Here is a 267,236-nt window from a genome sequence, read left to right as displayed (position 1 = left end):
ATCAGAGTGGCAATCAGAAGCCACAGTGAACAGAGGAGATAGACTGAGCAGGTATTAGACATATGCACGAGCAGATGGACAGGTTTGTATAAAATAGGATGAAATGCCACACTGGAATTAGTCTGTACCAATTTATGTTATAGTGGTTTTTATATAGTAGGTTTGGGTACAGCATTGTGTGTTAAAAAATGAAAGAAAAGTAGTTAGTAGTAGTGTTTATCTGATATTTTGAGGTTGGTGTCATCAATATTCCATGGGTTTGTGAAGCTAACTGTAGGCACTGCTCTGTCTGAAGCGCTGTTACTCAAATTAGACTTTAATCTGATCTTTATTTTGGCACAATCTGACCATAAGGAACTGTGTTAGCTGTAACTACAACAAGATTGTATTGAATTGATTTCTGCTGTTAAATAATTTTCTCACACATAAAATTTCAGTCACAAACTATCTAGCATTAGTCAACAGTTTTTCAGTTACTCACTCTCACCATCTTTGTTGAAAATCAAACAGCTACACAGGACGGTACAAACTCGTATTCATCACAGGCTCTTGAAAATCAGTTGTTTAAACACATTAGTTTTTAGATCAGAGTGAGGTACATGTAGAACACTCCCAGCTGATGATGTCACTGCAAAGTATCAATTGGTGGGTTTCAGATTCAAGATTGTGATGATGTCATACTCCTAGATGAGGTGCAGGGGCCACTTTTCCTTATAGATTACATTGTACTTTTAACAATATTAATTCTGTTAGAGAGGTGAGTATATGAAACAACCTGAGTGATGGCTTAAAAACTCTAACACTATAGAAGCCTTTAAAGGGACAGTCCAGAATTTTGGACATAGAGCCTCATTTCCTAGTGAGCCAGAGTGTTGGAGACATGTGGAGACACTTTTTAAAATATTCCATCCAGTCCTTGTATTTGCAGAGGTCGCTGGTGCTAGGCTAGTGCATGTCAATGGCCATAGTTAGCCTGCCACTAAAAACAGGCTTACCCACTCCATAAAACACCCAAAGCAAAACTATTATCACGCCGATGGAAATGTCTGTGTTGATAGAATAATGTCTGAAATAAAACTAACTTTGCATCGCATGAATTGTCGCATGTTGAGGGACTATTTTCTCATATATCAGTTCACAGCTGCCAAGGTTTCTATCAGGAAATACAATGCGCTGCTGCTCAGACATAAATTTTTCAAATGCAAGGTTGGTTTTACTTCTAAAATTATTCTATCAACACAGACATTCACATTGACAGTCTGGTGTAATAACAGTTTTGTTTCGGGTGTTTTGTGGAGTGGGTAAGACTGTTTTTAGTGGCAGACTAACTATGGCCATTGACATGCACTAGCTTAGCACCAGTGACCTCTGCAAATACAAGGACTGGATGGAATATTTTAAAAAGTGTCACCACACTGCTCCAGCACTCTGGCTCACTAGGAAATGAGGGCCTACGTCCAAAATTCCGGACTGTCCCTTTAAAAGAAAAAAAAAAACTGCATTATGTTTTGAAAGCTATAGACCTCTGGAATGAATGAATTATGCATTCAGTTTTGTTTGTTTTAAAAAGTATGCTTTGTTGTTTGTTGTATATAAAGTAAGTTGCAAGTTAAATGCAAACTTGCTTTCTTTCTTGGAATACTGTTATTGTGGGTTAGGCATAAGTACTTTTTACTTCAGCCTGAACCCTTTTGGTCATGATCCATTGGGGTGTAGTATATGTTTAGTTTTGTTTTGTAGTGCTGCAAAATGGCTATTACTACTACTAACAAATGTACATCCCTTTGAATTGTCAATTTAAATAAAAAAACATAAGCAATAGATGCGAGAGAAAAAAAACTATGGAAGATAATTATTTGTTTTAATAAAAAAATAATAATAATCTTTACTCATCACTGCTGAAAGAAACTCAAAGAGGAGTGATGATTTGATATTGTTTCATATAAAAAACTGTAGTATTCTGATTGTGACCAGTATAGGGAAAAGACAGGCACACTGTGTTAAACTGTTGCTCCCTGCAGACACTTCTGAGTGAAACTGCAGAACGTGTCCTGCAGTTTCACTCAGAGGCTTTTAAAGAGTTTATAAGAAAAGACTGAGCAGTTTATGTTTCCTAGAAGAGAAATCAATGAAGGCAATACCAGTTTCCTATAACCCAAAAGGTCTATTCAGTAATGTGCTATAGGCTGATTTCATGGAAGATTCAAGACATTTCCAAAGACGTCCGTGTCCTTGGCAACTGCAGATTCTCACTGCACCAACCACCAAATCTCATACAACATATTGACAGGCGTGGTACATGATATGTCTTGCCCAGTGACACAACCAAAATATGCAAAATTTTGGCCAAAAAGTTGCATAGTGTGGCTTTAATAATAATAAAACAATTTTGTATCTTCACTTCACAGGAGATTTAAAAATATTGATTATTTTTATTTCAAGCCTATTCAGAAACAAATAAATGTCTACATAACTCCAAACTGAATTTCAGCATGTCTACTATCTTTTGAGTTACTGTGAAAAGTGCAATATAAAACCAGTGTATTTTTATTATTATTAGAACATAAACATAAACAAGCATAATTGATCTGAAATATGGAGTAATTGTGATTGGCTGTGGTTCCCTCATTAGAAGTGAATGAACAAAAGCTGTTTACAAACTCTGTGCATAGGGCCTATTATCCCCCTCTTTATTTCCCCTGCACTTAAACACTCTGCTCGTCTTCATTAGCCGCCTCTACACCAGTGGCCCTCCAGAGGCGCGCACTGTATCCTGACAACAAATCTCTATTTAATTAAAGCAAATTGACTTTTTGTCCTGTAATGTGGTTAGGGATGCTTACACGGTCCCTGTTCAAATAAGTTGTAATGTCAAAAGAGTCAGCTCATTTAATAAAGCTTTTTTTCGGGCTGATACTGCCATGTGTTCTATTTGTTGTGATTAATTTTTATGGATGTGGCGTCTTGATAAAGCGACTAGCCATTTAAGAAACCTGCTCCGGGTCTGTACGCTGGTTGTGCTGAGAAGAGGAGGAGGTGGAGAAGCTGAGGGGGCTGGAGTTTCTGCTGTTGCCGTGGAGATTACAGTTGCGGCACTTTGCTAGACGTTGGCAGACTGAAGGAGTGGGGAGACAGTGGTATTTATTTGAATGGCCTCAGAGATGATTGGCTGTGATAGAGAATTATTATTGGCTGATTGTGACAGGAAGTAGGAAAGAGATCTTCAAGCGAAACATGCAATGACAACTTCCAGTGTAGTTACTGACATTGGGCTCACCAACCGATGATAAAACCCACTGAAGTAAATGTCATCAGCGAGAAAATAAAGACTGCATACGTATGTGCTGTTTGGAATCATCTTGAATTTGGCACCCTCATCTTTTCTAATCATAAGTACCCAGTGCACTCGAAGTTCTGCATCAGTGGGGAAATGATGAAAACTGAGGTATGGTATGAGGTAATTATTAATTCGCTGAACAGTGACATGTACAGTATTTTTCTGACTATAAGTCACACATTTTTTCATGGTTTGGGTGTTCCTGTGACTTAAACTTCGGTGCGACTTATATATTAAAATTTCCACACTGAAAATGCTTCACTACTGCGAGAGGGCGCTCTAGGCTTGTGTGCCAGTATCTGCTTTCCTATTACTCCTGTATCACTGCTGCAAGTAGTGAAATGTGCAGCTGAAAACGGTAATCGAGCAGCAGAAAGAAAATTTGGAGTGAGCGAGAAACTTGTGACAAAGGGGAGGGTGCGCCAATGCAACTTTCCTGGAAGTGATTGGATGGATCGCAAAGCCTGGACTTCAGTGACAACTGAAACCATTCTGTGGGGATTCAGAAAGGCCAGAATAATTCTAACTGAAACTGATGCTGAGTCTGATGACAGCTACGCAGAAGAGGAAGTGGTGCTCCATTTATCTCCGGAGGTGGCAGAGTTGCTCAGAAGTGACACCGAGGATGAAGAATTCAATGGATTTAGTGATTTGGAGTGAGATGGAGAGTTTGGTAAACTTGTTCTGTTCTGTTGTTTATGCTATAGTTATTTGAAGAACTGTTCATATGTGACGTTAACAGCCTGTTGTTCTCTATTCTATTGTTATTACTATAACTTGCCTTTCAAGATAAAATGTCGGTTCCTGATCTCTGACTTTATAAAATAAATTTCCCACAAGAATGTGACTTATAGTCCTGTGCAACTTATGTTTTTTTCTTCTTCATTATGCATTTTTTGGCGGGTGCGATTTGTACTCCAGAGTAACTTATAGTCTGAAAAATACGGTAAACAAAGAAAACTGCCATTTTCTTATTTTTCCTAGATTTTATCAGACTTACTACTGTGAACAGAGCCCACCAGAAGTTGTCATCGCATGTTTCCAAATGTCTTCCTGGTTTGTGACGTAAGTGTAAATAGAGAGCATTGAAAAAACATTACCCTGTAACTACTGTTGTGAGCCTCATCATTTTAGTCTTGAAATGTTCATATTTTAAGATTAAGATATCAACATTAATAACAGACCAATCCAGTGCCTATTTTCCCAGAGGTCGCTCCAGGTTAGCGTCAGCAACAGGTTTGATTGACAGTGCCATTGCCAAGTGTCTGCTTCCAAAACAGTGCACACAGGAGTGGACATGTACCTTCAACAGCCTTGATCCAGATTGCCTCTTTGGTGCTGAGAATTGGACAGAGATACATATAGATGGCAGGTGAACACTGAAATTTTGTGAACAGTCAAGCCTCATATGCAGAATAGTGCAGAATTACTCAAGCATACATCAATCAAAATGAAACTCTGAATAAACTGAAGATAAGGTAACATCATTATAACTTGGCCCAAACTCTAAGATGATTTTACATAAAGTATGTCCTCTTTAAGATAAATAAGGGTCAAAGTCAGCTTTAGATGTCCCTGAATACAGATGACAGACTGGCGACAGTAGCACAAAGAGCTCCCTGTCTGTGGTCACTCTGAGATGCTGAGGTCAGATTGGCCACACATTCAAGCCTGAAGTTTTGACCACTGTAAATAATGTGATATGTGTTTGAAAAGGACTTTTATTAGAAGACGGAGGGAGCTCTGTGAGAGGAAAAGTACGTATAATGCCATCAACAGCCAGCACTGAAAGAGTCATCTTCACATATGCTATTTTATGCTATTTTCTTTCTGATCTAAGTTATAATCTTATTTCCTCATCACAAAGACAATACCTGGAGTTGTGTTTTGTTTCATCCATGCATGTTTAACACACAAAACCTGCATATTTAGGCGGATTTCTTCTCTCAGACATGAAAACATTCCACCTTGTGATGTCATGCAATAATACAGATTAGGGATGGGCATGATTAATCGACTAAGTGATCGTTAATTGATCATGTACATTTTTAATCGACAAACCGAATGTAGGTTGCTGTGCGTAGCGAAGCGTAAGGAGACAAGGCTGCATCTGACAGCACAAACACCGGAGTTGCAGCCTCACAGTCCCACGTCTCGGCTGTGGCACACCTCCTTGGAGATCACTATCCCTCAGTGAGTGTGTTTACATGCATGTCCATATCCTGGTTATGATCGGGTTTTTTGAGTATCCTGGTTTCGTCATGGTGCATGTGTACACAGTATCCCAGTTACTGCATCATAATCTTCATAATCATAGTCTTTTCATCACAACAGTAGCCAAAATAAATAAAGTGACTAACACAAATAAAGTGAGTGAAATGACTGTTAAATAAAGAGCTGTGCTAAGAACTAAGAGCAGCGTCAATAGTTTATGCAAATTAGCCATGTGGTTTTAAGTTTTGTTTGTGTAAAATGTAAACAAATGTGTGCAAAGCTGAATCAAACGCTTTATAATATCAGACGGGCTGATGTAGCTCTATAGAGGCTATGGTTTATATGATGTAAAAGTTGAGTTTATTTATGCAGATTAGTACCGTATTTTCCGGGCGATTAGGCGCGCTCTTAAGCCTCTAACCGCATCAAAAAATGACCGCGCGCCCCGCAATCCAGAGCGCCTCATACGCGAATCCACTCGGGTGTCCCAGCACGACTTCAGTAAACTATAAAGCCACTCCACCAGCAGCGCACGCAAACACGCACAGAGCAGACAGCGACCGCGCAGCGAAACACACCTGCAGACACACTCATCACTCCACGCCGACGAGGAACGGAACGAAGGAACGAACCGAAAAAGCAAGTCCTATGTGCCAATATGAGTCACAACTGACCAACTGAGTCATCAAGACTGATCCAGCGGTCCCAGCGGTCCCAGACAGCACCCTCCCTACACGCCACAATTGAACAAAGCCCAGAGTCACCGTGAACATGCCAAACAAAGTCCGACTGACCCATCCAACTGTTGTGTTTCGCTTAAAGTCCAGTGTGGTTTATTTGTGAAAAAAGTTCAAAAATAGACCATTTAATGACAGTGCGCCTTATAATCGAGAGCGCCTAATCATCCGTAAAATATGGTAATAGTAATAATAATGATGATAATTTAATATAAAAGCGTCAATTGAAAATCGATCGTCAATTCTCCCGACAATCGATTAAGAAAATGCAATCAAATGTTTGTCCCTAATACAGATAGTGTTCCACTGCGTTTTTAAACTCCAAACACCCTTACTAGAATCGTTTTGATTGTTTCAGCCCTGGAATTGCCAGTCTCCACTGAACAAAAGGTAAAAGGTAGCTGTTAACTGAGACAGACTCATAATAAAGGTTTTGTCTATATAATTGCCATTAAATATGTATCTTTTATGATATTGGAAGTAGACATTGCTTAAAAGCTCATATAGCGCATTATAAGTGAACGGGGCCCCTCTCATATTCTTTGATACAGTGGTTTCATAGAGGAACAAGCGGGCTCTTAGCGACTGACTCCAGCTCAGCCTAAAGCTTTTATATCAAACAGAAATGAGCCCTGACATGTGTTTTATGCTTCTATATATCTACACAGTATTATAGCTCAAAAAGAAGATGGACTCTAATGCCTTTTTCTTCCACATAGTGGTTTCTGTGCTCCCACTATCTCTGGAGGAGGTACGCCTTTGTCTGATTGTGTGTACACTGCAAAAAGCAATATCTAGGTAAGTTAAAATGATTTAAATGAAGCCCATTTAACTGTATTTGAGGAGATTCAACTTGACAAGTAAAATGATGTACCAATGCAATAAGTGTTTTTCTTAATTCAAGCAACATGGGATTTTTTCTTATTTTAAGTGCAAAGAGTTGTCGTCGTTCATATATTAAGCATAGCTAGATGTATCTTCATATTTTAACTACAAAAAATCTTGTTCCAGTGGAGATAACTGAATTTAAATTTACTCAAATCATGATAAAACATTCTTAATTTAAGTCATCTTAACTTTTTATTTTAGTTTTTGCAGAGTAGTTTATCAGACAGTGGTTTTCATAAGAATCAAGAAACATTTTTAAAAAATTTAAAAGCAAAATACTAGATCTTTCGAATGGCAAAAAGATTAAATGAAATAAAAATAAATTAAGTGACTGTACGGCCTTGCAGGAGGGCGAGCGGGCAGTCTTCAAATGAGCAAAGTTAATTCTGTTTACATTAGAGGCTATAAGAATTACAGCATTATATGGGGCGAGTTTAGATAAATTATGTTGTAAGGGTATTTAAAGTGACTATTTTAAATATAAATGAATCAAAATTGTTCATTAATTTGAGTGTGAATAGGCTATTTGTGCTTATATTTTCACTGGCCCCTTATTCATATCAGATACTGGCGACTATTTGCATACTTGGCTTAGTGCATGATGGCAAATTGATTTTCCTTTAAAACTTGCAAAATGAGTGAAAAGGAAAGAAGATTGAAAAGATAAGAGCTTGTTTGAAATTGTAAATCACCACGCCTGGCAACCGGACAAATTTTTCTTCTTTCTGAAATCCATGGACACGAAGTATTATTTTACCATTAAAGGGCCTGTTCCATAGACTGTAAAAAGAAATGGATTAAGCGAGTGTAACGTTACCCAAAGCATTCAGCGCCACTAAATGAAGCTCGCGATGCAAACGGTTATAGGAGCAAGTTTGGAGTCAGGCTCAAAATTATGAATAGGATTTTTTTTGATGGACAAAATACGAAAAAAAAAAAAAAAAAAAACAACACCAGGATCATGTAGAGCGGGTTAATACAAACTTTTTAAGATCAAAATGACAAGGCTCACAGCAGCAGTTACATAGAGAGGGGTCACAGTATTCTAATAATAAGTCAGTGAGAGCCAGAGTCAGAAGGAGCCAAAAGAGCCGCATGAAAACTTCCTACACAGCAGCTAGCATATTATGTCCATTTATATTTAGTCCATGGCCTATTCAGTATTCTCTGATCCCTGTTATAATGTTGTTTCCTCATCACAAACGTACACAGCAAAAAACTAAATCCAGCCCAGTTAAGATGACTTGAATTAGAAAGTTTTATCACAATTTGAGTAAATTTCACTTAACAAGTAAAATTATCTGCCAGTGGAACAAGACTTTTTGTACTTAAAATATGAAAACACATCTTGCTGCACTTGAAATAAGAAAAACAACAATTTTTTGCACTTAAAATAAGAAACAAAATCGAATATTGCTTGAGTTAAGAAAAAAACACTTACTCCACTGGTAGAGAGTTTTACAAGTTGAATTTACTCAAATAAAGAAAAATGTTCTTAATTTAAGTCATATTCATTTAACTAGATATTGTTTTTACCCCAGTGTAGTTGTGTTCATTCATACACAGTCACAGTCTCAAACAGAAAACACTCTGTTCCACTTTGTGATGTCATGTGGTAAGTGCTCCACTGTGTTTTTAAACTCCATACACCTTCACTAGAATCATTTGGGTAATTTCAGCCCTGGAATCGCAAATCTCTACTGAACTAAAGCTAAAAGGTAGCTGTTAACTTGAAAACTACTGCTTCATGACATCACAAGGTGGAACGATGCATTTTGAGCTTTAGAGATGTAGACAGACTAATACTTAAGGGTTACTAAAACATGTATGAATGAAATAAAACACAACTTCAGGTTCATTTTTGAGGAGGTAACATTATAACATGGCTTAAAACGCACAAGAGTCAATTTTGCTTAATATCGGACCTGTAAAGTGTGTGAAGCAGCTTGATTGACTTCGCAGGAGTATTCAAATTTATAAACGAAACAAAACGCAGCTAAGAGTGAACAACAATAAAAGCTCAAAACTTGTATGTGTGAATAATACAAGTCCTTCAAAAAGAATTATGAAAGAGGCTTTGTTTGTCCCCTTCATTTTTGTATTTGAATTCAAAGCAGAAAAAAAACAAAGAACAAACCAAATGCGTATCCCACTTTATAACAACAACAATGATTGGAAAATAATATTAGTGTTTAGACTCACTTCCTGTAAATATGCAATCCAGTTCTGAGTATCCTGCTGGATTCCTGTCACTGCCTCCGCTCTCTTCCTCTTGCAGACAGTAAAACTCATTATGGACGTGGATTATAGATCGATGAAGAGGAAGACGAAGAGGAGATGTCCAGTGGAGAGGGACTGACACTGGCGGGCCCAGCTATTTAGGAGCATAATGGAGAAAAACAGAATCAGTGTGAATAGATCCTCAGAGAGAGAAGAGTAGTGCTGGCAATGTGAAATGGGATTCTCTGTGTCTGTATTCGACCAAATATTCAACACAAGATTTTGCAATAGTGTTTTTTTTTATGTCTTAGTGCATTGTGTAACTTTTCTGTCACATTAATTATAATTATTACACAATTTGCAGCCATAAGAAAGCATGAAAAAAGGACTACATTCATACCATACTCCCTACAACTGTACAATAATTCACCTTTGTGTAACAGATAATACTCCCTACAACTGTACAACTCACCCTTATGTAACAGATAATACTCCCTACAACTGTACAATAATTCACCTTTGTGTAACAGATAATACTCCCTTAAACTGTAAAATACTCACCCTTATGTAACAGATAATACTCCCTACAACTGTACAATAATTTACCTTTGTGTAACAGATAATACTCCCTACAACTGTACAACAAGTCACCCTTATGTAACAGATAATACTCCCTATAACTGTACAAGTACTCACCTTTACGTAACAGATAATACTCCTACAACTGTACAATAACCTGTAAACAGATAATACTCCCTACAACTGTACAATCACCTTTATGTAACAGATAATACTCCCTACAACTGTACAATAATTCACCTTTGTGTAACAGATAATACTCCCTACAACTGTACAACAATTCACCCTTTGTGTAACAGATAATACTCCCTACAACTGTACAATAATTCACCTTTGTGTAACAGATAATACTCCCTACAACTGTACAATAATTCACCTTTACGTAACAGATAATACTCCCTACAACTGTACATAACTCACCTTTATGTAACAGATAATACTCCCTACAACTGTACAATAATTCACCTTTGTGTAACAGATAATACTCCCTACAACTGTACAACAACTCACCTTTGTGTAACAGATAATACTCCCTACAACTGTACAATAACTCACCTTTATGTAACAGATAATACTCCCTACAACTGTACAATAATTCACCTTTGTGTAACAGATAATACTCCCTACAACTGTACAACAACTCACCTTTGTGTAACAGATAATACTCCCTACAACTGTACATAACTCACCTTTGTGTAACAGATAATACTCCCTACAACTGTACAAGTCACCCTTATGTAACAGATAATACTCCCTACAACTGTACAATAATTCACCTTTGTGTAACAGATAATACTCCCTACAACTGTACAACTCACCCTCATGTAACAGAGAATACTCCCTACAACTGTATAACAACTTGCCCTTATGTAACAGATAATACTCCCTACAACTGTACAACAACTCGTGTTTATGTAACTGATAATACTCCCTACAACTGTACAACTCACACTTATGTAACAGTAAACCCTGTGTCCTGTCAATCATCATATCATTGCTGCACTGTATTCATATGACCTCTTGTATAAAGCTGAGATTTGATTTCTTATTTTTATATTTTATTTTGACTTGTACATTTACATTTATTTACATTTATATAATTTTGTAATGTAGCTAGTCCATTACATTGGCCTGGTGCTAGCTAACATGTGAGAATAATAACAAAAACATATGTAAGTGTAAATGTTTAAAAGTTTATTGATTACTTTAGATTAAAGACTGAAAATGAAATAAGTCAAAGAAATAAATGCATTTCATGGAGTAATTGTGAGTGAAATTAATGTTACTTAACCTTTTTTGTTGTCTGTCTCAGGTGTCACGGCTAAAAGAGTCTCCAGATAGCCATGGCATTTTAAGAAGGTTCCGGGGCGGGCAGCCATTTTGTTAGGAGGAGGATGCACAAAGATTTTAGCCCTTTTCTATTTAGTGTTTTTACATTATTAAAACACAAATATTTTTCAGGTTTTTTTTTTGTTTGTTTGTTTTTTTGTTTTTTGTTTTTTGTTTGTTTTTTTTTTTGTTTGTTTGTTTTTTTTGTTTTTTTTTTGTGATAGCGGAATAAATGCACTTTGGGCTCAGGTCAGTTTAGTTTAGTTTATTTGTCTGTTTATCAGGGACACAAATACATTGAACTACACAAAGATGTCAGATGTTTGTTTAGATGTTTTATAGCAAAATTGGTCATTTCCACCTTCAGTTCCTGGACAGGTTGAACATTCAGTGTCAGTCACCACATCCATACTGTATTTACATATTTACCGTTCATGTTGCTGCATTGATACAGGGCACATTTATGTGGACAGGTTTATTTGGGTAAAAGCCGTTGTTTGCTCAGGCGTGCAAACATTTCATAATTTGTACATGATATAATTTCACATGGGAGGCTGTTCCAGAGGTTTATGGCTCTGTGGGCGAATGATGACTGACCCAATGAGCTTCTGCATCTGAACTGAGCACCAAAAACATTCTCAGTGGGGGAGCAGCTGAATTATGAATGATTTTAAATAAGGTTAACATCTGATTAAATTTAAGCAAGTTTTCAAAATGTTACAATTTATATTTGGCAAGTATTGAGCAGTGGTGGTGCAGGTGAAGCTTTTTATCGTGGATTTTTAGCGCTCGTTTATACACTGTTTCTATAGATTTTAGAGATGTTTTACACGCCTGAGGCCAGCTCATAATACAACATGGAAGGAGCGAGACAATCATGGCATTAAAACATGTATAATCTACATATTTTAATACTCATACTTCTTCACTGCTTCATATTATCAAGACTCAGTTGTTAAAGAATTTCTAATATGTTTAAAATTCATCAAGTTGAACTTCAGTGTTTTTCCAAGTTGTTGTTTTTTTTAATGTGACTTTTAAAATTAAGTTTTGAGTCGAGTAATAGAAAGAAAGAAGACAGAAAGAAAGAAAGAGGGAGAGAGAGAAAGAGAGGAAGAGAGAGAGGGTAGTGAGAGAGAATAAAAGAGAGAGAGAGGGAGACAATGAAAGAGAGGGCGAAAGAGAGAGAGAGTGAAAGAAAGAGAAATAATGAAAAGAGAGAGAGAGGGGAGAAGGAGAGGGGGGGGGTAGAGAGAGAAAGAGATAGTAGGAGCAAGAAAAAGAGAGAAAGACTGAGAGAGGGAGAGAGAGAGAGAGAGAGAATGAAAGTGCAGCAGAAAGAATGAAAGAGAGAGAGGGAGGGAGAAAGAGAAATAATGAAAAGAGAGAGAGAGAGAGAAATGAAAGTGCAGCAGAAAGAATGAAAGAGAGGGAGAAGGAGAGAGACAGAGAGAGAGAAAATAAGAAAGACAGAGAGAGGGAGAGAGAATGAAAGAGAGGGAGAAAGAGAAATACGAAAGAGAGAAAGAAGGAGAGAGACAGAGAGAGAGAAATAATTAAAGAGAGAGAGGAGAGAGACAGAGAGAGAGAGAGAGCGGGAGAGGGAGAGAGAGAGAGAATGAAAGAGAGGGAGAAAGATAAATAATGAAAGAGAGAAAGAAGGAGAGAGACAGAGAGAGAGAAATAATTAAAGAGAGAGAGGGGGGAAGAAAGAGAGAGAGGGGTAGAAAAAGAAAGAGAGAGTTGGAGCAAGAAAAAGAAAGAAAGAGAGAATGAAAGTGCAGCAGAAAGAGAATGAAAGAGAGAGAGAGGGAGAAAGAGAAATAATGAAAGAGAGAGAGTAGAGAGACAGAGAGAGAGAGAGAAAATAAGAGAGAGAGCGGGAGAGGGAGAGAGCGAGAGAATGAAAGAGAGGGAGAAAGAGAAATAATGAAAGAGAGAAAGAAAGAGAGAGACAGAGAGAGAGAGAGAGAGAGAAATAATGAAAGAGAGAGGGGGGAGAAGGAGGGGGGTAGAGACAGAAAGAGAGAGTAGGAGCAAGAAAAAGAGAGAAAGACTGAGAGAGGTAGAGAGAGACAGAGAGAGAGAATGAAAGAGAGAGAGAGAGGGAGAAAGAGAAATAATGCAAGAGAGAAAGAACGAGAGAGACAGAGAGAGGGGGGCAGAGAGAGAAAGAGAAAGCAGGCACAAGAGAAAGACTGAGAGAGGTAGAGAAAGTGAGAGAATGAAAGAGGGCAAGAGAGAGAGAAAGATGAGAAAGAGAGGGAGAGGGGGCAGAGAGAGAAAGAGGAAAGACTGAGAGAGAGAGAGAAGAAAAGAGACAGAGAGAGATGGGGGAACTGAAAGAGAGAGTAGGAGCAAGAGAAAGAATGCATGTTCAAGTCAAAAACCTGTAACTGAAAAACTGCAGGAAGTTTAAAGTCATATTGTGGAACATTTTAGGCCTGGAGACAAACCGCCTCTAAACAAGAGCATGTTTAATACATTTTTTAAAATATATCACTAATTCTTATGTCTTTTTCTCACCCTTCTAAACTTTTGGCAAATCCTCTACCTCAAGTTTAAATTCTTGCATTTGGAAACTTGCAAAAGGAAAAAAAAAGTCCACAAAACAACACTGCCATTATATTTTATTTCTTAGTTGTGTATGTGGTTTTTTTCCACTTTATTTTGACTTGAACAGCGAATAAACCTTCAAAGCTTGACTTGTCCTTTGTCTTGGCCGTTGCGCTGCTGTTTTCTCAGTGTAATTATTATAGGTGAGAATACAGAGAAAATGAGGCTGTGTCTAATCCCGGCCTGGGTAATGGCGATAATAACAGCTTTTGTGGTTTATGTGTCAGAGTACGGCCCGGCAGGAGGGACAGCGGACGCCTTCAAATGAGTCTGACAAAGCTATTTCTCTTTACATTAGAGGCTATAGGAATTACAGCGTCGTACATACACGGGGAGTTATGATAAATGGTGTTGAAAGGGCATTTAAAGTGACAAATGAGAAACTAACAGAGCAGGTACTATAAATGGAGCACAGGTCAGGGTGAATAGTCTCATAATTATGTTAGTCGGCGCTTTTCAGTGGCTCCTAATGGGAACGGTGGGAGCCGGATCTCAATTTTTAAAAAGAATCAAGTCTTTTTCTTTCTCATTTCCATGCATTTTTACACCTATATTACACAAAAGTGACTCTTGTGAGCTTGAAGACATGTTAGAATGTTGTTACGTCATCAGAAACAGACCTGGAGTTGTGTTTTGTTTCATTCACACGTGTCATGAAGTGGTAGTTTTCATCTTAGCAGAGGGAGAGAGAGAGAGAGAGACTGAAAGACAGAGAGGGAGAGAGGCAGAGAGAGAGACAGAGAGAGAAAGAAGGAGAAAGAATGAAAGAGAGAGAGAGAAAGAAAAAGAGGGGGGCAGAGAGAGAAAGAGAGTAGGAGCAAAAGAAAGAGGGAAAGACTGAGAGGTAGAGAGAGAGAGACAGAGAGAGAAAGAAAGAGTTAGAAAGAATGAGAGAGACAGAGAGAAAGAAAGAAAGAGAGAGGGCAGACAGAGAGATAGACAGAGAGAGAGAAAGAAAGAAAAGAAAGAAAGAGAGGGGGCAGGGAGAGAGAGTAGAAGCAGAAGAAAAAGAAAGACTGAGAGAGGTAGAGAGAGAGGTAGAGCGAGAGAATAAAAGAGAGAGAGAATAAAAGAAAGAGAGAGACAGAGAGAAAGAAAGACTGAATGAGAGCAAGAGAAAGAACGAAAAAAAAAATCTAAGCAGAGGGAGAGAGAGAGAGAAGAAAGAAAAACTGAGAGAGGTACAGAGAGCGAGAGACTGAAAGACAGAGAGAGAAAGAATGAGAAAGAATGAAAGACACAGAGAGAGACATAGAAAAAGAAAGAGAGGGAGAGGGGGCAGAGAGAGAAAGAGAGTAGGAGCAAGAGAAAGACAGGAAGACTGAGAGGTAGAGAGAGAGAGAGAGACTGAAAGACAGAGAGAGAGACAGGCAGACAGAGAGAGACAGAGAAAGAAACAAAGAAAGAATGAATGAAAGAGAGAGAGAGAAAGAAAGAGAGAGAGGGGGCAGAGAGAGAAAGAGAGTAGGAGCAAGAGAAAGAGAAAGACTGAGAGAGAGAGAATGAAAGAGAGACAGAAAGAAAGAAAGAAAAACTGAGAGAGGTACAGAGAGCGAGAGACTGAAAGACAGAGAGAGACATAGAAAAAGAAAGAGAGGGAGAGGGGGCAGAGAGAGAAAGAGTAGGAGCAAGAGAAAGACAGGAAGACTGAGAGAGGGTAGAGAGAGAGAATAAAAGAGAGAGAGAAAGAAAGAGAGTGACAGAAGGGAGAGAGAGAATGAAAGAGAGGGATGGGAGAGAGAGAGAACCACACAGAGAGAAACTGAGGGAGGGAAGGGGGAGAGACAGAGAATGGAAAAGAGAGCGAGAATAAAAGAGAACATGAATGAAAGAGAGAAAGAAAGAAAGAAAGAAAGACAGAGAGAGAGAATAAAAGAGAACATGAATGAAAGAGAGAGAGAAAGAAAGACTGAGAGAAAGAAATGGATGTAGTTTTCGTTTTAGCAGCTACTCTTTACCTTTAATTCAGAGGAAATGAAAGAGAGGGAAAGGGAGGGGCCAAGAGAGAGACAGACAGAGAGAGAGAGAGAGAGAGTGTGTGAGAGAAGGGGAAGAGACAGAGAGAGAGAGTGAACAAATGAGCAAATGAAAGAAAGAGTAAGAGAGGGTGAGAGACTTAAAGAGAGAGAGAAGGTGGAGAAACAGAATAAATGCAAGTTCTTTATCATGTCGTGTTTTCATACATAAATAAGCATTAAAAAGACATTTAAAAAAAAAAAAAAATAAAAAACAGCTATTGGCTTGTTAAACTGCAAGAAGCAGGATTACATTTCTTGCTTCATTTTATTCACATATTATTAGACTACCAAAGAATTTCAAGGGGATTTTCTAGTGTCTCTTATGGTGTAATAGTATTTGAGAAAACGAGATCTTGGCATTGAAAAACTGGCATTGAAATTCTCATTTTTCCTCCAAGAAAAGAGAGAGAGACAAACAGAGAGAGAGCTATAGGGAGAGAGAGAAAGAGAGGCAAAGAGAGAGACAGAAAAAGAGAAGAGAGAGACAGAAAGAGAGAGAAAAAGAGGCAGAGAGCAAGACAGAGTGAGACAAAGAGAGAGAGAGAGAGAGAGGGAGCCAGAGAGAAAGAGAAGAGAGAGACCACAAGAGAGAGAGACCAAGAGAGAGAGAGAAAAACAGGGAGAGAGACTGTAAGAGAGAAAGAGAGACAGAGACTGAAAGACAGACAGAGACAGAGGGAGAGAGACAGAGAGAGACTGAAAGACAGAGAGAAGTGATAGAGAGAAAAAGAGAAACAGAGAGACAGAGACAGATTGAAAGAGAGAGAGAAAATGAGAGAGAGAAAGAGGGAGACTGAAAAGAGAGAGAGAGACAGAGAGAAAGAGAGGGAGAGAGAGACTGAAAGAGAGACTGAGACTGAAAGACAGAGAGATTGACAGACAGAGAGACTGAGAGAGAGATAGAGAGAAACAGAGAAGAGAGACAATGAGACAGAGAGAGACTGAAAGAGAGAGAGAGAGACTGAAAGACTGACAGACAGAGAGAGAGAGAAAAAGAGAAACAGAGAGAGAATGAGAGAGAGACAGACTGAAAGAGAGAAAGATAAAAAGAGACTGAAAGAGACAGAGAGACAGATAGAGAGAGAGAGAAAGAAAAGAAAGAAAGAAAGACAGAGGGAAAGAGAGCGAGAGAGAGAGAGAAGAGAGAGAAAGAAAGAAAGAAAGAAAGAAAGAGAGAGGGAGCCAGAGACAGAGAAAGAGGGAGGACAGCAGACAGGCTCTCACATGAGTTCACAGAGCAGTGATGGAGCAGAGCTGTTTTTCGGTGCTGTCTCTAAACCCTATCTGTCCATCTCTTCATATTGGAGAGCTGTACAGACTCTGATTTGGACACAGATTTGAGCCCCACGCTGAAAAAGAAGGCCTCTAAATGCCAGTCTTTCACGGCCACCGCGAAAACTGTTTTGACTAAACATCAATCGCAGCCTCCAGATGGGGTCTCCTCTGTCAGAGCCCAGTTAAATGAGTGTTGGAGTGGAGTCTAGTGCCGCTAAAGTGTTTATCAGACAAATCAGTGCCCAAGGATAGCGCTGTGTCCACTCTCATGATTCAAAACGGTCCAAATGACGAGTGAGATGCGCCAAATGGAGATTTCACACAGCAGTCGAAAGGGTCTGGGTAATGTTACTTTTAAAAACATGCACAATATTCTTTCATTTTGTTTTTCACCGTTTCAAGAAAAAAATATGTGCAACCTATGTGGTCATCTGCACGATTTTAATTCAGATGACCTGATTTTCGACACTCAGTTATGGTAAATCAGGGTATATCAGTTCTTATCAAGTTATTTTAGGTGCATTATGTAACTTTTCTGGTGGAGAGTAACGTTAGATCTGTGGAGAGGTGAGCCTGATCATGGGACTTTTTTATTAAAAATGTTTTAAAGCAATAAACACATCTGTAAATGATGTAAAGACCTATTGTTCTTCTGTCTGCTATGTAATACAAATCTATGACATCCATGGATCATTATGTTATGATTTACACATTTTAAATCGCAATATTCCTCTAAAACGGTTGAATTAAATAAGTAAAGGTCCTCTAAATTCTGCGTTAGAAAACTGGTGGCCAATGGAGCTGATGTTGCTGTCAACATCGTCACAACAAAGAGTCGGCTCCTCCAATGGATAGCTGCAGATCGTACCAGCAAATCCTATGTGTATCATCGATAAGAAAATAAAATTGGAGAACAAAGTAAAGAGAGACCAGTGCTTGTGTGGTAGTGGAGGTGAAAACAGGGCTTGATCAGCGATATGGTGTATAGAAAATAACGCTTAAAGATTACTCATACCTGAACAAATCACTCCAAATACAACTCTGACAAGGTAAATGAGGAGGCACAACAGCTTTGCATAATAGGTCTGCTTTAAGATACTGTACAATATTAGTTTGATGTCATATTTTGGAACATACCAGGCAAAGCAATAACATCTCCATGGAGACAATACTTCCTCAGCAAAATTACACAGTGCACCATTAAGTAGTTTAAAGGCCGCCACACACTACAGTACAGGATTTTTTGGTCTTAAGCGATTTTTAAAAGTGCAACAAAAAGCGTGCACCACAGACACGAGGAGAATCTTATGAGACTTAAAATTTCCAATCACAAAGAGTGCGGCAGGATATGGCTGAGGACCACAGGATTTAAAGTTGTGAGTGCGATCGTGTCAGCTGTTTCCTGTGTACAGTAAAACCACGCTTTGAGACTCTTAAGTGTTCAAAGATCAGAGTACTGCACTTTTAGTTTAGTAGGAAGTAGAGTCACTATCACTAATCTGTAGTTTTATCTCAATCTGAGCACTGTGTGGATGTAAACAGACACACATGAGGAACTACTCCTGCCTTTTTACTTTCAAAGAACGCCTCAAGCTGGATTAATGGTGCCGTTTTGTGGACTGGATGTCATTATTTGCGGAGGCTAATTTCTAAGGATAATGTGGATGAGATGTTGCACTTTAAATTTACCCCATTAAGAGAGGTAAGTAATAAAGTCATCTCATTATTTTCGTTATATCTCGAGTTTGTATTTTGCACCTCTGTGTCCATCACTCCTCTGCCCGATGTTCTGTTTTATTGGCTGTTACCATAGCGTTGTTGATGTTTGATGGTTATGATCTGAGCGCAGAGACTACAAAATCGTAGCCTGATTCATCAGCCAGTTTTACTTCGTTTCACTTCGTACAAACTGTCTGACCTCACGGCCTTAGATTTCGTTCACTCGACAGTAGGCGGGTACTTTTTATCATTTAACCAGTCGCTGCTATTTGTTCATAATGTATGTAATGCGCTGCTAACGGGGCTAACTGGTATATTAAGCTTTTCCCAAATCCTGTAGGAAGAAGGACAATAACGTCTTTCCCCTTGATGAAATTCACTAAAACATTCTCTTTGTTCCAGCTTTAAATCCTCGCTCTAGGGAATCGTTGACAACACTGAATATATTTATCTTCGCTGATTGGCTGGTGCCTGAACTTGCACTTACGGGGTTTTTTGCAAACCATCTATTGTATTTTGATTCCTGACCTAGTTGCTGGAGAGAAATGAAACTGAGCAGAGGCACTAGATGGCACCAGCCTGGTTAACAAAATCACAAACAAGGACACAAAGTCAGGACACGCCTTCCTGAACTCAAAGCAAATTGCAGCCAAAATCGGGCAAATTCTCCTGTAGTGTGTGGCAGCCTTAACTTAAAATACCAGAATTTGCTGAAAGGACTGGAAAAGAAACTGACTATATTTGAAATAATTGATAAATATTTCTCTAAAACATGTCTTATGAATAGTGAATAGTGAATCTGAAACCGGAACTAGAGGATTCTGCATACAACATTTACCAAAATATTCAGGTGTCCTTGGTTTATAAACACAATGACATTATAATACCAGAGTGTGGCCATAATCATTTAAAAAGTCATCATTTATTTTTCTTATCTTGCTAAACAAATCGCTTTGAGCTGTGGGTCGTAGAGAAGATGTATTATCTAAAACAACCTTGTGAACAGAAAAGTGGAACCAAAAAGCCAAAAAGTTTTTATTTGGCAAAGCAATACATCACAATATTATCTGCACCATGACCTCGTTGTCAGTGAATATATGAAAATAATAACTAGTATATAAGACATGGAGAGGTATAGTAATGTAGGTTGTGTTTCTTATTAAAACAATGAGAGGTGGTGAGTTGATGAATGACTGTCCATTAGGCTTCACTCAGAAACTTTGGACATTGTGCGGCTGCATGATGAAATTCACTGTAATACAATCCATTCAGGACAATAGCTGCTCCGTACGTAATCTATGGAACAGTTTACGATAATCTTTTATACTTATTAAGGTGAAGCAACAACCATGGTGCAACATTTGTAATTTTGTCAACTGAAAGTCATGTAGGTTTACCTGATTTGTACCATTTTGAAACAGTAAATGAGTTAACCACTTTTCTTAATGCATTTCTATTCCAATCCCAATTATTCTAGTCTCACAAGGGACACCTGCATATGCACAAAAAATCTATAGGTGTTAGAGGGATGAAAAATTAGCACTATTGAGCTCAAAAGTGACCGACTGCTCTGATAAGATAAGATAAGATAAGATAATCCTTTATTGTCTCCCATGCGAGAAATTTGTCTTGGGACAGGGGGGGTCACATGCTTTATCAAAAAACAGGACAACACAACACAAAGCACCACATAAACACCACCATAGAACAAAATAAATATGAGACCAAGTATGACCCCGAATGATGCACCAACAGGACCTTTAAAATATTCTTTACAGGCAAGCCCTTGCATTCTTGTATTCTGTTAAAAATTGCACACTCCCTGAGCCTATGTGCAGTTTTCATTGCACATTCCCTAATCCTTTTATAATTATTTTTTAACTGCACTATCTGAGTTTAGCAGATTAACAGCTAGTGGGACAAAAGAATGTTTGAATCTATTCAGTTTACAGTTTGGGACCCTGTACCTTCTGCCTGATGGCATCAACTCAAACTGACTGTGGAGAACATGGGTTGGGTCATTGATCACCTTCCTGCCGAGCTTCCTGACAGTCTCCTCAAAAATTATCTGCAGTGAGCTCGGGGCCACACCTATTATTTTACCCGCTCTTTTAGTCAAGGTAAAAATCTGTGATTTAAGTTTGACTGACAGGTTACCAAACCATGTTGACATGCCATTTTGGTTCTGGTAAGTTTTCAATTCATTGTTCCCAAAGACTTTTCAAAAAATCCATATATTAGGGCATTGTGGATGCTAACCAGCTACATGCCAACTAATATCCATAATGCAGTTGCTTTAAGTCCAAAAAGCACATTTAAATGCAAGATTTGCTAAAATGTTTAATAACTTTGCGGTTTCCGAAAAAGTTTTAAAATAAAATTATGGGTCTTCTTGTTGCTGATTAGCCTTGAGCAAGCTTTCAGACTTTTAATTTTTTGGGAAAATGTATAGAACTTTTTGTAAAAAAAATGGAACGAGAACTTCACTTCTGGAACCAGGGGGTGGGCGGTCACTGTTGAGGTCTGTTGCCATGGCAATTAACACATTTAACACATGAAATATTTTTTATCGTGTTTGAATGCTGAGAAGTGCTCAAAATAGTGCCTATAAAAAGAAAGGTGAAACTGATGACTAAAAATGCACTTCAGTAAGTCAACTGGTTTTGACCCACAGAGCTGCTTTTACAATATTGTGAAGAGTAAAATGTATTTTACTCCAATCATGAACAGAAGCAGGTATGGGGCCTTTAAAAACCCTTCCAGACTTAAGGGCTATTTTAGTGCATTTCCTTGCCTGAATTTTGTTCTTAATTTTGCTATTAAAACTCCCCCTTTTACCCCCTAATGAAGTGTTTTACATCCTTGTTTTCAGTACAAACTGTTATTCACAATCTGCATGCTGTAGTTGTGTCATACGGCTGTAATAAAAGCTATAGGACCAGAAATACAAATGGAAACAACAGCAACAGAAAAATAAAAATCACACTCTTTCATACAAAACACACAGCAAACATATAAATTTTGGACAAAAAAAATGCTTAATTTAGAGCCATAGCTACAAAAGTGCAAAATATCAAGTCTGTAAGTAAACTAAAAATATCTTTATTGCCCTCAAAACAAAACAAAAAAAAGTGCAATCGCCTCATTACTTTAATGATGTCAGTCATGGAAACAGCTCTCATAAAGTCCAGGGCACAGAGCCACATCACTTCCTGCATTTCCATAGTCTTTATTACATTTGTGTTTGTACATTTTGACTGAAATAAACCTTTCAAATAAAAATAATAAGGGATGCACAGTTACGCAGATTAATTTGCCATTTATTTGAGAAATAATTAGAGAGGCTTTTTCAATTGTTACGAACACAAACGCTCAGAGCAGTCGACCATCTTGACTCACTACACTCTTTGGCAAAGTTTGGGCCAGTCAAAATGGATGGAGCACATGTATTTGGTGGAAAACTAACCCTGCATTCAATTATCCTTCATTATCGATTTTGCGAGGAACTTGCCTAGCGACACGCTTGACACGCCCTTTTTCCTGGGACAGCGTGACTCGGAACTTGGTGTCAGAAAAAGTAGACCGAGCAAGGAGTCCTAGTCAGAAGCCAAGATGACTCCACCCACTGTGACATGTAAATACGAACTGTTTCCATTGTGTTTGGACACTTTGGTGGTTTAAATGACAATTTTAGTCACTCGTATTTCTGCAATACCTTACAGCATCCGTATCACTGCTTACGGGTTTGGTAGTCTGACACGCGAAACATAATAACATGCTTCAAGCTCTCGGACGTGATGTTAAATCCGAGGTCCAAGTGGGAATCGGAAGACAATCGAACGCAGGGACAGTTCCTATTGGACACTCCTTTTCCCAATGTCATCATGCAGCGTGTGTGTGACATAGGGTAATGCTAGAAATATGCTCAGCTTCAAAAGCTGACAGCTGCAACTGTCAGCTTTTGAAGGAAATGGTAAGTTTCTATCTTTTACAGTTGGAAAGTTATGCACGGTTATGTAAAACATGTCCAGTCGGTCTGGAAGGGTTAAGCACAAAGTCATTATGAAAATCAAGAAATGTATGAACCCTTTTCTTTCCCCTCTCCTCCACAGCAGCAGAACCTACTGCCTCTTCAGCCTCTCCAAATCCTCGTCTTCACAACATAAGCATTAAAAGGAAGATTTTTCTTATAACTTATACTCTCTTGCCTCCCTTATATTGCTTTATTTACCTGCCAGAGTCAATCCTTCAAAAAATAATTAGCTGCACCTCACTCAAGCCAAATAAACACACCTCTAAACTCTTTTGTATATCTTTCTGCTCTCAAAGTTGGTGCATCTCCAAAAAAGTTCCATAATTTTGTATAGGGTCTAATTGCACCAAAGCAAAGAAGGTAATTTAATCTTCATTTCCGATATATTTTCTTCCAACATAGACATGAATAGTTTAATGGCAGCCCTGTGTGTCAGTCTGTGTGTGTGTCTCTTGGATCTTTTCAGTTCTCCTCCATTAGTGAAGAGTAAACAACATTTTGATGAACCCTGAACTAAAACTGCCCTGGGCGGCTTTCCAAATGACTGCATCGTCAGTCTGAGAAAGAGGATACAAGAAGCATTTAAATTTAAGAATTATATAAGCAGCATCCTTTTCAGCTTCAGTTACTTTTTCACATAATAATAATGGAATCAAACGGTGTTTACCTGCCCCAGTCATGGCCTCACAAACTTATAGAGGTAACCAAAGTACTCACACTTGGCTTGTTTTAGTTTGCGATCCTGTTCCAGTCCTGATTTAGTCCTGATCTAGTCCAGGTTTAGTTTCAGATTTGGTCCTGGTTTAGACCCAATATTAAAGGTCCTATATTACTCTGGCGTCAAAATAGTCCCATAATACACACGCACGATAAAATATACATTCGGACATATTGAATTATTTCACACATGTAGATATTAACTGCGAGCGAGCAAATGATCTCTACTGGGGACCCTCGAAAAGACAACAAGCTCTCTCGAAGTTGATTTCTGCTCGTGTGAGATTCATTTCTGCTCTCTCGAAGTCGTTTTCTGTTCACTCGGGCGCGAGGTTGATTTCTGAATGTGTGTAGAGTTCCTTCGTTTTTCAAAATAAAACCAAAAATAAGAAAACGAAAAACTGTTTTCTTCATTATTTGTCTCCAAAACCAAAATGAAAAAAATGGATAATGATTCTTTTTTTTTTGTGTTTAAACACGGATAATGTCCATTTCCTGTTTCTGTGACTTAAACTGCGAGAACCAGAACTAAAACAGGACTAAAACAGGACTAAACCGGTTTCAGTCCCGGTCTGGTCCCGGTCTGAGTCCCAGTCTCAGTCCCGGTCTGGTCCCGGTCTCAGTCCTGGTCTGGTCTGGTCCGTCTCAGTCCCGGTCTCAGTCCCGGTCTCAGTCCCGGTCTCAGTCCCGGTCTCAGTCCCAGTCTCAGTCCCGGTCTGGTCTCAGTCCGGTCTGGTCAGTCCCAGATCTCAGTCCGGTCTCAGTCCCGGTCTCAGTCCCGGTCTCAGTCCCGGTCTCAGTCCGGTCTGGTCCCGGTCTCAGTCCCAGGTCTCAGTCCTGATCTCAGTCCAGGTCTCAGTCCCGGTCTTAGTCCCGATCTCAGTCCCGATCTCAGTCCTGGTCTGGTCCCGGTCTCAGTCCCGGTCTCAGTCCTGATCTCAGTCCAGGTCTCAGTCCCGGTCTTAGTCCTGGTCTCAGTCCTGGTCTGGTCCCCGGTGTGAAATAATACAATACACTTGAAAGCATATTTTATTGTGTGTGTGTGTTATGGGACTATTTTGACTTCTGTCTTATGTTACACAAAATGAACTTTTGTGAGCTTTAAGCCATGTTATAATGCTGTTACCTCATCAAAAACATACCTGGAGTGTTTTGTTTCATTCACATGTTTGAGTAATCCTGTATTATTAGTCTCTCTACACATCTCCTAAACTCAAAATGCTCTATTCCACCTTGTGATGTCATGAAGGGGTAGTTTTCTAGTGTAGGTGTATAGAGTTTAAAAACACAGTGGAGCACTTCCTGTATGAGAAAATGACAACAAAACACAACCCCATGTATGTGTTTGATGAGGAAACAACATTCAACACGGGCCCTTTAATGTGATGAATGTGCAAGTGTGAAGGCAGTTTTAGTCCGGGGATCAAAACACACAAAAACGAGCAACTAAAATCGAATATGTATTTAATCTGTATTTGAGCTGCTTTCATGCAAGACACAACCCATCACGATCAGCAATAATTTGACTTTCAAGTTTGTTTTTTGGTCCAGAGACACAGAGAACTTTTATTTACTTAGCAAAACCTAGCAGAATTTTAAAATAGTGAGTTTGTGATTTAGTAAAGCGTAAATATTTCGTTAGTATGGTAATAGGATGGTAATAACATGGTGATTTAAAGCTTAACTATGTGTGATTCTGTGTAATAACGTGGTAATTACTTAGACAAAACTGTTTTTCTACTTTATACAAGGTAATATTATGAATCCTGCCCTGAAACGTGGCTGGTATTTTTGGTTATAACAATAGAAACAAAACTGTAAGTGCTTTAAACCAGTCCCCATGATATTTCTATTATTATTACATGTCATCCAGGTAGGTTCAAGTGCAAAAGAAAATTCAATTCTGTAAACCGGACACAATGTTTTGAAGGAAATACGTTTTGTAACTCATCCAAGAGGCTTCTTCTGACAGGTTCTGACAGGAAACTGGTGAGAAACTGACTTATATGTGCCTGGAGGGAGGAGATAACTGCACCGAAAGTAACACACATATTTGTTTACAGCTTCTTTTAGTAGTTAAATGTCCTATATTACACAAAATTGACTCTTATGAGCTTTAAGTCATGCTATAATGTTAACGTTCTTACCTCCTCAAAAACAAAAAGTGTAATATAGGCCATTTAACAACAATAAGTAAGAGCTTTTGAATGTTGAAACAGTACACAACACAATACTGCTAATTTCAGATACTTGTTTCTCTGTCTGTAGCCTGCATTTCCTGACAGCTGCTTGAGTCCTGGCACTAAATGGGGTTTTCATTTATTTTTCTTAAATCGTTCTCAAACCTGCATCTCTCAGACTGGCCAAAGCTAGAGGGAATAAAGAGTGCTTTGTGAACAACTCGCATCTCCCCAAACTTCAAATTAAGAAAGAATTGATTAGGAAGGAGCTATCTGCAGACTTAGATTCACTTTCTCTGAGTTCTGCTTTGTTTTAATTAATCTCGAAGGCTTGAAGTGGAGAAGTGGAGAATTAAAGGGCTTTTAGCTGCAGTTATCTCACAGACAGACCTCCGCTTTCAAACAGGTGCAGTCATCAGTTTGATTTAGGTTTGAGTTGGACTTCGGACTAACAAATACATATTTAGAACTTTGTAGACTAGGACTGACTCAAATGTCTGTGACTACCCCAATATTACAACTTCTCAGTTTTGTCTAAATTCTATTAGCCTAGTGCATTCGCTCAATTTCATTTCTCTCCAGCGACTAGGTCAGGTTTTGGAATACACTTGACGGTTTACTAGAACCCTGCAAGTGCGAGTTTGGGCACCGGCCAATCAGCGAAGAGTCATACATTCAGCTTTGGCAACGATTCCCGAGATCGAGGATTTAAAGCCGGAATCAAGAGAATGTTTGGTGAATTTTATCAAGGGGAAAGATGTTATTGTCCTTCTTCCTATAGAATTTGGGAAAAGCTTAATATACTAGTTAGCCTCATTAGTGGTGCATTACATACGTCATGACCAAATAGCAGTAATGATTGGTTAAATAAAAAAAAGTACCCGCCTACCATGGAGCGAATGAATTCTAAACCTGTGAGGTCAGACGGTTTCTACGAATTGAAACTGGCTGATGAATCAGACTAGGTGCTACTTAGTGTTGTCGCTCAAATTTCATTTCTCTCCAGTGACTAGGTCAGATTTCGGAATACACTAGATGGATTACAAGAACACCGGAAGTGTGACTCCGGGCACCAACCAATCAGCGAAGAGCCATACATTCTGTGTTGGCAACGATTCTCGAGATCGAGGATTTAAAGCCAGAACAAAGAGAATGTTCAATGAATTTTATCAAGGGGAAAGATGTTATTGCCCTTCTTCCTATGGGATTTGGGAAAAGCTTAATATTCTAGTTAGCCTCATTAGCAGCTCATTACATATGTCACAAGTAAATAGCAGCAATTGGTTAAATAAAAAAAGTACCCGCCTACAGTCGAGCAAACTAATTCTAATGCTGCGAAGTCAGATGGTTTCTACGAAGTGAAACCGGCTGATGAATCAGGCTAAAATACTATGTAGGTGTCCACTTAAATATGAATTATGATGTAATTTTTACATTATGGTACATGTAGTAATATTTGTGGTAAAGGGAGTGCCCACTTTGTTTCCATGGGGATGTTACTTTGCATGGAGCGTTTTTAGGCCATAACAGGCATCAAATGTTTGTTCCCACGACTTCAGAGATGGATAGGTTTAATGCCACACCTTGGCATTAAACATTTTGGGCAAAGTCTTAACATCTCAAACAGCTGGTGGACCCTCACCACGTACTGCAGTAGGTTAAACACTCTTTTATCAATGACATTAGGCCTTTTAGTCTAGTTTATGTCCATGTTTTATTGTGCGTATTTTGATACATTTACATAATACATAATTATATTGATGCGTTTACATAAAATAGTAATCTTACGTTTGTCAAAACCATCACAGCCTCTCTGACTTTAACTCCAAAAATCCCATCACTGCTTCCTTCTCTGATCATTCCTGGCCCTCCACTCTCATCATGAACTAAAAGTCTCAACATCCTCAGTTCTGCCCCTGTCTACTCGTGCCCGCTCCTATCTGCTCCTGTCCGCTCCTGTCCACTCCTGTCTTCTGCTCTCCTCTCTCCGTCATAAATCACCGGCCTCTTGTCTCTTGTCTTCTACAGATTTTCTTTTATTATGGCTCAAACTGTCACACATTTTTCTTGACTCGCTGCACTCGCCACATCTGTTCCCCGAAGATTTGAAAATAACAGTATAGAACAAAATTCCAGATGCTATATATTTATAACATGGCTGAATGTTCAAAATTGTTCAAGTTCATACAAACACAATGATGTTTTTAAACTCCATTCACCTTCACTAGAATCATTTGGATAATTCCAGCCCTAAATGCCAATTCATAACTTGAAAAGTACACAACATCAAAAGGTGGAAGAGAATATTTTGAGCTTTGGAGATATAGACAGACTAATTATAAAGGATTAATCAAACATGTGTGAATGAAACAAAACTCCAGGTATGTTTGTGAGGTGGTAACAACATTATAAATATAAATGACTTAAAGCTAAAAATTTTTAAAACATATATTTACTAGAGGTGTAACGATATCCAAGTCTCACGATACGATATCGTCATGATATGAACGTCACGGTTGTGGAAAAGCACACGATATGGGAGGGGAGGCTCACAATTAGGAATGTAACAATATCCAAATCTCTCGGTACAATGTTTTCATGATGTACATCTCACGATAGGGCTGGGTGTCATTCAGAAGTTGCAAATACGATACATATCGCGATACACAGGCAACGATACAATACATATCTCGATACAGTGAGCTTATGATTCAATACGATATATTTCAAATCAGTTCGAAACGGTCCAATTAAAAATAATGTCTAAATCATGGCTGTGATACTAAAAGTCTTTGTTTATGGAGTAAGAAAGCTGTCAAAAATATTCGTGCGCATAAAATAGAAATCCGTGCATATTTGGCTGTAGTTGCGCATAAAATAAATATTTGTAAACTCTCAAATGAGTCCAGTCGTACATAAAATATATTGTGTGTATTTTATCCATCAGAATACGAATTGAAAAATTACGACGTCATGAATTACAATCACGAAATGAAAATTTACGATTACGCTTTCATCAGTACGAATACAATTCACAGACGGAACTTTACTGTCAAAAATACGTCATCACTTCACAGACATTATTCATCGAGCAGAAGAAACATCGATCAAGATCAAGACTGCGCATGCTCAAGTTTGTAGCAGAGGGTAAAAACAGAGTAATAGCACAAGAAGCTACAACAGCGACCAACAAGTGGGTTAATTAAAATCTATTGTAAAAATGTCTTGAATTCAGGAACCGAACGCTGCTGTATAATATTGTGTAGAAACACCTCCTTTGAACGGGAAATTGCACCTATATGTTAGATAACATAGTGGAGCCAGTTGGCTAACATCCGACGTAACGTTATCCCAGGGCTAATTAGCAAATATCAGGTTCTCTGTAGGTTTAGATTAAAACATTCACGGCTACAGCCACAGCGAGCATCAGTCAGTCTTCACTTCAGCTGCATTTCTCGCATGAAATGCCACCAAAAGTTCCTCGGGACGCTGAAATGTCCCAGTTTACACCAAACACTACCAAACTGTCCTGGTTACAGACGTCACAGCCAATAAAATGTTACACATTACAGTTTAATGCAGCTTCCAGCAACAATTAATGTTCGTGTTTACAGGCAACACCTTGGTATGTTTACAGTATTTACGGTAAGTATAACGTCACCGTGACGTGGGTGGATTTGCTAATTATAACCCATTATAACTCATGTATAACCCATTGTCTCTTTTTACCCTCTAGTACAAACTTGAGCTGCACAGTCTTGATCTTGATCGATGTTTCTTCTGCTCGATGAATAATGTCTGTGAAGTGATGACGTATTTTTGACAGTAAAGTTCCGTCTGTGAATTTGTATTCGTACTGATGAAAGTGTAATCGTAAATTTTCATTTCGTGATTGTAATTCATGACGTCGTAATTTTTCAATTCGTATTCTGATGGATAAAATACACACAATATATTTTATGTACGACTGGACTCATTTGAGAGTTTACAAATATTTATTTTATGCGCAACTACAGCCAAATATGCACGGATTTCCCAAATACGCACGGATTTCTATTTTATGCGCACGAATATTTTTGATAGTTTTCTTACTCCATATTTGTTGAACCACTTCTTGTGTGAAGTGAATATGAAACGCAAACATTTTAATCATCAAAACAGTGAAAATGTCAAATGTGTTGCGTAAATAAGTTGCCTTCCCCTGAACAAGCAACAAAACTGTGGCGCTGTAACAAAATAATTTATTAAAATATACCAAAAATAACTCTTGGCGATATATCAATACAGCAGCCCATGATATCAATACTGTATCATCACATTAAATGATACGATATATAGATATTTCAATATTTTTGCAAACCCCTATCTCATGGTATGATATTTATTGAGCTATTTTGTGGAGGCTAAACAGCTAAAACTGTTAATATGCTACTTTTTTCTTCTTAAAATGCCTTGACAAGACTTGAGCCAAAGAACTAAGACTTAAAAGTGCTTAGAACTGTTATTTCTTCTTGTAGTCTACACTGAAATAGAGCAAAGGATCATGGTCTATGTAGTTCCCACTGTCTTTTTTTAGCTATTGCTGCACCATAACTCTTAAATTAAGCAAAGAGACGAATTCGATATATTGTGATGGTCCACGATATTATTGTGAGAACTTTGACGATACGATATCTCGATATTTCAGTTATTGTTACATCTCTAATATTTACATAAAAATATATAGAAAATTAACAGGGAGGGATGCCAATATTCAAATTATACTCCAAGCCTTTTCAACATGCCAACCAAAATATTATAGCTGATTTCATTTGAGAATTTATTAAAATGTTTGGGAGTCTTTTAATTATACAGTCAATGCAAATGCTCAGTTATTAGTCACCATAGAAACGCAGGATAAAGCTAAACGAGAATGAAAAGATTGTACTATTAACACACACTTTAAATAAGACATAGATATAGACAGATACAGACAGATATAGACTGGAGGTGCTACGTTTACCTTCTCACTCTGCCCCTGACATTAAGCAGCCCTGCTTGTTAGAAGAGCTAATATATGCACACTGGAGCCTGACAGGTGCAGAGGTCAGATCTTCCTCTCAGGTGAGATGATGAAGACGAGGAAGGTGTCACATGACGAGCCCGAGGCAGAGTGCGTGTGCCGTTACCAAGGAAACGCTTCAATTAAACGTCTTTTCTCCGGCGACGAGGATTTAGCACCTGCAAATTATCAAGAGGGCTTTAATAACAAGCTCCTGATAGTGGCTTTTACTATGAGCACAGCGACGTATGCAGAGAAACAGGAAATAAAGTCCATAGCTTTCTTTCACACTCAATTTCAGTCATTGTGTGTGATTTAAAACTCTTCAAGACCTAAGAGCAATTTTAGTACATTTGTTCTTGCCTGGATGGTTTTCTTAATTTTGCTGTTAAAACTCCCCCTTTGATGTCTTAATGAAGTGTTATACATCCTTTTTTCAGTACAACCTGTTATTTCACAATCTGCATGCTGTAGTTGTGTCATGTGATAAAAGTTATAGGACCAGAAATGCAAATGAAAAAAACTGAAAATAAAAACATAAAACATGGACATAAAAAATGCTTAATTTAGGGCCTTAGCTACAGAAGTACAAAATATCAAGTTTGTAAGAAAAAAAAAAATGCCTTCTTGCCCTCAAAACTAAAAAAAAGTGCAATCGCCTCATTACTTGTGGTGCCAGTCATGGAAACAGCTAGTGTCAGGTCCAGGGCACAGGGCCACATCACTTCCATGTAGGAAGTGATGTGGCCCTGTGCCCTGGACCTGACACTAGCTGTTTCCATGGTGAATATTACTTTTGAATTTGTACATTTTGACTGAAATAAACCTTTCAAATAAAAATAGCAAGGGATGAGCAATTACGCAGACTAAGATGTGCAATTTGCCATTTATTTGAGAAATAACTGCACTTACAGCAGCTTTTACAATTGTTACCAACACAGATGCTCAGAGAAGTCGATTATTTTGACTCACTACACTCTTTGGCAAAGTTTGGACCAATCAAAATGGATGGACCACATGTGTTTTGTGGAAAACAAAGTTCTTATTGGACACTTGTTTTCCCTACGTCATCATGCAGCATGTGCAAGACGTAGAATAATGAAGAAAATATCCCGGAAAGCCACAACTCTCTAGCCTGGCTGGTGCCACCTAGTCCCTCCGCTCAATTTCATTTCTCTCCAGCGACTAGGTCAGGAATCAGAATACACTAGAGGGTTCACAAAAACCCCGGAAGTGCGAGTTCAGGCACCAGCCAATCAGCGAAGAGCCATACATTCTGTGTTGGCAATGATTCCCAAGATCGAGGATTTAAAGAAGGAACAAAGAGAATGTTTGGTGAATTTTATCAAGGGGAAAGATGTTGTCCTTCTTCCTACGGGATTTGGGAAAAGCTTAATATACCAGTTAGCCCCGTTAGCGGCGCATTACATATGTCATGACGAAATAGCAGCAATTGCTTAAACAAAAAAAGTACCCACCTACAGTCGAGCGAGCGAATTCTAACTCTGTGAGATCTGACAGTTTCTACAAAGTGAAACCAGCTGATGAATCAGGCTACCAACTCTCAGCTTTAAAATGTAAAATAAAAGTATGTTTCTATGTTTTATGATTGGAAAGTTATGCATGGTTATAAAAAAATGTATTCCAAATTCCAGGTATTGTATACGATACCGGTCTGGAAGGGTAAATACAGAAAAAACATAATTACAGACACTCTTTTTTACTTTTCTACACAAAAGGTCTGGGCAACATGGTGACAGAATTGCTACATTATGATTCACAAATTTTCTCTCAATGCAACTTTATGCTCAAACTAACAGACTCTCTCTCCCACCCACGCCTCCTATTGGGCATAATCTGCCATGCTTTGACTGAGTGACAGGTGAATTGAACTTAGCTGGGATCCAGAATACAAAACACTTCTTCAGTACTTTGCAAAGGGTGAGTTTGGTCACTAGTGAATCTCCCTGTTTTCAAATAGGTGTGATTGACAGGTGGATTAGCCAATCAGATGACTCATTTGGTCTGTTTATACTGAGAAAAATAAAAGGTTAAACAATATCACATGGGGCTGAAAAACTTTGTGGATTTCTGCAGAATCAATGCGCATACCACTAAACATCTGAGGAGAGAGAAATCAGTTTTTATTTGTAATTGATATGTGATCAGTGAGCTCCTTCATTTCACATTCGTCATTGAAAAAAACAAATGTGACTGGACGATCACCAGACCAGACAGAAAATACCAGGCAACACAAACATTGTGACTGTACATAAATCATGAATAAATAACTTAGACACTGGGAGCGCTCATCCAGATCACAGGTTATGTCTGAAAAAGCAGGTTTTCATCGAGGTCCTTGAGTGCAAACAATGGATACAGAAAAAGCAAAAGTCGTGCACCTGACGCTCCCACTGAGCCTTGATGAAGACTCAGATGGGAGTTTAAACATGCTGGTGTAAAGCAGCATTATAAAAGCCCCTCAGACCTTTAGATTTTTAGTATAACAAGATCATAGTTGTTTCACTGGACTAGTTCTGACATAGATCACTGCCATTCTAAAATCGTTCCGGCAAAGTACATTTTTGTCCTTTCAATTTCTTCAGTATTGATCTGGGTATTGACTTTTCATCTTGGATTAAACCTTGGGTGTTATTTTATTGAACAAAATGTATCAAGGTTTGCTATCATATTTAAGGTCACTGTCCCCGTAGGGAAATTTATCCTCTGCATTTGACCCATCCTTCAGTGCAGCTATAGGAGAACCTGTCAGGAGCAGTGGGTGTCACAGTGCTGCACCCAGGGACCCATCTTCTGATCTGTGGCCCTTCCAGCTCCAGTTCTCTCTGTATCTGCTGCTGTGAGCCTTGTCATTTTGGTCTTAAATATTTGACCTGCTCTACATGATCCTATTGTTCTTATTTCACTATTTTGTCTGTAAATAAATTCTTATTCCTTATTTGGGACTCGGCTCCAAATTCACTCCTATGACTGCTTGTCTTGTGAGCTTCATTTGACTGGAGCCACACTGTCTTAGTTCACTTCTTTATACAGTCTAGGGCGCTTTCACACCGATAGTTTGATTATTTGGTCTCCACCAGGCAATAAAATTATTATTATAGACTCCGCTCAATTTGGTAGCCTGCTCTCACGTGATGCATTTCGAATAGTTCGTTTGACGCAACTGTCTAAGGTTTGGACCGAGTTCACGTTCTCACCAAAGTTCGACATTTGGCGCAGAATCAAGCAGACTGAGACCACGTTTTTTGAGGTCTTGGTCTGCTTGATTTAGTGCAGATCCGAGTGCGATTGATGCTTTCACACCAACGAAAACAAACCGAACTAAGAGCTTTTGATTTGAATGGAATGTTTGGCGTGCACCACCCGCTGTCGGTGTGAATGTACCCTTAAACTAGACTTGGTCAGGACTACCTTAGCTGGAGGATTTTACCTATTGTGCATGTTTAGGGTTGATGGGGGAGGAAACCAACATAAACTATGAAAATTGTGCACCAAAAAGCTCTTTGCAATGAAGCATGGGACCTTCTTGCTGTGAGGTGGGTGTCTAGGTATTGGGGTTTCAGTTTCAGTTCTAATTTTGGTTTCGCAGGCCTTAGTTTTATTTGCATTTGACTTTTTTCAACCAAAGCAACCTGTCAGGAGATGTGACCACAACAACACATCCCCTAAGCCACTATGGTAACTAGTGGTGGTAAGATACTTCTTTAGGCACAGCTATCCTGAGGAAAAAGTGGCTGCCAATCTGTGCCATCATTCTCCCCGAGCAGCACCAATCACTCTCTGCATACATCACCTTCACACAGACAAGGTCGAGGAAATAGTAGTAGTAGTTGTAGTAGTAAATTTCGTCATTTTCAGCACTACAAGGACATAGATTACAACCCCATTTGGATCGTGATTGAAAAGGGGTTTAGGATGAAGTAAAAAGTACTTATAATCCTAAAACAATGATAGAATTCCAAGAAAGAAAAGCAGCAGCGTATGAACAGCAAGTTCTGGTTTTCAGTTTCACAACGTAGGACTTAAAGGTGCATTGTGTAACTTTTCTGGTAGAGGGTCCTTCAAATGTTTTTTTATCCGTGGAGATGTTATTGCTTTGTATGGAATGTTTCAAAATATGGTATTAAACCTTTCTTTCTTCATGAGACAGAACCAGGCTAAGTTACAGATCAGATCTGTGGACATCAGATAAGTAAGGTAAGTTTTGTATAAGTTATGAGCACGCTGAAGCACACTGGTATATGTGGACATACAGCAAGGTCGTCGAAAAATGTTGAGATGCTGAAAATTTCTCCACGTATGTCAGCATATGGTTATACATCCTGCATATCTGGGCCATAAGCTGTAGGTAAGTTATGCGATCATTGACATATGTTAATTGTAATTGTACGTTACTCGTAAGTCCAAATACATTGAGAAAATTTCTAGCGTACCCAGAACTTACGAGTAACATGCTTTGAACCTTTGCGTAACTTATATCGAACTTATCTCCAACGTATATTGACATGTACAGACGTATTTGACATGTTCTGACGACCACAGAACTTACTGCATGTGTTTCTAACTTATAGCTACTGTATAATGGAGTATTGGCAGCATGTAGGGAAATTGGTATATAAAAATGGGGAAACCGTCAGTACTCCTCCAGACTTCATGGTGAGCAGACCCCGTGGTGCCACCTGCAACACATGTCATTCGAGAGATGGAGGATCCGGCAAGGACGGAGACGAGAACACATACTAGCTGTCCTCCAATCTCAGCATGATCTCACTGATTTGTCACTGTACCAGCTGCGCGCCAATAGAGAAGGAGAAGAAGACATCAACGGTGGAGAAGGATCGTGAGCATCGGCGATACGCTGCAGTGCGCTATGCATAAGTTAGACTGTCGTTGGGCATAAGTTGTGGACGCTGGCAACACGTTAAGCATTAGTTGGTTATACGCAAGTTATCAAAACGTTCTATATAAGTTACTAATACATTATGTATACGTCCAACTCGTTCCGAATAAGCTTTGTATAGCCAATACGCCCAAAATAATAATAATAATAATAAACATTGATAGTTCAGTGCATGCCAGTGTTTTAGGGAATTCTTGTACGTTAGCATGTGCTGGCTGAATTGTCAAGGTGTGACAGGGCCATAATGCAGAGCTGTTTAATGTCATACTGTGGAACATTTCAAGCAGAGCAATGGCATATCTATAGAACAAGCAAATGACAGACCCTCCACCAGAAATGTTACACAATGAATCTTTAATACAAGAAAAAGGAAGAAAAACTGCATGCACAGATCATTCCAAAGCTCAAAAAATCAAATGCTTTCTACCGCTTTTTAAAGGATGTCTTGCCCAAGGACACTACAGAAGCACACACTGGTTAAACTGCCAATTTTCTGTTTACTGACACCCACTTAACTTCTATTTTATCCAACTTATATTTTGGGGACTTCGCATTTCAATGGCGTGGAGACTTAAGCATGTATTTTTGAGAGCAGTTAGTGCACATGGAGACTGTTGTGGTTTACTTTATATGAACTTGTATAGACCTTGGGATTAGTGAAAAGTTTTTAAAGCTCCAGATTTATGTAGAAAATACCGGCACCATCTGTTAGCTCTGGAGATTATTGCTTAAAAATCTGTTCATTCAATTTAGTATTTTCTCCACGTACCCTCTGCTCTTTTTTAATTATTACTGTTTTTACACATTCATGAATTGGCTACTTAATTAAAACCTGAGACACACAGCCAAATGACACTACACTATTCAATGTAATTAAGATTTTAGTTCTGACAATTTCATTCATTTCGTGCTGTAAAAGCTGTAGCCAATTACCGAAAAATACACTTCATGGAGCACTTAATATTGTTTGCTCCAGTTATTTTTCTCTATTCAAAAATTTATTGTTTTGTACATTCAATAATGTGTCGTGTTATGGGGAATATAGACCTATAGATAACGGTACGTTAAAGGTCCTCAATTGCACAATATGGATTCTTGTGAGCTTTAAAGGGACATAGGACCTCATTTCCTTGTAAACCAGAGTGTTGGAGACGTGTGGAGACACTTTTTAAAATATTCCATCCAGTCCTTGTATTTGCAGCGGTCACTGGTGCTAGGCTAGTGCATGTCAATGGCCATAGTTAACCTGACACCAAAAAAAGTCTTACCCACTCCACAAAACACCCAAAGCAAAACAATTATTACGTCAGACTGTTGATGTGAATGTCTGTGTTGATAATTTTAGAAGTAAAACCACCCTTGCATTTGAAGGATTTATGTCTGGGCAGCAGCAGAGTTGTACTTCCTGACAGACACCTTGGCAGCGGCGGACTAATATCACCTAGCACCTACTGTATCTTATTGACAAAGTAAAATTAAATAGTCCCTCAACATGCGACGATTCATGCGATGCAATGTTACTTTTATTTCAAACATTATTCTGTCAACACAGACATCGAGAGTCTGGAAGAATAATAGATTTGCTTCAGGTGTTTTGTGGAGTGGGTAAAACTGTTTTTAGTGTCAGACTAACTATGGCCATTGACATGCACTAGACTAGCACCAGTGACCTCTGCAAATACAAGGACTGGATGAAATATTTTAAAAAGTGTCTCCACACGTCTCCAACACTCTGGCTCACTAGGAAATGAGGTCCTATGTCCAAAATTCCACTGTCCCTTATGTCATGTTAAAATGTTGTTACTGCAACAAAAACATACTTGGAGTTGGTTTTGTTTCATGCACACATGTTTGAGTAACCTTTTATTGCTAGTCTATTTATAACTCCAGCCCAAAGTGCTCCGTTCAAACTTGTGATGTCATGAAGTGGTATTTTTTTCAAGCTAACAGCTCCTTTTACCTTTAGTTCAGAAGAAATGGGCAATTCCAGGGCTGGAAATATCCAAATGATTCTGGTGAAGGTGTATGGAGTTTTAAAAAACAGTGGAGCACTTCTTATATCACAACATGACATCACAAGGTGGAACAGAGTTTTTGCTGTTTGCATATTTATCATATTTGAGGTCTGTCTGTGATTAGGACACAACATTATAACACAAAGTAGATCAGACAATACACAAACAACAACCTTACATATAGTTACTGCGTTTATAGGTGCATTACAATAACAAGGCTGGTAAAACTATTAATGAAAAAAGAAGAAGAAATGTGGTTATTACTGCTCTACTTCTCCAAACAAAAAGCTCTGCCAACGACGTTGATAAATGGCCTCAACAGGTGAGCAGTGCCCTCTTGTGGTGACTCGTGGATAATGCACGTTACACAGTGGACCGCTGAAACCAGTCCGTCCCACCGCCACGGAAAAATATAAATTAGAGACTATTAATGAACGTTTAAACACAGAAACTTTAAGAATGAGACTTTATTCATTTTGTACAAAAACGAGCAAAAACAGGTGCTTCATGTAAAATTCACAGGGACAAGAGCCAGTCTGTGCCGTACGTTACCACGACGTCAAAATGTGCACTGAAATCAACCCAAAGACAACCCAACACTTCAACAGTCCTATAGTTACACTCCTCTGACCAGGTATTCCCTTTTATAATTGCAATTTTGTGACTTTTTTTTATAGTTTTTAATATCAACATGCATAATGACACTAGCCTATTTTAAAGGTGCACTATGTAACTTTTTGGTTGGGGGTCCGCCACCTGCTTGTTTCCATGGATATGTCATTGCCCTGTCCAGAATGTTCCGCAGAATGACATTAAACAGCTCTACCTTGCATTTATTCAGTTACAGATGGTTTTATAGCTCAAAAATACGTAGAAAAACAAATTCTGACTGTGAGTGGGGTCGCCTCTTCACAGATCTGACCTGTAACTTCTAGTTTTGTCTCCATGAACGTAGAAAGGATTAATGCCATACTGCGAAACATTCCAGACAAAGCAAGAACATCTCAATAAACTTTTAATGGATGCTCCACCAGAAAAGTTTCACAATGCACCTTTCTTGTGTTTGACCCAAAATCTGGAATTAAAATTTTTGAAAAACATATTTTCAACCTATTTCTATTCCACTTTCTGATCTCAAATTTCCTTCTGGATTTTTAATATATATATTTTTTAACACAATTGTAACTTTCTGTCGCATCCAGCAGAGGACAGGGTTAACCCAGGACACTGCATTCCCTCTTCAAAGTCGTTTTCCTTAAACTCCTCCTTTAGTTTTTTCAAATCCCTTTTTTCCCCCTCATCTTTTTTGACCCTTTACGCTTCCCTTACTGATTAGTTCCAGACCTGCCACTGTGCTCTTTTGCCGACTCAACATTCCTTCTTCAAAATATGAAAAAAACCCACACATCACTCACCCCTCCTCTAGGTTGAACTCTCTCAAGGAAAAAAAAAAAAGACAAGATTTTTTTTCCCCAGTCTTAAGCCTTCCAGCATTCCTTCTTCAAGTAAAGCAATGCAAATCCAAGGCAAGGAAAACAAAATAATTAAAACAGCAATTTTCCGTAAGTAATTATGAAATTCCCCAAAAGACAAGAAGGAAAAAAAAACACAAGTGAAATCTTTGGTTGTAAATTGTAATACTGTTTAAAGAATGAGTCAGTCACTTGAGATGTTTTCATTACAGACCAAAGCAAAGTCAAACAGCTGGCGTGGATCCTTTAAAAGCAGTGAAAGTGTCCACATTTTGTTATAGTTTTTGCAGCGGTTGCGAAGAAACAAAAAGAAACATTTATACAATATTTACAAAAATTAAGGAAGTAAAATGTGGCGCCATGAAATTGTCAAAATCTGGTATGCAAATTACAGAACAAGATGGTTTGCAATTACCGGTTCCAAGCAAAAAGCAATAAAAAGTTCTTGCTGATTTTGAAATATAAAGGTGCACTATGTAACTTTTTGGTTGGCGGTTGTATCAGTCACCCGCTTGTTTCAATGGATATGTCGTTGCTGTGCCTGGAATGTTCCACAGTATGACTTTAAAAACAGCTCTACCTTACGTTTATTCAATTACAGGTGGTTTTATGGCTCAAAAATACCTAAAAAAAAAAACAAGCATTCTGACTGTGAGTGGGGTTTCCTCTCCACAGATCTGACCTGTAACTTGGTCTGTAATAACATCTCCATGGAGAAAAGCATCTGATGGACACTCCACCAGAAAAGTTACACAGTGCGCCTTTACAAAAGTTGAAATGTGTGTCTTTTCACAATTTCATTACGTAATTAAATCAGCTCAGTTGTAAACGAATACATTTTAAATGCTTCAAAGTGAGTAAAGGTGCACTGTGTAACTTTTCTGGTGGAGGGTCCGCTACCTGCTTGTCACCATGGAGATGCTATAGCTTTGCCTGGAATGTTCCATGGTATCACTTTTAACTCTATCTTTTTAGCATTTATTCATTACGGGTGTTTCTATTGCTCAAAAATCCCATAATTCCTTTTGCGAATAGGGGCGACTCTCCACAGATCTGACCTGTAATGTAGCGAAGTGCTGTAACCTCCTCGCATCCCTCGTGATAGATACACTGTGGAACATTCTAGACAAAGTAACAGCATTTCCATGGAGACAAGCAGCTGGCAGATCTTCCACTAGAAACCAAAAATGTTACGCAGTGCACCTTTAACTGCAAATTCATTTCACAATAAGCCAAGCCGACAGCAAAGAAGCGAATTAAACGCAATGCACGACTAATACTGTTAATATTGTAAAGTGCTAAAATGTGCGCATGTTAAAACTAAGCTGTCGTTGATCAGATCGCTATAGCAACCGTCTATAAACAAAAGGCACAAGGTCATAATGTATTGTCAGTTTGGATTCTCTTCAAGTATATTCACGCTTGGAAACTCTGACAGATGTTTTGCTAAGATGAATAAAACGATGGATATTTGAGACAAGTTTGAAATCTGGATACAAGATAAAAGAACTTGTATTTAAATTTTATTCTGATTTATTGAAGAAAATTGTATCTTTTAACATTACAGATTTATGTACGTGAGTTACAATGTGGAAGCAATGGAAAGTTTAAAATTTGGTTACAAGATAATATATATGTATTTCAATTTTATTCTAGTTTGAAATTTGGCTACAAGATAATATATTTGTATTTAAATTTTAGTCAAATTTATCAAAATAGTATCTTTTAATACTGCAGATTTATACAAGTGAGTTACAATGTGAACACAATGGATATTTGAGACAAGTTTGAAATCTGTCTGCAAGAGAATATAACTTGTATTTAACTTTTAATTTACTGAAGAAAATTGTTTCTTTTAACACTGCAGATTCTCAAATGTGAGTTACAATGGATATTTGAGACAAGTTTGAAATTTGGATAAAAAATAATGTAACTTGTATTTAGATTTTAGTCTGATTTATTGAAGAAAATTGTATCTTTAACTGGAGATTTTACGCATGAGAGTTATAATGTAAGTCTTCTACAGAGGCTGATCCAAGTTCACATTTGGAAAACGTCCACCTGCAGTTACAAAACATCTGGTGTAGACGTGTCCCATCTCTGAACAATACTACTCAAACTCTGTAGTGTCTCTCAGTAACAGTAAAAGCTGAAAAGGTATTTGAAATCTTTTATTCCTACTACCATTCACCTTTGAAATTCTAGATGTACTGTGTTTTTCTTGGGTGCTTTTTAGTCCTCGGAGCTCCTCTTTGTTCATTATTGCTCCATGTGTTCGATGTTTGTTTGTCTTTATGTGTTTGTTTTGCTGCTCAGACTAATTGGCCCTGGTGGGATTAATAAAGTTATCTGAATCTGAATGAAGGCTGCTCTGGAATAATACTGACAACAGAATAAGGAAATGTTAAGAGAATCCAGTTTGGTCCCTGGTAAAATGAAAGTTTATGTACCATAAATGTGTATGGATAAAAATACAAGAAATGAAAAAAACAAAACAAATGCATTTAGTTCAATTCAAATTGAAATCCACAAAATGAAATACTGTGAATATTTTTTTTAATTTCATGTAAATATTAAGGCTTATAGATACAGTAAGAAAATGAATGAAATGATAGACCAGACTGTGTCCCAATATTGAAGTGAATACTTAAATGTTGTCTGGGATCCAGAATACACACACACACAGAATCTTCTGAGTCTGGTCACCTCTGACTCTCTCCGTTTTGAAATGGGAGTGATTGACAGGTGGATTAGCCAATCAGGGAAGGTGAGATAAATGAGATTGTATTTGTAAATCATATGTGACCAATGAGCTCCTTCGTTTCACATGCATCAGTGAACAATCACGTTTGAGACGGTTGGAGATTTGGTGGAAGGAGTTGGGTGTTTGCCTGGAAATCCAGAATTATATCCGTCTGTATTTTATACAGATCAGTTTCAGTCTGGATTTCCAGGCAAAGTTAAATGTATTCCATAACAAAACACATATTTTGGAAGGAGGCCAATGCCTAATCTTCACAGCCATTAAAGTTGAAATAAAAAGTGTTTTATGTAATCAATCTGTAAACATTTGTGTTTATTCTTTTGAATTGAACTAAAAGAAAAAAAAAAACTTACTTTTTTCACAAATCCTTTACACCTGCTCTTTGTCTGCATGGAAGACAGTTAAGAGGCGTTTTATAACATTGTGTTCCAGCTATAACAAAAGGAAAATCACAGTTTAAAATGTATGGCATTCAAGAGAGGATTTTTGGAGAAAATGGAAAAATAGTCCAAAACTTTTTTGTAAAACTTTAGAAAATACTTTTTTAAAAACTAGTCAATAGTCATCTGCTGCGCTCTGCACAGACTGTGTGCACTTTAAAAATCATCTTTTTGGTTTGAAAAAACAACTTTATATATAAAAAATGCCACATTGCGTAAAAAGTAAATCCAAATCTTCAGTCTCTCCGGGTTCAGTCCCAGTTTGGGGCAGGTCAGGGGCAGGACCGGGGCAGGACCGGGGCAGGACAGGGGCAGGACAGGGGCAGGACAGGGGCAGGACAGGGGCAGGTATAAATGGGGCTGGCAGGGCTTGACATTAACTCTTTAAGCACACGATCTACCATTGGCCCACGGAGTTGGCTTGTATCCAGGGCCCAAAATCTCCCACTGTACTTCTGCTACTGTTGCTAGTCTCTTTTTCAAAAAGGTTTCCACAAACTGCCTCTGTTTTGGTTATGGTCAAAGTAGAAAAAAGGCCATATAAAAGTACATAAAAGTTGTATTATTACCTCCGCCAAGAAGGTTATGTTTTTGCCGGCGTTTGTCTGTTTGTTTGTCTGTTTGTTTGTCTGTTGTTTGTTGTTTGTTTGTTTGTTTGTTTGTTTGTTTGTTTGTTTGTCTGTTAGCAACATAACTCAAAAAGTTATGGACCGATTTTGATGAAATTTTCAGGATTTCTTGGAAATGTGAAAAGGAAGAACTGATTTCATTTTGGGGGTGATCCGGAAGAAATCCTGGATTCTGGATCACTTTGAAATTTTAGTTAACATTGTGGTAAATGGGGCCAAAAATTTTGTTTCTCAATATCTCGGTTAATTATTGACCAAACCCCATGAAATTTGACTCAGGGATGGACAATGGGATCCTCTTTCATATTCCAAAGGCTGATCCGGATCTGATCCAGAAGACTGATTTTATCGCAATTTATATAAAAAATGGGGGTAGTCCTTGGCGGAGGTCTGCGCTCTCTGAGTGCTTTTCTAGTTTTCTATGCATCATTCAATTTTATTCTATTGACAATTTTATTAGAATTTGGCTAGATAACAAGTAGAGGTGAGTCACTTTTTCTCTATTTGATGCAGAAATATTTGTCCCACACTTTTTCAGCTGGATTTAAGCAAACACAGTGAAGTTTAAATGTGTAGAAGAAGCAGTTACTTTAATTTCCTCTCAGTATCAAATTTAAAATCTTACATGAATCACGATCGAACTGAAATGGAGACCTGGCTCTGAGAAAACCGAGATACCTTTTTATTCACCATATTGTCTAGCATTATTGTCAAGCCCTACAGGGTGCAGTAGAAGGAGGGAGGGGGTATTTCTGTTGCTACTCTTCTTGCTGCTCGTTCAGCTCCATGTCTGACACCAGGATGTTTTTCTCCATCTGTTCTGTGGAGCTGGAGTTGGTGCGGCTGTAGCGCGCCCCCTCGTAGGACCCCCGCGCGCCCACTGTCCTGCGCCGGTACAGGTAAATCACGCTGACGATGAGGATCACCAGGACCAGGCCCGTAACCATGACGACCATCAGGGTGGGCAGGTGCTCAGAGTCCACTAAGGAGGAGACAATACGCAGTAGAAAGGAGGGTTAAGTTTGGAAATAAACGCCTTGAAAAGTTTATTAAAGGGAAAGGTGAATATGAAATGTTTAAACTTACATGTAACAGCTGATGTTTCTATAACTGGAAATAAAGACAAGAAGAAAAGATATATTGGTTTTAAGTGTAACTGTGGGGAAGCACTTTAAAGGTCCTATATTACATGAAATTGACTCTTGCCAGCTTTAAGTCTTGTTATAATATTGTTACCTACTCAAAAACATACCTTGAGTTGTGTTTTGTTTGAGTAACCCTTTATTATTGGTCTACATCTCCAAAACTCAAAATGATCTGTTCCACCTTGAGATGTCATGAAGTGGTAGTTTTCAAGTTAACAGCTACATTTTACCTTTAGTTCAGTGGAGATTGGCAACTTTAAGGTAATTTAGCCTATTTTAGAAGTATCCCATAAAAGATGCCATCTGGAAAATAAACAGTTTGATTGGTGACACAACTCCCTTGACTCTGTTTCCATGCTGGAAAACAAGAAAACAATATTCCATTGTCTATTTTCTTGCGCTTCCGATTGTGTGAATGTGTGTCCGAACTTGTTCGGTTGTGTACGGTACACAACTGAACAAGTTCGTCCCATGGCGGAAACACCAACAGCGCGTTATCTAACACTTTCACTGAACCAGTTTACACCAAAGTGTGGCTCCTAGTAGACGGTTCCTTCTCATGTGGGAAGTCGTGTGACGTCACATTCCCATTCCCTATTACAGGGATGAAATCATCAAAATCTAGTGAAGGTGTATGGAGTTAAAAAAAAAAAAAAAAGTAGAGCACTTTCTGTATTACCACATAACATCCAAAGGTGGAACTCAGGCTAAATATGCAGAGTTTGTGTGTTAAACATGTGATGAGGAAACAATATTATAACATAGATCAGAAAATAGCGTAACTTTAAAAACACATTATTTGCTTTGAATCAAACTAAAATAATTAACAACAAAAAACTTATATAATACATACAGTTTTTTCTGAGAATTTCATAATATAATGAGTAAAGTTCTGCTCACTCCTCGGCCGTTTGCAGATGACCCCATGTGTTCGGTTCCGGCAGGAGCCTGGTTTCCACAGTCCAGTGTTGCTCTGGATCCAGAAGCACGAGTTTGGAGACAAAACAGAGAAAGCCTGAGCCTCCCAGTTTGAGAAAGTTATCTCTGCTTCATCTTCACTCCACACCAGACCACGACCTGCAGGAGAAATATGCTGTATTAGCCCACAGATACTAACCGTCTATCTGGTCTATGCAATTACAATTTTCTGTCAGTAAAATTCTGAGGTTTGGAGAAAAAAAAAGTTCATGAGGACTAATTTAGAGCTCAGTACTTGTGTTCTAGAAACCTGCAACTTAAAAATGTTAAATAACTAAGTTTAATTATCTTAGTCAAAGTAATACAACTATACAACTACTACTACTACTACTACTACTACTACTACTACTACTACTACTACTACACCTCCTACTACTACTACACCTCCTACTACTACTACACCTCCTACTACTACTACACCTCCTATTACACCTACTACTACTACACCTACTACTACACCTATTACTACTCCTACTACACCTACACCTACTACTACACCTACAACTACACCTACTACTACTACTACTACTACACCTACTCCTACTACTCCACCTACTACACCTACTACTACTACACCTATTACTACTCCTACTGCTCCTACTCCTACTACTACTACGATAAAACAACATCAGTGACTTCTATGAAAATTCAATTACTATTATACCAACAAAGTGTAAAATGTAGCAGCATTTTTGATTCATTGTGATAGTTATGAGTAGTATTAATATTTGCAGAGCCAAACGTTGGTGTAGAAAGAGGCACAAAAAAAGAAAAAAAAGAAAGAAAGAGGGAGGGAGCATGTGGGTGAATTCCTGACCTTTGACGCTGATCCCGAGCCAGGCCCCGTGTGCCTGCTCCGCGTAGCTCTGGATGTGCTCCCAAATAAACTCGTTCTCAGTCTCATCCAAGATGGAGAGAAGCTCCGCCCCCACTACAGAGGAGAAAGAGAAGAGACGGGCACAGTGGAGAGAGAGAGAGAGAGAGAGAGAGAAATGGGCAAAGAGGAGAGAGAGACGGGCACAGAGGCAAAACACGTTAACACTTAAGTTCTATGAGTACATTATTTAAAAGTATACTTCCTTATTTACTTAAAAATAATAATAATAAAAAAGCTAATAACATGACAAAGAAAAACAAGAGCTCATGAAGTAGTTTCTTTTAGTAATAGTTTTACACATTGAACTCATGATGAATAAAACCTAAAATACTCCTAATACAAGTAAGATTTAATAAATTTAATAAAGAAATAAAACTAAACCAGAGAAGGTAATTGAGTATTTAATGTTAATGGTGGTTAAATTAAAAGTGCTTGTGACTCTCCTCAACTGCTGGATGCATTTTGTTATTATGTTAAAAATGTGTTGTAAATATCTGTATATATGTATACAGTGATATTACCGTTCTTGCAGTCGGAGCGTGCGTTATGCTGTAGTCTCAGGTGTTGCAGGTTAAAGGCATAACAGTTGTTTCTAAAGGGGACCCAGGCCCATTCTCCCACAGAGTGAGGACACTCCCCCGGGTACACCCACTGGTGCCCCACAGGGTCCTCTGAAAGGACAAAAATACACATCACACTCTAATCTATAACTTTCAAATTTCAAGGACACAACTAGACATTTATCATAAGTACAATGCAGACTCATATGCATAAAGAAACTATGTTGCCATGTTCGTACCTCCAATTTGGCATAAAGCAGCACCAAGTTTGGCATCACACTGCGTCATCACCCACTCGCCGGTGGTAGTCATGTGACCACAGCCAGCGCTCTGACTGGGCTCTCCCTCCTTCCAGTTTGAATACAACCCCTCCTCTTCACCAAGCCATGTAAAAGTTCTGCCCTAAAAATGACAAAACAATGTATGATTTTACGCTGCTGTTTTGTTATTGTGTGTTGTGTATTGTTGAAAATAAACTGTATAACATTACAAAAACTTCTACTCTAGAACTATAAAAGGTTTGAAACGGGCCAATATAAACAAATGAGATGATCCAAGTGAATATTTGGTTAATTTGCAAATGTTACCGAGCTGTTGTTGACAGTATAACAGATGGGTTTACAAATGGATGGACAGCTCCAAGAAGTGATATTTCCTTCCATCAAAACTGTTTAATGCTCTACTGTGAAGCATTTCAGGAAAGCAATATCTCCATGGAGACGAGCAAAAACAACTCCACAGAGACAAACAGAACCAGAGATGTTACAAATGTGCACCTTTAACACGGTCAGAAGATTGTCACACTAATACTCTTACTCCATGTGGAAACGATGGCCCAATAGTTTGAGTGTTTATCTCTTATCCTAACAGAGGCAGCATTGTGTCATTGGGCAAGACACATATCAAAGAGTTATTTCACTTTTTTCCTTTGCTACATAATTCCATATATCTTAATTCAAATATCTGGCATCTTCTGTATGCATACAAAATGTAGAAAGTAATAAAAATAAGGAAAGAAAACACTGAATGAGATGGTTTGTCCAAACTTTTGACTGGAAATGTAGAATATGCCTTTTTGTCTATTTTCCTTTTGTGTTATTGTCATATATTTATGTTCTTGTGATATTGGTTACTGATACTTTCTAGCTGATGCCATCAACATTCCCTGAAGGTGCTATGTTTGAGACTTTGTTACACTTTAATCTGAGCTTTAGTTTAACACAGTTTGATTAGAAAGAACTGACTTGGTAAAAATTACAACAGGAGCTGATTTGTGCTGTTAAGCAGGTCCCTCTCAGTTAGTCACTCTCAAAAATCAAACACCTAAACAGGACCATGAACACTCGTCTTGATCACAGGCTCCTAAAAATGTGTTGTTTTAATCCATTTTGTATTATTTTGTATTGATCTTAAAACTGTTTTGTCAGTGTTTACTAATGTGTGTATTGTGGCACCATGGGAACACAAAAATCCACTCACTCCATAGTTGTAGAGTCCCATCCAGGCAGGTCGGCGCAGGTTGTTGATGAGGAGGGTGAGGTAGGCCTGCTCGTACGGGGTCTTTATCGTGGCGAGAGTCCCGTTCAGAGACTCACACAGATGCAGAGCTCCGGTCCAGTCCAGCTTCTTCTCCACCACGCGATAGGACAGACCCCCGAGGTCCACGGGCTTCAGCAGAGAAGGGATGAGGGGAGGGGCTGGGGGCAGGCCGGGGTCTACGAGGGGGCAGAGGGTTTGTAAGTATAGGCTACACAAATATATAAACTTTATTTGTTCCAGAATGGGGAAATTCCAATATTACGACGCAAAGTCCAAGTACAACAGGAAAATGGAAATATGCGATCAAAAATCAAGATAAACAACTATTAAAATTGACTTGAATGTAATAGTTCTTTATCTTGGTTTTTAGTTTGTATTAAAGAGTATAAGATCTGTAGTTTAACAAAGGTATTCAACAGTTTCTGATTCCTGATTGTGAATTCTGAGTAGAGTGACTTAAAGGTGCATTATGCAACTTTTTGTTTGGGAGTCCGTCACCTGCTTGTTTCTATGGATGTCATTGCTCTGAAATGTTCCACAGTATGACATTAAACAGCTCTACCTTACAGTTATTACATTGCAGGTGGTTTTACTGCTCAAAAATACCTAGAAAAACAGGCATTCTGACTGTGAGTGGGGTCGCCTCTCCACAGATCTGACATGTAACTTGGTCTGGCTTGGTCTCAATGAAGAGAAAACGTGTAATACCATACTGTGAAACATTCCAGACAAAGCAAAAACATCTCCAAGTATTTGATGGATGATCCACCAGAAAAGTTACACAATGCACCTTTAAGAATAAAACACATACATTTCAACATTCTGGCAAAATTACATGCACAGGTTTAGGCTTGTTTATAGCAATTTATTAAAAGCTTCCTATTATAAGCAAAAGTAAACTTGTCATTCATCCCTAAAATATGTTATGAGATAAGAAATGCTGCTTTTCTGTAAAGGACATGAACATGCCTGATAATATTGTACCACACCTTGTTTCCTCTGACAGATGTATCCATTGCTCTCCATCTCACAGGCCCGAGACGCCCACATCCCAGTGTTCCTTTGAGGGTTACCATGACGCATCACCACACAGTTACCCTGGAAATGAGATAAATAAATAAAACATAATTAGACCATTCTCTCCAAAGCGGTTTGTAACTTCTTTGTTTTCTTCTCTCAAATAGAAAACACTCTGTTCCACCGTGTGATGTCATGTGGTAATACAGTACAAGGAGGTGCTCCACTGTGTTTTTAAACTCCATACACCTTCACTAGAATCATTTGGATGAGTTCAGATTTGGAATTGACAATCTCTACTGAATTAGAAGTAAAAGGGAGCTGTTAACTTGAAAACCATAATTTCAAACTCTTAGTTCATAACATTTACAAAAAAGACCTCCAAATTTGACCTCCAAATCTGAAATTATTCCAAGTAAATTCTCCTTGACTGGAAAACAATGCTCTAAATGCTAATGAGTTCAAATTTTCAAACAGACTAATTCCCGTACCGGAGTCCTGTTGTGGTGTGGTCCGCTGTTGTCCAGGGGCTCTCCGGGTGCCCAGTTGGTGAAGCTGAGTAGACCCGGCTGTGCCCACTGGAAATGCCCTTTAGAGTCTGAGGTCAGGCCCAGCCACAGGTCAATGCTGGTGTTAAACAGGAGAGTGGTGACGAAGGCTGAGGGGAGAAAACAATAAAATGAAAATAGAGCTTTTGTAATGTCATATTCACTGTGGTGGAGTACAGTCAGTATAAAAGATACAAGCGGTTTATCATCTAAATTATATAAATTAATAATTTCATATGCACAAAGAAGAAAATACGCTTCTACAAATAGAGATGGACCGATCAAGCTGTTTCAGTTCAAATACTAGAGCTTTAAGTATAAGTAATGCAATGAGACAAACTGATCCAAATGTGTTATAGAGCTGTTATTTATCTCTACAAAACTACAAAAACAACTTTATATACATTTTCTGATTTTCTGTACCAACTATATTCTGTATTGGCTGACTCAATATTTGTAAGTCAATACTCAATCCAGCAAATTTGGGTTGGTGCCTCCCTAGTCGCAAGTTTGGCAAGCAAATTTTCTCATTTTCCAGTGGAGTCTATATGTGCATGTAAATGAATTAAAGTTGAACAGTTACTCTAAAGATTCTCATTATTTAAAACATTACCTTGTTCTAAATGGTTCGACACCACCGCCAGAACACCACCGTTTGCTTCACATTTCAGTTTGGCTCCTGACCATGTGATCTTGTTCACCTGGTCAAACACTCGGAAGCACTATAAAACAGGAAATACGAGTTTGTAACCTCGGCCGCATCCAATATCTGTTCAAATGACACCTTGATTTAACTCGATTCAACTCGATTCCTCAGCTGTCAATCAAGATTACTGAGATGAATGTGCCAATTGGAAATAAACCGCCCTGAAAAGAAACTGGACGCCACCCTAACTTTGATTCATAGCAATGTTATAAAATGGTAGTTCTAACCTTATGGCGATAGGCGGTCCACCCGTCGACACATCCAGACTGAGGGAGGGGTGAGGTGGGGGTGGGGGGAATCGTCCCGGTGACGTTGACTCTTTTGCAGATATAAGGCAGGTCTGAGTGGCACTTCTGATCTGACCAGTCACCTGTAATGCCAACATTTTATATTCAAATAATTTCATTTGATTTTCATTGACTTAAAAATAAAGACAGAACTACTCCATTTATTCACTGTGATAAGTTTGACAGAACACAGTGATCTCTTTTGTGATTTATCAGTACTGTGGCAAAACTAACTTCGCTCAACTACATGGAAGAAAAATGAGTACAGCTATTTTAACTTTAACATGAAAAAATTGAGTTAAAAACAGTTAAGTTAGTTTATACCTTTGCTGGCAGAGAGGTGCACACATTTGCGGTCTCGGCTGAGGGGGTGTGGCCTGCCCAGAGCCCAGGACATGTAGTTGAGCACAGAGAAGTCAGACCATCGAAATCTGCCGTCATTTTCATAAGTGTGAAGACCAAGCCACCAGTTGTCCCCTTCTACCTTCTCCATCTGAAAGTAACAGAACCATGTTAAAGGATCCGTACCAGGCTTTAGTTTGGATTTCAGCGATCCGTTTTCATGACATGGGGCGGTAGTAGCTCAGTTGGTAAAGCATTTGTCAACTGACCCGAAGGCTGGCAGTTTGAATCCCGCTCTCGACATTAAAAAAAAAACAAACTTCAATGGTTGATCGGACAGATCCACTAACTCACAGGTTGGTGGTGTGATTCTAGCTCCCACAGTGCTTTCGTTGTGTCCTTGGGTAAGAAACTTAACCCTCCATGCCCCTAGTTTCTGCATACACTGGTGTATGAATGTGCATGTGAATGGGTGAGTGGTTCCTTGTTGTAAAGAGAATAAACTTTAAAAATGTGACAATTTACAATAATAATTTTAATATTTAGGTCATTATAAACCAAAATATTTATCTAGAACAACATAAAGATGGAAGATTTCTGTTAGTGTCCATGAAGATTTTATTATTTTGCCTTGAATATTCCAGTGTATGGCATTAAACAAATTATCTCTCCATATAGGCAAGAAGGAGACACCACTAGGCCAATTTTACAGGTCATATCTGTGAAGTGACCTTGCTCACAAAGGAGTATATTAACATCGATATCGGGACAGAAAAAGTTGGATCACTGAATCCCTATTTAATAACACATGCAGCTAATTTTTTTTAATACAATGGTTTTGATTTGCCTACATTATCAAGCAAAAACTGACCAGTGTAAGCCATGGACAGAGTGTGAATAGTAAAGGGGCAAGTGAACCAACCTTTGTCTCTACATGTCAGTGTGTTAGCCCTTAAACCAAGCCCATAGGCGCCGTGTCAAACCTGATTGTTGTCTAGCTGTGACTCTAGTGCTAGGACCATTACCCGACAGCATTTTAGCATAGAAAGGTTGTGTGTGTTCGTGCCGAGCCTGGTGCAGACCGCAGCATCACTAATGACCTTTAGCTGCAGGTTGAAGCTTGTTTGGTATGTCTGAGTTTGCCCTGATCACTACCAAGGCCCTGACAACACACTGGCAATCAAATTTGACAAATGAAGACTCCTTATCTCATGGTTAGACCTGGTTTTAGCTCTGGTTTAAGGACACAACAGTAGTATGCATTGAGAGTAGCAGGACTTGAACTGTCAACCTAATAGCTATATTCAATTACAAGTGTTTTTATTGCAAAAATAAACCCATCCATTTTTACACTGACAACTGCTTCATGCCTCCGTGGGAATATATGAGTTTCTATTAGTCACTAGACTCAAGAACTTCCTGTATTACAACAATATCTGCATTTTAACTAACTGTATTAATGGTCCTATATTACACCAAATGGACTCTTGTGAGCTTTAAGCCATGTTAGAATGTTGTTACCTTTTATTATTAGTCTTTCTACATCTCCAAAAGCTCCATCTTGTGATGTAATGAAGGTTTCAGTTTTTGTTTAGTAGAAATTGGCAATTCCAGGGCTCAGATTATCCAAATGATTCGAGCAAAGGTGTAGAGAGTTTAAAACATGTGCAGGATTTACAGGATTAAACATGTGTGAATGAAACAAAACACAACTCCAGGTACGTTTTTGATGAGGAAACATAAATGGCACGATATAAACCCTTTAAATATTATAGAACTATATAATTTTGTGATGTAATTTGAAACTCAATAAAACAGGAGCTAAATAGTATATAAATGCTGCATAACCTTGCGTAATGTACTGGCCAGGAAAGCCTCTTCGTCGGCTGAGTGGACAGAGGCCAGTGATGAGTCAAACCAAGTGCAAATCCTCTGAGCCTGGTCCCATGTGGTGCGATGGTCGAAAAACTTATACTCGGCCTCCTGGAAGCCAATCCACTCTGGTGAACTGGCCCCTGGAAAATCGGAGGAGAGAGGAGGTAGATCGAAAACAGATAGAGTTACATCATAAAACCCCGAAAGATATTTATATAAACAAAGAGTTCAAAAATGAAACAACAGACCTTCTGGTGACTCTGGTTCTTTCTCTACACTTCCTAAAGCACAAAGGAGAGATGTGAGGATAAGGCAGAGATAAAGGAGTGTTTCATATCAAGATGAGCGTATTACTGGTAGGATACTAGCTTCTATTCATGGGTTTCTGAATGATGAAAAATTAAGACAGTTGAATAGTTGTGAGTAAGAGATAATATGGCTGAGTTCACACATGCGCACAAAAAATAGACTAGACAGGACTAGACCAAACACTAGTCTAAATAGGGAATGAAACACAACCTGGACAAGACAGGAACTAAAAAAACATCCAATTATCCTTGCTTTGTCCCAGTTTAATTTAAATTTAGAAATTTAGAAATGTGTTGTTTTGTCCTGTTTTTTGTTTTGTTTTTTTTGTCCTACCAAAAAAACAAAACCAAAACTGAGTTGGTACTAGACCAAATCAAAACCATGTTCAAGACGGAAAGGAATAGTCTTGAACATGATTTTGATTTGGTCTAGTACCAACTCAGTTTTGGTATCATTCTTGGTTTTTGTTTTTTTTGGTAGACTCCAAGACTACACATAACCAGTTCAGACACCTAACATTAAGATTAAATCCACCACAACACTTGTTGTTTAGTCCAGCTGTGACAGTCAGTTTACATTTGGTGTTTTACTGATTTAGAAATATTGTAGTTTTAACACAAATATAAGTCTTTCAATGTGATAAACAGGTGTCCTAAAATAGTGAGTACCTCTGGGGATCTTGCATATCCAGTCCAGCTCAGAGTCGCAGTGCATGGCAAGCCACGTCATTGTGCCCAGACTGGCCGCAGCGCATGGGCGAATGTTGTAGTACCGCCCAAAGTTCTGGTATGTCACCTGGAGACAGTCATATACAAGTTAGTGTATTATGTTATTTTACATATGGCATTATTTCTTCTATAAATTCACTCACAGCCAGCCCGTCACTCCACTTCCAGCTGCCGTTGTCCATTGGGTTTCTCCGGTTCAGTCCGATCCAAAACCACCTGTGCTCCTCATCCTCAGAGTCTCTGTAATAAATATCATGCTTGTTATGGTGGATTTGAGTAGATTTTATGATGATAAAGGTGGGATATAATATGTGGAGAATTCTTTTATTAGGTCCCAAGTGAGATTTACGGACTACAGTAGCTCAGATAGTAGAGTTGCAGTCTTATAACTGAAAGAATGGAGGTTTGGTTCCAGCTTTAATCAACGCTTACTGTTGTTGGGTCCACCGGCAAGACACTTCACCCCTCTTGCAAAATGTGGTTACAGTATGAACATGGTTTGTGAATGATTAGAAATGAGTCAATGTTAAGGATTGTTGAGAGTCCAGTAAGAAAATGCTATATCGATTGAGGGTAGAGCTGGGAAAAATCCTCACCCAAACGCTTCATTGAGGACCTGCATGACAAACTGCTCCTCCTCTGCACTGCTGATGCTCAGGAGGTTTGCTCCATGTGTGCGACAGAAGAGATGAGCCTGGAGCCAGCTCAGCCTCTGCTCCATCTGAGACGAGTGGAACACCTGGAGACAAGGCAAGCATCAGAACCACTTACATTTATTCATACCCATTGAGAAATACTTGTACTTTGTTGTCTATGTTCTCGACCTTTTTCCCTCAGCCACTTGAATACCTTGGTGACCCTAACATCTTTCTACCTGAGAAGTTACTGCCTTGTAAGGAAAAATACGAATATTTTCTGATTAATAGATGTGTGGATACTAATTAGAAAATACTTGTACAGATAAAATGAGATAAAACACAATCTAGTTTGGCCCTCTTTTTGAAGATCCCTGGGGACACCCTGCGAATTCCCAGGTTGGTTGCAGAATTGCGCTATATTCATTTAATTTATTTGTTTGGTTTATTTGAATAGAGACAGGAACACTGAAGAGTCTGATGGATGAATATATATAATGTGGAGGTTTTAAAATCACTTTTTAAAAATAATTCTTTTTCAACAACTAAGGCCTGGCTCCTGCAACAGCAGCAATGCCAACATGTGTACATTTTGTGTGTGAAAGAGAAAAAGAAAGGGAGGGCAGGAGAGAAAAGGGAATGAGAAAGAATGAAATTTTGTTATTTGATTCTCTTGACACATTCATTGTATTTATTGCTTTTTCAACCAATAATCCCATTGCTTTTAAAAGCCCTTATGGGACTGGTGTTGTGAATTAGTCTCGGCTATAAACTCTGATACCTGGATCATATTACTGAATTATTAATCTATGTTTGTATATATGTCTGTGTTCAAAGAAACAAGAAATAAATACATCATTTATTTATTCACACCTTAGGACAGCTCAATGAATTTAACTAGAAACAGATAGACTATAGTCCTTTCTGGGGTGTTAGTTATGCAGTTATTCTTTTTCATGTATTTATTCACACCTTAGGGTAGATAGTCCTTTCTGTAAACAGCTAGGGTGTGTTATTTGTGTAGTTATCTTCTCCCTTCAGACACATCCTTCAGCCAGCCGCTTCTCAAAGCTGTCCCAGAATTTAAGAAGTACTTGGATGAAACATATTCACTCTAAAAACTTTTGGCCAGTTGACAAAATTCAGTCTAGTCTCAGAAAATGTTTAATTTATGCAGACTTAAAACCCCCCAAACTGCCTCATCCGACTATTTTGTTTTGGTTTCATTTCTAACATTAACGGAATAGGTTAAACATCAAACAGCCGGTCTATGCCAGCAGCTACATTTGGGACAGGCCTTTGATGTGGTTCAGTCTCATTCACATGACATCGGATTCCAGACAGTTTTATGGGCTGGGATATTTAAACAGTAATTTCTATGTCTTTTAAAGTTTGTGTTAAATATAGCATGCACCAATGGTTGTAATATGACAATCTACCGCGTCTTAGAAAAGCCCAAAATCTTCCTTTCCTTTCCTCATCAAAAATATACCCAGAGATGTGTTTTGTTTCATTCACGCATGTTTGAGTCATTCTTTATTATCAATCTGTCTACATTGCCAAAGCTGAAAATGCTCTATTCCCCCTTGTGATGTCATGTAGTGGTAGTTTTCAAGTTAACTGATACTTTTTACCTTTAGTTCAATAGAGATGGGCAATTTCAGGTCTGAAATCATTCAAATTAGTCTAGTGAAGGTATATGGACACATTGGAGCACTTTCTGTATTAACTAAGTGAAAAGAAACTGGACGCCAGAGTGTTTTCTGTCTGACTGAAGAACTGAAACAAAACACAACTCTAGGTATGTTTGTGATGAGGAAGTAACAGAAAATATGGACCCTTTAAAATCACAATATGACACCAGATGGTTATATTGCATAAGAAATTACTCTCCATAAAATAGTATCTTTACAAATTTAAAGGTTATAACAAAATATGCATGCTATCATATTATTCTTCTTAAAGGTGCACAATGCCACATTTCTGGTAGAGACGCCCCACACCTTCCGTGGAGATCCTTTGCAAGGAATGTTCCGCAGTATGCCATGAAATGTACATAATTTGCATTTATCTAATGACATGTTATTTAAAACCACACTGTGTAAGATTTAAGATTTAAGGTGTTTTATTGCAAGAAAGAAAACTTTAAAAACTTGTATTTTTTGCATGCTTGCCTCTCCACAAAATTTCCACACAATGGCATAAAACTCATCCATCTCCACAGAGAATGTTAAAAAATGAAAACCCAACATTTTTTATCTCTTTTTTATCTCATGGAGTCATGTGTGCCACCCCACCAACAAAAAACAATTATATCATTCTCAGATTTTGAATATATACCTTACATCATTTCTGTCACCCCTCCATTGGTGCTTTAGTGTCTCACCTTGTAGCAGTAGCGCAGGTTGTTGTTGCTCTTCCAGCCTCGGGGGCAGGCTCCGCTCAGACTGGGGTGGGGCTGGGGGACGGGGGGCAGAGGGGCGGGGGGCTCCGGGCTCAGAGACGTGTCCTGGGTTTGACGACAGATGAACTTGGCTTTGGTCGCGCTGCACTCTCTCACCTCCCACAGACCCGTCGCATAACCCGTCGCCATGGAGACGCAGCCACTGCCATCCACCGACACTGAAATAGATAAATACAGGTGGTACATTGAGTGTAAGAAGATACTGTTTATATTGCTTATTGTTTAAGGTAGATCCCCAGTCGCAATACTTCCTGGGGTCCATTAAAATACAGAAATATACATTCTCTGAAACAAAATCTGTTTCTATTTCATACACTTACAACAGTCAGCTCCAAGGGTGTCGGATTGGGGAGGGTAAAAGGTACTATTTACTCAGGGCCCAGAGCAGGGAGGGGCCTTTCACAAAATGTATAATATGCAATTTTCATATAAAGAACATGTAATATTGGCCCACCAAGAGGATTTGTACTACACCCATGGTCAGTTAAATATGTAATTAAGAAAGAGTTGTACATTGTGAATATGTCTTATATTATTTCATTTATTTAGCAGTTTAACTTGGAAGGATCACCTACAATACTGGGGTTACACATTTTTGTTGATTTATTTTATTATTAATTATAACTTGCCTGTAAATACCTTGGTGGCCCTTCTCTTACCTACGTGAGATGTGACTGTCTAAGTAATAAGGAAAAATATTAATATTTTCTGGCTCAGAAAGATATCATAGGACAATATGTACTTTACATTAAACACTATCCCTTCATTAAAATTCACACAATCTAGTTTGGCCCTCTATTCAAGTACCCCCGTGGACCCGTTTATTTATTTTGTTTAATTGGACAGATACAAAAACACTGACTAACTTTACCACTGCAGTTCAATGGATGCATATCTATCTTATTTATTATATCGTTATCTTATCTTTATTATAACTTGTTGGGGAAGAAATCACATGTTTTTTATCTGTTAGAAAAACATTAAGAACCTTGAAGAAATGTTGAATGAAGCCAAAAAAAAACAAAAAAAAACAAGTCACACTGCCCATCCACCATTAAATTCCCCATAAACTCTTCAATACGATCAAACACTGGTGTAAGGAGGCTCATCGATACAATTTTAGGGGTACAGGGCAAGAAGTCTCACATGGGACCCCCTCTAATATTAATCAATAGAAACCCCACCCCCCCACCACCTGCTACTGCTCTGGGTTTAAGTAACTGATAATCATAACATAATCATTTTCTATAATAGTATGTTAATAGTAAAAAAAAATAGAACTGAAAATTTTGAAATGTCCACATTGCGTTTTCATCAGTTTAATGTGTATTTTTTCACAGCCATTGTCAGCTCAACATTGTGGTATATTTGGAATCTAGACAAAGAGATGCCTGAGGGTCCGGACGACTGAACCTTTTGTAAATCCACTAAAACATTTCATCATTGTTCCTCACACAAACATCTAAGGATCTGATGAAACACAAACACACCAGAGGAGTCTGAACAAGCCTAAAGGTCTCAAACCTTCACTGCTTTGATCAGTGCGGTTCATGCACAGAGATAGGAGAATTAGGGTGAAGCGATACAGTTTTCCCACGATTCGATATGTACCTCGATATCGATTCAATACGTTTTTAGACGCGAAAAAGAAAAATCTCATGTCATTTTTTTCTGCTACTGCGTATAATATAATATAATACTATGATGTTAATGAAACGATACATACATTAGATACAGTACATTACAGTGCAACTACTGTAAAGTTGTAGTTTATATGTGAAGTGTTTTAGTTCATTTGGTTCAATCATTCACAGCATTTTTATTCAGTGAAAATAAGAACAGAGCTTTCTCCGGCTATTTTATATTTTATAATACAACCAGTCTACTCTTAATACAGACTGTAGGGGAGTTACAATATCTGACTTTCTCTTTTTTGATGATGATTTCATGATTTCTTTTCTTTTCCTCCTGAGTCTGTCTCTCCTCTCACTGCTTTCACAGAGGCTCCCTGTGTCTCTGCTGCTCTGCCTCGTCTCCAGTAGCAGCAGTGACAGACAGTAGCTCCTCCCACACTGCCCTGCTCTTTTTACACACACTGCACTCTGCCATTTTCTTTCTGGACACTAAAACTATGTTATATTACAAAGAAATGTATTATGAAATAGAGTCTAAGAAAAAGATTGCGTATATCACGAGTCGCGGCACGGGTGTGTCACAAGCGCATTTGATTAAAGCCGATGTAAAGTATTTAAAAGTTCATATATTAAAAGGGTTAATTTACATAAAATAAAAAGTGACTGAAAGATAAAAGCCACCTCTTAGAATATTTCAGCTGTAAGTCCCTATGGAGCCGTTTTCTTGCTGCATCTGAGAGGGACGCCGCGATGACCGTTTCTCTTTCAGACCAAAATAAATAGGAACAGAGCACATGTGGAGGGACACATGCATATCGACTGAACATTTGTATCAAATTGTGTCACCAGTATCGAACGATTTGACCATTAAAGTACTCGTACATTTAAGTAATGAATCAAAACAAATCATAGTGTAAGTCTGTTAAATGTCACTATAGTATGTTCAGTGCTGGTCTCCATGGAGATGTTAATGTTTTTTTCTGAAATGTTTCACCATATGGTATTATATGTATCTATTTATATGCCACCAGGCCAAGTTAGAAGTCGTGGAGAGGCGACTCCACGCACGGTAAATAAGAATGTAAGTTATAAACGTATTTATTAAGGTCCTTTATTGGACTAAACTGACTCTTGTGAGCTTTAAGCCATGTTATAGAGCCGTTACTTCCTCAAAAAACATACCTGGAATTGTTTTGTTTCATTCACACATGTCTGAATAATCCTGCATCATTAGTCTGTCTCCAGAGTTCAAGATGCTCTGATCCACCTTGTGATGTCATGAATTGGTACTTTTCAAGTTAACAGATCCTTTTATCTTTTATTTAGCAGAGATTGGAAATTCCAAGGCTGAAATTATCCATATGATTCTAGTGAAGATTTATGGAGTTTAAAAACACAGTGGAGCACATCCTGTATTACCAAATGACATCACAAGGTGCTGTTTTCTGTGTGAGAGAAGAACTCAGCCTATATATGTAGAATTTGTGTGTCAAACATGTGTGAATGAAACCAAACAAAACTCCAGGTTTGTTTGTGATGAGGAAACAACATTATAACATAAATCAGAAGACAGAGTAATATGGACCCATTAAGAGTTATTAGTCCATGTACAAGCAGTTACTAAACAGGAAAATTCACAGCTAATGAAAACTGCTTTGGCGTCAAATAAAGACTCCATGATGCAATACTACACTATGCTATAATTGTACTTGTAAAAAAAGCACCTGGGATCAATCAGGGAAGTATTTTGTTGAAGTTAAAAAGCTGAGACTGGATTCAGGGGCTTTCGGATCAGAGGAAGCTGTAAAAACTTGACCATTTGGAGATTTAAATTAACAAATTAGAGGAAAATGTGATTCAAGTTTTGAGGTGTACATACCAAGCCCTGAACATTTTAAAGGTCCTAGATTACGCAAAATTTACCCTTGTGAGCTTTTAGCCATGTTACAATGTTGTTACCTCCTCAAAAACAGACCTGGAGTTGTGTTTTGTTTCATTCACACATGTTTGAGTAATGCTCCGTTCTACCTTGTGATGTCATGCAGTGGTAGTAGTTTTCAAGTTAACAGCTACTTTTTACATTTAGTTCAGTAGAGATGAAGACTGAAATGACCCAAATTATTCTAGTGAAGGTGTATGGAGTTTAAAAACACAGTGGAGCACTTCTTATATCGCCACCTGAAGAAATCAAACTAAATATTCAGAATTTGTGTGTTAAACCTGAGTGACTGAAACAAAACAAAACTCTATGAGGAAACAACATTATAACATAGATCAGAAAATAGCGTAATATGTCTTTTTGTTTGTTTGTTTGTTTGTTGATTTGTTTTTTTAAGTATAGGGGGCGCTCTGGAACAGTTATCCATTTCCTTTTTTAACTCTAACTTTCTTTTGGTTAAATCACCAGTTTCATGAGGCCCCTTGAGGTGACTGCTGTTGTGATTTTGGGTTATGCAAAAATAAACTGAATTGACTTGAATTTCAGATTAATCAAAGTACGTGTTTTATCCAAGGGGAATTTCATTATATTCACATCTATAATCATTGTTTTTCTCTGTATAAACCTTTGAGACATGTTTACTGGTTTACTGGCTCCTTCTGTAATCTGATCTGTGCTTCTGGAAATGCATACGGCTTTTTTGAGAACAAGACACTAACCAACATGGTGCTCGTGTTTGCGCAACGTTGTGAATTTTAGAGGTTTTGTTTCATTCCAAGAGGTTTGAGACCCCCAGAGAGATTTAAATGTGTAACAAAAATATATTATGTTCCCTGTGTCAATGACCCCTCTATTATGTCACCACCTTTTTACATTTTAAATATCTTATGCTAAATGTTTTACATTAACTTATGGTAAATGAATGTAAAATTGATGATCTTAGAATGTATATTATTTGCTTTGGAGCAATATAAAATAACTGCATGGAAAATTGTGACATAATATATAGGGCTGGGTGATATGGATCAAAAAATATATCTCGATATATTTTGCTATATCTCGATATACGATATATATCTCGATATATGTTCAAGAAAAAATAACCCCCTAAAACTGAAAACTGCAAAAACAAATCTGCCAAATTCCACAAGGTCTTTTTTTTTATTAAAGTGTAAGAGGTCAACAGTTCATATAGGAACATTTAAGATTACAAAAACCCTAATTACATAAATAATAATTTAACTGTTAAATAAAAGAAATAAAACATATTTCCTTTGTTTCATTCATAAATTAAACAACTCAAGACAAGCTCATCTTTGCATTAACTCTGTTATCCAAACCAGAACCAGAACCATGAGCTCATTTAGTAGAAGAAGCTCAGGATGTTCCTTATTTTAACAGACACATGTTCCTCACCAGCATCAGGAGCTCTGAGGTTTAATCCCACAATCCACTGCAGATCAAACCAAACGATTCAAACACTGTTGTACAAGTGACACTGCAACAGATTATTCATTAAAATCTTCTGCATAAATAAACTTTACATTGCTAAACTTTACAAGATATAGGCCTATAGCATAACGACTCAAGAGCCACATCAGCCCGTTTGAGATTATAGTGTTAATTATTATTATTATTATTTTTTTTGTTTTTTTGTTGCAGCTTTGCGTAGACTTGTTAACGTTTTACAGAAACGAAACTTAAAAAGCGCATGGCTAATTTGCATAAACAGCGCACTCCACGTGCCGCTCTTGCGGTTCAACTTCTTTTGGACTAAAGGACATGACTCGGTGGAATATGAGGATGTGCTGCTGATGGTTTTGTCTGTAAATGGTGGAAAAGGTTCGTGGTGCTTGAAGCTTTTCACTGGCACCAACTTTCGGCGTTCACGGTGGTAGTGAGGAGTGAAGGAGACACGAGCGAACAAAATCAGGAAGGCGGAGGCGCGCGGGCGACGAGAGAGAAGGTAAACAAGCGAAACGGCGAAATCAAAATTGAATATAAGCATTATATCGATATATACGATATGTCAGAATTCATATCGAGTTTTTAAAAAATCTCGATATATTAAAAATATCGAGATATCGCCCACCCCTAATAATATATATTAAACCGGGTAAACAGTTAGGTTATTGTTGTTTGTTGAACCACCCTTTGCTCACCAAAACAACTGTACAAATGTGTTCATATAGTGAAATTGTCCAGGCATAACAATGGCAGGTTTGAAGTTCCTAAATTGTGCAAAATGAACTCTTGTGAGCTTTAACTCTTGTAAAAAACATACCTGTTGTGTTTTGTTTCATTCACATGTTTGAGTAACGCTTTATTATGAATCTGTCTATGTCTCCAAAGCTCATAAAACAGTAGTTTAACAGCTACATTTTACCTTTATCTCAGTAGAAATTGGCAATTCCAGGGCTGAAATCATTCAAATGAGTGTTTTCTGTTTGAGAGAAGAACTCAGCCTAAATACGCAGAGTTTGTGTGAATGAAACAAAACACAACTCCAGGTCTGTTTGTGATGAGGAAACAACATTAATCACTAAAATAGCGCAATAGCGTAATATGGGCCGTTTAAGGTGTTACCTGGCTGGTCTCTGTTCCAGTTGGTGTAAGTCACTTCGTCTCCTGTGAGCCAGTGGTACGAGCCTGCTTTGCCCTGATCTTGGAGCCCGATCCAGAATGAGTCCCCAGAGCGACCGAACACCAGGCTGTTGGCATAGGCCTGCTCAAATCTGCAAAATATTAGTCATTTTAGTGCAATAAAAATAAATAAATAAACAACATAAAAAAGAGCAGTAGTGTTTTGTACCTGTTGGTTATAGTGACAAGTGCAGATTTATGCTCCTCACAGACTTTTCTGGCTTCATCAAACGTCTTGAGGTCTTCGACGACCCAGTAACATGACGGACTGTGCCACTTCCAGCCCTGAACAAATCCAAACAAAAGCAGAATATTCAGTCATTTGTCAGAAAACAGTAAAAACCCACTAGCTACAAACCCTTTAAGTCACAATAGTAAAGAGTGTAGCCCTGGTTTTAGCCCAGTTTAGTTCTGACATAGGACATGGTTTGGTCCTGCCAAGTCCACATTTAATCTTGGTCTTGTCCATGGAAGCAAGATCTGGAAGATGAACCCCAGATGGTGTTGTGTTGTTTTCTATAGCCTGTGCTCACTGGTGCGAAATGGCAAAAGCGTTTTTTAATTCTGCAGTAATTCCTGAATACTGGTCTAGTCTCTGATGATTGAAAAATATTAAAAAGTCCATACTGTAAAAATACAAAACAAAATCCACTAGTCGATCTTGCACGGGAACAGATGGGAAGTGTCTTATCCCGTTTTAATTACATGTTCCAGTCAAGGCTTACTCCCTGTTTACCCCCCAAATTAATCATATCAAGTGTCCTTGTCATCATAAAGATATTTCACACTAAACAGTACAGATTAATCTATCTTTCAAAACACCACTTAAAATAAATACTATGTTTTAAAACCAAGCAATCAGCAAGATTTGTAACTGTTGAGGGGTTGCTCCGTTTTGAGTTAATGACATTTTAATATACACAAATGAATTTTTATTAATGATTCAAATATTTTAGTACGTCAAAGAAAAACGAATACAAGGAATTGGGACATGCCGACTGCTAAAAGGTGCTTTTTTTTAAATAAATATATATATGTAAACATCATAATTCTTACACTCTCCCGACTCTCTTTTCAATAGGCCTCAGTTTTGTTGCCAACTCATCTGCTGACAGTGCAGACGTGTACACTGCTCCTCCAGCCCGCAGCAGGTCAATGGGGTGAGACAGATACTGCAGTTATGTGTGAGTGAAAGAGAGAGAACGAGGGACAGAGAAAGAGGGAGAGGGGGGACGACAGAGGGGGAGAGAGAGGGAGAGGGAGGGAATGATAGAGAGCAAGGGAGGGAGAGAGAGGGAGGGGGAGAAAGCAAGAAGGTGTAGCGAGAGGGAGAGGAAGAGAGAGAGAAGGCAGGAGAGAGGGAGGGAGTGATAGAGAGCAAGGGAGGGAGAGCGAGGGAGGGGAAAAAAGGGAAGAGAAAAGAAGGTATAGACAGAGGGAGAGAAAGAGAGAGAGAAGGCAAGAAAGAAGGAGGGAGAGGAGTAATAGAGAGCGTGTGAGAGAAAGAGGGCATTAGTGGAGGAAGAGACACAGAAAGAGAGAGAGACAGAAAGATAGAGGAAGTTAGAGGAGGGAGAGGGAGTAATAGAGCAAGGGAGAGAGAGAGCAAGACAGAGGGAGTTAGAGGAGGAGAGAAGGAGAGGGAGAGAGGGAGAGGGAGTAATAGAGAGGGGAGGGAGTGATAGAGAGCAAGGGAGGGAGAGGGGGAGGGGAAGAAAGTGATGAGAAGAGAAGGTGTAGAGAGAGGAAGAGAAAGAGAAGGCAAAAGAGAAGGAGGGAGAGGAGTAATAGAGAGCGTGTGGGAGAGAGAGGGCGTTAAAGGAGGAAGAGACAGAGAAAGAGAGAGAGACAGAAAGAGGAGGGAGTGATAGAGCAAGGGAGAGAAAGAGCGACAGAGAGGGAGTTAGAGGAGGAGAGAAGGAGAGGGAGTAATAGAGAGGGGGAGAGAGCGAGAAAGACAGAGAGAGGAGAGAGTCTGAGAGAAAGAGAGACTGAGAGGGAGAAAGAGAGCGTAAAAGAGAGACAGAGAGAGAGAAAGGGGCGGAGACTGGGAGACTGACAGAGATGGAAAGAGTGGGATAGAGTGTAAGAGAGACTGAGAGAGACAGAGAGAAAGAGAGGGGGACTGAGAGGGAAAGAGAGAGGGAGAGAAAGTGAGAGAAGATCTGCTGTGTGAACTCAAACCACATCTGGCCCAGAGACACAAACCTCTAAGTGTTAAGCTGAGTCCAAATACAGATTTTGCACATATTTTGGGCTTCTGCGGCTCACATTTAGGGCACATGATGCAATCAGAGTCAGAAAAGTGTATGTCCTCAAAGCATGTTTTTGAATAGGAGTTATTTTGCAACTGCAGTTAGGCTAAAGATGTAAAAATGGGCTTTGCTGGTTAAATAAACCCACACAACACTGAACCATTAATGCCAAGGATCAAAACAGATAGTGAAGAGTGAATATAGTGTGAACTGTAAAGACTGCAAACCATTAATGAACAAATTATTTTATCTAGATTTTAAGGATTTATAGCAGAAAGGAGAAGGCATGACTTAGCTAAAGATTTGAGAGTGAATCATGAGTTTAATCTGCCTTTTTAGTTTTTAGATATAAATACACAGTTTCGTTGTACTTTTCTATTTAAAATATTTGGTTTTTGTATGAACTCCCATGCAGGTGTAGTCTTGTGAGTGCAGGTGTAGTCTTGTGAGTGCAGTTTTGATACATAGGCCACGTCTCAATTCTCTTTCCTTGCTTCTCCCCGATCCTCCATTTTTTCAGCTGTCAGTCAAATGCGTCATATTAAGTGATGCCCCAAAGAAAACCACGAAAGGAAGGAGTAAACCTGAGGGAGGCTTCGGGAGGCATCAGATAAAATAATCAAACTTTATTCATGTCAGTGAAGAGTTATACCCTCTCTCCTTGCTGTGTGCAGAATCGAGAAGCGAAATCAAGGAGAAGGAAGCGAGAAAAGAGAAATGAGATGCAGCCATAGATAAGTTTAGCAAGCATTTGCCACAAGCTCTTTTTAATCCACTAATCGATCAGCAAGACATGTCTTTACTCGACTAAAAACGTGTTCTGTTCAGTTGAGTACAACTTTATTCGTTATAAGTCACCAGCAAACCACCAAAGCAAATTTATTTTCATATTTATGTTGAAATAATATCAGCATACATCTGAATTAGGGATGAATCAATCCAACTTTTTCAGCTCCAATACAGATACTTTAGCTTTTAGTCTCTGCTGGTATCCCATATTAACAAATAACAGTACAGGGACTGAGAATGACCTTTTTTCCTCACCAAAACACAGTTAACTTATTACAAAATTCCAGCATATAACTTTTGAACAGCTTTGTATGAATCAGCCTGAAAATAGACTTCTTACATCAAATTTAAAGGCCCTACCAGCTTTACGGATCAGTGGTGAAAGGTAACAAAGTAAAAGAACAATACTTATCTGGGGTATCTTAAGTGAATTTTACAGTGGATACATTTTACTTTTACTTCACTACATTTGAGAGCATGTATCTGTACTTTCTATTACACTACATTTTAGGTCTGAAGTGAAAAGTAAAAAGTAAATTTCTTACGGTTTGAGACCCGCTGAAATGGCTGAGACAATTTTTAGCACATTTTATTAAATTAACATTGAGTTAATGTCCAAAGTTTGAGCAAACCAGATACACAAATGCACAACAACAGCTAGATTTATTTATTTTTAATCAATTGAATAACTACTAAAAAACTGAACTAAATCAGCTAAATGCTTTATCAAAATCACTACATTTGATGCTGCACTGGATTATAAGATGCACTGTCAATAAATGGTCTATTTTCTAACTTTTTTCACAAATAAACCACACCAGACTTTAAACGAAACACAGCAGTTGGATGGGTCAGTGGGACTTTGTTTGGCGTGTTCACGGTGACTCTGGGCTTTGTTCAGTTGTGGCGTGTAGGGAGGGTGCTGTCTGGACCGCTGGATTGTCGGCGTGTTCACAGTGACGCAGTTGTTCAGTTGTGTCTAGAAGTGGCACATTGCACTCGCTTTTTTCGGTTTGTTCCTCCATTCTGTTCCTCGTCGACGTAGAGTGATGAGTGTGGCTGCGGGTGTTTTTCGCCGCACGGTCGCTGTCTGCTCCGTGTGTGTTTGGGCTGCGGGTGGTGCGGGTTGTAGTTTACTGAAGTCGTGCTGGGACACCCGAGTGGATTCGTGTATAGGGTGCTCTAGATTGTGGGGCGCACAGTCATTTTTTGATGATTTTAACAGCCCGGAAAAAACAGTACATTTTTAAACAGATATTTCAGTACTTTTACTTAAGTAGATTTATTCATGTGATACTTTTACTATGAGTAATCTTGAGAAATCTTTTGCCCATGTATCTCTACTTTTACAAACTTGAGTACTTCTCCCACAACTGTAACTGATATCAGGGGATCGATACCTGGTCCAGCAAAATTTCCTGGATTGGTGTCGATATCTGATTCCAATATCGGTATCGGTGCATAGTTCGAATAAACAAAATCTCTATGAAAATACAATAATACAATATAAAACACAAGTAGCTAAACACATTCATACACACATTTTAAAACTAAGAATAGAAACTATATTTAACTTAACTTTCACAACTACTTTTCTGAATTCTGTCACTACCCACTGTTCTCAGCATCTGCCCCTCTCTGCTCTCACAGACTGGGGCAGTTAATCACTCTATGGAGGTAATTACCCCAGACCAGTATGGGGCAAATGTCTCAGAGGTCAACGGCAGTAACATCACTAAAGCAGCCAGCATGTTTTGTCTATTAGCCTGTATGCAGACAGCTCATACGGGGGGACACGCTGTACCATCACAGGGCCGTGTCAAATGGACCATAATGCTTTGCTGCGTGAACAGAGGGGCGAAAACAAATGGGCCGATCCAAAAGACGATCATTGTCGAGCGTAACAGCTGAGGAGCAGCACGGAGAGACATCAGATACTTTTCAGAATAAATCTCAGATATAAATACTGCACAGCTGAAGGAGCAGACGGACAGAAGGTCTATGGAGTTATGGGGCATGACACTAAATGTGTTATCCACGGGTTTCAGAGTGATGCAGTTCTAGCACCGTTGTCATAGTAATTAACAACTCAAAGCAAAACATTATATTTTTTGGCTGGGAAAAAAGTGTTCAAATGTCACCTATGAACAGGAAGCTGGGATCCATGAATACGCAATACTTTTGAAGACATTAAAAAGAATGAAAAATGTGTGATTCCAAAGCCCAAAGGAAGCAGAGAGGAGGAAATAGGAAATGTATAATCTGTAAACGTACTATGAATTCAGAAAAAACATATTGGTCAAGTTGTAAAAAACAGTAAAATTTACAATACTGTGCCACAACTATTACTACAACTTTTACTGTTGCTACTTTTGTTTTTAAAATTCTAAATAATTCAAGATCCTATATAATGCAAAATGTACTCTTATGAGCTGTAACTCATGCTAAAATGTTGTTAACCATGTTAAACATACCTGGAGTTGTGTTTGAGTAACCCTTTATTATTATTAGTCTGTCTACATCTCCAAAGCTCAAAATTGTTGTTCCACCATGTGATGTCATGAAGCAATAGCTGTCCTGTTAGCAGCTACCTTTTACCATTTATTAAGTAGAAATTGGGAACTCTGGGGCTGAAATTATCCAAGTGATTCTAGTGAAGATGCATGGAGTTTAAAAACAGTGAAGCTCTTCCTGTATTACCTCATGACATCACAAGGTGTTTTCTGTTTGAGAGAACAGCCAAAATATGCAGCATTTGTGCATTAAACATGTGAATAAAACAAACTCCAGGTCTGTTTGTGATCAAGAAACAACATAGATCAAAAAATAGCGTAATATGGCCCTTTAATCTTCAAAAACATTATCTCAAAGGAAATCATAACTTGTGCATTATAGAAAGCAATTATTTTGATTTAAAACTGCTTATTTCGTTGAATGTGTGAGAGAATGATTTTGTTCCATTAGGACCAAGTGGTGTAAAAGGGTTGTGTGTGTAATTTACAACTGGAGACCAGTATAAAAACTACTAAACCCCAGCTTTAATCTGGAGGAAATTATGAGCTGCAAAATCAAACACAGATGTGGATGAGTTTCCCAGATGTGACCGTCTGTGTGGTACTGAGCAGGGCACGGCATATTTTACATTTAACAAAACTGTCTCTTTTAAAATCTACTCAGATGTAGTTGTAGTGGTGAAGAAGAATATTGAGACTTTGCTGGGTGTGTTCTACATGTATGTGTATGGTGGAAGAGTAACAAAAATCTACAAAAAATATATATAATAAGAGATTAAGATTAGCGATTAACAATCCACAACTAAATATTATATCTTCTGAATGGCCAAAAGTCAAATGTCACATAAAACAGAACAATGAAATGCATGATTAGAACGCAACAATTTGATTACTTTTTTCCATTCATAAGATATAACATTTAACAAAACTGTCTCCTTTAGAGTCTGCTCAAATTTACTTGTAGGGTTGCAGAAGAATCTTGACACTTTGCAGAGACACCATGCTGGGGGTGTTCTACATATGGATGATGGAATGTTCAGCAGTTACCCAATGCACACATGAGCAAAACTGTCAAAAAAGTTTTAAGATGGTATGAAGACTCAAGAAAAAATACAAAATGGATTTAAACAACACATTTTCAAGAGCCTGTGATCAAAATAAGCGTTCATGGTCCTGTTTCGGAGTTTGAGTTTCAGCAAAAAAGTGAGAGTGACTAACTGAAAAACTGCTGGCTCATGCTAATAGCTTGTGACTGTAATGTTATTTGAGAGGGAAATATTTAACAGCACAAATCTGTTTATCTGTGGCATTTCCAACTAATTCAGTTCTTTTTGCTCAGATTGTGTTACTGTGTCACAACCCCAAGGGAATGTTGATGACATCGGCAGCAAAGTATCAACATAATTTTTCGGAAAATTTAGAGATTAGTTATGCATTACAAAAAAGATTCAGGTTTAATTAAAGGGGTTAGGATAAGGAGTTATCTGCAGAGAATATTATTATATTTGGTTGATCCAAATAGAACATAATAGCACTAAAACATAATATAAATACAATTCTTGAAGGTGCATTGCGTAACTTTTCTGGTGGAGGGTCCGTCAAATGCTTTTCTTCATTGAGATGTTATTGCTTTGTCTGAAAGTTACAGGACAGATCTGTGGAGAGGCAACTCAATCACAATTAGAATGCGTGTTTTTCTAGGTTTAAAACCACGTGTAAGTGAATAAATGTAAGGTAGAGCTGTTTAAAGCCATACTGTGAAACATTCAACAATATACCCATAGAAACCAGCACATGACAGACCCCCATACAAAAAGTTCCTCAGTGTACCATTTATAATTAGTAAAAAGTTATCTGACCAAGCAAAATCAACCTTTAATTAACTTTCAGTCCTTCGAAACAAAGACATCTCTATATTTGAGGTGGTGTGATTTATTCCACAGTTGCGTTCTGGGGGCGGGCGGTTGGAGCAGATGAAGGAGAGCTTGGGGAGCAGGGGTGGACGTTGAAGAAATAGTTGAAATATTTAAAGCTACACTACTCACTGTCTGAAAGAGGAGGGGGCATAGCTTTGTGTTTGTACGGAAAAGATGGATAGCCTGTGAAACACTAACTCACAGCACGCACAAAGGGACAATGAAGATGACTTGAGTTTAAGAAAGGGAAACAAAGAGGAAATATGCTAGCAATGTCCAAGATCCCACATCTGGTCATCTGAAAAGCTCCCTGAGTAGTCTATGGGAGCAGCTTTATATACAGTATAACGCTCCCAAAGGCTCAGTGAATTGAATTGTCAAGTTAATATGCAAGGTCCAGCCTATAATAACAAATGTGAAGGGCATACAGATACAGACAGATACAATTTGGACCTTTTATAAAAGAGTATTCTAGTCCTTGAATACTTGAAACTTGAAAACTTAAATTTCCCTCGGGATCAGTAAAGTATCTCTCTCTGAATTTAGTATTACACTCTCCTCAAACTGCCCTTACAGAGATCTGCTGACCCTACCTGATCAGTCCTCTTCTTAAACTGCACTTTTAACTGTGACACAAAGGCGCAGTGTAGTGTGAAAATGTGAAAAACTTGAATTTTCCTTGAGACCGGGAAGAATCTCTCTCTCGCTACAATAGAATGAAGCTTAATCTAGTGATTTCTGCTTTTTATTATCATCCAAAAATTAATCTAAATGGACAAAGAAAATGTACAGTCAAATGCCCTGATACCACTTACAGAAATCTGAGTCATTTAACAGACATCACAGATGATTCAAGCTTTCGAAACTCAGTAAGACACACTAAAAAGTTTGATACTGGGTTTATAATGGAAAGTACTACTTATGGAAATTAATGCCAATTCACTGAAGCCTGAGGGTGAAGAAAAAAGGATCTGACAGCCATAGTTTGGATATGCCCATTGTAAACAAACTGAAATTACAAAATAATTAACACGTCTCCAGCGAAGCATATAGAAAAGTCATTTGTCAGGTGGGATGTGTCAAATCAAACGCAAAAGGCTCCAGATTATCAGTAAGAGTTTGAGTAAGCGTCACAGTACGTTTTTACCTGTTGGCAGTCCTGGTGCTGAGGTTTCCCGTCACTCTTGGTCCCTGGTTTCTTGCAGATGGAGGGCAGAGTCAGGTTACAGGGGCTGTCGTCCCAGCGGCCCTCCTATAAAACAGTACAGAGGAAATAAGGGATAAGGAAAACTCATTCAAACTAACCACATATATCAGTCAATGCCTATTCAAGTGAAGTTTTATAGAAGAAAACTTAATAGGGCAGATACTGGAAATGAACTGAATATGATTACCAGTAATCTACAGATAAACTAGCACTAAACCTAAACTAAACCAAAGCAGAAACAAGTACTGAACAAAAGGTCTAAACTAGTTCTACACCAGGTCTACACAAAGCTCTTAAAGGTCCTATATTACACAAAAGTGATCCTTGTGAGCTTTTAGGCATGTTATAATGTTGTTACATCCATTAATTCAGTAGAGATTGGCAAGTCCACAAAAGAAAGCATCTGAATGATCCTAGTGAAGGTGTATGCAGTTTAAAAACACAGTGGAGCACTTCCTGTATTACCATATTACATCAGAAGGTGAGACAGAGTGTTTTCTATTTGAGGTGCATTGGCACTGTTGATGCCTGGGCCCTTCCTGTGCTCCTCCACTACGACTGCTCCTTTTGGGCGGCTGAATCGCTGTGCTCTTTCATTTTAACAACGAAATTTCAGGAGACACATTTCCGCTCATGCAGAGAAGAGTTCAGAAGACAGCTCCTGTACCTTCCTGGACAGTCTATCATTTTCTTTAGTTAGATCTCTACCAATATCAATACAAGTGATTTGAGTGTCTGTTATAGGTGCTTCGAGTATCAGGGTCAAGGTCAATCATTACTTCTGCAAAGACACTTTGGCAACAAACCATCAACCTTTAAGTAGTTTAAGTATTGTACATGTGATGTACAATACAGTTCCATGGTAAACTACTTTTCTCCCCATCTACTGTAGCCTTAGCTCAAGAGGATGCTCCGTTGGCTTTCACAGTCACTCCTGCCTGGTTCTGAAGCTTCTGTTCTCACACTCCACATGTTTTGTGTCTGTTTCTTGGTTGGAGCAAGTTTGAAAGTCTGTAGAAGCACTGACTGCCCCTCTCACTCTGTCCTGCTGTTTGTTTTCTGCCACTGCTGCACTAGCAGCAGGGAAGGGGGCAAACCGGCATTACAAGCAGCAATGCATTATGAAAAGAGTAGTTCAAATTGTCTTGCGCATTTTAATCAGCAGGCTACTTTTAATAGAAATTAGAAATCGGCCTGTGGGCCGCAAGCTGGAAACCCTTGGTCTAACCCAAACCAGACCAGAAACAAGTGGTGAACTTGGTCTAAACCAGGACATAATCTCAATAAAACCAGGAACTGTTTTTCAATAATTTTATATTTCTGGTGTATCTGGACAGCCTAACAAGTCTAAAGTCTTTATAGTTTAAAATTGATAGTAGGATTTACTGTTTAATGACAAAATGTAAACATCTGTAAGTGAGATGCTTATGGGTGTAGAGATGAAAGGTGAACAGTCATAGGTGACTCACAGGGCCCCAGATGGAGACACAGTCCTCCAGAGTGTTGCGGAAGTTGTTGGGTTCGTACGGGTGCCAGTGGGTGAAGATGACGGGTGTGTGGTCAGTCCACTGGAAGTCCATCTGCATGTTAGTGTCATGGAGGCCGATCCACAGCTGCTCCACATCTGACAGAGAGAGGGGGGAGAGGGAAGGAGAGGAAAGAGGAGAGAGAGAGGGAGAAAAGAAGGGAAGAGAGGGGTGAGAGAGAAGGGAGGGATGGAGCATTCTGTTATTTATTTGCAGTTAAAATTTTAACTGTATTACAATAACATAATAATAATTCATTAGTCTTATATGGTGATTTTCCAGATGCTTAAAGTTGCTTTATAATGCGGTGCATTATTCATTCACTCCGTACCCCGTGATGGTAAGCTATTATTATAGCCACAGTTGCCAAATGAGGCTGCCTATCTGCGCCATCTGCCCCTCTGACCACCATCAATCACACATTTTCATGCTAGGCAATGTGGGTGAAGTGTCTTGCCTAAACACAGAATGATTTTCCCATCCAAGTACTGACCAGGTCCAGTAGTACTTAGCTTCTGAGATCTGATAAGAACAGGCTTAGACAAGGAGGTTTGGCCATGACGACGTATTGTACATTTAGAATATATATTTTTAGGATAATCCTGCTTTTTGGTTATTGTGTCAGTGGAATAAATTCGTTTGTGTTGAAATGCATGCTTAAGTACTTCCTTTTTAATTTATTTTCCAATTGTTTTTTTTACATTTTTAAAATTTTGTTTCTATGGTGATGATTGTATGCGGAGCTAAATGGGATTAAATATTGTTTAAACGGTCCGATATTACACAAAAAGCTTTATGTCATGTTGAATGAATGTTGTTACCTCATGACAAACAAACCCAGACTTGTGTTCTGGTTTCATTCACACGTTTGGGTAATCCTTTATCATTATGATAAAGGGTGTGATAAAACAATGTGATGTCATGTGGTGATAGTTTCTACCTTTTACTTTTAGTTTAGTGTTAATTCCAGGGCTGAAATAATTCAAACTGTATGTCTTTGTAAACTTGTATGGAGTTTAAAACACAGTGGAGCACTTCCTGTATTATCACATGACATCACAAGGTGGAACAGTGTTTTCTGAATGAGAAGAAGTCATCTTAAATATCCAGGGTTTGTGTGTTTAACACAGGTGAATGAAACAAAACAACTCCAGGTTTGTGATGACGAAACAAACATCAGACAATAGCATAATATAATAGGCCCTTTAAATCCTAAAGGATAATTAAAGCACAAGCATTTAAAAACAAATTGTATATGACGTTGCAATAGTGAATTCTTTTGTTAACTAAGAAAAAGTTCTACACAGTGTATAATTATGCGTTCCTTGTAATTAGAATGAACCACAATAGAATTTGCAGCACTCCTTCATGTTTAAACCTCGGCTTTGATGGTTTAGCTGCTTAAGTTTGCTATAAAACTAAGAGCCTGAATACTTGGCCTGACTAACAACTTTCTCTAATCTTAATGTGAGGGTTTATAATTGGAGCCACAAAGGCACAATAGACTCTTAATGACAGTGTGGGTACAGGCGTCCTGGCAGCGCTGATAAAGACCAAAAAATCAAAGGCAGTCAAGCTAACACACGCTAAAGCTAACGCACGCTAAAGCTAACGTGGTTCAGTGTTCAAATAAACTGCTCAATAATTACAGGCTCGCGGTGCGTTTAAACAACAGCAAGCTCCAACAAGACGCCCAGTATTATAAGGCAACATGAGAGAGAAAAGAAGTGGGAACATGATACGGTCTACTGAACAACACGCATTGTGCTTTTGTCTGTTCTGTAGTTATCATCTATGACACCCGTGGATCATTTTGTTATGATTTGCATCTAAAACGACTCCACTGACTTCCACGTTAGAAAAATGCGATGCCAAAAGGGAGCAGTATCCAAGGAGATGGATTCATCTAATGCCATACTGTGGAACTTTCTAGACAAAGCAATAACATTTCATTGGGGTCAGGCCTATGTTCCCTCAGCCCTATGTTCCCTTATTTCTAAGATTTGTCTCAAAATTAAACTCAAGTCCCTTAAAAAAGTCATGTCATTTTTACCGCATTTAAAGGGAAGATTCAGGATCATTTCAACTTAGGATCCTTTGCTCCACAATAGAGGTCTGCGCGGGACAGAATTTTCAGTCCCGCTCCCGTCCGCTCCCGCACTGTGCAGTCCTGCTCCCTCCAGCTCGCAAATTTTTTTAAATTTTCAGTCCTGCTCCCGCCTGCATCTGCGATATTTTGTCCCGCGCCCGCCCGCAAGTCCCGCAGGATGGGAACCTTTGTTTTCTTAAGCTCTATCCAACACAGAGAAGCAAAAGAAATTGAGCTGCGTATGGGAGGAGGCGCGGAGGGTGGTCCAGCGGGGGGGACTGTCCGCGCGGCGTACGGACGGGGGGGACTGTCCGCGCGGCGTACGGGACGGGGGGGACTGTCCGCGAGACGTACGGGACGGGGGGGACTGTCCGCGCGGCGTACGGGACGTGGGGACTGTCCGCACGGTGCACAAGAGGGGGGACGGTCTGCTGCTTAAAATGTTTTTATTAATGCCAAATAAAATATCCAGCACAAATTATGCATGATGTGCTTACATTCATCATTTATATATTTTACTTTACACTCATATTTTGTTTGCGGGACTGCAGTTTATCATCCCTCCCGCCCTCTCCGGCGTTGTGCAGTGTTGTTTCCGGGCGCTTTCAAAATGTGTCCCGCGCTGCACTGTTTTGCGTCGGGTCCTGCGGGTCAGGGCTCTATACCACGACCTCTATATTACATCTGTAGTCAACTGCTGCTGGATAATAGGTTGACTACCAAATTATGAAAAATGCTGATAAATTCTGAAGCAAACTAATGATAATGGAAATGTGGGAACATAGGGCTTAATTCGGGAAGAAAAAAAAAAGCAAAAAAAAAAACTTAGAAATGAGGGAAGATAGACATGCTCCCATTTCATTTTTGGAGACAAGCATTTGGCAGACCATCCACTAGAAACATTATATAGAGAAATATCTAGAGTGCTTTAGATATGTTTTTTTTTGTTTTTTTTTTAATAATCAGATTTTTCCATTCACTGAACAGATACGATCAGTTCAAATTAACTGTAGTTAAGAAATAAAATATAATAGATATAATGCAATAATGTGTGCACCTTTCTTGACGTTCCTGAGGATGAACTCGAGCTCGGGCAGGGTGTGGATGCTGGCCAGGTTGGCCTCCATCTTCTGACAGTTCTTCTGCGCTGCGTCCCAGTCCGTCTTCTCTGAGTTCAGTTTGTAGCATCCGGCCTGGAAGGACTGCCAGCCCACGTCACAGTCATATCTCTCATCATCCGCCCACGAGTCTGACAAAAGAGATATACAGTAGTAGAAAATAAGAAGATATAGTTAAATTGTTTTTTGTTTTTTTTTCATTCAGGTTTAGTTTTCAATTTATTTTATTCTGTTGAACCTTAATAACCAGAGAAGAACATTTTGAGATCAGAAGCTCTGTTCTACAAGGGGGTCCTGATCCTGGCCAAGAGTTGGTCAATGATAATTGCTAGATAGTAAGCTCCAAAGGTTTGTTGTGTCTGCTGTCAGGAACAGAGTTATATTTTAGGTTAGAAATATTATTATGATTATGTGTAAGGGTTAGGATAATGGTTTTGGTGAGTTGACATGTTCCAAGACTTAACCTACTAAAGTGGGCAAACCAGTGAAGAAAATAATATGTATCTTTAACACTTTATTCTGTATTATAGTGTTCCATATGTCCCTATATTTTGTCTGGTCAACAGCATAACACAATTTAAAAAAAAGTTGGGATGGGGCAATATGTATTTGGTACTGGGTTAGAGGTGCTAGTTGCAGATCATTGTTTTATGTCATAAAAGGCCTATTGAGTTCTGGTCTAAACTCGCTGATACTGGGTTTAGCTCTTGTATTACACACATTTTTATGCTAAAGTTGCATTGTGTAACTTTTCTGGCAGAGGGGCGTCAAATGCCTTTCTCCATAGAGATGTTATTGCTTTGTCTGGAGTGTTTCACAGTGTGCCAAACCAGGTCAAGTTACCGGTCAGATCTGTGGAGAGGCAACGTCAGAATGCCTGTTTTTGTGGGCATTTTTGAGTCGCAAAACCACTTGTAACTGAATAAAAGGTAGAGCTGCTTACAGTCATACTGTGGAACATTCCAGGCATGACAATGACATATCCATAGAAACAAGCAGGTGACTGACACCTATCAGAAAGTTACATAGTGCACCTTTAAGATTCCCCCACTTGTTTAATATTTTTATTTTAATGCATGGATTTGTATCATCTCCAGCACTGACCTGTGGTGAAGGGGTCCAGAGTGGCATTGGGTCTCTTCTTACAGACGTACGGCAGAGCGACGGAGCAGTCCCTGTTCTGCCATCGCCCTGACGACTCGGTGCGGATCGCCACACAGTTCTCCTCGTCTTCATGACTCGGCTGGTCTGAAACAATCACCGAAATAAATGATTCGATTATTGTTATTAGGGATGTACCGATACCAATATTAGTATCAAATATCTGTGCCATTACTGAAAAATATGCTGGTTTGGATATCGGCTTCCAAATATCGGTTCAGCTGATATTCTGGTTGGGCAGATAAATCATATAATACAACTATTTACTGGTTGTAGTCAGCCCAGAAAGTCTCATAATATTTGAATTTGTATTTACATTAAGTAGTTCAGTTACTTGAGAGACAAATGACAGCTGTATAACACATTCGGTTCAGTTTTATCTTATTTTATTTTTGTTTAAAGGAAATAAACAGTTTTCAGTCTCAGCACTGGATAGTATTGACAGATACTTAAAGCTATAATATTGGAACAAAAGGCTGGATCGGTCCATCCCTAATTGTTATTATATTATAGTACACACAAAAAAAGTGATTTGTTGGATAAGGCAATGTTATTAATGTTAAAAAAAAAAAAACTCTAGTATGAAATATTTGGCAAAAATGCTAAATTCATCCCATGCCTTTTGCAACTTTAACTCATTTTGGGTTTATAAACTGTGACGCTCTGACACTGATATACACTGATAGTAAAATAACAGTGAAGTGATTTAATTACAGAAAGCAGGCAAGAGGAACTTACAGTTGTTAATGTCTTGCCTGGCCTGCCAAAACCACACGCTTTGACAAGACTCTACTGCATTCAAACTAAATATAGGCGACACTGGCCGGTCATTCAAGTAAAGAGCTCAAAAGTTACACACTGACCAAATTAGAAAAACTTGTTATGGTTAAAATCCAATAAATCAATTTAAGTTTAACCTCTCATATGTGTAACTGTAACACTGTAAGAGCATATATGGATCTAAGTTTGTAATAGTTTAAAGTTATTATATTACGCAAAAATGATTTGTGAGCTTGTTAGAATATTATTACTTCCTCAAAAACATGCCTGGAGTTGTTTGTTTCATTCGTACATGTTTGAGTAACCTTTTATATTAGTCTATCTACATCTCCAAAGCTTAAAATCTCTCTCTATCTTTGTTCAATCTTGTGATGTCATGACGTGGTAGTTTTCAAGTTAACAACTACATTTTATCTTTAGTTCAACAGAGATTGGCTATTCCAGGGCAGAAATTATCCAAATGATTCTAATCTTGGCCTTAATATGCAGGGTTTGTGTGTTAAACATGTGAATGAAACAAAACACAACTCCAGGTACACAGCAAAAACTGGAGGGTTAAAATTTCAGGGTAAAATATTTTAGAGTTTGTTTGTTTTTTTTTTACAGAAAAAGTGTTATTTTAACTATCTGAAAGTTAAATGAGGGTTCAAGTTGGGGTTATTTCGTTGATATGTTGATATGGTTGAAGTTCTTTCAACTCCCCTTAGTGTTAATTTGGTACCTCCAACCCACCACTTTAGACTCCCCCGAGAGAAGACCAGTTTGAACCAGTTTTGTACATAATTTCATCTTAAACTAACTAAAATAAAGGTTAAAAATAAAATACTTCTGTGTGTTGTTTAGCTAAATCAAGATAACCCTTCAAAGTGTTATCTGTGTACTCTCAAAATGTTAATATATGAACTCTTGATTTCAGGGTTAAACACGAACTTTGGTCCTGTGTTACTTAAAGGTTGTGTAGAGGATTTTCCAAGGAACGAGAAATCCAGCGACTGTTTGTCCTTTTTCAAATGTTGCGCATGCGTGAAACCACCCCCCCTCCCCTACAGCTCCCTACGTAGAAAGCCTCCTCCCTCCTCCTTACGCCAGAAACAGGTTTGTTTACAGCCGGTGCGCTGCACATGACTTGTAAACAACTAACTACTACAGTGTTGGTTAGGCAAGGTGGAGAAGTGAGGATCGGGTGGAGGGGGGCGCGGACATTTCGTGCGCGGACGAGAAGTGAGGAAGCAGGGAGAAGAGCGGAGCAGGGAGCAGGGAGAGAGGAGAGGAGAGAGGAGGAGGAGAGGGGAGAGAGGAGAGGGGAGCGGTGTGCGGAGATTCCGTGCCCGGAGAAGTGAGGAGCAGGGGGAAGAGCGGATCGGGCAGCGGGGAGAGGAGCAGGAAAGGGGTGCAGAGAAGGATTGCGCGGAGATTCCGTGCGAATGAACTAGCTACAACACGCAGCAGCAAGCGGACTCTTTCTTTGCCTTGAAAATTACGTTTTCAGACATAGGATATCGCTTTCGTGTCCTGAAAAACGTTTGTCTAACTCTTGGAAATAAAGTACGTTTTCATAATAAGCAGAAGTGACCTGTCCAGGAGTAATTTGGCGAATGAATGAATCTACAAGAATCACCTTAGTTTGGCTTCGCTGCTTTTCCCCTTGTCTTCTTCTTTCAGCGACCTCAAAAACGGACTTTCTTTTGCGGCTAACTGCTCCTGGATTCTTGTCGCCATTGCAACAAACTTTGTGCTAACTGCGAGGAAGATATAGGTCAAAAAAAGCCGCTAAGAACTGTTGCGTTGGTGGAGTAAACAGCGTCTGTGCGGCTTGCGTCTGTGGACTGCGTGACAGGCGTACGTAAACCACGTACCGGCGGCGCGCAGGCAAGTCAGTTACGCTAGAAACGTAGGGAGTTTGATTGACAGCCTGTCAGCTAACAGATAACGAGGCAGTGTCGTTATCTATTGGCAAATGTTTAGCCCCACCACGTCCAGAGTTGATGAATTTTTATTCTCTTTTTTTTGGTCATCATAATTACAAGGCTACTGCACCTTTATAATGCTATCATTGACAACTTGAAACAAAAAAAATCCTCCATACAACCTTTAATTAACATTTCCAAAACTGTTAAATTACCTCTAGAACAAATTGGACTCATATAAACCCTGGGAAAATGTTAAAATTGTATTCTGTGAGAGTCAATTTTTACACTCCACTTTTTGCTGTGTATGTTTGTGATGAGGAAACATTATAAGTTTATAGTTTGGAAAATAGTCTTAAACACTGGAAAGTTTTTAAGACTGTGCGGCATATCCTGATCACATAAACTGTATTTAAAGAGAAAGAGAGGTTTATTTTGTGTTTCTACAGTTTCCGGACCTTGTTCCCAGTTCAGATATTTGAGTGGAGATGAGTCGGCCCACTGCCAGCCTCCGCTCACATCCAGGTCATTCAGCCCGATCCACAGGGCAGCGCTGTAGCCTGTCAGTAAACCTGCAACACAATACATGGATTTAATCATGATTTCAGCATAGTTTTATCTGATATTTTGTCTTTCACAGATTTTCCACTTTCCTGTGTGTTTAATTGTTGCCATTTACAAGAATTGCCAAATGAAGTGACTGGTGTGAGTCCATGGATAAGCCAAAACATAAACATCTATAAAGCTTATTTGAGTTTTATTTGAGTATAGCAAGTAACCATTCCAAATAAACTATTAAATCTTTTGTACTGTTTAGATCTTCTTTCTTCTTAATTCTTGGTTGCACTGGTTACTTTTTTGGTTGGGGGTCCATCACCTGCTTGTTTCTATGGATATGTGGGTGGTTTTATAGCTCGAAAATATTTAAGAAAAAAACTGGTCTTGGTTTGGTCTCCATGAACATAGAAAGGTTTAATATTATACTGTGAAACTTTCCAGACAAAGCAATAACATTTCCATAGAGAAAAGCAGATGATCGACCTTCTACCAAAAAAGTTACACAATGCACCTTTACTCGTGAGTGAAAAAGGTGTTTCCTGTTTGAAAGTGCAGTGTAGAGCTTCTGTTAAACCCAGGCCTTCTCTCCTGACCACAGCTCTGAACATGAAGGGAGATCTGAGAGAAAAAGGATCAATGATTTCTCTTTGGTGCATCAATGACACAGCAGCAGCACAGAGTCTGGCTCAGGGCACTGGAAATTCGCTGGGAAAATCGTTCAGTGTGTGAACTTTAATAGATACTGTATAATGCAAAGTCTATTTTTATTCTGTTACACCTTATTATATGCATGTCTTTTATTTTATCATAGTTTATGTTTTACTATTATTATTTTTCATTGTGAGCCAAAAAATATAAATTACAGACATGGGTAATTTTTAACTGTTGGCCAGCAGGGGCGCAAAAAAAAAAACATTAAAGGTGCACTATGTAATTTTTCTGGTGGAGGATTTGTTTGCCTGGGTGAGTTAGGTTAGGTTAGGGGTAAGTTAGGGGTTAGGCTTAGGGTAAGGGCTGGGATAGGGCAACAGTTAGGGTTGGGGCTAGGGTTAGGGTTAAGGTTAAGGTTGGGGTTACAGTTAAGCAATTTGCACAAACTTTGCCTGATTTTACTCAAAATTACCCTGAACAGATTGTTGTAGGTTACGTTTAGGGTTAGGCCTAGCGTAAGGGTTGAGGCTAGGGGTTAGAATCATGCTTAGAGTTTACGGTTGTTAGGGTTAGTGTTTGCGAGGTGTAGCATTTGCGGGGCGAGGCGTGTGCGATGGGCGAGGGCCATTCGACACCGCTTGCAGCTTTAATTCTAGTTCATTGTTACTTTCGCTCCATATCACCGCAAAACATCCACATTTTATTTGATGTATTTGTTTATTATTTTTTGCAATAAAATGTTTTCTGATTCGGATGTAATAAAACAATATGAACAAAATCACTATATATATATCAGGTATAACTTGTTCACTGTATTTCTGTGATTCCCGTGAAATGTGTAAGTTTTCTGGAGGGGGGTATGCTGCCTGCTTGTCTCCAGGGAGATGCTATTGCTTTGCCTGGAATGTTCCACTGTATGGCATTGAACTTAAATGTCTTATTATATTTTTAGTGAACTTAAACTTGGCCTGGTGAGGACACCTGTTTGTCTCTATGGAGAACAAAGATACATTTAATGCCATACTCTGGAACATTCTAGGCAAAATAATAGCATCGCCACTAAGACATGCAAGTGGCAAACACACCATCAGAAAAGTTATACAGTGCACCTTTAAATGTGTTTTCTTTGAGAATGAAGAACAAAAAGTTGAATGGCTAGAGAGTTGCATATAATTTGCATTAAATGTGGGCAGTGTGTAAATCTGATTGAAAAGACCTGATGGACGAAAGAATTAATATAGCACACATAAAATGATTTAATAACTGTTGCCATGACAAAATTGGGTCGTTATACCTGCCAGTTACAGTGAGGACCCTTGTGTGAGGCTATAAAATATCATGATAATACAGTTTTACTATCAGAACACCATAACAAATCATCAAAATAATGACTTCTTCTTCTGTGTGAGTAGTGACTGTACCGTTGATGTAGGTTTGCTCGTGCAGTTTGGTGATGCTCAGGAGGTCTGCCCCCTGCTGGCGACAGCTGGTGCGCGCCTCGCTCCAGGACAGAGTGGACTGGAAGTTAAACTGGTAGCAACTGTCGGTGAGAGGGTCTGTGTCCCAGAACGTCTCACAACCTTTACCTGAGAAAGACGAGAGAGAACGAAGAGGAGAGCGAAACAGAGAGGAGCGTGGAGGTGAGTAAAGAGGAAAAGAAAGAGGAGAGGGAGAGAGAAAGTGAAAGGCAGGAGAAAGTGTGTGTGAGGAATGGAGAAAAAATAGACAGTGGCGACAGAGACAGTAGAGGAAAAGAGGAGAGAAAGATAGAGAGAGAGGGGGGGAAGACAAAGAAAAAAAATGGAGAAGGCAAGAGTCAAAAACATTTGAAGAGAACGAAAGAAAGTGAAGGAGAGAGAGGGAAGAGAGGAAGATGGAGAGTGTAAGGGATGGAGACACAAGAGAGGAGAGGGAAAGAGGGAAAATAGAGAACAGAGAGGACAGATAAGAGTTATAAAGAAAGAAAGTGAAAGAGATAGAGAGGGGAGGGAGAGAATGAGAGAACAAAAATGGACAGAGTTGTTTAGTGATGTTGCTCCAGTAGTAGTAGTAGTAATAGTAGTAAACAAGTAATTTCAACAATGAGCTTTTTATAAGTTTGAGTTCCAGCTTCAACTCTTCACTTCAAATCACACTGTACTGTCCCATCCAATAAAAACAACAGAATGTAAAACTCGATAAAGATGAATAATGATGAGACTGACTGTTGACAGGGCAGAATCCCCAGCGCTCGTCTTTGCCGTAGTCGTAGGTTGTGGCGCACCAAATATGTCCGTCCTCTCGCCCGATGCTGGTGCAGCTGTGGAACCACTGTCCGTCGTACAGGAAGGGGAAGAAACAGGGCCTGCCGTGAGAGTTACCCTGGATCGTGTAGATGTCTGAGGGAGACAAGGAGCAGGTATTTTACACTTATCAGAGTAGAGTTGGAGATATTTTTTCTGAGAAGTATTATGATTGAGATAAGATTTGCAATGCAGGTTTGTTTACGCAAAATAACCTCTTGTGAACTTTAAGTTATGTTATAATAATGTTACCTCATTAAAAACATACCTGGAGTTGTGTTTTGTTTCATTCACGTTTGAGTACCCCTTTATTATAAGACATCTCCAAAACTAAAAATGCTCTCTAAAGGGACAGTTTGGAATTTTGGACATAGAGCCTCATTTCCTAGTGAGCCAGAGTGTTGGAAACGTGTGGAGACACTTTTTAAAATATTCCATCCAGTCCTTGTATTTGCAGAGGTCACTGGTGCTAGGCTAGTGCATGTCAATGGCCATAGTTAGCCTGCTACTAAAAACAGTCTTACCCACTCCACAAAACACCCGAGGCAAATCTATTATCACGCCAGACTGTCAGTGTAAATGTCTGTGTTGATAGAATAATGTTTGAAATAAAAGTAACCTTGCACTGCATGAATCGTCGCATCTTGAGGGACTATTTTCTCATATATCAGTCTACCACTGCCAAGCTTTCTATCAGGAAGTACAACTCACTGCTGCTCAGACATAAATCATTCAAATGCAAGGTTGGTTTTACTTCTAAAATTATTTTATTGACACAGACATTCACATGGACAGTCTGGTGTAATAATTTGGAGATTTGCTTTGGGTGTTTTGTGGAGTGGGTAAGACTGTTTTTAGTGACTATCTAAGGCTAACTATGGCCATTGACATGCACTAGCCTAGCACCAGTGACCTCTGCAAATACAAGGACTGGATGGAATATTTTAAAAAGTGTCTCCACACGTCTCCAACACTCTGGCTCACTAGGAAATGAGGCCATATGTCCAAAATTCCAAACTGTCCCTTTAGAGAGCATTTTTAGCTTTGGAGATGTCTTATAATAAAGGGGTACTCAAACGTGAATGAAACAAAACACAACTCCAGGTATGTTTTTGATGAGGTAACATTATTATAACATAGCTTAAAGTTCACAAGAGTTTATTTTGCATAAACAAACCTTTGGCTCACTAGGAAATGAGGCCCTATGTCCAAAATTCCAAACTGTCCCTTTAAACTCAGTTAATTTGCATAATACAGGACCTTTAAGCTGCTTATACAATATATCTGTACTGGGTACATTTTACTTAACATTACTTGAAAAGCATTTGGGTACTGCCCATTTACAGAACACCCGTAACAGTTAATAATGCGAATATGCCAGATGAAAGTGAAGGTGTTTTTGTTTGTTTTTTTCCATCTGTTCTCCCAAAGCATGCATAAAGGATTTAAGTTCTCTTGAGCCAATATAAATACATCTGCTTATGTGTGTTTGGTTGTGTTTGGTAGCTAGCCACCAGTAACCTTTAACTGTTCTATTTTCCCTATTTTCCTGTTTCCTTTCCCATGTTAGAAGTCATACACACATGCCTATTAATGTTGTCACAATACGTTATTCCAAACTAAATTTTGATACTAAGAAACAGACTCGATGCTAAAAGTCACAGTGATTATTCAAATACCCTTTCTTTGGAAAATAGAATCTGATTTCGACATTAAATCGTAGTATTTTCTTTTATGTTACCATGTGGTCTTGTATGTGTGTAATCACTCAGTCGTCCAGGTAGGTGCTCTTATACTTGTTCTACAGCCCAAAATCATTCTAAATCTATTCAGAAAAGGTTAATTTCCATCCTGTGAATGTGACTTTTTCTTGTACTGATACTTGCTCAAATGATTATCTAGTTTTGATACTAGTTTTAGGATTGATTATTATTTGATTTTCAATACTTTTGACAACCCTAAAGTCTGTAACTGCACCAACTCAACAAAAAGCAGATGTTACTCCAAACTCCTCCTCAAGTCATAATTTTGCCACACTGGCCTTTCTTTTTACTTTTATGGCTACTACTGAAACTCTCACAAGTATGTAACATCACTGCCAACTAAATCTGGTTTGAATCTGAGCTGTGAAGAATGGACTGGAAATTGTATTTGCTTTGTTAGTGACTTGCAAAATCAAACATAGAATAAAAACAGAGGATAACGTTACACTTTAAAGGTTAAAGGGTCAACAGGAGCCGGAGAAAAACATGAACATGGGCCAACTCAATGTACTTGTTGTTTTCTAGTCTATTTAACAGCTACCTGGCTGGGGATTTTTGTTCTGAACTGAAAATGACGTAATTTAAATGAAGATAAGACCTAGAGCAGCAGGGGCAGGATAAAACATGACAATGATCCAACTGTCTTTTAAGAACTTGGCAGTGAATAGATGGGAAAATGTGTTTTATTGACCAATGACTGTTTCATTTGTTTGATTTTCTAACTTTCCATTGGTTGTTGCATCAACAGTTTTCTGAAGCCCTGTGGAGCGACTGCTGTTGTCATTTTTAGGCTTTACAAAAATAAATGAAAATGTGCTGTACAAAAGAAATCAAAACTAGTTGATTTTAAACAGTTTGCGGTGTTTCAGAGTTATTTCTCCCTGACCTTATGCACTCGGAATTTCTAATTATTCCCAATTATTCACAGTAATTAGTAGGGTTGGGTGGAAACACGGTATTACCGTATCCCACAGTATCAAAAAATAGCAACGGTATCAGTTTCATTACAGTCATTAAAAAATCTGCAGCGCATAAGGACCTTATATAATATTATATTTTATTGATACCTAAATCTGTTTGCTTAGCACAAATGAATGTGTGGTTGTATTTTAAATGTAATGCTATCACAATTTAAAACTAATAGTGTCTATAATGTTTCTTTTAACTGCGTGGGGAGATGACGTTCGATTAGTTTTGTTCCGTTGTCACGTGATGCTCATAAGGGAGACTAAGACAAGATGGCAAGTCCGGCCGCAAGTGAGTGGGTCCCAAAAAAATATCTTCTGCAATTTGGCAGCATTCTGGCTTCAGGCTTACATTTGTTTACGTTTTACAGAAACAAAACTTAAAACCACATGGTTCATTTGCATAAACTTTAAAGTGTTGATAAAAACAGCTCTTTCTTTGTGCTCTGATGCGGTTCAGCTTCTATCGGACTAAAGGACACAGTGACTCAGTGGAATATGAGTGTTCTCTCTGTGACAGAGGATGTGTGGCTGATGGTGAGTCTGTTCTGTGCGTGTATCGCGCAGGACATGGTTCATCTCATTTCAGAGATTATAAGTCTGTAGGTCGTACGTATAGACTGTATAGCAGTGTGGCTTCTTTGCGTACCAAAGTCGTACTAAAACATTTTGGTAATATGGGAATACTGTATACCCTGGTAAAATCCTGAGAAGTGTTAACAGCATAAAAATTTAGATACCGCCCAACCCTAGTGATTAGTGCTTTTCACTACTCTCAGGGACTCTTTACTAATTAGAGTCAGACAGTACACATGCATATTCTGATCTCTGCTTATCCAATTTATATGACACATTTAGCGCATTTATATGGACTAAAATCAGGGACAGGACCTTTAATGTTATGGAAATGAAAAGAAAACCTGTTCCAATGTATGTGTTAAGTTGTTTTCTTGCTTTCTTCATTTGCTGATCTTGAATAAAATATCACTTTTTAAAGATTGTCATTATTTTCCGGCAGCTTGGACGGGTCAGATGAGCTCATAGTAGCGAGCTTTCACAACACTGCAGCAGTTTACATTAGAGTCCAGAGAGAGTCCGGAGGGAGAGAAGAAAAGGGCAGAGAGACAGAAGCACCTCTTTCTCCAAAAACACGTCAGGTCGGTGGAAAGTAGGGCAGACATGTTGAACACAGCTCCCTCCCTCGCACAGCCCAGTGTGGCTTTAAGCTGAGTAATGGAGCAGGCATGACGACGGGAGCGGACAGGGGCGGACAGATGAGACGGAGGTGGACAGGAGCAGACAGGGACAGTCGGGGAGACAAAGGAAATAAAGGTAAAAACAGAGGAGCAGAGAGGAGCAGATAGAGGAGCAGACAAGGGCAGACATTAGCAGGTAGAAGCAAACAAAGGAGCAGGCAGGAGCAGGCAGGGGCATAGACAGGGTCAGACGGGGGCAGACAGGAGCAAAGAGGTGTAGCGAGAGAATCAGGCAGGAGCAGACAACAGAGCAGACAGAGACGTAGACGGTGTTGTCACAATAATTTCACTTAACCGAGAGGAGACAGGAGCAGAAAGGGGCAGAATGGAGAAGAAAAAGGAGATAAAAGAAAAGAGGAGCAGGAGGAGGAAGGAAAAGGAAAGGAAAAGATAGAAGCTGCACACACTGGAGTAGACGAGAGCAGACAGAGGAGCAAACAGGGAAAAAGAGCAATGAGATAAAGAAAAAGACAAGAGAAAAGAGAGGAGGAGAGACACGAGATAGAGGCTACAATATGACTGTTTCTTGAGAAGGTTAAAGAGCAAAGGAAAAGCCTGGGGTTTTTCAGTCTGGAGCTGGCATGTTCTCTCCTTGGTGGGTTTCCTCTGGGCCCTCTGGTTTCCCCTATCAACATAAAACATGCACTAAAATAATCCTCCAGCTAGACCTGACCAAACCTATAGCTCCAGACGGGTTGAGTTTTGTTTCATTCACACATGTGCAACACACAAGCCCTGCATATTTAAGTTGAGTTCTTCTCTTAAACAGAAAACACTCTGTTCAACCTTGATGTGGTAATACAGGAGGTGCTTCACTGTTTTAAACTCCATACACCTTCACTAGAATCATTTAGATAATTTCAGCCACTTTTAACTGAAAAAAGGTAAAAACTACCATTACATGACATCACAAGGTGGAACAGAGCATTTTGAACTTTAGAGATGTAGACAGACTAATAATAAAGGATTACTCAAACATGTGTGAATGAAACAAACACATGTCATGTATGTTTTTGAGGAGGTAGCAACATTCTGAGATGACTAGACTAGACCATCTTTAAAATAGGTCTACACCAGTGGTACAATAGTACTAACAAATATAAAACCAGAAGGGAGACAACAATGTGGACAAAACTGACTCTAAATAAACCCAACATAAACACTCCAGGGGAATTGTTGTACCACCAGTGGAACACATAATGATTTGATAACTACTGGTCTAAGGGGTCAGATCTCAATGTTTGCAGTGACTTAACCTGGACTATACTAAGGCTATGTCTCCACATAGCCGGGCATGTTATGAAACAAATATTTCCCTCCCTCCGTTTTCCAAAATAACATTGTGCACATAGCAGCATTTTTAAAAAAGTTTTCATTTACATCAAGCCGCATAAATACACCATCGAGCGCCATCATAACTACGCCAAGACTTGAAAAATGTGCATTACTGAGCAGTGTCGCCTCGCCAAAGATCTGTTAAAGAAGTGGCAAAATCACTGACCTCCGAGCCTCATTTGTCTCTGATCATCGATATGATACATCAGCTGTGTGTGCAAATGCAAACACATGAAAAGTGTTTGCACCAGAAGAAATGTAACTGCTGCTCTGAATACTTCCATCATCATCATCATAGGAAAAGGTAAACATTGGTTTCACTTTCGGCGTGTCAGCTCCTAAAACTCAGTTTTTCTCACATTATATGCAAACGCAAAACCGTTTTCCAGAATCTCCACTCTAGCCGAAGTTTTAAGAAAGATTCAAATTCGCAGTTTGCGTGTAAAAGATGGGTACTAAGAATTACATACAGTCAGCCTCATAGCATTATTGCCTAAATAATTTTTCAAGGATTTCAGGCAAATTCAAAGCTAAACTGGGCTGATTTGTAGTTTTAGGTTTTAAAAACCTTTTGATTGGCCAAGAACAGAGCCAATAACACCTACACATGCAACAGGCTCTAAAAAGGAGAATGAGACAAAAAAAAAAAAAATGTATTAAATCTGAAAAAACCCTAACCCTAAAACATATGTAAATTTGGTTTTAATCAGAATCAATTCACAACAAAGTGGGTCTAAATTAGGAATAATCCAGGACTAAACCAGGACTAAGACAGAACTAAAATGAACAGGATCTAGCAGAATTTTAAACAAGAAATCTGTGTTTGCCTCAGACTTTTGGCCTATTCACTTATTTGTCGTCTGTCTATGAAGAGGTGTGACATGACATTACTGATGTGAATGGAAGAAGAAGTGCGTAACCCAAAGCCGCACTGGTCTGATTCACACAGGACCTAATAGACAGCCCAATATAAACACACTGGAGGGCACCAACAACAGCCCCAGTTTACAAACAGTGCCAGTGTTTTACTTGGCCCCGGCTTTGGCCCCAAGCCACAACTCCACAAAGAAACGTTTAGCCTTGACTCTGATAAGATCCAGCTGTGGTCCAAGAGAGAAACCACCAGCACAGGGCACACAGACATGGGAGGTACAGTCACACAAGGGACGTCTATATCTGCATTTCTGACTGATTGAAGAAGGCACAGTTGTTACGCTGTGTTTGATATGAGCTTCAACCTAAATTAACCTTACCTCACCAGCCAGAACCACACGCTTTGACAAAACTTTACAAAGTCGGGTGAATCTGGATTTGATCTGATTTCAGAGGGCGTGATTGACAGGCGGATTAAATAATCAGAGAGATGCGTGGTCCATTCACGTCAAAATGGGGAAAAAAACAACCTAAAAGACTGAGAAACTACGCAGATTTTTTCCAGAATCAACATTTGAAGCACCAAATGATTACATATTTCAGGTAAAAGAAGTTTGTTCTGAATGTTACGTTGTTGTCTCAAGTTTGGACAGAGGTTTTTCACGGTTTAGTCTGGTTCCAGAATAGAATGTAGAAGGGACTGTCTTGTCAAGCAGTGATTAACCATTAATTTGCTTGGGAAAAGGATCACGGGGAAACTCATATTCAATTAAATACTGTAGAACGTAAGCTTAAGAAGGTAGACTCAGGTCCAAATTGACTGAGGGTGCATCGAAGTTTCAAAAAAGTGCAAATACAATACTCTCTGATTAAGTTTCATTACTTTACACTCGTAAAATGAAGGTGGAAACACTTAACTGCAGAACCAGGTCTGACATATTATACTTTTTTCAAGTATCTCATTATAATCTATTTCACTTTTCTATTTTCTTTGTTTTAAATCACTTTAATCTAAAACGGAAAACAGCTAAATAACAGAACTGGTCCAATTGATTTCTTGTTCAAAGCTGTAGATCTGATTTCCAAACTACCGCAAAATGTCACAACAAAACACAAGGCTGAAGGACCACGCTGACAGACCCGTGCCTATGGACAGCTGCAGTTCGGGGTAGGGAACAGTGGATTTTTTACATTTGGGCCAAAACAGCAACGTGAACCCTACATGTATCACTGTTTTGGAAAAAGAAAAAAGGGAGTGAACTAAGTACAAAGCAGACCCTGTGTTCTTTAAGCATAAATCAGCTTTAAAGAGTCTTAGTATCAAAGGCATTGCAGAAATAATAAACAGTGAAGATATTTTACAAAGCACTGGACGGGTCAAACTAACCAATATCTTTCACTGTAAACAAACCCAAACTGACCTTGGTTCATTTTGGCGCAGAGGTCCTGGCTGTCTCCGTACAGTCTCCAGTAGAGGCCGTTGGACACAGTGGAGCTGTTCCATAACGAGGGTATGGGCAGGTAGTTGTTCAGATTATCCAGCATCTGAGCACAGCCCCAGGTCCAGCGCACCCTTGGGGGCTCTCGGTCACACGTGTACACCCCCAGAGGAGAGGTGTCTGAGCGGCTGTAGTTCCCCGTGGTCACCCCCAGGCAGAGCGACGAGCCCAGGTTAAAGAGGCGGTTTCGGGACACCCACTTCCAGTGCTTCTCCTCGCCCTCGCAGCCCGGGGACAGGACCAGGGCGTGGTCCTGCACCCCCAGACAGCCCTGGCTGGCCTCATGGAAGAACGCAAACACATCCGAGTCCAGCGGTGCTGCAGGGAGAAAGGAGAGTTAGAGTTAAAATTATAATGTGAAAAGTCATTATTTCATACACTGAAACTTTGCAGCCTTTCCTGGGGGTGAGACGCTAACTGAAGGCTCTGCTCTGTCTGAAGCTCTGTTATTCAAGTGAGACTTTAACCTGAGCTTTGTTTTAAAACAATCTGACCAGAAAGAACCAACTTCAACTACAACAGGTGAGCTAATGTTGTACTGTCAAACAAGTTCCTCTCATATTACATTAAAGTTAAAAGTTAGGTATCATTAGCCAACATTTTTTTCCGTTGGTCACCCTCATCTTTTTTGTTGAAAATCAAACACCTAAACAGGACCCTGAACCATTGTATTGATCACAGACTATCAGCAGACAGCTCTAAAACATGACATATTGACATAAAAATACTAAATCTACATTTGTGTACAATTGTGCTATAATTGTGATCTATCCTCCAAAAAAAAAATATTTAGCTCTTCCCAGATTTGAATTCATTACATATCACTTGTGAAAGACATGCATGACTTATATGCTCTTCCAATAATTTGAATACTGGCTTGAGCGTCACCCTGGCTTGAAAGTTCTAGTTCGAGCATCCCATTCTCTCGGCGGGAACGTTCTCGCAGGCCATTAGTCAGCTGTGTAATTCACTGTAATGTACTGAGTTAGAAAATCAGCATTCTGTATCATAATAAAATTAAATGTGAATGTAGCCAGACCAAATTTCGGGCCTTGTTTATGTCATTTTACCGATATTCCTGAAGCTGCACACTTTTTTTCAGTATGTAATATCAATATAATCCTTATTTGCTCATAAAAGTTTACTACAAAATCATATCTTAAATGATTTTTTCTTGTTACCCATTTCCCCATGTCCTATAGCATCTGTAACTGTTGATTTGGGAAGAAATATGAATTATTTCCTAACCTGCTTGTCATGAATGTAATCAACTCATGTCAGATGTCATGTCATGCAACAGAGGATAAAAGCAGGGTGTTCATCCTTCAAGTTGAGACATACTGTAACTTGTGTGTGTAATTAATACAATATATGTTTAATAATGTTTTTTTTTTTTTTAATATGTATATAGTAGAGGTGTAACAATATCAAAGTCTCACGATACGATATCGTCACGGTATGAAACTCATGGTACGATATTTACTGCGATATTGTGGGAAAGTTCACGATATGGAGGGGAGGCTCACGATTAGGAATGTAACAATATCCAAATCTCTCTGTACGGTATTTTCACGCTATACATCTCACACTATGATATTTATTGCGATATTTTGTGGAGGCTCCTCTTAAAATGCCTTGATAAGACTTAATCCAAAGAACTAAGACTTAAAAGTGCTTAGAACTGTTAGTTCTTCATGTAGTCTACACTGAAACAGAGCAAAGGATCATGGTCTATGTAGTTCCCTCTGTCTTTTTTTTTTAGCTATTGCTGCACCATAACTCTTAATTTAAGCAAAGAGACTTGTAATTTGATATTTTGTGATGGTCCGTGATATTATTGTGAGAACTTTGACGTTACCATATCACAATATTTTGGTTATTGTTACATCCCTAGTATATAGATTAGTTAACTTAGTTTCATAAAGGGTACAATTCAGGGGGACCTTCCAGCCAGGGGGACTTTTCAGCTGATTTCCAATAATTCATTTTTAAAACTTTGATTTATTTGTTAATCATTTTATTTACCTATACTGTCCATGTTGGATCATTTTGTACAAAGGAACTGTAGTTTCTCATTTACAATCAATTATAAAGCTAATACTAACCCTGGACGAAATCAGGTCTAAATTACAAATAACCCAGGAGAAAACTATCACTTTTAATTTAGTTTCATTTACACAGGAGGAGAATGAGTCCCAAATGCACTGTAAGGCCAAATGAACTATCACTCCACTAATAGTGCTGAAGAAGAGTGACAATGGACAGATAATGGCGAAGGCACAAAAGCAGTAAAAGCGGGAGTCTAATCAAAAACACCATCAACTGACCAGCTTCCCTCACCGCTGCCTTTCATTTTACAGTCCGTGTCCTGTCATTAAGTAATAAAGCGTCTGCTGATCAACACTAGGCGGCGCTCTCAGTGGGCCTGTACATGTCATAACACTGTAAACACGGTCACACATGTTTGCTCTTTGATGCTCAGTTTGGTGTTTTCTCTCTTAGCACCGACCTCAGGAATTCTGCACGTCTGACCTGGAATTGCCTCATTCACTTTTGGTTGAGTTTGTTCTGGAAAAGGCAGGAGATCCAGGAGAAAAACTTTTATGAAAGATCTGAAAAGCTAAAGAATTTTTAAAGGGCCCTTATTACGCCATCAAAAACATCCCCGGAGTTGTGTTTTGTTTCATTCACACATGTTTAACACGCTGCTTCATGACATCATAAGGTGGAACTGAGCATTTTGAGCTTTGGAGACTAGGGATGGGCATGATTAATCGATTAATCGATAATTGATCATTAAGAATTTCATCGATTATGTTAATTTTAATCGACAAACCGAATGTAGGTTGCTGTGTGTAGCGTGACCAAACAGGGGTCCGTACATGTGTCTCTCTGCATCAGAAGGAGCGAGACACAAACAGTGGGTCAGTCTGCAGCGTACCGAAGCACAAATGCGTATTTAACGATGATTTGTACAAGAAATTCCACGCTTTCCGTTGCGTTCGGGACAAGTGTGAGTCCATGTGCACAGTGTACAAAGCAAGAACATATGTTTCGGTGTCCAGTGGGAAAAAGCTTTACCAGGTGAGAGTCGCAACCTCCCACCCCCCGTACGGTGTCCTGGTTTTGACAAACACAAATCTGGTCACACTAACCTGTATTTCACTGAGTCATGTCTTTTAATCTAACAGAAACTGACCGCATCAGCGACACAAGAGCTGTAGTTTTATTTTCGCTGAGTTTCTGCAAATTAGCGATGCGGTTTTAAGTTTCGTTTCTGTGAGATTTGCGCTAAACTGAATTAAACACATTATAATCTAAAATGGATTGATGTGGCTCTTGAGTCGTTACGGTTTATATGTCGTAAAGTTGAATTTATTTATGCAGATTAGTAGTGCAGATAGTAATAATAATGATGATAATTTTAATATAAAAACGTTAATGATTAATCGATAATCGATCGTTAATTCTTCCGACGATCGATTAAGAAAATTTCATCGAATGCCCATCCCTATTGGAGACCTAAACAGACTAATAATACATGATTATTCAAACATGTGTGAATGAAACAAAACACAACTCCAGGTACGTTTTTGATGAGGCAACAATATTCTACCATTGTTTAAAGCTCAAAGAGTCAATTTTGCGTAATATAGGACCTTTAAAGTACACAGTCCTAGTACGACCAGTGTGTCTGAGCTACAGTTTTACTTCTCCTTATATTTACCCCCAAAAACTGTAGGTAGAAATGCAAATCTGTATCCTTTTTGAATAACTTTGAATAAATCACTGCCAAAAGCTTTTTTATTTCTACTGCAAATGGTAAAAAAATAACATAAACAGACTAATTTGTTTTTGTGGGGTCTCAATCAGCATTAGTAGTATTATTATCGATAATGGCATGGTTGTAGTAGGAGCAATAAAATTAGTAGTAGAAGTAACTATTTATTCTGTATTTTTACTTTAAAGGTCTTACAATACTCTATTTTTCCGATCTACGTTATGTTTCCTCATCACAAACAGACCTGCAGTTGTGTTTTGTTTCATTCATACATGTTTAACACCTACATATTTTGGCTTTACATACAATACAGGAAATGCTCCACTGTGTTTTTAAACTCCATACACTAGGGATCTCCAACCTGTAGCTCGGGAGCTACCAGTGGCTCTCCACCCCGTTCCAAGTAGCTCCCCAATAGATATAGGAGTTAAACATGTTATACTGAATAATTTAAATCTGATCAATCACATGTTTGTTATCATAAACAATAGGGCTGGGCATCATTAAGAAGTTGCTGATACAATACATCGATCATCAAATCGATTCAATACGGTTCAATAAAAAATCATGTCTGTGATATTAAAAGTCTTTGTTAAACCACTTCTTGTGCAAAGTGAAGATGAAACACAAACATTTTAATCATCAAAACAGTGAAAATGTCAAATGTGTCACGTAAATGCATTTCCTCCCACTAAACAAACAACAAAACTGTAGCTCTGTGACAAAATAATTTAGTAAAATATCCCACAAAATACTCTTGCCCACGATATCGATACTGTATCATCACATTAAACAATACGATATATCGATATTTCAATATTTTTGCAGACCACTAATAAACAATGTCTAATATTGTGCACTGTTATATTGTTTTAAGGTTTATGTTTATAAGCGTCTAAATATCTAAAGGTAGTTATATCGGCTCAATTTCGTGCACCTTCACTAGAACCATTTGGATAATTGTCCATTACCAATCTCTACTGAACAAAGGGTAAAAGGTAGTTGTTAACTTGAAAACTACCACAACATGACATCACAAGGTGAAACAGAGCATTCTGAGCTTTGACGTAGACAGACTAATAACGCAGGATTACTCAAACATGTGTGAATGAAACGAAACACAACTCCAGGTCTGTTTTTCAGGATGTAAAAACATTCTAACATGGCTTAAAGTTCACAAGAGTCAGTTTTGTGTAATACATAACCTTTAACTCATTTTTGTAGAGACCTGTTCAGCCATTACTTGACTGTATTCCAAATATTATTATAGCAAATAGTGGACAGCTGTTGGAGTGACTACATCCAGAGAACAAAGCACTCTTTTGTGGTTTTTAAGAAAGTTTCCGACTCCTTTCACAATATATAAACTTGTATGGACGCACAATGTTGTGTGAGGGTGGCGAGGGCAGACAAAGAGATGCATGCTGGGAGTGTGGGAGGGAGCTCTGTTAAGATTATTAAAAGACGTGGCCCAAAATAAACAGGAATCTTTCAGGTCTGAACCGAGATTTAGTGAGAGAAGAGAAATCCAGCTCAGCATTCCTCATCCAAGGACTGAGAGAGGGGCCAGGAAGTGGGGTACGGGGGAACACAAGGAACTACTACTACTACTATTACTATTGCGGCTACTACTACTGCTACTGCTACTGGTACTACTATTATTACCACTGCTACTACTACCGTTACTATTACTACTGCTATTGCTACTGCTGCCGTTACTACTACCACTGCTGCTATTGCTACTACAACTACTGCTACAACTACTACTACGACTGCTAATTCCACTTCTGTTATTGCTACTGCTGACTACTACTACTGACTACTGACTACTGACTATAACTACTACTACTATTGGCTACTACTACTACGGACTACTGAGGACTACTACTACGGACTACGGACTACTACTACGGACTACTACGGACTACTACTACGGACTACTACTACGGACTACTACTACTACTACTACGGACTACTACTACTACTACGGACTACTACGGACTACTACTACTACTACTACTACTACTACTACTACTACTACTACTACTACTACTACGGACTACTACTACGGACTACTACTACGGACTACTACTACGGACTACTACTACTACTACTACGTACTACTACTACTACTACGACTACTACTACTACTACTACTACTACGACTACTACTACTACTACTACGGACTACTACTACTACTACTACTACTACTACTACTACTACTACTACGGACTACTACGGACTACTACTACTACGGACTACTACTACACTACTACGGACTACTACTACTACTACTACGGACTACTACTACTACTACTACTACTACTACTACTACGTACTACTACTACTACTACTACTACTACTACTGGACTACTACTACTACTACTACTACTACTACTACTACTACTACTACTACTACTACTACTACTACTACTACGACTACTACTACTACTACTACTACTACTACTACTACTACTACTACTACTACTACTACTACTACTACTACTACTACTACTGACTACTACTACTACTACTACTACTACTGACTACTGACTACTGACTACTACTACTACTGACTACTACTGACTACTACTACCAACAACTACTACTACTACTGACTACTACTACCAACTACTAAGCTACTTTGAAGAGGGAGATGAAGGCTTAGGTTGATTTCATATTCATAGTTCATAATGTACTAATTCCCATACTACTACTACTGCTACTATTACTACTATGACTACGACTACTACTGACACCATAACATTAGAATCCTTATATTTTAAAACTGAGTGATGGAATTTGCTGTTTAGCAAGCTATCTATTCTCCCAGTTTTCACTTGTGATATTTATTGCAATGTCTGTCTCAATGTATTGACACTTTGCAGCTGATGTCATCAACATTCTCTGGGGGGGTGACGCTAACTGTAGGCACTGCTCTGTCTGAGGCTTTGTTAGACTTAAATCTTGAGTTTTATTAACACAATCTAACCAGAAAGAGCTGACTTAGTTGGAACTACAACTGGGGAGCTGATTTGTACCCTTAAACAAGTCCCATCTGGATCATTTCAGCCCTCAAATTGCCTTAAATGGTAGCTGCTAACTTGAAAACGACCACTTCATGACATCACAAAGTGGAACAGAGGATTCTGAACATGTGTGAATGAAACAAAACACAACTCCAGCTAAGATTTTTGATGAAGTAACAACATTCCAACATGACTAAAAGCTCACGAGTCAATTTTGCATAGTATTAATGTTTACATCCCTATTACATATGTGGTTACTACAATGTACAGGCTACTATGTGTACAACTACTACAACCAAAAACTGCTTTAAGTACTACCAGTATTACTTCAGAAATTCACCAGCCACTACCAACCTCTTCCTAACAAGTTCCCAAGCAAAACAAAACAAACAAAAAACTACACGATTTACAAATTGCCCTGGCTCTTTTGCAGGTGCTTCTCACGCTGCGTTTATGGACAGTGGGACAATAGAGTCTCACCCAAAGCCCCATGTAGTCCCCTGTAATCCGGACTATAGGCCCCGCCCCCGCACCCCCCCGCTCTCTGTGGTTCCATTTCTCAGAAGCAGTGGGCTGGTCTGGTTACAGTGGGACAGAGGCACTTAGAGCGTGAAGCCAAAATGGTCCAACATGAGTTTGAAAATGTTTACTGTAATTACGGCTTTGCTATTTTAATGACACTCTCCATCCCCGTAAGAGCCGCAAGCAGGGTTTACGGCCCGCTATTGTTCCGGACTTGATTTATGACAGCAGTGAGTGACGGGAGAAAACAGGAGAGGTGATCTACAAGCTGTAAACTTCAATTAACTTTTATAATGCGTTTGTACATAGCCACAAAGTCATCATCCAATAACACGCCTGATGGTTCAAATCACAGTGTTCTAACCAGTGGTGGAAGAAGTACTCAATTTTGTTACTTAAGTAAAAGTACAGCTACTGAAGGAAAGAAGTAACAAGCAAAAGTATCACTTAAAAAAAAAAAAATCTACTGAAGAAGTAAAAGTATTAAAGTACTTGTTTAAACATGTAAAAGTAAAAAGTAAAAGTATTTCATGCAGATTTTGAGGTCTTAGAAGGCTTCAAATGTATGGATATTTTAGCAGAAGTGCCTTTCATTTAGACATTTTTGGGCCTTAAAATGTAAAAATCTGAAACCACCCTCCAGAATGGAAAAGTTGAATACACTCCGCCGTAGGGTTTCCGTCTACACTGCCCAAGATGCAAAACTCTGGTAAAATCTGCTTACGTCACATCACGTATGCGTTTACGTCACATACATACAGTACACAGAAACAAACATGTCGGATGGCATGCATATCCAGTCAAATTCCACACACTTTTGCATCACTATATGCACACAGATTTCCTCCCGAAAATGCTCGTCTAAACACAGAATAAAAAGTGAAGACGCAACACCACTTTTGCGTCTTTTGTTGAGATCGTCATCATATAAACGTAGCCTCATGCTGAATTTTGTTCAGAAGAAACAATTGCATGTTTTTTTTTTTTTTAAACCCTGACCCTATCTGTTTTTATTTGTATATTTTTGCTTGCTCAAACAATTAACTTGATAAAAATAAACCCTCAGCCTTTTCAGCTCCATGAAAACACTTTTACTTTTCAGTCCTGTTCAAAAATGTAATGGAGTAGAAAGTACAAATATGTGCTTTCAAATGTAGTGAAGTAACGTAAATCATATCTACTTAAAATGTTCTTAAGTAAAGTACAGATAGTTAAAATGTATAAGGTACTTTACTACATATACTTTGTTATGTTCCAGCACTGGTTTTAACTGATTACTTTGTGGTTCTCGTCAAATAATGAAATAGTACAGAGAGTGTTTTCCTGAACTAGAAGAGACTTAAGTCAGGTACTGGCCTTTTTAATTTATTAATATATAACACGGAGATGTACAGTTGACAAGTTTTATGGTCAAGTAACATTCAAAAACCACTGTACCGGTACTTTGTAAAGACTAAAACACACTTCTTTAGTCTCCAGAAAAAGACAAACAGCAAACAAAAATTTCTTTTTAACTAGGCATTCTTATGGTGCCATTACTACCACTGTTGCTACGAAAACTACTTTCTGGAAACTCAAAGCGCCTCTGTAATATTGATCCACTTCCAACGCTACTACTATTATTACTCGTATTAGTACTACAACAAGGCAAAGAAGAATGAAAAATGAACTGATAAACTCATCGTGACTTGTTTGACGAGGACAAAAGCAAGAGTTTTTTATAGAGACAGGATATTTTGTTCTGTGTTTACTTCATACTTCTAACACTCACTACATTCCTGCTACGAAAAATAGAACAGCAATCACTACTACTGACATTAAAGGTCCTCTTGTGAGCTTGTTATAATGTGAGGATGTTATAATGTTCATCATAATACCTCAGCAAAAAATACCTGGAGTTGTGTTTTGTTTCATTCATACGTTTGAGTAATCCTTTATTATTAGTCTGTCTTTATTTCCAAAACAACATTACAACAGATCAGAAAATAGCGCAAGAATACAAAATCAACTTGTAAAGAGTGTGCGAAAACAAAGTGGTACATTTGTTCAAACAGATCCTTCTTGAATCAGTTGACATTTGGCAGGAGGGGCAGATATTCCCAGAACCAGCCCCCTCCTCAGCCCACATCCCACACAGAAAAGCCCCAAAAGTGTAATATTTGGACAGATGTGTGGCATTAAGAATTTGAGAACAAAGAGAAATCTCCAGGAAATTCCAGCTACATTTAGTTTGGGGACAGATCTGAATAAAGATACCATAAAACGTGCGCAGTAGTTGGCGAGGACTGTCTGATTCTAGTTGATGATTTGTGTTGAATTCTAATTGACTTTTTTTTGTCAGAGTCGGCTACAGGAATCCACCAGTGCAAAGCCATTTTATAAACTTGTGTAGTTTATTTCAGTACTTCTTAGGTTGAGATTCTTGTACTTCATTTACTGGTACTAGCGATGTTATTTTCAGTTTCAGCTTAGCATTCCTTTGTCATTTTTAAACAATATATCTTAAACCAGTTTTCCTCAAACTCTTCACAGTAAGCACTACATAATATTTGGCTTTCCGAGCACTACCAGATCTAAACCAAGACTTTATCAAGACTAAATTATCAATCAAAATGTATTTATACAGCACACAAAGCTCACCAAACTACAAGCAGCATTAGAAATGTAATTAGAGCTAAACCTGATCTAAACTGAGACGAAACCATAGATAAGGCAGTTCTGAATAATAATTAAAAGGTCTTATATTATGCAGAATGGATTATTGTGAACTTTAAATCATAGGGGTGTAACGATATCCAAGTCTCATGATACGATATCGTCACGGTATGAACCTCATGGTACGATATTTATTGCGATATCGTGGGAAAGCTCATGATATGGTGGGGAGGCTCACGATTAGGGACGAAACAATATCCAAATCTCTCTGTACGATATTTTCATGATATACATCTCACAGTACGATATTTATTGCAATATTTTGTGGAGGGCAACAAAACTGTGAATATGCTACTTTTTCCTTCTTAAAATGCCTTGACAAGACATAATTCAAAGAACTAAGACTTAAAAGTGCTGAGAACTGTTATTTCTTCTTGTAGTCTGCACTGAAATGGAGCAAAGGATCATGGTCTATGTAGTTCCCTTCCCTATTTTTTTTTTAGCTATTAAGAGACTTTAAGAGAGTAATTCAATATATTGTGATGGTCCAAGATATTATTGTGAGAACTTTGATGATACAATATCACGATATTTTGGTTAATGTTACATCCCTATTAAATCATGTTATAAAGTTGTTCCCTCCTTAAAAACAGACCTAGAGTTGTGTTTTGTTTCCTTCACACATGTTTGAGAGACCCTGTATTATTAATTTGTCTTCATCGCTAAAGCTCAAAATGCGTTTCCAATGTCCAAATGTGGTAGTTTTCATGTTAACAGATACCTTTTACCTTTAGTTCAACAAAGATTGCCAATTCCAGGGTTGAGTTATCCAAATGATTCTAGTGAAGTTGGATAAACTTTAAAAACACAGTGGAGAACTTCCTGCATTATCATGTGACATCACAAGGTGGAACAAAGTGTTTTCAGTTTGAGAGAGGAACACTAAAGCCTAAATATGCAAAACAGAGATTTATTTTTACAAAACAGAACTTTAGGTGTGTTTGTGATGAGGAAACAACATTATTACATAGCTCAGAAAATAGTGAACTATAAGCCCTTGAACTTATAGACCAAAACATGAAAAAAATGGTCTCTAAATGCAAAAATCTCAAATGACAGAGGGCCGTGTGGACCAGAATACACAGTCTGAGAACTTGTCTTAAACCAGTAAATTCATTAATGATTCATATGATGTAACGGAGTAATTATGCATTAGACAACTTAACAAATGCAAGGTAATAAATAAACCGCAATACATTTGTAAGTGCTGATAATTACTGATAAAAGGAATCAGGCCTGTCGTGATAATTACTGCATAGACTTATTGTTCAGTATATGAAAATAGTGGGGACTTTTTTGATGCATTACTGGGGAATTCTAGGTTATTTTAAGTTCAATGACTGATTACAGATGCAAATTAAATATTAAAGTGTTTCATTCTGCTCTTTATTTACTGCAGCTCGTTATTTTTTTCTACAATATTGCACATTTTAGAATAGTAAAATAAATAAAATAAAAAAAAATAGAATTTACTTCAGTAATGTATCATACTGCAAAATTTGTTATCGTGACAGGTCCGTAAAAGTGATCACTATAGCATTCTAGTTACTTCCACGTGATGAATTTCTTACATTTAACATTAGAGTAAGTGATTTTTTGGTTCAGATTCTCAGTTCTGCTTTCGTCATTGTTTAGAAAATGATATTCTGAAAGATTTTATTTATTCAGGAACATTTCTCACAGTCATTTTAAGTTTGAAAGGTTTGAAAGCCAGATGCAAATTCACAGTGACTGGAACAGACCATTTTGGAAGTGACTCTGCCCATGGACACAACAATAATCCGGCGTAAACCCCACTTCACATTCCCCGGTCTCAAAAGCTGAACCTGGTTTGAGGACAGCAGTTGTAGCAGCAACACTGAAGCTGTAGGTTTGAAATATGAACCTTTAGAAAAAACATTTGGAGTAAATAATGTGGCTAGACTCACCACATTTGCATACAAAGATTATTTAACTTTGTGAGCATTTGTTCCTATCGACACTGAGCTAATGATTTAATGATTCTCTCATGTGAAAGTGGTCTGTATTGTAAACACATCGAACTGCGGGATAATCAGTCATAAGGTATTAATATGAAATGATTTACGTGTTTTGAAGGGAGCGTTCACACTTGCACTAACACCACAGGAAAACTAGTACTAAACTGGACATGAACCAGGACTAGACCAGAACTAAACTAGGATTAGAACAAGACCAAGCCAAGTCAACATCAAAATTGCACAAAATTAGGACTGAACCTGGAACTAAACTTGGGTAAATTAGGACTAAACCTGGACTAAAACAGGAACAAGCTAAGTCAACATCAAAATGGCACAAAATTGGGACTTAACCTGGAACTAAACCAGGACTAGCTCAGAACTAAACTTGGACTAGACCGGGACAAAACCAGGATTAGAACAAGACAAAGCCAAGTCTACCACAAAATGGCACTAAACTGGGACTAAACCTGGAACTAAACCTGCACTAAACCAGAACTATATCAGGACTAGACCAGGATTAAACCAGGACTAGAACAAGACCAAGCCATGTCTACATCAAAATGACACTAAACAGTGACTAAACCTTAGATTAAACTCCAAAACCTGGACTAGACCAGAACTAAACCAGGACCAAACCAAGTCCACGTCAAAAACGGCACAAAACCGTGACTAAACCTGGAACTAAACCTGCACTAAATGATAACTAAATCTGGACTAGACCAAGACTAAACCAGGACTAAACTTGGACTAGATCAGGACTAAACCAGGACTACAACAAGACCAAGCCAAGTCTACATCAAAATGGCACTAAACTGGGACTAAAATCGGGACTAAACCTGGAACTAAATCGGGACTAGACCAGAACTAAACCAAAACCAAAGCAAGTCTATGTCAAAATGGCGCAAAACTAGGACTAAACCTGGAACTAACCCTGCACTAGATGAGAACTAAATCTGGACTAGACCAGGACTAAACCAGCAGTAAGCCTGGACAAGACTAGGACTAAATCAGGACTAAACTTGGACTAGACCAGGACTAAACCAGAAACAAAATAAACTAGAACAAGACCAAGCCAAGTCTACATCAGAATGGCACTAAACGGGATCTAAAACTGGGACTGGACCTGGAACTAAACCTGGACTAGACCAGAACTAAACCAGAACCAAACCAAGTCTACATCAAAATGGTGCAAAACTGGGACTAAACCTGGACTACACTAGAACTAAACCAGGACTAGAACAGGGCCAAACTAAGTTAACATCAAAATGCCACAAAACTGTGATTGAACCTGAGACTAAACCTGCACTAGATTAGAACTAAATCTGGATTAGACTAGGACTGAAGCAGCACTAAACCTGGACACGATCAGGACTAAACCAGGACTAGAACGGGACCAAACCAAAAGTCTACACTAAACACTAAAACTGGAACTAAATCTGGAATAAAGCTGAAACTAAACCTGCACTAAATCAAAACTAAACCAAGCCTAGACCAGAACTAAACCAGGACCAAACCAAGTCAACATCAAAAATGGGACAAAACCTGGACTAAACCTGGAACTAAACTTGAACTAAACTAGAACTAAACCAGGACTAGAACAGGACCAAACTAAGTCTACATCAAAGCGGCACAAAACTGGGACTGAACCTGAAACTAAACCTGCACTAGATGAGAACTAAATCTGGACTAGACCAGGACTAAACCAGGTCGACATCAAAATTATACTGGGCTTAAACCAGGACCAAAGAGGTACTTTCTAATAGTCAGTGTTGGAAAGTGACTATATATTTATCGAAAATACATATTTAGTAACTGTATTCTGGTACAGTTACTCTTTTATTTGGTAGTATTCAAAACAATTTTGACTTTAAACTGGATGATATTAGTGACAAAAATAGAAAACACAGCTCTTGTGATAAATGCATGTGTGAATTTTCCATCCAATTAGACATATATATATAAAAAAATGAAGCTTTTAATTTTATGCTATAATTTTTTCTCACAATAAGTGCAATTCGGTGTAAAAGTATTCCAAAAACAGTACTCTGATTGGCCCATGTAACAAAATACGTTGCAAAATACTGTTTAATGCAGGTACTGAGTATTACTAAATACATTTTCAAAGTATTCTTCCCAAAACTGCCAATGGAAAATGTAAGTAGACCAACTGGTTGAGTGGAGTAAATGTGTTGAGCAGATCACAGCTTTATCTCATTTCAATAGCCCATCTCATGCAGTACAGTGAGATTGGACGAGGGGCCTGCACCCTGGCATCACAGAGCTGTCCGGGACCTCACTGGACCTGTTAATTACACCAGCGACCGGATGTAAAGGTCACATCTGCCCGTAGGGTGCCCACTGGAGCGTCACTGGCCACCACGTCACGTTTACAATCCCCTGTCTCCGGCGTGCAAACAAAATAGAACAAAGGACAGCAAAATTACGCACTCAAACGTGGATTTTGCGTAACTTTCCAAACTTAAAATAACGCTGTACTGTAAAAAGTCAATAGAGCAGCCTCAAGAATCACCCCCTCCTCCCCTCCTCCTCCTCCTCCTTCTCCGCTCCTTCTCTCCGTGCACATCTGGTTCCACTCATTGGACTATTGGTTCGTGGCATACCAAAGCACCAAATCCAGGTTACGCGCAAGATCTATCCAAAATAACGGCTCTGTTTTGCACTTTCCGCGCAAAAACTGCGTAATCTAAGCACGCACACGCCACGCTCAGTGTCTGCACGATGGTCTGACACACTTTCGTGAATGGAAAACAGAAAAGTTTGAAATGCTCTCACCAGTTTCGCTCCTCTTCAGTTCCAGACTAAAGACGAATAAATATAAAGTGCATTGGTAAAGTCTTCGCAGCCCGTACGTGCATGCTCTCCTCGGTTGCGTGCTTTGTTGTCGCTCGTTGCTACTTTTCATGCTCCAAAAGTCTCGTGCCGCTCGTGGAAAAAAACGAATCAAAATCGAAAAAAAAAAAGAGAGTGAAAAGTGCAGCCGGATGAAGAGCAGCGGCGGCGGCGGCGGCGGAGGAGCGAGAGGCGAGAGCGGGGACGGAGGAGGTGATCTGACCGCTAGAGCTCCGTCTGCCTCTCACCAAACATCACACGCCAATGAATGGAGCAGCGTCAACAGAGCGCGCGAGCCAGTGTGGGCCAGCGTGGGTCCCAACGTGCGGTCCGGGGGCCTCCAGGGGGACCGCGAGAGACACTCAAGAAAGTTATGGGAAAGAAGAGTAAAAAAAAAAAAAAATAGAGCTTGTATAAATAAATAAATAAAAACAAAAACAAAAAAAAACGACAGGACCCTTCGTTTTTGCCCATGTCAGGTTTTGGCCCCAACCTGACCCCAAAATGACAAAAGATGCTCTAATATGGACATCTGCGGTGGTCTCAGGTTGTTTGGAGACGTTTCCAGACAGTTTTGAGCATTTTCAAAATTTGGTCAAATTTAAGCCAAAACGACAGGGTCGGTCCTGACAAAGCATCTCATATATAACTGTTACAACTGATAATTTTACACATTAATTGATGCAGATTTTGAGACATTCAGGAATGAGATACGATAAGCAAGTTAAAACACGAAAACAACTGGCCCTACTTTTTTTTTCTTTTCGAGCTTCCTTGGGACTTGTGAATTTCCAGATTTTTTAAGCATTAAATATCAGAGGTGGGGACTTGAGTCGTTATTTTAGGACTTGAGACTTGACATGATAAAATGGACTAAGACTTGGGACTTGACTTGGACTTGAAGCTCGTTGTCTTGGGACTTGATTTGGACTTGAGGCCTGTGAATTGAGAAGACTTGAGAAGCACTTTTAAATCTGAATTCGTTCTGTTCTGACCGTAATGATTCACTGTAAGATCTTGTCAAGACATTTAAAAAGGAAAAAATAACATTTCTACAACTACATACTCTCTCTATAAATATTCATATATAAATATACTATATTTTTTAAGTACAGTTTATCTTAAAAGTCTGAAATCTAAGCTATATTTGGTTTAAAGACTTGAAATGACTTGAAACTCAAAGCAGACGACTTGGACTTGACTTGTACTTATGGGCCAGTGACTCGTGACTCGACTTGGACTTGTCTGTATTTGACTTGGGACTTGAGGTCAAAGACTTGAGACTTACTTGAGACTTGCAAAACAACAACTTGGTCCCACCTCTGTTAAATATTGAACAGCAATTTCTAACCAACAGGCTGGTTATTGTACCAAAACTCTGTAATTTATATGATAAAACTGAGTAATTGGATTAGACTTTTGAGCAGGCCTAACTGTACAGTAAATTGGAACTATAGTGGAGCAAAGTTTCCCAATAATAGAGAAGACTATGGTGGCCCCCTAGAGTCAAATTTTTGCCCTAACAGTCTAAAAATAATATGAACAAAAATGTACACAAACAATTGCACTTTATGCCTGTAGTATTGTCTTAAACATATCGAAGTAAATATATTTTATCTGTATTTGTTTTCCTTTTAATCAGAAAAGAGATTCAAGCATGGATCGCGGCCATAGTCTCAATATAAACAGTGGTGTTAATTGAAAAGCAAACTGGATTACATCATGTAATGCTTGGTTTAGATTACACAATGAAGTCAGTTTGTGAAGAGGTGCCAGGAGATCCCCCACTGTCCACATTTATTACTCAATTATCCATCCACGATTCATTTCCTTCTTACAGTAAATGCAGCACTATTATTTAGTTATAACATTAAGGCCATGTACAATTTAAAGCAACTTGGAGAAACACTGAAACAGGTTTGATCCTTCTAGGAAATTTACTGAGAAAAAAACAATTTAAGGCATAATTTTTGATACTTAAATGTAGAATACTGTCAATTTGTTAAATAAATAGTTCTAAACAGACACATATGGCAGTTAAATATTAATTTTATGAGTTCTTATTTGTAAATCTGCTAAATACTCTAGGAAAACCCTTCAGATGGACTTTTAATTTTGTAATAATTTACCATTTAGATCATTTTCAGAACATTGAAAAATTACTAACTATTGACTGAACACAGTAACTACTGATTTTAAATATATTTATATCTGGAGTTACTTATCGCCATGTACCATTTAAAGCAATTTGGACAAACACTGAAACTTGTTTTATTCTTCTGGGAAATTTACCGAGAAAATAACAAAACAACTTTCAGCAAAATTTTGATAAAAAAAAAAAAAAAAAAAGAAAGTTCCAAATATAAACATGGCAGTTACATATTGATATTCTTATTTAATCAAAATATCTGCTAAATAATCTATGAAAAAGCGTCAGATGAACATAAACTTTTAAATGTATTACAAAAAAATAATAGTCATTATTCTTTCAATTCAGATCATTATTTTCAGAGCTTTTAAAACAGTATAATGCATAACCAAAGAAAACAAAGACGAGAGCACGTTTTAACCAATAGTATTTAATGGTTTATGCAACTCGGCTAAGGCCCAGTCTCCCCCCGACAGTACTATAAGGTGAAGCAGTTCCTTGCATTTCATTGGCCAAAAATAAATTCAAACATACCTAAATAAATATGTGTTATGGTGAAGAGGGAGGTCAACCAAAACGAGAACTGTTCTAAGAAAAGGCAACTTGAAAAACAACAGTTTGTCCATAAAACTGCTCAAATTGAAAACCTTTTTAAAAAATGTAAAATGGGGTCTCTATCCTCAATATCTTTCACTCCATATCAAGTAACACATCTCTAAAACCATTCATTATAAAAACATTGGTGGAACAGCGCCACCAGCTGGAAGTTTTAAGCTTTGGTCACAGGAAAAGGAACAAGGAGGAAATGGAGGGAAGGGCTCATCTCTCCTCGTAACAAAATATATGGAATTTAAGGGACATGTGGGCATCCAGAAGAGGACTTAGCGGTATATAGATTTTGGGGTTTAAAACAGGCCCAAACTTGTATTTTTGTTTAACGGACAAACGGACAATATCAGTTTGAGCTCAGGGACGTCAGGCTGGGTCCGGACCAGCTCATGCATGGGAGTGATGCATTATGGGAGATGTAGGCCTTCAGCAGACTGTGTCCCTTATGGCCAAGCTGAAGCAGATCCATACTTCTAATAAATTTCTCTTTTTTTATTTGAAGCAGAAAAGTAAAGAAGTCCCCAAACACCACACCGCCAAACTCTTTGCCCCATGCGCTCCAGGGCTTTGACCCCCAGAACCGCGCCCCCCTCTGGAGAAAGCAGGCCGGGGTGGGAGGGCCGGAGGGCACCACCACCCCACTGCCCTGTCTGAACTCTCCGTGGGCTCTTCACGATGGCTCTGGGATGATGTGGAGACCCATCCCTCTGTAAACCTCCCTCAGTTTGTGTGGGGTGAGCTCAGTTGGAGGCGCTGCTGTTGGAGGAGCTGGAGGTGGAGGCGACGGCGGTCCCTGAAGACCCCGAGAAGTTCACTGACTTTCGGATGTGGGGCATCAGGAATGGGTCACTGGCCAACTGGTGCACATCTATACGGTCCTCCTTACGGTACACTAGACAGCGCCTTATAAAGGCCTGGGGGAAACAGCAGAACAACAGCATAGAATCAAGATTCTTTTTTCTTTTTAAAGGTAAAAATGTAAAGTAAAGTCAGTTGCAAATAGAAGACACATGTTTCCTTGACACTATTATAAAAGAGTTCAAAATGGAGGTTTTGAGATTTTCTCTGATAATATTTTGTGCATTCCTGTACCATCTTGTCAGTGCCTGATCTTATCTGATATCAGAAGCTGAGCACAGTTGGGCCTGGTTAGTCCTTGGATGAGAGACCACGGGGAACACCAGGCGCTGCAGTGGCTCAAGTGGAAACTGTTGTTGTGTCCTTAGGCAAGACACTCCACCCACACTGACTAGTATGAATGTGCTGAGTGAGTGTTGGTGATGGTCAGAGGGGTCAGCTGTGGCTACAACAGTAAATTACCACCACAGACTTTGAGCATTATTATTTGTATTCTTAAAATATTTTGAAGTTGATTCCATTTTGCAAACAATAACAAATCTTGTAATAAATTGGAAGTCACACCTCATTAGCAATATAATATTAGGTCTTGGGTAAACCTTTGTCCCTGTGATATTGTAAAGGCTCCTTTTACCTTAGCTTCTGGTGTGACTACAGGTTTAGGAGGGAACTGCACATCTGTGGCCTTCAGGATGGTGTTCTCCTGGAGGATGTCCTGCTGTGACTGGTTATGTCCAAACGGCTGTGGAAGAAAAAAAAAAAGTTTTTAGAAGATCTCATGATGAGCTGAAGTTAATAGAGTTCAAAGGTGCATTAACACTTGCACACAGACCAGAGGAAAACTGGGACTAAAACTGGAATTTAACCTGGACTAGACCAGAACTAAACCTGGATGAGAATAGGGCCAAACAGGATCTATAAACTATAAAATCACACTTTGTTGCTCACTGTATTGTAAGAAAACCAATCTAACTATACAGTCCAGGCTGCTTAAAGGTGAAATATAGGAAACAAGCAACATTTATACTGTGCAAGTTATAGGAGAGAAAATTATTAATATCTAAATATATATTTGTGCCCCCCAAGTCTGAACAAAAGCTGTGGGAAACAATGAAAATTCAGGCAAAGTTCCTTATTGCACATGTCTTTCTTGGTATGATATAGAAAATCTGTTCAGGAATTAAACATAGGACCTGCAAGCTATGATGGAAGAACTAATAAATGCAGCAGTCTAACTATTACTCTGTGTAGATGTTAGTTTTAGTAAAATGCTGCTTGTGCTCTCACCTTTCTGCCGTACAGACACTGGTAGAAGATGACTCCCACAGACCACACGTCCACTTTATTCGAGATTTTTGGAGGCTCTTTACCGACCACAAAACACTCAGGAGGCAGGTACCTTCAGACAGATGGAAAGATTTAGATTAGTTTACACATTATAGCAGTTTGGTCCAATGTAGAGGTACTTGGACAGTTATAGACAGAATTTTTGATGGTATATAGTACTTCACAATCAGTTGAACGTTAGGGTTAGATTTAACAACAGGCATTTTGGTTTAAGACAGGTTTAGGAACCACGTCTACATTGTTGCCAGGTTTGATTTGATTTGATTTGACTGAACGCCTTTCCCTCTAACTTCAGATCACAATGCTGCCCTGTGATTGGTCTGATTGTTCCCCTTTTGAGCCACCTGCATACATGAAGTTTGGAAAAGGAGACGAGAACAAACCCAAGGAAAAATCCACCTCAGCGCTAAGGATTTTGGGAATTTCTTGTGAATGTTCCCTTGCCTTTTGTCTTTTGGAAGTGTCAGACATAATAAAAATCTGAACATGGCGCCTTTGAATTAAACACGACAGCTCTTTTCTGACAGCCGGAGGTTAAAAGACCAGTACCAGTAAGTCCCTGCTCCCTGCGACGTCAGCTCCATCCCGTCCACAGAGTTGTAGCTGTCGTCATCCATGATTTTGGACAAACCGAAGTCTGTGATCTTGATCTCCCCGCAGGCCGTGCCGTTCACCAGGAGGATATTACCTAAAACCAGAGTGAAGAGAAGATTTAGAGGAACAAAAACACGTCAGCGCGTTTTCAAGTTTGGATTTCAGCTCAAAGGAATTTAATGGCTGTGATGACCCACATACAAAGCAGTAATTCAGTAGTTAGACTGGGTGTGTATATGGTTCACATAAAGCTTTCATTTCACTTTAAAAGCACTTGGGTTTATGTGTGGACTTGGTCACAAGGTATTGTTTTCCCATCAAGTTTAAAGGGCCTGTAATACACTATTTTCTGATCTGTTATGTTATTTCCTCATCACAAATATACCTGTAGTTGTGATTTGTTTTATTAATATTTCACACTCAAACTCTGCATATTGAGGCTGAGTTCTTCTCTCAAATGTAAACACTCTGTTCCACCTTGTGATGTCATGAGGTAATATAGGAAATCTTGCACTATGTTTTTCTTTTCACTAGAATAATTTGGATAATTTCAGCCCTAGAACTGCAAATCCACTACTTCTAAACTAAAGGTAAAATGAAGTAGTTAACTTTAAAACTATCACTACATGACATCACAAGGTGGAACAGAGCATTTTGAGCTTTGGAGATGTAGACAAGTTAAGAATAGAGGATTAATCAGATTAATCACACATGAATAAATGAAACAAAACACAACTCCAGGTAAGTCTTTGCTGAGAAACCAACATTATAAAATGACTAAAAGCTCACAGGAGTTGAGGTGTGATACAAGACTTTTCCATCATTAACTATTCATTAAACATAGTGGAAAAATCCCAGAGCAGGTTAGTGGCAACGACTTTTTGCACTGCTTCTTTTCTGTAAGCTGCTCACATTTTTGCACTAACAAGGGTTATGGGAGGGAGGCTAGAAGTCATAATGTCAGATTTTTGTTTTAAAATTCCAAACTTACTTCTAACTTTCCAAGCATCCTAATTTATTTTTGTTTCATTTAACAGAGGCAGTGTACGTTAAGAAGCACCAGAATTAGCCAGAGAGAGTATTTCTCATCTGTTGTTCCTGGACAGATGGTAAAAATGATTATTCACCGCAAAGAGTTTCTAAGCATTTTTCACTACTTTCAGAAACTAGAGAGAAGTCGGGGCATCACTGGCATGCTAACAGCACTACAGTCTCACTTCTTGGTTTGTGGATTATAACTAGATATGGACAACAACAACAACAAAAAAACAGCCCCAACAGCCACTTGTGCAATAAATGCATTTGGGCAAAACCAATTTTTACTTCATCATAAATTGAGTATTGCACATTTAAAGGTCCTAGTGACTCTTGTGAGCTTTAAGCCATGTTAAAATAAACATACCTGTCTGAGTAACCCTTTATTATTAGTGTGTCTACAGCTTCAAAAGTCAGAATGCACTTTTCCAACTCATGATGTCATGTTGTGGTAGTTTTCAAGCTAACAGCTGCCTTTTACATTTAGTTCTGTTGAGATCGGCAATTCCACATCTGAAATTATCCAAATGATTCTAGGGAAGGTGTCTGGAGTTTAAAAACAGTGAAATGAATGAAACAAAACACAACTCCAGGTCTGTTTGTGATGAGGAAATAACATTATAACATGGATCAGAAAATGGCGTAATATGGGCAATTTCAGAATTGTGAAATAAGGTTAGCTCACAATCTATAATATTTTTTCTCGTAGTGTATTTGCGTACCAGGTTTGAGGTCATAGTGGATGATGGGCGGTCGGATCTCGTTGAGGTACTTGAGCGCGTTGACGATCTGCATGATGATGGAGCGGCCCTCTTTCTCTGACATCAGTTTGTGCTGCTTCAGGTAAAAGTCCAGGTCATTGCCCTCACAGTACTCCAGCACCGTGCAGAACCTGGGGCACAGCAAACAACACAAATATGTATCGCTTTATAGTTTTAAAGGAAAAGCTGCACAATTATGGAGCAAATTCTTATTGCGTTTTTCTTTCAAGTACTGCATTTTAAAATTAGGATCTGTTCGGGGTCCAGAGAAAAGACTGAAATACAAACTGATACTAATTGTAGTGGCCTTTATGATTTTATAATTGCACCAGCTCAAACAGCATTTTATGGTGTCATATATCAAATGTCCATCAACCCAACTGAAAATCCACAAATTTTATGATCCCTGTGACGCTTTGTCAGGCTGGACAGATGGCTATACTGTGATTAGTGTTGTCACAGTAGTAAAATGTCAATCTTGATTCTGAAACTAAAAAGGCTTCATGCAAATTTCCATCATAATAAAAAAAAAGGAAAAAACAGGATGTGGTCTTGTACTAATTCTGACAAATATCAAAATCATTCTTAATCTACAGTAGACAGGAAAGGTCAAATTCTGGCCTGTATGTGATTTTGTATCCATACTTGAATACTTAAATTTGTAAGAAATTAGCATCTTTTCAAGTTCTTTCAGTGTTTTTATTTGTTTCTGTTTACTGTGGCTCTATGCTCAAACACAGACACCAGCTGTTTACATTTTCCGCAACAATTACTTACACTGGTCCGTCTCCGACACGCTCTGAGCGAGTGACAGTGGATATTATCAATCACACTGAGTAGGAATGGGACAAGATCTCGCGAGACAAAACTGCCACAAGATTGTGCACACATAAGAAAAATGATCTAGTTAAATTTATTTCCCCCTGAATTTACTTCTGGCTTGGCTTGGTCTAAAAAAAGAGTTAGGAGCTGGTGAGTGATATAATTTGAGAAGCTGTAGTTCCAAAAAGCAGTAGCACAGTGGCCGCTCAAGTATTGCATAAAATAAATAAAAACAGTGAAGCCGAAATTGTGAAATGAACTGCACTACTATGCCTACAAATTATGTCCAAATCTCGTCTTGTCTCGTTCTCATGGATCTAATCTCGTGGTGTGTTTTGTCTTGTGAAAATTGTGTCTCGTCCCATCCCGAACACTGAAGTAGACTCTCAGAATTAGGGATGGATATGATTAGTTGATTAATCGATAAGTGATCATTACGAATTTCATCGATTACTTTCATTTTAATCGACAGAGGTAGGTTGCTGTGTGTAGTGTGACCAAACAGTGATCCGTACACGTGTCTCTCTGCACTCAGAAGGAGCGAGCAAACACAAACAGTCGCTCAGTCTGCAACGTGCCGAAGCACAAATGCGTATTTAACAATGACTTGTACAAGAAATTCTACACTTTCCGTTGCGTTCGGGACAAGTGTGAGTCCGTGTGCACAGTGTACAAAGCAGCACATATGTTTCGGTGTCCAGTGGGAAAAAGCTTTGCCAGGTGAGAGTAGCTAAATGTCGATGACGAGTCCCCACCTCCCACCCCCCATACGGTGTCCTGGTTTTGACAAACGCAAATATGGTCACACTAACCTGTATTCCACTGAGTCATGTCGCATCAGCGCACAAGAGCTGTTTTTTTCTTGCTTAATTTATGCAAATTAGCCATGCGGTTTTAAGTTTCGTTTCTGTGAGAGTTGTGCAAAGCTGCATTAAACAATTATAATGTCAAACGGGCTGATGTGGCTCTAGAGTGGTTACGGTTTATATGTTGTAAAGTTGAATTTATTTATGCAGATTAGAAGTGCAGATAGTAATAATAATGATGATAAATTTTAATATAAAAAACATTAATGATTAAATCGATAATTGATCGTTAATTCTCCCGACGATCAAGTAAGAAAATTTGATCGAATGCCCATCCCTACTCAGAATAAGCAGATCTAATTTGAAAGTAATATAAAGCTACTAAGCATAAATGTGTATGTGTTTGTTTGTTTTTTCTTTAGATCAGAATATAATTATTCAACTTTTACATAGTGAGTTAATTTTTACGAATCAGCTACCTTCCAATTCAAATACAAATCCTTGATCCACACAAACCAAAACACACACATTTATTCTACTGTTTTTCAAAAAGTTACTTACGAGTCTGTGTCGAGTGAAAAGTAGTCATAGAGTTTAACTATTCGAGGGTGGTCCAGCTCTTTGTGGATTCTGTATTCTCTGCATGCGTGCCTTTAGGAAAACACAACATATTTTAAAGACATTAAAAATGAGTTGTTATTATTGTTAATCTACATAACCCAGAGATGACATGATGAGTTCCATGTACAAAGCAAACATGAGTAGCGTAACTGTTTACATTAGAAAAGCCTATAGATTCGAGAGGGTAAAACAGGACTCACTTGTGATAGTTTTCCTTCTTCTCATCTCTCCAGTTCTTGTTTAACTGGTGGATTTTAACGGCAACGTACCTCTGCTCCGTCAAGTCAAAAGCCTGAAAAATATAATTATCAAGATGATTTATAGGTCCCATTACGCAAAATTGAGTCTTGTTAGCTTTAAGCTGTGTTATAATGTTATTACCCCCTCAAAAACATACCTGGAGTTGTGTTTTGTTTCATTAGTTTCTTTTGAGTAACCCTTTATTATTAGTCTGTCTACATCGTCAAAACCCTGTGATGCAGTGGTAGTTTTCAAGTTGACAGCTACTCTTCACCTTTTGTACTGGAGTGCTTCCTGAATTATGACATGACAAGGTGGAAGAGTGTAGTTTCTGTTTGAGAGAAAAACTGAGCCTAGATATTCAGGGATTGTATGTTAAACAAATCAAAACTCAAGGTATGTTTTTTAGAGGAAACAACATTTTAACATAGATCAGAAAATAGCGTATTATGGGCCCGTTAATACCAACATTATGCCTAACGTCTTGCTGCAGTGTGGCTTTACATGTTACATTAAGCAGCCCTAATCTTTCACTGTTATTACAATAACAATGGCACATTCTTGGCACCAACTAAATTCTCCACCAACTTAAATCATTTACTGCAAAAAGCTCATGATGTCATCCCAGTGCAATGTAATTCAGCTCATATTGTGTGAACTACGCACAGCTGAGGCACTCTGATAACATACCATATAAGTATACTTACATCTCCTACAATACTGGGTCTGCTACAATGGACTGTTGCATCCATTCTTGAAGTACCATCTTCTTTTAAGCTACATCTATAAATCTTGTTAAAACATCTGCATCTCCTACTCATATATTCCCATCTTTAAAAGTACTTTAACAGACAATCTCTTTGTCAAAGCCTGATCACGTCATATCTCAGAATCTAAGCAGGGTTGGGCCTGGTTAGTACTTGGATATTAGATCGCTGGGTTGTTGTGTCCTTGGGCAAGCACTTTACTAACATTCCCTAGTATGAAAGTGGAGCATGAGTGTTGTGTTGGTGCTCAGAGGGACTGATGGCACAAACTGGCAGCCAAATATTTGTTTTAATAGGGCTAGTTCAAAAGTCTGAGCACTTAAGTAGTGATGGGCAAATGAGACGGTGCTCGGAAGCACTGCCTCGGAGCTCGTCTCGCAGCAGCCGCTCACGTGACCAAAGTGTGGAAGTGTCAGTCCCTCCCTCTACTGCTTCACTCTGCGTGTCAATCGCTTCAGTGTATCGAAGCGTTTCATTGGCTCAGCGAATGTTCCGCTCTGCGATTGGTTCAAAGTACTTCAGAGTGTTCAGCGCACTTCTGTGGTTTGACAAGCGCTAAACTGCTACAGTATAAAAGATGCACCAATATTTCTTAAAACTGTTGGGTAGTGAGGAGTGTTGTGTGACGTTAGTGGTGATTTTAGTGACTTTTGGTGACTTTTGGCATTTGCTTCATTTTTGATGGCATCTACAAGTGGAATAAAGTAATCCATGTTTTGGGATCATTTTGATCTAATTCCACCTAACAAGGTCACCTATTTTCTTATTTACAGCAGCTTTTTATGTTGCTCTTTACATATTATTTTAAATCATCATTATTATTGTTGTTGTTGTTGTTGTTGTTAGGTACGGTGTATGCTCTGCACACAAGTATTGTCTTACACTAACAATACTTCATCGATGCTGAGACACATGTGTGCCAATGGTTAAATTTGTCCACTAGAGGTCAGTGTTTCTCCAAGGCCTCAGACACGTCGAACCATTTGAGACAATATTGTGACTGAGGCGTCAATGCTTCACGAAGGCTCCATTCCCCCATCACTACACTTAAGTAATTAATCAAGTTCAACATTTTAGGATTTTCTTATATTTCTTGTAAAACTACCATGTACCAACCACAAGTCCACTTTGCTCCATCCATATATAATGTGTATATTTAACGTAACACTGTATTTTCCTCTAAACCCAATATGAAATAAATTTACTGAAGTGGGTACAAGTTGTCAGTAAAAACCTTGTCGACTTGTAAATGGTTTATGCAAAACATTGACTCCGTAACCATCAAGCAGTTTCAGCATATTCTCTGTGTAGGTGTGAATTTGTAGACTTAACTGTGTATTTACAGCAACATAAATTGTTTAAAAATAGGGAGAATGTTGGCAGCTTGTACCTTGTAAACTTCACTGAAACCTCCTCGGCCCAGTAAGTGAAGAAGCAGATATCTATCATTTAACGTTGGGTGATCTTTGAACCTGTTCAGAATAAAAATAGAGGTTAAGATGGTTTAATATTCAAATAAATAACAGAAAATCATTAACAGCAACACTGTGCCAGATCATACTGGGAGTTATCTTCGTTGTGGATCCTTTTGAGTTCTCGAATGTGCAAATTTCGGACTCGTTCCAACCTCTCCAGCTCTGCCTGAATCTCTGCTTCCTCCTACGAGATAGAAAAACAAGAATGTGGTAAGTAATTTATATACACTGGCTTTGTCCAGGTTTGGGCCCAGTTTATAATGATTTGGTTTAGTCTTGGTCTCGTTTCAGTTCGGTTTTGGTTATATTGTGATTTATGATACTAAAATTCCAAACTTGATTTTTGGAAAAAGTGGATTTCATTACCAGTGATTCTTAATTAAAAACACATTTCTTTGCCAATAGAATGCAACTATATTAGACCCAAAATAATAGTTGATTCATTTTATACTAGTTCGATATAGATTAAGTCCATTCTAATACGCAATTTCTAATATGTGATTTAGTATTGATACGTCAAATTCCAAGTATCTTTTCAATGCTAGTTTTGGTATAGATTTTCTTGACTTAAATAGTGATTCTGTTGCTATTTACAAGACAGAAAGACATGAATGTTGTAAGTAATTTATACCATACACTGATTTATTTCTGGTTTGGGCCCAGTTTATGAGGACTTGGCTGATGCTGGTTTATTCTTGGCCTAGTTTCAGTTAGGTTTTGGTTAAATCGTGATTAATGATACTTGAAAACAAATTTCTTTGACAATAGAATGTAACGCAATCCAACACAAAATAGTAATATTTTTTTCCATGTGGTTTTATACTAGTTCAAAAAAAGATCAAGGCCATTTCTAAGATGTGGTTTTGTATTGATACTTGTTCAAAATGAGTAACTTTTCAAGACTTTTTTTTAAGATAGATTTTGTTGACTACCTTAAAGGTGCATTGTGTAACTTTTATTGTGGAAAGTCCTTCAAATGCTTTTCTCCATTTGTTTGGAATGCTTCAAAGGTACGGTATTAAACCTTTCTACCTTCATGAAGACCAAATCAGATAAAGGGCATTTTTCTAGATGTTTTGGAGCTATAAAAGCACCTGTAATTTAATAAATGTAAAGTAGGGTTGTTTAATGTCATACTGTCGAACATTCCAGGCAGAGCAATTCACCCCTAAACCAAAAAGTTACATATTGCACCTTTAATAGTGATTCAGTGCCTTTTCTGTTTAATGCAGCTCTCAAACACAGACACCTGCTGTTTACAAGACAGAAAGACAGGAATGTTGTAAGTATACATTATACCATACATGTACACAGGTTTTGTCCTGGTTTAGGCCCAGTTTCTGCTGATGACTTGATTCAGTTCTAGTCTGGTTTTGGTTTTGTCAGGTTCATAGATTAGTGTCTGTCTAGTTGCAGTTTTAGTGGTTTATGTGTTTTTAGTGTGAATAAAATGCCAAAAAACAAAAAAAAAAAAAAAATCTTACCTTTTTAAGATGGCCTAGTCTAAGCTTAAAAATTTCTTCTTGCTCGTGATACTCTGCTTGTGATAACCTAAAAAGACATGAAAGTTTTGTCAATTTCCATAAACTACATACAGTATTACAGCTGCAGTTGATTTACATGTCAGATTGTTTGACTAAAGCCTTTAAGTTGCATAAAGGTCAAATAAAAAGTAAGCATGGCCTGGTGCTAACAAAAAGCTCCCAAAAACCTATCTATTACATATCCTTGGCCGTGTATCTGACCCCAAACTGTGCTCGCAAGATTACGTGTACTTTTCTGTATACATAAATTATTGTAACTGCATGAATTCCCGTAAACAGTGGATTTTCCTGTACAAAAGGCTCATCATTCACTTCTTAATCTCTGTCTAACTCACTCCATGAATTCTTTCTATGGTTTTCCTTAAAAATACTCATATTATAGTTGACTAATACATAGCGATGTAACAATAACCAAAAGTTCATGATATTGTATAGTCAAAAGTCTCTCCATAATATCGTGGGCCATCACAATAAATCAAATCTCTCTTTTTGCTTAAATTCATTGTTATGGTGCAGCAATAGCTAAAAGGAACAAAGAGAACGACATATTGAGAGTGGGACAAGATACAATTTCCACAATATGAGACGAGACAAGAGACTGGATCTACAAGAACAAGACAAGACGAGATTTTGTGATTATTTATAATAACTGAACAAATATTTCTGCTATCATTGTGGCTATGGTTTATGGGACTACAACTTCTCAAAAATGTAAATCACCAGTACTTAACTCCATTTTTGTATCCAATCCAAAGTTAAAAATGTGAGAAAAAAAATCTCACAAGATCATTTTCAGTATGTTTGCACAATCACATGGCAATTTTGTCTTGCGAGATCTTGTGGCACGAGATCTTGTCCCGTCCCTACTACTACTTTCAGTCCAATTTACATGGTGAAATAATTTAGTAAGCACTTTTACATCTTAAATCTTTGGTTTAACAGAACCAAAGGTGTGCCAGGGTATTTTTAAGGAAAAAAGTAGTACATTCACAATTTTTTTAACCTAAATATTGAAATAAGTATTGTACCGTAAGATGCATAATGAAAAAATATATTGAGAAATTTGGATATCGTTACATCCCTACCAACTGACTAAACAACTAAAAAGCATACAGCCCTAAACCATATGTTTGCTGAATTGATCCAAATGTAACTTACGCTTCGCTCTCTGTGCCGTTGGCTTTGCTTTTCCGTTTATTTTGCTCTAAACTGGGAGGGGGGGTCTGGGCCATGGAGGGGGGTTTGCGTTTGGCCAGTAGTTTCCGCTGCCTCTCGATATCTTCTCGCTGTGAGTTGATCCGTTCTTGCTGTCTAGAAACACAAGACAAATGCACAAGGGAAATTTAGTTAACAGATGTTTAAAAGGAGCATAACAGGGTTTGATAATCATTCACTACATTAGTTAAAATACTTGGATTTCAGAATATAACAGGAATGGTTTTGATGAGACATTAAAAGAGCCCATATTACGCTATGAGCTGATCTGTTATGTTGTTTCATCATCAAAAACATATCTGAAGTTGTGTTCTTGTTTCATAGTTTTACAAGAAATATTGTGGTATCATCTTTACAATGTTTAACAACGCCTTTATAACAGCTTAGTTTAATTCAGTGATGTCTTGTGTAAAGTGATTTTAACTGTCAAGCTATAAAACCATTAAGCGGATTACATATATTAAAGGACTGTCAATGATAGAATTAAAACTGAAATCCAATTCCCTCAAAGGCCTTGCCCTTAATACTCCTTCAATTCATGAGATTCAGAGAGATACAAAATTAGCCCCATTGCCATTTATTAACAATTTAAAGCAATGTAAATCCTTTTAAACGGTGACAGTCCTTAAAATGGCACCAATAAAACAGGACATTCATGAACATTTCAGAAATCTATGAGTACTTCTGAGAAAACCAAATATGCACTACGAGTTTGGTGAATTGATACTTTGCAGTTGATGTCGTTAAATATCCCCTGGGGGTGTGATGCTAACTGTAGGGACTGTTCTGTTTGAGACTTCATTAGACTTTAATCTGTGCTTTATTTTAACACAATTTGATCATTCAGTTAGTCACCCTCATCTTTTTGTTGTAAATCAAACACCTGAACAGGGTCATGACACTTATTGATCACAGGCTCTGAAAATGTGCAGTTTAAATCCATTTTGTATTTTTTCTTGAATTTTCAGACTATCTTAAAACTTTTTTTTGGCAAATTTTTGCAAATGAGGTCATTGCATCACCATGGTAACTCTTCATGGTAAACATCCCGCCATTAGAGACACACACGTAGAACACCCCCAGAGTGATGTCACTGCAAAGTATTGATTGAAAAGACCAAAATCGTGATGTTTACTTGATAAGGTTTTGAAAGGCGTATCCGTCTGTCCACTGCTCTGTGAAGGAGGCTCCGTGTCTCACTGTGGTGAAATGGCCCAGTCTCAGCCGGTCCTGCATGCTTTTGTCCCTGCACGCCATCTTCTCCTGTTTGGACTGAAACACAAAAAAATACAACAAAAATTAAATACAGAAAGAATTAAAGACACATAATATAAATAAAGGTGTAGTTAATTTCCAAAAAATATAACAATAGCAAGGCTGTAGTTGATTTAAGATATGCCTGCACAGTGATGGCTCAACTAAAACATTTGAGTTATATAGGTTTAACACAAAAATACAACAAAAATTAAATAGACTAAGAAAGACACACTATGTAACTTTCTGTACGAGCGTCGGCCACTGCTTGTCTCCATGGAGATTTTATTGAACTTCCACAATACGGCCTTAAACTTATCCATCTCCATCAAGACCAGCAGTTGACACTTTAGGTATTTATGAGCAATTAAAAAGGTAAATGCATAAATAAAACAATAAAAAATAAATGCCATACTGTGGAAAATTCCAGGTAAAGCAATGAAATCTCCAAGGAGACAAGCAGATGGCAGACACCCTCCAGAAATGTTCCATTGTGTGCATTTAAATCAGTAAAACATCTGTTATGGTCTACAGTGAGTAAAAACACACCTTTTCAATCAACAGCTTCTTAGACATGGTCACACATTTATTTAAGCGCTCCTTGTATCGCTCCAGCATCCTCTGTTGTTCATCTATCTGTCTCCTCAAGTCACAGTTTGCCTAAAAAGAAAACAAAGACAATTTAGCAGTCCATAGAAATTTTAAAAGTAAAAAGTAATTTAAAATAGTTTGTTAATTGAATAAACAATAAAATTCATATCACATACCCTCAGTAAATCGTCTATTCGACCCTCTTTCTTCTCCAGGTCAGAGTTCTTGTTGTTTTCTATTGCTGTTAGTTTCTCTAAGGTAAGGTCCGACTATAAGAGAAACATACAAATAATGATTGTAACTTAAAAGTACTATATTACGCAAATTTAACTCTTGTGAGCTTTAAAACATGCTTGAAAGTTGTTACCTCATCAAAAACATACCTGGAGTTGTGTTTTGTTTAGTTTTTTTCATTCACCATGCTTGAGTAATCCTTAATTATTAGTCTATCTACGTCTCCAAAGATCAAAATGCCTTGTTCCACCTTGTGATGTCATGAAGCGATAGTTTAAGTTAACAGCTACATTTCACCTTATGTTCAGTAATGATTGGCAATTCCAGGGCTGAAATTATCCAAATGATTCTAGTGAAGCTGTTTGAGAGAAGAACTCAACTTAAACATGCAGAGTTTGTGTGTTAAACATGTGTGAATGAAACTAAATAAAACTCCAGGCTTGTTTGTGATAAGGATACAACATTAAACAGAGATCAGAAAGTAGTGTAATATGGGCTATAATAAAATACAACATTGTGGGAACTGACTGGTGAAGTTTGTAATGTCCTATTTGTATTCTTGGCTTGTAAGATGCACATATGCAATCTTATTTGAGTAGCAAACTAATATTTTGTTAAATTTTCTTTTATATAATTACAAAAAAGGTAATCTATTCGTTCTCTTCGTCATAGGCCATGAGTGAACATTTTGTCCTCAAAGTGGATGAGTTACAAGCATGAAAAATAAATTAATATCTTCTATATCTTATGCATGTTTGAAAAAATATAGAACAAATAATTTTAAAAGGAGCTTCGATCCAGCTGCTATTGTACTAATGAATAAATTGTAATCCATTTATTTATCAATTTTAGTACTCTCTCTTAGAAAGTTAGTTGCGTTTTATATGTTTAATATTTATTGTGATTTTTAGCCAAGCGGAATGAATAAATTATTTATGAGCCAAAACCATTCTGCATTGGAGCAGAGTAACACTGTTCGTAATTATGTTATTTGTGTATAGTGTGCAGGGTCGGACTGGGAACACAAAATTCGGCCCTGGCATTTTTCCTGTGGACTGGCCCTGGGGAGGAGGTTGTTGGTGCACTTAATTTGGGACGGTGGAAATTGAGGACTGAATTATGGATTTGCAGTGACAGTGTGATGCAGGTGAAAATCTGCCATGTGAGATCTGACCTGTGATCATAAGAGCTAAAGTGTGGTTACTGTACAGTTCAAAATACTAGAAAAAAAACTACTACTAAATATTTTTAAAGGATTTCATATTCAAATTCTCAAAGTATGCACTCTTTACTTTGATGAAAAACATTTCGTTCTGTCGCCTCGTCACCTTGGGGGGCAGAGCCACTCTGCTCCACAGCTCTAGAACTCACTCCCACCCGACCTACGTAATCTTGATTCACTCCAAACATCCAAATCCAGACTCAAAACCCATTTGTTTAAATGAGCCTACCCCCATTAATGTCCTGATGTTTTAGAAGCTGTCCTGTACTGTTTGATTGTTTTTAATTGTGTCTTAATTGTTGTTTGTACGGTGTCCTTGAGTGCCCAAAAAGGAGCTCTTTAAATAAAATGCATTATTATTATTCATTATAACTATAGCACATTGACATTTCAATTTAATAATACTGCTGCCTTTATTATAAAAAGATGTTGGGCATGTGTTTTAGTTGTATGTCTTTAAAGGTCCTATATTATGCAATACTCTTGAGCTTTAAGCCATGTTATAATGTAAATAACATAATGTAAATAATATAAAAACAAAACTGGAGTTGTGTTTTGTGGTACATGTTTGAGTAATCCTTTTTTATTAGTCTGTCTACATCTCCAAAGCTCAAAATGCTCTGTTCCACCGTGTGATGTCACGGAGAGGTAGTTTTCAAGTTACCACCTACTATTTACCTTTTGTTTAGTAGAGAATGGCAACTCCAGGGTCACTAGAATCATTTGGAAATCATCCAAATGATTCTACTGAAAGTGTATGGAGTTTACAAACACATTGGTGCACTTCCTGTATTACCACATGACATCACAAGATAGAACAGGGTTTTCTGCTTGGGAGAAGAATGCAGAATAAATATGCAGGGTTTGCGTGTTAAACGTGCGAATGAAACAAAACACAACTCCAGGTATGTCTGTGATGAGGAAACATTATTAAAAATTGTAAGATAGATAAAGAAAAATCGTGTAATAGACCGTAACATTTAACTTAATAAGAGAACACCGTCTCCTGCTCCCATCTGAGTTTCTGATATTCTCATTTAAAATCTGAAAAGAAATGATTAAGTTCTTCAAAAATACCGCACCCAAATAGATGCATGATTATAGAGTTATGTCTGGCCAGCGCATCTCAAAATGTAATTCTCATTTTAATAGCTGCTCTCAGTGTAATAACTATCTGACCAGAAACCAGGAGGTGTGTAGGTGTGCGTGTGCGTGTGTGCGGGTGTGCGTGTGTGCGTGTGTGCGTGTGTGGAGCAGTGGAGTCACCTGTGTGGCTTTGTGGAGCAGGAGAAGAGACAGAGGCTTCAGGGAACATGAGGACAGCTCTGTGTTTGAGGAACCAACAGAGGAGGGGCTTCCCTGCTGCACCTGAAGGAGACAAAAATAAATACATTTAATCAAAACTAATTCAACACATAAAAAAGAAATGCTACAACTAGAAATTGCAAACACTGAAATTATTTAAGTGTTTAAAGGTGGAACTTTATAGTTGAGGGTTTGTCACCTGCTTGTTTTTACGGACATGTCATTGCTCTGCCTGGAATGTTCCACACTATCTACCATACATTTATTTAATTACAGGTGGTTTTATAGCTCAAATATACATAGAAAAACAGGCATTGTGACAGGGTGAGTGGGGTTCAGTCTCCACAGATCTGACCTGTAACTTGATCTCGTTTGGTCTGGTCATGGAGAAAAGTATTCTACAGGATATCCACCAAAAAAGTTCCACTATGCACCCTCGTTTAATAGTTTGTATTTCAGAATTTTTCACAATGTTACTTGTACTGGATGGGTTTAAAATGTGCATGGAGAACTGGACAGACTGCAGCGAAAACGAAGTCTAATTTCAATCACAATCAAGCCAGAAAATCACAATTTGGTATTTGTCCAAGTCTGTTCAGCTCCAAAGCAGAGTTTCTGTTATAATTCTACACAAATAATATAAAACAACTCAAACTTTACAAACCAAGTACTACCAAAGAAAGGATTTGGCTTTCTGAGTACCACCAGATCTAAACCAAGTCTATAACAGGACCATTCCAGGTCTAATCTCGGGCTAACCCAGGTCTAAAAGTAGACTAACATTTCCACTGTAGTTGTAAATAAGAAATTATCCAAGGTTATCCAAGGAGGACAAAGTCTAATTTAGGCAAACCCACAAACTAAGGAGCCTTCCAAGTACCACCTGAAGGAGCTTGAGTGTCACAGTTTGAGACCCCCTTATATAATATATTTACTAAAAAATAAATAATGAAAGACTCCCTGCAGAGGACAGACGCGTGTTAGCTGTAGTTTCTCTTATACAAGTCTGCAAAGAAACTAAATGGATAGCATGAAGCGCCGCTAACAGCTGCTCTGTATTAGATGCACCGTCATAATACCAATATTATTTACTACCAGCTAAAATAATCCATATCACATAAAAACAACTCAAGGATCCATTTAAAGGTGCATTGTGTAACTTTTCTGGTGGGGGGGTCCATCACCTGCTTGTTTCTATGTCATTTCTCTGCCTGGAATGTTCCACAGTATGACATTAAACAGCTCTACCTTACATTTATTCAATTACATTTGGGTTTATAGCTCCAAAATACTTGATACTTGCTGACTGTGAGCAGGGCTGCCACTCCACAGATCTGACCTGTAACTTGGTCCGGTTCTGTCTCCATCAAGATAAAAGACTTAATACCAGACTGTGGAACATCCTAGACAAAGCAATAACATCTTCATGGAGAAAAGCATTTGACGGACCCTCCATCAGAAAAGTTACACAATGCACTAATAAATAAAATAGTGTTGAATAAAAGCCAGTAGTTCATCTTGCAGTTCTGCACATTTAAAAAAGTAGGCACCATTTTCATATGAATGGTAAATTGCGGTAAAACAAAAATGCCTCAGAGTCGTAATTGAATTGAATCATGAAAAAGCTATAGATCCCAGCTGCTTCTACGTATACAGTGACATTTGCTATTGATCAAATCTCCATTCATTGCCTCATATTAATATCCAGATAGAAAGTATGGAAAAGGGAAAACAGAAAGACGTGTTAGCAGACTTGAAAGAAAAGCCTTCTTCTCACCGTAACAGGAGGGTTTGAGAGCGAGTGCTGAGGAGAAGAGCGGACCACTGGGGGAATACTGCGGGCGGGACTGGTACCAGGCCCACTGCCCCCCGCAAACTGGCACACGGACCAGGGCAAGAGACAGAAGACATAAAGAGAAGGGGTAAAAACAAAGTCTGAAATGTTACGCAGCGTTTTGGAACAATTAGAGAGAATGATTTCAGAAACTCACCTCAAAATAATCACTAATTTTATGTCCTCTTACTCCTGCTTTGCCTGTAAGAGACAAGCAAAGGTTCAATAAATGCACAGTGTTCAAAAGAGTTATGTCATAAATAAAAAAATTTAAAGGGAGGAAGTCAGGTTAGACATTCATACAGTACATTTTCTGCAAGAGTGTTCAATAGTTTTCATAGGATTTCAATAGCTATGTTTTTTTGTTTTTTTTCCCCCTTCAGAAAACCACTGAAATCCTTTACATTTTACCTTACAGTTACTCCACACTTAATACAATTTCTTAGTCACTGTAAGACTTAACATATAATATTACTTTGATATCAACTATATGTGGAAAAAACTATGTGCATATATATTATGGGTTATTTGAAAAAAAAAAAAAAAAAAACACTGAATAAATTGCAAATATTAAAAAAGTTATGTCAAAAGCTTAATTAAAGATAAAACTCACCTTGGCTGCCATCAAAGTGGTCTGCTTTCCTTTTGCGTACCCTCTGGTCATTCGCCTTCTTTTCAGGAGTCTACAGCAAAGCGATCAAGACCATTTATTTAAAGAAGGTATAACATTTAGAGAAAAAAGGTGAAAATATGACAGGCACCAACCTCCAGTTCCTTGTCACTGAGCGAGCCCACGCTGCACAGGCTCTGATTGGATGACTCATTCTGACTTTGGCCTGAACCCTGAAGTTAAAATACACCAAAAACACAAACGTTAGCGGCTTTGCTTTAATACGTCTATGTAAATTGGACACAGTGTTTCCTATGGGATTAGACTATTGTGTAAAATGAAAAGGCATATTTGCATAATTTTATTTAATACATTTTTAAATTTAATACATTTGTAGTATGCGACAATGCCAGTGTTTATTTTCTTCTCTATTAATGGGAAACACTGAATACTAAAACCTAGGAGTGGGGTGAGATACAATTTTCACAGAATGAAACGAGATCACGAAAACCAGACCAGATGAGATTTTGACTCAACTTCTAAACTATAAACGGTGAAGTTCAGTTCACAATTTTGGCCTCAACATTTTTGATTTACTTTTATTTAATATTGTTGCTGTCATTGTTGTCCTTATTGAACTACAGCTTCTCAATAACTCACCCCAAATTAACCCCTTTTCTGTCCAATCCAAACGTAAACACATGAGATCATTTAATGTGCGCAAAATCTTGTGGTAACTTCGTCTCATGAGATCTTGTCCTAAACATTAAGTATCATCTGTATTGGGAATAGGGCTGTCAAAAGTATTGAAAATCTGATACTAATCAATACTAAAACTGGTATTGAAACTAGATTCTCATTTGATTCTCATATCGAAACTGAAGGTCATAATCACAGGACAGAAATTAACCTTTTCCAGATGCCGTTAGAATGATCTTAAGCTGTATCAGAACAAGTATAAGAGCACATAGACTAGTATACGCCCATGGATCACTATGGAACCTACCAAGATGACTGAGAGATTACTGAGGGATTATTACATTAGATATAACATCACATGGTAATATAAAAGGAAGTACTACGATTTAATGTTGAAAATTACATTCTATTGTGTGTTTTTAATTATCATTGTTGTATCAGAATTGTTTTTTATTCCTTAGTATCAAAATTTTAGTATTGTTGGTGAGTCACCATAGTGTCCTCTACTAATCGGAAACACTGGGGGAGATGGCTATGGTTGGAGAATGCACAAAATGGGCCTAAAACACCATTAACCAAACCTGGGCCCTGTATCCATTCTAATGCAGCCTCCCCGGTGATGGCTGTCAGTCAAGTCACATCAGAATTCAGCAGGCAGTGTCCAATCAGGAGCAGACACTTAGTGATTCTGAGCACAGCGGAGCTCCCTCACTGAACCCTGCTAAAATGGAGGAACATTAGGCATGCGGCCGGGGATGTATTCCTCCCTCAGTCTGTCACCTTTAGATAATGTCGGCCATTTTTCTCCACTTCACCATTCGCCCGACTATTTCCACCTTTACAGATGTGAGTAAGAAAGAGAAGCTTTGCTTATTTGAGAATGTTGGATACAAAAGCTTTGATCAAGATGAGAAAATGCGTTCTGGAATAACTTTAGAAATTTCTTCTTTTTTACCCCCCCATATTTATATATCCCAGTGTTTCCCATTAACAGAATAGACTAGGATGGACCCCCAAAATGGACTAGACATTAGCATAACAAAATATCACATAACATAAAAGTAATTAAAATGATCATACTGCTAAAATATGAAATCCTGGTAGTAAATGACATTAAAACTCCACAAATTGCATTAAAGAAAATTATTAATATTGAAAGTATTTTTAACATAGTCTGTACAAAATCTATAGGAAACACACAAATAAATATATATTAATTAAATCTGAGTTTAAAAATCTGAGTAATAAAACCTATAGTTATAGAAAATAATAATAATTTTATAGAATAATATAATAACAAACTTTTTAGAATTTCTAGTACTATTGCGACAGAAGCAGACTTCATCCTTGGAAAAAAACAACAATTTTCTTTCATTTGTGGGATTTTAATGATGCCACAAAGAAACAGTGCTTTCAAGGTCAAGACAAAACTACTTGGTGACATTCAAGGCTTTCAGGCAGCAGCCGAGATTTGTTCCTGGTGATTTTCTGGCTCTTTCCTCCTCCAAGATTCACACAGTCCCAGCCCAACCAGAACCATACTCTTTAAAAAAAACTTTACAAAGACAAGATGCGTCTAGAGCTGTATCCTGTCTCCCTGATTTCAGACGGGAAGCTCCGTTCGCGTTAAAATAAACATGGCTGCTAACATAAAAAAGGAGAAAAATCTACATAAAGAACTGAGAAAGGGTGCTGATTTTTACAGAATTGATTAAAGAGAGGAAATGTCTTCCGCATATGAAAGACAAGTGCTACAAATGGGACAATAAACAATAGTATTGTTCATTGTGATAAAAAGGGTAGAAAATAACTGTTCATGGGACATTTTATATAATTGTAATAATCGGCAACGAAAATAACAGAACAGAATGTGCAAGAAAAAAACTCCTTTTCCTTCAAGTTTACTTCTAGACCATTGTTGTTTTCACTAATAACAAAAGTACAATTCTATAAACAGCTGTTTAAATATGGGACTTCTTCATAATACTAAAGGCATAATTAATCATATCCATAACATTTACCATAACACAGAGACCCAGCCCCACGCAGATCACATCCCGTGTCAGACAGGAGGTTGTGGCGTGATGCCTTCAAGAGCCGCCATTTTCTCTGCGGCAGAAGCCATGCCACGCTCTGGGCCGAGCTGTGCCCAAGGTTGGCACTGGGCCCATCCCTGGACTCACTCTGGTTCCCAAACTGTTTCAAGATCACCTTCTACATACACGCCACCAACAGGGCTGCTGCTAATGATTGTAGCACGCCTTGTGGAACTAGAGAATGTAACTCAAACTTAACCCCTTTTTTGTCCAATCCAAATGTAAACATGAGATCAGTAATGTGAGAAATGAAATGATCTCTTGTGACAATTTTGTCTCATGAGATCTTGTCCCATTCCTAAGCATTAAGTATCATTTGTATAGAGAATAGGGCTGTCAAAATCATTTACTAATCTATACTAAAATATTATTGAAACAAAAAAAAAAGTCACATTCATAGAACAAAAATGAACCATTCCTGGATAGCTTTAGAATGATCTTAAGCTGTATCAGAACAAGTCTAAGAGCACATAGACAAGTGTACACCCATGGATCACTAATCATTATTTTAGTAGTCAACTAGTCAGCATTTCAGTTTTCTCTTAGACGACTAGTCAAATTATTATTTCTGTTCTGCTTTGAACATTTTTTGAAATACACGTTTAACGAAATACAGGTTGAAATTATGCTGACAGATGGATTCTCCGGTTTCCCCCATCAACACAAAACATGCACAATAGGTAAAATCCTCCAGCTAATCAAATAGTCCAGACCAAGACTAGCTCAAGATCTGGAGACGGGTCCCACTGCTCCTGAAGAGGTGTCCCAGCGGCATGGAAAAATGGGTCAAATGCAAATGATGAATTTCTCTATGGGGACAATAAAATGTACCTTACCTTTAAAAAGAGAATATGTATATATATATGTATGAATAAAGTACATTAGTGATGCATAGTGTTGAGTTCAATTTAAATGTAACTGTATCTTCTAATAGTTATTTATCTTGATTTTTAAATGCCTATTTCTATTCTTTTACTGATCTTGTATGTAGCAACACTAGAATTCCCCATTGTGAAGGTTGTGAAGATTGTAAAGGTTAACTTCATCAGTCATTTTTTATTCTGTTTTTGTTTCATTTTGATTTAATAATGCCACTCTTTGTTATAAAAAAAAGGGTATTTCCATATGTATATTTCACATTAGAGTCAGTATAGTGAAGATAAAGATGGTCAAAATAGGACTATGAATATTTTATATGTATATTACCAGCCGTTGCAGCCATGGCCACCAATGTACCAAATGTGAGGTACAAGGCTGAACGCTGCCCCCACTCACACCTGGTCAATAACTATTTCTGCATTCCTCCCCCCCTCCTCCTCCTTCTCCTCCTCTTCCTCCTCTTCCTCCTCTTCCTCTCACCACCCCTGTCCCGTCTGTGGCCTTGTTGGCAGCCATCACTGCTGCATATACAGCCACTACATCATGAGCCATGGAGAGACGCCACATCTCACCAGCCAAAAAACACAGACACTGCTCAACCTCCTCCAGAGACACAAAGAGGCCAGAGAGACCAGATCAGTCAAAGGGAAATTAAACTGTGGAAAAATGGGGCAGAAGCGGGATCGATTCACAAATATGCCACAATAATCTCTACATCCACTTATATCGTTCAACAAATGATAGATGAGGCATTACATTTTAGGTCTATATTTACTGTAGGTACTTTTATGTACTAGTGGGGAACATTTTGTTATTTTTGGTGGTAAGATAAGGGTTGAGACGTAGAAGGTTGAATAAATAATGTAATAATAATACTACATCACTTTTAAATAGCGCTTTTCACAGTAACTCAAAGACACTTCACAATAGTTTGACACAAAACAAGGACAGGACAAACATAACAAGTAGTGAGGAAGCAGTCATGTTATAAGCTGTGAGGAAAAGGTGAGTTTTTAGTAGTTTTCTGAAGGTGTTCAGTGAGTCTAAGTTTCAGAAGTGAAGATTAAAGAAAATATAAAAAAATAAATATGTATATTATTTTTCTGTGGTACAATATGAATTGAGCTGTAAAAGGTTCAATAAATAACTGCTTAAATTAATTATAGATAAAAACTAACTCCTACAGTATTTCATTTTGCTATTTATTTATTGAAGATCATGTTTTTTTAATTATTCTGTACATTTAGAAGACATAATTGTGTTTTAGGGTGACATGAATTAGTTTCAGTGTTATTGTATAACTACTGCCTTTACTCAGTGCAGGGACGAAAAATATCACTGGGTAATAGAGGTATGCAATTACACAGTAACTAGTTTGTTGAACTCTGTACTAGTGTTACGATACTACAATTTCAAATGTATGGTATAGTCCATATTGGTCCACGGGTGTATACTAGTCTATGTGCCCTTATACTTGTTCTGATACAGCTCAAGATCATTCTAAAGATACTAATTTCTGTTCTGTGAATGTGACTTTTTAGCATCGATACCTTCTCAAAATGTGTGTTTCGTTTCGATACAAGTACAATACACATGAGTATATGCATTGTATCAAATAATAGTAATATTATAACAGTCAGGCCAGATTGTATTCTAATATACATGAAAATGTGTTGGGGGTAGGATTAAATAAGATTTAACTTCTTCCATATCCTTTTTGACAAACTATTTATTCCTGTATTACATGTAGCTTTTTAAAAAATTGTCAAATCATGTTTTGTTATTTATAATGTGTTCTATCATGTTCCAGATAAAAGCAATCAATCACTCACAAATGTGTTATCTTGACAGGCCTATTCACGAACAGTGTGATGAGGAAAACCTGTGATTACAAGCACTTTGACATGAGTTCACGCAGCTCCACCTCCACAACATCTGCTCTAACACAAACCTTAGCGACGCCGACCCCAGTGAAGCGCGCCTCCAGCAGCTCCTGTCTGCGGGGGTCCAGGCTGTGCAGTTCTTCCATCATGGCTGCAAAGACAACACACAGATTAAGGAATTGAGTTGGGATTTGGGAGCGATTTGGAAACAATATCCGATTATTGTGATCTTTTTAAGAAGCACTGCGATTAGGCCTGTGATGATTATGACTTACTTCAACTTACTTTATTGTTGAATATATGAAAGCTCTAACAATATATTTTGGGGCTCAATATTTAAAGATGCACAGTGTGACTTTTTTGTTGGGGGTCCATCACCTGCTTGTTTCTATGTATATGTCAATGCTCTGCCTGGAACGTTCCACTTTTAAACATTAAACGCAAGAATACCTAGAAAACAGGTATTCTGACTGTGAGCACGGTTGTCTCTCCACAGAGCTGACCTGTAACTTTGGTTTGGTCTCCATGATGCTGAAAGATTTTATATCATAATTTGCAACATTCCAGACAAAGCAATAACATCTCCACAAAGAAAAACATTTGAAGGACTCTCCACCAGAAAAACTGCACCATGCACCTTTAACATCTGTAGAATAAATAATGGGGAGGTTTTTGTTATATATATTTTTTTGTAATATGAAAAGATCTGAGTTGCAGAGGGTTAAAAAAGTAACTTCTACAGCTAATTACTGATGTACTCTGCTTTCAAGTTACCCAAAGCACTTTAAATTGTATTATTCTTTCCACATCCATGATGAGCTGTACTATTGTAGCCATAGATGCCTTGGGGTAGACTAACGGAAGTGAGGCTGCCAAACTGTGCCATCATTGGCCCAACGCTCACGCACACACCACTGTCATACTAGGGAAAGTGTCTTGCCCAAGGACACAACAACTTGGTCCAAGTGTGAATCAATCTTTAGACCTATGGGTTGGTAGATGAGTGATTAAACTACTGAGCCACTGTCCTTCCAAACACGTGCAGAAGAATGGACAAAAAGACGGAAAGAGGCCAATGAACCAACAAACTAATACAAGAATTACATATTTCAGAGCTTGTTTGTAGTGATGCAGCCTTTCGAGTCCCACTATTGATATCAATACTTTTATTTTAAGCATCTGCTGAAACCTGATATTCACCAATACCAGAGTAAGGATGGAAATTGGTACATATATCCTTAAAACAACTTATTACACAAGAGATCCAATTGTGTTATGCAACTGTTATTTATACTTCAAAGAACTACTGACCAGGTTTGTAGGAATAAAATTTCAAACATTAGGGAGATGTTCCATGCCAAAATCATCCAGTAAATACACTAATGAAAGGCGCAATCAGGATACCAGCTGCACCAGGATTATAAAACCGATACCCGTTCAAGCTCATTTTAAGTATCAGCAAAGATATTCAATACTAGTATTGGTTTTGGTGCATCCCTCCTAACTGGTACAGATCGACATCAAGATTAGCAGTTTTTATGCAGAAATAGACAGGATATTTTGTTGTTTGCAAAAGTACTTCTAAAATTACAGCCTTTGCGATTTGCTAATTGCATCCATTCAATTAATCCAGCAGCCCGATTAAGGAGCACATTGTGCCGTCTGATACGTTCCACAGGGAGTGACAGATCACATTTTCAAAGGCACCCATTGTGATGAGTCATGCCTGTTTTTAGCTATATGGATGTGGAAAATTCCTGTTCTGACTCATCATTAAAACTAACAATAATGTTGGCACTATTTTATGTGTTAACTAGTCTCATCTCACCAACTTCAGAAGAACTCTGTTAACTCTAAAGTGGTTTCTATGAAAGTGCCAAAGAAGGCCAAGTGTGTGCAGTACATTCATATTAGACATAGTCCAGATACATCATACAGCATCATGTGATAACGCCCTGGCATTATAGGCCCAGTAACATGGACATGGATAGCTATGGAAAGGTCACCATTGAAAAGGAGTGCCATGTCAACTCCAGAGCTGAGGAAGAAACACAATATGTAAAAATATAACATTGTACAAAGGTGAAAGCTTTAAAAACACACCCATAGGCGAACTGATACCTCTGTAAGCTTTGTGTTACACGTTTAATTACTGTCAAATGCAGCATCTGTCTCATTATACACAACATTTGTATAGCTTTACCTACACTGTAATGTAACTGGGTTTAGGTAATCTGTTTAAGCATAAATACAGTAAACAAATCACTAAAACTACAAACACGTTCACAATCTGTCTAAAATTGAGCAAGCCATTACCAATCACATAGCTCTTGTTAGCCTAACTATAGCGATGCTAACACTTTTGATTTAGCACATCAAGGCAATTTGGGGTAAAATTAAAAAAATATTCGCAACCTAAACATATAACAACTCCTGATTATTGCAGAGGTGGCTTCAAGCGATATGTATGTACACAATATCCACAAATCAACACGATTAAAGTCTTTTTTGTTAGGCACACAAATGGTAGCTAATGTTAGCACGCTAGCGGCTGTCAAAAAGAAGCATCTCCACGATTGTTGACGGGTTTGCGCCACGTAGAAAATCACAGCCACCACACACACGCACGTCCCGTTGTATGATCGCAACCCCAGCGACATACTTACTGGATTTTATTATGTTTCGGTCCACGGGAGGGCCTGGTCTTACGCCTGAAGCCGTCCCCGTTGTTCCCCGATGCTTCGTGGACAGACCCTCCCTGGCTGCAGGCCGCGCAGACAGCCCCGTCCTCCGCGTGTTGATTGCTCAGTGTCCAGACGGAGAAAGACGCTGTGCAGGGGAGGTAGACACCGGAGGATTCCCGACGGAGGCCTCGACCACTCTGGGTATCCCGAACCCGCTTTGCTGTGCCACCTAGGCGGGGAAACCCATCATATCCATCTCCCCGAAGACAATTACGCACACAATGCCGGGGTATCTCGTTCCACACAATGGCGCACGACCCTAAAGATTACGACTTTTTCCACCTGGTGCAAATGATGCCCAAAGCGAGCGCTGGGTGCCCCTATCTTTTTCTCCCCACTGGTGAGATGAAATTTCGGGTTCTTGCTTTGTAGCTCCACCAAAACAAAGTTGCGTCTTGTCTCCCTTTTTCCAGACGTGAGGAAGAAAACAAAGTATTTCGGAAGTTGTGCTGGCCCAGACTGTGTCAGTGTTGTCCGGATCGATTCGGTTCGGTTCTCATGTTTTTGCAATGTAAACAATAATCACTAAAATCTCATATTTTCTCGTGAGAGTGTTCAAGAATTTTCACCTTCGTTCGGTCCACGCCTGCACCAAATCTCTAGTCTGGACCAATGGCAAATCTGTGTGTACACAATACAATTATATACCGCCCACCCATCCAGCCTGACATGATCACCCGCTGAAAGTTGCAATTCCCCTGTGTTTTCATGTTTTTCACGCAGTGGTTATTAATGAAAAGTTTAGCTGGCCAATTATGTGTTGTTTTCAAATTTGCATAATTTGATTACGATAATTAAATATGCAAAAAGAACACTTCATTTGACAAACATTAATTACATAGGCTTAGACAGAAACAAACCTAACTGCCTTACAAGTGTACTATTTTGATCATTAAATTATGAATCAATTAAAAAAAACAATCTTCATTAAGTTTATTTGAAGAGAATTAAGACATTAAAAAACAGGATTTAGTCAAATATTAATTATCAACCAGAATTCCCTCAAACAGGGTACCTTCTATTGTCGAACATACAAGCCGTAACATAAGTCCATCAATATTAACAGTCCACCTGGGAACACAACCAATCTATCAAGCAGTCGTATCCGCTTGAATTGGTTTCAGATGGTGCCATTAACAAACAATACTGCACCACTTTGATTATGGGGTCTTTAAAGAAATAAATGATTATGGTCCTTTTCCTTCAGCTCAGCGTTTCTGTGGTGCGTTCAAGGCCTTTGCGGTATTTGCACTGGATCCAGACTCGGTACATGGTCAGCTGCTTCCCTCTGTTCACCTGAAGACGTCTGTCCACAAGGTTCTGCACTTTCTCTAAACCAGCCGACATGAATAACTCATGTAATTCATCTGAAATATCAAACACAATGATTCAAATGTGAAAAGGTAATATAAGAAAGAACTACTAAGGTATGATTTTTACCTTGAGTAAAGAAGTAAACTCGTGTCCCGTCACCACGGACATAGAAGTTTTCTGAAAGGCACCTTCCTGAGAATAAAATAAATCAAAACATGTTAATGCTGTGGTGATAATTTATTTTTTCCCTAAAACATACTTTTACAGGGCAAAGGTCAGGTAAATTGCATATTTCTAAAAATAAACCCTTTACTGCAGTGGTTCTCAAAGTGGGGTATGGGAACCCCTGGGCGTCCCTGGACCTTGTGTTGGGTGTCCCCCCAAAATTTTGATAACATGGAACACTACTTGAATACTACAATTTCTTACAATATACATTCCCAAACATACAATGTTTTTTTGATGGAAACAACAACACCAATTAAGTAAAAATATAAAGAGATTCACTCATCTTTCAACCAAATGTGGTTATAAACGTGGTTTGAACTTGTAAATTTTATTGTGATACAATTGTGAGGACCAATAGGGGTCCTTGGCCTCCTTGAATGAACTAAATGTATTTATACCATTGTAATAAATGTAAACCAAGATGTTCTACTTCAGTCCTCCATCAGTTTCATAATAATATTGTTTAAGTGAAATGTAATAAAACACCATGATTTAATATGTCAACATCAAGTTAGGTTAGATTCTCGCTCTCAGAATGAATGTTTGTCAATGTACTTTTTTAAGCAATAAAAGAGATAGAGTTTTATGGCATTACTGTGGAAAATTCCAGTCAAAACAACATCTCCATGGAGAGAAGCAGGTAGCGCACCACTGACCAAAAAGGTTACATAATGCAATTTTAATAGAAAAACATGATGTGCCCCTTGACAACAATCATTAACTTAAACAGTGTAATTAGTAACATAAACCTTTCTTAAACCGTAGTTGAGCCATGTCATAGCGTCCGTAGTCTCTGAGCAGCATCATCCCTCCAGGCTTCAACAGTCGAGCCAGTCTACTGATGGAGGCCTGCATCCTAACACACACAAACACACACAAACACAAGTACTCACACAGGTGCCTGAGCTGTACTGAGGGAACCACTGGTGGTACACAGGGGTCTTTGGTGGCTCTAGGGTGCATTAACACTTGTCCTGGTTAGGTTCTGATATTGAACCGGCTCTAGCCCGGCTCTAGCCCGGCTCTAGCCCGGCTCTAGCCCGGCTCTAGCCCGGCTCTAGCCCGGCTCTAGCCCGGCTCTAGCCCGGCTCTAGCCCGGCTCTAGCCCGGCTCTAGCCCGGCTCTGATGTAGTGTGTGCAACTGTGAAAGCACCCTTTGTTACAAGCCCTGGTTAGTTATTAGTTCCTGGTTTAATTTAGGCTTTTTTTTTTTTTCTGTATAGTGTTGTTTTTGTAGTTTAATGGGTACTATGCAAAGGTCTTCTAGAGAGGTGCTGGCTTTAGTAAAAAACTTTGTATTTGCTATAACCTTAAATTAATTCCCAGTTTTGTTACCAATGTCTTATTTATTGTTGTTAACATCAAGCCTTGTTTATCCCCTGTATTAGACATGCACCAATGTAGTTTGTATGACAAGATTGAAATGTCACCACTGTGGGACAAATAAAATATATATTTTTAATTATTTTATCTTTAATAGTCATATTTTGTTCTTATCCCATTAGTAGTACAACTTTCAGCCCTAACCCTCCGATGGCATTTGATGTAAATAGGTTGAAAATGCCCTTTATGAACTTATACTCCCTAGAAATCAAAGTAAGTGAGAATCAAACAGAGTGCTTACTTTTTGGGATGCAGCGCAGATAGTACAAAGATCAGGACCAGAACATCCAGGGTCCCGTCGGGGATGGGGTAATTGGCTTCCACATCACTCAGATCATGAACAAAGGCAAAGCAGCGCCCAGGGTCATACTCCGGATTAGTCTGATGACAAGGAGACAGTGTCAAATCATTAGTGGTTCGTAGAGTTCAGATTTGACAAGATCAAAGAATTTTACAATGTCAAATTTGTTATTAATTATGATTATTATTATTGGCACCCATAGACCGTTTATATCTTTATTGATACTTTGCAGCTGATGTCATTAATATTCTAGAGATGCATGTAGCACATCCCCAGCATGATGCTCACTGTATCAATACAGTCTATGTCGAATGTCGACACCATAAAGCATGTTTACTAGATTTGATTATTTAGATTTCCCTGATTTCCCTAAATATTGTTGCCTTCAATCATACTTCTAATATTCTTAAAACTACAAATAAGGCTAACTGTAATCATGATTTCTTAGAAAAACGCTTACCTTCACTAACTCGACTGCAGTGCTGGAGAAGTCACAACAGTAAACAAACAGACCAGGGTCACTGAAAAGTCAGAAAAATGTTTGATTTATCTGTCAGTAAAGAAATTAAAAAATAATCTGGTTATAATGCATGTATTTTAGCTGCACTCACTTGTTGGTCTTCAGTATTGGGAAAACTGTGTTGCCAACTCCACAGCCAACCTGGAAATCAAATAAATGTGTTATTTTAATATAATACAATACAACATTTATAATCAAGTCTTTAAATATTCATTACTCAACTTCTCATTTGCCCACTTTAAATAATCATAACAGTGAATATATGAGAGAGAGAGAGAGAGAGAGAGAGAGAGAGAGAGAGAGAGAGAGAGAGAGAGAGAGAGAGAGAGAGAGAGAGAGAGAGAGAGAGAGAGAGAGAGAGAGAGAGAGAGAGAGAGAGAGAGTTACTTGATCTTACTTGAACTTCAAAACAAAAGTTATATACTGCGCATTTAATCATGCATTAACTCACCTCTAGTATTCTATATGTTGCACTGGCTCCTGGGAAGCTTTCATCATTAAGAGTAAGAGCCTCCACTTCACTACACGGCCCTGTAGTTGGACTGCTCTGCTGTATATCCTCTGTGTTAGACTCTTGTGTGAGTGACTCTGGTCTGGGGCAGGACTGAGGGGCGAGCTCAGGGAACTCTGTGAAGAGCCAGTGTCTGTCTTTGAAGAACCGGTTTTCATGGATGGTGTAAAATTCATTCCAGAACTCATTTGCCTTTGTGTCAAACTCCTCTGTGTGGAACAAAATACAAGAGATCTTATTTACTATATACTGTATGTCAACATTCAGGATTCCCTCTCTTTTTCAAAACCAGTCCATGACTTTTTCATGACTTTTTCATGATCTAAAGTGAATTTTTCATTACTTTACGGCACCGTACATGTGTAGAATTGAGCAGAGTTTTAGGGTTAAATATGAACTGTTAACCCTTTCCACTCACCTTATGGTTTGGTATTATAGCTTTTTAACATTCAAAATACTGTTACTGCATTTATTGTCATCTTTTTTAAAACAAGAAGTGCGTATGTTTGGAAATAATCATAATAGCCTAATGATAACAGAACAATGTAGTTGTGTGAAAGAGATACTAAAATTCCATGACTTTTCCAGGCCTGGAAAATAACATTTTCAATTTCCGTGACTTTTCCAGGATTTCCATGGCCATGGGAACCCTGAACATTACTCACACGTTTAAACATCTCTGTACTTGTTTAATGTTATCTACTTAATATATAAATTGTCTACTGGATATGTAAACTGTGCATCACTTTAGATCATGCAACAAACAAAATCTATGATTTTTTAAAATATTAGATATAAAAAATATTTATACATAAAGATCACCTTGTTTTTCAGCAGGCAGGGGCTGGCTATTCTCCAGGACTTTCTTCTTTGCTGCACTTTCTTGCTCCTCGGTCCACTCCACATTGTCCCTGTCCAACATCAGAGATTTTCAATAGTGGTCAGGTCAATAATATTCATTCAGTTATGTCAAAGAGTATGACATTGTGTTGTTTTCTGTAGTTTTCAGGCAATAATATGTATCCTTAAGTCCTGGTTTAGATCTGTTGCATTTGTGGCACTTGGAAAGCCAAATCTTCTGTTGGGTTTTACTTGATTGGGGTGAAAACTTTGAGAGCCACTAATGTACTCTATTCTAGAAGCTTACTAAAACGCTTTACTATTGTCTCATGGAGATGACAACGCACAAGTCAGAATAAAAGGTCAAAGATTACACTTATAGGCCAGAAGTAAAAGATCTGAAGACGAGCAATACACCTCACATTCCTGTTTGAAGCATGGGAGCACAGAGACTCATAAACTAACATTACATCACTTAATTGGAGAATGAAATCAAAACAGATGTAATGTTAGGGCATTTCTTTAATGTATTTTACGTACCACGCGTTATGTTGAAAAACCTGTCGTGGGTCCGTGAGAAAGCGGGTCCCAAATTGTGGTCTTTTCCCTTCATCAGAGCCAGAATCGGGAAGAATTAGCTGAGTTTCCCCGGTCCCTAGCTCCACTCCGTCCACGGCATGGGGCGCCGCCATGATGGATCTGACGCAGCGGAAGAAGAAGGCGTGGTGTGTTCATGTGACATAGTAAAAATAATAAAATAAATAGAATACGAAAAGATTATTATTATTATTATTATTATTATTATTATTATTATTATTATTATTATTATTATTATTATTATTATTATTATTATTATTATGGTTGCTGTTGCTGTTGTTGTTATAATTATTATTATCATCATTATTATTATTATCATTATCAGTAGTAGTAGTAGTGGTGGTAGTAGTAGTATGTTTTGTTGTTGTTGTTGTTTTTGTTTGTTTTTTTGTTTTTGTTTAGTTTTTTTTTCTTTTTTTTTTTAATGTCCCGAGGTATCTGAACATGTTTGGGTTAATATGTACAATATGTTTAAGCAGTGGGCTTGTTTGCTACTTTGCTATGTCAGAAACAAAATTTTAAATACTTGGAAATATAAAAAGAACACAGGCAATCCTCTACAAGTTAACTGCTAACACAGAATACGAATAAGAAACACACTCTTTTATGTAGGCTCGAGTTGAAGACGAAGCATATGTCCTCTAGAGGGCGACATTTCATTAGAGTCAGGATAGCACTTTCCATTCTAGCGTCCTAATATTTAATTCTACCCTTATTTTAATCTCTTTGCAGCAAAAATAACTGACAACACCAGACTAATTACCCACCAGCTTTAAATCGATTAAAATGTAAAAGTGATATTACCAGTGTATATAAATGTGCCCCACTGAGGTCTATATAAAAAAGTAAGTTAACTTATAGGCTATCAGTTATATACTCTGGACTACACAGGATGTGGTTGTGGTCAGGCTGAGAGAACAGTGAGATGTGTCATGTGTCTCCAGGAAAGATAAACATGCTTCTTTTCAGGAAAACATAAACAGGACCATACAAGTTTGTACACATTTTGCAATGATGATGTCCATACTTGGAAGTAGTATGCACATCAGCTCTTGTATGGGATCCGGATCTTCTGGATGCATTTGCTTGAAAGAACCGTTCAAACGACTGGCTCTTTTTGCATTTACTTATATGCCAGAAGCCAATGTGTAAACTCAATTTTATCTACAAGCTAATCACAGAGAAAAAACAAGGCTCAGATTTGTTTAAAAGGGTCCCACCTGAGAGTTGGAGTGTAACTAACTGTTATTATGCTGCCAGATAAATGTTTTGAGCACAGATCTCTCACTGGTGTTGCCTACACTGCTACTGTGCTGATTCTTGTTGGTTCAGTGTTAACCAGTGTAAAAATACATATAAAATTGAAGGAAAAATATTGGGTTCTTTTAAAAATTGTGATCCGGTGCCAACAGTGCATGTTAAAAAGTGCTGTCATATTACTACTAGAAAGAAAGGATCACAAGAATGAAAAACTTTGAAACTTGTCCTCTTTGCTTTCCTTTGCCTTCTCTGTGAATGTAGACCTACCTGCTGCCAGGTTACTAAATATACAATAATACATACAATAATAGCTTCAGGCATTTCAATAAAATGGCAAAAAAACTGTTTTATTTGAAGTGACAAAGAAAATGAGAGTGTGAAGCGGACACAGCAACCACAAACACCTAGTTGGTCACGATAGACATCATAAGGTAACGTCACAATTCTTTGAAGTAATTGACTGACAACCTACTTTGTACAAGCTTCTTTCCACTTATCATATGGTGCAAAACAGGCTGTGATGGTGAAATGAGTCAGATCCTGAGAAAAGTTTCATGAAGCTCAAATGCACGGAAAACATCCCCTGATACCAAGAAGTAACTTAACACAACAGCAACCTTATAATTTACAGGTTTGTACTTGATGTTTCTTGTGCAATGAAAACTAAACAGTGCAACATCGCGTTACTGTCTGACAAAATAAGTTATAATCTCTTTGTAAAATGTATTCAGTTACAGAATACTGAAAACTTGCATAAAAATGGTCCAATCAGAATGCTGAATTCTAAATGCATAGACTTCTTTCACTTTAAAAACACAACATAGGTTTAAAACAACTTTGTGTTTGTTTCACTGTTTTCTGTGCATTTATCACTAATTAGAGAAGAAAAATATGCAAATGCTTCACCCACTCACCATTAGAGCAATGTACTTTTTTCCCCTTACTAATACTGTGCAGATCGAAGCCTAGATTGCATTGAGTTTTAATTTTAATTCTATTCTGAATACCACCAAATGAAAGAGTAACTGTACTGGAAACAGTTGACTCAAAATAAGTGTGAGAGAAATATTTTTGATACATGTATTTAGTTACTTCTCAACACTGCATATAGGCTTAAATATTATTGCAACAGTTGGATTTGTCTTAGATTTGATCAGCTTTTTCACAGTTCTTTACAGACTGTCTGTGTAAACTGTTGTTATTCACCTTAAACGGACCCACCCACTTTTGTCTCTAAATGCTCCAACACCTTGTGGTGGCACTAGAGATTAAACAGGATCACATTCATTTCAGAGTTGGAGAATTTTGGGAAACGTTTTGCAGCTAAAATATGACATAGAGTAGGTTGATTTGTGTAAAATATTCAATGTTCATGTGCACCAACAATGTAAAATAATACAACCCGAGTGACGCACGGACGCGGCAACTTCCAAAATAAAGTGAACAGAACTAAAATTAATTTACATCTAAAACTTTTATCCATTTTGGAAAAAAGACGGTGGAAAGAGACAGTCAACTATACACCCACATGTACAGGGGGTATTTTACCAATCCACCAATCCACGCCTACAGACTGTACATTTTAGCAGAATTATGGTTAGAGGTTTGCTTCCATCTCCCACCAGTGCTTACTACTGTTGCGTCATTGGGCAAGGCACTTAACAACAACCTGTCTCCAGTGACTGTATACATTGGAAAAGGCCAAACACTCATAATGATTCAAAAGAAATATAACAAACTAGCATATAAAGCATTGATAGAAAACTTTCAAATAGTCTTGAATGTCTTTACACCCTCTTTGTAAACTAAAGCACTGTTAAACTCCAATAAGAGTGCACATTGTGAACAGCAGTTGTTGGCATTTTAAAGCTACATTGTACTTTTCTGATGGAGCGTCCACCATATGCTTTTATTGCTTTGTCTGGAATGTTTCACAGTACGATATTAAACCTTTCTATCTTCATGGAGACCAAAGCAGGCTAAATTATAGGTCAGATCTATGGAGAGACAACCCCACTCACAGTGAGAATACCTGATTTTCTATGTATTTTTGAACAATAAAACCACCTATAATATAATAAATGTAAAGTAGTACTCTTTTATGTCATACTGTGGAATATTCTGGGCAGAGCAATGACATATCCAAGCAGGCGATGGACCCCCAACCGAGATGTCACATATTGTGCCTTGAACATTTCTTTTTACAAAATGTACAATTAACACAAACACATATACATTTCTTCTACAGTTCAGCTCCAGTAGTCACATGACATCCTCTTCCCACGTGTTTTCTGTTTTTACATCCATCGAGTCTTGACCCCTGAGATTTCACTGCACAAAATGTCTTAATTGCCTCGGTACGCTACATTTGTGAAGGTGGAAGTGGCTCCTTTATATAAGGGGTTGTGAGCCTGCAAAACGAAGCATAAAGACAGCATTTAAGTTCATTAGTGTTCAAATTGTACCTTCATTTACATATTATCAGACAGTCAAGAAGTACCAACAATTAGTTTTCACACAGTACAGTAGAAAAGAATGCATTAATAAGGACCAAAACAGGATGCAAAGCACGAGCAGTTAAATTACTACTACCTATTTTAACTCACAAGGCCACTTTCATAACAAATCTTTCCACTTGAGATTCCAGTTTATGTATTAAGTTTAAAATAGGTTGTTGTGTCTTTAGGCAAGACATTTCGGCCACCTTGTCTATGTGGTCCATTGGCCCCTCCATCCACCACCAGTGTGTGAGAGACTGGTGGTGATTTCTTCTCTCAAACAGAAAACACTCTGTTCCACCTTGTGTTGTCATGTGGTAACACTCCATTGTGTTTTTAAACTTCATACACCTTCACTAGAAGGTAGTCGTTAACTGTAAAACTACAGCGTCATGACATCATAAGGTGGGACAGAGCATTGTGACCTTAGGAGACAGACTTAAGGACTATTCATACTTCATAAGAACATAAGAACTTTGTTCTTGCACCCAGGGTTGGCCGAACAAAATGACATCATTTTGTTCGTCCAGCTCCTGTTCGGGAGTTCTTGTGACTTGTTCTCGACACCTTAGCCGAGCAGAACTTTGTTCAGCAGTTCGGCAGCACTGTGCGACATCTTTGCTCGGATTGGTTATTTACGTGGGCATGGTTTATCTGCTTCCTTGCCAGTGCAGAGCAAGAAAAAAATTGGATAGTTTTGAGTCACAGCTGGCAGAAATGGTGAGAAAATATAAACATCTATACGACACAACGCTCAATGACTATAAAGACTATAGTGTAGAAAAGAATAGTGTAATCTCTGTGATAAGTCTGCGAAAGCCAAATGGCAGATCACCAAAAAAAGAACGGACAGGCTGGTGGACAAATAGAAGGAGGGCGGGGCAGTTCGGCAGCAGAACATCTTTTGAAGTATGAAATGTCAAAGCCCAAACGAACTTTGTTCTTGTTCTTATCACCTCAAGGACAAAGTTATTATGTTCTTATGAAGTATGAACAGGTCTTAATAATAAAGGGTTACTGAAACACGAGTGAATGAAATCAAACACAACAGGTGTGTTTCTGATGAGGTAATAGCATTATAACATGAAAAACTTAAAACTCACGAGAGTAAATTTTGTGTAATACAGAACATTTAAAAAGCCCTTAAAATAACCTGGTTCCCATGTATTTCCCAAAACAACAAATTTAAGTGACTGTGTGAACAAATATTTTTCTACATGTTATAGCATTAGTCACAGTCCTTACCGTGTCCCATTTAGCTTTGGCCTTTTCCTCCTCAAACTTTGCATACTCGCGCCGGTCGTGGATGGTGATCAGAAGTTTCCAAATAAGGAGTCCAATGAGCCCCAGCAGCAGAATGGCCCCAGCTACAGCCAAAGACACCACCAATGTATCAGGGCCCTCCGGACAAACTGAGGAGGAAGAGAGGGACAGAGAGAAGAGATAGTGTGGTTAACTTAAAGGGCCTGTATTACGCCATTTTCTGATCCCTGTTATAATGCTGTTTCCTCATCACAAACGCACCTGGAGTTATGTTTTGTTTCATTCACATGTTTAACACACAAACTCTGCATTTTTAGGCTGAGTTCTTCTCTCAAACAGAAAACACTTTGTGATGTCATGTGGTAATGCAGGTAATGTAATGCACACCTTCACTACAATCATTTGGGTAATTTCAGTCTTGGAATTGTCAATCTCGACTGAACTAAAATGAAAAGGTAGCATCTTGAAAACTACTGCTTCATGACATCACAAGGTGGAGCAGAGCATTTTAAGGATTATTCAACCATATGAATGAAACAAAATACAAGTCCAGGTATGTTTTTAAGGAGGAAACATTATAACATGGCTTAAAGCTCATAAGAGTCAGTTTTATGTAATATATTAGGACCTTAAACAGTTGTTGCGGTTACATGCATACCAAACATACCCAAATCTGATTGTTATCTGATTTCTAGACCTTCAAAATTACTCAAATGACATCCAAATCACAAAATCTGATTTGAGTAATCAGAGGAATCATAGTCAGTTGATTTTAGTGTTTACACATGATTTTGATAGTCCTTTAACTGCCGAAATATGATAATGATCAGATTGTGAGTGTGCATGCAGCTGAAGTCAGTGACAGGTTTACAACAGAAAGGAGCACACAATGTTCTCTTAAAAACACAAAAGAACACCACATCCTAATACTGAAGTACCTTACATACTTTTACAGCTTGGGTCTTTTTAATCAAGAGGTCTACAGCCAATCGTGTGTCAGGAAAAATATGTGGTTTGGAGCAGAATTCAGAGTTTCTTTAGGAAGAAATTATTAGTAACCCACAAAGATTGTAACTATTACCATCTCATTGAAATTAATTACCAGTGGTGGAACGTAATGAAGTAAAAGTAGTAAAGTACTGTACTTCAGTATACATTTAGATATCTGTACTTTACTTAATAGATTTTAAAGTGGATACTTTTTACTTTTACTTTACTATATTTGAGAGCAGGTATTTATGAACTTGACTGAAAAGTAAATATTTTTATAGTCTGAGACCTGCTGAAAAGGCTGAGGTTTATTCACATTCATAATTTGAGCAAATAAAAATATGCAAATAAAAACAGCTAGGAAATAGAAATGATCAATTCAATTGTTTCTGCTGAACAAAACTCAACAGAAATCTGTATCAAAACCACTACATTTGAAGCCTTATAAGACCTCAAAATCTGCACGATATACTTTTACTTTTACAGTCTTTAAATGGGTACTCTAATACTTTTAAGTAAATTTTTTCATGTGGTACTTTTTCTTTTACTTGAGTATTTTTTTGCTCCGGTATCTGTACTTTAATTAACAGAATGAAATAGACCATTGCTCATTACCCACACAAAGTGCTTACTACCACCATGATTACTAATATTATTATTACTATTATCATAACCACTATGACCTAACCGCTGCTAACTTTGACCTACAACTGTAATACTACAACTTATCACTTGAATTACTACAGCTCTTAGTGCTACTACAACCATTGTTCTTATAGCTGGCACTACTTCAGTACAGATACTTGGAGATGGTTGAGCCCATACCTGGCTCTTTGACCACGTATAGAATGGATTTGCCACTTTCGTCTTCGTAGTACTGGAAGTGCTGCACGCAGTCATTTTCATCTTTGTACGAGCAGTTCACCGCGTTACTGTCCTGAGAAACTGAAAAACAGGCAAGCAAAAATATTACAACATACATACGCTGTTGTCTGTATACGCAATTAGGTCACATCATAGACTGTGTAAAGAAGTGGACTATGTGATGTCACCTATAGTGTTTGGCTCCAGTCAAATGAAGCTCACTGAGATGAGCAGTTATAGGAGCAAATTTGGAGTTCCATATTAGGAATAAGAATTCATTTACGGACAAAATATAAAAATAAAAGCACCAGGATCACGTAGAGCGAGTTAATATGAACATTTTAACTCTTTCCCCCATGAAAACGACATTTGACGACCCTCCGTGTTTCCTTAATAATCCGTGTCATTCGTTCATTCGTTTTTCAATATAAAACCAAAAATAAGAAAATGAAAAAACTGTTTTTTTCATTATTTGTCTCTAAAACCAAAATGAAAAAACGGATAATGATATGTTTTTTGTTTTTTTTTCAGTTTTCGATTTTGTGCTTAAATGAAAAATGGAAAAAATGTATAATGACCGTTTCCCGTTTACGTGACTTCATTGACAGTGATGTCGGACTTTTGCACCAAATACAGACTGAACCAGGACTGATCCAGGTCCAGAACTACACCGGGACTAGTCCGGGACCAGAGCAGAACCAGAGCAGACTCCGAGCTTTGACTCCGAGCCTCCGCAGGGTCCAAGCCTCAGCTTCGAACTCTGGCCCTGCCCTGGGCTCTGAGCTTCCGGTCTGGTCCCCGTCTGGTCTCAGTCTTGGTCTGGTCCCGGTCTCAGTTCTGATCTCAGTCTTGGTCCTGGTTGAGTCCAGCATCGCAGTTTAAGTCACGTAAACGGGCCGTTATCCGTTTTTTTTCCATTTTTCTTTTAAACACAAAATCAAAAACTGAAAAAAAAGAATCATTATCTGTTTTTTTTTTTTTTTTTCATTTTTGGTTTTGGAGACAAATAATGAAGAAAATCGTTGTTTTTTCATTTTCTTATTTTTGGTTTTATATTAAAAACGAATGAATGAATGACACACGGATTATAATCACTTGTGGAAGTCTGTTTTCTTTTATGCAGTGATGCTCTATGTTTAGCCCTGGTCATTTATGTGTGGGTTGCTCCTTGTCGGCGTCCAAGGGGGAAAGAGTTAAGATCAAAATGAGGAGCATGACAGCAGCAGTTACAGAGAGAGGGGCAACATTTTCTCAATACAAAGTGAACTGGAGCCAGAGTCGATGAAGCCGGAAGCGCCCCCATGCTCACTTTGTATGTGGAATGCGGTGACTATCAGGTTAGTTATGTCCATTTATATATACAGTCTGTTTCAGATTTTAGATTTTAACAGTCCATTCAGATTTGTACACACACACACACACACACACAATTGTTACTAAACCCACAACAGGATTAAAGTAGGATTGGAACAAACCCAAACCAAGTCTACATCAGGACTAAGCTGGGACAAAGCCAGGGCAAGTGTACCTGCACCCTTACAGACATATGAATGAGGTTCAATGAATATACTGTATATTGGGTTTATAACTTACCTACTCCAATCGCTTCACCTAAATTGTCCACAACTTTAATTTCATCTCTGCAGATCCGGTTGCAGCTGTTATCTTCGATGTACTGTCCTCTCTTGAAATGCTGACACTCCACACACTGCCTATGGAAAATAATAATAATAATAATTAAAAAAAAAAATTATTATAGGTCAGGGGACATTTTACTTATTGATTCTGGCAGTGAAGTTAGTTTAAGAATCTCACTCACTTTTTTCCATTTCCTGTTTGAACATTTCTAACTTGTTTATAAGCGCAAACTATGTAGGTGTTAATACAATCTATTTTTAAAGCTGTGACTAACAACTGTTTCCTTGACAATGCAGTACGCAAACCTTGTTAACACCAGCAATTCAATTTATACTTAGGTAAAAGAAGAAAGTTTCTGACTTATTTGCAATGACTCTTGAATATAAAGTAGGGAGTAGGAAAATCTTGTATTAGTTGGTTGGGAGATATAGGAATTACATTTTATAATTTTTAACTTTTGTGACGTGAAGATGATGTTTCCTTATACTTTTTAAGTTAATGAATCGCTGCACAGGGGTTGTCTTTTGTTTACCAAGAATTGTACTAATTTTGACCTGTTCCTCCTTACTTTTAAAGGTGAATAAGTCAGTCATAAATTGGTAAGTTATATTTTATTACATTATTTTTCTAATATTTTTCTGTGGAACTACAAATGCTACAAATCTGTGTATATGGTCTTTTAATTCATTCATCGTTCCTAATCTTTTAATAATGTTGTTTCTTCATCAAAACACACCTTGTTATGTTTCTCAAACAGAAAATACTATTGCATGTTGTGATGTAGTGTGGCACTGCTCCACTGTCTTTTTAAACTCCATACACCTTCAGTAGAATCATTTGGATGATTTCAGACCTGGAAGCACCAAACTATACTGTACTAAAGGTAAAAGTTAGCTGCTGAAAACTTGTAAACTACTGCTTCCTGACATCACAAGGGGCTACAGAGCATTTTGAGTTTTGGAGGTGTAGACAGACTAATAATAAAGGATCACTCAAACATGTGTAAATAAAACAAAACACAACTCCAGGTATATTTTTGATGAGGAAACAACATTATTAAAAGATTAGGAACAGTAGACAAATGAATTAAAACACTCTAACACTCACATAAGTTAACTTTGCTTAATACAGAAGCTTTGGTATCAGTTCCTCCTTACTGTTTGATGGTGCAGGAGTCGGGGCAGGTAGGGCACTTCTCACATGTGGCTCCGTACGCTCCAGGCTGGGTGCATTGACACACACCACACTCACAGTTGCCCCGCCCGCTACACAGGAGCCCGATGTGGGACATGCAGGTGTCTGTGCGTGTGGTGCAGTTACAGTTCTCCCCCTTCCAGCCTGCGTCACACTGGCAGAATCCACAGTCACACTTTCCATGATCTGTAGATGGGATAATAAACAAAAATATTGTTTATCGTGATAAAAGTACACATTTTGAGCTTTGGAGACAGACTAATAATAAAGGGTTACTCACACATGTGTGAATGAAATAAAATACAACTCCAAATGTGTTTCTGAGGAGGTAACAGCATTATATCATGGTTTAAAGCTCACAAGAGTCAGTTTTGTGTAACCTTTAAAGGAACTGTATGTAAGATTTTCATTTTAAATTCCATAAACATGACCTAATTGTGCCCCATGCATGAATGGCATGTTCAAATCAAATCAAATATAGCTTTTACTGATAACAATTGTAATGTTGATTCATTCTTAGTGAACGTGATGGCCGAGGTATAAATGCTATAATTTGGTGTTTTGGTTCTCAAGACAGTTATCCAATCAGTAAGAAGAATGAGCCTTTAATGAGTCTCACCATTGGGTTGATAGTTTCAATGATGAAATCCAGTTGGTTTAAAGCTAAAAGGACTCTCTCTGATCTGAATTCTCACTATTAAACCCCAGCTCCTGCAGCTAATCATTAAACAGTACTTTTGCTATTATAGTATATGCTGTTAAACTTTGCTTCTGTTTCCATATCATTACTAGAAATCTTGAAACATCACTTCCTCTTTTCCTGAGTAACTTTCATGTAAGCACATAATGAGGCTTACAGTCATCATGCTATTTCTATCTACGGAAGCACTGAGAGGCAAGAGAGGAAGAAAAAGAGGCAGGTCAGAGCCTAAGTGTTTCTCCAGTATATTCCTGTAAATACCAAACTTCAGTGCCGGCGAACCAGTGGAAGAGGCTCTGGGCTCTGGGTTAGGATGTGGGAGGCCGGGCTTCAAAACTCACCTGTTCCTGTTTAGGTGCATATTCATTCTTGATGAATACATTCTTTTCATGAGTTTTACTTTTGAGTTCTCTTTTATGACTAATATGAGAAATAAGCTCAATGCAACTTTAGTTGCGCTGTTGTACTTTGTTGATATGCTGCTGTTTAGTTTATGTTGCAAAGGGGTGCACTATTGAGTAAAGGGGTCAGCGTTTGAGTTTTGAGGTAGATAACTTGTTTTTTTTGTCTTTGCTCATGTTTTCCTCGTGGAGTGGCACTCAAAGTGCCCCTGGTTTAGTCCTGGTTCAGTCCTTGTCCCCTCATGTCTCAGGTCACTGTAGGACAGTACTGTAGATATCATGAGCCTATTGCAGGTTGTTTTCACCGTTGCCAATGGCTCCAGTTTGACATTTAAGTTGTTGCTATTTTATATTTGTTATTTTTTAAATCTCACGTCGGGAGAAGTGGGTGGACGGCGTACCCTGCGTACCACGCCCACTACACCCCTGGTGCTGATGCTGGATGAAAGTATATGCCGCATGTTTGTCCCCAAATCCCCATGAGCTCCTCTTGCCAAGCATGTTTGCTTGGAGTGTCCTACTCCTGTGTTGGACAGGAGCAGTTTTACGCACAGCGCCAAAAGTCGCTCGTGAATGCTGTAATAACATAAATATCCACATAGTGCAGCGTTCTGTCTTCCAGCCTGGAACAGTAGTGAGGGAGAACGAATACACACGTAACCACATCCTAACGCGGAGCCTAACACCATGAGCTATTCTTCCACTGGTTCGCTGGCACAGAGGTTTGGCATTTACAGTTATATACTGTATATTTCTTCATCAGCCACATCAACGGTGGCAAAAAAAATAAATAAATAAATTGTAGAAATAATTTTTTTTTTGTGGAAATTTGTTTTTGTTTGTTTGTTTGTTTTTTGTTTGTTTTTCAGAAAAAAAAAAGATTTTTTTTTTTTTTTTTTTGAGTTGGTGAGAAAAAAAAAAAACACTTAGAAAATAGAGCCCAAATGACCTGCCTCTTTTTCTCTCTCTCTCTCTCTTGCCTCTCAGGGCTTCCGTATCTACCTACACTATAATGGATAGTGTAATAAACTAAAGTGCTTCCTTTTTCAGTATGATGATATAGGAATATGTATGCAAATTCAGGTACTGCACTCTTGTTGTGATAAGTTTCTAGTCACAAACAAAACAAACTGGCCACAATATGTAAGTACAGTTAATACACATACTTTAATCACTTTTATCACTCCTGGTTCACTTTTTCAATACACAAAATATAAAGGGCTACATTTGAATTATTATTAAAGGTCTCCTATTATAGGAAAATTGATTCTTGTGACCTTTTAGCTATGTTATAATGTTACCTCATGAAATTCATACCTGGAGTTGTGTTTTGTTTCATTCACACATATATGAGTAATCCTGGATTGTTGGATCTCCGCATCCGCAAAGCTCAAAACACTCTGTTCCACCTTCTGATGTCATGTAGTTGTAGTTTTTAAGTCACAAGCTACAAGAGATAGGCAACTCCAGGATTGAAAACATATAGATGACTCTAGTGAAGGTGTATGGAGTTTAAAAACACAGTGGAGCACTTCCTGTATTACTACATGACATCACGAGGTGGAACTGAGTGTTTTCTGTTTGAGAGAAGAACTAAATATGCAGGGTTTGTGTGTTAAACATGTGTGAATGAAACAAAACACAACACCAGGAATGATTTTGATGAAGAAACATTATAATGATCAGAAAATAGTGCAATATGACTTTTTTTTTTTGCTTGTTTGTTTCAAGATATTTATGACACGTGTACTGAAATGGGTTTGTGGATTCAACTGCTACAGTGTGTGTCATTATAATACACAGCAAATAAAACAGAATTACCAGTGTTGTGTTTCTTTTTATTTGCTATTAAATAAATTATCTCAATACAAATATGGTAAAGTAAAGTAAGTAAAGTGAATCATATCATGGGCTATTTGTCGCAGAAATATTTGTCTGCTGCTCAGGGATTCCTCCTGACAAAAGCAGGAAACGCTCCACAGTGAAAAGTAGACCTTATGAGGAAATGTACTTCCATAAAGGACTTCCTGAGCTCAGAGGGCACAGAGGAAATGTCAGAGCAGTAGATACTCTCACTTCTGATTTTAAGGCATTTTCAGAACATAACTGCTTTATTCTTTGCAACTTATTATATTTTATGGTAACTAAATAGTGTTTGGATTATAAGCTAATAAGACAATTGCTGTATGATTATGAGTTTGGGTAGTATTTGTGAATGGGCCTTTATTTCTCAGTTACTAGATGGATTTTAAGCTTTGTCTAACTGAGATTTTTACAATGCTGTCCCACTATTCTGGTGAGAAAAGCAAATACCGCTAAATAAATTATGCAAAACCACATCTCAAATTTGAAAAAAAGAAAAAAAAAAGCATCTGGACTTTTTTGGAGTCTCAAATAAGCCTCATTCATTTACTCCGCTGCTGACCGCGAACTGTTACTGTAGTCACAGCTGCCCTGGGGGTAGACTGACAGAAGCGAGGCTGCCAATCTGTGTCATCTGTCTCTCCAACCACCAATACCCACACACCACATTCATACTAAGCAAGGTGGATGAAGTGTCTTGCCTAAGGACACAAATTATTTCCACTAGAGCCTCTGAGTACTTACTATCTTCATTCCAAGAACTAACACACTAGCTTGATTCATCAGCCGGTTTAACTTGGTGGAAACCGTCTGACCTCGGAGCATTAGGATTCGTTCTCTCGATGGTAGGCAGGTACTTTTTTAATTTAACCAATTGCTGCTGTTTGGTTGTGATGTATGTAATGCCCCGGAACGCTCAGTGGTGTCCAAATAATTGCCGGCACAACAGTAAACAAAGCAGAGAGTGAACTTGTCTGTCAACGATTATTGTCATTTCTGCGAGATGAACTTGCGAATTAAAGATGCAATAAAAAATGCGAAGTTTGTATATGACAAAGGAAGTCCAAAGGAGGACAGAGTATGCAGTCTGATATCGCAACTCAGATTGGTTTAACTCTTCGCTGATTGGCCGGTGCGCAGTCTACAACTTCTGGGGTTCATGCAAACCGTCAAGTGTATTCCGATTCCTGACCTAGCTGTTAAGAGAAATGAATCTGAGCTGAGGTGGCGTCATCCTGGCTACTAACACCCCCCACCCTTCTTAGTTTTGGACATCAGACAAGATCATAAACGTCATAACGAAGAGGACTAAGGGTGTGTGGCATCACCCATAGCGTCAGGCTCCAGTCAAATGAGACTCACCGCAGCTGGTAGTTACAGGAGCGAATTTCAAGCCAGTTGCATAATAGGAACTGATTTACAGAAAAAATTGTGAAATAAAAACACCAGTATCGTGTAGAGTGGAATAATATGAACAGCAGGTTAAAAAAGTCCATTTATATACACAGTCTACGGGCAAGAGCATTGAGAAGTTGGTAAAGTCACTTATTATTTTCATTTTAGAACAGTAAAGTACTTTATTTTACTTTACATTTATAATAAGTAATCAGTGTTGGGGAGTAACAGATTACATGTACCGCCGTTACGTAATCAGAGTACAAATTATGAGTAACTGTATTCCGTTACAGTTACTGTTTCAATGAGTGGTAATTGGATTACAGTTACTTTGCTGAAATAAGTGGATTACAAGGCGGTATTTTCCTGTTTTCACATTTTGTGCTACATCCCATTTATTTATTTTTTTATTTCGGTAATTCCACTCATTGCCAGAAACCCAAACAGAACGCGCGCAATAAGAGCGATGTAAACGTCATGTTAAAGTTGGCGGTGTCAGTCACACAGTGGAAGCAGCAGTGCATTGGTAAAAACGCATTTGTGTCTTGGAAATTCTTCTTCCGATGTGATATATATATATATATATATATATATATATATATATATATATATATATATATATATATATATATATATATATATAAATATATATAAAATCGCCTACAACTTAAATGTGAAACAGGAGCTACTGGCACCGGTGAAAACAACCTGCATAGACTCATAATATCTGCACTACTGTCATATAGTGACCTGCGACATGAGTGGACGTGCACACAAAACACACACAACACACACACAACACACACCTTCATCATCGTCATCAACCTGAGAACCCGCGGACCACGTCTCCTTCCGTAGTTACAGCGCGGACACCGCCGTCTCGTGCGCCGCGTGTGGAACGTGTTTTCTGGCGTAAACCGCGCTTCCTCCTGTGCGCCTCTAAACCAGAACTAACACCAGGACTAAAACCAGGACTAACCCAGGACTAAACCAGGACTAAACCAGGACTAACCCAGGACTGAACCAGGTTTAAACTAGGACTAAACCACGACTAAACCAGAACTAAAGACCTGGTCTAGACCTGGTCTAAACCAGGTCTAAAATCAAGAGTAAACCAGGACTAAACCAGGACTAAACCAGGACTAAACCAGGTCTAAACAACATGACACCTAACAGTAGGTTGACATAATTTAAGGTGATCTCATATAAAAAATAATTTCTCTATCAATAATATTTTTTAATCTGGTGAAGGAAAGGCTGATCTTGTTACTGTCTTTTAACAGACAAAACCTCTTATGTTAAGATATCGTGGTCTTTGTTTCTCTACAGCAAACAGTTGTTTTTTCATGGAGACTTGGGCTCAGACAATTTGAAGACAACAAACAAGAATTTTCAGGATGTGGTTGCTACATTCATGTCGTTTAAAAAAACATGACAATATCAAATAATCCAAAGTAATCAGATTACGTTACTCACTTTAAGTAATTTAATGGATTACGTTACAAACTACATTTTGGGGTGTGTAATCTGTAATCTGTAGGGGATTACATTTTAAAAGTAACCTTCCCAACACTGTAAGTAATTCTTGTATTATCCAGCATGATTTTTGCCTATTTAAAAGAAGTAGACTGGGGACTGGAGTCTTTTTTTATAAATGCAAAACTCTGCACATGCTCCAGTTTAATTCTGGCAAAAGTTAAAACACTGATTCGCTTTAACAGTCGGAACAGGTCAACCCACAAAAGTCAAGTGATCGCAGAAGTTCACATCATCAAGTCCTGCCACTACTTCTGATTAAATGGCCCATACTATGCTATTTTCTGATCTATGCTATAATGTTGATTCCTCCTCAAAAACATACCTGGAGTTGTGTTTTGTTTCATTCACACGTTTCAAAATGCTCTGCTCTACCTTGTGATGTCATGAGCTGTTTTTGAGAAGGTAACAACATTATAACCTGACTTAAAACTCACAAGAGTCAATTTTATGTAATATAAGACCTTTAACTCCATCAAACCTTAAATTCAAATGTTAAAGTTTGGGTAAAAATGAATAGGAATAGAAATAAAACTTTCCAGAACCAGCAGTGCTATCCCCATTTTTTTTGTTGCTATGACGCAATAGTGAGCTGTTTGGGTTAATACTTTACACCGACTGGTCGCACTAGACCCATTAGAAACCACATGGATTTTAGCAGGAGGCCGTGAGAAGGATTTGCCCATTCATGATTAAGAGCAGTGTGAGTCAGATCCCAGCAGGAGAAGGAACTAGTCATAAAGTAACACCAGCGGAGCCAAAGTCCACTTTTCTGCTCCTCCAAACCAATAGAGTTGCTTTGTAAACGGCTTTATAAACATAGAGACTGGTTCCTGGGCGCTGTCTCTGCTGCCTTTAGTCCACTGTGTGTTATGGGGTCAGCTGGAGTTAATGTTTAACAGTGGGACAGTAAAGTTACAGCTTCCGGAGTTTGTGGACATGATGACAACAAGAAAATAAAAAAAAAAAAAGAAAGTACTACTACTAATACTACTAGTATTATTACAACTACTACTACTACTAGTATTATTACAACTACTACTACTAGTATTATCTACTACTACTACTACTAGTATTATTACAACTACTACTACTAGTATTATTACAACTACTACTACTAGTATTATTACAACTACTACTAGTAGTATTATTACAACTACTACTATTATTAAAACTACTTCTACTACTATTACTACTACTACTACTAGTAGTATTATACAACTACTACTATTATTAAAACTACTTCTACTACTATTATTACTACTATACTACTACTACTACTACTACTACTACTACTACTACTACTACTACTACTACTACTACTACTACTACTACTACTACTACTACTACTACTACTACTACTACTACTACTACTACTACTACTACTACTACTACTACTACTACTACTACTACTAATACTAATACTAATACTAACGCTAAGACTAATACTGGATCTACTGTTACTACTTTTGGAAGTACAAATGCAACTGGTAGGCAATAACTGGTACACTTACTTTATGCTATTATGATATATATTTTACTACTATTAGTCCTACTACTACCACTGCTATTACTAATAAACTACTTTGACTTCTACCACTTGTTACAGTACTAGAAATTCACACTTGGGTCTGATGCTGTATCCATGTTTTGATACTACAATGATGACATTACATAGAAAGTAATTTTCACCACTGTATAACTGTAATTTATTTTATAAGTATTTGATTTCAATAGCTTTAGTCTTTTTGACAGTCAACTGAAACTGTGGAACTGTTTGGCCATTTAAGGTCGAAAGTCTTCCCATAGTATAATTGTTTACTACTATAATAACAAGAATTACTACTACTACTACGCTACTATACTATTACAAATACTACTGCAACTATTTCTATTTGTACAGACACTCAGCTCTGTCAGTATCAGTCGTGACTTTACATTGAGAAAACAATGGTCCCAGTGAGAAGGGCACAGAAAACTATTTTAAAAAACAAGTAATTTTCACTCAACCGGAAAAGAAGCTAAAGGATCAAACAAGACTGATTTAAGCACTGAGTACATTTTGGGCAAAGTGCCAATAGAAGAATGTAAATCCTGCTCTCTCCTTCTCCTTCCTTCTCTCACTGTCTTTCTCTCTCTCTTGCCTCTCTCTCTTTCCATGTCCCTCCCTTTCTCTCTCCCCTCACTCTCACTCCTCCCTCCTCTCTCTCCTAATATTTACAGGCCCTGGGGCAGTACTTGTCTGCTCCTGTCTCTCTTTCTCTCCGCACGCTTCTGTAAAGAAAAACATAACCTCTGGGGCCAAGATGGAGAGATTTTTAGAAAGAAGGGCTTTGGGTCATGATAGAGCTCCATCTGAAGATGATCCCACAGAGACTACATTAAAAGATGATAAAACACTCTTTCAAAAGGTGAAATTTAAAAAGCTGTTGGTGACATTCTGGTGACTTCAGAAAGGAGGTGAAAACAGTTTACACTTTGAAATGACTAACAGTTTTATGAGGTGCAGTGAGACATTTTCAAAGCCTTATCATAAACAAAGCCGAAATTTTACACAATTTGCTAAACTACTTAAAGGTCCAAAATGAAGCCATGTGAGAATGCTGTTACCTCCTCAAAAACATATCTGTAGTTGTGTTTTGTTTCATTCACACATGTTTGAGTAACCCTACAGCTACATCTCCAAAGCTCAAAATGTTCTGTTTCACCTTGTGATGTCATGAAGTGGTAATTTTCAAGTTTATAGCTACCTTTTACTTTTAGTTCAGTGGAGGTTAGCAATCCCACATCTGAAATTATCCAAATGATTCTGATGAAGGTGTATGGAGTTTAAAAACACTGTGGAGTAGGACTGGGTATCATTCAGAAGTTGCCGATACGATACATATCGCGCGATACAGTGAGCTTACAATTTGATGCAATTCAGTTCAATACGATATATTTCAAATCACTTCGATACGGTCCAATAAAAAATAATGTCTAAATCATGGCTGTGATACTAAAAGTCTTTGTTGAACCACTTCTTGTGCGAAGTGAATATGAAACACACACATTTTAATCATCAAAACAGTGAAAATGTCAAATGTGTTGCATAAATAAGTTGCCTTCCCCTGAACAAGCAACAAAACTGTATCGCTGTAACAAAATAATTTATAAAAATATACCAAAAATAACTCTTGGCAATATATCGATACAGCAGCCCATGATATCGATACTGTATCATCACATTAAATGATACGATATATAGATATTTCAATATTTTTGCACACCCCTACTGTGAAGTACTGTGGTACCTTGTTTCTTTTAAAGAAGCACTATGTAACTTTTCTTGTGGTGTGTCATATTGGAGTAAACTAATCTAACAGCGTGGAGACAAACAGATGACACAACTCGACCACAAGACAGGTCAGATGCAGATGTGGGCGGCAGTTGCTCAGTTGGTAGAGCGCTCGTCCACTGATCTAAAGGTTGGCGGTTTGAATCCCTTGGGCAAGACACTTAAGCCACCTTGCCCCTAGTGTCCACACTTGTGTGTGAATGTGTGTGTGAATGGGTGAGTGGTTCCTTATAATAATGCGCTTTGAGTGCCTTGAAGGAAAAAAAGCGCTATAGAAAAATGTGACCATGACCATGTGGCTAGGAGACCCCACTCACAGTAAGAATGCATGCTTTTCTGTGTATTTTTGAGCAATAAAAACTTTTAATTAACCAGATAAGTATAGTGCCATACAGTGGAACATTCCAGGTGAGGCAATAATATCTTCACGGAGATAAGCACATGATGGACCCTCCACCAGAATTTCATAGTCCTTTTCTGCATATTAAGACCTCCTTTTCTACAGACAACTACATGTTTAAATTTGGTTTAATCTTGATTTAGGTCAGATTAGTGGATTTGTCTGGGATTTTTCCAGGTTTAAACTTGGATTAATCCAGATTTTGTCCTGTTGAGTTGCTTTTTTATCATTTATTGAGTTTATAGACTCATAGGCGTAGGTTTCATTTATTGCCTGGTTAGAATCTTGCTCAAACCTTCCTGTTTGTTTTAGTGTCAAACAATGATCTTCAGATAATCTTATGACACTGAAATTACATTACACCCACTTTTGGAAGGTTGCGTTTAAAGTTCCTGCTCATTTTGTAACCTTTTTAATAGCTTTTATTATAGAGAATCTTGATACTTAAAATGACTTGCTACTACTTGTCTTTGCATATCTCTGAAACAACAATATCGCAATATTACCCAATTTTCAGTCACTCTTGTCTCTACACTCAGTCCCAGTCTCAGTGGTTTAGTCCTAGTCTAAATTTACTCCTGGATTAGATCTGATATAATACAGTCCTCATTTGTGGATTTTAGAGGTAGACTTGTTCAAACAATTGCATGGACACATTTGTGGTTATAAAGGGCCCATATTACGCTATTTTCTGATCTGCTGTATTTTATAATGTTGTTTCCTCATTAAAAATGTACCTGGAGTTGTGTTTTGTTTCATTCATATATGTTTAATGCACAAGCCCTGCATATTAACGATGTGATGTGTATTTATAACATGACTTAAATCTCACAAGAGTCATTTTTGCATAAATTAGGACCTTTAAAAGATTTTTAATGAAAAAAAAGTCTCTATAAAGCAGGCTCTTGACTTGTTGATAAAAGTGACACATATTTTTAAGTAATTTCAGCCTGCCCGCACACAGGACCCCCTCCCTATCCTCTGACATCACCATAACACGCTGTACTCAGAGTTTCTACATATTTGGGTGTTGCAAATTACTCAACACTTTTAGAGCAATCCAACCAAGAGCAATAAGACAATGATGAGTGAATGGGTGGTGCAGATAAAGGGGCATTTTTACTTCCTAATATGGTAATGCTGAATAAAGTCTATAAGAAACAATGACACATGTACTTTTTTTACATTGCTACAATCATTAACAATAAACAACTATTTCTTATTTTAAGTTTGCATTAATATCTTTTTTATATTACAAGCGAAAAATTACAGTTGTCACAATTTCAAACATGATTTAGAGATTTTTTTAATATCCAGTCCAATAAATTATAATAAAAACAGTGGAATGTACTTTATGACACTAAATAATTGAAGGTTTCTTTTAAACGTTATCATGATATGGCCTAGTTCTGATATAAATCAAGACTAACTATTCAGAAAAGGTCTCTCTTCCCTTTTCAGTGATGATCCTTCAAATGAGCATTTACCCTCAATACTAGTTTCAGTATAAAGTTTGTTTTAAAATGTTGGTTTATGATGGACAAATCCAAGCCAGCACACAAACACTATTTAATTTTCTTAAACCACATAGCACTGTTTTAATGTGTTTTGAATTCCCTCCCCACACATTTAGACAACAACTTTTCTAATCGCTACCAATCACTTATTAATTTATGACAGATGTCTTGACCATAATGCAACAATAGTTAAAAGTCTAATGTAAAATTGATTCGTTGTGTGTTTTTAATGATGTTATAATGTTATCTACTCAAACACATGGAGTTGTGTTTTGTTTCATTCACACATGTTTGAGTTAGTCCTTTAAAATTTGTCTATTAGTTCGTTAGTTAGTCAGTTTACATCTCCAAAGCTCTAAATGCTCTGTTCCACCTTGTGATATCATGAAGTAGTTTTCAAGTTAACATCTACCTTTTACCTTTAGTTTAGTTGAAGTTGAAAATTTCAGGGTTGAAATTATCCAAATGATTCTAGCAAAAGTGTATAGAGCTTAAAAATATAACGGAGTGCTTCCTTTAATTACCACATGACATCACAAGGTGGAAGGTGGATTGTTTTTTGTTTAAGAGAAGAACTAAGAAGCCTAAATATGCAGGGTTTCTGTGTTAGACGTGTAAATGAAACAAAACACAACTACAGGTATTTTTTTGATGAAAAAATAACATTATAACATAGATCAGAATATAGCGTAATATATAAATAAATAGTGTGAATGTAACTGCTGGCTTATCATTAAACTACTACAGCCCACAAAATACTCAAGTAAATAACCTAGCAATAAAAACAAACCCTACATATATCTCTCCTAAGCTGAGCAACAGTTTCCTGTTATTTATGAGGTCACAGTGACTAGACAGAATGACACAAACAGCCACATTTCCTAATCAGCATAAGCACGGTTAAGCTTATTTCCTTTAATACTATCTTCAGTATACTGTATGAGATCAGGTCCAGACGGTTACCACACTAAGGGCCGTTTAAGTTTTATTACTGTAGCAATGATTTCCTGTTGCGTGAGGTAAGAACCCAATCACAAAAGTAATCGAGTGTGTTAACTTAATAGCTGAGTTAATACTCCAGTTCCTATTGGTATTAGCGGCAGTTAAGTGGCCACACATTTGAAGTGGTGCAAGAAGTAATGCAATGTAAAGTGTAAATTATATTACTGAAGAAAAAAAGCACACACCAGCAGATACAAAACACCAGTCAACAAAAATATAACTTTGCTAATGGATGGTAGACCATGGAGTAGTTTGAACATGTCTTTTGAACATGGTAAGACAACAATAAGCACTATCATTATCATCAGTGTTATGTTAATGTGATTCTGTTACCGAAATCACAAGTTAGCATCTTTGGTCTACTGGGTCTAATATATTGGTAACTGTACCTAATTAATAAATAGATACAAACTTCTATGTAGCACAAATTACATACTTAAAAATAAGGAGTATAACAGTACACAAAAATCACGGTTCGGAACATACCTCGGTTCTGAGGTCACAGTTCAGTTCATCTTTGAAACAGTAGGGGAACAAAATGCAAAACCATTTGCTTGTTGTTTATTTGTGTGTTTATTAAACCAACAAGTTGTTTTAACATCCCCTTATTTAATTCTGTTTAATATGCCATTTATGAAATAAAATATATGCAAAGTGCTGCTAATAAGTTAAATAAAAGATTCTCAAAGCAACAAATGTATGAAATATTATAAAAAATAAATTCCTTGTAAACAGTAAACAAAACTTTTCAAAAAGTAAAGTGCAGCACTAACAGTTCCAGGCTGAAGTTTTACTCAATATTCATATTTTTGGCCCAAAAAAACCCCAACTTGTCCATACTGTCTGCAGTAAGTGCAGATCTGCTGGCAGTTACTATGTCCCCAGCGGTTGAAAATACCCTTTCTCTAGGGAGAGAGGTCAATTACGGACGAGTTCCCTCGTGAATATTAAAGAGCTGAGCCTTCAGTGTAGCTGCACATGTAGTAGCGGAATGTAAACACACACAAATTGTGCAAATTCCCTCGTGCACAGTCCTGCAACGAACCACACGTCCCGTACCGAACGGTTCGGCACAAACACATGTGCCGTTACACCCCTGCTTAAAAATATTTCTACTACTGTTGGTAATATAAAGCCAACTGTTTTAACCAGGGTAAAACCTCCTTGATTAGAGATTTTAATGGTGCACTGTGTAACTTTTTATACTGCCTATTTTTTGCCTTGTTTTCCCTATGGCAGTATTAAACTTTTCTGTCTTCAAGGAGACAGTGAAGTCACCAGGCTGGTGAAGTCACCAGGCTAACTTACAGGACAGATCTGTGAATGGGCAAGCCCACTCACAGTAAGAATGTACTAATATGTTGCTCAAGGGATTTTTAGCTATAAAAATTCCAGTAAGTGATTAAGTTCAAGACAGATATCAAGAAAATAAATAATATTTCCATGGAGACAAACTGGTGCCCCTTTCAGAATGTCCTGAAAAGTTACTACAAAATCACTTAAAACCTTAACTCAGCTTGCTTTAGGTGACAATTCAGGTAAATACCAGGTTAGTTTACAGGTCAGATCTGTGGACAGGCAAGCAGATCCTTCAGCAGAAAAGTCACATAGCGCCTCTTTAAGTACGTTCTCAAAACTTGTTTCACAAAATCACCTATAACTCACCTCAACTCACACTGCTTTAGGTGAAATAAAAGGGACAAAACAGGCAAATACCAGAGCCTTAATCCTAGAGGCCATGTCCCGATGTGTGCTTTGATTAGTCAGGCTTAGCAACAGTAAGAATGTAAACGCAAGACGTGTTTACAGATGTGAGTGTTAGGATCTGACTCAGCTCTGGCTCCGAACGGACAAAGGAAGGAAAAAGACAGCACTCCTCAGCACTGAGAGACTGGGAAATGGAAGAGAATGGAGAATGTATTTGGATTGAGAGGGATTTAATAATCATTTTGTTTATGTGTATCTGATCCAGCTGGATTATTGTGAAACTGAACACATAATGGGTCGCTATTTACAACAACTAATAGTACACAGCAAAGGAATGGGATATTAAAGGGCCCATATTACGCCATTTTCTGATTTCTATGTTATAATGTTGTTTCCTCATCACAAACATACCTGGAGTTGTGTTTTGTTTCATTTAACACACGAATCCTGTATATTTATATTTAGTTCTTCTCTCAAATAGAAAACACTCCACCTCGTTCCACCTTGTTATATTATATGTTAATACAAGAAGTGCTCCATTGTGTTTTTAAAATTCTTACACCTTCACTAGAATCACCTGGATGATTTCAGCTCTGGAACTGCCAATTTGTGCTGAAAGTAAAAGGTAGCTAACTCAAACATGTGTAAATGAAACAAAACACAGCTCCATATAGGTTTTTGAGGAGGTAACAATATTATAACATGGATTAAAACATACAATTTTGTGCAATACAGGACCTTTAATAGGATGGAAATAGACATTTAAGAAACAGAGGTTCTGTGCCGGCGAAAGGCGAAACTGAGGACCGGGGCACAATGACTGTAGTTTTGCGAGGATTCACGTGGTTAGGAGGGATGCAGTCAAGGCGGGCTGTAATTGTCAAGGGGGCTGTCCTAAATATAAAGCACTGCGTGAAACACTGCCACCCCAATCATGGACCAGTTCCCTCGTGAATATTAAAGAGCAGAGCGTTCTGTGTAGCTGCACATGTAGTGGCGGAATGTAAACACAAACAAATTGCGTGAACTTACTCATGCACTGTCCTGCACCGAACTGAAAGTCCCATACCGAAACGGTTCGCGAATATATGTACCGTTAGACCCCTCCATTTAGGTATCTACTAGACCTAGGCATGTAATACAACCAGTGTTATAAATCAGACCAGGCCTTCTCTTTACTCACCCGAGCACAGCGCCCCCTTGTAGCGGAGACAGTTGAACTCATCACACTCGCAGTATCGCCCCCACACTTGTCCAGCTTCGTTTGAATGACAGGCACACTGGCCACACAGACAGTCCCCCCTTCCGCTGCACATGGGACCACCAGATTTGGGGATACAGTTGGCATCGTCTGAGGGGCTGTAGTCCTCCACCGAGCACTCGCAGTGGGGTCCCAGTCTGCCCTGGTTACACTTGCAAATGCCACATTCGAACGTGCCATTGCCCTGACTGCAGAGGGCGCTGTCGGGCTGGGCGCTGGCTTCACATTCACAGTCACAGGCGAAGTCCATTGTTATCTCCAGGGAGTCTTTAAAGCCCAGAGGTTTGATTTTGAAGGTGTGGCTTTTCTCTTTGGGGCAAGAGCGCAACTGAGCCTCCACGCTGAAAGAAACCTGGGAAACATGATATGTATAAGTTATATTAAGAAATATATTTTTGTTTTCAAAAACATTCTTTGTAATATGATTGTATAATTTTCAAACTTTTTTTCACATAGAGGCTCCAAGTAACTGAAGCCACTATGGAGCTCATCAGTGACCATTCATTTTACCCATAAACATTTAAAAAAGAGTTGAAAGGCGGAGGCTAACCATCTATGTCGTACTGGCAACTATAATCCATAACACAGTTGCCAAAAAGTAAAGTATTTAAAATGTAAGATCTGCAAAATGCTTTAATAACTTAGCATTTTATAAAATTTCAGAAAAATATTTTTTTTTTATTAGGTCTTGGGTCATTAGTTATCATGTAGCAGAATTAACCCTGAGCAAGCTTTCAAACTTTTAATATTTTTTCAGAAAGTCTGTGGTGAAAATGAATGGGAAATTTCCCTTGGGCAGTCACTGTTGAGCTCCATAAGCATTAGACTGGTTAATACAAGGACAACAGTTAGTAATAGCTCCATGAGTAAATGTACAAAACTAAAACATTCTAACACTGTGACACAGGTAAATTGATAAGAGTGTCTTGCTAAATGACACAACGGCAGTATGAGCTGATAAGAATTTGAACCATTAGACAACTGACTATACAACTGCTTTCTTTTTCTGAACTACTGTTGTGGTAAGAAGTAGTGGTCAGTCTGCCTCAAGCGTATTTTTCCATTAATACTTGGTGAGACTGAGATGTGAATGAATAATGGAACTTTTTTTTAAGCTAGTGTGCAATGAGTAATAAAAATCTGAGCAATAATTAATATAGTTGAAGCGTAGAGAACATTGAAATGAGGGATCACACAGTCTAATATGGTTAAAAGGGACACAGCATAACTTTTCTCGTGAAGGATTCCAGTACAGGCTGTGTGTTTGGCGTCATGGAGATCTTACTGCCTTACTGAGAATGTTCCACAGTAATGCATATGTATCTCCATGGAAAGAAGCAGTTGAGGCAATCAGATCAAGTTACAGGTCAGATCTGTGGAGACGCGCCCCTGCTCACAGTAAGAATTCATACTTTTCAAGGTATTTTTGAGCTATAAAACCATTCAAATGAAATGAATGCTGAACAGAAGAAGAAGTTTAAAGCCATAATGTTGATCATTCAAAGCAAAGAAATAATATCACCATGGAGATGTACAGTGCAATCAAAGGGCTTATACAAATACATGTATACTGACAAAACCATTTGATTATTTATTTACAAGGCCATAACTTTTATATTAACTGGTGCTGCAGAATTTTCTAAGTGTGATGGAGTACATACAGTGTCTCCTATTTTCAGTCCGGAGCAGGATCGGACTCCAGGAATGATCTCTCCATTGAGGCAGGTGGCGTTAAAAGCCAAATTCAACTCCTCTGGAACGTCAACAAGATCCAGCTCCACCTTAGATCGGATTTTCTGAACAAAATACAACATAAAAACACCATTTGAGATTCAAACTGGGGAAATATATCAAAGTTAGAGATGTCAATAGTCAGCCAAAACACGTTCAAGTATTACAATGTAGATCAGCAGCCCGTCTTGTTTTTCCCAGCTTTTTTCAGTCAAATATCAGTGTTGTCCATATAATGAGGCTTTTGCTTTTGTGTGCCTATTCAGTTAGATTAGCTTTGTTAGATGAACTAAAATGGACTTATGCCCCTGTTCAGACATAACATCTACAGTTACTGAGGGGTGAAATTAAAAGCATAGCTTATCACTTCAACATGGTTATTATTACAGATAGGGTTCACAACATTAGGCATTAAAGTTAGAAAAAAACTGGCAAGCAAAATAGTTTCAGTATGGAGCTGAGCGTGAGGGCGGTTCTGGCTCCACCGACTCTGGCTCCAATTGACTTTACATCGAAAAATTGTCACCCCTCTCTCAGTAACTGCTGTGAGCCTCATCATTTTGGCCTTAAAATGTTTGTATTAACCCACTTTACATGATCCTGGTGTTTTATTTCAAATTTGTCTAATTAAATTCCTACTGCTAATTCCTAAGTCGGCTCCAAATTCGTGCTATATCTGCTAGCATTGTCAGCTTCCCTTAGTCCACTTCATTATACAGTCAATGACGATTAAAAATGGGCTAGACAATTAAATTTAAAATAATGAAAATCCTGTTCGTTATTTACCGTATATGCCTCCTGAATGAGCCCTATAACATTTCCAGAGTCATACTCGAGCGTTCCCACAGTGGTCCCAGGAATCAGCTGACTGTACTCCTGAGAGAGAGAGAGCGCGAGAGAGGAAACCCAAAAGTTATTTATTTCTATGTAAAGGCAAATAAATTATGGCTATGGTAATGGTGGAGGAGTTTGTTTACCTTGTACAGAGACACCACATAACTAGTCACGGCAAAAATCAGATTAATATTGTTTTCAGATATTTTCTCAGTCATTTGAGCCAAAGAGGGGTAGTCCTAGAAAGACACGGGGAGTAAAGAGTTAAGTTGAGATAGTAATTCAAAATAACACAAACTTCTACAATATTTCAGTTATTTACATTTCAGATTAGACAAAATTAGGGCCTTAAAGATGCATTATGTAACTTTTCTGTTGTGCCCGGAATTGTCTACACTACAGTATGTCATTAGACTTATCTCAGTGGAGACAGGCCTAGTTACAGGTTAAAGCTGTGGAAAGGCAAGTCACATGCAAGAAAGCATGTAACTGAAATCAAGCTAGACAAGTTAAAGACCATACTGTGGAGAATACATTCGAGGAAAAGCAATAATATCTCCATGGAGACTAGGAGGTGGCAGACTCTCACCATGTAAGTTAAATAAGGCATCTTTAAGGGCCCATATTGTGCTATTTTCTGATCTATGTTATAATGTTGTTTCTTCATCAAAAACAAACCTGGGGTTGTGTTTTGTTTCATTCATACATTTTAACATTTAACACACAAACCCCAAACTCCATACACATTCACTAGAATAATTTGGATAATTTCAGCATCTCATAATTTCAATAATTTCCGGACTAGAATTAAGCTGTCTTAGAACTTGAAAGTAGATAATAAATCTGAAAACAAGATGAACAACCTGATATAAGTTTTAAAATCTTGGCCAGATCAGAGAAATTTGTAGTAAAGGGTTACTCAAACATATGTGAATGAAACAAAACACAACTTTTTGATGAAGTAACCACATTAAGACCTGATTTAAAGCTCACAAGAGTTAATTTTGTGTAATATAGGACCTTTAAAGAACGATAGATATAATGTAATGCACAACTACAAATGTACTTTTATTCCATTTAAGATAATAATATTCCATATAGTTTCTTAAAAAATAATACAGTTATTTTGATTTACTTAATTGATATTATAGATGTCTAGCCTCTTGTACATGTTCAATTGAAAAGCATGTACAGGTAAATTGGTGAACATTTTACCAGCACAGTAGTTTTGTTGTAGATGTTGTTGCTGTCAAGGTGACACAGTCCGTCATTGGGTTGGACAATGCCTGCGATTCGTCCGTCCAGAGCGATGTGAGTTTTAGCGTCTGTCGTGAAAACCAGCAAGTGTGAGGCATCTGCACGCCAGCCAATTTGTTCCTATAGCAACAAAAATGAATTAGTTATTAATAGGTGCGGTTTGTGCATGTTTTGTGCATGTTGGTGAAAACCTCCCATTTTGCATATTAACTAATTAAAAATGTTTGGACATGTGCCACTGGAGTGTGTTCTATTTAAAGGTGCATTGCGTAACTTTTCTGGTGGAGGGTCTGTCAAATGCTTTTCTGAGATGGCATTGCTTCGTCTGGATTGTTTCACAATATGGCATTAATCCATTCTATCTTCATGGAGACCAAATCAGACCAACTTACAGGTCAGATCTGGAGAGGCACTTTCGAGCTAGACAACCATCTGTAATTGGATAAATGTAAGGTAGAGCTGTTTAATGTCATACTGTGGAACATTCCAGACAAAGTGATGGCATTTCCGTAGAAAGAAGGTGATGGACCCCCAAATGAAAAGTTACACAATGCCCCTTTAAAATGTATGCATGTGTTGCAAAAAATCGGATAAATAAATAAATGTATATCCACACATATCTCACATGCTTACAGGTAAAAGTGCAGATATATAGACAGAGTTCTCAGTTGTACCTTGCACACCACAGCTTGCATGATGGCGTCGAAGCCCCCCTCTGGAGAGTCCCTGTTCCTGGACACCTGCTGTTTCGCCACCTCCTCAGTGAAACGGGCCACTTTGTCCGTCAGGGGGAGCACGTGCTTAAAGCCGAACTGAGCCTCACACGTTTCACTGATGCTACAGGGGGTAAAAGTCAAACAGGTATAGATAAGAGTGAGAAGAAAAAGCAGCTTCACAGCTTGCTACACTTAAATATTTATAACTATTCAGTCTATAGTGAATCAATTATAATCTAACATCTATAATAAATTGTAATCTATGTATTTATCAGTTTTATTACCAAGCCATGTTAATAGATTATGTATTTAATATTGAGTGATTTTTAGCCAAGCGTGATTAAGTATTTATGTTTTATGTATGTTATTATATATAGTATGTGTCATAGTCTAGCGTGAACGAATGAAATGGAAAACATGGGACCAGTCTCTCAAATTGCAAAACAAATTTACATTGGAATATGTTGCAGAAAGACAGGAAATGGATTGAGCTCTTGTCTTTAAATGCTTTTAAATCTACGATGAAATCACTACAGATAATAAAAATGTGCATTTGTTTTTTTCTTAATCTGTGATCTTGTCAGTTTATTCTTGTTTCTGTGTGTTGTAACTATGTGTTGAAATGCTGTCTCTTGGCCAGGACTCCTTTGAAAAAAAGGTTTCTAATCTCAGTGAAATTTTGTCCTGGTTAAATCAAGGTTAAAGTAAATATTTAAAATACAAGATTAGAAAGTAGGGTACGAGTTTCATGAATCATCTGTCTTCTGAAAAAGTTGAATTTTAGTGAACTGAGAAAACATCTTATTTTTTATAATATATTGTATTATTATATGAAATAGATATAGTATGGATAAAGTATAACCCAAGAAATAACTTAATGTAATGAATGCTACCCTATGTGGATGTGCACCTGTCTTTGTGAATCTATATCTGCCTAACTGTAAATGAAAAGAATAAAATGTGAAAGAATAAATCAACTTTTTCAAATATTCAATACCACTTAATCTTCTGTGTTTTGTTGCTGATGCTTTTTTTCATCTTTTTGATTTGCTATTATCTTTTCTGTACCTCTTATGTAGACAGATATATCCACTCTCCCCCATGTATAAAAGGAAAAAATAATAATAATAATAATACAAAAAAATTATCACAAATATATGAACTCATGCAGCACTGCAAAACCTAATAAATAGGTAAGTTAAAATTACTCAAATTAAGAACATTTGACTTCATTTGAGTAGATTTGACTTGACAAGTAAAATGATCTACCAAATGGGATGAGTACTTCTTTCTTGATTCAAACAACGCAAGATTTAGTTTCTTATTTTAAGGGCAAAGATGTGTTGTTTTTCTTATCTTTAATGTAACAAGATGTATTTTCATACTTTAAGTACAAAAAGGCTTGTTCCATTGGTAGATCATTTTACTTGTCATGCAAAATTTACTCAAATCGAATTAATATTTTCGTATTTCAAATCATTTTAAACTGGAAAGATATAACTTTCTGTAGTGAGGACATACCCGATGCAGGGGTTGTCGATTGCTTCAGGGGGAAACATGTACATGTACGGGGACGTGGTCTTGTCCACAAATGCCCCAAAGCCCATCCGGAGGTTACTGGTGATTTTCCCCATGGCCTGGGCCAGTTCGCTGCCGAGGGTAACGAGTTTGGCCAGATCGTCCTTCATGGAATAGGACAGGTCCATGAGGTAATACAGGTCCACAGGGTAGTCCTCCACTTGCTTAACGGATACTGTGAATTTTTTACTGTCACCTGGGAAATATCAAACATCGGTATTTTAGAAGATGTTATTAAGGGTTTTGTAGGTATAACATGTTTTATCTTGTCTCTGACCGTGAAAATATTTTAATACTATGACATTAAAAAGATTCACCCTATTACAGAAAAAAAACAACAGATGAAATGTACCAATATACAATGATTTAAAGGCCCATATTACACCAATTTCTGATCTGTTGTTATGTTGTTTCATCATCAAAAACATATTGTACTTTTGTTTTGTTTCATTCGCTTATGTTTAACACACAAACCCCGCACATTTAGGCTGAGCTCTTCACTCACTAACTTCCACCACATGACATCATCAGGTGGAACGGAGCATTTTGAGTTTTGGAGAAATAGACTAACAATGGCTTATCGACACATATCGACTCTTACCACTATAGCTTACACAAAGTACAGCCTACTCATTAAGAATTTTTTTAACTATGATTTTAATTGGCTCATTATTTTACTTTTTGGTGAATAATTGCGTTGTTTTACAGACATGCAAATGAGCGGAACTCAATTTACAAGTCAAGTTGCAAATTGGAAGCTCATGTTTTGTATGAGAAATTAGGGCCAATGGGCAAGCTAAAAATAGACAGACCCATACTTATTGTTTTTCATTTTATTCATGAAATTCTTGTTTTTGTAGGGATTTAACTAATAAAAGCAATTCATTTTCTTAAAGTGCCCATATTCTATTTTCTGATCAATGTTGTAATGTGGTTTCCTCATCAAAAACATACCTGGAGTTGTGTTTTGATTCATTCATACGTTTATCACAGAAACCCTGCATATTTAGGCTGAGTTCTTCTCTCAAACAGAAAACACTCTGTTCAACCTTGTGATGTCATGTGGTAATACAGGAACTGTGTTTTTAAACTCCATACACCTTCACTAAAATCATTTGAAGGATTTTAATACAAAAAAGGTAAAAGGTAGCTGTGAACTTTAAAACCACCAATATATGACATCACAAGGTGGAAGATTTAGAATGACCCATAATTAAGGATGTGCAAAAATATCAAAATATTGATATATCGTATCGTTTAATGTGATGATACAGTATTGATATCATGGGCTGCTGTATCGATACATCATATTTTTTGGTATTTTTTACTAAATTATTTTGGTTACAGAGCTACAATTTCGTTTTATGCAGTGTTTATGCAAAACATTTGACATTTTCACTGTTTTGATGAGTAAAATGTTTGTGTTTCATATGAACTTTGCACAAGAAGTGGTTTAACAAAGACTTTTAGTATCACAGCCATGATTTAGCCATGAACCGTATCTAATCAATTTGAAACATCGTATCGAATTGAAAGTGCACTGTATCAAGATATGTATCGTATCGTGGCCTATGTAACGAGGTACGTATTATATCGGCAACTTCTTACTCCTTCTATGATACCCAGCCCTACTAATAATGCGGGATTACTCAACCACATGTGTGAATGAAACTAAATACAAGGTATTTTTGAGAAGTTAAAAGCATTATAACATATCTTAAAGCTCACAGGAGTCAGTTTTGCATCATATAGGACCTTTAAGTAACTGTAACACATTTTGATTGGGAAGGAGGCTAAAATGATTACTATTAATATGGTAATTCGTATGGCAATTTTGTGATTTTTGTCTCTGTCCTGCTCTATGAACAGGCTGTACAAAAGATACTTATAGATGATAAATGCAAGAGGATGGAACGCTACATTTAAATATCTTTTCTGTGTTGCTATGTTTGTTTCTATGTCGCTGCTGCCGAACTTAACACAATAAAGCATCCATATACTGTATCTGTCTATTTAAATATTAGAATAGCAAAGTAGTAGGATAGTGGGGACCTAAACTTGGTCAAATACATTATCAAGTTCAACAATAAGGTCTTAAAATGTCTTATCACCTATAAGAAATACCATATAATGTATACAGAGATGCTCATATTGTAGAATCTGAATGGACCTCTTACCTGGCCGCAGTGTCATGCGTAGTTTCTGAGGTCGTACTTGAGTGACAGTGCCCCCAGAGGCTTTATCGCTGAGAGGAGAGTCCTGCTGTATGTCCACTGAGCTCAAAGGAAACTCTACAGAGTCAGCGCTACAGCCCAGTTTCATCAGGTTTGTCTTCAAGTCACAGCGAGAAGCACCAGACCCTCCTTTACCAAACTCCTGTAAGGAAAATGACAAGAAGGTACATTATAAGCAATATATGTGAGATAATGCAGAATGATATCGTTGTCTGATAAGGCAGGTTCTAATAAAAGGGTCGAGATACAAGATAGACGATAGAAAGACATTGTGAGTAGGGCCCAACCAATTTGGATTTTTTTTTAGATCCAATACAATACCGATAAAAGGGGTTTTGGAGCTGATAACAGCCAATATAATGGGGGGAATATATTTCGTATTTATGGCATCACAGACACAGACAAATTAATCCTCTGATAAATAATGATGCGATGCCACATATTAGAACATTTATCTGTCTCTAAATGTTATTAAATTGCTGTAATATAGAGTCTAAGCTTTAAAATGAGATAAAACATGCCCACGCCACGTCATATCGGCTAGATTTAGGCCGATAGCTGATATGTCTCCAAGTGTCCATATCAGCCGATAATATCAGCCAACCGATATATCTATTGGTCAGGCCCTAATTGTAGCTACAGTTAAAGGTCCTATTAGAGCCCTGCACCCACGGGACACATTTTTGAAAGCTCCTTGCGGGCAGGCAGGAGCGGAACTGCACAATGTGGGAGCAGGCGGGTGGGATGATAAACTGCAGTCCCGCAACTAAACATGAGTGTAAAGTAACATATACAAATGATTAATGTATAGCTCATACATCATTTGTGCTGGATATTTTATTTGGGATAAAGAAATTCATTTTAAGCAGCCTAAACTTGCAGATGTGGTCTAATCTCATGCACATTTTAGACAATTCCTTTCCACTTCTCCGTGTTTGATAGAGGTTAAGAAAGCGCATGTTTCCATCTTGCAGGATTTGCAGGCAAGAGTGGGACAAAATATCACAATATGCAGGCGGAAGTGGGAATGAAAATTGCAATTCTTTTGCGGGTGCGGGCGGGAGCGGGACTGAAGAGAGTGTCCCACGCAGATCTCTAGGTCCTATATTATCCCAGATTGACTCTTATAAGCTTTAAGCCAAGCTAAAATGCTGTTACCTCCTCAAAAATATACCTGGAGTTGTGTTTTGTTTCATTCACACATGTTGGACCTTTGTTTAGTAGATTGGCAATTCCAAGTCTGAAATTATCCTAATGATTATAGTGAAGGTTTATGCAGTGGAGCACTTCCTGTACTACATGACATCACAAAGTGGAACGGAGTGTTTTCAATTTGAGAGAAGAACTCGACCTAAATATGCAGGTTTGTGTGTTAAACATGTGTGAATTAAAAAAAACACGCCTCCAGGAATGTTTCTGATGGGAAAACAACATTATAACAGATGAGAAAATAGTGCAATACAGGCCCTTTAAGATTTACTGAGAACTACAGTGAATTAGGATTAAATCAGCATTGGAGCTCGCCTGGCCAAGACCGCATGTGTTTACAATATTCTACAAACACGTGGGTCTAGAACTGAGCCTCCCTTATCTCCAATGGGCCTGACTGATTTGTGGTTAATCAATCAGAGAAACACATGGTCCGTTTGTGTCAAAAACAGTGCCAATCTCTGTAGAATCAGAGATTGGCACTGAGAAAAGAGAAGCCCCAAACTTTTATGTATAGTAGATAAAAGAGGTTCTGAAGTGTGAATGATAGTAGGACATTACGGAGCAGATGTCATCCACATTTGAGACACACATGCTACAAATTAGTGGATGTGTGAATGTCTCAAAACTGTTGTCTATTGAGTTCCTGCACTGAAACAGAAAATAAGAGGAACTGACTCACTAAGCAACTAAAAATCATGCTTGAAGATTGCAATGCACAGGGCACACGGGACTGATTTAGTCACAAAGAGCTGCTTTTACAAAATAACTCTTTGGAAAAAACAAACAGACTCATTTACAAGAATAAAGTTGTCTGTATGATTGTCTGTTGGGTTTTATGTGGTTTTGTGTCTATGAGGTCCATACAGAGAGAGAGGGGTGGAGTGTGATTTCATTTTATTTATTGCCTTTGTTTTTTGTCTGTTAAATATCTCAATTATAAATAAATACATTCAAAATTAAAACATTTTAAAATAAAGATGTGTATATGATTGCCTAGTGGTTTTTGTGGTGCTTTGTGCTTATGATGTCCATCAAAAGAGAGGGGTTTGTTTTGTTTAATCTTTCTTTTGTTTGTTAAATATCTAAATTGAAAAATAAATCGATAAAAATAAAAAAGGGATAAAGTTGTGTACCCAGTCTTTAACTTGGTCTGAACCAGGTCTAAACAAGTCATAAATCTGAACTGTTCTTTTTACACAGAAAACATCAAGTGTTTCTCTGAAAAAGCCTGAACATGCATAGAAAACCGAGGAATGATGTTTCTGTTTGGACACGTCTGACACCACGGAACAGCTGTCGTCATGGTTACCTCCTGAGAGCACCAGGCACAGCTCGGATCTATGGCGAGGCACTGACGGCACGTGGTCACCCCCCGCGACGTGCAGATGTTGGACCCTGGAATCAGACAAAAATACGGTAACATTTTATATGATACTAATTTGACTTTACGTATTACTCTATAAAGTTGCTCTTTGTTGTTATATTGTATTGTGTGAGGGTCTGTGTGCAAGAAAGTTCATTAAAGTTGTCTAAAGGCCGCCACACACTACAGGATATACAGCTGTGAGCACGATCATGTCTGCTGTTTCCTGTCTACAGTAAAACCACTCACTTTGAGACTCTTAAGTGTTGAAAAATCAGACCTCTGCACTAGTTACAAAACAGGTCAAAACTGTGTTATTATTAGCGAAATGTGATGCAGTACTTCAGATACATGATTTTAAACGCACAGATGGTTGGCAATAAAGTACACAGGAAGTGGAGTCACTATCTCTAATCTGCAGCTTCACCTCGATCCGCGCTGCATGAATGTAAACAGACACACGTGAGGAACTACTCCTGCCTTTTTACTTTCAAGGAATGCCTCTTTCTTTCATTTCTTGGATTTTCAGAAACTTTTAAAACTTTTTTGGCAGAGTTTGCTAATGTATGCATAATGTCACAATGGTAACTGCTGAACTTTGCACCACAGAGCCATAGAAATATATGTAGAACACCCCCTGCATGATGTCACAGCAAAGTATCAGTTGCCTAGATAATTTCAGTCTTTCCAATTTGATAATTTTGTCAATACAAATTTTGATTGGTTTGAGATATACCATGAGCTACAGTTAATCAAATTCATATAAAATTCTTGTCTTGTTGTTACTCGTTCTAATCAGATAAGAAAAATGTGCTTCACTGTCAGTCGAGTCAGCCCACATCAATGAGGTGCTTCCCCTTGGCATTCTGGCTTCATTAAAGGTTCTAAATCTTGTGAGCGTTGAGTCATGTTATAGTGCTCCTTCCTCAAAAACATACCTGCAGTTGTGTTTTGTTTCATTCACACATGTTTAAGTAACCCTTTATTATTACCCTGTCAACAAAGCTCAAAGTGCTTTGCTCCACCTTGAGAAGTCATGTAGTGGTAATTTTCTAGTTAACAGTCACCTTTTACCTTTGGTTCAGTAGAGATTGGCAGATCTGGGGCTGGCATTATCCAAATTATTCTAGTGAAGGTGTGGAGAGAAGAACTCAGTTTGAACACACAGGATTTGGTGTTAAACATGTGTGAATGAAACAGGTATGTTTGATGAGGATACAACGTTATAACACAGATCAGAAAATAGCATAATATGTGCAGAAAATGTCGAAAATGTGTATGTTACAAATAACGTAACTGTATCTACCATATAAACCATAAGATCTGTGGAGAGGAGAGCCTGCTCACAGTAAGAATGCACATTTTCCTGGTATTTTTGAGCAATAAACACCAGCTGTAATTGAATGAATGCAAGATAGAAAGCAAAAAAAAAAACAAATGGCACACACTGCATCAGAAAAGTTATATAGTTCCTCTTTAAATATAGTAGCCACATTTCTCAACTTTGCATGACTAATACTTCCTAATTAAACCCTTATCAATACAGTAATATTAAATGAGTTTGTGTCTGGATATGTGTACATTAGCCACAAGCATGATTCACAGTTTCACAACTCAGTGCAGTTATTTGCACTGACTGTATTTTCGTAAAGCCATTTCAACACTTTACAAAGCCCTACGTATGACCCAACTATTTGTCCGTCTGTTCTCTTATCATATGCAGCAAATGGGTGTGGCCTGCTTAATCTTTAACACTGCTGTAAGTGTTATTTCTACCATGTGTGTGCAATGTGCAGAGTTGCAATTTTTAAAAGAAACAAACGCGCTTGAATTACAGTTTTTAATAACACAACTGATCATATCTTCACTCACAAATCAGCTTACAGTGCTCGGGAGCCCTATGCAAATATATAACGATATGAAGGGGTCGTGTTGCTGTAACCTCTGTAGTTTATAGTGCAGGGCTTGGAGATCAAACATCAATTATTTTTCTTCTGGTAATAACTAGTCTTAACAATAGTGGGGAAAGGGGATCACAGTATCACAATTACTACTTGTCTACAATATAAGTTTATAAAACTTAATTTATATTAAAGGGCCCATGTTGTGCTATTTTTTAAATCTATGTTATATGGTTGGTTTCTTATCACAAACATACCTGGAATGTTTTGTTTCATTCACACAAATTCTACATATTTAACCTGAGTTCTTCTCTCAAACTGAAAACACTGTGCCAAATTGTGAGGTCACGTGGTGAAACAGGAAATGCTCCACTTTTTAAACCACATACACCTTCACTACTAGAATAGTTTGGATGATTTCAGCCAAACTCCACTGAACAAAAGGTAAAAGATAGCTGTGAACTTGAAAACTACCACTTCATGACATCACAAGGTGGGACAGAGCATTTTGACCTTTGGAGATGCAGACAGACTAATAATCCAGGGTTACCCAAACATGTGTGAATAAAACAAACATATCTCTAGGTATGTTTTTGATGATGTAACAACATTCTAACATCACTTAAAGCGCTGATTTTGCATAATATTAGACCTTTTAGTATTTCCTCAGAACTTTTGTGTTTAATTTTGCAATCTGTTCATTTTATGTGTAATACCTGAACCTTGGCCAATACATTTACTGGCATGTTGAAGCGCATATTTGATGGACTGAAAAGTATTGCCTGAATCAGCGTGCAAAGAAAGTTATTCATTTTATCTGTTAATTTTATTTTTCCCTACGTCCCACCCCATGTATTATTCACTCTACACTGTAACTCTGTTGTAACCTACACTATTAACCTATAAGTATTTACAAACACAGCTGCCTTGGGGCTGAAAGACAAAAGCGTAGCTGCCAATCTGCCCATATATGGACGCTCCATCTTAACAGTGCTTAAAGGTGCTCTATGTCACTGCTCAAAAGTATGATATTAGAGAGACCTATTTACTTTGCATTGTGTCCATTGTGAGTGGGGTCACCTCTCCATAGAGATGACCTGTAACCTGGCCTGATGGCATCACCTGGTTATTTTATAAAGAGAGTCTAAAGCGAATTAAGGATGCACCTATACTGAAAAAAATCAGCTTCCAAATATGGGTATATAGGGCTGGATACGATACAGTGCACTGTCGATTCAATTCGATATGTTTCAAATCGAATCGATACAGTTCAATAAAAAATAATGGCTAAATGATGACTGTGATACTAAAAGTCTTTGTTAAACCACTTCTTTTGCAAAGTTAATATGAAACACACACATTTTAATCATCAAAACAGTGAAAATGTCAAATGTGTTGCATAAACAAGTTTCCTTCCACTGAACAAGCAACAAAACAAAATAATTTAGTAAAATACACCAAAAAAAACTCGGTGATATATCGATACAGCAGCCCACGATACCGATACTGTATCATCACATTAAACCAGGGGTGTCAAACTCATTTTGGTCCGGGGGCCGTATCCAACCTACTTTGATCCCAAAGGGGCCGCATCAGAAAACTCATGGCGTATAAACCCCAAAAACACCAATAAATTCAAATATTTGTGCAGAAAAACAAAAATCTATTACAGAAATCTATTTTTAATTGATGAACTGTTTCTTTTACAAAATATTATAATATTATGAACAACCTAAAGCTTTAAGAAAAATGCAATTTCAACACAATGTTTTAACATTAACTTGGATGCAAATAGGAATATGTCACTTTTTTTCTTGGAAAATCCTGCACTCGGCTCCACTTTTCTCATTTCTGACATTTTTCTGATGAGGGTGTCACGGTCAACAGTCAAAACTATCATCCTTTAAGAGCGTTTGGAAAGAGACAAGTCTTCTTTTGTGCTGCTCTGGTGGGAGCGGCCATGCACAGATATGATAAGCACCGCAGAAAATTACCAATATTTTAATAGAAAATATAATTAAAATATTTAAGTAGAAAATCAGCCGAGGGCCAGATTAAAGGACTTGGAGGGCCGGATCTGGCCCCCGGGCCTTATGTTTGACACCTGTGCATTAAACAATACATTACATCAATATTTTGATATTTTTGCACACCCCTAATCCTGATTGTACATATAATCCGATATAATAAGACCATTTGATGGCCCAAAAGGTGTCAGAAAGTTTGAACTTTTATTTATACAAAGCTGTTCTGTAGCTACTTTAGAGATAAGTAACTGCTCCATAACACATTTGGATCAATTTTGTCTTATTTTATTTTAGTTTTAAAGGAAATAAATGCTGTTTTCAGTCTCTGCTCTGGTATTGACTGATATTGGGTGTCAGTGAGTATTTAATGCCATAGTACTGAAATCGGTATCGGAACTGAAAAAGCTGGATTGGTGCATTTCTAAGTTTAATGCCATACTGTGAAACATTCTAGGCAAAGCAATAACATGGCATAACCTTCACCAGAAATGTCACAGAGAACATTGTGTATATGTAAAAGTTGTTGATCTTGAGCCATATTATTACACATTAGGGAGTATTTCACAGTTAAATCCAAATATGACCAACAGGCACAGCACTTCCTGTCATATCGACCTTTGGAGTTTAAAAAAAAGACTTCCAGGCTCCTGGTTTGAATCATCCCTGCATGCACTGTCTTTGTCAGGAAACGCATCCCCCTAACCAACTTCACTGCCTTATAAGGAAAGATGGTGATCCGGGGACGCACAACTTCGAACTGCTATCCATCAAAGTCTTTTCATTTAAACCATTAATATCAGCATTTTCTACCAAGATGGGCCAATAAAGTGGACCGTAAACCACGTACATTCGTCTAACTTGTACAAACTTGTGGAGGCACGCCAATGTCCAGAAGGAAACTCCCCCTAACTAGAGCAGAGCAGGTGAAAGTTGGATCAAAGTGAGAAAAACAGCGTCTTACCCAAAATGCCGTGCGTAAAAGAGAGTAAAAACAGCGCGAAGAGACAGCGGTGCGGTAGATGGTCCATGTTGGAGTGAGGGTGGAAAAGTTAGCGGTGTTTAGATGAGTTGTTTCCCCTGATTTTCTCCGCGCGCAGTCCGGCAGGAGCTACACGTCTTTCCTCATTCTTGACTAGACGCACGCTGTTGGGTAACGCGCCTTTACAAACCAAACACAAGGCCCACCTCGATCTGTGGTTCATCACAACAGACACGCGTTGGGTTCACATGTCCTAGTTTGAAGAACCATTTAAAAGCAATAAACGTTGTGTTTTAACTGCCTGTCACGCACGTCAGAACAAACAACTCTTGGAAATTAAAACAGAATAATATGCAATAACAATAATAATGCATATTGACCAAATGCGCATTTACCGCCCTTTGACTTAACTTGACTTAGTTACTTACTTACTTATTTGTTAGTTAGTTAGTTACTTAGTTTATTAGTTAGTTAGTTAGTAAGTTAGTTACTCTGTTAGGTACTTAGTTAGCTACTTAGTTAGTCAGTCATTCATTTATTTACATATTTAGTAGTTAGCTATTTAAGCTATTCAGCTATGTAGCTTATTTTCATTTAAGCTTGTGTAATACCTAAACATTACATTTCGGGCTATTTAATTTGTAGTTTATTTATTTATGTATTTATTTAGTTAGTTTTTTAGTTAGTCATTCATATATTTACTTATTTAGTAGTTAGCTATATAAGCTATTTAGCTAGTTGTCTATGTAGCCTATTTTCATTTAAGCTCGTGTAAGACCTAAAAACTTTTTATTGGGCTATTTAATTTGTAGTTTATTTATTTATTTATTATTATTTTATTTATTTATTTACTTATTTATTTATTGATTTATTTATCGATTTTTCAGATTTATTCATTAATCTTATTTTATTTAATATTAAAGCGGGGCTACAGGGATTTCACTTTTATCGTCTCACTTTTGGCTGTTGAAGAAATTAAATATCACTAAACTAAATGTGGTTTGGTCCAGTTTAATGTACAGTAATAGTGTGTGAAAGTGAGACCCCTACTGGACTATATGATAAACTGCAGATATCTTATTTACTGCTGTCTTTTTTTCTGGCTTCATTTCTGTGACTTTGCCTCAGGCTGTGGCAATACAATAACTAGCATCTCCACACTGTACTCATATATGCACATATTAGTCTGAAACCTTTTTATTTAATTTAACTGTTTAGACTGAAACATGACCAATGCTTTAGTTATTATCGTTTTTTAGAAGCCTATATATGTGTGTGTAAATCAGAAAATGCGTCTTATCTCTTTTGTCCATTATATTTTTACCCACATCTCCCCATCTTTTCTTATCTTTCGCAGTTGCTAAGTTACTGCCACCCTAAGTCCTGATCCTCGCATTGAAGGGAGTGACACAAATGGCTGGGAAAGCTAAAATAGTCCACCATTGAATTGACATTAAGCTTCCAATGTGGGCGGACAGCACAGGTAAGTATACGCATCCTCTACTACAGTACTGTATACAGACAATTATTGACTATTGGAGGTGTCTGGAGTGTGTTCCGTCAATTGAATGACATTTCCGAAAAGCTTTGCAATGGTTGCCCTGTGTGGGAAAGACAAGCAAGAGACTTAGGTCAAATGGCAGCCAATTAAAGCCGAACAAGAGAAGGGGGATGGAGGGAAGGAGAGGAGGAGAGAGAGGTCCTGACCGCCGTATGAAGCCATCTGTAGACCTTATGTGCCCAGCGCAGAGAAGAAGAGAGACGGGTGATTGGTTAATAATAATAGGCGGCGCAGACAGTTTAACAGAGGACAGGGTCAAGGGGAAAGATTTTTAAGTTATTTGGATTTATTTGTGTGTGAAGCAATATAACAAAAATGACAAAAACTAAAAGTTACAGAAATATTCTAAAAAGTAGCTTGTTGTAACCATCTTCAAATTTAAATTCACACTATGTCACTTCTCAGATGAAGGGTCCATCACATGCTTGTCTCCATGGAGATGTTAGTGCCCCACGGTGGCATTAAACCTTTCTATCGCCATGCAACCAGGCCAAGTTACAGGTCACATTTGTGAAGAGGTGAGTCTGCTTACATCAAGAATTTATACCTGTAGAATAAAGATATACTGTATGTTCTATACTAGTATATACTGCCATACTGTGGAACATTATATCGTCTCCATGGAGATGAGTAGGCAGCAGAAAAGTTACTTGCAACACCTTTAAGTGAACTCCACCATTTCAGAATAAACTAAATTTTAATCAGTCACCAAAACAGTACTAGTTTCTCATACCATTGGATTTACATGGAGTTGTGTTTTGTTTCATTCACAAAAGTTTAAGAAACAAATCCTGCATATTTACACTAACTTCTTCTCTCAAACAGAAACCACTCTGTTCCACCTTGTGATGTCATGCGGTAATACGAGAAGTGCTCCACTGTGTTTGTAAACTTCATAAGGTGGAACATTGGTGAAGCATTTAGAGCAGGGGTCTCCAACCTGTAGTTCAGGAGCTACCAGTAGCTCTCCACCCCATTCCAAGTAGCTCACCAAGGGATTTCTGAATTACACGTATTGTGCTGAATAAGTAAATTTTGATGAATGAAATGCCTTTTACCATTGTACTAACTTCATGCACTAATGAATGGCTAATGGTTTATGTTTAATAGGCATCTAACTGTACCTCATCTAAGGCTCGCCATGGCTCTTATATATGCTCAATTTCTTGTGACCACTCAAACTAGTTGCTCTCTAGCATTTTCATTTTGTAAAAAAGTTTTGTAAAAGTAGCTCACCAGAGGAAAAAGGTTGGAGACCCCTGATTTACCTTTGGAGATGTAAACAGACTAATAATGCATTATTATTCAAACATGTGTGAATGAAACAAAACACAGCTCTAGGTATGTTTTGGATGAGGTAACAGCATTCTAACATGACTTAAAGCTCACAAGACTCCATTTTGTGTAATATAAAACCTTTAATGAGTTTTTGTACTATTACTTCTATACTTGATTGTTTTGAAGTTCCAGTAATGAGCCCACCCTGTCTGTTTCTCATATGGTACAGCTACAAGTGACCGTCCACAGGTGACCTTTTTAGTGTAATTCCGCAGTTCAGGGACACGCTCTATGTTCTTAAAATAGCCTTAATGACGGCTGTTTGGGGTCTGTGTGGGCCCTGAGTCATTTCCAGGGACCAGGCTGTAATTAATGACTGAATTTACCTCTGCAACATCATCAGGAGCGCCACAGTTACCAAACAACTCTTGCATCAAAAGCTTGTCCACTAATTGCTGTTTGCATTGGATTTTAATACACACGCCATGTTTTTCAGCATCCTGGTTTGAATCAATGTCTTAATCGCAAATGAGATCAAATTTGTATCTCTGCTTAGCTTAAAGATGCACTATGTAACTTTTTGGTTGGGGTTCTGCTCATTTCTATGTGTCACTGCGCTGCCTGGAATGTTCCACAATATGGCATTAAACGGCTCTACTTTACATTTATTCAGTTACAGATGGTTTTATAGTTCAGAAAAACAATAATTCTGACTGTGGGTGGGGTCGCATCACCACAAATCTGACCTTTAACTTGGTCTGGTTTGGTCTCCATGAAGATAGAAAGGTTTAATCCCATACTGTGAAACATTCCAGACAAAGCAGTAACATCTCCAAGCACTTGATGGACCCTCCACCAGAAAAGTTAAACAGTGCAGCTTTAAACCTATTTGATATACAGCTAATACTAATGATGTAGTGGTCCGTCTGTCGTCTATTCCCAAAATAGTCTCCATTAAAATGTGCCCCCAGCTATTTGTACAATCTATGGTCTAAACATTTTGTACTGATTGCTTAGACTTAGGCTATGTTCAGACTGCAGTCCGTAGAAAGGAACGTGTGGGTGCAGAGTCGCAGCCAAGAGTGGTGGGATTGCTGTGTGCTTCACTGCTTCACTGACACGGACTTCATTCACAATTTTTGTATGACGAGAAGAACGTCTACGTACATTTGTGACGTGCAGGACGGATAGATGCAACCTGGCTGTACAGACTGAAGTCACATGTCAAAATATCAGATATGTATCGGTTTTAGGATCATATATCTAAGTGGCCTGGGTCACATTTGAAAAAAATCATATCTGTGTCATTCAGACTGTCATTAAAAGATCAGATACAGGTTGCATAGAGGCAAAAAAATTGGATTTGGGTCACTTCAGGCTGCAGTCTGAATGTAGCCTTAGACTTAGACAAACTATTGATCTACAAGGGAAAATATGTGGACACAGTAGTTCACACATGACAACATATTATAATAATGAAGAGCAAAAATATAAATGGTAATAATACATTCAAAATAAGTTACAGAAATAACACGAGACTAGTGTCAAATAACAAATAGGTGTCAAATAACAAATAATTATATAAATGTATGGTAATTACTTAATAATAATAATGATGATGCATCAGTTTTATATAGTGGTTTTCTGGACACTCAAAGACACTTTACAGAGCATTCACTCCATACCCAGTGTGGTAATCTAATATTGTAGCCAAAGCTGCCCTGGGGCAGTGATGGAAGTGAGGCTGCCAATCTGCGCTATCGGCCCCTCTGACCACCACCGTCACTCACATACTCACCACTTTCAATCTAGGAAATGTGGGTGAAGTGCCTTGCACAAGGACACAACAACAGTTCTTGTGACTGGTGCCCCACTGTGGCACCTGATTTTTCCAGCAGTCTCCCATCCAAGTACTTATATTTCATAGTTTTCACATTTTCACTCTCATTCACTATCTTGACATTCCCAAAGGTGTTCTAATGTTTGTGAGTGGTGCTTTTAATTTGCCATATTAGATCAGATGCCCTTCCTGACTCTGGGTAATGACCCTGTTATAGACTTTTATTGATACTTTGCAGCTGATGTCATCAACGTGTGATGCTAAATGTAGACACTGCTCTATCTGAAGCTCTGTTGCTCAAGTTAGACTTTAATCACAGCTTCATTTGAACACAGTCTGACCAGATAGAGCTGATTTAGTTGGAACTACAACATGTGAGCTTTTTTGTGGGCTAAACAAGTATCTCAGGCATAAAATTTAAAAAAGAAAACACCTAGAGGGGACCACCAACGCTTGCTTTGATTACAGACTCCTGAAAATGTGTTGTTTAAATCCATTTAATATTTTTGTCTTAATTTTTCAGATGATCTTAATAATGTATGTCTTTGTTTGCTAATGCTAATGTGCATTGTGTTGCCATGGTAACTAACATTCTACCAATAGAGATACATGTAGAACACCCCCAGCGTGACGTCACTGCAGAGTATCAATAACACAAATCTGGTTGGCGTCAACAGAAAATACATTGATCTTTCAGAGAAAACAAGAAGTCAAACTGAAATAGCTGCATTACTAGTTTGCTGGTTAATTTCCAACTTGAGAAATATCTTTTAATTTGCGGTATAGGGTTGCGGGTGGGGTCAGACACCTTCTTCCAGTTGCTATAGGGATTTCTGCACTTAGTTTGTGTTGCTAGGCTGCCAATTCCCTCACGTTAAAGTAAAAAAGAAAAAAAAATTCCCTCTCCTCCTTATCTCCTCTCCTGTCCATCCTCCCTCTCTCCTTCCCTTTCCCTCGCTTCCTTCTTCTTGTTCTTCTTCTTGTTTAAACCAAAATAACTTCACCAACCATCTGTCACTGGGCTAGCAGGTCTACTGTTGCTTAGGAACAAGTCAGAAATTCACATTTGTAACAATATCAACATGCTTTTTTCATGGGATTGTGTAAATATTTAGTTATTCAAAAGTCTTAGCTGCTCAAAAGCTGAAACTGAGAAAAACTTGGTGCGTTTAAGAGCAGCACAAACAAATGTAGCTCCCATTGCTCTAAACTGTGGCGTATTATAAATCATAAAAAGTGTGTGGGCTGAATTCTGAATCAATACAAATCATAATTAATTGGCAAGAATGTTTTCCTACAAAGATGAATCAAGTCCCTGGATTCAACTTCCAAATTTCCCATCAGTGTGATTCAGAAACGGATTAGTCGGAGAAGTCAGAGAAACGCATGGTGGTTCTGATCACAAACAGCGCATAGATTTGTGTAAAGTGCAATACCAAAGTGCAAGAACCCATAAATAGCATCAGTGTAAACATTAGCATAAGACATTCAGTGCAACAACTCTACTGTACTGTCATACGCAGTAACAGTCATAGCAGCATCATAAAGGGCATTATGAATTTTGTATAATCCAATGTTACTGTATTGGTGGGTGAGGTTATGGTCCATGGATGGAGGCAGAGGGGGGGAAGTGGGGACTGAGGGTACAGGCTGTTGGTCAATCTTGTTGTTCTGGCCTGTATGGACCTGTACTTTCTACCCATAGATTGTATATGTAAATGGACATAGCTCCAATTAACTTTACACTGAAAAACGTCACCCCTCTCTCTGTAACTGCGGCTGTCAGGCTCCTCATTTTGGTCTACTTGATCCCGGTGTTTTTATTTTCATATTTTGTCCGTAAATGAGCTGTGAGCTTCATTTGACTAAAGCCATTCCCTTAGACTTAAACAAACGTTACTGATCCACAAGGTAAATTATTTGGACACAGTAGCTCACACATCAGAGTAAAGAATAAAACATATAAATGGTAATAATCAATTCTAAATAAGTAGCAGAAAAGAGCAAGAGACAGGTGTCAAATAAGACGTAATTATAAAAAAACAATGTACAAGTCAAAATAAAATAGAAAGATAAGTCATCAAATTTAAAAAAAGTGCAACAATGATATGATGATTGACAGGACATAGGGTTATCCGATACATATGGGTAAGTTGTTGTACAGTTGTAGGGAGTATTATCTGTTACATAAGGGGGAGCTGTACATTTGTATGGAGTAAGGTATGAATGTAGTCCTGTATCTCGCACTGTTTGAACGGAGCTATAGGAGCCTGCTGGAGAATGAGCTCTTCTGTCCCTCTATAGTCTGGTGCAGTGGGTGAGCAGGAGTGTCTATGATGGAGAGCAGTTTGTCCAATGTCCTCCTGGCTCTCACTGTGACAAATGTCCCCAGCTCACAGCTGATCACGTGACCAGCTTTACGGATCAGTTTGTCAATCTGCCCAATGTCCCTTTTACTGGTGCCGCTTCCCCAGCAGACTACAGTGAGTAGAAGATCTCCAGTAACTAGCTGCACACATTGAAAGACCTGAGCTTTCTCAGGAAGTAGGTTTTACTCATGCTCTTCTTGTACACAGCATTACAGTTGTCCCTCCAGTTCAGTCTGTTGTTCACATGGACGCCATAGTACTTGTAGCAGTCCACTATTTAATCGTCATGGCCCTGGATGGTGACAGGCTCCACTAGTGTCCTATTTCTCCTGAAGTTAATCACCAGTTCCTTGGTATTGTCAACATTCAGGAGCAGATGTCAGTGCAGAGTCATCAGAGACCTTCTGCAGATGGTAGGACCCGGAGCTGTACTGGAAGGTGTACAGAGCAACAGAAACGGAGACAGGACTGTGCCCTGGGGGGCTCCTACATTGCTGACCATAGTATCTGACAGGGTGCTCCCTGTCGCACGTACTGAGGCCTGTCTGACAGGTAGTCAGTAATCCAGGAGACACCCATCCTGAGCAGCTTCTCACTCATCAGAAAGGGCTGGACTGTGTTAAAGGTACTGGAGACATCAAAAAAACAATATCCTCACAGAGCCCTTAACACTATCCAAGAGTGAGTGTGCCCAATGAAAGAGATAGATTACAACATCTTCAATGCCTAAATGGCATTGATAGGCAAACTGTAGAGGATCCAGCATAGCAACAATTCACCAGCATTACACACCAGTCACTGTCTGCGCTGCTGCTAGGACAGGGCATCTGGGAAAAAAAAAAAAAAGAAAAGTGTGGCAGTCTCATTTGGTAAAGGAACAAACAAAAAAGAAATACTTGGATGCAACAGGTCCCAAATGAAAACCATCACATTTTCACACTGACTTTTGTACCTTACAATTCCCAGACGCCCTGTTGACTCTTGGCTTATGATGCACTGGAGGATTTACACTGTTAACAGCAGTTCACACACATACTCACAGAATAAATTAATTCACAGCTTTGGACTGAGGCTTATGTGATTGTTTAGTCAAAGGATGAATGAAAATGAGTTTGTGCATCCATTGTTTAAACTGTTACAGTCTCTCATGTGTGTACAGGAGCATGTGACAGGAGCATGTGTGTGGACAGGAGCATGTGTATGGACAGGAGCATGTGACAGGAGCATGTGTGTGGACAGGAGCATGTGTATGGACAGGAGCGTACACGCAGACAGGAGCGTGTGAGCAGACGGGAGCATGTGTGTGGAAAGGAGCGTGTGACAGGAGTATGTGTGGACAGGAGCATGCGTGTGACAAGAGCCAGTGTGTGGACAGGAATATGTGTGTGACAAGAGTGTGTGACAAGACTGACAGGAGCGTGTGTGTGACAGGAGCATGTGTGTGTACAGGAGCGTGTGTGTACAGGAGCGTGTGTGTACAGGTGTGTGTACAGGAGCGTGTGTGTACAGGAGCGTGTGTATGGACAGGGGCATGTGTGTGTGTGGACAGGAGCATGTGTGTGTGTGGACAGGAGCATGTGTGTGTGTGGACAGGAGCATGTGTGTGTGTGGACAGGAACATGAGTGTGGACAGGAACATGAGTGTGTACAGTAGCATGTGTGTACAGGAGCGTGTGTGTGGACAGGAGCGTGTGTGTGTACAGGAGCATGTGTGTACAGGAGTGTGTGTGTGTACAGGAGCATGTGTGTGGACAGGAACATGAGTGTGTACAGTAGCATGTGTGTACAGGAGCGTGTGTGTGGACAGGAACATGAGTGTGTACAGTAGCAGTGTGTACAGGAGCGTGTGTGTGGACAGGAACATGAGTGTGTACAGTGATGTGTGTACAGGAGCGTGTGTGTGTACAGGAGCATGTGTGTACAGGAGTGTGTGTGTACAGGAGCGTGTGTGTGGACAGGAGCATGTGTGTGGACAGGAACATGAGTGTGTACAGTAGCATGTGTGTACAGGAGCGTGTGTGTGGACAGGAGCGTGTGTGTGTACAGGAGCATGTGTGTACAGTGTGTGTACAGGAGTGTGTGTGTGTACAGGATGTGTGTGTGTGTACAGTACAGACAGGAGCATGTGTGTGGACAGGAACATGAGTGTGTACAGTAGCATGTGTGTACAGGAGCGTGTGTGTGGACAGGAGCGTGTGTGTGTACAGGAGCATGTGTGTACAGGAGTGTGTGTGTGTACAGGAGCATGTGTGTGGACAGGAACATGAGTGTGTACAGTAGCATGTGTGTACAGGAGCGTGTGTGTGTACAGGAGCGTGTGTGTGTACAGGAGCATGTGTGTACAGGAGCGTGTGCGTGTACAGGAGGGTGTGTGTGTGTGTTTGTGTGTGTACAGGCTTGTGTGTGTGAACAGGCATGTGTGTGTGTGTGTGGACAGGAGCATGTGTGTTACAGGAGTGTATGACGGGTGTGTGCGCAGCTAGAAGTGTGTGACAGCATATGTGGACAGGAGCATGTGACAGGAGCGTGTACGCAGACAGGAGCGCGTGTGCCTGTAATTGTTGTTTGCAGAAATACTTGACAATCAGAGGCTGAGAGCTACTTACTGAGACACAGAGGGGCCTCAATTGAATTTCAAGGTTTTTGTTTTCATAAGATTAAAACAAACAAAGTCATTTGTTCAAACCCATGTTCAGCACCAGGAACTGTCCACTGCACCAGTTACACTGATTTACACTGTGTTTGATCTAATGTTTTTCTATTTTCATTGTGTAAATAGGCAGAATTAAAGTGAATATTTCTGTACACCCTCTGAGGATGTCCATATTCTGAGGATGAGAAAAACTTGTATGTGTCTTTTTTCTTTATAGTTGTAAAACCAATACTGAGAAACCATAAAGGTCAAAGGTGAGTCTTCTTAATGACTCGAAACATAAAACTCAATGATCAGTATATCCTGTGGGCATCCCTGAAAGCTCAAATTAAATATTCAAATTACACATGGCTTTATGTCTGCACTGACAGACTGTATGGGCGACTCACTTTATGTTGGTTAACCACAGAGCCCATCTTGAACTGTCCACATTTAAATTACACAAGCAAAGATTTCATTACAAAAGATGAATATCTGCACAACAGCAGGAGCCAATATGTCAGATAAATATTTGCTGCAGTTCAGTCATTTTATTAATTCATGCTTCATGTCTGACTTCACACTTTCTATCTCCGTCCAGCTTTCCATGACAGTTTCCTCAGCAACAAGCGCCCAAGTCTAAAAATATATCCAAACTTGATCAAATCAGTTACACATGAAACTAAAACTAATCTGAAGTTTTGAAATAGATTGGTCTGGAAAAAATGATTTATAATGTTTAAATTAAGGATTAAATGTATTCACTTTGTGACAAACAATTAAAAAAAAAAAAAAAAAACAAGAGGCTTTTAGAGTGATGGAAATCATTATTTACACAGACAACACAGAACCAGAGCAACAGCAAACTGGAAGAAAGTCATCTCAGTTATAATTAATTGAATTATCCATCACTAAGTACACGCAGTGAAGAGAAAAGGTAGTTTTAAGTCCCAGTCACTTTCTTATTAAACGTTCTCTGTCTAAATTAAACATACAGTTTATTGGATGTGTCATCTGAAGGTGTGTGGGACTCGTGTAATTAGAAATGTGAGGCGTGTGTCGTCATACGCACCTGAGCGCGTCCTGCTGCGCAGCGCCGCTGCGCTCCGCGGGGAGCTCATCATCGCCATCCTCATCGTCACTTTAAAACGCACCAGAGACTTGGCACAAAAGGGACGCTCGCGGGCGAGCACGGACGCGCGTGGGACCATCTCCTATTACACCGCGGGGAGAGACTGGACTCAGGACGCACGCATATTTACCACCAGACACTTGGCTTTTGCGCAGGAGACGGCGGTGTGGACTTTACGCGCGGAGCTTCATCCAAACCTTAAAAACATATGTTTTGTTTTCTTAGTTTGTTATTTTGTATTACGCACATGACTCGAAGTTTAGTCTCCAGTTCTGTTTTTTTGGTGGAGTCCACTTTGTGACAATTATAACGGAAAGATGAACGTGTCTTTGTTTGACTTAACGCAGGGCGCGCTGTATAACAGCAGTCAGACCATAGCCGGGACTCTGGCCAACTACTCCGGGAACGCCACGGACACAGTGGTGACCGCGGACGGAGGGGGGCCCCTGAACCTACTACAGGACGAGCGCAAACTCTTTGTGATGCGCGTGGTGCAGATTGCGGTGCTGTGCGTCCTGTCGCTCACTGTGGTCTTCGGGATTTTCTTCCTCGGCTGCAACCTGATGATCAAGTCTGAAAGCATGATCAACTTCCTGGTGAAGGACCGGAGACCGTCCAAAGACGTGGAGACGGTGATGATCGGGCTCAGCTAGGACTTAAACTCCGCACGTCCCTCGGTCAGAGGACGCATATGCAAAGACTCACCGTGTCCTTCCTCACGGCTGCTGCTTCAGCCACTCTGTCCGCGCGTAAAGTCCGTGCGTAAAACACGGCCGATTGTTTACATGTGGAGATGGATCAGTGCATTTGAAATTGCCAACTTGAACAAAACTCACAGAAATGTTTACAAGTTGTTACCTCATAATGTTTTGCGTTAGTTTTTGGAATAGAGATAAATGAATGTTCTTCAGCATGATTGTGAATTCTAGTTTTACAGTGAGTGAGGTATTTTACAATGGACCTGTCACAAAGTATTTTCTGCTCTTTGGGTAACTTCCACTTTGCACGATTTGAACTGGAGTCTTTCACAGCTTTATGGAGTGATCCTCGTCCTTTGGCATGCTCGCTGTACGTGACTTTACGTGACATGTACACGTGATTTTTCTGAGACGTTTTGCACTTTTCACTGATGCTGCATGAATATTTTGTACCAAACTGAAACTTGAAGAATGCAGCATGTCATTTAAATATTAAAATATGGATTAAGTCAAATGTCTTGTCATCTTTGGAGCACTTACAGGCAACAACTAATTTGTATAAAGCCGCTTTATCAAGATTAGGAAAACTGGCATCTGATAATAGCTTTTTCAAAAGTTAAAATAAGGAAATATTGAGGCAGCTTGTGACCAGTTCCTACATTAAATTGAAGAATTCACAGCACACAACCAAAATAAATTTCAAAGGGCAGTGGGACAAATTTTAAAATCCTGGTGTTTCCTGGTTGTAAACAAGTTGTAATCAAAAGCTGTCTCCTGCTGGTGTTTTGCCACTATGATGTTATTTCAAAACTGTGCCTCATTAGAAAAGTGGTCCCTTCAAACTGATTTGAAATTCCTTTCCGAAAATACCCCAGGCTTGTAGAACAGGTCTAAAATTACAAAGGTTTCAGAGTAATAAGCAGCAATAACAAATAGATCTAATTACACAAAATTGGGTTTACCTGCAGTAATATCACAAACTACATAGATTTTTTTGCCAGTGTGTCTCCATAAAATAAGTGGTGCAGAGAAATCACTTTCTATGAAGTGGCTCTAAGCTTATATCGGCTTTGACCAGCGGCAGTCCAGAAATCTTCCTGTTCCAAATTATTCATATAATGGACTTTAAAGGTGTAAAGGTTTAAATGTTTTTCTCCATGGAGATGTTATTGCTTTGTCCAGATTGTTCCAGAGTATGACATTAAATAGTTCTCCTTACATTTATTCAATTACAATATCTCAAAAAGACCTAGACAAACAGGAATTCTGACTGAGTGGGCTCGCCTCTCCACAAATCTGACCTGTAACTTGATCTGGTTTGTTCTCCCTTAAGATAGAAATATTTAAAACCATACTGTGAAACATTCCAGATAAAGCAATAACATCTCCATGGAGAAAAGGGTTAAGGTTATTTGATGGACCTGCCACCAAAAAAGTTACAGAATGCACCTTTAAATCAGGTTATCGCACGAAAAGAGAGAACAATTATGCGTTAGCAGCGTTAGCCAAGTTTAATAAATCATTACTCATCCTGACAGCGTGAAGTTGAAAATTGTCTATTTTGAGGCTCAAACCTAATTTAAGGTGTCAGCTGGGGATATTTTGGGGGGGTTGTAAGTTTAAATTTGACTCCGAACTCCTTCGTCTCCATCTCCTTCAGCTAAGCAAGCCCCTCAGAAGCAAGGGATGTTCTCATTATTATTTTAGCACTTGTTAGGAGAGCCTGGCCCGAGATGAATCCTTAAGAAGAGAGACAGCCATGCATTCACACGTGTGCCCATTGACCGTGCAAAAAACAGACCAGTGCATTCTCACATCCACTCAAAGTAGTGCCGAAAAACAACATTAATAAGTAAAGATCATCAGAGAATAGAGCTGTAATGACTGGGCATAAGAGGACAGCTTGGCAACAGCAGATGTAATGTGTGGAAGTGTGGGGAGTAGACAGGCAGATGAGTGAGTTAATAATAGACTTTTAATAGCCTTAATGAAGCATGACTTAATTCATAATGAACAAATGGATTATTAAAAAGGCCCATTTTATCTCGGGTATAATATTGTAATGTTATAATGTTGTTTCCTCATCACAAACATACACAGCAAAAAGTGGAGTGTTAAAATTGACTCTCGCAGAATCAATTTGAACATTTTCTCAGGGTTTATATGAGTCCAATCTGTTCTAGAGTTAATTTAATATTTTTGGAAATGTTAATGAAGTAACACTGGACCAGAGTTCCTGTTTAACCCCGAAATCAAGAGTTCAATATGTTAACATATTGAGAGTAAACAGATAACACTTTGGAGGGTTATCCTGATTTAGCTAAAGAACACATGTTTTATTTTTACACTTTATTTTAGTTAATTTAAGATGAAATTATGTACAAAACTGGTTCAAACTGGTCTTCTCTCACGGGAGTTGGAAGTGGTGGGTGAGAGGAGCCAAATTAACATAAGTTGAATTAACACTAAGAGAAGTTGAATTAACACTAGGGGAAGTTGAATTATCTTCAACCATATCAACTCTGGCAAATAACCCCAACTCGAACCCCCACTTAACTTTCAAATAGTTAAAATAACACTTTTTGTGTTAAAAACAACTCTGAAATATTTTACCCTGAACTTTTAACCCTCCAGTTTTTGCTGTGTACCTGGAGTTGTGCTTTGTTTCAATCACACATGCTTAAATTAAATCCTGCATATTTAGCTTTCAAACACAAAACATTCTCTTCCACTTTATGATGTCATGTGGTAATACAGGAAGTGTTTGAGCCCTTGTATCGCCAATCTCTACTGATCTAAATGTGAAGAATAGCTGTTAAATGAAAAGTACCACTACATGACATCACAAGGTAGAACAGAGCATGCTGGGTGTTGGAGATGTTGAGAAACTAATAATAAAGGATTACTCAGACATGTGTGAATGAAACAAAACACAACTCCAGGTCTGTTTTTCATGAGGTAACAACATTCTAACATGTTTTAAAGCTCACAAGAGTCAGTTAATTTAAGACTGTGAAGAATGATTCAGACTACTTAATTAATACCCCAACCTATCTCCTTAATTAAATTACAACTTTCAGAGACCAAAGTTTTGCTGTCACGGTTATATTTATTAAATTAAAAGTGTTTTATTTATAGCTAAAAGTACATGAAAAACATACATTCTCATAAGAGTGTGGTTACAGTAGTTCTTCACAGATCTGAGCTGTAAGATGGCATAGTTGCGTTACCTGCTTGTCACCATGGAGATCAGTTTAAAGAAGTACAGTGGAACATTTCGGGTAAAGTGATAACACTCCCATGGAAACAAGCCAGGGGCAGATCCTCCAACAAAAACATACACAGTGCATCTTTAAGTTTAGACAAAAGCACAGTAATTAAGTACTGGATATTAAGACTATGGACCTCTCTTACATTAAAGCAGGGGTCATCAAACTAAGGCCCGCGGGCCAACTTCAGCCATCCATGTCCTGTAGACCGGCCCCCCCAGCCCCTCTGCCCCCCACCACTTGAAATGGCCCTATAAGGCAATCCTCAAAAGTTGTCATAGAATATTTTTTCAATTACTTTTTGGTAAATAATAAAACATCAGCATCTTGTATTTTGTTGATTTTTTTTTTTTTGGTTTTCAATTTAAAAATGTATATATGTATATGAAGTATTTATATTTTTATTTACATTTGCCACCAAATTTTCATCACCTGAAAAGCTTGAGTTCAAACAGTGAAAATCAACGCATGAGCAGAGTACTATAGAGCAGTCAAGGACAGCAAAATGACTAGTGTTAAAGTAAGAAAAGTTGACAGAGAGTGCAGAAATTTCAAACAACAGTGGACGACCGATTACTTTTTTTGTTCAGTGTAAGGAGCAAGGAAAGTGTGACGGTTTTCATTACGTTATTTTCTTTTTTTCTGATCTATGTTATAATGCCATTTCCTCATCACAAACATACCTGGAGTCGTGTTGCATTTCATTCACAAATATCTGAGTTCATCTCTCAATCAGAAAACACTCCACCTTGTGATGTGATAAGGGTTCTACTGTGTTTTTAAACTCCATACATCACTAGAATCATTCAAGTTCTTTCAGTCCTAAAAATGACAATCTCTACTGAACTAACAGTAAAAGTAGCTGTTGGAACGTGTTGAAAACTACTGCTTCATGACATCACAAGGTGGAACAGAGCATTCTGAGTTTTGGAGATACAGACAGACTAATAGCAAAGGATTACTCAGACATGTGTGAATGAAACAAAACACAACTCCAGGTTTGTTTTTGAGGCGGTAATAACATTATTAACATGCCTTAAAGCTCACAAGGATCCATTTTGCATAATGTAGGACCTTTAATGGGATATCTGTTCTTGAATTACTAACATTAAGCACTTATTTAGAGTGAACATAGCAACTAAGATACTCCACAATGGCAATATACCATAATCTCTTTTATTGTCTTGGTGCTGTGGCCTTAATGATAGTAATATAGTCCACTCAGAGCAACACAAACTACTAACTTGGCTCGAGATTGTCCCTGTTCGGTTTGGGATCACGGCGAAGAAGTAGGATTTCTCACACTCTAATTCGCCCACTACGAAACAGCATATGTCTAAGTGTAGCACGAAGCGGCATCCAGCTCTCCACAATCTGTCCCAACCACATGGACTGTTAAGATTTCCCATTACCACTCTGATTAGATTATCTGTAATAAAAGGGTGCATTCTTTGGAGAGGAGAAGCACACTGAAGCAAATGAGATGGTGGTAGCATAGCGGGATGTCCAAGCAAGAGCTCTGGTTCAGATATTGTACGGGGATGTTAATTGACAGCGGGAAGCAGACACTGGTGCATTTCCTGGTTGAGAAATGTCACAACTGAAGTTTCATAACAAAATAATGAATTGTGCCCTCACCAAATCAGAAATAATAATACTCTAACAATGAGGGAGAAATGGCAATGATAATTCAACCAGCAGAGGTGTAGACCTGCAAATTAGGGAGGTTTTATACAGATATAAAAGTAGACATGAGAAATATGTAATCAAAAGAACATGTAATAGATTTTGTTAAAAGGGAAATGTCTCATATTATGCAAAATTGACTCTTATGTGGTTTAAGCCATGTTATAATTCTGTTACCTCCTCAAAAACTGATCTGGAGTTGTGTTTTGTTTCATTCACACATCATTTATTATTAGTCTGTCTACATCTCCAAAGCTCATAATGCTCTGTTCCACCTTATGATGTCATGAAGCGGTGATTAGTTAACAGTTGTGGTTTAATTGTGAAGAAAATATATCTATGTCTTCTAGGTATTTTTGTAAGATTTGATTTTTATATTGTTTGTTGAAGTGCACCAAGTTAGTACAAGCTTTGATATGGTCATCTAAGCTGTTCCATCAAAGTCTGCTCCACGTCTGGTAACACACATGCTTTTGAGAGTGGTTCAAGAGAACTGTTTTTAAAATTCATTTGACCTCTCAGGTTGTATTTCAATTCATTTGTGCAAAACAGTTTTTGAATGTTATCTGGGAGCAGGTTGAGTTTCACTTTAAAGATTAAAGATTTGACATGTTTTGAATTTTAACAGGTCTCCAAATTTCAGTATCTTTGATTGGCAAAAAAGTGCATTCATATGTTCTCTATATCTGACTAAGTGAGCTAATTTTTTGTAATTTAAACAATATGTCTGTGTGATTTTTATAAGGATTTCCTCAGACCTCTACACAGTAACTTAAATGGGGTAAGATAAGAGTACAGTAAATTGTATACAGAGCTTTCTTATTTAGGAGAAATTTAGATTTGTTTATCAAGGCTATAACTTTTTCAAATTCAAGTGAAGGTGTGTGGAGTTTAAAAACACAGTAGAGCACTTCCTGTAATCACATGACATCACAAGGTCAAACAGGGTGTTTTCTGTTTGAGAGAAGAACTCAGCCTAAATATGCAGGGCTTGTGTGTTTGTGTGAATGAAACAAAACACAACTTAGAGTGAATTTTTTCTATTCATGTTTTTAATGAGGAAACAATATTATAACACAGGAATGTTTGAAACACTGCCAACCATTTAACATATAGTTCTGTTCTTCACATTTTCAGACGAAATCAGAGACTTGTGTTTATTTGGCAGAAGCCAGTTTACGAGAACATAGGGGTTTTTTTGTTTTTTTTTTTTCCCTCTTTCACATACTGGTCAGTTTAAAGGTGCCTTGTGTAACTTTTCTAGTGAATAGTTTTCTTCATGGAGATGTTATTGCTTTGTCTGGAATGTTTCACAGTATGACCTTAAATCTTTCTAGAATCATGGAGACCAAACCAGGCCAAGTTGTAGGTCAGACCCCGCTCACAGTGCTTTTATGTATTTTTGAGCAATAAAACCACCTGTAATTGGATACATGTAAAGTAGATCTGTTTAATGTCATACTGTGGAACATTCAAAGCAGAACAATGACTTATCCATAGAAACAAACAGGTGACGGACCCTCAACCCCAAAGGTACACAGTGCAACTTTAAGGTCAAGTTACAAGTAGAGCTATGTGCTTGAATGAGGATGTCAAACTAGGTCCATCAGTGTCTAATGGGACGTTCTGTATTCAAAGGAAGAGACAATAACAAAACATATTGTCCAATAGACTGCAGTGAAGGCGACTGCTCCTCTCCCTCAGTCAGGCCGTAAACAGTGGCTCATCTGTCGTCTCAGAACATGTGTCCCCAGTGACAAATCTTTCATATTAAAACATCTGCTTCAATGTTTGTCGAAACGTATTCAAAAGCTGCTCTGTACCTCACTCAAGAGATACTGTGGAACATTTCAGGCAAAAAAAACTTCCAAAAGAAAAGTTGCATAGCGCATTTTTAGAGCATGTGCTAATAAAATCGCAGCGATATAAAACATAACAAATGATTGCCAGAAATCCAGAATAACATCTCTTTGTATTTTTATGCAGATTGAGGCTACGTTTATATGACAGACTTGCAAACTCCTCAGAGAAAAAAAGGTGACAGTGTCTGAATGACCCAACTGACCAAGAAAAGGTGATTATAGCCGAAAAGCGACAAGTTTGCAGGTCTGATATGATGACGGGTTGAACAGAAGACGCAAAAGTGCCGTCGTGTTTTCACTTTTTATTCTGTGTCTAGACAAGCGTTTCAGGAGGAAATCTGCGTGCACAGTGATGCAAAAGTGTGTGAAATTCAATTGGGTATGCATGACGCTAGGTGTTGATGTGTGTGATGTAAACGCGTACGTGAAATTAGCGGATCTGACCAGAGTTTTGCGTCTTGGACAGTGTAGACTGAAACCCTACGGCAGAGTGTATTCTACTTTTCCACTCTGGAGGGTGGTTTCAGATTTCTGTGTTTTTAAGCCCCAAAAACGCCATCACCATCTAAAGGAAAAGCACCTCTGATAAAATATTTTGTCATTTTTACCCGCAAGCGTTCTCATGTAAACAGGCCCTGATGTAAGCCTGATCATCACTCCCTTCATTGCATTTTTTTTTCAGTGACACGTGAGACGAACGTGCTCACTGGTCACCTATGATTTACGATTTATTTTTACTTTATTTTTCACGATATCGAGCACCATACATGTCCCTGATTGTCTAATATCCATTTGTCAATCACACCCATCTGAAAATGGGGAGATTCACCAGTGACCAGACTCACATTTTCATAAAGTATTGAAGAAGTGTGTATTCTGGATCCCCGGCAAAACAAATGCCATTCTTTCCTGATGTCTTCCATGCTCCCCGTATAGCAATGGTTCTCAAACTGTGGTATGCAAATATTCAGCAGAATTCAGCAATAGTTTAAAGGTCGTATGGAGGCTTTTTTTGTTTCAAATTGTCAATGAAAATTCAAAATAGCATTATAGAGATGCAGCAGCCTTTTAGTTATGATGACCAAAAAAACAAAAAACAAGAAGAAAGTCCATCAACTGTGGACGTGGTGGGGCTAATGGATACCAAGGCTACCTCATTATCTGTTGGCTGTTAGGCTGCGTTCAGACTGCAGCCTGAAGTGACCCAAATCCGATTTTTTGGCTTCTATGTGACCTGTATCCGATCTTTTAATGACAGTCTGAATGGCACAGATCCGATTTTTTTCAAATGCGACCCAGGCCACTTGGATATGTGGTCCTGAAACCGATACATATCTGATCTTTTGACATGCGACTTCAGTCTGAACGGCCAAAGCGCATCCATCCGACCTACACGTCATCAACAAGCGACAAACGTCACTATTCTGCGCTGAAGCAGGCGGAAACCGGAACTGTAAAATCACCAGGTGCTCAATGCTCGCGTCCGTGTTTGGACAACTTCCGTAAACACAGAGCACGCTCGCTGCGGTGGACGCATGGGGTTGACGTCATCGTGTCCTCCAGTGCACATGCGGGACACTTTCGGGCCGTTTACCGTTCACACTGAAGTCACAGACAAGTCGCATTTAATTGGAAATGTGAACGAGCTCGCAAAAACATCGGATTTCACAAAAAAATTGGAATTGAGCATTAAGCCCTGCAGTCTGAGTAGTAGAGAGTGTCAGTCAAGCTCCCCAAGTTTCTCGCAAATTGTCTTGCCAGTGTTGGGATCTCATGATTTACGAACACCTCTCATGCATTCAACATACGCAAGACGCTGTTTACTCAACCAGCACAGCTGTTCTTAGTGTCTTTTTCGAACTGTAGTCCTCCTCGCAGTTAGCACAAAGTTTGTTACAATGACAGACAAGAATCCACAACCAGTTTGCCACAAAAAAAAAAAAAAAAAAAAGGTCGCTGGTTGAGGTCGCTGAAAGAAGAAGAGAAGGGGAAAAGGAGCCAAACTAAGGTAATTTTTGGAGATTCCTTCCAGCGATTGCACGCACTGAAGCAGACGAAGGGTCAAAAGACTAACATGTTAAATAATACATTTCTTCTGGCAATTCGTTCAGCAATTCTATATGTGTCGTAAACAACCATGGTATCTAGCTCTTTCCTTGGAAAATCCTCTATTCAACCTTTAATCCACATTTGTCATCATTTAGAAATAGAATAACAAAAGCATAATCCAGGGGTCTCCAACCTTTTTCCTCCAATGAGCTACCTTTACAAAACTAAAATGCCAGAGAGCTACTAGTTTTAGCGGTCACAAGAAATTTTGTATATAAAAGAGCCTCAGCAAGTCTTAGATGAGGTACAATTAGATTAGGCAGTGCTTCTCAATTATTTCTGTCATGCCCCCCTAGGACGAATAAAACATCTCGCGCCCCCCCCCCCCAAAATTGTTATAAGTACACCTGTGCGTAACACTGCCACCTTATATGACGCCAACAACGCTCGCTGGTTTACTGAAGTAGCAGTCACAAAGCGGGATGATTGTCGGCAATATTCGGCACGTTTTCGCTGAAAAATCTCAAGCGGCTTATCAGAGTGATTGGGGTGTAATGTATTTAAGTGACGCCTTAATTTATTGGGCTTCATGCTGTCGGCTGCCAACATTTTTAGACGCAGTAAGCACACCGGTCTTTCCTCGTCTCCCACCGTAGTCACAGTGAAGCCAAGCGCTACATACGCTTCATCATATTTCCTCGTCTTAGCTTTCGGGAGATTTTCGTTTGTCTCTTTATCTCCGTCTCTCTCCGCCTGTCTTCTCATCCCTGTTAAATATGTTTTCATGGTGTCACTTGAGGGTCTGCTACACTTCGTGTCTACACTTCATACTCAAACTCTGTGCTGTGTGCAAAGCGCGCATGCTCAGTGCAAACAAAACTCCTACACCACCGAGCGAATGCTCCCTGCGCCATGTCCCTGCACACACTCTGCCAATGAGAGCGCCACTGCCCCCTAATGTAGTGGAAGTGCAATTGCACTTTTATTCTAAAGGCCCGTTCAGACCAAAGCGTCAAAGCGTCCACTTTCTATGTAAAGTCTATGTGGACGCGCGACTAGAGCGTCCTGCGTTTTTGCGGCGCGTTTTCGGCGTCAGCGCGGCGCGAATCTGGCGTCAGCGCGGCGCGTCTTCAGCGTTTTGGCGTCAGCGGCCAAGACGCGCGTCCAAGGCGTCAGCGTCAAGAAGTTGAAAATGCTGAACTTTTCGCGTCAGACGCGCCGCGTCAACCAATCAGGGACGAGTATCCAGAGACGCAGCGACGTTATTATCAGGAAGCAAGACCCGAGAACCAGAACGAGAACCACAAACATGAGCGGAGCATAAATATATACACCACAATCACCGAGCTGATCGCGAGGACTACACCAGGACCGGACCAGGACCAAACCAGGACTAGACCGAGACTAGACCGAGACTAAACAAGGACTAGACCGGGACTAGACCGTGATTAGACCAGGACTAGACCGGGACTAGACCGGGACCAGACCGGGACTAGACCGTGATTAGACCAGGACCAGACCGGTATTAGACCAGGACTAGACCGGGACTGATCCAGTGTCATTAGCGGAGTAGAAATAGATATACGCCCCAGTCGTCGACCCGATCTCCTCCGCTGATGTTTTATGTCATAAAAACTCTCTCTCAGTCTGGTCTGACATTGTTTCGGGAAAAGAGCGGACCGGGCTCTTGTTTCCAGGGCAACGGACGCGCGTCAAGTATTTTTGTCCCGTTCGTCCACGGCGTCAAAGATGCGCGTCGGGGGCGTCTAAACTCAAATGCAAAGGCTCCAAATAGAGGCGTCAAGGCGTTTTTTGACGGTTTGGTGTGAACGGCCCTTAAGACAGTAAAAAAAAAAAATCTAAATAAAAAAATAAAAAAGCATGCTCCCCGAGGTCAAACGCGCCCCCCTTGACGGAGCCTCGCGCCCCCCCAGGGGGGATGTCCATATTTCCCCGGGACAGTCTCACTTTTGGGCCATGTGTCCCCTGTCTTAGCAGATTTATCCAAAACCAGTGATCTGTCTGTGATCTGTCCCAGGTGTCCCTATTTTGACCAATTTGATCCCTGCTAGCAGTAAACAGAGGCATTAATTGTTATTTGTTTTGAGAAAATACAGAAAAGCTGCTGAAAAATGACCAAAACGCAAAGAAAATGTGACTATACCGACTCATGTCAGAAAGTGCAGAAAAGTTTTCCTTAATTACGCACTCGATTCACAATTTTATTATTACCAAACACCACAAACCGAGGGTGTCCCAATTTTTCATTTTAAAAATCAGATCATTAGATGCCTATAAAACATAAATCATTATCAGTTTATTAGTACAAAAAGTTGGGCATCAAAATGATACATGTACAGTAGTAAAAGGCATTTAATTCATCAAATTTTACTTATACGTATAATTCACAAATCCCTTGGTGAGTTACTTGGAAGGGGGTGGAGAGCTACAGGTTGGAGACTCCTGGTATAGTCCTTTTTAGCCTTGCATTTTGTTATTCTGATGTGTGAGCTGCCCAAGTAATTCCTCTTGTGGATCAATAAAATCTGTCAATACTAAGTGAAGAAAAGTCCAATATTATGCCGGGTATAGATCTGGTGATACTTGGAATTCTCTTAGTGGTACTTGGTATAAAATAGATGGACAACTGCTTGTTTCCCTTGTGATATATAAGTTTAATCTACACTGTTGAACATTCTAGACAAAGCAATAACATATCCGTGGAGATGAGCAAGTGGCGGACCCTCCACTAGAAATCTTAGGAGGTGTACCTTTAAGCTTTCAGTTCTAACTTAGCTTCACCTTACACCCAACACATATGAGCAGGAGAATGTCTTTCCACTTTGCGCTTGTTGATATTGTAATAAGGCTCCAGTGCTGGCAGTTGTTGGCTCGGGGCAGTTTTGTGATTTCTCTCAAACTTCAGCTGTCGAAGTCACTGTACACCAGCCACTACTTCAGCCATTTACACTGTATTTCAACATCACTCCCCACTCGTCTTCTATTTGAATAAGGCTGGTTACTTGCTTTCAATTATTTGTTTGTGATTATAATCTTGATGTGGTTGTTTTCAGTGTAAGAGCATTTTAAAATCGCTGTGCCAGATTTATTTTGGTCCATGTACCATTCGTTCTTTTGAATTTCAATTAAGAATGAAAAATAAAATGGGAGAACAGTTTGTTATTTCATTCTTCTGCTTTATTGTCAAAAAAAAAACACCCCAAAAACAAAGTTCAACCTCTATTTCCATTATTTAATTCAATAATTTAAGTTTATGTCCAATTACACCAATCAAAACCGTTGCAGTGCCTATTTCAATTTGGATATTTTAATCTCTCTGGTTTATTTCCCCAGACGTTCTGCTGCTAGAAGGACTTACCTGAGAAATCGTTGCAATTTTGTGAACAAACGTGTCTTCATCTTTAATAGCGACGCGTTTAATGTCGCATCCTAGAGTCATTGTTGAACTCCATGACCTGAAACAGGAAGCAGTGATAAACTCTCCTTTGTTCAGCTGACACCATAGAACTATAATAAAAAATATTTTTTATTATAGATCCATGGTTGACACTGCAGCAGAACTCCCCGAACATATAAACCTGAGAGAATAAAATATCAAAATTAAAATAGACATGAGACCGTTTTGATTGGTGTTATTTGAAAAAAAAAAAAAATTATATTGGAACTAGAGGTCGAAATCAGTTTTTTATTTTGACACTAAAATACAATAATGAATGTTTTGCCATTTTATTGTTTTTCGTTCTTGAAATTCAAAGAACAAATGGTACACGGACCTCTTTCACATGTATTTGAGCAAGACTTCACTTGCCCCAGTTCAAACATTTTGTGTAAGCCGCCCTTGACGTCAAAATAAATCCACCGTATAGTGTGTGCATCTAATTGTATTGCTACTCATCTATTGTGTTAGCATGCTAGTTGTTGTTCACTTTAATGTAATGGTAAAATGTCTCTCCAGTCTCAGAGTTGTGAAAAAGCTTTTATAAACTCATTGTGGTGAGTAATTAGGATAATCAGAATGCATAAGGTAAGCCGAATCACTTGAATGATTTCAGTCCTAGAATTGCCAATCTCTTCCTAACTATACGTAAAAGGTAGCTGCTAACTTGATAATTACTACTAAATGACCTCACAAGGTGGAACAGACATTTTGAAGGATGTGAATGAAACAAAACACAACTCCAGCATTATAACACTTTAGTTTTTCATGTTTGTTAAAATCAGGCAGTGAAAAACTGTGTCTTGTCTGTGCTCTGAGTATATTGAAAACCACCATAATACTGCGCAACTTAACTTTTTTTTTTTTTTTAAACAATGACCCAAACGCCTCCTGCTCCTAGGCAACAGCATTAAGTGGTAAAGAATTCTAATCATATCGCCAACAAATTAAAAGAAATGCTTGTTGCTTTGGTAACATTTAGCACATTTATCATCTTTCTCTGACTAAAATAACACATTGAAGAGAACTGCAGGCTTCTCAAATAATTAGTATAAGTTAGAAATGCATTTACATTTAAATTAGTCTTTAGTCACGCAGATTAAATGTAACAGCAACATAAACACGACTGTACAAAATGTTCTTTTAAAACTGTTGAGTCTTCAGCTCACTGTGATGTTCTGGCTTTAACCGGAGGCACGATTCTACTTTTACTTCTTATTTAAAAAAAAGACTGCATTTGTTTTTTTGTCTTTTGTCTCTGATTCGTTTTTGGCAATATAAAAAAGAAATCAAGTTTGAAATTTTAGAGTCATGACAACACTAGTTTGAAAAGGTCCATATTGCAGTATTTTCAGATCTATAACTACGTTTAGACTGCAGGGCTTAACGCTCAATTCAGATTTTTTGTGGAATCCGACTTTTTTGCGAGGTCGTTCACATTTCCAGTTTAATGCAACTTGTTTGTGATCTCCAGTGTGAACTTTAAATGCCCCTAAAGTGTCCTGCATGCACATTTGAGGACACGATGACGTCACACAGCGAGTGAGCTCAGTGTTTACGGAAGTCGCCTAAACATGGACGTGAGCCCTGAGTACCTGAGCATATTAAAGTTGCTGTCGTACCAGAGTACACATGTACGTACAGCTTATTTGTTTTAAGGAGGAGACTGAGAAGGAGAAGGACAATGTTTTTGACCATTTCGTTTTGTGGGGCAGTGGCAGCAACATCCGTAGAAAGCTGGTTCACTGACACAGAGTTCATACACAATTTTCATATGACGAGAAGAACGTTTGTGTACATTTGTCAGCCTCTACTTGCACCACTCTCATGGGAGGAAACACGTCTTCGGCGGCCTATTTCAGTGATCAAACACATCGGCGTTGGATTGTATTGACTCACAACAGGTCCTTGTTACCACACAATAGCATTCATCCATCCTGGCCATTCAGACTGAAGTCGCATGTCAAAATATCGGGTATGTATCGGTTTTAGGAGCACATATCGAAGTGGTCTGGGTCGCATTTGAAAAGATCAGCTACAGGTCGCATAGGGGCGAAAAAATCGGATTTGGGTCACTTCAGGCTGCAGTCTGAACGTAACCTATGTTATAGTATTTTAGTTTTAGTTGTTACAGTTTCCTCTTCACAAACTATACATATTTAGACAGAGTTCTTCTGTCAAACACTCTGAAAAACACTCTGTTCCACCTTGTGATGTCATGTGGTAATCCTGGAAGTGCCCCACTGTGTTTTTAAACTCTTCACACCTTCACTAAAATCATTAGTTTAATTTCAGACCAGGAATTGCCGATTTCTGAAGGTGAAAAGTAGCTGTTAACTTGAAAACTACCGCCTCATGCCATTTGGAGATTTGGAGATGTAGACAGACTAATAATAAAGGATTACTCAGATGTGTGAATGAAACAAAACACGACTCTAGGTAGGTTTTCGATGAGGTAACAACATTATAACATGACTTAAAGCTCATAAGTGTCAATTTTGCGTAATATAGGACCTTTAACCATACCTGATTAGCAGAAGCTTTACTGGCATTCTCCTCACTAAGCACTCTATACCATAAACAAGTGGGTAAAGTGTCTAAGCTGGATAAAGTGTTCTCAAACTTCTCATATCAAGTGATCAACAACAACATGACCAGGCCAGACACTCTAATCCCATTTCATCCTAGTCGTATCTGCTTTCTCTTCAGGTCAGCGGAGGAGTACTGTGATGTAACAAGACAAGGATGGGGGTCCAGTGTATGCGGTTATGTGTCCAAACAAAAGCAGGTGTACAGGTGAGGGAGGGGCACATGGAGACAGAGACACAACAGGGTTTGAAACACCTGTCCAGGTACGTGAATGAGGTGATCCGCAGTTCATTCAGTAAGCATAGCGCAGGGACAAAACATAATGAAATATTAAAGAGGTGTGTTTTGAAAAGAACAATGTTAATAGCACATCTAATCCATAGTAAGTAGTTTGTGTCCGGGAAGAGAGTAGAGGGATTCTGGAAATTGGCAATGGAATATAATACCTCTGTGCATTCATGATATTTTTCCTTTCTCAAATTGCAGTCTGAGAATAGTTTTTGAGATGTACAGTGCCAGTCAAAAGTTTGGACACACCATCTTAGTCAATGTTTTTTTCCTTTAATTTTAGACATCAGATATATGACACAAGATATATGGAATTATGTAGTAAAGGAAAAAAGTTTAATAACTCTACTAAATATTTTTCAACATAGCAAATGGTGGCTACTGTGAGAATTTGAATATAAAAAGTAAAAAATAGATATTTAGTACAGTTATTTACCTTTTTTTTCATTGTTACAGTACTGTATTTTTCAAACTATAAGTCGCTCCAGAGTATAAGTGGCACCAGCCAAAAAAATGTGTAATGAAGAAGAAAAAAAATAAGTCGCACAGGACTATAAGTCGGACTTTTTGGGGGAAATTTATTTTATAAAATCAGACCCCAGAAACTGACATTTTGAAAGGCAAGTTATAGTAATAACAATAGAACAGAACAACAGGTTGTTAATGCGGCATATTACCAAACTCTCCATCTCACTCCAAATCATTAAGTCTATTGAATTCTTCATCCTCAGTGTCACTTCTGAGCAACTCCACAGCCTCCGAAGGTAAACAGAGCGCCACTTCCTCTTCTGCGTAGCTGTCATCAGACTCAGCATCAGTTCCAGTTAGAATTATTCTGGCCTTTCTGAATCCCGACAGGATGGTTTCTGTCGTCACTGAAGTCCAGGCTTTGTCGATCCATCCAATGACTTCCAGGAAAGTTGCATGGAGAACTCTCCCTGTTGTCACAAGTTTCTTGCTCACTCCAGATTTTCTGCTGCTCAATCACCGTTTTCAACTATATATTTCCCTACTTGCAACTTGTAATCTGCAAAATATTATTTTCTTTTTGGGGCATTTGTGTTCAGTCTTCTCAGTCTTTATAAGTTTGTTTAATTGTTTCAGTTTTCAGTGGTACAGAAGTACTGGTGCGATCGACTGACATGATGCAGTCAGGACAGAGGCTCTTTCTGCAAAAGACATGAGCAGTAGAGCCAAGTGACAATGGTACAGGAGTAATATAGAGAAGCAGATATTGGCACACAAGCCTAGAGTGCCCTCTCACGGCTGTCAGTGTGAACATTTTAATATATAAGTCACACCGGAGTATAAGTAACAGAACCAGTCAAACCATGAAAGACTTACAACTTAAAGTCAGAAAAATGGTACATAATTCAGTTTGGTTGAGAGTGATTACGTCATGTTGCTGGACATGTCCGGTCAGATGATTTAAACAGGTTTTAATGTCATTCTGACTTCTTCAGGACAGTATACCAGGCATGTGAGAGTAAAAAGGCCCCCTCGTCCCTGTTTAAAGTCCAGTATTTCGTTTGCCTCCTTAACGTGATCAGGTATGAAAACAAACAAAACCTTAGTCTGAAAAAATGATCTATTAAAATAAAGACCAAATTAACTTTGCTGGACTGCTACTGTTATAGGTTCATTATTTGTCCATCTAAAACACAGGCTGATCTTCAAGCTACGTGCTCCAGAACCATCCTAGCACAAGTTCTGGGTCCCCTGGTACTTCTGATCTTCCACTTCTCTGAAACAGGTTAGTGATTTCAAACACACGGGTTGAATAGCAAAAAACATCTTTGGGATAATGAAGTGAGCTTTTTATAGAACTACAGTGTAAACATATGTATAAGGTTATTTAGCTCTCAAATATACAGTTAGTGGAATATCGAAAGTATATTCCAAAGACACAGCTGTTATATGAAACAATTACATGAACGACAGCACAGGTGGTTCTGCATCTGTACACAAAACAGGCTCAAAGTTATGCACAAACTACCTCATTTTATCCCCAGCACATTGGAAATCAAAGTATGTGCAATCAGGTTATCCAACCGCCGCCCACTGAAAGAAGCCAGAATAGGACTGAGGCTTTCGACAGAGCTTGGGGTTAAATCTAATTCTTATGAAGGATGGGGAGAATTACACTGCAGTAATGCATTTTTATGGATGTTTCGTGTTGTAAAAGCCCAATCAATCTGCTGCTTGTTCATGGGTATTCAGATATGCACAAAACTAAATATACTATTATAGTGTCTCTTAAGCTTTTCACACCAAGTATTATCTAAGGAAAGAGTTTGTGTTCGAAGTACCAACAGACCTACCCACATTTATAGAGGGAATATTCCGGTATATATTGAATTTGAATGTATTCATGGAAAGCCCCTTGAGATATGATCTATAGGACTACTCTATTGCTATAGGAATCAAAAACATGCCCATATGGGATAAAAATGTTGAATAAAATAAGCAAACACTACTTCTACAGAGAACTTTGTGTATCTCCAGTGGTACGCATTCTCAAGCTTGAGAACCACTGCACTAATGTTGAATCCAGTTATATAACTAACTCAGCAATCAAGCCATTATTAACCTGTTTGTACAACCTCTTAGGGACACCACAGGGTTTGACCATTGGACCACACACATTTGGTCTGGACTCAAACAAAATCATAGAAATATATTTATAGTATTTATTAACAAATATTTATGCATTGATATATTATTTTGTTTGTGATTTTTATTTTTTTTTTTTCAAAAGATAATTGTCCTACAGAATATTTGATAAATCTACACAACTTTATCAGTATAAAAATATAATGAAACAAACTATACAGCTGGGTCATTTTAAAACCTTTGTTATGTGGGTTTATCGGTGTAGAGACAAGAAGAGACAGTGAGACAACCTTGAATTAAGACAACTCGTGCTGTACTCAGGGCCTTCTGTAATGTTAAATGTAACGGAGTAAAATTTGATGGTAACGTGATACTGAAAAAGTTAATAACAATACATCAGTTTTGTATAGCACTTTTCTGGACACTCAAAGACGTTTTACAGTTCATTATTCATTCACTCCACACTCAGTGATGGTAAGCTACTATTGTAGCCACAGCTTCCCTGGGGCAGACTGACAGAAGCGAGGCTGCCAATCTGTGACATCGGCCCCTCTGACCACTACCATCACTCATATACATGCCACTTTCCTACCAGGCAATGTGGGTGAAGTGCCTTTCCTAGGGACACAACGACTGCGACTGGCACATCACTGTAGCTCCTGATGTTCCCAGTGGTCTCTCATCCAAGTATTAATCCAATTATTAATCAGGACTGGCCCTGCTTAACTTCTGAGATCTGATGGGATCAGGCTTTGACAAGCTGGTATGGCCATGCTCACATTCAGATAAATTACACAAAACTGACTCTTGTGACCTTTAAGCCATGTTTATCTCATTAAAAACCCAACCAGATGTGTGTTTTGTTTCATTCACATGTTTGAGTAATCCTTTAGTCTGACTCCAAAACTCAAAATGCTCTTTTGCACTTTTGAATGACACGACGTGGTAGCTTTCAAGGTTAATAGCTCCTCTTACCTTTGGGCCAGTATGGAGATTGGCAATTCCAGGGCTGAAATTATTCAAATGATTCTAATGAAGGTGTGAAGTTTAAAAACACAGTGGAGCACTTCCTGTATTACTACACGACATCAAGGTAGAACAGATTGTTTTCTGTTTGAGAGAAACTTCATTATACAGGGTTTGTGTGTTTAATGTGTGAATTAAACAAAGCAAGGTAGGCAAGGTCCAGGTATGTTCTTGATAAGGAAACAACATTATAACATAGATCAGAAAAAAGCGTAATATTGACACTTTAAAAATCAACTCCAAAAAGTACTATTACTCCAATATCTACTCAGTTACAGTTACTCGTGTATTTCTAATGAGCTGCTTTCCACTTCTGGTTAAATTTAGCAATATTTCCTGCTCCATTCACGAGAAACAACCCAGGATAATGGTCTCTTTGCAAACACATTGTGTCACCGTGGCCTCTGGAGTCCCACACAGGCCTGTAGTGACACCTGCTTGAACGCTTTATAATACAGACCCTCCCCTGGGACCAATCAGCTCCGACCGCACTCCGGGCCCCGAGCCAACAAGATGGAGCCCCTTCTGTCTGTGCCTTTAATACAGCGTTCACTAATGGTTTCTCATGGGAGGGCATCTTTTCACTGTCTGATTCTATTGATATCCAATGGAAACCTGCTCATATCGACTGTAAACTGCACGGAGCAATTTGAGCCCACACAGACCGTCGCCCACTTTCATTCAAATGGTACAAATTGGTGTCTATTATAGCCACAGACCTCTTCATAATATATTAATAAACCCAGTGTGCATTGAGATGCGATAATTGGCTTGAGTTAGTGGTTTAAGCTCAGCCAAGGAAAAGAGGTGGCAGAGGATTTAGCTGTAAGAAAGCAGGATATCTTTAGCTTATCATATGTTAGTATTTTATCTGCAAATGTAAATACTTTTGTTCATGGATTTTTAGATATTAATTAGCTATTTGTATTCATAGTGTAGTTTATTTTAATCCCACATTCCAATAATAGTTTGATTTGATTGAAGAGATACAGAGTACATAGTCAAATATGGTTTCATGGTATATTGTCCTTAAAGAGAGTGTATTATGTTTTTTTTTTTTTTTTTTTTTTAGCTTTCTACCATATTATAATGTTCTTCCAGCATCAAAAACATGCCTGAAGAGGTTTTATATATGGGCCCGGTCAAGCAGAAGTAAACAGCAAGGCCAAAAATTCAAGTTAATGCATCTGATATAAAAATGTATTCAACAGATACATATGTACTCTAGTTTATGAAACTGTTTACCTTTTTTCTGTACCATTTTTGGTTCTAAAGTTACATACATTTTAAACAGACCATGTATGAAACATGGAATAAAAATTATTTCCCAAATTTCAAAGACCTGCAAATTATGTAAATAAATTTATATATTTCATCATATCTTGTGTTATTCGATCTTTGAACTGTTGATGAAGGTACATGATTTTTTTTTTTTTTATGTATTTAAAATGATAATAAATTTGCTTGGAAGGACTGACATATTTTATAGAAATAGTTTCCTTTCACTTTGAAGGAATATTAAAGTATTCGGAAGAAAAAAGTTGACAAATTATGCAAAATCATGCACCTTCTACTTGCTTGCACAATTTTCTCTCCGTTACTTTTCCCTCCGTTACCATGACCTTTCTTAATAAAAAAAAAATCTCATTACTCAGAAAGTAAGAGGTTTTTCAACCTAATCTTGTACCATATGGTAAAAAACTATATGAAGCAAATATTCAAACCAGTTTGTTAAGGATATGTAAGTGAGAACCGCTAGTTATTGCTGTTTGTATTTATTGCCCAAAAAGTGCTGCATATTTCATTCCCTCCGTTACTGACATGAGGTTTTTAATTTTTTGTCAACAACTTGAAAGCATATTGCAGGGTTAACTTTACCCTGTTGGAGTGTTAACTCTTTCCTACATTCTGATACCTTATTTATTTCAATAGTCCCTCTAGTTTCTGAATAAGAGCTATTTGAATGCCCCTGTTTCCCTCCGTTACTGCTTGACCGGACCCATATCATCTCTGCATGTTTGAGTAATTTAGTGATCTCTCCCAGGCCCTTTTTGAACCCTCCTTACAGTTAGTCTTAAATAAAGTTGCCCTTACTGGAATTTGTAAAAGTGGGCAAGGTACAAGGTTTGTTCGTTGTCTTTTTCCAATAGCCATGAGATGTTGTCATGTGATTGATAATTGATTGTATTTAATGGCACCTCTCTGTCCTGTTTTACAATTTTGCCCTGACGAAGACCATCTCATTCTCGTTGAGAAACCAGATGTGATGCGCATTAGTTTCATTAGCGAGATGCACACTGATTGTATTGTGACAGTGCTCTGAAGGGGGGGGTGACTTAGCGAAGAGAGCAAAGGGAGGGGGGACTTAAAGTAAAGCACGACTGATACACAACTGATACACAAAGTACTTTACAGAATAAGGAAAACATTAAAACCACTATACAAACAAATGAAAACTTAAATAATCAGAATAAATGTTTAACTGTGAAAGAGAAAAGAGCTGAATAAAAACCTTCCAGTCACACGCACAGCTAAACAGAACTGCTTTGAGCCTGGATTTAAACTTAATCAGAGTAGATTGCTGTCTCTCACATCTTCAGAAAGACTAGATTTTAGCTGCATGAAACTGAAATGCTGCTTCCCCATGTTAAAGGAGGTAACAAGAAAGGAAAGGGGAGAGTGGAACAATGAGGAGATGGAGGGGGTAGGGCCTGTCAGTCAGCTATAGGGTCCTTGGGGAGCGGTGGAAAAAGCCAATGGAAGGCATATTCACAGCTTTATCGCGTGTCTCTTATCCTGATCTTGCAGTTCATTTGTACATGCCAGACTGGACTCAAGCAACAGCCGTCTCCCACCCCACAGCGAGCGGTTGGAGCTATTTTGGTTCAGCAGTGTCAGTCTTGGAGCAGATATCTCCCCTTCTCATCTTATTCAGTTTCTTTTGATTCACTTTAAAACATAAAAAGATGTGGAGAGTGACTTTTCTGTAAGTAACGGTCGCAGTGACATAAGGAAAAGGACCAAAAAGTATGAGGTAAATGCTCAGTTATTACACAGTTGAAATGATGGAGCAGAGAGAACACATTTTCTATCCAAAATGTGGTTTGAGGTTTCGTGATTTTTCATCCAATAATATAAAATTCCAATTACAACCACACAATTGTTCCTCTAAGACATTTAAAAGTCTCTTGAACATATTCTCGTGAGAGCAGGTTGTCCAGTCTAAGTTTGCAGTTCATTCCATGATTGTGGTGGAGCAAAACCGAAAGCCTTTTTACCCAACTCCGTTCTGACTCTAGGGACAGACAGCTCTGGGATCTTATGGTCTCCAGTGCTCATGGGTACACAGCAGTCAGTCAGACACCGAGGGAGCAGTCCTAACATGACCTCATAAATAAAGATACGCCAGTGCTTCAGACAAAGAGGTTTCTTTCTATGAACTATTTCATAGAACTCACAATGATGTTTTTAAGATGCTGAGAGGACTGGGTGTGAATGATGATACAGAATTGTTATGATATTCCAGACATTATAAAAACATTCTCTTTGTATGTTTGATTTTATGAACTATAAAATCAACTTGCCCAGGGACCTGGTGCATCTCCTGTTAAGATAAATGTATATTGTGGACTGTCCCTGTCTTATTATCAAAGAGAATGTTTGGTGAATTTCATCAGGGGGGAAGACGTTATTGTCTTTCTTTCGAAGGGGTTTGGGAAAAGCTTAATATACCAGTTAGCCCAGTTAGCGGCGCATTACGTACGTCATGACCAAATATTTGGTCAAATTGGTTAAATTAAAGTACCCGCCTACCGTCGAGCGAACGAATTCTAAGGCTGTTCAGATGGTTTGTAAGAGGTGAAACAAAGTAAAATGAAGTAAAACCAGCTGATGAATCTTGTTCAGCACTGATAATGAAAACAAAAGCGGCCCCAGAATAAAACACTGGGGCACACCTTTGAACACTCCAACTAGAGTAGTAAGTAGATTCTGCCTGTACACACTGGACCCTTTCAGACAGATCATTTCCAACCATCGAACATCAAGCTCTGAAAGACCAAAGCTTAACAATCTTTCCTTAAGCACAGCATGAACCACTGTGTGAAATGTTTTCAAGAGGTCCACAATGTCCATGCATTCGACAAAATCATTTATAGCCTGAAGAGCTGCAGATGTAGTACTATGCAGTCTACTAAATCCAGACTGTCAGATAAAACTTTGTGGCCAAGTAGAAAATCCTCAAGTTGTTCACTAGAAAAAGATTTGGACCAAGGCCGATAATTTTGAGATGGGCCTATAATTGTTTAACAACTAAGAATTTTCTTCTTTAAGCAGTGGGAGGACGCCTTTAAGCAGATTTCCAAATGACAGTGATATCAGTTGTAAGCAGAGATAAAAAATGTAACAATGATGTCTGGAGAAAGCTTCTAAAACTATTTCTCTAGCTTATCAAGGGCTAGTGTCTAAAAGCTTCAGGACTTTTAGTACTTGAATGACAGAAGGCCTAGCGGGAAGTAAATGACTACCTTCAAAATCAAAATACATCATTGTCCAAAGATTTTCTGGTATCATATTTATGTTATGTAAGTCTGCAGGTCTCTAGGTGAATGAGTTGTATTGCTTTGACAAAATTCATATTTTAGCATCGACATAAACTGCTTTCTCCAAATGAACTTTGCTGGAGTGGGCTGTTGGACTTTAACTTCATCTCTGTTTCCAGTTTTAGAGACAAACATCACAATCCACTGCAAATAGCACAGAAGCAAAGTCATTACAGTGGGTTATACGAGTATGATTACATCTTTGAAAAACTTTGAGCATTTTAAACCTGGAGTTTCATTGATTGCTTTACAAATATACCTTTTATGAGCGGCATGGTAGACTTTGCAGTAGTGTTTTGCGAATGGATACTAAAATATTTGTATCTCAATAATACAATATGAGGTATGAAAAAGTATGCATTCCCATACAGAGACATTCATATTTAAAATGTCTCAAAAAATACAGATTTTACGTCAAATTTATATTTATAAAGTTAGTGAGAGGCAGATACTGATTCCTTCATTCACTGGTATTGTCTATCTATACTTTCTGCAATGCTGTGGTGTTCTTTAAAAATATATATGGGTGAAGTTGCTTTAAGACCATCTGATCACAGAGTAGAAGCCATACGCCCAAAAAATTCCCAATCTCACAATTTTCTGAGAAGCACTATACGGAAGGCTTCTCTACGGAAGCCGAGAGGGGTCATAACAAACACAAACGCCGCAACAAATACAAATGCGACAACACAACAAAAAAAGCCACAACGGAAATGACCGCGGGACTCTATTTTAATACAAACACCACAACACAAATGTAAATGCCGCAACACATTAAAAAGCCGCAACACATCAAAAAGCCGCAACACATCAAAAAAAGCCGCAACACATTAAAAAGCCACGACACATTAAAAAGCCACAACACATTAAAAAGCCACAACACATCAAAAAGCCACAACGGAAGTGACCACGGGACTCTATTTTCCGATGGACCGATCAAGTAGCTACAACAACAGCAACGTGAAAAGTAAAGGAACGGAGAAGTTGGAAATGTAAGTAAAAGTAATTTATTGTTTTATCATTATTCGTTTCACGTTGTAGTTCTTCTTCACTTGCCGCTTGATCGGTCCGTCGGAAAATAGAGTCCCACGGTCACTTCCGCTGTGGCTTTTTAATGTGTTGCGGCTTTTTGATGTGTTGCGGCTTTTTGATGTGTTGCGGCTTTTTAATGTGTTGCGGCATTTGCATTTGTGTTGTGGCGTTTGTATTTGTTGCAGCGTTTGCATTAAAATAGAGTTCCGCGGTCATTTCCGTTATGGCTTTTTTTTTGGTGTGCTGTGGCTTTTTTTTTTAGTTTGTTCTGGCGTTTTGTTGTGTTGTCGCATTTGTATTTGTTGCGGCGTTTGCGTTTGTTGTGACCCCTCTTGGCCTCCGTGCTTCTCAGACCACATACCACCACAAAAGCGTATCATCATGGGGACTGCATTTAGTTAATTTGAATTACAGCTCTTTTTTATGGTTTAAAATGCACCTTCATCTTTGTGCTGGGGGGAAAAAAGAACAGTTCAGGCAAATTAACAGCAAGAATACTCCAGTCTACTTGAGGAAATACATTGAATAATACATGCATAATAAATAATAAATGTTAAAGGGCCTGTATTTGATTTTTGCCCATATTTGTGCAAAATCTGCCTTGCCACAGTACAGCACTTGAGGTCAAAATAAGTCCACTGCTTAACGTTATAGTCAGAAAATCAGGAAGGGTGTGGTTAGCATGCTAGTTGTTGTTATCGCAGCAAACTCTTCTGTCTCTAAAAGTTGTGAAAAGCGCTCATGAACAGTGTTGGGGAGTAACAGATTACATGTACCAGAGTTACGTAATCAGAGTACAAATTATGAGTAACTGTATTCGGTTACAGTTACTGTTTCAATGAGTGGTAATTGGATTACAGTTACTTTGTTGGAATAAATGTATTACTTGGTGGTATTTTCCTGTTTTGACATTTTGGGCAAAACCAGAACTAAAACCAGGATTAAACCAGGTCTGCACCAGGTCTAAACCAGGTCTAAACCAGGATTAAACCAGGTCTAAACCAGGATTAAACCAGGTCTAAACCAGGACTAAACCAGGGCTAAACGAGGTCTAAACCAGGACTGAACCAGGACTAAACCAGGTCTAAACCAGAACTGAACCAGGTCTAAAACAGGTCTAAACCAGAACTAAAACAAGACTAAAACAGGTCTAAACCAGGACTGAACCAGGACTAAACCAGGTCTAAACCAGGACTGAACCAGGTCTAAAACAGGTCTAAACCAGGTCTAAGCCAGGACTAAAACAGGACTAAAACAGGTCTAAAACAGGTCTAAACCAGGTCTAAACAGGTCTAAACCAGGACTAAAACAGGTCTAAAACCAGACTAAAACAGGTCTAAACCAGGACTAAAACAGGTCTAAACCAGGACTAAAACAGGACTAAAACAGGATTTAACAGGACTAAACCTTGCCTCGCAGACCGTGTCCACTCCTCTTCTATCAATAATATTTTTTAATACGGTTAAGTAAAGTCTGGGCTTTTTATTTTCTTTTAGCAGACAAAACTTCATATGTTACGATATCCTAGTCTTTGCTCTTCTACAGAAAATCAAGTAATCCAAAGTATTCAGATTACGTTACTCACTTTAAGTAATTTAATGGATTACGTTACAAACTTTTGGGGTATGTAATCTGTAATCTGTAGGGGAATACATTTTAAAAGTAACCTTCCCTACACTGCTCATGAACTCATCATGGTGAATAATGAGGATGCTCTGAATGCAGAAGGTAAGTGAGGAATAACTTTGGACCCCTGCAAACTTTTTAGAATAAAGTAGTTCTGATTTTCACATTTTTAAAACAGTAAAAATCCGTGACAGCTCCTTTAACACCCTTCATTAGGTCACGAGTCTAGAAAATCGTGGTAGCTGTAAGACACTGTAACCGAATGAATCCTATGAGAATACTTTAATGTAAATGTCACAGAGCTAAAGGGCAGAGAGTCGCTACAATCCTAAATATTTAATCAGGAAATGAGTGCGTTTACTTCCACTGCCGATACTTTCTGTGCCAACTATGAATTGTGGTGGTATTTCTGTTTGTATTATGGGAAGCTGTAATATCAGTTTACATTGAGCTTAGAGCAGCTTCATGTGATCGCACACACATGCCGACGCGCTCGCGGCGGTTTCCATAGGAACGAGGAAAGGTATAATGGCCACGATCCCGAGCTGCCACAGGGGCGAGAGAGAGAGAGAGAGAGAGAGAGGTGAAGGAGAGAGGGGGACAGAAAGAGAGAGGTGAAGGAGGGAGAGAGAGTAAGGGGATGGACAGAGAGAGAGAGAGAGGTTATGGAAGGAGAGAAAGAGAGACTGAGGGTGAGGGAGGGAGGGAGAGAGGTGAGGGAAAGCAAGAGAAAGATGATGGAGGGAGAGAAAGAGAGAGAGAAAGGTGATGGAGAGAGAGAGAGAGAGATCGGGAGGTGATTGGAAGGAGAGAGAGAGAGAGAGATGTGATGGAGGGAGAGAACGAGAGAGAGAGATGTGATGGAGGGAGAGAACAAGAGAGAGACAGAGAGAGAGGGGTGATGGAGGGAGAGAAAGAGAGAGATGTGATGGAGGGAGAGAACGAGATAGAGAGAGAGAGAGGTGATGGAGGGAGAGAATGAGAGAGAGAGGTGTGATGGAGGGAGAGAACGAGAGAGATGTGATGGAGAGAGAGAACGAGAGAGACAGAGAGAGAGAGATGTGATGGAGGGAGAGAAAGAGAGAGATGTGATGAGGGAGAGAGAGTAAGGTGATGGAGAGAGAGAGAGAGAGGGAGATGATGGAAGGAGAGAAAGAGACTCAGGGTGAGGGAGGGAGGTGAGGGAGGGAAAGCAAGAGAAAGGTGATGAGGGAGAGAAAGAGAGAGAAAAAGGTGATGGAGAGGGGGAGAGAGGGAGGTGATTGGAAAGAGAGAAAGAGAAAGGTTATGGACAGAGAGCAAAACAGAGAGAGAGGTGATGGAGGGAGAGAACGAGATAGAGAAAGAGAGAGAGAGGTGATGGAGGGAGAGAACGAGAGAGAGACAGAGAGAGAGAGGTGATGGAGGGAGAGAGAGACAGAGAGAGAGAGGTGAGGGAGGGAGAGAGACAGACAGAAAGAGGTGAGGGATGTTGGGAGAGAGAGGCGTCAAGGAGGGAGAGAGATGAGAAAGGCAAGGAGAAAGAAAGATGAGGTAGGGAGAGAGAGGTGCGGTTTGTAGGGAGAAAGAGATCGACAGAAGTGAGGGAGGGAAAGAGTGAGGGGTGAGGGAGGGGAGAGGTAAGAGAACAGAGGAGAAAAAGAGAGAGGGAGAGGCAGAGAGAGAGATGGAGAGAGAGGGAATTTCACTTAAGCTCATAAAATGATTCATTAAAACACTGCACAGACAACTTTCCTAAACAATAAATTATTCAAACAAGACGCATTTGTGTAAAAGAATTTCCATTTCTTCTTACCTGTTCTCCAAACTATGGACTCTTAATTGTTCTGACTAACTTTTCTAGTTTGGGACTTCTTTTAATTGGTTTACGTGCACTATTCCACAATATACTGTAGCATAAAGTAAACAAAAACACACATTTGTTCAATTACATGGTTTGTATTGCTAAAAATATTGTGGAAAACATTTATTTTTCTAGGATTTTCTAGGACTTGAATGAGTTTTCTCTAATAGTCAGTGATCTGGTTGGGTTTTTGAATCGAAAGGTCTACAGCCAATCCACGAACAGTAAAAACATATAGTCAGAGCAGAGTTTAGATTAGAAACTTTGTGTTGTTAGGGTTAGAGTATGTTCGTGAAAGCAATACTAAGAGCCATTTGTATTTTGTTTTTTGAAAATACTAATAAAATCAAACCGAAAATCAAGATAAACCAATATGAGAAAAAAATTATTGCCTAATCGCTTTTACTAGGTCACCTCTCCACAGATCTGAGCTGACCTGACCATGTGCTTGTCATCATGGTGAGTATAATGCCTTACTATGAAACATTCTCTTCATCACAAGTTCGTAACATTCTATAAACAAGCAGGTGGCAAGAAAAGTTACATAGTGCACCTTGAAGTTGACTGACAAGTAAACCATAAACTAACCAAATTAAAACTTTTAATTTACAGCTATAGTCAGTGTTGGGGAGTAACAGATTACATGTACTGGAGTTATGTAATCAGAGTACAAATTATGAGTAACTGTATTCACTTACAGTTACTGTTTCAGTGAGTGGTAATTGGATTACAGTTACTTGTTGAAATAAATGGATTACACGGTGGTGTTTTCTCATTTTCAACATTTGGGGCTATATCCCTTTTTTTTTTTTTTTTCTTGGTAACTCCACTCATTGCCGGACACTAAACCAGGTCTAAACCAGGTCTAAACCAGGACTAAACCAGGACTAAACCAGGTCTAAACAAGGACTAAACCATGTCTAAACCAGGACTAAACCATGTCTAAACCAGGTCTAAAATCAGGTCTAAACCATGTCTAAACCATGTCTAAACCATGTCTAAACCAGGACTAAACCAGGTCTAAACAAGGACTAAACCAGGTCTAAACCAGGTCTAAACCAGGACTAAAACAGGTCTAAAACAGGTCTAAAACAGAATTTAACAGGACTAATATTATTATAATATTATGTATTTTTAATACGGTTAAGTAAAGACTCGGCCTTTTCATTTTCTTTTAGCAGATAAAACATTTTATGTTACAATATCCTAGTCTTTGCTTCTCTACAGCAAATCAAATAATCCAAAATATTCAGATTACGTTACTCATTTTAAGTAATTTAATGGATTACGTTGCAAACTACATTTTGGGGTATGTAATCTGTAATCTGTAGGGGAATACATTTTAAAAGTAACCTTCAGAGCACTAGCTATAGTAAATGTAAATTGTCACTGTTAACTGATGAGCTGTCAAGTAATATATAAAAATAACATACCGTATGTTTAATTGACAATAATCCTGACAAGATAATAGTACAGAGCTCAGCAGTGAACACCCACCTCCTGGTTCTGGAAGTAAATTTCTCATTCATTTCTCCCGTAGACATCTGAAAAAAAATAAAAAATAAGTATGAAAGCTGGGCTAATTAGCTGTGTGGAAACTAATAAGCACAAGAGCTACTTTAATTTAAAATCCATTTCTGAAACTTTATAACACAAGTTATTAAAACATTTCAGAGAATCTTTAATTTTACACATGTCACTGTTGAGCTCCATTGATTATTGGTAATTCATGAATCAGGTAATCAATGAAAGAAGCGAAGACACACATAGAGAAAAATAAAAACAAAACAAATTCACATTGCCTGTTACATTTATCCAGCATAGTAAAATCAGAGAGTGTTTCCAGTGTGTGGAGCTGCAGCAGTGTGAGCCTGAGGTGTGGAGCAGAGGGACTGAGACTGTTGGACCTCACACGACCTTCTCAACAATACATCACACTTCTGCTTCTTCAGCTCTGAACTGACAGAGAGAGGGAGAAGGAGAGACAGAAAGAGTGAGATAAAGCCCAAAACGAGATGCCAGATGTTGATTCCTTTTTTAGTGTTTTTCCGTTTCTAATCCTGGTTCTTAAATGTGTGAACCACGCTGGAGTTGGCACTTTGTTTCCGTAATTCTACATTCTAATATTACATGCTCTTAGCAAAAGTATCGATGTATGCATAACTTTTTAACACGTTTTCTAAATGCTATATTTGCCGTAAATGTATTTGTATACTGAGCATTGGACAGAATCAAACCATGAAATCATAATCCTCCTTTTAATTAAACACGCTCTCTCTGTGTAACGAAAATGTTGTACTTCTTCCACCGCTGATTAAAACTCTGCATACACAGTGTTGGGAAGGTTACTTTTAAAATGTATTCCCCTACAGATTACAGATTACATACCCCAAAATGTAGTTTGTATTAAAGTACTTAAAGTGAGTAACGTAATCTGAATACTTTGAATTACTTGATTTTCTGTAGAGGAACAAAGACGAGGATATCGTAACATAAGATGTTTGTCTGCTAAAAGAAAATAAAAAGCCCAGACTTTACTTAACTGTATTAAAAATATTATTGATAGAAGAGGAGGAGACACGGTCCACACAGCATGGTTTAGTCCTGTTAAATCCTGTTTGAGACCTGGTTTTAGTCCTGGTTTAGTCCCAATTTAGACCTGGTTTTATTCCTGGTTTTATTCCTGGTTTTAGTCCTGGTTTTAGTCCTGGTTTTAGTCCTGGTTTTAGTCCTGGTTTTAGTCCTGGTTTAGTCTGGTTTTAGACCTGGTTTTAGACCTAGTTTAGACCTGGTTTAGTCCCAGTTTAGTCCCAGTTTAGACCTGGTTTTAGTCCTGGTTTTAGTCCTGGTTTTAGTCCTGTTTTAGACCTGGTTTTAGACCTGGTTTTAGACCTGGTTTTAGACCTGGTTTAGTGTCCAGCAATGAGTGGAATTACTGGAAAAAAAAAAAAAAAAAAAAAGGGATATAACCCAAAATGTGAAAACAGGAAAATACTGCTGTGTAATCCATTTATTTTAACAAAGTAACTGTAATCCAAATACCACTCATTGAAACAGTAACTGTAACTGAATACAGTTACTCATAATTTGTACTCTGATTACATAACTCTGGTACATGTAATCTGTTACTCCCCAACACTGTGCATAGACGCCCATAAAACATCTATATAGGACTATTTAGAGTGATTATATTTTAGCAGATATTTTGAGGACTTTTCACCATTAAAAATATTTTGAATCATTAATCGACGTGGCAAAAGTGTTAGTTTTTCATCCCTTTGAAAACCCATGGATACTTGTTTTTTTTTGTCTCCATACGTTTAATTGGTATCTGCGTTCATGTGGTTATAGCTCGGCATTTGAGACCTCCTATATATAGATTATGAATAATTGATTTTTGATGCAATAATCGGAGCAGGCTTAAATCACCCATATATGTGTGTGTACAGCAGATATTTATGCTTTGTGGGGACTCAAATCTATATACACTCTCCCTTAGTACAAAAATGTGGTCCGCATGACGCAAGTTGCTTAACTGTCAGGATATCCCCAGGTTTGACTACCCCAACTTTTTAAAGACCACTTGAATGAAAATTAAGTCCAACATCACACCTATTATGCGGATGAAAAACGCCAGATCCAATTCTAATAATGACCAACCAACTACTGTATCTTGAATCTAAGAGCCACAGTGGATTAAACCTGCACTTCCCCATGATCCATCCAGCGTCTTCTTCCACTCTACTGATTGTTTACTCATTGCCACCGGCGCCAAAAACCAAAGTATTGTTTGCGCATACTCCAAATTAGACGTTTATTCACATTACATGATTTCACGTTGTTGTTTTTTTCCTCTCTCCGTTTAACATTGCACTGCAGCCCGGTTGAATATACAAAAAAAAAAAAAAAAAGACTAACAAACATCATTTAAGACTTTTTAAGGCCTTCATTTAGGAACATGATATTTAAGACCTTTTTAAGACTTTTAAGACCTCGCAGCTGCTCTGGGTATAGGTTAAAAAGTAGGTTAAGGTTTAGTTTAAAGGTGAAATGTGTAACTTAAATGGTGGAGGGTGCGCCAAATGCTTTTCTCCATGAAGATGTTGTTGCTTTGTATAGAATGTTTCACAGTATAGTATTAACCCTTTCTATCTTCATGGAGACCAAACCAGATCTGCGGAGAGGTAACCCCGCTCACAGTCAGAATGCCTGTTTTTCTAGGTATTTTTGAGCTATAAAATCACCTGTAATTGAATAAATGTAAGGTAGAGCTGTTTAACATCATACTATGGAACATTCCAGGCAGAGCAATGACATATCTATCTATTCATGCAAGGAACGTCTGTCTGTGTCTCGGTTTGTTTGTCTGTTCCATGCAAAACTCTCGAACCACTCACCCGACTGATCTCGAATTCGGAGGGTGTCATCCTAACGGTATGGGTGGTGCAGTGCCCATTTTCATGTTGTTAGGTCAGAAAATGCCAAAGATGAAATGAGCAAGTTATGGACGCCCAACCAAAAAGTTACATATTGCATCATTAAGGTTTAATAAATGAATGTAAGTCAATGCAATGTCCCCAAGAAGCACTGAAACCCAACATCCAACGAGTGCGAGTGTGTGTGTGTGAGTGTGCGCGTGTGCTTGTGTGTGTGCATTTGTGATTAAATATTACTGAATGTCCCTGTGACTGCAGAGAGCTGCTTATGCCTCAGAATCTCCAGGGTTCATTTATATTTGACATATATCATCTATGCATTAATGCCTCCAGCAGTAAGACGCTTTTCCAATAAGAACCCCATCGTGCTCACTGTTAGGCTCTGACGGCAAACTTTGATTTCACCGTTCTGACTTCATCTGTCAATATGCAACAACTGTAATATGACCACAAACGGACAGATACAGTCACTCTAAGCTCGTGAGTGAACATCTATTAGAAAAAATAGTAAGGTTTCTGATTAATTTAAAAGTGCACTATGCAATTTTCCTGATGGAATGTCTGCCACCTGCCTGTCTCCATCCATAGAAATACTGCTGCTTTGTAATGTTCCACTGTAAAGCTTTAAAATGATTTATGCCATTACACAGATGACAACTTGCACAACACATGTTTTAAAGCTTCTAGATTACGCAAAATTGACCCATGTGAGCTTTAAGCCATGTTATAATGTTGTTACTTTATCCAAAACATACTTCACACATGTTTGAGTAACCCTTTATTATTAGTCTCTCTGCATCTCCAAAGTTCAAAATGCGCAGTTCCACCTTGTGATGTCATGAAGCAGTGGTTTTCAAGTTAAGTTACCTTTTGCCGCACGAGTCTCCGACCTGTAGCTCGAGAGTTACAGGTAGCTCTCCACCCCATTCCAAGTGGCTCGCCAAGGGATTTCTGAATTACACATACTGTGCTGAATAAGTAAAATTTGATAAATTAAATGCATGTATCATTTTGATTTGACTTTGTACACTAACAAATGGATAAATGTTTATGTTTTATAGGAACTGGAACTCATCTAAGGCTTGCTGTCATTCTTAAATACACTAAATTTCTTGTGATTGCTAAACTAGTAGCTCTTTGGCATTTTTGTTTTGTAAAAGTAGCTCAAGGAAAATGTTGGAGACCCCTGTTTTACCTTTTGTTCTGTTGAGACAGGGCTGAAATGATCCAAATGATTCTAGTGAAGGTGTATGAAGTTTAAAAACACAGTGAAGCTCTTTCTGTCATTACATGACAAGGTGGAACAGAGTGTTTGTTGAGAGAAGCTTAAATATGCAGGGTTTGTGTGTTAAACATGTGTGAACAAAACAAAACACAAACCTGGGTATGTTTTTTGGTGAGGAAACGATTGTTTATTGCCATAGAATCTATGACACGTTTTAAGGTACCATTTTAGCAATAACAAAATATCTGCGATTAAATAAATACAAGCAGTTAGTAAGGACTTAAGGGCTTAACCTCTAGAGCAGTCTTTAAGGAGTAGCTGTTAATACACTTTAATATTTTAGGAAATCATCAAGTAAATAAACTAAAGTGAATGATGAAATCCAACACAACAAACTGCATGTTGGATTATTAAAATTAGAATGCACTGAGTCATGTCCCTGGCTACAAATCCACCCATTCAAAACAGGATTAGTTCACAAACAATATTTGCTTTGTTCTTCTCCTTTCTTTAGACAGTTCTAGACACTTGTTTAATCATTACGAACCAAAACAACAATTTATGAGTAAAAAAAGTCCATTCTGTCTTTAATTTGCATCATTATAACATATATTGCTTGTCTCCTTGGGGATGTTTACTGCTTTGTCTATGTTCCACAGTATGGCATTAATTTATCTGTGTCCATGGGGACAAGCAGGTGACACCACAGGGCAAGTTACGGGTCAGATCTATGGAGAGGCGACCCCACTCACAGTAAGAATCTACGTTTTTCAACGTATTTTGGAGCAATAAAAACATCAGTAGTTGGATAAATAAAAGTCAAGTTTAATGCCAAAAGGTGAACCATTCGAGGCAAAGCAATAACATCTCCATGGAGACAAGCAGGTAGCAAAAAGGTTACACAGTGCACCTTTAATATGAGCTCCTTCCATTTCTGTGATGATATTTGAACAGATCTCAAACAAAAACGATTAGATAAATTTGATGTAAGTTGCGTGGGCTCGGCTGGACACCAAACTGAGAATCATGGTGTATTCTTGCCAATTATTAACTACAGTTTATCAGTTTAGACCGAGCTTTTCTGAGTTTCTGCATGTTATTCTTACACGACTCCTCCCCCCTCCCTCCCTTTGTATTCTGATGCCCACATGATGACAGGGGCCTTTTAAAAATAGACGCGTTGCTTCAAGATTATAGAGTTTTAATTACAGCGCTGGCGATGCGTCGTGGGTGTGGTGTGACAGGGATGCTGCATGGGAACAGAGCATGTTACAGTGAATGTAAAGTAAAGTGATAATTACTGTCTGCTTCCATTGTGAGGCTCAAGACGTTTTCTCGTAACCGTGCATTATCTTGTGGTGTCTCTCCAACGCGCTGTAAACGGCTGCGAATGCCCACCTGTCGCTATGGCGATTGCTGAAAAGTGACAAAAGGTGATGAAAAACTAGGCAGCTGTTTTCCATGGATTTCTTCCAGTTAATTTGCATATACTTCATATAATTCAACTAAAACCAGTATGTCAGTGGTTGGCTGCTTTTGAGGCTGTTTGGCTCACACACTGTGCTCTTTTTGAAACTTTTTTGTTTTGAGCTCAGTTTTTAAAATCATATCATGGGGTTTTAACCAACTAAGTGCAGCATGCGCAGGTCAAAGGACAAAACCAAGGGACAGTTGGACTGTGTCAAATGAGCTGTTTGTTTTTCCTGTATCTATGGAGACTGTGCAAGAGGCTGGATAAGGAGCTTGCTATGGACATTTGAGATGTCACAGGCTTTTTGCACCATATGTGGCAGCGAAAACAGCAGAAGACCTTCCAGCGGAAATACTTTGAGTGAATTTCATCACCGATGGAAACACCAGAGCACTATAAGAGCGAGGCCTTTCCTGTTGTGTTCATCTCGGTCTCCCTGGACACTGCTGTGATGCTGAAGAACACAGAGGAGAGACACTTGCCTCTTCCTCTCCTCAAACTGCCCTGATGCGATCTGCTGACTCTACCTGACCAGTCCTCGTCAAACTGCACTGAGACCTTTGACTGAGACACAAAGGCCTCTGAGAAACACATGTTGCTGCACCTTTCTCACTTCTGTATAAATGTAGCCGAGGATTAGCTCATTGTTCTTTGTTGTTCTACAGGAGATGAAACTTTTGGAGACACATTATTCATTTGAGGGGAACAAAAAGTTCCTGTAAATGGCGGTGAATGCACCTGTTGCTATGGCGATTGTTGAAAAGTGACAAAAGGTCATAGACATTCATAATTAGTAAACACGGTGCTCTGTGCTAATGCTATTGTCTACTTAGCAACTCCAAGTCTGGGAAGATTTGGAACACTGTATTTCCCCTGTATTTTTGCTATAGCCATTCGCATTAGCCCACAGAAATCATAAATTAATAATAATCCAAAGGGTGTGAGCTGGTGCAACACGCACCTGTTGTATTCTCACATATCACCACTAGCTGCTGTCTATGTTACTGCTGTCTCATAGTGTGCGAGCTTTAGTCTGACAGAAGACCAGAGAGCTGAGCTAAGACTGAACAAAGGCCAGATTAGTGAAGTCAGAACTGGCTTCACATCTACCATCTAAAAATAAATAAATAAAAATAAACATACAAGCAGGCTTTCTTAAAATGACATGACCAAGCTGAACATTGTGACCACTGCACTGCAGCATCGTTCTGAAATGAATATATGCTCCTACAGCCTGAGAGGTGACTGACTTGTCCAACCATGATATTTGGGCTACAGTTTATTCCCTCCTCACTGCACAATATCCCTTATAGCCAGAGCCATTACAAAATATCTCACTCAACTGTCAAAATCTACAAGATGTTACTGTTACAAATAACACTTTTCCGTATCTGCTGGCTTTGCTGTTTTGATTGTGTGATCTGAAGCGCTAACAAAACTGTCATACTGTCATTCTGTCATCAAATACAAGGAATAACACTAACTCCTATGTGTCAGCAATGGCATCTGAGCAAGGGATTTTAAATGAATACTATTACACATACTATATATACCAGTGATTCTCAACCACTGGGCCGCGGCACACTAGTGTGCAGTGAGAGATCGTCAGGTGTGCCGTGAGAAATTATCCAATATCACTTTTTTTTTTTTTAAAAAAAATAAAATTTATTAATTATTACCTGCAAATATTATGTCATTGTCGAGTGTCCGTGCTGTAGTACAGTGTAGTATATAATGACTGGCAGAGTGATCTAATATTCGTCCGGGTGGCGACAGGCAGCTAATTGCCTCGTTCCTTTAAATCAGTGGTGCTCAATACGTCGATCCCGATCTACCAGTCGATCGCCAAGGTCGTGTGGGTAGATCGCCGTGTCTCGTCTCGGACTCGCGTTTGGACTCGGTCTTGTCTCTCACTCAACAAGTGCGATCATATTTCATTACGGCCGCTGCTGTTGGTAATAAACTTGTACAGGTTTGCCAGAGCGTGTGGGGCGTCTCAGTGCAGCCCGCGGAGACTCTACGGCACATCACAAACACACACGCTCCCTACGCACGGCTCGTCTGCAACAGCGTGTGTCCTCGTGTACCAGCGTGCATCACAGGGCAGGTTCAACTTCCTAAACATCCTACCTGTCCATCTGCCTCACGTCAGCACGCCGCCCCTCGCCTTTTCACGCTCTCACCTTCCTGCGTACAGCGAACACAAGCCCCTCCCACAGTGCGGCTGATTAGAAGAGCAAGACGAAACGTGGAGCAAAAACGAGTCTAAATTTGTGTTACAGTGTTGGCACAAAGCAGGTCTACAGCATAGAGCAGATCTACAGAACAGACCTACTGCCACATTTGGTTGAAGTTTGTCTAACAAAAGTGCACAAATGCATCTGTGTTTGTCACGATGTGTGTTTGGTTTGGTAAACGTGCAGAGGCTGGTAAATATCACTGCAAAACCAAAAAAGAATGAAACTCCAGTTTGGAACTTTAAAAAACAGGTTTAAAAATCTTCCTTCACTTTTTTCACAGTTTTGTGTAAAGTGCCAGAGGAAGTTAAAGAAGAGGTTCTCAAACTGTGGGTGAGGGTCCAAAAAAGGGGCACACAGTGTTTCAGTGCAGTTTGCTTGGTTTTGTATTAGGTAGATCTTTATGACTTGGTCATTTTGTAAGTAGCTCATATGCTGAAAAAGTGTGAGCACCCCTGCTTTAAAAGAATTAGTAACGCATGTGCGTGGTGACAGTCATGGAGAAGTTTTTAAAATGGACGAATGCGAACTCCGAAATGGGCCCTGGACAAGATTCTGACCCAGAAGAAGAGCTTTTCAAGCTTAACTGCTATAAAAACTAAAAACAGAGAGAGACTGAGAGCTGTTGATGAAGAGCTTCGTGTGTGTCTTTCTTCCATTCCTGCCAGGATATCAGCTTTGTGTTCATCTAAACAGGCGCAGGTCTCACACTGAGTAAGTAGAAATTAATGTAGAAATTATATTGTAATTAAATATACTATATAGTGTCATTTTTGTAACATTTTGGTTAGTGGTGTGCCGCAAGATTTTTCCAATGTAAAAAACGTGCCGTGGCTCAAAAAAGGTTGAAAAACACTGATATATACTATAATTCTTCCAACTTTTCAGGTAGAAGGTCCACTATTGTCTCCATGGAGATGTTATTGCTTTGCCTAGAATATAGAATATTCGATAGTATAACTTTAAACATATGCATGTAGCATTTATTCATTACAGATGTTTCTGTTGCTCAAAAATACAATAATTCCTTCTGTGAATAGGGGAGACTCTCCACAGATCTGAACTGTAATGTAGTGTAGTGCTGTAACATCCCTGTCTCCTTCGTGATAAATAGGTTTAATCTATGCTATTGGTGGTGGACCCTCCACTTGAAATGTTACACAGTGCCCCTTTAAAATGGTATCATATGATGACTGTAAAAAACAAAACAAAAAAACATGATAACAAAATATTATGCAATATCTGTTTGTACTTGTCAATTGAAATAGTTAAAGTGGACCTAAAACTGAAAGTGCATGTGACAGATCTTCATCTTTTTCTAATTATTTCTTGGTTTGGGGTGATATTTATTATAGTTTTCCATCAGTCAAGTGTCAGTTTGTGAAGAAAAGTGGAAAAATTGCTGAAAAGCTGAAATATATGGGAAGCAGAGCTGCTAAAAGAACCCCAAAATGCCGAGACAATTTACACTCAAACCATAATTTTCTGTCAATTTAAACCTTTTTTAAACAAAATAGTTAATATATTTTTATTTGTCACATAACAATAACAATAACAATTTTGGACTAACTAGTTTGGTCCCTTGTGAACTGGAATTACCTCTACATACAGTATGTTACATCTGCTGCCCATGTCCAATTAGGAAGTAAAATAAAAATAAAAATAAAATTATATATCAAATGAAAAGTGTAGTCTAACCTGTCAAGTGCGCCTTAAAGGTTTCAGCATTGATTGTTTCAGCTTAAAACCATGTTATAATGTTGTTATCTTCTCAAAAACATACCTGGACTTGTGATTTGTGATTTCATTCACACATGTTTGAATAACCCTTTATTATTAATCTGTCTTCATCTCTCATCTGTTCCACCTTGTGATGTCATGCAGTGGTACTTTTCAAATTAATAACTACAATGTATATTTTGTTCGGCTGAATTTGGCAATCCAAGAGCAGAACTTTTCCAAATTATTCTAGTGAAGATGTACGGAGTTTAAAAACACAGTGGAGCACTTCCAGTATTACCACATGACATCACAAGGTGGGACAGAGTGTTTTCTATTTATTAATAGAACTCAGCCCAAATATACAGGATTTGTGTGTTGAATGAAAGAAAACAACTCCAGGTATGTTTTTGATGAGGAAAAAACATAATAACACACAGTAGATCTAATATGAATCCTTTAAATGTATGCAGGAGCAATAAATGAATATTATCCAATTTATTTAGATTTGAGTGTACTCTAAAAACACTCTAAAAACACTCTAAAAACATGAGTGTGCAAAGTGTGTGTGACATTGTACGTGTGACCATGCCATGTCCCGTGTGTTGTTGATTACAGCCTGCTCTGTGTCGACTCATAGTGTCAGATTGTCAGACATTAGACAGTCTATTCATATTTAATCACTGACTGGGTCCAAAAGTAACTCGAGCCACTTATAAACAGCACAGAGCCTAAGCATGTGGGCTGGACTGTGCTATGGTGCTAAAAACTGAGCCAGAAAGTATTCATTCAAGGAAAAGTTTTGGGTAAAATGTGTTGATTCAAAATGCAATACAGTGATATTTGAATTATGTTGGTTATGTTCTACAAAATCAGATGGAATTCACTTATGGAGACTTTGCAGCTCATGACATCAACATTCATGATTCTAACTGAAAGCACCACTCTGTCAGAAGCTCTGTTACTCAAGTTGGACTAAATCTGAGCTTTATTTTAAGTGAGTCCAGAAAGAGCTGGTTTAGTTGGAACTGCAACATGAGCTGTTAAACAAGTCTCTTTCACATGAAATTACAGTCACAAGCTCGCTCGCATTAACAGTTTTTCCGTTAGTCAATCTCACCTTTTTGCTGAAAATCAAACTCCTAAACAGCACCATGAATGCTCGTACTGATCACGGGTTCCTGAAAATGTGTTGTTTAAATCCATTTTACGTTTTCTTGAGTTGAGTTTTCAGACAATCTTAAAACTTTTTGTCTATTTGTCAATGTGTGCATTGTGTCACCATGGAAACTGCTGAACATTCCTCCAATAGATACACACACAGAACACCACAAGCCTAATGTCACTGCAAAGTATCAATATTCTTAAAATTCCATATTTATTACCACTAAATTCTGAGCAACAAAAACACATGTAATTGAATAAATGCAAGAAATATACATTTAATGCCATACTGTGGAACATTCAAGGCAAAGCAATAACATCTCCATGGAGACAAACAGGAACCAAGCAGCACCACCCAGCAGAAAAGTTTCACAGTGCTCTTTTAACTATAAGAGTAGCAAGGAGGGCCCACTTTGGTAGAAACCTGATCCCCCTGTCATCACATTTCTGAACAACAGGCCCTGCTGAGTGTGCTCTAATGCAGTGTTTCCCAAACTTTTTTTTTCTGGGGACCCATATTTTAAAAGTCACAAACCTTCATGACCCAAGCCAATAGACATTATTTGTAAATCACAAAAGCATCGCACGCATATCAGGCGCAGCATTCAGTCTGTTTCTGTGCTTTGTCATCATTTTTGTGAGCACAAAAAATCCCAGTTCACATATAAACAGTACGTACTACCGAGGATAAGCATAGAAATACTGGCCCTCCTGTGCACAGGATGTTCTGACGAATTGCAGATCTACATGCAGATCGTGACAAGGCAAAAAAAAATATCTCTTGCGACCCACTTGAGAGTCATGACCCAATCTCTAGGAAACAGTGCTGTAATGTCTGTGTGGTTTATGTGGTTGTGTTGCTGCTGTCAGTCGATGTGTCAAATGAGCTCTGTGTTTGTGAAAAAGAATTTCTAAAGTCTAAGGTTAGTGTTTGGAGCTATAACTGAACCCCCAGCCTTCGGGTCAGTGGACGAGCATTCTTAATGTTCTCCATATTTTGGGAGTGGATGCTAATTGTGGCTAGACCTTATGTACTCATTAGCAGTAAACAGTGCCATTACTGGCTCCCTTTTGATGAACACATTATCTTTAATTAAATATTTACCTTCGTAACAGACTTTTCTAATTAAGGAACATTTTTTAAATCTAATTACATTGACTATGATCTAGCGCGTTGCATGAGGCGGATGCTTTTTATAGCTGGTGATAGTTTCAGATAGGACTTTTTAAACTTTAGATTAAAACAAAAGGAAGATTTCATGGAGTGGGCGAGGTGGTGAACACTTTCTGTTTTCACAGTGTGCCTCTGATTATTGGCAAGCAGATTCAGCGTTATAAACCAGGCCAGCTGATCAAATAAGAATATGTACTTTTAATTTTACAGCCCACATATTTTGAAATGTTTGATCAAAATTTCTGAAACTAACTTTTAGGCTTGGCTCTGAAAAAAATGAGAAGTTGCAGTTCAAATTCAGTTTTAGCGTTGTGTTTTTGTTTTTGTTTTATTAAAGGACTACCTTCAAGATTTAAAGCACATCTAAGTAACTTCAGCGGTAGTGCTCCCCCAACAGGTCACTTGTGAAAATGCACTGAAATACTCTCCCCGTTCCCCACCGCTCAGCTGAACCTCACATTTGTTTTCATAAAGCCAGTGAACACTGTACGCAACACAATGTCTCAAGTGGGTAATGTTATTTCACACTTTAAATAAATAATATCAATAATAAATTCCAAAATTGGGTTGATGCAACACAAATGTATTACTGTTAAACGCTTTGGGCTGATTTTACATCTGTGCTAAAGTGTTCATTACTCCGTTTACAGACTGACTGACAATACTGACAACAAAGAACACATCCAGCTGCTAAAACATATAACATTATTACTACATACAGATAAAACATCAGTCTATCAGTCACAGAAGTGGCCCTGACGCACACGTGCTGATCACACACAAATGCAAGATCCTGTTTGAAACTGATGTTAGCCATAGTCTAATTCAATTCAATCTTTATTAAGAACACATGATATCTGGTTCATAGTATAAAAAAAATATATATATCACGTCAATGCTAAATTTCCAAATTGCACTTGTTTTTGCTCACTGACAACACAAGCCGTAAACATCCTACATGCAGATGAGACATTAGCCACTCAAATCAAAGGATTTATACAAAAATGTGTCAATCTAATTAATGGTTCAGCTTCATAGCTACAATGGAAAACGAAGCATGCTAATAACAGCATCTACGAACAAGCTAACAATTAATCAAGCTGCATAACTGTAACAATGATATGAGCAGTGCATATAAACTTCTGTGTTCACTAACAATATCATCAGATCTGTTATTCCTCAAACACCTTCCCCAGACTGACTCTGTGTGAGCTCGGGCTCTGTCTGATTCACTTTTTTTTTCCTTGCGTCCTCGGACAAAGGCTTCCGCTGTCTCTTTGTGCCATAGCTGTCACAAATAACACTAAATATTTCTTCTTGCAGTGAACCACGGATAGCTTCAGTAAGGGGTGTGTCGCTAGCTCCGTTACCTGTATGTTGAAGTGCTGTAAAGCAATTTGGCTCTCGCGAGAACAAAAACAGAGCCTTGAGAGCTGCCACCGAGTCGGTGGAGTTGCATGTCTGTTTTTTTTTTACGCCCAGAGACAGCTGGGGGCGCTAGTGTACCCTTCAAACACCCCAGAATGTCATTATGTAACCATCAGAGGGTCTTTGTTACTTGTTCTGCTTTAAAGTGGGACTAAACCACCTGAAGATGTTGAAATGGGCGTGGCCTGGAGGTTTAAAGGTGATTGAGGAGAAAGAGGGACAGGGTCAAGTGTTTAGTCGCAGTTTAAGAATTTATAGTCACTGTTAAAAGTAACAACAAAAAAATACCTTAATGACATAACGCAAGTTATGCTGTGTTCCAGTCGCCCTCGGAGGTCGGAACTTGGATTTTGGAATGACAATCTCCAAATTCAACATCAGATGCCAGTTCCAGTAGTTGATGGAGAGGAGGGAGCAACTAAAGGGAAAATAACACAGGTACAGTCTAAATTTTAACTACTGGATATGAAACTTTATCCAAAAGCGTTGTGCAGTCATGTTGGAATTAGAAATCCTGATATCATGGTCATGAACAAGTCAGAACTCTGAAAATCTGACCTCTGAGGATGACTGGAACACACCATGAGTCCATTTCATAAAGTAGTGATTCATAGAATTAGCACTTAGCATTACCACTACTTGTGGCATGAAAACACAAAATGGCAGGTTGGTTTCAGCTTTCTGTTTAAAGGCAACATTTTGAGGACTTTCCACCATTCAAAGACTATTCAAGGAAAATGTTAATTGCTATAACAGTGGTCTAAATCTATTCTGAAATTTCTCAAGCCCATGGATAGTGTATTGTAAGAGGTAGATAGTAAGAAGTAACCAAGGTGTAGATGTGTGTTTACTGCATCAGTTCATAGTCCAGTTGAGAGTTGTGGCAGGTGAGTAGGAGTGGAGGATTATGGGGGACGGAGGTGAGAGGGGGACAGAGCTCATTATGGAGTCTGATGGCCTGAAGGCAGAAGCTGTTACACATTCTGGTGGTCAGGGCTGGAGTGACCTGCACCTACTGCCAGGGAGCAGCAGGGGGCAGTGAGGTGTGCGGGGTGGGAGCGGTCGGTGATTATGTGGTGGTGCAAATCAGACCAAAATATAAGTTGTCTGTCTTGTTCGTCACTGGGGATGTCCTGATCAAATTTATGCTTTATGGTTATTGTCAGAAAACTGTCAGAAGTGAATAATTATCCACAATAATTGATTCCATAACAGTTAAAGAAGGGGATTTATTCAGAATTGATTATTTTGGAACTTTCCACCATTTCCAACTTTATAACACTGTTCCCTCATTAAAAACCCATAGAAGCAAAATACACCGTCCTTCAATCAACACTTTTATTCAAATGGTCTAATACATCATCCGTGCTCTACGTGACCAGCTTTAGGAAATCAAACTCTGATTTCATAAAGTCAATTTGATGTTGTTATGATGTGTTGATGAACTTAAGTTAAACCATATTTTAGCTTATTGTCGGCATAGAGGTGGTTTAAACTAAAGGGCTTGTATTCCAGTATTTTCTAATCTATGTTTCCTCATCAAAAGTGTATGTTGTTTCATTCACATGTTTAACACAAAACCCTGCATATTTAAGCTGAGTTCTCTCAATCTGTACAGAAGTGTAAATACAGAAGTGCTCCACTGTGTTTTTAAACTCCATACACCTTCACTGGACTCATCTGGATAATTTCAGCCCTGGAATTTCCAATCTCAACTAAACAAAATGTTGAAGGTACAGTAGCTGTTCACTTGAAAACAACTGTTCATTACATCACAGGGTAGAAAAGAGCATTTTGAGTTTTGAAGATGTAGACTGACTAAAGCCCAATTTATGGTCATGCGTGAAATCGTCTGCATCGTGACGCGGAGAGACTGCGTCGCGTGAACCCCCTCCACAGGGCATCTGCATCATCCGACGTGCACCTCCAAAATTTTCTAACTACGCATTGAAACCACGCAGAGAGCAGGGGAAGCAACTTAGACAATAAGGGCTGTGATTGGTCCTCTCTACCACCGCTCAACATACATTTCCGGTACTCCGCTTTCCCGCTTCCAACTCCAGTTTTAAATCCTAGCCTCCTAGTAGTGTTGTGGTGGTGAATTACTTTGCAGTGCGTAGACCTCGACGAAGATCTGTAAATCAAAAATGACGGCGACAAGGCGACAGCGGCAGTGTGCGTTGAGTCGACGCAGAACTATAATATGGCCTTAATGGAGGATTTCTCAAACATAAATGAAACAAAACAACTCCAGGTATGATTTTGACGAGGCAACAACATTCTAACATGACTTAAAGCTCACAATAGTCAGTTTTGTGTAATATAGGACCTTTAATGAGCACGCAACTGTTTGATTAGTCAAAACTATATGGGAAAAACTGGGACTGGTACATTAAATGCGTCATCTCTTGTCCCTAATCTAAAATCATGTCTTTAAATAGCTCTTGTTAAACTGTATCGGATTCCCTCTCACTGCTTTAGTACAAGTACACACTGTGGTACATTGCTATCCACTGTGCCCGAGGCTTTAGCTCATTACGCCTCTCTTCTTCCCTTCTCCCCTCGGCAACAGCCCACTACTACCCCACACTCTACACCGCCACACCTAATCCCAGCTCCCAGCATGCTTTGCACCGGCCTCTGCTGCCTCCATTAGGCTCGGTGGTCATATCAAGTTAATGTGGCCCAACTGTCACAACAAACCAAACCTAAAGCTCAGCATTTTCAGCTCCTTTCCTCTCACCTGTCACACTCGAGACAGCTCCTGAGTGGAAAAAGCCTATATTATTTATGGACTATTCACCTGCTATCCCTCCAAAAGTGCTATGTAAAGTTGGAGCGGTGGTTCTCAAATGGTGGTGCAAGGACATGGCAGTGTTTTACATAAAAGAAAACACCATGGAGATGTTATTACCCTGCCTGGAATGTTCCACAGTTTGGCCTTAACCTTAATTTATCCGTGGAGACAGGCAAGTGATGCAACTAGTAGTAACATTAACAAATACTTTTTACTCTTACTTCCTCATACTATAACAAATTTTTACTTCTACTTGAGAAACATGATTTCAGGGGCCCATTATATGCTATTTTCTGATGTTATGATGTTGTTTCCTCATCACAAATAAACCTGGAGTTGTGTTTTATTTCATTCACACATGTTTAACACACAAATCCTGCATATTTAGGATGAGTTCTTCTCTCAAACAGAAAACACTCTGTTCCACCTTGTGATGTCATATGCTCCACTGTGGTTTTAAACCTCACCTTCAGTAGGATAATTTTGATCACTTCAGCCTTGGATTTGCCAACCTCCTTCTGAACTAAACTGCCCAACAAAGGCAGAACGCCGTAACATGTTTGGTCAAAAATGAGTTGGGGGTATTTGAGAGCTCCTTTATCATGTGAATAAATGTTATGAAAAATATTGAGCTCAAAATTGACCAGTTCCTGTACTCTGCCTTTGTATCATGTGCCAAAAATAAGGAGTGGTGCAAAGACAAAAGGCAATAACAGTGTTTTGTTTGTGATTTAGTACATATATATATATATATATATATATATATATATTATTATTTTTTTTTATTTTAAAATCCAACCTCTCACCTTCTTTTTGTTGCGGCCTTGGCACAGTGTCTTAGCACATTAAATACACCTTTGTATTCACTTATACTTAAATGATTAATGTGAAAGTATTCTTGTGTATTTATTCATACCGTACATACTATATATGCAAAGTCACTTGTCTGTTTAACTGTGTAAGTGTTGCCGCACGGTCCTGATCAGCACTAAACAGGAAATCCAAAGCTCTTCTATATTAAACCATGATGACTCGACCTTGGTGAGGTGTTCTTATAATGGATGGAAGTTTGGTGAAAATCAAATGATAATGTCAGTTTTATGCCTTTTGTCTTTGCACGACTCCTTATTTTTGGCACATGATCCAAAGGCAGAGCACAGGAACTGACAAATAAGGGTCAAAGGTAAATTTTAAGTTCAATATTTTTCACATACAAATATTTCTTCAGTATAGCAACTAGTTGTCAAATTTTGGGAGCCCCACCTATTATACTTTTGACTGGACAAAACAAACTTTGAAGTCATTTTTCTCAGTTTCACACTCTAGCGAGTTAAAGTCTTTTGCCTTTGTAGGGCAGTAAAGGTAAAAAGTAGCTGTTAACTTGAAAACTACCACTACATGGCATCACAAATTGGAACAGAGCATTTTGAGCTTAGGAAATGGAGACAGAGTAATAATACAGGATCACTCAAGCATGTGTGAATGAAACAAAACACAACTCCAGGTATGTTTTTGATGAGATAACATTATAACATTGTATGTTAAGTCTCATGAGAATCCATTATGTGTAATATATAGGACATTTAAAACATGGAGCTCTATTTAAAACCCTGGCAGCCCCATTTTACATACTGTTAACATCGTACTATATCATACTATAGACCCCAAAACGTCAGTGCAGGATATGAAATGCTGAGACACGCTTTGGAACTAAAACAGGAATAATTTAATTCAGCTTTTACACAGTGAGAAAACACCAGGTGACACAAAATACACAAAATTATATTAAAAGTTTAAAAATAAGCTTTAATTAGAAGATTTGGTGTCAGACTGAGCTAATGAGAGAAGTTGGTGCTTTTATTGTGGAATTACATTTTCCGAGCAGAGATGTTAATGAGAAAATTATGCCTATTTTGTTTTGATAATAAAAACCTTAAGTGGCATTGATGCAAATGTGCCCAAATTATTCATGGATTTCACTTTTGAGGGTATAGGGGGACGCAGTTGCTATCGGTTGCATCAGTTTCTGAGATAAACAATCAATTATTTATAACCGCAATACACTGAAGACATATAAATTTCTATAATAGAAAAATACTACTTTTTCTGATGTTTTTTTCTGTTTAAATTTGGGTAAAATAAGTAAAACTGTGTGGACTCAAAGACAGTAATGAGTATTTGTTATGTCTTGACAATTCTCATTTAAATGTTTCAAGCAATATCTCTGTGTTGTTAAAGTAAAAAAGGTGCAAATACAGAGAAAATAGTTAAATATTATATAATTAAGTAACAATTTTAATGTGCTTTTGCTGGATACTGATGCAAACAGACTAATAAAGGGTTCCTCAAACATAAATGAAACAAAACAACTCCATATTTTCATGAAGTAAAAGCATTATACTATGACTTAAAAGAGCACGAGGTAACCTGGAATGTTCCATAGTGTGACTTTAAACTTTTTCTTTGTTAATTTGGGACAGTAGAAAAGGGGGTAGGTTTAAATAAGTATTTACTTCCTCCCACTCCTTTTTTGGACACAAGTAAAATCTCCGTGACATTTATTTTTGCTTATTATTATAGAAAAGAAATATTTAATCTATGTATTTACGTTTTCTATGCAGGTTCTATGTATTACTGTCCGAATAAACATTTTCATTCATTCAAACAGCTTTAAACATTTATTCAATTACAGGTGGTTTTATTCAGGGCAGTAGATGAGGGACAAAAGGTCTGTTATCCTGGACCCTAGTTCTTAGGGACCTAGAATTGGACCTTCCTTCTTTCAATTAATTTATATAAGAGGGGGGCCCATGCGAGGCTTTTTGCCCCGAGCCCCCAAATTTCTGTTGACGGCCCTGGTCAATGGCGCTTATAGCTAAAAATTACCTAGAAAAACAAGCATTCTGACTGCAAGTAGAGTTGCCTGTCCACAGATCTGACCTGTACCTTGGTCTGGTTTGGTCTTCATGAAGATATAAAGGTTTAATACCATACTGTGAAACGCCAGACAAAGCAATAACATCTCCATGGAGAGAAGCATTCGACGAACCCTTCAGCAGTTACAAAATACACCTTTAAAGCTCACAAATATGGAGTAAGAAAGCTGTCAAAAATATTTGTGCGCATAAAATAGAAATCCGTGCGTATTTGGGAAATCCGTGCATATTTGGCTGTAGTTGCGCATAAAATAAATATTTGTAAACTCTCAAATGAGTCCAGTCGTACATAAAATATATTGTGTGTATTTTATCCATCAGAATACGAATTGAAAAATTAGATGTCATGAATTACAATCACGAAATGAAAATTTACGATTACGATTTCATCAGTACGAATATGAATTCACAGATGGAACTTTACTGTCAAAAATACGTCATCATTTTACAGACATTATTCATCGAGCAGAAGAAACATCGATCAAGATCAAGACTGCACATGCTCAAGTTTGTAGCAGAGGGTAAAAACAGAGTAATAGCACAAGAAGCTACAACAGCGACCAACAAGTGGGTTAATTAAAATCTATTGTAAAAATGTCTTGAATTCGGGAACCGAACGCTGCTGTATAATATTGTGTAGAAACACCTCCTTTGAACGGGAAATTATATATGTTAGATAACATAGTGGTAGCCAGTTGGCTAACATCCGACGTAACGTTATCCCAGGGCTAATTAGCAAATGTCAGGTTCTCTGTATGTTTAGATTAAAACATTCACGACTACAGCCACAGCGAGCATCAGTCAGTCTTCACTTCAGCTGCATTTCAGACAATGGGTTTTTCATGAGTTATAATGGGTTATAATGAGCAAATCCATCCACGTCACGGTGACGTTATACTTACCGGTAAATACTGTAAACATACCAAGGTGTTGCCTGTAAACACGAACATTAATTGATGCTGGAAGCTGCATTAAACTGTAATGTGTAACATTTCATTAGCTGTGACGTCTGTAACCAGGACAGTTTGGTAGTGTTTGGTGTAAACTGGGACATTTCAGCGTCCCGAGGAACTTTTGGTGGCATTTCATGCAAGAAATGCAGCTGAAGTGAAGACTGACTGATGTTCGCTGTGGCTGTAGTCGTGAATGTTTTAATCTAAACATACAGAGAACCTGATATTTGCTAATTAGCCCTGGGATAACGTTACGTCGGATGTTAGCCAACTGGCTCCACTATGTTATCTAACATATAGGTGCAATTTCCCGTTCAAAGGAGGTGTTTCTACACAATATTATACAGTTCGGTTCCTGAATTCAAGACATTTTACAATAGACTTTAATTAACCCACTTGTTGGTCGCTGTTGTAGCTTCTTGTGCTATTACTCTGTTTTTACCCTCTGCTACAAACTTGAGCTGCGCAGTCTTGATCTTGATCGATGTTTCTTCTGCTCGATGAATAATGTCTGTAAAATGATGACGTATTTTTGACAGTAAAGTTCCGTCTGTGAATTCATATTCGTACTGATGAAAGCGTAATCGTAAATTTTCATTTCGTGATTGTAATTCATGACATCGTCATGTTTCAATTCGTATTCTGATGGATAAAATACACACAATATATTTTATGTACGACTGGACTCATTTGAGAGTTTACAAATACGCACGGATATCTATTTTATGCGCACGAATATTTTTGACAGCTTTCTTACTCCATACACAAGAGTCAATTTTGCATAATATACGACCTTTAAACGTAATTAACATGCATTTTCCCAACTTCTGAAAAAGTCCTTATAGTAGAAAGAGTAAGTTTTACACAAGTAACAATTGTAGATGCAGACAGTGACAGAGACCACACACTGGCACAGACAAGTTTAAATAAAAGGAGCCATGTCTTACACAATAAGAGTTAATGAACAGGCCCCTGGAGTGAAGCACAGAGACACGGGAGCAGAGACCCTGTAATAATGATGTAGGAGGAGGAGTGAGAACCAAGACATGTCAACTAATGTACCACCAGGGAAAGGGATCAAAACGTACAGACGCCAAGTCAGAAGAAATCAGATCAGCTCGGTGGTGTTGTGATGTTTTCTCAACACAAACACACCTGGAGTTGTGTTTTCTTTCATTCACACAAACCCTGCAGATTTAGGTTGATTACAGGAGCACAGACCCTGTAATGATGATGTAGTGAGAACTAGACATGCCAACTAATGTACCATAAGGAAAAGGGACCAAAATGTACAGAAGCCAAGTCAAAAGAAATCAAATCAACTTGATATTGCAACTTTATATTTACGTTGACCAGACTGTGTGCAATAATTTCGTTAACAAAACTCAGCTGCAAACACAAAAACATGCATTTTTATTTAAAGAATGACTTTTTCCAAACATGTTCTGAAATGTGATCCTTGTTTTTATTTGTCAGCTTATCTTTCAGTTTTCTCTCAAATGTTAATAACTTTAAATGTGCATGTTTAACAGTATCTTGATTATAAAATAAATCAGAAATTGCAATCTAGAATCTTGAAGGAGAGTTGAGACATGTTTTTAAAGCAGATCTATTATGCAAACTCGACTTTTCAGAGCTTTTAACCATGCTATAGTTGTTTTCTCTCACTTTTTATTTACTTGATGTTGCATTTGGAGTGATTCACGTTTGTTTGAGCAGACGTTAATCACTTATTTTCAAGGCTCCTGTTCGACCTTTGTTTTCACCGCCACCAGCATACACCCGCTGCTCTGTACTTTGTTTTCCGATTTAAATTTTATTTTTATATGTGCAGGATTCGGCAGCGTTGTGTAGTCATTTTGGTATGAATGAAACTTCACCGCTTTTGTTTTGATGACATTTACGGCAGCGTGAGCTCCCACTGGGCATCACAGTTTCCTAACGCGAGATTCAGTAGATTTGTTTCTTTTATCACGTCATTTTAGATGAATATTGCAAGTTAAAATGTGCAAATCATAACATAATGATCCATGGGTGTCATAGATAAAACTGTATAGCAGACACAAGCACAATAGTTCTAAATAAAAGCATTGTAATATATCGGTTTGTTTGACTTTCTCTCTTCTGAACCTTCCATGACAGTAAATGTATTTCTGAACAGTCTGTGGATAAACTCAATTGTCTCTCATTCGTTCTGAAGTTGATATGATAAAAATAGTTATTTTTCTGCTTGATTCTCATGAGTGGGTCCAAGCCTCAGGCCACAGCTCTCTACGGACCATCTCTTCTGCAGACACTGACCGGTCATTATCAACTCACAAACCAGACATCACTGAGCATGGAGAGAGGAAAGACAAGTCTGAAGTCCGAAATGTCATGGTTTATAATAATAATACAGACTAATAATAATCAAACTTAGTGTTTTTTTGGACACTCAAAGATGCTTTATAGACAACAGGAAGCAATTGGAAACAGTAGAAAATCATGGGAAATGCCAAATTGAACAGGTGAGTTTTTATTCGTGATGTGAAGTGCTGTAATGAGTCAGAGTTCCTAATATGTTGTGGGACTGAGTTTGCAGAAAATAAAAATAAATAAAATATACAGAATTCTCCTCTGTCTCACTCTCTTTTGCCCCTAAATCCAACTAAGCTGCACTTTCTTTGTGGTGGCACATCTGGTTAAGCGTACAGACTGGCAATTCCAGATCTGAAAACATCCAAAAGATTCTTGTGAAGGTGTATGGAGTTTAAAAACACAGTGGAGCACTTCCTGTATTACCATAAGTATGGATGTAAATTACCAAAATATCATGATACTGTATTATCGGAAGTCTCACAATAATATCGTGAACCATCACAATATATCAAATTACAAGTTTACAAAAAAAAAACAGAGGGAACTACATCGTCCATGATCCTTTGCTCCATTTTGGTGCAAACTACATGAATAAATAACTTATTTAGCACTGTAAAATCTTAGTTATTTGAATAAAATCTTGTCAGGGCACTTTAAGAAGAAAAAGCTGCATATTCACAATTTTGAGCCTGTACAAAATATCACAATAAATATCGTACTGAGAGATTTCGATATCGTTACATTCCTAACCATAAGATGTCACAAGAAGGAACAGAGTGTTTTCAGTTTGAGAAAGGAACACAGCCTAAATATGCAAGGTTTGTGTGTTCAACATGTGAATGAAACAAAACAACTCCAGATGTGTTTGTGATGAGGAAACATTATAACATAGATCAGAAAATGATGTAATATAGCCTCTTTAAGTACACTGTAGTGATTAAATAATAGTGTAATCTAGTGTAAGTGAATAAACGAACTGAAGTGGTCTACGCTCTTCCAATTTTGTTCAAACTAAAATAAAAACTCACATCTCACGTTTGCCTATAGCTCCTTCAATCCTTTTATATCTCGACCCATTTTAGACCTCACAATACAGAACTTCCCACGTTTCTACCACAGGTGTGAATCGCTCACGGCAACAGCAGCCAGACAGCCAATCAGGCGGCCGGTCTGCGGTGATGTCACGAGGCTCTGAGCAGGTGATAAGTGCTGTGATTGTACTCGCTGTGAACAGAGTCTGATGAGGCCTTGATTAGGAGCTGATAATTATGAACGGTTGGGGAGTGGAGTAAAGATGAGAAAAACAACAAACAGGACAACAAGGAACATGTGGAGTCACTGTACGCTAAAGTATCCTGTTTCCATGGGTCTCAGAGTGATCAAAAAAGAAGACTGTTGTCATAGTAATTAACAATTTAAAACCAAACTATCCCATCTTCAGTCCTTATATAGGAAGCTGAAAACCATAAATAAGAATAAGTACATGTGTGACTTTACATGTGTACAGTTTTGTTTATTTCATCTATTTGGATTTCAAAATATTACAAAATGTTTCAGTTTACAGAAATGTCTACGTTTGATAAATTAGCAAAATAAGTTTCAACATTATTTTTTCATTTGTTTGTAACTTAGCATCCACTAATACTATACAATACTTTTGAATACTCTTGAAGTAAACATTGATTCTGGTTGTGACAAAGAGGGCTTTTGTCCCTGTACTCACTTTCATTTAATTTCATTTCACATATGGTAATTATCAATTACCAACTAAACTAATACTACTAAATACAACAATCCTGGGTTTGTTTTATTTAGTCTTTGTTTAGTTCCTTTAAGTTGATCACAGTACACTAAGGATGTAACAATAACCAAAATATCATGATATTGTATCGTCAAAGTTCTCACAATAAAATCGTGGATCATAACAATATATCAAATCACAAGTTTCTCTGCTTAAATTCATTGTTATGGTGCAGCAATAGCTAAAAAACAGAGGGAACTACATCGACCATGATGCTTTGCTGCATTTTGGTGCAAACTACATGAAGAAATAGCATTTCTAAGCACTTTTACAACTTAGTTTGTTGAATTAAGTCTTGTCAAGGCATTTTAAGAGGAAAAAGCAGCATATTCAGTTTTGTTCGCCTCCACAAAATATCGCAGTAAATACCGCACTATGAGATGTATATTGTGAAACTATCGTACCGTGAGATTTGGATATCGTTACATCCCCACAATACACACCAAGTTACTTTACATATATTTTATTTGGTTAAATCTACTTCAGTTTGGTTATACATTTCAGACACTTACCTGTTCCTCCACATGGTTTGGAGACAAAGGAGGCGTGCCCTTGGGCGGCCATATTTAAAGCCTCTGGGGGTAGGTTTTGGGCCAGACCATGTGGAGGGGAGAATTGGTTTCAGTTCTCTTTTGTTTTATGGATTTTGTATATTTGATTTAGATATTTTAGTGTTTATAGTTTATGTTAAGCACTTTCATGTAAAGAGGACTTAGGCCCTTATAGCAAATTGAATGTTAACATCAGAGACAAGTAAAGTTACAGTGATATTTAACCTGTTTTTTTGTTTGTTTGTTTGTTTGTTTTTTTAATTATTATTATTTAACCTGACCTGGAGGGAGATCTTTTCTGTGGGGGAACAATAAAATCAGTTCAGTTCAGCCTCTCAAGGGTCACTTCAGTATAGCCAGGTACACATGTTTTTTGTTTTTTTTCTTAGTTTCATTAATTTCTGTTGCATTTGAGCTTGATTTGAGCACAGTTATTTTTTGGAAATATGTATTGTTTCTTTTTTTTTTTTTTGCTACAATGCCATGGTAAACTTGAATTTTTATTTTTATGTATTTTTTATTATTATTTCTTATGACCACATTGGCCAGCTTCCCCACACTGGTTCACTGATAATAAGCAAACACCAAATGGAAATCCCACCAATGATATAGGTGGTATGGGTGAAGCATCTTGCCTAAGGACACAACAACACTTTCCAGTCAAGCTACTGTACTCCACTGTAGCACCTGATATTCCTATTGATATTCAAATGTCAAGGACTTATTTATGTTTATATACTTTAACTTATGAGAGTGATTTGTGTTTCCATTTTTGATTATGAGATCAGTTTGATTATATGGCCCAGTAAATTTAGTCAAACCTTACTCTGCACATCCAGCAGGGGGCAGCAGCACATGTTATAATGGGAAGCCTTAAGTGTCGAGGCAGTTCCCAGTTATTCCAACGTGTTGAAGGAAACACAGAGAGGGCCCCAGTCTGACACTTTCCTGAAACGACCCCATCAGCCAAGGTCACATGAAATCCACAGAACAAAGCAATTCATACTTAGGAATTTGTATAAATGTTGACCTACCTATATAGTTTTCCACTGACATGTCTTATGTTAAAGCTGCACTGTCTCCATGCCAAAATGTTCCACAGTCTAGAGAGAAGTGTGCACCACCAGCTCACTGTCACAGCCAGAGTGCATGTTTTTCAGTGTCCTCTGTGGTAATAGAAAAACCTGTAATTGAATAAATGCAAGACATAAGTTGAATATACTGTAAAGCATTCATCACAAATCAAACATGTCCATGAAAACAAAATGGTAAATGGTCACATCTTTATATCACGCTTTTACACCTTCAAGGCACTCAAAGTACTTTACAATTCACACACACACCAGTTTACACAGATACTGGGGCTGAGGTAGGTTAAGTGTCTTGCCCAACAACAGTGTTCATCTGTGGGACCTAGAATCATACCACCTGTGGGTCAGTGGATCCAACCGCTCAACCAATGATGTTTACGTCAAGAGCAGGATTAGAACTGCCAGCCTTCGGATCAGTGGACAAATGCTCTACCAACTGAGCTGGACCCTCCACCAGAAAAAGTTATATAATGCTCCCATGAATAGGATTTCAGTTTTAAGTGATTGGTTTATATATATAAAAAGAGGTCAAATGGGGTTGTGGTGGTTGTGGTGTAAAACATACTACAAATGTAAATAGTTAAAGAAGATGTGCCCCAAATAAGGAAGGCAATCGCTGTCATTTACATTTCTAATCAAGAAAATAAAAAAAAACTGATTTGGAACTAATTACAACTGTGTGTAGCATTGTGAGTGAAGAACAAAGTTGAGAAGGTAAGAGCAGGTCGTATCACGTTGCTTCTACAAAAATATAGATATTTGGCTCATCTAAATATTCAAAATGATAACTTGCAGCGGTGGGAGCAAGTTGTTGTTTCACGAGTCTAAAATAAGTCTCAAGACTTTGACCTCAAGTCCCAAGACAAATACAGGAAAGTTCAAGTCGAGTCTCGAGTCACTGGCCCATAAGTCCAAGTCAAGTCCAAGTCATCTGCTTTGAGCTTCAAGTCATTTCAAGTCTTTAAACCAAAGTACTAAATATAGCTTAGATTTTTGCAATATCACTTTTAAACTCAATTGTACTTAAAAAGTCATGGTATATTTCTATATGAGCATGCAGGTAATTATTAATATATGTATTTTATAGGAGAAGCATCAAGTCTTCACAAGTCACAGGCCTCAATTCAGAGTAAAGTCCCAAGTCATTGACCTTCAAGTGCAAGTTGAGTCCAAAGACTTGCAAGTCCCCACCTCTGGTAACATGTATTATCAAACTTGATTTAAAGGACTTATATTAGGCTGTGCTATTTTCTGATCTGTTATAATGTTGCTTCCTCATCAAAACGTACCTGTTGTGTTTTGTTTCATTCACATGTGTAACATTATAACATGGCTTCAAGCTCACAAGAGTCAATCTTGCATAACATAGAACCTTAAAAAACATTTTTTAGCTATCTCTGCTAACCAAACTTCAGCTCAGCCCTGTGCACAAACATTCAGAAAAATAAAATACAAAACAGAATACTTTATACAACACACAGTCCTTGAGAGTCATTGGAAGTTACATTTCCCAGAAGCCACAATAAAACTCCATAATTCAGCCATCACCCGCATAGACACACTCCCTGCTTCGGCATTGGAAAGAATCTCAACGTCAATTTATCGGATGGGTCCATGACAATGCCTGCCAACGCCTGTCCCCAAGCGCTGCAACTGCCGAAAATAGTTTCATATTGTGGGTTTAAGTGGAGTTTGTGAGCTGTGAGAGTGCGTGGTGGTGTGGGTGTGGGCCAGGGCATTTGCGGGGTATTAAGGGAGTAGTTTTATAGATAGGACGTGTGGGAGGGCATCCAAATCTCTGATAAAAGAATAGGATTAAGAGCTCTGTAAAATAATGTGGTGCTTTAACAGGTTTGATTTGGTTGTCTGGGCAACGGTCACTAATATCAAGCCACAGTTTCCAACCACAATTGACAAGAGAGAAGACCAGTCAACAAGTTAGAAAGTGGTCGGCGTGGCGATTGATAAATAAACCTATAAGGATTATTTGAAGAATTATTTGTGCCATAAATACTGCTGCTTTCAGATGTTGTTTAAAGATGCATTGCATAACTTTGCTAGTGGAGGGGCTGTTATTGGTTGATATTATTGGTTTGCTTGCAAGTTCAGATATGTGACATTGAAGCTGTATATCTTCATGGAGACAAACGTGATGCCCCCTGGATAAGTTACAGGTCAAATCTGTGGAAAGGTGACCCAGTTCATGGTAAGAATGCATGTTCTTTTTTAAAACAGATATTTTTAACAATTACAAGGGCTGTAATTGAATAAAAGCGAGATGGACTCCTTTCAAAGCAATAATGGAGACAGCAGGTGCCGGGCTGTTTATCAGAAAAGTTACCAAGTGCAGCTTTACCCAAAACATGCTACATAGGTCTCCATGAACAGTTGATAGTCAAGGTCAGTTAAATACAATCAACCAATGAATGTGGCTAGACACTTCACCCACATTGCCTGGTATGGAGGTGGTGTGTGTGTGAGTGATGGTGGTGGTCGGAGGGTCCATTGGCGCCGATTGGCATGGCAGCCGCGCTTCTGTCGGTGTGCCCCAGGGCAGCTGTGGCTACAACAGTAGCTTACCATCACCAGGTGTAGAGTGAATGAATAATGCTGAATGTAATGCTCTGTAAAGTGTCTTTGTGACAAAAAAAATGTCTGTGAAAAGCGCTATACAAATAAAGACTTACTTTAAACAGGAGCTATTGCATTTCTAAACCCATCTTCATCACCTGAACAACCTTAAAATATTAATATAAGACAACTTTATTTTATTATTTCCTCAAAAATGAGTAAAACATGACATGCAAGGCAAATTTTGATGATGCAAAGCCAAGTAATATATAAGCCTAGTTATAATGTGTTGGTTGATCAAATAAGAGGAAGGCGGACACGTTCCCAGCTCCTATATTTTCCACTGGGATCAATTAGTCCGATCCAGCGCAGTATTGTGGGGGTGCGCTATAAGACACACTAATGAGGACTGTCCTGATAATTATAAAGTGCAACTAAAGTGTGACTAATGCTAAACGGTGCCATTATAGTCTTGTTTTCTTATTGATGAAACCTCATATTACAAGCCTGTTATGTTTTTTTTTTCTTTTGTGAAGCTTTACGATAAAATTTGATTCAAAGGTTTAATCATATATTCTTTGGACTGAAGGAGAAATTTAGAAATGAGCTACCCAAAAGATGTTACTCGGTGAACTTTTAATACATCCCTATAGGCCACTGGATCCCAGTTAGTTAAAGCACAGACCTATTATGCAAATAGACTTTTCAGAGCCATGTTTTAGTAGTTTCCTCTTCTCTTTTACCCTCTTGAAGTTGTATTTGGAGTGATTCGTGCATGTTTGAGTAATCTTTAATCGCTTTTTTTCAAGACGCCATATTACCGATCTTATTTATCATTTATTTATTTATTTAATAGGGACAGTGCATATTAATGAACATTTGTAATTACAAGTGTAGCAAAAAAGCTTATTTCCATCTGTTGTCCTTAGGTAAAACATAACACAGAACAGTAAAAGACCAAATTAAAAGTGTTTGCAGACAAGGTTCTCCTTTATCAACCCTCGTTTTTACCACCACCACTACATGCCCACTGCTCTGAACTTACTTCATTCTCCATTTTATTTTCTTAAGAAGTGATACATGATTCCTCAACATTTCATAATCATTTTGGTACTTTTTTTTGTTTTGTTTTTAACTTACTTGCTAATATGATCTGTAGGTATTTGTTTTTATGACTTTTACGGTGATGTCAGCTCCCACTGGGCATCGCAATTTTGTAAACTGGAATAAAACAATATCTAGGTAACGTAAAATGAATTAAATTAAGAACATTTTACTTTATTTGAGTCGATTCAACTTGACAAGTAAAATGATCTATCAATGGAATAAGTGTGTTTTTCTTAATTCAGACAACATTTGATTTTGATTTGATTTTTGTTATTTTAAGTGCAAAAAGTTGTTGTTTTTCTTATTTTAAGTGTAGCAAGATGTGTTTTCAAAATTTAAGTACAGTTTTTAAGTTTTTAAGTACAGTTTAAGTTACAGTTTAAGTTTTTAAGTACAGTTTTTATGGACAGTCTTTAAGTCTTGTTCCACTGGCAGATAACTGTACTTGCTGAGTGAAATTTACTCAGATCATGGTAAAACTTTCTTAATTCAAGTCATCTTAACTTGAGTAGATTTTGTTTTTTTCAGCGTAACGCGTAAATCAGCAGACTTGTTTCTTTTATAAAGTTGTATTAGATGAATATTGCGATTTAAAATGTCAAAATGATCATATAAGGATCCACAGTTGTCATGGATTATTACTATTTAGCAGATACAAGCACAATACTGTACGTCTATATCTTTAATAAACATTTAACAAGTAAGCAAAGAGAGTCGAATGTGATTTTGTAATTATTTAATTGAAATAAATAAATATTAAACTATCAAAATATAACATAAAATCATCACAAGATAAAACATGTACAGTCTATTCCAAAACAAATGTGCAAAGATAAAAACATGTAGTACATCTCTTTACATTCTTTGGGGTTTATCTGTCACATACTTCACATACATCAGCTGACCACTCGGAGCGCCGTGTCCTCTCAGAGATCAGACTGGGACAAGAAGAGGGAGGGGTCTAAAATATTGTCGCCATCCCTAGCTGTCATCACTCCTCCCTCCCCCTCCCCTCTCCTCCTTCTCTCTATCTGTTTCCACTCTGTTTTTCCAATACAGAATCACGCGCGTCCATTTAAACCCTCGTGTCATAGTTTTCCAAGCCAGACATTCACAATCCTTCACTGTACAAATCAATAATAGGTTTAAGTTATATTCCCGATACATTCTTATTCGTTTAAACACATCTATTTGTAGTTAAGAGATTGCAAAGTGGATTAGTGTCTTGCCAAAGGGTATAACTTTACAATGAGCTAAGCTGGCATCGAACCACACAGTTACTGGACAATGTGTTCTATTAAGATATGCGAAACACTTGTGGCTTTTTGGCATGTGGCAAGTTACATAACAGTGATATAAACGTTTAAAGAAAGATATTGAAGGTGCACAATGGAACTTTTCTCGCTATCGCCATGGAGATGTTGTTACTTTGCCAGAAATGTTCCTACAGTATGACATTGCTATCTATCAGCTTATGGAGACACCATCAGACCAAGTGACAGGTCAGATCTCTGGAGAGGCAGCCTCACTCTCAATAAAAATGAGACAAGCCAGAATCAGACCGTCCAGTTACAAAGTTACGTAGTGCACCTTTAACTTAACAGCTTAGCCAAAACTCTATCCTTCCTCAAGACGATTTTGAGCCCACAAATTCCAACCAGTAGGACTATTTACATCAACATACCATCACAATCTCTGTACATCTTCTCATGCTTATTTCTCAGCGCTCAAACCCAGTCCATAGTCTACTTTCTAGCTTCTTTTCTTAACCTCTTTGGGCCTCCTGCGACATAGATCTTCCCAGAATGTTCGGCACCTTGACGAACTCCATGAGCCCCGGTTTGACTGGAGGTAGGTCTTTCGTGATCTCGTCCACAGATCTCTTGGTGGGGCAGACTCCGTTGGGGGCGAGGAAAGGCTGGAAGTCCTCTTCGGTGTGGGGGGCCCCGCGGCCGAGCCGGATCCCGAACTCGGTCGGGATGAAGATGGGCAGCGGCAAGGTGTTTCTCTTGGGCAGGAGTTGGTGCTCCCTGACCCCGGTTTCCATGGTTCCCACTCGGACCACTCCGGAGGGACAGGCCTGGAGGAGGGTGCGGGCCTGCCACTGTCGGGACAATGTTTCTCTGCGGGATGTGTCGTTCATATTCATGGTTTGTCTGGAAGATAGAAGGATTCATGTTAGAAAAAAGATTAAAGAGGACTTTTCAAAAACAGATGGTACTGATTGTGCCTTTGATTGTGTTACATTGCTATCCTCTGTTTTTTCAAGCCAACTTTTTAATAAAGTCCTTGTAAATAAGAGGGCTCCATGAAAAATGAAGCAGGCCTACTAAATCTACATTAACACAAGTCTATATGAAGGAAAAATACAAACTTTGTCTTGAAATAAACCAAAATATATTAACTATATCTATTGTAACCCAATAACAGTGTAGCTACTGGAAGAGAAAGTCACCATAAACTGGTCCTTTATTTGATAGAAATGAGTGAATGGTTGTCTATCTCTGAAGTTTTGACTACTGATCATTGTTTAAAGTTTACCCTGCATGTGGCCCAAAGTTACAAAAATACCTATGTTTCTGAAAGTCTTAATAACCATAGATAATAACAGATAGAATAATAAGATTAATAGTGCAAACAATAGCAGGATATTTTAAGTTTAAATGGTTTAAGCCTTAATTAAATGGCAGGATTAACTTCAAAACAAGATCACGTCTTATTAACATACTTAGGTGTTATTAATATATATGTATATTTTTTATTCAGAAGACTAATTTTGTAAGATGACATGTCTTGGGGTACAACAAGTGACCCTGCTGTGATGTCTGCACTGTGAAATGTTCAAAGTTCATGTCGGATCATGTCACTTAAGCAGGTGTAAATCCTCTGTCCCCAGCTTTGTATTTCAGTACATTCATTTTAGGTGATGCTACTATTTAAAACAGCAGCCCTGTTTTCTTTGTTCAGAACAGTGAAATAACAGTCAATTGGAATATAAGTTCACATTTTGCAGCAAGTTAATCTTAACATCAATCATTCTTGTGGAGATTTTTTTCTATTTGGTCTGTCCTTTATTTTGTTACTGACAGTTTTTAAAAAAAAAAAATTTAAATAAACATTCAAATAATCATGACAGTCCAGCCAATTTATAGTTTTATGAAAATGCCCAAATTCAGATTCAAATTCTCAGATTCAAATCATTAGAAGCCAATTTCTTACAAACATTTTTTTTGCTGATTCTGATTATTTTCCTTACATTTTCCAGATTTTTTCCCCCTCTTTCAACCATAAAATTATATAATACTTATGTTTACTTACTGACTTTAAGATATTAACAATTCAGCAACACAAAAACTTATGTCAAGTACGTCCATTAAGTAAGATGTATTTTTTTCTTAATTCAAAGTCTGAGGGATTTTGTACGCTTCTTAATTCAAACAACATACAGTTTACTTTCTTATAGAGTTGTTTTGTTATCTTCAGCATAACTAGATGTATTTTCAGCTATAAAAACACTTGTTCCATTGGTAATAATTGGATATAACATTTTCTTAATTCAAATCAGTTTAACTTGGCAACATTTCTGTAGTGTAATATGAAGAGTTGCTTATTTGCAGGGATCCATCTTTAAAGGTGCACTGTGTAACTTTTCTGGTGGAGTGGAGGGTGCGTCACGTGATTGTTTCTATGGATATGTCATTGCTCTACCTGGAATGTTCCACAGTATGACTTTAAACAACTTTATCTTACGTTTATTCAATTTCAAGTGTTTTTATAGCTCAAAAATACCTAGAAAAACTGGCATTGTGATTCTGTAAGCGGGGTTGCCTCTCCACAGATCTGACCTGTAACTTGGTTTGGTTTGGTTTCCATGCAGATAGAAAGGTTTAATGCCATACTGTGAAACATTCCAGACCAAGCAATAACATTTCAATGGAGAAAAGCATTTGATGGACCCCCAGAGTCACCAAAAAGCCATCTCAAATCACTAAAGATGATTTCATTTTTTCATTTCATCTATCTATCTATCCATCCCTTTCCCATCTCCCCTCTCTTCTTACCTGTCCTCTGGCTGTGTTTTGATCCAGATATTCTGCCAGTCCGCGCTGTAGCTCTCCTTTGACACCGTATTCTCCTCCCGGACGCTACAGGCCAACTCCGCTCCAACCACCGCTCCATTGTGTTTCTGCAGGACCGTGCGCACTGACATCCTCTTTCACTTTCGCCTGTCACAAAACTTTAAAAAAAAAAGAAAAATCTTGTTTGGTTTCGAAGCTGGTTTGCTCCGTCTGTCTGTGCCTCCTCTTGTGCTGTGTGCTGGGGGCCGGTCCTGCTTTTGTAGACGTCCTGTTGCTATTTTTGATGCATGTTGTCACTCTGTAGTCACTGAGTGTACGGACATCAGATACTCACACTCTGCTTGTGTCACTGCTGGGACATAGGCACAGGGAGACGAGCCAAGGAATGTACTCCACTAAGACTAATGTTACTTCAAAACAACAGTGGTGGAAGGTAAAAGTACAAAGCAAAAAAATTCTTCAGTACAATTTTTTGCTTGAGCACATTTTACAGTGGATATTTTTACTTTTACTTCACTACATCTGAGAGAATGTATCTGTACTTTCAACTACACGAATTTTAAATCTGGACTGAAAAGTTAAAAGTACTTTTCTTCATGGTTTGAGTCAGAGATTTATTTTTAGTACATTGAATTTGTGGTAATGTCCAATCTTTGAGCAAACCAAATAGACAAAAACAGCTAGAAAAATCAAACAGTCAAATCAATTAAATCACTTAAAATCAACTCCATTCTTTATCAAAATATTTTTACTTTTTACTCTTTAAGTATATTTGTAAGTACTTTAGTAGTTTTATTTGAGTAGATTCTTTCATTTGATACCTGTATCTGTACTTTTACGTAACAAAATTGAGCAAAATAATAATATCTAATATAAGTTAGGGTGACCAGAATTTCAAAATAAAAAACTTGAACAGCCCTGTTTTTTTTTTTTTTTTTTTTATAGTTGGTAATTGTAAAATTGTGAAACGAGTGAGTAATTAAGGAAAACTGTCATGCAGAAACCATTTATGATGAACATGTGAGTCAGTATAGTCATATTTTCTTTATGTTTAGGGTGTGTTTAAGCAGATTTTTTTTTGTATTTTGCCTAAACAAATTAGAATTTATGCCTCACTTTACTGTTGGCAGGTATCAGATTCAGGGACATTTCTTGTATAAAACTGGGACAAATCAATAGTTTTGGATAAAATCTGCTAGGACAGGAGACACAGGGCTTGTCCCGGGTAAATAGGGACATCTGAACTAACTCAAGTAGAAGTACAAAGTGGTGATCCAAGAAAAGAAATTAAAGTAAAAATGTATGTATGTATGTATGTATGTATGTTTGTAATTTGTATAGTATGAATTTCAACTTTGAATCCTTTTTAGCCTCATTTAAACTGCTTCATGCCTTGTAATTGGAGGGAAAGATGTTAAATATTTTCTCAAAACTTGGTATTTTTAAAGGATAAACACAAAAACTAAAACTGAATCATTCAAAGGACCAGGGCAAGAAGCACAAATGTTCAAATCATGAAATATTGTCAACATAAAGCTTTTGTCACTTGCAGATTTACTAATATTAAGTAGTCAAATAAGAGGACTGTTACACTGTAAAATAAATTACTGAAGTAGGATTGTGTCAGAAAACTACTCTGAGAATTACTTTTTTTTTCTAAAAGTTATTGAAGTAATTGTAACTCACTTCTAATCATCTCTGGAAAGTGCAATACTGAGAAAAATGCTTGTTACAAATAATTCCTGTCATATTGTCAACATAAAGCTTTTGTCAATTGTACACTTATAATCCATTTTTTACCCAAGTAAGAGTACTGTTGCACTTTAAATATTCAAGTAGTAAAAGTATATTCTCTAAAAAACAAGTACTTCTCCATCAAGTAAATGTAACTGAGTACTACCTGTTTCTGTAGATATAGAGGATGTAATACAGGCATTGAGGTGAGGGATAATTGAACTGAAACCCCCTCTTTACTGTTAATTACCGTCAGTTAGTCAGTTATTCAAACAATCGTCCAACGCAAACACGGCGGAGGTGTTTTGGAAGAATCAGAATTATGTAATGTTGTTGAGGGAAAAACAAGGCGGGTTAAGTCTGAGGAGATTAAAGGGGATTTGGTGTTGATGTACAGATGCTACCACTAATTCACGACTAATATGGAAAGATCATGACGACAGCTGTTTTCTGAAATGAATGGGATTAGACTGATAAGAGATCAAAGCTTATGGCATTGTTCTGGGGTAAATATAGAAAGCGCGGTACTAAAGGAAAAGACAATAAGGCCGTATTACAGTGTTTATGTTTTGATGTCTTTTAAATGTTTTTTTTTTTAATATGTATTCTATAATTAAAGACAATAAAAACATTTAAGGGGATTTTAAATGCACCTATCTCGTCTAATCCATGACAAACAAAAGCAAAGCACAAATTCATACAGTAAAAGGCACATCTTTACACAAATTAAAATCATTGAACAATAAAATTTTTTTATGTTTTGACTTGCTTATAGATGTAAAAAAGTAAATTTGTAAAATAAATTTTAAAAAGCTGTAACTGCAATGCTTCACTATAAATATTGTATTTTAGTAACAAGTTGAGAAACATAACATATAACCTTAAAGCTCCAGTATATTAGCCAGGACAGCGCCACCTAGTGCCTCCGCTCAATTTCATTTCTCTCCAGCGACTAGGTCAGGAACTGGAATACACTAGACAGTTCACAAAACCCCGAAAGTGCGAGTTCGGGCACCAGCCAATCAGCGAAGAGCCATATATTCTGTGTTCACAACGATTCCTGAGATCGAGGATTTAAAGCCGGAACAAAGAGAATGTTTGGTGAATTTTTATCAAGGGGAAAGCCATTATTGCCCTTCTTCCTATGAGATTTGGGAAAAGCTTAATATACCAGTTACCAGTCAGACGGTTTCCACGAAGTGAAACCGGCCGTGAATCAGTATGTAACCTTTTAGTCTAAACACTTTATTTTCTTTCCCCGTTTGAATAAATCAATAAATAAATATACCAAATTTTTACACTGAAAAAACATAAGAAGAATAATTTGAAGATTTTTTTATTATAAAACGCTTTGAGTGTCTTGAAGGAGGAAAAGCGCAATATATAAATGTGATAATAATAAGACACCCATGAAATTAATTCACTTTTTTTTTTTCTTTTTGCAATATTTTATCTAATTTGTTTTTGCTGTTCACACTGTTCCATTAAAATAACCTTTTAATTACAGCCATTTAATCTTTACCATCTGCTTGTTGTTGCTCCAGGTTATTCGCCCTCTCACATGCCACATCGCTTACATTTAGATTAAACTACACGGCTCGACAGTTGCATTCAATAACATCTATCTTAAAATATATTTATAGTAACTCATGAGTCCATTAACGTTCCCGGTAGGTGCCAAATAAAATACTGCATCTATGGCAAAGGTAGAGAGAGATTCCCGTGAGTGATGGATGACTGCTCTGCTCCCGTCAGGCCGTCCAGATCTGGTTTCAGACCCGGACCTTGGATAGTCTGACATGGTACTACAGCCTCAGGAGTGACTCATTTATCTCTATTGGGAACTGCCCTCACCACATACATAAAACATCACGCAGACATATGTACTATACGTATCAGTGACAGCGGAGTCAGGAGGGGGTTTTCTGAATGAGGTAAAGTCAATGCAATGTGCTGATTTACCTGATATTAAACTGGATATGAATTAGTCTAAAGCGCAATTACGTAACCTTCTAATGACGAAAAGTAACCTGCACGATTCCGTTGAAATGGAAAGTTAAAACCGCTTCGGAACATTCTCCAAGAGGGTAGATAGGTTTTAGGTGGTTCTCGTGGAATATTATTGATACTTTGTAGGGACGTGACGCTCGGGGTGTTCTACATCTGTCTCTAATGCTGGAATGTTTAGGAGTTACCATGGTGACACAATGCACACATGAGAAACCCGAATGCACAAACACCGTAAACCAGAGTTTAAGTTACCAGAACTCAAAATAACTGAGGCAATCGATTACCTCGATTATTTTAGGCTGAAGAAGTTAAAAGTTACAATCTTCAAGAACTTAAAAAGGTTGGATGATTTGCTTCTTGTGTCTTTTGATAAGAGTTGAATTAAAAGTGCTTATTTAGCTCAACTCAAATATTTGCAGTTAGAATTTTCAAAGCACTGGAACGTGAACAGCCCCCACAGTGGAGTGTTTTAAGTCTCATCTTGAGACCCATGTTTACTCTCTCACCGCATGAGTTGTGAGTTGAGCTGTGTCTTTTATTTATTTTATTTATTTTTAATATATTTAATTGGCTTTATTTATTGCTATTCTATGATTTTGCTCTTATTTTATTTTACTGGTTTTATTATTTTAACACTAATATTATTAAACCTGAGTGTTTATTTTATCATTTTATTATTGTTATTATTATGTATTTGTGCAGCACTTTGGAAACTGTTTGTTTGTGAAATGTGCTATAGAAATAAAGTGGAATGGATTGGATAATTTTATTGATTTTCAGTTTTTTTGTAGTTCATGATTCTGTACACACAATCCAGTACATCTATATATACCTACATAGTTTAATATATTTATTATAGCACATTATACTATACACATTGTACATTATACACACATTACATATTATTTTTTTATTACTTCATTCTACCAAGTTCTTAGTACTTCATCTATGTTTTTAAGTTGCGCTCGCTTATACCCACAATAGTTCCCTTTAACAAAAAATAAAAAAAATAAAAAAAAAAAGTTTAAATTACTCAAAAAGAAGAACATGTTATAGCAACTTGACATAGTTAAGTTCATAGGACTATTTCTAAAACTTTGAGTATAAATAACTTAATCTTTTTAATTACTTTGAACGTTCAGGTTTACAGTGTAATGAAAAAAAAAACAAACAAACAGACAAACAACATATTGGGGCTTTTAAAAGGTGACATGCTACTTGTTACTATATGTATTTATAACATACACTGCATATAGATATGGACATAGCTGACCTCCTAGCTACTACGTTCCAAATTGGATGTGACCGTGGGAACGCTTCTGCCTTTTTTCTGACCCTGGCTCCAATTGACTTTACATTGGAATATTGTCACCTCTCTCTCTGGAATTTTAGTCTTAAAATGTTCTGATTAACCAGCTCTGCATGATCTTGTTTTTTATTTCACTATTTTGTCCATACATAAATTCCTATTCCTAATATGGACCTGGCTCCAAATACGACCCTATAACTGCGAGCCTCAATGAGCTTCGTTTGACTGGAGCCGAACAGTATGTCTGACATCACACTCACTTCTTTATACAGTCTACAGTTCAGATTTATAGTGAAGCATTGTGCAGTTACAGCTTTTCCAGATCGTCTACATTGCTTTACAGTTTTGTCGTTAATCCCATACACTGGTTGTAAACTGATATTAGAGCCACCGTCGCCCTGGGTTTGACCTGTAGAAGCAACCACCACTAAAACTCACATACCACATCTAAACTAGTCCAGATGGGTGAAGTGTCTTGCCCGTAGGTCACAATGCACCAGAGTCACTGTTGCCCCATCTGACCCCTGGTATTCGCAGCTGTCACCCATAAAAGCACTAACCGGTCCAGAGCCCGCTGAGCTTCCGAAATCTGCCGAGATCGGGCATTCTCGAGAGGTTAGGGCCTCCAGTCTGCATCAGCAAAAAGCCTCGATAGAAATAAACTGATTTAAGACTCCTCGCTGTCAGTGAAAAATAACGACTCTGCAAGGTAATCCTTTTGGACCATTTACTTGCATTATTATCAGTTTGGAATAGGTTCTTCTCTCTGCTCGTACCCTCTGTGTGCCCTTTGTGTCTTGTTGGTTTATTACATAACCGGGACATAGCTGTGTCCAGTTCAGATATGTTTCCTGTCATCACTCCTCATTACAGTGGTACAGTCTGTCATCCGGAGAGACATGACGGCCTGCTCCCGTGTGGATACCGATGTGACTCTCTATGTTAAAGCCGTGCCAATACCGAGAAGCAACATCGCAAGAACTAACACGTAGGTGAGGAGAAATGTCTTGAAAAATGTAACTTGATTTTTATATTCTAACATTTACGAAGAGCTCGAACTACAGCCTCCCTACATTTGTACTTTAATCAAACAGAGAAAGGGTTACTGATGCAATGTAATGAGCAGATGTTGTAACAATGACTGCCTCTTGCTCAGGATTTCCTAGAAAAATAGGTTTTTAATCACAATGGCAGTGTTCCTCGTTAAATGAAGGTTAAAAAAAAAAAAAAAAGTTAAAGAAATGTTTAAAAAAAAATAACAAATGAACATTACATTGCTTAACAATTTAAGAGAGTAGATTGTATTAAAATGTTTTGCTTTGGGTCAATACATAATGAAATTGGTAAGTTGACATTTTTTAAGCTTTTTTTTTTTCTATGCTATAAAATATCAAGATAATATATGCACTGGAAAATAGAAACTGGAACAATATCTAGGTAAATTAAAATGACTTAAATTAAGAACATTTTACTTTATTTGAGTATTTTTTTTCCATTTATTTGAGATTCAACTTGACAAGTAAAATTATCTACCAGTGCAATAAGTGCGTTTTTCTTAGTTCAAGCAACATTTGATTGTGTTTCTTATTTTAAGTACAGAAAGTTGTTGTTTTTCTTATTTTAAGTGCAGCAAGATGTATTTTCAAATTTTAAGTTACAAAATGTCTTCTTCCACTGTCAGATAATTTTACTTGTCATGTGAAATTTACTCAAATCATGATAAAATATTCTTGATTCAAGTCATCTTAACTTGGCTAGATTTAGTTTTTTGCAGTGTGGTTATTAAAGTATGAATTTAACTTACATTTATTATCTGTTTGTATTAATTAAAGTATGTATAAATGTAGGTTAATGCCCTATATAGAATAACAACCAAGCATACTACACATTTGAAGATAGAAGTAGACTACGTGTTAGAACGAATAGAACAGTATTTTCCAGAGGTGGGATCAAATTGTTGTTTTGAGAGACTGGAGTAAGGCTCAAATCTTTGATCTCAAGTTCAAGGCAAGTCGAGTCTCAAGTCACTGACCCATAAGTCCAGGTCAAGTCCAAGTCGTCGAGCTTCAAATCATGTCAAGTCTTAAAACCAAATTACAAAATATAGCTTTAGATTTTTGTAATTTATATGACTTTTAAACTAAATGGTAAAAAGTCATGGTATATTTATATATGAGTTTTTATATGTGAGTTGTAGAAATGTTAATTTTTACTTTTTAAATGTCTTGACAAGATCTTATTGTGAATCACTACGGTCAGAATAGAAAGAATTAAGATAAAGAAGTGTTTAATAACAGTTATTTTGTCAAGTGGTCTGCACTGAAATGGAAGGCTCATATTCCCCTGTTTTACTGTTTTGTACTTAGATTACTGTAGTACATTTGAGGATATCATATCAGAGTACTTCAGTTACATCCAAAGTAACAAACAGATGTGGGAGCAACATGTTCCAGTTTGTTCCTGTAAAATTAAGCACCACATGTACCAAATGTAAAGAGAAAAGTATTCTCTAAAAACATATATTTTTTTAGGAGAAGCATCAAGTTTTCTCAAGTCAGAGGCCTCAAGTCCAAGCCGAGTCCCAAGTCTTAGTCTATTTTATCAAGTCAAGTCTCAAGTCCTGAAAATAGTGACTCAAGTCTTGCAAGTCTCCTCCTCTGGTATTTTCAGAATAGCAGTATTTATTTCTATTTATTGATTTATTTGACTGGGACAGTGCCTGTTAATGGACAGACATGAACGTAAACACACCAGATTATAGCCAAAGGTTACTTTCCATCCGTTGTCCCAGTGATCAGTGGTTTATAAGTAAAGTGTGTACATTTAAACAAACAAACAAAAAGATTAAAAGTACAAATTGTAAATCCTGTGATTCTCATCCTGCTGCTGTTGTTGTGTCTAATGGGGTTATTTAGGTGCACGGTGACACATTGATCCCTGCTACTGAGTTTGAGTTGTGTAACTGCAAATACCTCAGCTGCTCAAGTGACATTTAAATGAGCTAAGAGACAGAAGGGTGCTGAGAGAGAGGGATGAGGGGGGCGGTTAGGGATGGAGAGAGCGACGGAGCGAAGGAGGTGGTGAAGGAAGGGCGTGAGGAGAGAGGAGGTAGTTTTAAGAGAATAGATAAAGAGAAAGAGAGAGACGAGATAGATTAAGAAAGACAGAGAAGACAGAGAAGGGGAGAGAGAAGGAAGGATGGAGGGTCATGGAAAAGGAGGGACAGAAGGAGAGAGAGACTAGATATTTGGGATCGTGCATGACTTGATGAAGGTCAGCTTACTGCAACTAAACACTTTTTGATGAGGAAATATTATCGCTTGTGATTTTTTTTCCTTATTAGCAAATTATAAATCTTCAACCAACATATTTAACAAGTTTTCCTAACTGTTTACTGCTACAAACCATCATTATTTCCACATCTGATTTGGTATATTTTGTATTCACTCAGATATGTTTGTGTTTATTTCTTTATTGCTCGTTCTTGTGGGTAAAAACATTTTGATATCTGGTGGTTAATGGTGGTGTTGAGTGACCAGTTGCCCCAGTCTGTGCCAGTGGACAGTGCAGATATGTGGCCTTCTCATGCAGTATCTCTTACATAACAGCCACAACAACAGCTGATCACCAAAACAGAGGGGTGCACCGCCGCCCCCTCCCGGTCCCGGCAGAACACCCAGAGCCAGGACAGAGAGGACAGTGGACCCCTGCCCATGTGTGGAGCACCAGCAGCCAACAACGTGAGGTATAAACCCAAATAACCCCACTGTGTCCGGAGTGCACTGTCCAATGGTTGTATCACTAAAGTACACATATATCCCCTTTCTTCTGCTTATCTGGGGTTGGTTCCCAGACTTCACTCACCCCAGACACTTCCTCTAGCTCCTCCAGTGGGACTCTAAGGCATTATAAGAGACAAAAGCATTGTACTAATCGTTCTCTACGTGCTTCTGTCTGTTCTTGGAGTCAAAAAGCCATGTCAAGAACATGTAGCAGGCATAGATAAGGTGAAATCTGATGAAATGGTAGGTGAAGATAGCCGCAAGGATTAGGATACGGGTGCATGCTATGGAAATAAAACAAAAGAAGCCAACGACCAACATGCAAGACTGAATGTTAAGATGCAGAAGTTTTTGGTTGCAGCTAAAATTGTGAGCATCCACCACTTCAGTTTGGTTGTTGTTTTTTATCCATTGCACAAACCAAAGAGTTGTCACAATCACGTGAATCTGTTTTGTAATATTTTAGGTCCAGCACTGACAGTCTTGGTACCGATCGGATGATGTCTTCACTGACTAAGGCATTCCCAGGCTAGTCAAGAGACATAGTGCCTCCAGCGTGTCCTTGGTCTTCCTCAGAAAAAAAAAAACAATCACACAATTAGTGATTTTCAGATTC

The 267,236-nt window shown here is 38.2% G+C and overlaps 6 protein-coding genes across 7 annotated transcripts; 1 reads left to right on the top strand and 5 right to left on the bottom strand.

Annotated features, from left to right (window-relative positions):
* Positions 1 to 43,198: 43,198 nt before the first annotated feature.
* Positions 43,199 to 107,125, bottom strand: mrc2 (mannose receptor, C type 2). The gene is made up of 29 exons (XM_055152888.1): positions 106,634 to 107,125; positions 91,736 to 92,131; positions 84,045 to 84,218; positions 83,262 to 83,426; positions 81,090 to 81,203; positions 77,888 to 78,031; positions 76,723 to 76,914; positions 73,520 to 73,674; positions 71,991 to 72,095; positions 63,540 to 63,655; positions 63,314 to 63,462; positions 57,077 to 57,312; positions 54,652 to 54,794; positions 54,199 to 54,295; positions 53,996 to 54,122; positions 53,267 to 53,299; positions 52,992 to 53,158; positions 51,126 to 51,294; positions 50,742 to 50,884; positions 50,422 to 50,530; positions 49,752 to 49,918; positions 49,233 to 49,341; positions 48,184 to 48,419; positions 46,944 to 47,106; positions 46,666 to 46,815; positions 46,085 to 46,198; positions 45,190 to 45,366; positions 44,231 to 44,254; positions 43,199 to 44,126 (listed from the first exon to the last, which is right to left on the bottom strand). The coding sequence occupies exons 1-29, from the start codon at positions 106,761 to 106,763 to the stop codon at positions 43,903 to 43,905; spliced, it is 4,428 nt and encodes a 1,475-aa protein (XP_055008863.1). The 5' UTR covers positions 106,764 to 107,125; the 3' UTR covers positions 43,199 to 43,902.
* Positions 107,126 to 109,249: 2,124 nt separating this feature from the next.
* On the bottom strand, positions 109,250 to 137,494 carry tlk2 (tousled-like kinase 2). Of its 2 annotated transcripts, XM_020926261.2 has the most exons (21): positions 136,807 to 137,494; positions 134,209 to 134,291; positions 128,739 to 128,816; positions 128,587 to 128,656; positions 128,131 to 128,174; positions 127,917 to 128,015; positions 126,101 to 126,202; positions 123,555 to 123,647; positions 123,337 to 123,447; positions 122,669 to 122,805; positions 121,477 to 121,629; positions 120,259 to 120,325; positions 118,861 to 118,958; positions 118,690 to 118,771; positions 116,493 to 116,584; positions 116,233 to 116,322; positions 114,005 to 114,174; positions 112,203 to 112,341; positions 111,594 to 111,705; positions 110,941 to 111,048; positions 109,250 to 110,362 (listed from the first exon to the last, which is right to left on the bottom strand). In XM_020926261.2, the coding sequence occupies exons 2-21, from the start codon at positions 134,287 to 134,289 to the stop codon at positions 110,189 to 110,191; spliced, it is 2,100 nt and encodes a 699-aa protein (XP_020781920.1). In that variant the 5' UTR covers positions 134,290 to 134,291; positions 136,807 to 137,494; the 3' UTR covers positions 109,250 to 110,188. The 2 variants fall into 2 exon arrangements, with proteins under 2 accessions (XP_020781920.1, XP_055008619.1); XM_055152644.1 differs by lacking the exon at positions 127,917 to 128,015.
* A 308-nt stretch (positions 137,495 to 137,802) lies between these two features.
* On the bottom strand, positions 137,803 to 142,701 carry mettl2a (methyltransferase 2A, methylcytidine). Its single transcript, XM_055152980.1, has 9 exons — positions 142,522 to 142,701; positions 141,964 to 142,052; positions 141,082 to 141,350; positions 140,722 to 140,771; positions 140,571 to 140,631; positions 140,051 to 140,190; positions 139,176 to 139,282; positions 138,325 to 138,390; positions 137,803 to 138,251 (listed from the first exon to the last, which is right to left on the bottom strand). Exons 1-9 carry the CDS (start codon positions 142,671 to 142,673, stop codon positions 138,088 to 138,090), a joined length of 1,098 nt encoding a protein of 365 aa, XP_055008955.1. The 5' UTR covers positions 142,674 to 142,701; the 3' UTR covers positions 137,803 to 138,087.
* A 1,457-nt stretch (positions 142,702 to 144,158) lies between these two features.
* LOC110161461 (integrin beta-3-like) lies at positions 144,159 to 183,447 on the bottom strand. The gene is made up of 15 exons (XM_020926207.2): positions 183,219 to 183,447; positions 178,276 to 178,361; positions 175,698 to 175,896; positions 173,464 to 173,716; positions 171,901 to 172,063; positions 171,185 to 171,346; positions 170,113 to 170,208; positions 169,922 to 170,011; positions 169,066 to 169,200; positions 167,327 to 167,756; positions 152,249 to 152,471; positions 151,047 to 151,165; positions 149,415 to 149,534; positions 147,582 to 147,748; positions 144,159 to 146,249 (listed from the first exon to the last, which is right to left on the bottom strand). The coding sequence occupies exons 1-15, from the start codon at positions 183,283 to 183,285 to the stop codon at positions 146,184 to 146,186; spliced, it is 2,376 nt and encodes a 791-aa protein (XP_020781866.1). The 5' UTR covers positions 183,286 to 183,447; the 3' UTR covers positions 144,159 to 146,183.
* A 10,686-nt stretch (positions 183,448 to 194,133) lies between these two features.
* On the top strand, positions 194,134 to 195,137 carry rprml (reprimo-like). The gene has a single exon (XM_055152883.1). The coding sequence runs from the start codon at positions 194,366 to 194,368 to the stop codon at positions 194,699 to 194,701; it is 336 nt and encodes a 111-aa protein (XP_055008858.1). The 5' UTR covers positions 194,134 to 194,365; the 3' UTR covers positions 194,702 to 195,137.
* Positions 195,138 to 254,425: 59,288 nt separating this feature from the next.
* tcap (titin-cap (telethonin)) lies at positions 254,426 to 258,028 on the bottom strand. The gene is made up of 2 exons (XM_055153142.1): positions 257,768 to 258,028; positions 254,426 to 255,862 (listed from the first exon to the last, which is right to left on the bottom strand). Exons 1-2 carry the CDS (start codon positions 257,914 to 257,916, stop codon positions 255,472 to 255,474), a joined length of 540 nt encoding a protein of 179 aa, XP_055009117.1. The 5' UTR covers positions 257,917 to 258,028; the 3' UTR covers positions 254,426 to 255,471.
* Between the last annotated feature and the right edge of the window lie 9,208 nt (positions 258,029 to 267,236).

The sequence above is a fragment of the Boleophthalmus pectinirostris genome, unplaced genomic scaffold, assembly GCF_026225935.1.
Source record: "Boleophthalmus pectinirostris isolate CB_2022bp ecotype Guang Dong unplaced genomic scaffold, ASM2622593v1 HiC_scaffold_17, whole genome shotgun sequence".
NCBI classification, from domain to species: domain Eukaryota; kingdom Metazoa; phylum Chordata; class Actinopteri; order Gobiiformes; family Gobiidae; genus Boleophthalmus; species Boleophthalmus pectinirostris.
Note: the sequence above shows the minus strand (reverse complement) of the source record. Positions and strands in the feature narration are given on the sequence as shown.

Bases quoted from the DNA above. Each gene is read 5' to 3' on its own strand.
- mettl2a (XM_055152980.1), bottom strand. From the start codon at position 142,673: ATGGCGGCGCCCCATGCCGTGGACGGAGTGGAGCTAGGGACCGGGGAA. The intron at 139,283-140,050 runs GTAAGCACTCTG...TGTGTGTGTTAG, and splicing joins TCTGCGCTGCATCCCAAAAA to GATGCAGGCCTCCATCAGTA. The intron at 138,252-138,324 runs GTAAAAATCATA...TTGATATTTCAG, and splicing joins AGTTTACTTCTTTACTCAAG to ATGAATTACATGAGTTATTC.
- rprml (XM_055152883.1), top strand. From the start codon at position 194,366: ATGAACGTGTCTTTGTTTGACTTAACGCAGGGCGCGCTGTATAACAGC.
- mrc2 (XM_055152888.1), bottom strand. From the start codon at position 106,763: ATGAAAAGTAGCAACGAGCGACAACAAAGCACGCAACCGAGGAGAGCA. The intron at 76,915-77,887 runs GTCAGTGCTGGA...CTCTTTTGTCAG, and splicing joins TCTGGACCCCTTCACCACAG to ACTCGTGGGCGGATGATGAG. The intron at 50,885-51,125 runs GTATAAACTAAC...TTGGCATTACAG, and splicing joins GCACCTCTCTGCCAGCAAAG to GTGACTGGTCAGATCAGAAG.
- tlk2 (XM_020926261.2), bottom strand. From the start codon at position 134,289: ATGATGGAAGAACTGCACAGCCTGGACCCCCGCAGACAGGAGCTGCTG. The intron at 116,323-116,492 runs GTGAGTCCTGTT...GTTTTCCTAAAG, and splicing joins AAGAAGGAAAACTATCACAA to GCACGCATGCAGAGAATACA. The intron at 111,049-111,593 runs GTGAGAGCACAA...TTTCTTCCACAG, and splicing joins AGTGTCTGTACGGCAGAAAG to CCGTTTGGACATAACCAGTC.
- tcap (XM_055153142.1), bottom strand. From the start codon at position 257,916: ATGTCAGTGCGCACGGTCCTGCAGAAACACAATGGAGCGGTGGTTGGA. The intron at 255,863-257,767 runs GTAAGAAGAGAG...TCTATCTTCCAG, and splicing joins AAAACACAGCCAGAGGACAG to ACAAACCATGAATATGAACG.
- LOC110161461 (XM_020926207.2), bottom strand. From the start codon at position 183,285: ATGGACCATCTACCGCACCGCTGTCTCTTCGCGCTGTTTTTACTCTCT. The intron at 173,717-175,697 runs GTAAGAGGTCCA...GATATTTCCCAG, and splicing joins ACGCATGACACTGCGGCCAG to GTGACAGTAAAAAATTCACA. The intron at 149,535-151,046 runs GTAAGTTATAAA...CCTGTTTTTCAG, and splicing joins AGGTGAAGCGATTGGAGTAG to TTTCTCAGGACAGTAACGCG.